A 288,358-nucleotide genomic window follows, 5' to 3' on the forward strand; every position below is an offset into this window, starting at 1 on the left:
CATCTTGACCAATTATTTGTATGGGCTCTTCCTCGAATGTTAAATCTGGCCTGACCTCGATTTCTTCAACCGCCACGACATGTAAAGGATCTGAGCGATACCGCTTCAGCATGGAAACATGAACACGTCGTGCATTTGGCTTAGTTCAGGAGGTAACTCAAGCTGGTAAGCGACTAGCCCAATCTGCCTTACAACCCGATATGGCTTAATGAACCTTGGGCTTAGCTTCCCCTTCCGTCCAAACATTAATACCTTCTTCCAAGGAGAGACCTTAAGGAAAACTAATCCCCTACTGCATACTCTATCCCATGACGCTTAAGGTCAGCATACGATTTCTGCCTATCCGAGGCCTCCTTCAACCGATCTCTAATCAATTTCACCTTGTCCTCAGTATCGGCTACTAACTCAGGGCCCAAAACTCTTCATTCGCCCAACTCCGTCCAACATGTTGGAGTTCGACACCTACGTCCATATAGTGCTTCATATGGAGCCATCCTAATGCTTGCTTGATAGCTGTTATTGTACGCAAATTCGGCTAACGGTAAATAGTCCTCCCAACTACCTCGGAACTCAATCACACATCCCCTTAACATATCTTCCAATACTTGAATCACCCTTTCTGACTGTCCATCAGTTTGAGGGTGGAAAGCCGTACTAAAGTTCAACCTAGTACCTAATGCTTCATGCAGCTTCTTCCAAAATCGCAAAGTGAAACGTGGGTCCCTATCAGATATTATGGATACCGGCACTCCATGCAATCTTACAATATCTGCCACATACAGCCTAGCCAGTCTTTGCAATGAGTAGTCGGTACGAACCAGTACGAAATAGGCAGACTTGGTTAATCGATCCACTATGACCCATATCGAGTCTTTCTTAGTAAGCGTTAAGGGTAGCCCACTAACAAAGTCCATAGTGATCCTCTCCCACTTCCAGAGTGGAATCTTCACTGGCTGAAGCAATCCCGAAGGTAGCTGATGTTCCGCCTTCACCTTTTGACAAACCAAACACTTACTTACAAACTCCATAACCTTGCGCTGAAGTCCAGGCCACTAGTAAAACTCATGCAAATTCTAATACATCTTGTTTCTGCCAAGATGCTAGCATAAAGACCGCTATGTGCTTCCCACAGAATGAACTGCCTTAGATCATCGTCCTTGGGTATACACATTCTCCCACGGAAACACAATACTCCTTCACTATTTATCCCAAAGTCCGATGTCTCCCCACTCTCCACTTTTCTGAAATGAGCACCTAAGGTATCATCCATTAACTGCTTACTCCTTATCTGTTCGACCCACACCGGCTTTACTTGAAGCTCCACTAACAAGCTACCATCATCCAACAAGCTTAAACGAGTGAGCATAGCTCTCAAGTCTGACTTAAACCTACGACTCAATGCGTCAGCTACCACATTCGCTTTGCCAAAGTGGTTTTCTATCGAGCAATCATAATCCTTCAATAATTCCACCCACCTACGTTGCTTGAGGTTTAACTTCTTTTGGGTAAGGAGGTACTTCAAACTCTTGAGGTTTGAATAAATTACGCACTTCTCCCCATATAAGTAATGCCTTAATGTCTTAAACATGAACACCACCGCAGCTAGCTCCAAATCATGGGTTGGGTAATTCACCTCGTGAGTCTTAAGTTGCCGGGACGTATACGCAACCACCTTCCCTTCTTGCATTAATACACAACCTAAGCCTACATGCGACACGTCACTATAAACCGTAAACTTCTTTCCAGGCACTGGCCGAATCAACACAGGGGCCTCCATGAAAACTTTCTTGAGTTGTCCAAAAATCTTCTGCTGCATGTCCATCCAAACAAATGGTACCCCCTTCCTCAACAACCTAGTTAAGGGTGCAGCGATTACTGAAAAGCCCTCAACAAACTGCATATAGTATCCTGTCAAGTCCAGAAAACTTCAAATTTTCAATACCGACTTAGGTGTTTTCCAGTCTAACACTGCTTCAATTTTTCGAGGATCTACCTTAATCCCCTCGACTAACACCACATGTCGTAGAAAAGTAACCTCCCTTAGCCAAAATTCACACTTACTGAATTTGGCATACAACTGCTTCTCCCTCAAAGTCTGCAACACAATCTTTAAGCATGCATCATGCTCCTCCTCATCTTTTGAGTACACCAGAATGTCATCTATAAAGACTACCACGAACCGATCTAAGTAGGGTTGGAAAACCCAATTCATGAGATCCATGAAAGCGGCAGGTGCGTTGTCAGCCTAAATGGCATCACCAAAAACTCGTAGTGTCCATAACAAGTTTAGAAAGCCATCTTATGAACATCGACCTCCTTCACCCTAAATTGGTGATATCCCAAACGCAGATCAATCTTTGAGAAAATAGAAGCTCCCCTAAACTGATCAAAAAATATCATCGATTCTCAGTAGAGGGTACTTGTTTTTAACAGTTAACTTGTTTAACTATCGATAATCGATGCACATTCGCAAGGTTCTATCCTTCTTCTTCACAAATAACACCGGTGCTCCCCATGGAGACACACTTGGTCGGATGAATCCTCGATCCAACAATTCTTGAATCTGTACCTTAGATTCTACCAACTGCTTTGATGCCATTCGATAAGGAGCGATGGACACCAGAGCCATACCAGGTAACAACTCGATCCTAAATTCTACTTCTTTGCTGGGTGGCAACCCATGCAGCTCCTCGGGAAAGACATCAGGAAATTCTTTAACCGTTCTCAACTCCTTAACAGTATGGCTCTTAACATCCGTATCAATAATATAAGCCAAAAAGGTTTCGTATCCCTTTCGTACTAACTTTTCAGCCTTCAACGCCAAAATCACATTCGACAGGTAATTCCGGCATTCACCAATTACCACCACCTCTTTATCCTTCGCCGTTCTTAACACCATTCGCTTTGCAGCACAATCCAAGGTGGCTCGGTGCTTCACCAGCCAATCCATACCTAAGATTAAGTCGAATTCGCTAAACGGAAGCTCCATCAAGTCTGCTAAAAAGGTAACTCCTTGGACTACTAAAGGTACCTCCCTAAACAACTTATTCACTCCTATTGCTGCCCTAACAGACTTATCACAGTCATCTCATTCGCAATAATATCAAACATATCACCCAAAAACTCAGTCTTATCATATGCAACATATGAATGCGTCGATTCAATATCAATCAAGGCTGTGTAAGGTAACTCATATATAAAGAACATACCCGTTATCACATCTAGGGCATCCCCGTCCTCTCGACGACGAGCAGCATAAACCAAAGCTGGCTGTCTCGCCTCAGCATGGCCTGCATTTTCGCCTAGTGCTCCACGTCCTCGTCTATTGTTGTTACCGCGCCTGGCCTGTCCACGACCCCTTGGCGGCAGCTGTCCACCCCTTGGTGGCTGAGCACCACCTTGACCCACTACTGGCTCTCGACCTAGCGTTTGAGGGCAATCTTTGATCCTATGCTCCATAGACCCACAAGTAAAACAAGCTCCCATCCTCTTCCAACACTTGCCTCTATGGCTTCTCCCACAATCAGAACAAGGTAGCACCCCTGGATTAGCAGCAGGGGGCCCTGCTCTAACTGGCCCGTTAACTGTGGCCTTAGCCCTAGGCCTCTGTCCAACACCAGGAGCCTTAGCCTCCCTCTTATTCTTACCCCTTTCTTTCTCTCGATTTAAGCGCTCAGTATGCTTTACCTCCTCCGCTATCTTTGCCTTCTCCACCAACTCCAAGAAAACTCGCCCCCTTTGAGGAGCTATCAGTACCCTGAGGCTATCTCTAAGTCCATCCTCAAACCTAACACAACACTCATACTCCGTTGCCACTATTACTCTTGCATACCTACTAAGGCGTAGAAACTCTGCCTCAGACTTCGCCACTGATTTGTTTCCTTGGGTCAGGTTCAGGAACTCCTTCCTTCTAGCATTCACATAGCTTGCACCCACATACTTCCCTTGGAAAGCAGCTTTGAAGAACTCCCAAGTGACCCACTCTGGTTGGGTGCCCTCTTTCACTGTCAACCACCACTGGTAGGCTTCTTCCCTTAATAATGACACAACTCCTTTCAGCTTTTGTTCCGGTGAGTAGTCCAAATCCTCCATTATTCATTTAGTGGCCTCCAACCAATATTCAGCCACGTTAGAAGCCACGCCAGCCACGCTCTTAAGGATCTTAGCCTCGTTCGATCGAAGTCACTCCGGAATGGACCCCCGATTTTCACTGCCATTATTGGGCCCAATGACCCTTTCCAAAATTCTCAGCATTACCTGCGACAATGCATCTTCTCCCGCGGCCCGATCATACTGTCCATTCTTAGCCACAGGTGAGGCTAGAGCCTCTTCTACTCCAACATCAGGCATATGGCCCGATGCCAATGATTCAGCCCTAACACCTCCGCAGCCTCAGCCACGGCCTCTCACACCTCTTCTAGCGCTCATCATCGATTTGCGAGTTTTCTAAATTAAAAATTTTATGAAGTCTTAGTTAGTTTCATAATTACACCGATGTCTTATGAAAGTAATTAAAGAGAAGATTGTTTCTGAAAATCCTCTACAATTCCAAGATCCCACGGGCTTTAGTTCCACTCTAACAAAATCATCTAAAGTAGCCCTCTAACTATCTACTGTATAATAATTCAAACAAGCTTAAGAACAAAAAACTTACTTAATTTGACATCGGAGACTCGGTGTGCCGCCCAGCAAGACTTTCCTTTTTTCCAAAACATTGTGATTCAATCAAAAATATTTTTTTATAAAAAAACACAAAAAGAAACAAGTAATAAGGCCCGATTCACAGCTCGAGTTTTGCAATCGGGCTCTGATACCCCTAAATATAACACCCCAAACCCAGCCTAGACGTTGTGGTCGAATCTGAAGTGTTACATTGAAGTGTTTTAGCGAAAACTGTGTTTTCATTGAAAACCCTTCTTAAACAAAAAAAACCTTAATTAACTTAAAAATAAACACACCTTTCAGTTTCGAAAGCCTTGTTTAAAACATTTAATTTAAGAAAACTTATTATTTAAAAATTAAGTTATGGAAACGTAAAAAACATACTATAATTTAGGAACCCATGTTCAACTTCTCGTAATTACAATGAAAATAACAATAATTCAAGTATTAATAGCATATTGAAAACCTTATTACAATCTGGTCTGAAACATACTTAATAAAATAAAACTTATAAGCTTAAAAAAAGTCCAAATTTGTCTTGCTAGCTAGCCACCCAGAGTCCCTCCATACATCAAACTGTCTACTGAGCATCACCTGAAAATAAAATTAAAAAGGGGGTGAGTTTTCGCAAACTCAGTGTGTACCACCCTCGAAGAAAATCAAGCATTCAAAAAAAATAAAAATAAAAATCAAACATGCAATACAATCCCATCCAAGTTATCCATCCGCTACACACCAGCTCCGTCCCCCGTCACACCATGTGAGGATATAAATATCGACCCACCCAGCCCACAAACCAATGGTAGCCTGGTTGCGGAACTACCTTCATTTACATATTGAGCTTTAAAAGCCGTTGGTGGATCCATGATTGTCAGGCAACCATGCAATCCTCATATACTTCCTCCGATCCATAGTTCCCACCCCATATGCAGCCTAAGCAGAACATCATATGTATGCATGTCACGTCCACAAAACTTACATTCAACACTTAGGGGTATTTTTGGTCATTTTCGCCCTTAGGGGCATTTCGATAAATTTCCCTTATTACGGTTTTCACTTACATTGGCCAATGAACAAGTCCCGCGAGCTAAGATGAACAAATACTATGCACCAGGTAGGAGTCCAAAGAAGATGAGGTGGGTCATTAGAACCGCTTAAGTACCAAGCTCTCCCTAGATCCAATGCTAGACATGCATATACCCGTTGCCACACCTTAACCCTATGAGTTGTCCATGGTCTCAATTAATTAATTAAGTTTTATGTATCATCATATACTAGGCCCAATACCCGTACATACATGAATATGGCCCATTAGGCCCAATCTTATTCAAATAGCCCATCTGGCCCAGTTCATATTCTTATGGCCGACTAGGCCCAATTCTCATTCATATGGCTCATTAGGCCCAAACCATATTATATTCATGGTCACATAAAAATTTTCTAACACATAGCATCATTTATCAATCTTTGCCAATTATGGGCCCAACAACCCATAAGGCCCATTTAGCCCATTCCAGCCCATTTGGCCAATTCTCAACCCAAGTCCACGGAATCGCCCGTGGGCCTCAAGTAACCTATCAGTTTCCTCTCAATGAGTGTTCGCGCACTCGTGTGACTACCGTAGCCCAACTTTTGGCTTTTCGGCATTTCAGCTTTTCAACTTTTGCCGATTCATTGTGTGTGTGCAGTATATGTACACACCTAGTAGGCAAGCATGCTGTGATTTCCTTAGCCCAAACCTACAATCGATATCACTTAAAGATTAATCTTACATACTTATCTAATACTTTACCAAAAGCTAGAATCTCACCTTAACCTTATCTTGTGTGATAAGCGTAACAGCCCCTTCACTAACCACGATCAACTCTTAGATCAGCATCAATCATAACTATTAAAACCAGAATAATAGGTGATTCATATCCAACACAAGCCCCCTTACCTTACTATGGCTATTTGGCCAATCTTAGCCAATGGATGAGGAATACTTACCAAAGCTGCAACACCTAAGGAGCAATTCGGCAATGAGCTAAGATCTGAGATTCAATACTAATTCCCTACCACAGTTGATTAGAATGAGTGAGGGACAATATTTGATACTTAGGAAAAAAACCGATTGGAAGAACAATACTTATACTAGATTTAACCAAAGTAGAAGGAGTAGTGATAGCACCAAGGGTATTCGGGAAAAGAGGTTCCACCATTTACAATTTTGTATGGTAAAAGAGGGTTATTCGGCTCCAAGGAAAAATAAATAAAAGTCAGCAATGGGGTAGAGGAAGAATAGAATTCGGCATAAGGAAGAAGAAAAAGAAAAGAAAGGCAGAGGGTTTTCGGCTTTTAGAGAAAAGAGTTTCTGGTAACAGGGTGAAAGAAATTCGGCATTAGCTTCATACCCTAGCATTTGACCCCTATTTATAAGCCTTATAGCCTAATTCTCCCATGCCCAATTCCCCATTCCCCATTCGGCTCCATCACTTCTCTCTTCTCATCTTCTCGTTTTTCTTCCTGATAACCCCTTGATCCTTTCCTTAATTTTCTCTTCTGAACACTCCCCTTGGAGTCCATCTTCAAGCCACTTCTATCCTTCTATAAGGCCAAAATTAAACTTCTAAAAATATTAATCTAGGATTTGAACCTTTTTGCCTTAACCTCCTTGCTAGCTATTAATGCCACCTCCCTTCACTCTAAGTCACGTCACTAAGCCACTCTTCTACAAAGCATTTTGATGCTATTTTCCCTATCTTTATTTAAAAGTCCAACTACTTGCCAACAAGGTCCTTTTAATAATTAAGCTATAATTTTATTTACCCCTAGGTTCAAACTCAAACCTTAATTAAGACCTATTATAATTATCACTTGGCTAGGAATATAAAATACAATTTTTATCAAAATTGAAAACAAAGAAAGTTCGGGATTCCAGGATTTTTGGGGTGTTACACTAGGTTTTTACCAATATTATAAATTTGTGTATTTTGATGTTTAATTGTAGACTATGCATGTTTATGGTTAGAGAAATGACTTTTACTAAGTGATTTTCGGTGAAAACGTCCAAAAGGACTAAATTGTAAAAGTTATATAATATGTAGTAAAAGTGTGTTTTAATGGAAATTGTGGGCTGTTATAGTTATGAAAATGATTCGGCTAGGCTTGTATGTTAAAGAAATTGAATAAATTTAATTTTACGAGCCTAGGGGCAAAAGTGTAATTATGACAAACTTTAGGGGAAAAACATAATTTTGCCATAGTATGATTTTTGGGTCACATTGAGTAGTGTGACTAATAAGTGGGCTAAATATGATGTTATAGATTAAAGAAAACTAGATTCAGGCCTAGAACGAGGGAAAACGAGTAATTGACGGTTAGGTCCCTCTTTGCCATTTTGGTGTCGAGGAAAGTTTGTATGTAAATAATGCTATGTTATGTTTGTCTTTTAAATATTCTAAATGCTTTGATAATGTATGAAATAAATGATTGATTCTATGGTTGTATTTGACAAAGTTCGGATAAGTGAAAAAAATCTCTTTTGAACCTTAGGAATAGAATAGGACACGAGTGACATGTCACTAAGAATATTTGTGATGTATGTGTTATTATGTGATCCAGGTGGTAGTCTCGTACATCTATTGTAACGCCCCAAAAATCCCAAAATCCAAAAATCCTGAAATCTTGAATTTTTCTTTTTTTGTGCTTAGCATTTCTGGTTAAGTGATAATTATGTGATGGTAGGTCTTGGTCAAAGTTTGAGTTTGAACCTAGGGGTAAAATAAATTATAGTTTAATTATTAAAAGAACCCTGATGGCAAGTAGGTGGGCTTTTGAATAAATGAAGGGAAAATTGGACAGAAAAGAGCCTGCTGGCCCAGGGGATAAGTGGCGTATTGCTAGTGTCAGAGGTCTGGGGTTCGAATCCCACTCTGCTCAAGAAAGGGATTTTTTTTTTGCTTAAAAGATGGACAGAGGTGGCGTTGGAGTTGAACTCTGTAGGAAATGATAAGAGGAGAAATTTGAGGAGAGGATCAAGGAGTTATCAGGGAGAAAAATGAGGAGATGAGGAGTAAGGATGAGGTGGAGCCGAATTGGGAACTTGGGCTTGAGAAATTCAACTATAGGGGGCTATAAATAGGTGCTGAATAGGAGGTGGCCAGGCTAATGTCGAATTCCCTTCGCCTTGTTGCCAGAAACCCATTTCCCTAAAAGCCGAAAACCCTTTATTTTACTCTCTTTTCTCTATGCCGATTTCCCCTCCCTCTACACAATATTCTTTGTTTCACTTTTGGTTTAGCTGACTTCTTCTTCTTTTTTCCCTTGGTGATGAATAATCATTTTTTTGCCATTCAAATCTCAAGGGCCAAACACCTCTTTGGCTGAATACCCTTGATGCCGCCACTACCCTTTCCACTCAGTCGATTCTAGTGTAAGTGTTCGCTCTTCCAATCGGTTTGTTTTTCTAAGTATCAATTATTGTCCCTCACTTCTTCTAATCGACCTTGGGTAGGAATAGGTATCGAATCTCAATCTTTGGATCTCTACCGATTTGCTTCTCAGGGGAGAGGCTTTGGTAAGTACTCTAGATCTTAGTTGGCTGAATGGTCATAGTTAAGGTAAGGGGGATTTGTGTTGGATACAAGTCACCTATTATTTTGCTTTTAATAGTTAAGATCAGTGCATATCTAGGAGTCGATCGTGGTTAGTGCTTAAAGAAGAGGCTGTCATAACTTGTCGCGCAAGGTAAGGTGAAAGGTGAGGTTTTGGTTTTGGTAAAGATATGTATTAAGCATGCGATTAATTGAAGGGTGATATCGATTGTAGGTTCAGGGCTAAGGAAATCAGAGCACGTTTTATTACCAGGTGTGTACATACACTGCATATACAAGTAGATTGGTAAAAGCCGAACTGCCGAAAAGCTAAAATGCCGAAAAGCTGAAAGTTTGGCTACGGTAGACTTGCGAGTGCGCGAACACTCGTAAGGAGGAAACCAATAAGTTACCTGAGGTCCAGGGGCGATTCCATGGACTTGGGTTGTGAATTAGCCAAACGGGCCGAAATGGGCTAAATGGGTCCGATGGGCTGTTGGGCCCATAATAGGAAAAAATTGATAATTGATGTTATGTGATGAAAATTTATATGTGAGCATGACTGTAAACGTGATTGGGCCTAATGGCCGTATGAATGTGATTTGGGCTTAACGGGCCACATAAATGTGATTGGCCCTAATGGGCAATATGAAGGAGATTGGGCCTAGTGGGCCATATACAGGTATTTGGATTTGTCTGGGTTTGTAAGAGGTTTTAGGCCTAGTATACGATGACTACATAAAACTTAATTAATTTATTATGGACCGTGGACAAGTCATAGGGTTAAGGTGTGGCAACAAGTATGTACATGTCTAGGATTGGATCTAAGGAGAGCTTGGTACTTAAGCGGTCTTAATGACCCACCTCCTCTTCTCTAGAATCCTACCTGGTGCATAGTATTCGTTCATCTTAGCTCACGGGATTTGTTAACGGGCCAAGGTAAGTAAAAACTCGTAATAAAAAAATTACTAAAATGCCCTTAAGGGCGAAAATGACTAAAATACCCCTATGCGTTGAGTGTAAGATTTAGGATTTCTATATGTATATCTGCTGCATTCATATGATATTCTGTTTAGGATGCATATGGGTTGGGAATTATGGAACGGAGGAAGTATATGAGGGTCGCATGGTTGCTTGACAACCTGGATCCACCGACGGCTTTTTAAGCCCATTATATGATTGGCAGCTTGCTGCAATGAAGGTAGTTCTGCAACTGGGCTACCACTGATGTGTATCAGTTGGGTGGGTTGATATTTATATCCCCACATGATGTGTAACGAGGGACGGAGCTGATGTGTATCGGTTGGATTATTGGGGTGGGTTGCACAGCATTGTATTGCATGTATGTTGTATGGTGAATGATGGATGCTTGTTGCTTGTCGAGGGTTGTACACACTGAGTTTACAAAAACTCACCCCGTCTTTTATTTTTCTCAGGAGATGCTCAGTAGGAGGTTCGATGTCTCGAGGGACTCTGGGTGGCCAGCTAGTAAGACAATTTGGTTTCGTTTTAAAAGTATATAAGTTACTCGTTTATTAAGTAATTTTCATTTAGTATGGATTGTAATAAGGAATCCCCCTTTTATTATTGTTTGGATTATTAAATTCGTGCGTTGTAATTATAAGAAGTGGAACATGGATTTTCTAAGCTATAGTTTTCTTTTAATGCTACGTTTCCGCAAATAAAGTGTGACAGCCCAAAATTGACCCTAGTCGGAATGTGGTTTCGGGACCACAAAACCGAGGCATAAAAATAATTTAAAATTTATTTTGATGCCTATAATATGTGTGTGCTCATGTGTGACATTTTTTGGTGATTGATTTAGTGTTATAAAGGTGAATTTCACTAGAAAGGACTTAGTAGTGAACTTTGAAAGTACGATAGGGAATTGTGTGATGACTAATTAAAGCATGCATGCAAAACAATGGACTTGCATGTCAAATTCCCCTTTTTATAGGTGGTGGCCGGCCATGGCAAGGAATTATGGGCAAAGAAAACATGTTATGACATGTTTTGTTAATGCATGATGTATTAAGTGATAAAATAATTAGATGTGGGAAGAGAAATAAAAAAAATGTGTGAGAGTGTAGCAATCCCCATTGCTGCAGTGCAAGTGAAAGAAAAACAAAAAAAATTGTTCATCCTTGTTCTCTCCTTCTTTTGGCCTAAAATTCTAAGAGGAAGAAGAGATTTTTGCTTCATTTTCTTTGTTTAGAAGAGATCTAGAAGGAGATTTGGCTAAACTTGCATCAAGATTAAGGTATGTATGAGGTTGTGTTATGAGTTTCATGCATGTTTTAGTTGCTAACTTGATGTTCATGTTAGCCATGGTTCAAATCCTTGTTATGCCATGGGAATGGTATTTGGCCAAAGTTGTTATTGTGTTAAAGCCATTGCATGCTAAATGTGAAGCTTGCTAATGATGCATGCAATGATGGATTGTCTACTCTTGAAATTTCTTTGTAGCAATCTTGAGTAAGACATTGAGTTTTCTTTTGTTTAACCATGACCGAAGTTGAAAGGGCATGATTGTGATGTATTCGCCATGAAGCATTCATGAGCATGGTTTATGCTTCTTGCATGTTAGTTAAAATTTGTGCTTTGGATGGTTATGGACACCTTGAAATTCGCCTTGCACCTATATGTGTATATATGTTTGCACATGATATTTTGGTGATGAAGAAAGTGATAAATATGTTTGTTTAAAGAAGAAATTTGTTGAAGAATGTTGTGAAATTTGCATGTACATTCGCCTAGTACATGTATAGGGTGAAAAACCTTGAAATTATTTTTGATTTTGTGTATTTATGACCATGTATAATCGGCCACATGAGTAATTTGAGCACTTGATGTTATGTTAAAATTCTTGAGCTTAAATATATGGATGTATGTATATGTGGCCATATAATGGCGTTTTGGTTCAAAGGTTGAATGATAAATTATAATAAAGTGAGATGATATGAGATGCGAATGTGATTGACTAGTAAACATTATTGAGAAAATATTGAATACTTCTACTTGTATTCGTTAAGCTCAAGAGCAAAGGGAGCTAAATCGATAAAGGGAAGGAAAAAGTGATCGAATAGCCGTTGAAGCCGTTCGACAACATCCGAGGTAAGTCCTCAAGAAATGACCCTACTCGAATTATGTGAAATGAAATATGGATGTGTAATGATTATTGATTTATGTGTGTATGAGTATTTGAATGATACCCGGGCTAAGTCCCGAAGGCGATTATGCTAGTGATATGTTTGTGTTTGAGCCTTAGTAACTAAAACGAAACATGGATGTGTAATGACTATTGATGTATGTGTGTGCATGAGCAATTAAATGATATCCGGGCTAAGTCCCGAAGACATTTATGCTAGTAGTTAAATCCGGGTTAAGACCCGAAGGCATTCGTGCAAGTTGTTAAATCCGGGCTAATACCCGAAGGCATTTGTGCAAGTCGTTCTATCCGGGCTAAGACCCGAAGGCATTCATGCATGTGGTTATATCCGGTTGTATTCCAAAGAAGCTTGGGCTGAAGGTGAGCGTTGGTTGCTGTAATAAATTTAATTAGTACGCTCGAAAAGCCCAAAGGATAAGGTATGTTTATATGTGCATTGGAAAAGTCGATATGTTTGAGTAACATTCGTTCAATCGACTAACGAATTTTCAGCTATTGAATTGGTTGATATCTTGTGAAAGTATACAATGATGAAGTGTGAAGTAAGTATGATTATGTGAATGTGTATTAATGAAATGATTCATTTGGCTATGTGAATGTAATGCTTTAGTTAAAGCTGATTTTATTGCTTGAGACTTACTAAGCATAAAAATGCTTACCCGTTGCTTTGGCTCTCGCTTTATAGATTTTGTTCGTTAGCGATCGGATACGGGATCATTGAAGTCAAGTCATCCACACTATCAAAGCCTCCATTTTGGTATAATTTTGGTTGAACTTTGAAATGGCATGTATAGGACTACCCTTGTTGGTTCAAATGTGTTGTGATGTACATGTGTACGGCCATGCGAAAATGGCTCGAGAAGTAAAGTACTGAACTTAGACCATTCGTGATTTGTATATATATATATGGTTTCATGATGTGATTATGGATTGGAAATGGGAGTGTTGGTCACATGATCAGCCATTGAATGGCTAAAATGATCATAGGTGAACCTATGTATGGCAAGACTAGTTGGTTCATGGAGACTACAAAATAGGTAAGACCTACCTTAAAAACAGGTGCTGCCAGCTGCAGTGACGGGAATGTGAAAAATCACCAAAAATTGTAGGGATGATATTAAATAGTGAAAGAATTATGTAAATGAACATTGATGAGTCTACTTTCATATGGAAGAAACGAAACGGTCATGGGAGTTACGTGTTAAGAGATATTAAAGTTATCGTGAGACAGGGCCAGAACGGTTTCTGGGTCCCCTGTCGCGACTTTGAAAATTTACCATAAATTATCCAGAATGAATTAGAAGTCATTCCTAATATGTAAAGATTCCTTTTTGAGTCTAGTTTCATTAGAAACAAACGGCATCAGTATTGAAACCCTGTACAGAGAGATATTCAAGTTGTAACGCGCGAAGGTCAGTGTAGTCGACCCCTGTAACATGGGTGACTTTAACTAATAAACTGTATCAATTGGCCCGACCAAAAATTCTAAAAATAAATCCATGGATGGATATATGAGTTTAAATTCAGGGAAAATTTACGGAATCAGTTTCCGAGTTGTGAAACTCGAGATATGCTTTTTAAGGCGACAGCAACGCAGTTTTCCAGCTTGCCTGGAATGTCAAATTGGTCGGTGCCATAAGTGGTTTTGGCTTGTTAACCCCTCGTGTCTGACACCGGCAACGGTCTCGGGTTCGGGGTGTTACATAAAGTTTTAAAGGATAAGTTTTCTTAAGTCAAATGTTTTAAGCAAAGCTTCGCAACAGAAAAGAGATTTTACTAAGTAATTGAGATGTAACTTTTTAAGGAAGGGTTTTCAATGAAAACGAGGTTTTTGCTAAAACACTTCAATGTGACACGCCAGATTCGGCCATAACGTCTAGGCTGGGCTTGGTGTGTTACATCTACTAGTGGCTAGGTAGTCTGGTATGTGTTGCGGATACCTGACAACTTGTGTGAACAACACTGCGTAGTTGTGTCTTGTCCGTCAGCTTGTGTGAGTAGGCTCGAGATTTGCTCGAGAGTGAGCATTTATGTGATATGAGATATGAGATAGCTTTAGCTACATTTGTGGCACTTATGTGCAAAGACTTTCCATGTATCCATTTAGTATTCCAAGTGTTCAACGGGTATGCCAAGGATGAGAAAGTAAGTGGTTATGTTACGAGATGGTACAGGTATGTACATAAATATTTTAAGTATTGACTTTATGTTATTGTGAGTTATGATCACTAGGAAAGTGACTTTGAGATAGCCCTATGATTGTTGATTTATGGTTATGATGTATAAATGTATGGAAACACGATTGATGATTATATGTTAGGCCTTAGAGGCCCAATTGATTGATGAGATAGTAAATGTTGTTCATTTGAATTGTGCTTTATCGATTATGAGTGAAAGGAAATATTGGCCTAATTGCCTATTAAAATGGTTAAGAAAGTATGGAAAGAAAGAGTTATTACAATTTGAAATATGTTGAGCTATATGCATGAAACAATGTATATACATAAGTATCGTGTACTTTTACTAAGATGTTTAAAATGATTTGCTAATTATGAAACATGCTACAATGCAGAAATTATGGCTGCTAGACTGAAAGTCGAGTAATGTTAAATTATTTTGATAAATCAAAAGAGAGTAAACATGTGAATAGGTTATATTACAACCTTGAGATTTACAGCTATTTTTATATTAACTTGTGCTTATATTGTCAAGAATAGTATATGACTAGCATGAGTTCCTCATTATTTTCATATGAACTTACTAAGCTTTAAGCTTACTCCCCCTTTCCTTTCCCATCTCTTATAGGTTAATTTAGCTAGCTTGGGTTGGAGACCGCTGGAGATGCCATCACATTATCAAGCTATCATTTGGGTATAAGTGAACACAAGTATTTTAAGTTTATGGCATGTATAGGGTCTTTGTCTTTGATTTATTATGTCATTGTTAATGTGTCCAAATGTGTTGGCCTAGAATGATTCATGGTCCAATTTGTATAAGGCCATGAGATATGGCTCATATTGATTATTGGGTTGTAAGCCTATTTATTTAAGTATACATGTGCCCATGCAATGGTGATGTGGTTGCTGGTTGTGTATATGTGATGAGATGTGTTGTGGTTATGAATGCTGAATAATTTAATTGGGATTTGTTTGATGATAAACATGGCTTAAATGAGAATTGGTAAGTTGGGCTTGACAAAGAATGAAGTTTTATGATGTGTTAATAAAGATGAAATGATCATGATCATGTGTTGTTTAGTGCTCAATTATGCCATGTTAAGTGCCCTTGAAGTCATGTATGTGTTTGTGCAAACAAGGGTGGCAATTGGAATGGAAAATAGCCTTATAATTGTCCACACGGGTAGACACACGGGCATGTGTCTAGGCTGTGTGTGACATACGGTCAGCCCCTTGGGCATGTGATCCGGCCGTTTGTCCCCTGCACCCTAATTAGGTAAAACAGAATGCCCAGTAGTAAACACACGGGTAGAAACACGGCCGTGTGTCTCAGCTGTGTGAAGGACACGGCCTTAGCACATGGGCGTGTGGCTTGGCCGTGTGCCCCTATTTTGCTGATGATGTCATAAACAGAAAGTTACACGGGCTAAAGACACGGGCGTGTCCTGAGCCACACGGGCATGTGTGTCCACACGACCTACCCACACGGGCGTGTAACCCTCCAAAATAAGAAAATTTTCTAAGCGTTGTAGAAGTTCTGAAAGTTCTTGGTTTAGTCCCGAACCACACCCAATGTATGTTTTGGGCCACGAGGGCCTTTACAAGGGATGATATGCATGTGAATGAAAAGTTTTAAATTTGGACAAAAATTCATGTCTCCGTCTTCTATGATTGTGTGAGTTTATGTCCGGTAACGCCTCGTACCTTGTTCCAGCGTCGAATACGGGGAAGGGGTGTTACACATATATCATTTGTCATGTATCAACATTTTCTTTTATTTCAGATGAATACATGTAATAACTCATTTCTTATTCATATATTCTCATGTCAATATTTTTACCCGTTGAATTTATCTGAAATATTGATGGTTACACAACTAGTACACTCGAGGTGTACAAATTAGGGTCTGTCAACGAATGGTCAAATCTGCGATGTTACATTAAAGTGTGTTTTGGGAAGCACTGACTCGTTTAATAATCCATTCTATATTAAAACCCTCTTAGTGATCTTTAGTAAACCTTTTAAAAATTTGGTTTGTTATTAAACCTAAGTAGGTCTAGTCATTTTCGGTTGTTATTGTATTTAAAAAAAAAAATTTGTTTAGTTCAGAAGCTTTTGAGAGATGCTGTAGAGTCGTAGTGATTTGAAAACATTTTTCTTTTTGAAAGTTCGCATCCTACTTCTAGAAAATATAAATTTAAGTAAATAAATCCCAAATTAGAGTAAAAATTTAGAGAGGCCCTATTACATTTCAAATACCAAATAAAATAGCTTAAGAATTAAAAGTTTAAAATAGTATCAAATCAGTCATGCAGTCTCCATCGAGTCCCTCGCAGCACCGACCCGCCTAAGGATTACCTGCACAGGAAAGCAGAAGGGTGAGTTATGAAACTCAGTGTGGTAACCCTAAACAAAATCAGACAGGTACTGTTTGGGCCTAGCCCATTTCAAAGGATCGATGTCAAGATGTGGGCCTTAGCCCATAGCAAAGAATGATGTCGAGAATGCAATAGAAGTCCTACCCATCCATTCTCTACACTCCACTCTATCTAGCCTTACACTCCAGGTGGGGATAAAATCAACCCACCTATCTTTACACTCCAAATATAGCACCGGTTGCGGCACTAACAGAAATTGCAGCAGAGCTGCCAGTACAGTACACTTCCTCCAAATATATCAAACCTGCCCCCATGCAACATGTCATGTCATAATATAATATGTGTATGCCAAATGTCATGCTCGAATACAGTCAAATATGGCATAGGGGTATATCAGTCATTTTACCTACCAGGGGTAAATCAGTCATTTTATCAGTACGGGGTCTAAATACACTTATCGCCCAATAGTAGGTCCACAATCGCCTCGGGCGACCCGTGCAACCTTGATGGTTAAATAGTGAAATTGGGTCCAAAGCCCATAACACGACTATGGGCGCACACGCCCGTTTGGCCCAATAAGCCCAAATATGGCATTGGCCGTGCAAACTATACAGCCTGGCCCAATAATCTCCACATGTCCATGTAGTTTATCCGTGTGGGGTCCATAAGCCCATGAGGCCCACATGGCCCATTTTGGCCCAACGTGGCCAAAAACGGCCTAAGCCCATGAAATCGCTCATGGTGGCCTCAACGGTCGAACACCCACGTTTTGTGCATTCAATTCACCACACGAGCGAGCGTACATTCGTGTAGCGTCAACGGTTGTACTTGTCCGGCTTTTTCCGATCTATGCTAATAGCAGTGTGATTACACACCTTATGCGATTGAAGTTAATTCGCGTTCTGAACACTTTCTCTACCTGAAGAAAAATCAGTATGAACCCTAATCAGTTACTTAACTCATGTATCAAATGAAATTAATGGAGTTCCAAAATGATCACCGTCTTCTTACCCCAAATAATAGCAATCATACCTTCGGCTTTCAAGAAAGAATGCCAACTGACTTCGATTACTACGTACACAAAAGTCACCCCCTTTTCATTAGAGTTATACTTGAAGCACAACACCTTCTCAACTATACCCACTTACCAATAACGCCAAAGAGGATTGTAGGCCCTATGATGTATCAAACAGGAACGTGAATAAAGATTAATTTGCAAGAGTAACACAGGAAAGGGAGATAATTGATGTTAAGGGAAAGAAAGAAAGGGATGCTGTTCAGAAAAGGGAGAACTGAAAAGAGGAAAAGAAGAGAGTGAGACAAAGATTCACCTACCAATATTCGGCCAAAGAAGAAAATTGAGTGAGAGGAAGAAAGAGTCATGCACCTAAACCCAGCAGATCAATGAGCACTTACCAAAACCGAAAGTGAGACTAAGAGATAGAGGTGTTCGACCAAGGTAGAAAGTGAGAAGGGAAAAGGTTCGCGAGAAGGAAATGAGGAGAGAGTAGTCGGCAAGGCTTTAGAGAGAGGAGAAGAAAATGTTACCAATTGGGAAAAAGCAAGAAAGGTGCCTAATCGGCAATGGTAAAGAACAACCACACAAGAACACTGAATGCAAAGCTCAGCCCCAAAAAGAGAGAAAATAGTCACTCAAAAGCAAGAGAATGCCCCAAAATGCGATATTAGACTTAAGAAAGAAAAGAACCGAAAACACAACCCTCAGTCAATAGCACAAAACCGAAAATGCATAAAGGCAGAGTCCCTATTCGACACACCCTCCTCACTCCCTTCAAACTCTCCTAATTTCTTTCCTCATATCACTCTTAAGATTTCTCAACCATATCCCACCTAGCTATATCCCAACCAACCAAAATTCTCTCCAACACACTCCTAGAATTCGGCCTCAACTTTCCCCACTACACAAGCATTCAATTTCAGTCAAACAACAACACCTCCCCAGTGTTAACAGCAAAACAAAATGCTCCTCTTGTGTTACCAAGCCTCGAACCCCAGACCCCCCTAAAACACTCCACACACCTGTATCCCCTAGACCATCAGGCATTTCATGACACATCCTAACCATTTTTATTTGAGAACCCTATTGTCAAGAAACAGGGTTTGTTGAAGCCAAAAACAAAATTTTGTACAAGCCAAAGCTTGAACCCAGGACTTCTCCAACTCTTCTCAGGACACTTAACCACTGAAGCAAGCATGCATTTATGTATCACAACATACAAAAATAAATATTTAGATTTTTCGGGTGTTACATGTCAAGTCATATTCAACGGTACCCATAAGGTTTTATTTCAGATAGTACACTCTCGAGCCACACATATATACAATAGGATTACCATTAATAATATTTATACTCAATAGAGCTTAGTCAGGATTACCAGTCCAGGCTAAATCCTTTTTATGACATATGCTCTAAAGAGCTTGATCTGGATTACCCGTCCGGGCTAAATCCAATCCATTACATATGCTCGAGAGGGCTTATATCATGATTACTTGTTGGGCTAAATCCTTTCTATAATGAGGCCAATAGGATTACTCATCCAAGCTAAATCCCGTCAGTAACAAATGCAGGACCTCATTCATTTTGGGAAATCACATATACATCGATTTTCCATTTATTCAACCGGGATTTAAACATTTTTCAAGCATTTTTCGGCATGTGATTATTTCATACATCCATAACATTCATATAATTCAAGTAAACACATTCCACATTCATTTCAAGCATAAAGATAACATTTTCATCGCTTATCCTCTATCATCTATCGGGCATTATCATTTAATTTAAATATTTTTATTTATCAGCCTTGATCGAATATGAAATCATTTCACATATTTATGATATTTATACAATTTGCATGATACAATCTCGCCTCGGTTTAGTGAGTTGAGTCGATATGTTACCTGATCGTCTAAAGAGAAAATAACGTTCGGTTTGTGGAGTTTAGTTGTAAATGTATTAAGGTTGGAATGGGTTATCAAAGAAGGGTTCAAAAATAATTAAGTTTGGTTATTTATACATTTAGTTCAAAAGGAAATAAAACGGACTTGTGATAGAAAAATGGAAATGGCAAAACGATCATAAGCTCAAGATCAAACCAACACTAAAAGAGAGTGTTGGCCCGGAACTTATTTGGCCTAAGGGGGATTGGTGGACGAAGGAAAAGACCTTGAATCGTTACCTATCAAAGCTAAGAACCGAAGGTATGGTGGTTTTGAACGCCACACTCGTTTGGGAGTGATAAGTTCTGAAAAGAAGACTCGGTTGACGCCACTGACAATAGATAAGCCAACAAGTCTAATAACGAAATTTGAGAGAAGAGAAAATCTCACAAATAAATTAATATAAGTTCATACAAATTGACAAAAAGTTTTTAAACAAAGAAGAGAGTTACATATTTATAGTGCTGGACTTAGTCTAGCCGAATAGTCACAAAGCTAGCTGAATGGCCACCTAAATTCAGCTTTTAAATGAGCTAAAATTCCAGAATTCTTCAAGACACTTCCAAGAAACTTCCTTGTGTAAGGGGAACGTCAATAGCCTCCTTTAGAAGACTTCAACCAGTTGGATTTTAAATGAAAAGTTTAAATGAACTGAATTGGTGTGGGCAGATTTGGCAAGGGGTTTAAATGCTGAATAAACACTCCTTAATTAAGCTGCTTTGTTGAGCTAAATACTCTGGACTTTATTGAGTAGCTTGGAAGATTCCAATGGTCCCTCAAGTGTGAAAGCTGAATTTGATAAGTCCCTTGAATGTGAACTCTCAAAATCGAATGGACTCAAATGTGAACAAGAGCTTCCAGAAAATGTGAAAGCTAAGATGCTGCTTTGGAAAGCTGGACAGCCAGCTTGGAAAGAGGAAACATCACCTTCTTTGTCCATTGGCATACACAAAGAGCTACATGGAAAAGATGAACCATCAGCACACCACATTCATGCTGTCCATTGCACATAGCAGCACCAAATAAATAAGCAGAATTAATTATTTTAAGACACAATAACTTGGCAGCAACTATAATTAAAATTGCACATTAATTCGGCTCAAAGACACATTTAAATCATGTAATAAGCCAAGACAAATTAAAAACACACTGGAACTAAGACACATTAAATTCGGCTGCACTAAATAACAAGAAATCAATTCATCCTAAATTAGACAACTTAAATAGTTAATTTAGACACTTTAAATTGCTGTAGCATGACACATTAATTTCATGTTCTAATTTGGAAAAATTAAATACTTTAATATTTATTTGAGCTAAAAATAATATGTAATTTATTTAATTAATTAAATGCAAAGTTGGAAAAATAAAAAGGAGGTCAATTGAGCTAGAACGAGCTAGCTTAAATTCATGGAGCTGGAATTAAGCTAGAATCGGTTTGCAATATGTTGCAAGGACACTTTGTTGAGCTAGTCCAAGCTCGTTCCATTTCACCAGCCAATGCCTCACCCCACACTTTCTTGACTAAGGCTGAAATGGCCTCCTTGAATTGCTTAGCTCGAGCCCGCGTAATTAGTCCTTAGGGTAGCATCATTGAGTCCTTGGTCGAGCTTGATACAATCCGAGGTGCGATCGTATCATCCCCCCTCTTCAAAGTGACTTGTCCTCAAGTCAAAATCTGTGTCAAAGGGAGATAAGTCGGAGACATTAAAGCTCACACTTATGTTATACTCACCCGGAAAGTCAAGTCGATATGAATTTTCGTTTATTCATTCTAAGACTTGAAAAGGTCCGTCTCTTTTAGGCATTAATTTGGACCTTTGCTGGGCTGGGAATCTTTCCTTGCGCATATGGACCCAAACCCAATCTCCGGGTTCAAAAATTACTCGCTTTCGGCCTTTGTTCGCCCGTTGGACATAGCACTTGGTCCTCGCTTCTATGTTTGCCCGAACATTTTGATGCAATTCCTTGATGAAATCAGCCTTTTTCCTAGCATCAAAATGGATCAACTTATCATTAGGCAAAGGAATTAAATCCAAGGGAGTTAATGGATTAAAATCGTAAACTATTTCAAAGGGTGAATATTTGGTCGCTGAATGAACAGATCGGTTGTAGGAGAACTCGATATGAGGTAAACAATCCTCCCATGGCTTTAAGTTCTCTCGGATGATTGCTTGAAGTAGTGTAGATAAAACACGGTTGACCACCTCCGTTTGACCATTTGTTTGTGGGTGGCAAGTTGTTGAGAACAACAACTTGGCTCCAAGTTTAGCCTATAATGACTGCCAAAAATTACTTAGGAACTTTGCGTCTCGATCGGATACTATGGTTCACTGAATGCCATGCAACCGAACAATATCTCTAAAGAAAAGATTAGCAACATGAACAGCATCGTCAGTTTTTGTGCAAGCAATAAAGTGAGACATTTTTGAAAAACGATCAACAACAACAAAGATAGAGTCCTTACCTATTTTTGTCTTAGGAAATCCAAGGACAAAGTCCATGGATATGTCCATCTAAGGGCCTTCGGGAATAGGTAGTGGTGTGTAAAGGCCATGTGGTTAAATCTTGGATTTGGCCTTTCTACACGTCACGCAGCGTTCGCAAACTCGTAAAACATCCCTCTTCATTTTAGGCCAATAGAAATGTTCTTAGAGTGTTGATAGAGTTTTGCCGATTCCAAAATGACCCATAAGGCCCCCGTTGTGCGCCTCGTGCACAAGTGATTCCTGGATAGAACTTTGGGGAATGCACAACTTTCCTTCCTTAAAAAGGAAGCTCTCGTACCTATAAAAATTTTCAACAGAGGAGTGCTTGCAAGCAGCAAAGATTTCACCAAAATCCTCATCATTGGCATACAAATCTTTTAACTAAGAAAATTCAAGAATTTAGATTCAAGAGAGGATAATAGAGCATACCTTCTCGAAAGTGTTCCGGCCACAATATTTTCTTTACCTTTCTTATATTTGATGATGTATAAGAATGACTCAAGATATTTGACCCACTTCGCATGACGTTTGTTTAACTTATGCTGGCCCTTGACGTGTTTTAATGCTTCGTGATCAGAATGAATCACGAACTCTTTTGGCCACAGGTAGTGCTGCCACGTTTTGAGAGCTTAGATGAGTGCGTACATTTCTTTGTCATAAATGGGATAATTAAGTGCAACACCATTTAACTTCGTGCTGAAGCATACTATAGGCCTTTTATCTTGAGTTAGCACAACCCCAATTCCGACACCTGATGCATCATATTCAATCTCAAAAGTTTTAGCAAAATCAGGTAAGGCTAATAAAGGGGCTTTAGTAAGACATTGTTTAATTTCATTGAAGGACTTCTCTTGTTCGTCAGTCCAATTGAAGGCTGAATTCTTCATAATCATGCTTGTTAGAGGCATGGAAATAGTACTGAAGTTAGGCACGAGTCTTCAATAAAAGCTTGCCAATCCATGAAAGCTTCGAACTTGGCTAACACTCGTAGGTCTTAGCCACTTTTGAATAACCTTGATCTTTTCTTGGTCCACTTCTAAGCCCTTCGAGCTAACTACAAAACCTAGAAAAATGACTTGGTTAGAACAAAAAGTACATTTCTTGAGGTTAGCATAAAGAGTTTCTTTCCATAAAACTTCCAGAACAGATTTAAGATGAATAACATGGTCTTCTAATGACTTACTATATATGAGAATGCCATCAAAATACACAACACAGAACTTACCAATGAAGGATCTTAACACGTAATTCATAAGTCTCATAAAAGTTCTAGGAGTGTTGGTTAAGCCAAATGGCATGACCAACCACTCATACAAATCGTGTTTTGTTTTGAAGGTTGTCTTCCATTTGTCGTCTTCGTGCATACGAATCTGGTAGTATCCACTTTTCAAATCAATCTTTGAGAATAACTTGGCACCGCTAAATTCATCTAGCATATCATCTAAGTGAGGTATTGGATGCTAGTACTTAATAGTAATCTTGTTTACAGCTTGGCAATCCACGCACATTCGCCATGTTCCGTCCTTTTTCAGCACTAACAAGACGGGAATAGCACAAGGGCTAAAACTTTCGCGAATGTATCCCTTCTCCATCAACTCATTAATTTGTCATTGGAATTCCTTAGTCTCTTCGAGATTCAATCTATACGCTGGTCGGTTTAGAATAATAGCTCCGGGCATGAAGTCAATTTGATGCTTGATTCTACAAAGGGGTGGCAACCCACTCGGAGTTTCTTTCAGAAAAACATCTTAAAAATCCTGCAAAAGAGACATAATAGAAGGGGGAAAATTTTCGGGTAACTCGTTAGTAAAAAACAAGTTTTCATTGTACATGAGCACAATGAGTGATTTTCTCAAAGTCAATGCCTTCCGCACATCACTCGCTTTTGTAAATACGCTCATTTTTTCACAATCTTTTTCTTTGTCTTCTTTCTCTTTTCTTGTCTTTTTCTCATTTTCTTTTATCATTTTTCCTCTCTTTTTCTCATTTTTCTTTTCGTTTTTATTTTCATTCTTTTCTCTCTTTTATTTGATCTATCAAACTTTTCAACTCTTTTTGGTCTTCATACACTTGCTTTGAAGTTAACGGGGCTAGCGTCGCATTCTTTCCCAAATGCTTAAAGATGTATCTATTAGTATTATCGTCGTGGATAACTCTCCGGTCAAACTGCCATGGTCTCCCGAGCAATAAGTGACCTGCATGCATAGGAACAACATCGCAAAGTACTTCATCCACATATTTTCCAATGGTAAAAGATACAACTACTTACTTTTTTACCTTTAACTCACCGCCGTCATTGAGCCATTGAAGCTTATACGGGCTCGGGTGCTTAGTGGTCAGCAAGCCAAGTTTCTCCACCATGAGAGTGCTTGTTACGTTGGTGCAACTCCCACCATCGATGATGACGCTATAGATTTTTCCATGGACTTGACACTGGGTATGGAAGATGTTTTCTCTTTGTTGCTCATCTTCCACACTTTGGAGACTAAGGCTTCAGTTTACAACAAGAAGCTCACCATCTACAGAATGTTCTACTTCTTCATCCTCGTCAGATGTTGGGTCAGATTCATTTTCAACTTCGTCTTCCGACTCGATCTCACCATTCGCTCGCACCACCATAGTGCTTCGGTTTGGACACTGACTTGTAATATGGCCCCTTCAGAGGCACTTGAAGCACTTGATGTCCCTCGAACGGTTGGAGGAACTTTTGACCGCCTTGCCTTTGCTAGATTCGGCCAAATGCTTGGATGTTTTGGCTGGTAAAGTCGTCTCTTTAGCTCGGTTCGTTGGAGTTCTTTTGCCAACACCTTGGTTCCATTTCGAAGTGTTCGCAATAGAATAGCTTCGAACAACACCTTTACACTTCAATTGCTTTTCTATCTTGATGGCCATGTGCACCATGTCCACCACCTTGACGTAGTGTTGTAACTCCACGATATTAGCAATGTCTCGATTGAGACTGGCTAGAAATCATGCCATCATTGCCTCACGGTCTTCATCCACATCTATGCGAATCATTGTGATTTCCATTTCTTTGAAATAATCTTCAACACTCTTCGATCCTTGAGTGAGATTTTAGAGTTTTTGATGAAGCTTTCGGTGGTAGTAAGATGGAATAAAACTTTGTCGCATCACCGCCTTCATTTTAGCCCAAGTGTGGATCGGGGGTTCTCCGTTCCTTCTACGGCTTGTAGTTAATTGGTCCCACCATATCATCATGTAATCGAAGAATTTAATTGCTTCCAACTTGACCTTTTTGGTCTCGAAATAATTATGGCACTCAAACACCAATTCTATTTTTTTCTCCCATTCGAGAAAAGCCTTTGGGTCAGATTTGCCTTGAAATGGCGGAATAGACATCTTGATATTCTTTAGGTCATCGTCTACTATTCCACATTCCCTTTGGCCTTAATGATGTTGACTTCTACTCTGGTCGCTTATGTTAGAGCGTTGATCACTTTCGGGCTTTCTCGGTTCGAATATCTGATCATTTTGTTCCCGTCAACGGCCTCAATTTCGTGGTGGACTCCGAGGAATCCTCTCTCGTCAGCCTCTACCTTCCACAAGATCAAGCCTTTCTTGAATCGGCTCCAAGTTTCTATCAAACAAGTGTTTAACCTTGCATAGTAAGGCTTGTAAATTTAAGTCCGATACATTCTGAACTGGTTGTCTTTCCTCCACGTTGCGTTCCATGCTTAAGAAATAATTTAAGAATCCTCACCACAAAATCTCACAATTCACTCGGAAAGAAAAAGATAGGGGCACTCTCACTCGTGTTTGCACTCTTTTCAGCTTTTACCTCCTCTCGAATGCACTCATACACTCGTGCCTTTTTCCACTCGTTGTTCTATCGTGATTTCGTAGTAAGACTTGTTGAGGCTTTTTTGATGTCTTAGGGTCGATTTCAAATGGTTTGCAATGGTAATAATGATTAGGATAAAAGTGGGCTGAAAAAATATCGGGGTTTGAATGTGGCGTATAAGGTGGATAATGTAAGTAAAAGAATACCTTTGCTGATCGGGAATACAAGCGAGAAATAATTACAACTTTCAATCACTTTTTTTTTAATTTTGAAAATTTTTAACTACAAAATAATAATTTCAATGTAATACTTGAATTTCACGAAATTATTTTTTTTACTCTTTTTTTTACGAACTTATTTCGGGTTGTCTCCGAACGTCTGTACTTCTCATTTTAAGTAACTCTGATACTAAATGATACAATCATGCCTCGGTTTAGTGAGTTGAGTTGATATGTTGCCCGATCGTTTAACGAGGAAATAGCCGTCGATTTGCGGACTTTAGTTGTAAATGTATTAAGGTTGGAATGGGTTATCAAAGAAGGGTTCAAAAATAGTTAAGTTTGGTTATTTATAGGTTCAGTTCAAAAGGAAATAAAACGGACTTGTGATAGAATGATGGAAATGGGAAAATGATCTTAAGCTCAAGATTGAACCAATACTAAAAGAGGAACTTATTTGGCCTAAGGGGGATTGGTGAACGAAAGAAAAGACCTTGACCCGTTACCTATCAAAGGTAAGAACCGAAGGTATGGTGGTTTTGAACACCACACTCGTTTGGGAGTGATAAGTTCAGAAAAGAAGACTCGGTTGACGCCACTGACAATAGATAAGCCAACAAGTCTAATAACGAAATTTGAGAGAAGAGAAAATCTCACAAATTGATATAAGTTCATACAAATTGACAAAAAGTTTTTAAACAAAAAAAGAGAGTTACATATTTATAGTGCTGGACTTAGTCTAGCCGAATAGTCACAAAGCTAGCTGAATGGCCACCTAAGTTCAGCTTTTAAATAAGTTAAAAATTCCAGAATTCTTCAAGACACTTCCAGGAAACTTCCTTATGTAAGGGGAACATCAATGGCCTCCTCTAGGAGACTTCAACCAGCTGGAGTTTAAATGAAAAGTTTAAATGAACTGAATTGGTGAGGGCAGATTCGGCAAGGGGTTTAAATGCTGAATAAACACTCCTTAATTAAGCTGTTTGTTGAGCTAAATAGTCTAGAATTTATTGAGCAGTTTGGAAGACTCCAATGGTCCTTCAAGTGTGAAAGTTGAATTTGATAAGTCCCTTGAGTGTGAACTCTCAAAACCAAATGGACTTAAATGTGAACAAGAGCTTCCAGCAAATGTGAAAGCTAAGATGCTGCTTTGGAAAGCTGAACGGTCAGCTTGGAAGAGAGGAAACATCACCTTCTTTGTCCCTTGGCATACACGAAGAGCTGGATGGAAAAGATGAACCATCAGCACACCACATTTATGTCGTCTATTACACATAGCTGTACTAAATAAATAAGCAGAATTAATTATTTTAAGACACAATAACTTGGCAGCAACTATAATTAAAATTGCACATTAATTCGGCTCAAAGACACATTTAAATCATGTAATAAGCTAAGAAAAATTAAAAACATGCTGGAACTAAGACACATTAAATTCGGCTGCACTAAATAATAAGAAATAAATTCGTCCAAAATTGGACAACTTAAATAGTTAATTTAGACACTTTAAATTGCTGTAGCATGACACATTAATTTCATGTTCTGATTTTGGACAAATTAAACACTTTAATATTTATATGAGCTAAAAATAATATGCAATTTATTTTATTAATTAAATGCAAAGCTGGAAAAATAAAAAGGAGCTCAATTGAGCTGGAACAAGCTAGCTTAAATTCATAAAGCTGGAATTAAGCTAAAATCGGTTTGCAATATGTTGCAAGGACACTTTGTTGAGCTGGTCCAAGCTCGTTCCATTTCACCAGCCAATGCCTCGCCCCACACTTGGTTGACTAATGTCGAAATGGCCTCCTTGAATTGCTTAGCTCGAGCCCACGTAATTGGTCCTTGAGGCAGCACCATTGAGTCCTTGGTCAAGCTTGATGCACTCCGGGGCGCGATCGTATTATTACATAAACACAATCAATGCAAGCATGTAAATAAACATAATTTAGTTACACGAATTGTAACATCCCGATTTTGGGCTTTGTTAGAATAGTGGTTTCGAGACCACAAATCCAAAGTAGAAATAATTATTTTATGAATGTGTTGAGGTCTATGATATGTTTGCATGATTGTATGAACGTTTCGTTAAGAAATTTTGTTGATAGAGTATCCAATTTGATTTTTAGGACTAAATTGCAAAAGTTGAAAAATATGTGATTCTAGAAGATTTAAGCATGAAATAGCTATGAGTTATTAATTAAAGGTGCTTATATAGCAATTTGACCAATTTTTATTTTTATGGACAAAAATGGACATGAATAAGTAAAATTTGGAGGTTTAGTAAAAATGGCATTTTGGTCATTTGGTTAATAAAATAATAAAAAGGGAAAATTAAGTCAAAATTTTCTCATCTTCTCCATGCCATAGCCAAAATTCCATGCCATAGCCAAAATTTTCTCATCTTCTCCATGCCATAGCCAATTTTCTCATCTTCTCCATGCCAGATTCTTTAATTAGTATTTACATACTTACTTACTAAGCTATAAGCTTACTTTGTTTCTCTCTTTTGTCTTATAGTGTCCTCCGGCTTGCTCAGGAGTTAAGGATCGTGAAGATCTACCCGCACTATCATACTTTAGGGTATTTGAACTAAACGTTTTGAATTATGGCATGTATAGTAGGCTTAATTATTTTGTTACGTGTCATATTTGTCTAGGTTTAAAATATTAGTTACAAGATACTCGACCAACTACTTTGTACAAGCCATTAAAGTTGGCTAATATTGTTCAAGACATATGTTATCGATGCACTATCAAATTGGATGACATATTTATATCTCGGTTATGTTTAATGGTATGTGTTATGTTCGAAATACCTTGTATCTGTTCCGGCGACGGTAACGGGTAAGGGGTGTTACATTTAGTGGTATCAGAGCTATGGTTTAGTCGGTTCTCGGACTAATAAAGTGTGTGTAAAAGTCTAGCTATACATGCCATAAAAATATTGTGATAGTGTGGTGACTCCTGATTATTCTAAACTGTGTTTTGTTTTAATATAGTAATGGATCCTGAAGGAACTGCGGCTGATGATGCTGCTAGTAATGTGCCGGCTCCCGCACAAGGGACCACGCCTGTGGAAAGTAGACCTGAGACATTGAGACAAGGAGATGAGGCTCGGGATGCCTTTCTCCAAATGATGAACAATTGGTATACTGAATTTATTCGAGCAAATCCAAATGCTCAACCTCCTCCACCCCCTCCTATACCTCAGACGATTCCTGTAGCTGCTCAAGGTATAGATTTGGTAAGAATGAACAAGCCTCCGGTTGACAAGATTCGAAAACAAGGGGTCGAAGAGTTTAGAGCAAAGGTCGATGATGATCCTGAGAAAGCGAAATTCTGGCTTGAAAATTCTACCCGTGTATTTGATGAGCTCTCATGTACACCAGGAATGCTTAAAGTGTGTCAGATCACTTTTAAGAGATTCGACTTACCACCGGTGGAAGACTTTGGTTGTAGTGGTGCCAAAAGAAAAAGTTACTTGGGATTTCTTCCAGAAGAATTTAGAAAGAAATACATAAGTCGCGATTTATTGATCAAAACGGAAGGAGTTCCTTGAATTGAAGCAGGGAAAATGTCTGTAGCAGAGTATGAACGCGAATTTGTAAGACTCAGCAAGTATGCCCAGGAATGTGTGTCCACCGAGGCTATTATGTGTAGAAGATTTGAAGATGGGTTGAATAAGGATATTAAAGTGCTTGTAGGAATTTTGGAGTTGAAAGAATTTGTAGTATTGGTTGATCGAGCTCTTAAAGTCAAGAATTAAACAAAGAAAGAAGAAAAGTCGCTATTGAGGCTCGAGATGTCGAAAAAGACATATAAGCAAGCCATTTCAATCTCAACCAAAGAGGTCCAAAGAGACAAACCCTCGAATGACAGTTTCAATTGGGGATTCACACAGAGATCGTGGTAGAGCATATTCGGGTCTAAAGCTCAAGCTACTTGGTGGCAAGTGTGGGTAATGTGCGACCTAGAAAGCCCGAGTGTCGACAATGTGGCGAGCAACATTATGGTGAGTGTTGGGGACCGAGCGAGCTTGTTTCAGTCGGTTCTCGTGAGCATTTTATTAGAGATTGTCCGGAGAAAGTTAAAAAGAAAGATTTCAGAGTGCTAGATGTAATACCACCGCTAGTAGAGGTAGACCACCGAGAAATACTAGAGGTGGGACTAGTAGTAAAGCGTGATGAAAGATTTAACGGCAAGATCGAAGCTAGAGCACTGCTAGAGCTTATGCTATAAGTGCCCGAGAAGATGCATCATCTCCGATGTCATTCTTGGTACATTTTCTCTCTATGATACTATTGTTATTGCATTGATTGATCCCGGTCCACTCATTCCTATATTTGCATGAATTTAGTATCCAATAAAAGTTGCTGTTGAATTTCTTGAGTTTACGATTAAAGTGTCGAACCCTTAGGCCAATATGTGCTAGTTGACAAGGTTTGCAAGAATTGCCCATTAATGATTCAAGGTCACTGTTTTCCGCCAACTTGATGTGTTACCATTTGGTGAGTTTGACGTTATCTTGGGAATGGACCGTTAACATTGTATGATGCTAAGGTAGATTGTAAACAAAAGACACTAGAGTTGAAATGTGAAAATGGAGAAATTCGTGGGTTGAAACAGATGAATCAAATAAATTGCCTATGGTGATTTCGCACATGTCCGCACGTAAATACATGAGAAAAGGTGTGAAGCTTATCCGCTTATGTAATGAATATTGAGTTACCTCAACTGAAATTTGAATCGATCGATAGTCTGTGAGTTTCGGATGTATTTCGGAGGAATTGCCCAGGTTGCCTCCGAACGAGAGATAGATTTTGCCATTGATTTGTTGCTTGCATCGCACCGATCTCGATTGCTCCATATAGAATGGCTCGATGAATTAAAAGAATTGAAGGCTCGATTGCAGGAGTTAATGGACAAGGGATTTGTGAGACCGAGTTTCTCTCCCTGGGTGCTCTGTATTATTTGTAATGAAGAAGGATGGTTCAATGAGACTTTGCATTGATTACCGTCGACTTAATAAGGTGACTATAAAGAATAAGTACCCATTGCCAAGGATTGATGATTTATTCGATCGTTAAAGGGGCCACAGTGTTTTCAAAGATTGATTTGAGGTCCGGTTACTACCAAATGAGAGTTAAGGAGTCGATGTACCAAAACCGCCTTTAAGACAAGGTATGGACATTATGAGTTTCTTGTGATGCCTTTCACAACAAATGCTCCACTATATTTATGGACTTAATGAATCGGATCTTCCGGCCATATTTGGATAAGTTTGTAGTAGTGTTTATAGATGACATTTTAATTTATTCTCGAGATGAGTCCGAACATGCCGAACACTTGAGAACTATATTGCAGATCTTGAGAGAAAAGAAACTGTTTGCCAAGTTTAGTAAAAGTGAGTTCGCTTCGTGAAGTCGGATTTTTGGGACATATAGTCTCGGTGATGGTATTCGGTGGATCCAAGCAAGATTTCGCGATCGTTGATTGAATCCACCAAGAATGTATCCGAGGTTAGAAGCTTTTAGGCTTAGCCGGTATTATAGACGTTTTGTTGAAGGATTTTCGATGATTGCCTCTCCTATGACTAAGTTGTTGCAAAAGAATGATAGTGAGTTGCGGATCAAGAGAACTCAATGCGAATCAAAGTTACGACTCGATTTTCGAGTTGGACCAGATGACTGCTTGATGTTTCGAGACAGATATGTGTGCCGAAAAACGATAAATTGATTCGAAAATATTACATGAGGCGCACAATGGCTGTTTATCGTTCATCCTGGTAGCACAAAAATGTATAATGATTTAAAGAAGTCATATTGGTGGCGTGTATGAAAAGGACATTTCGAATTTGTAACCAAGTGTTTGATCTCAACAAGTAAAAGTGAACATCAAGTGCCTTCAGATTACTTCAACGGTAATGGTGCCTCGAGTGGAAATGGGACAAGATTACCATGGATTTTGTAACCGGTTTGCCTTTAACTCCTAAAAGAAGGATCTTTGTTTGGGTAGTGGTTGATAGATTAACAAAGTCAGCCCACTTTATACCAAGACGTACCAATTACTCACTTGATAAATTAGCCGAATTATATATTGCTGAAATTGTGAAGTTGCACGAGTACCTATGTCTATAATATCGATAGAGATCCAAGATTTACCTCGAGATTTTGGAAAAGTTACAAGAAGCTTTGGGTACAAAATTGAACTTTAGTACCGCATTTCATCCGCAAATGATGGTCAAACGGAAAGAGTAATTCGGTACTCAAGATATGCTTAGATGTTGTGTTTTAGAATTTGGAGGTAGTTGAGAGAAATATCTATCTTTGATTGAGTTTGCCTACAATAACGCTTATCAATCAAGTATACAAATGGCACGCATTGAAGCTTTGTATGGTCGTAAGTGTCGGACTCCTTTATATTGGACTGAGCTTAGTGAGAAAGCAGATTCACGGAGTTGATCTAGTTAAAGAAACCGAAGAGAAAATAAAAGTAATTCAGATTGCTTGAAAGTTGCTTCAGATCGACAAAAGTCATATGCTGATTTAAAAGAAAAGAGATTGAATTTCGGTGGGTGATAAAGTGTTCTTTAAGGTGTCACCATGGAAAAAGATTCGAGATTTAGTCGAAAAGGCAAGTTGAGTCCGCGTTTTATTGGGCCGCACGAGATTCTCGAGAGAATTGGACCGATGGCATATCAGTTGGCCTTACCGGCAGAGTTAGAAAGAATTCATAACGTGTTTCATGTATCAATGTTGCGACGTTATCGTTCGATCCTTCACATGTGATTTCCCAATGTAAATTGAGATTCGATCGGATATGACCTATGAGGAGGAACCAATAAAGATTTTGGCTCGAGAAGTTAAACAGTTAAGAAATAAAAGTATAGCCTTAGTGAAAGTATTGTGGCACAGACATGGGATAGAAGAGGCTACGTGGGAACCTGAGGAAGCTATGAGGAAACAATACCCAAACCTCTTTACCGGTAAGATTTTCGGGGACGAAAATCTCAAAAGGGGGAGAATTGTGACAACCCGAATTAGGGCCTAATCGAATAGTGGTTTCGTGACCACAAATCCGAGATAGAAACAATTGTTTTATAATTATTTTGGGGTTTATGATATGATTGCATGATTGTGTGAAAATTTCGTGATGAAATTCTATGCCTAAAGTGCTTAAATTGAAAGTAGGGACTAAATCGAATAAGTTGCAAAATTTGCATCCCGGAAGTTTTTAGTATGAAATTGTTTTGGAATATTAATTAGGAGGTCTTAAATAGCAATTTGACCAATTTTAAGTTCATGGACAAAATTAGGACATGGAAGGAATTTTGAAAGTTTAGTAAGGAGGGCATTTTGGTCATTTGGATATTAAATGAAATAAAATGGGAAAAATAACACAAAATTGATCATCATCCTCCTTAGTTGCTGCCGAATTCTCCTCTCTCCATAGCTAGGGTTTCTTCAATTTTCAAGCTCCATAGTAAGTGATTTCAAGCCCGCTTTTAATGTTCTTTACGTTTTGGAATCCCTAAGCTCGATTAAGCTTATGCTAGTAATAATTTAACCTAGGGTTCATATTGGGAAAAATACCCATAGGTGAAATTTGTGTATTTTGATGTTTTATGATAGAATATGAGGTTTTAAATTATGTTAAATAACTTGTGCTACTCGGTTTTAAGTGAAAACGAGTAAAAGCAAGATAATCGGTAAAAATACCTATTGTTCATAACTATATGATAGAGTGAGAATTTGATGTTTTTGTAGAAGAGAAAATGTTCAGCATATCATAAAACATAAGAATAAGGGCTGAAATTAAATTCCGAGCCTAGGGGCAAAATTGTAATTTTGTAAAAGTTAGGGGCAAAATGTAATTTTTCCATGATGTGATTTTTGGATTGAAATAAATAGTATGAGTATTAAATGAGCTAAATGTGTTATTATAGATCAAGAAAGACGGAATTGATCTCGAACGGGGAAGGAAAAGTTTTGGACTAAATTGCAAAATTTCCACATTTTGCACCAAGGTAAGTTTGTATGTAAATATTACAATAATTTCATGTACATTCTTATATTTCAGCCTATTATATAAATATACTAGCTGATGTTAAAATATAAATCGACTATTGGAAGAATGGAAATAAATATAGAGAGAGATCCGGTTGAACATTGGAGAGATCGAATGAAATAGAGGAGCGTAGCTAGGTCACATGTATGATGCCGAGTGCACATCATGTGTACAAGAAAGCTACGAGACACCTCAGAGTAGCTAGGTCACATGTGTGATACGAGATGTATCCCATGTAGACAAGAGAGCTACGTGAAAGATAAATGTAGCTAGGTCGCATGCGTGATTCCAAGTGAAGGACACCATGTAGACAAGAGAGCTACTGAGACAAATCGGCTAGGTCGCATGAGTGGTACTAAGTGTTCACCATGTGTACAAGAGAGCCGAACTAAATGAAGTATGATGGTGGGGATGTGTGCTGAAACCATTAAATATCGAGGATTGATCCGAATTGTTCAACGGGATGGTTTTGTGGTGATATTGTGGTTTGGACCTACACTTTTGGTGAATGAAATGTGGTGAAAATGATTTGTGGTATATACATATATAAGATAAAATGAGGTTAGCATAAAGAATGTGTGAAAGAGTGAAATTAGCATTAAAACTGTTTTTAGATGGTAGCAGTGACATGATTTTGAAAAATCACCAAAAATAGGAGGAATATAATTAGAAGTTGAATGAGATGTGAAATTAAAGTTTAATGAGTATACTTTCATGTAAAAGAAACAGAGCAAGCAAAGGAATTCTATATTTTGAGATATTTACAATTGTATGTGACTTGCTCAGATGAATACGTGATCCCTGTTCCAACTGTGAAAAATCATTAAAAATTGTACAAAGCAAATTAAGAAATATAGTTTACATGCCTAAATTCCTTATTGAGAGTAGTTTTAAATGAAACAGACTTCAGGGTTGTTTGAATTGTGTACTGAGAGAAATTCAATTCGTAGTGAACAGAGGTCAGATCATCGAGCTGTGTAACAGGGAAACTTTAACTAATAAACTGTACTAATCGGCTGAACCAAAAATTATAGAAAAAAATTAGCAAAAATCTTTATGAGTCTAGATTCAGGGAAATTTTACGGATTTGAATTTCGAGTTTTGTAACTCGAGTTATGATTTATTTAGTGAATATGACGCAATGAGAGAGAATTTTAATCAAAGTGGAATGAATAGTGAAGTTAAAGTAGATATACTTGAATTGTTGTGTAAACATGTTAGATTCTTTAATTAGTATTTACATACTTACTTACTAAGCTATAAGCTTACTTTGTTTCTCTCTTTTGTCTTATAGTGTCCTCCGGCTTGCTCAGGAGTTAAGGATCGTGAAGATCTACCCGCACTATCATACTTTAGGGTATTTGAACTAAACGTTTTGAATTATGGCATGTATAGTAGGCTTAATTATTTTGTTACGTGTCATATTTGTCTAGGTTTAAAATATTAGTAACAAGATTTCGACCAGCTACTTTGTACAAGCCATTAAAGTTGGCTAATATTGTTCAAGACATATGTTATACGATGCACTATCAAATTGGATGACATATTTATATCTCGGTTATGTTTAATGGTATGTGTTATGTTCTGGTAATACCTTGTATCCTGTTCCAGCGACGGTAACGGGTAAGGGGTGTTATATGGCATGTATAGGGACTTGGTCTTTTTGTGATATGTGTCATTATTGATTTGGCCAAATGTGTTGGCTTGTAATGGTATTTGATTCATTTTGTAAATGGCCATTTGGTATTGGCTAATATTGGTTAAGTATTTATGCATATAGAGATGCCATTCATGGATGGAGTTATTGCATGATTTGTGATGATATTACGAAATGTTGGATGTGATAGAAAATAGCATGTAATTGATGTGTAGATGTCTTGGTTGTGTGTATATACTTGGATTGGGTTTGTTTGATGTTGTGTAGGTTGGTGCAAGTAAGAGTGGCAAAAAGGCTTGGTAAATAACCTTATTTTTGTCCACACAGGTAGACACATGGGCGTGTGTCTAGGCCATGTGTGACACACAGTTTGCCTATTGGGTGTGTGATCAGGCCCTGTGTCCCCTGTATTTCTAAATTTTTAGCTTCGAATTGGCCACACAGGCAGAGACACTGCAGTGTGTCTTAGCCGTGTGAAGGACACGACCTAGGGACATGGGCGTGTGCCCAGGGCGTGCAAGTCTGCACCTATTTTATGAAAAAAATGAAAATTAAATCGCCCGCATGGCCTAGCACACGGGTGTGTGCCTTAGCCGCGTGACTCTATTTTGTTGATGACGTCATAAATAAATAGTTACACAAGATGAGGACACGTGCGTGTGATATGGTCCGGCTCGGTGGGTTGATTTGATTCTATGTAAGTTGGCCGATCGTCGACAACCGATCGTCGACAAGAAGTGTCGTTTGATGTTGTCAGAAAAGTGTGTTTTGGCTAAGTATAGAGGTATATGATGAAATAGGTTCAAAGGTTAGAAGATAGATAGGGTAAGTCAGCTATCAAGAAATAAAAGATGAAAGATTATTGGATGGGTTCGGTTTAACAAATAAAGAAAGATAGATAAGATAGAAGGTGGAAACGGAAGTTAGAAGTTAAGCGTCAAGAACAATTCGATACTATAGTGAGTATCGCCCTAGGACTTATATGGCTTAAGGTGAAGGATGGACAATAGGTTGATAAAAGATAGAATGTTCAACAAGTTCAAGCCAAGAACCCCTCAAGCTTCCTAAAGGACCAATGACTTGAGCTCGAGCTAGGCGATTTCAAGAAGCTATTTCAGCTTTAATTATTCAAGTTTGGGAAGAAAACAAGCTCGATGTTAATGGAGTAGCTCAGGCCAGCTCTTTAAAGACTCCTTGCACTTTGGTGCAAGCTGAATTCAGCTTCCTTCCCACTCTCCGAGCTCTCATCAGCTCGAACAAGCTCATTTGAGCTTAATCCAACTCGTTTGAGCCCAATTTAGCTTACTTTCAGCTCGTTCCATTTATCATTATAATAAACTAAGTATTAGTTTTATTTTATTTAATTTGACACAGCTCGTGGCCGAATTTAATGTGTTCCTAAGCTATCGAATTAATGTATCCTAAAATGAATTAATGTTGCTTATTTATTTGCTGTAGGTACACACTTTATGGACAACATTAAAGGTGCTTTAAAGGTTGAATTAAATTCAGCAGCTCATTTCTCTTCCCCAAAGTGGTTGTTCACGTAATGCAAGAGACAAAGGAGTGTTCACACAAGGTTATTCATCTCACATATCCTTTTCATACTTGGTGGCTCCACATTTCTTCCTTTTCACACCTTTTGATCGATTGCCTCCTACTGTTCACACCATTGGCTGTTTGTGTGGCCAAAACACCACTAAATGCTGCTATTGATCATTCGGCTACCCAAGGCTGATTTAATGAAGATAATTTAAGTCATGGGTGCTCCAATGTTGAACCTTTCCAACTTAAGAAATCAACTCATTTAATCAGGTGAATTGGTACATTAAGCTGCTAACCATTGTCGTTCCCTAGGCTTAAAAAACTTCAAAGGTTTATACTTAGTTATTAAGTCTATTTCAGCTCATTATTAGCTAATTTAATATGAACAAATTGTGACTATTCGGCTAGGCTAAAGTAGTACTATAAATTTCAGCTCATTTCATTTTGTAAGGGACTTTTGCCAATTTTATTGAATGAACTATTGTTTTTGTAAGGTTTCTTCCTCTCTATTTTTGTACGAGTCTCAAGTGACTTATCTAGCGTGCTAGTGGCGTCAACCCGAATTCTTTTCAAACTTATCATATAAGTCCTGGGGCGATACTCGCTATAGTATCGAATCATTCTTGATGCTTAATTTCTAACTTACGTTTACACCTTTTATCTTATCTATCTTTCTTTATTTGTAAAACTGAACCCATCCAACTATCTTTCATCTTTTATTTCTTGATAGCTGACTTATCCTATCTATCTTCTAACCTTTGAACCTATTTCATCATATACCTCTATACTTAGCCAAAATACACCTTTCTCACAACACTAAACGACACTTCTTGTCGACGATCGGGCAACTTACATAGACTTATTCAACCTACCGAGCTGGATCACATCATTTGGTATCAGAGCTATTAAAACGAGGAGCACCGATGTTCATAGCAATTTCGAAGTAGGTTCAAAAATAAGTTTTGAATTAAAAAAAAATCAAGTTGAATTCAAAAGTTCTCCTATATTCATTCAATTGTATTTGAAGTTAAAAAAAAGAAGTATATGAAGTTAAAAAAAAAATTGAGTAAAAAAAATTGAAGTGTTGAAGTTCTTGTTTATTCATCCAGTTGTATTTTCGATCATCAAGTTGTTCGTTCTGCCATCAATTACCCTCCTCAACGCCACACTTAAACTGAAATTTCTTTTATTTCAGCCTACTATACACCTTCTACAATATATCCCTTGTAACCACTTTGAAATTGACCCCAAAGTAGCAAATAAGTCTAAACGAGACGTAATACGAAATCACGAGAGAAAGAATTGAGTGGTAAAAGGCACGAGTGTGTGAGTGCATTAGAGAGAAGAAAAAGCCTTAAAATGAGTGCAAACACGAGCATGAGTGCAAAATCATTTATTTTCTTTCCGAGTGAATCGTGAGATTTTGTGGTAAGGGTATTAAATTCTTATGTCTAGAAGCCCTGAAAGAAATATGGTAGGAAGGCAACCTGTTCGGAATGTACCGGACTTGAATTTACAAGCACTACAACACAAGGTTAAACGATTGTTTGATCGAAAGTTGGAGCTGATTCAAGAACGACTTGACCACATGGAGGGAAGAGCCCAACGAGAAAGGACTCCTCCAAGTCCACCAAGAAACCAAGGCCAACAAAGAGTTCAAGACGAAGATCTATCTGAACCAAGTGAGGCCAAAAGTGACCAAGGCTTTAATGTAAGTGACCGGAGGAGAGACCAACGTTATTGTGGCTGACGAGATCAAGAAAGGTATGATGATGATCTAAAAAGTATTAACTTAACGATCCCTCCGTTCCAAGGCTGTTCGGACTCGGAGGCATATCTAGAGTGGGAGAAGAAAATTGAACTTGTGTTCGAATGCCATAATTACTCTGAGGCCAAGAAAGTCAAGTTAGCGGCGATCAGATTTTCTGACTATGCCATGGTTTGGTGGGACCAACTCACCACGAATCAGAGGTAAAATAGCGAGCGTCCTATCAACACTTGGGTCGGGATGAAGGCTGTGTTGCGTCAGAGGTTCATTCCTTCGTATTATCATTGAGAGCTTTACCAAAAGCTCCAGAATCTCTCCTAAGGAATGAAAAGTGTGGAGGACTATTACAAGGAGATGGAAGTTGCCATGACTCTAGCGGATGTACAAAAAGATCGAGAGGCGACTATGGCGCGATTTTGGCTAGTCTTAACCGCGAGATAGCCAACATCGTGGAGTTGCAACATTATGTGGAGATTGTCGATATGGTGCACATGGCAATCAAGGTCGAGAAGCAACTCAAAAAGAAAGGCATTGTTTAGGGTTATTCGACTCCCAATGTGTCCAAATAGAGCCAAGGTGCAAGTAAAAACACTTCGACAAGCCAAACAAAAGAACCTATGGTGCCGGCAAAATCAACCAAGCCCATGGCTAAAACCAGCAAAGATAAGGCCGTTGAAGGTTCCCAAAACCGATCAAGAGACATAAAGTGCTTCAAGTGTCTCAGAAGAGGTCATATTGCGAGCCAATACCCAAATTGGAGTGCGATGGTGCTTCGACCTAACGATGACATAGAATCGAAAAAGGAAGACAAGAGAATGAAAATGACATTGACTCCCCTACCGATGAACATGAAGAGTTAGAGTAAGCAGTAGAAGGCAAAATGCTTGTGTCGAAAAGAAGCCTAAGTACCCAAAGCACCAGAAGTGAACCACAACGTGAAAACTTGTTCCATACTCATTGTCATGTTCAAAGAAAGGTCTGTAGTTTGGTTATTGATGGATGTAGCTATACTAATGTAGCAAGCACGGTCATGGTGGAGAAGCTTGCCTTGTCGACTACTAAACACTCGAGCCCTTACAATCTACAATGGCACAATGAAGGTGTTGAACTAAAGGTGACCAAACAAACTCTTGTTCAATTTTCAATTGGAAAGTATCATGATGAAGTCCTATGTGATGTGGTGCCTATGTATGCGAGACATTTACTACTTGGAAGACCATGGCAGTTTGACTGTAGAGTCAAACATGATGGGTTTGCCAACCAATACACCTTCAAGCACCAAGGCCAGAACGTTACTTAGGCACCTCTCTTGCCACAACAAGTTTTGGAGGACTAACAACGTTTGAAACAATCTATGGAGCAAATGAGAGAAAAAGAAGAAAATAAAAGTGAAAAAGAAAGAAAAGAAGAAAAATCGAGAGAAACGAAACTGGGTTGTGAGGAAAACAAAAACATAGATGTTGAAAAAGAGAAAGAAAAAGAAAATGAGAGAAAAATGAGTGAGAAAAAAATGAGTTTTGATTAACCGATGTCTTTGTACTTTTTTTTATTTTAGGAAAAATCGAGTGAAGAGCTTCAACTGCGCTACATTGCTGAGGAGAGAAGGTTCGCATTGATTGGAAAAGGTAAAACTGATCTTCAATTTCCTACTCCTAATAGTAAGCAAGTTGTGAATCCCTTGTTCCTAAAACAACTCCATTCAAATCGAAATGACAACTTTGCTAATGTTTTGAGTTTTGAAAAGGATCTGTACCTTATTGAGGATAAATGCAATTCTGTGATTGATGATACATTTGTTTTGGTTGATGATAAGAAGACTCTTCCTTTTGGAAAATGTGATGTTGAAGAGTTTGCTGGTGAAGTGATAACCAATCAGCAATTGCAAGGTTTAAGTATGCAAAATCATGAATTCTGTGGATCTTTTCATTTGCTTGATTGTCATGGAAATTTGCATTCTTCGACCCATTGCACGAATTCCATTTGTAGAAACAATAACTTGTGGATACGATTTGAAATGACCAAACATCTTAAGACTTTTAGGTCTTTGATTCGATTATTTGATAAGACATTAATTTGTAAAAGGTCATGTTCATTTGATTGTGAAAATGGTTTATTGACTCTACCTTTCTGTAAAAATCATGCATGTCTGGATCGAAAGATAATTGGATTTCATGTCTGTTTGGATAAATTTGTGTGGCATGCTGATTCTAATTTGAGTTTAAGTATTATGTCTTCTCTGTTTCCGCATATGAAGAGCCATTCAAAAAAGGTAAGACTTATCTACTACTTGGAATTTAGCAATCAATCATTTGTTCAAGTATATGTCAAAGATTCAGAAAGGATTTGCATACTTTTCACTCACCATATTTCTAATTTTTTTTTTCATTTGGCACTGATGTTGTTTTCTTGTATCTACTTGAAAACTCTTCTTAGACTTTCGTGAAACCATTCACCCTATTCGTCTAAGAACAAAAAAGTAGGAATAAATGTTTTCAAGTGAACAAACGACTCAACTTGAGGACAAGTTGCTTTGAAGAAGGGGGAATGATGTAAGCACACCTGGGAGTTCAACGAGTTCAAGCCAAGAACCCCTCGAGCTTCCTAAAGGACCAATGACTTGAGCTCGAGCAAGGTGATTTCAAGAACCTGTTTAAACTTTAATTATTCAAGTTTGGGAAGAAAACAAGCTCGATGTTAATGGAGTAGCTCGGGCCAGCCCTTTAAAAACTCTTTGCACTTTGGTGCAAGCCAAATTCAGCTTTCTTCCCGCTCCCCGAGCTCTCATCAGCTTGAACCAGCTCACTTGAGCTTAATCAAGCTTGTTTGAGCCCAATTTAGCTTACTTTCAGCTCGTTTCGTTTATCATTATAATAAACTAAGTATTAGTTTTATTTTATTTAATTTGACACAGCTCATGGCTGAATTTAATGTGTTTTATTGCATTCAAGTGTTAAATGTGTCTTAGTCTAAGTACATGAAATTAATATGCCCAGATTTTTACCTATTTTAAATATATCCTGATTTAAAACTTGTTTTAATGTGTTCCTAAGTTGCCAAGTTAATGTGTCCTAAAATAAATTAATGTTGTTGATTTATTTGGTGCAGGTACACACTTCATGGACAGCATTAAAGGTGCTTTAAAGCTCGAATTAAATTCAACAGCTCATTTCTCTTCCCCAAAGTGGTTGTTCATGTAATGTAAAAGACAAATGAGTGTTCACACAAGGTTATTCAACTCACATATCCTTTTCACACTTGGTGGCTACACATTTCTTCCTTTTCACTCCTCTTGACTAATTGCCTACTAGTGCTCACACCATGGGCTATTTGTGTGCCCAAAACACCACTAAATGTTGCTCTTGATCATTTGGCTACCCAAGACTGATTTAATGAAGATAATTTAAGTCATTTGGCTACTCCAACATTGAACCCTTCCAGCTTAAGAAATCAGCTCATTTAATCAACTATATTGGTATATTAAGCTACTGTCCATTGCCATTCCCTGGGCTTAAAAAACTTCAAAGGCTTATACATAGTTATTAAGTCTAATTCAGCTCATTATTAGCTAATTTAAGTTGAACAAATTTTGAGCATTCGGCTAGGCTAAAGTAGTACTATAAATTTCAGCTTATTTCATTTTGTAAGGGATTTTTTCCATTTTTATTGAATGAACTATTGTTCTTGTGAGGTTTCTTCCTCTCTATTTTCGTACGAGTCTCAAGTGACTTATCTAGCGTGCTAGTGGCGTCAACCTGAACTCTTTCCAAACTTATCACCATCCCTGGTGTGGCGTTCGTCCATCTAAATATACCTTCGGTTCTTACTTTGCTAAGTAATGGTTCAAGGTCCATCAACCTATTTTCCATCCTTCACCTTAAGCCATATAAGTCCTGGGGCGATACTCACTATAGTATCGAATCGTTCTTGAAGATTAAGTTCTAACTTCCGTTTCCACCTTCTATCTTATCTATCTTTCTTTATTTGTTAAACCAAACCCATCCAATTATCTTTCATCTTTTATTTCTTGATAGCTGACTTATCCTATCTATCTTCTAACCTTTGAACCTATTTCATCATATACCTCTATACTTAGCCAAAATACACCTTTCTCACAACACCAAATGACACTTCTCGTCGATGATCGGGCAATTTACTAGACTTGTATCAACCTACCGAGCCAGATCACATCAGCGTGTCTTAAGCCACACGGGTGTGTGTGACCACATGGCCTACCCACATGGGCGTGTGACCCCTGTTCTTATGAAAATTTTCTAAGTGTTGGGAAAGTTCCCAAAGTTATCAGTTTAGTCCCGAACTACTCCCAATGTATGTTTTGGGTCTCATAGGCTCGTAATAAGGACGATATGAATGTATATGAAAAGTGTAAATTTGGATGGGAATTTTATGTCTCGGTTCTGGATGATTGCTTTTGTATAAGTCCGGTAATGCTTTGTACCCTATTCCGGCGTCGAATACGGGTAAGGGGTGTTACACAAACTTACCTCGACAAATGTTCGAGTACATAACATCTACTAATCCTACATTTTCCTCTTTTCCTCGTTCTAGCTCCGAATTTGGTTTATTCGGATCTATACAAGTAAATTTTACATCAATTTATCACATTTCCTATTCAAGTGGACTCAATTTACGTCCTAGGCAAAATTACCATTTTGCCCCTAACTTTTCCATAAATTCTCATTTTGTCCCTAGGCTCGGAAAATGAAATTTGTGTAATTTACTCCTTATTCCAAGCCTAACCAAAATTCACCATAAAATTTATAGCACATATATTTTACAAAATTCAAAATTTTTCTTCAAATTTCACAACTTTACATTTTAGTTCATAAATCATGTTTTCCTCAACAATCACTTTGTAAAAGTTGTTTATCTATCAACAACCTTTCATTTTCTACCATAAATTTCAAATTTACAGCATATTCATCCATGACCCAATTTTCATACCTTGATAACTTTTCAAATTAATCCCCCAAATAGATAGCTTAAGCTATCCCGATTTCAAAAATATCAAAATTACTAAAAATGAGACAAGAAAACTTACCCAATTTGGCCAAGAAAGCTTGCTTTCTCTTTCCTAGGGTTTCCATGTATATGTTGGGGAAGAAGATGATATAAAAGATTTTTATTTCTATTTAATTAATTTATCATCTTTAATTATTTTGATTTCCAATTTAGTCCTTAGCCTTTTTCTAATTTTCCATGGATGAATCATCCAAAAATATCTACTAACTTTTTATTAATGGTCTAATTATCATATAAGGGCCTCAAGTTTTAAATTCCATAGCTATTTAATCCTTATTGTAATACCCCAAACCCGGCCTAAAAGTTATGGCCGAATCTGGCGTGTAGAAGTGTCTTTTGAAAATTAGACTTGTTGGTAGAAATTCGTTTCTGAGTTGAAATCTCTTTGTTAAAAACTCAAATCATCTTAACCATTTAAAACGTCTTTACTTTAAAACACATGTTGTTGCGAAATCATTTCAACAATGTTGTTGAAACATGATGTTTTGAAAACAGATATCATTTTGGAAAACCGCGCTCTACCTTTAACATAAATAAATCATAATAGTTAAAAACCCCCAAATTAAAAGCTAGAAAATTAGAGAAAAGGCCTTATTACATCAAAAACCTAAAGAGAAAGTAATTTAAGTAATGTAAAAGTAATATGAAAATTTAAAGCTGTTCGTAGTGTGGCCACCTCCGAGTCCTCCCAGCACCAATCCACCTATCGCTGGGGATTACCTGCATGGTTAATAAACGAGGTGAGTTTACGAAAACTCAGTGTGTAATCCCCTTACTAGAGTAACAGTTAGTATCTAAATGAAATGATCTGGGCGAGCCTATAACAAGATAAAGACAGATCGATTCAGAGCATAAGTGGGCCAAAGCCTATTACAATATCATTTGGGTCACAACCCATAACCGAATCAATTGGGCGTAGCCCATCTCAGTAACAAAACAGAATGTGTGAATGCATGGATGCACCCATTCAACCCTGCACTTGCCTCCGTCCAATCCTGCACTACCTGTGGGGAATAACTCACCCACGCCATCCCTACACTTACAATGTTACCACCGGTTGCAGCACTAACCGAAATCGCTGCAAAGTTGCTAGTATATATACAACTTTAAGCCTTCAATAGCGGTATTATGATTGGCACAAACCCATCGGTAACTGTAATAACTTCGGCACATAGCCATCAGTGATGGTAATATAATCGGCACACAGCTTGAGTAAATATGATCGACAGAGAGTCATCAATAAATATGATAGGCACATAGCCACTACTAGATACGATTTGCACAAAGCAATAATCAACATAGCACAGAGCCATATTTTAGTTGGCATAGAGCCCTAATCAGATTAAGCAGCCCTAAGCTATCCATCGGTCTATAGTCATCTCATACGACCCGTGCAACCTTAACAGATCAATACTAGATCCACAGTCGTCTCGTACAACCCATGCAACCCTATCAGAATAGTTCTTCCTCCATATCAATGTCCTAACCCCATGCAATAAGTCCTATATGTCATGCTCAATCATCACACGTGTATGCAGAATGGCCAAGCTCAGTAACAATCATTTACCCATATATTAAAAGCATATCAGTTTTACAACTACAGTCAAGTCAGTTAAAACACAGTCATACAATCACAGCCAAATTAGTCAAATTCATAGTCTAAGCCGGTCATTTACCCACAAGGGCAAAATAGTCATTTTGCCCTACAAGGGTATTTCAATAATTTTATACTACAAGGGTATTTCGATAATTTTACAAACTAGGGTATTTTGGTAATTTTACAAACCAGGGGTATTTCTGTAATTTTACAAACTAGGGTATTTTGGTAATTTTACAAATTGGGGGTATTTTGATAATTTTACAATCTGGGTCTTAACAACCCAACAGAAGGTCCACCGTCGCCTTGAGCGACTTAAGTAACCTAAACAAACTTAATGGTGTAAATGGGCCTAAGGCCCATACTCGGCCCAAGTGGGCCCACACATTCGTGTGGCCCATTTAGCCCAGAAACAGCCACAACTATGCAAACGTAACAGTCCAAACAACACTTACCACATCACATACATTTTATCCGTGTGGGCCCACAAGCCCACTAGGCCCACACAGCCCATTTTGGCCCAACGAGGCCCAGAATAGCCCAAGACCACGAGAGTGCTCGTGGTGGCCTCAACAGTCTAACGCCCATGTTCGTGGGCTCGGTTCACCACATGTACAATCGCACGCCCATGTGGCATCATACGCCATATTTCTGACTTTTCGGCATTTTGCTGATCTACAGTCATAGCAGTGTAAACAACACATACTTTCTGCTTTCAAACGATTATCGAATATCGCATAGAAATACACATGCTTTAGGCTTTCCAGCCAATCATTAAACATAGCATACAGTTACACACCTAATTATGAAAGCGAACTGTGCTCAAAGTATCATTGTACCAACAACAGAAGCGATCACCTCTTCAGTTTACAAGCAATGCACCAATCACCCTTGGCCACAACCTACACAAAAACCCCTTTATTCTTTAGATTCACACCAGATATATGATATCATTACAACAAGAACCTTATACCCATTCTCCACCACTTAACAAACCGTAGAACTAAATACTTATAAAATGAGTAGCGTACATGAGTCAAGAATCAGTTTAATCTGAAGCGTATACCAAAATAATATAGTTGGTACGAAAAGGAAAACCAAAAGACAATAACCAGAGAAGGGAAAAACCTAAAAGTGGAAAGAAAGTACAATTCAGATACTCACCTATGAGTATTCGACCAATGAAACAATTAGAGGTGAAGGTAGAAAGGTGCAGAGAGACAAGATGGTAGATGTTCAACCGATTGTTTAGAATCAATTGCAGAAGCTGAAAGTAAGAGAGGGAAAAAAGAATAGTCGTTTGACAAAAACCAAAAGAAATGAAAAAAAGGAAGAAGAAAAAGGTATCTGGCAAGAACTCAAAAGAAAAGAGAATACAATTAGAGGGCTAATCGAAAGTGGAAGTATGGGTGAACGAATACCGAAGTGAAAAATAGAAAAAGAAGCAGAATAGAATTGATCATAGTACTCAAAAGAATAGATGAAGGAGTTATGAAAACAGGTCAAAATGTATTCGGCCACTCAAGGAAAGTACACGGCTAAGATGTTGTAGAGGAACAAAAAAAAAAAACCAAAAATAATGATCACCAAAAGCCAAAAATGAAAGGCCTCCTCCCCAGCCGAATTTCTGAGTACTTCTCAAGAAAATTCGGCACAGTCTTACCTCACTTCAAACTCCCCTTTTTCCTTCTAAAATCCCTCTATGATTTCCTCCCCAATCTTCTCCTTAATTTTCTCCATAATTCATTCCTTGACTAGTTCAAATTCCAATCACCATTGTAGTGTTTTATTCAAACTCCACTACTCACATAGCAAATGAGTAAAATAAATACTCCTTTGTGCATAGAGTTACTCGAACTCAAGCTCCCTTGCCACCTTAATGACACCACAACCACTAGACTACAAGCTCATCTTGTGTCACATTTTAATCTTAATTATCTAAAAGACTTACCTCCAAGTACCAAGGGTTTTATTCACTTAAATAAAAAATTTAGCTAAAGCTAAGGTTTGCAGTATAGACCATTACCTCCAAGTAAACATAATAATTGTCAACCCAAGATCATATATTGGGTAATTCCTTTCCTGCAGCTTTATCTGGCTAGAAGTATAGACCATTACTTTACCTTTCCTTATCAAAATGCAGTCTAATCCATCCAATGATGTACCACTGTGAAAATAAATTCCTTACCTAATTCAGACTGAACCAGAATTGATGCTTCGGTCATTAGGGCTTCCAACTGATCAAAATTTTACTAACATTGGTCAGTCCATTCAAATCTTGCATCTTTCTATAATATCCATATCATTGATGTAGCTATCATAGAAAATACTTTCACAAAAATTGAAAAGGATATTAAAGCTTTAAATTATTCCGAGGTCACAATCATCAGATAGGTTAAAACCATAGTACTATAATAGATTTGACGTTTCCACAATATAAATAGAACAATACCTCAACCTCAATATTATTTTTCAAATAAAAGAGGAAAACCAAGGGTGGCTCAAATATCATCCAGTGCAATAATACGATTTCTATAATCTATGTTCATGTTACCAAATTCCCATGCTCCATTCAGAATTCATAATAGTAGTAAGTGTAGTTACCACTAACTAAAGAATATCTTTCATAGATAAACCATGTTTGAATAATAAAGAGATTGATGATATCTTAGAGAAAATTCAAAAGAGTAACATCACGCATACTCAGTAGGAACAACTATGACAAAGACAATATAATTTTGCATATTCGCAATTCAGGGCTTCAATCAGTAGAAGTAGAAAATGATATCGTATGAACCTTATCATCCAATCTTATATCAATCATGATGAATTAGAAAGCCCAAGTAAGATAAAGCAAAGCCACTCATGAATCAACCAGACTTACAGTAATTCCATCTAATAAAATTAGCCAGCTTTCAAATATGATAAATATTGCATCTGAACATGAACTATGAACTCTGAGAATAACAGAACTTATAGAGTACCTAGAAGATATTGCTGCAATATCCCAGATTATAACAGCTGCATTCAAATATTTGTGCAATTTCATTACTATTCCATTGACTAATAAAGTCATCAATAATCTTACATTATTCAGTTCACTAAAAGAGTCAATTTGAAAGAATTTTCGGCTAATCCGTTCTGTAGATATCATATCTGGATAAGTCATTTACTCATGAATAACTTCTTCATTAACAATGACATCACACATTCAGAATAATCCTCAGAAAAATATGATATCTCTTTTAATATTTTCTTTACTTATTAACCCATTCTCAATTTTGACTACATTATTAATCATTCTTCCTTTAAACCCTTCTTTCACACTTATGAACTTAATCAATATAAATCTTGCAAATTTCATTGTATAAATTGTACTAGTGAGGGGGTGGAGACCGTAAGCCTCAAAATTTAACTTTCATATATATACTCATATAACATAACATTTATCATTCGCATGAACTATAAAACATTTATCCATACCTTTTCAAATTTTTGTTTCATCATAAGTAACATTTTACTCAGATATTTGTGTATCTCTTTCGGAATTATCGGAATAGCTCGATTGGAAGGCATCTCTATCTATTTGTGAAACAATTTTCATCAGAGTTGGGAGATATCACACAATCACAGGTTATATAATGGCATGTATTTCTAGACTCCACATAAGCTACGTTCAGTTCGAGAACCGACTAAACCGTAGCTCTGATACTACTAAATGTAACACCCCTAACCCGTATCCGTCACTGGAACAGGGTTACGGAGCATTACCAAAACTTTCAAAATAATTTTAGATAATTCAAACATTTCCTATTCATTCTTCGAGATTTATTCATAATGTCCCCTAAATGGACCCTCGAGGCTGAAAACGAGCATTAGAAATGAGTCGAGACTTAATCGAAAACTCTAAGAATTTCTCGTAAAATTTCAAAATTTTTCCAAGATGCAGGGCTCACACGCCTGTGTGGTCTAATAGACACACCCGTGTGACCCTAGGAGACACTCGTGCTACAGGCCATGTTTGACCCGTGTAACTCTCTGGCTTGTGCACATGGCCATGCCACACGCTCGTGTGCTAGGCCGTGTGGTTAATTAATTCTCTTCGAAATTAGGTGTAGGTTTCACACACCTGTGTTCTAGGCTGCGTAACACACATGGCTGAGACACACGCCTGTGTCTCTGCCCGTGTGCTCAATTATGAGCATTCTATTTTCTCGATTTAAGGTGCACGGAACACACGGCCTAACCACACGCTTGTGTGTCAGCCCCTGTGGACAAAATGAAACCATTTCTAGCTTCATTTCTCACCTAAGATCTCACCAATGACCTGCACTTAAACTCACATCCAAATACCAACCATTTCAAGCATTCAAATTAAGCTAACGCTATCATTTCACATGGCATATCATTACATGCATACATGTTTATAGTCTTACCTTGGCATATTCCATATGTTAGGCATAATTTGAACAACCATTAACATGTATGTAGCTACCATAGAATTAACTTAATACATATATACATATACCAATACATAATCATCACTAGCCATTCCAATGGCTAGATTACAATAATCATTTACATTTACATGCCAATATGTCCAATCTAACATATACATGCCATTATAACCATAATTGATTTACTGTATTGTACGGATGTAACACCCCTAACCCGTATCCGTTACCAGATTAGGGTTATGAGGCATTACCCTGTAACCACAGTTCAGCACAATCATTCCTCACCTTTCATACACCAAAGAATTACTAAACATTTAAAACTTATCAAATTCAAATATCCACAATTCACTTATTATAAATCCGAATACATGAGTCATAATTCCAATTCAGAAATAATCATACCTTACTGAACATGTATTGCAAATAAGCACATTTCAAAAATTCCAACTAATTCAGTTCAAACATATATTAAAACCCAACTGATCATGTTCCATAATTACTAAATTCGAACCAAATTTTATATATATCAAAGACATGTTTACATATTTAATACTTCCAATATTCAATTCCCTATATTCATCACATTAATGCCATTTTCATAATTAAATCATATTCCACCATACATCATTACACTTCATACTTTGACTATATTCCAATTTCTATCTCATTAATTGTATATCAAAGATATCATTTGATAACTTCTATACAAACTCATAATAAAACCAATTGAGTCATATTACATAAATTATTATGCAGTCACATATGAAACCTAAATACATTATAACATGGCGAACATACTAATGATGCATATATACAAGTGATCAATTCATCCTAAAAATAAAAGCCATACTTAACACTTGAACACAAATAACACTCCAATGTGCATCTAATTCATATCTATATTAATATGCCTAAACTTCATATGTTACCCTATTAACTAATCTTTATTTTGATCTCACCATTATCAATATCATAAGCATATCAAATTGAATTAAATATCATATTTGGATTTACAACCACAAATGAATATATACCTATATTGATATTAGCAACAACTTGACATTTTTAACTATCCATTTAAACTAACCCAAAACATACTTAATCATTACCATCATTTATCATTAGAATCCATGCCAAAACAATCAACCAAAACAATCAAGAAACATATTCATTACTTACCACTTAGCAACTAAACCTATTAAGTTAGTAAACCATCATCCATCACTCTAATTATACTACATTTCATATTTCCAAAATGAGCTAACTATTAAACCGATTACCAAAACCAAACTCATAAAACATTTTAATTAAGAACATATAAAACCAAACTTAAGCATAATAAGCAAGCCATTTTTGTATGGGTATAAATACATACTCATTCAAAATAATTAACTCCAAGACCAGCCTATACATGCCACATAACCGAGTCTCAAACATTATTTACTGAAATGATAATCGGATAGTGTGATGTAGTCTCCATCGACTTCCAAACCGAGCAGATCTCCGAAAATCTATAAACATAGGAAAACCACACAGAATAAGCTTTGAGAGCTTAGTAAGCTATAAGCAAATAATTAACTCAATGACAATAACAATTCAATGACCAAACCAATTTATATTATCATAATCACGTTTAACTTCAAACTTATAATTTCATATAATACATATACTTTCATTTTGCCAAATATCCATACAACTAATATTAATATATCATTCAAATTCCTAAAGCCACAATATCAACAATTAACCGAATATACATAAACTCATATACATATATTCATGGATCATTTCATAGTTATTCTTACTTTATACCATTAAGGCCGTACATAATCATTTATATAAGCTTGCACATAGGTCACAATATGATATTACTTTACTTAACCTTTGGACAAATGTATTGTATCTATTATCAAGGTAACATTCAATTTCAAAACCGTAGTACCATTATATAATCGAATATATACATACCCATAAACATATATTCTTGAATCAAACTTTAATATCTCATACTTATACTTATCATGTAGCTGAATATACATATGTCTATACCAAAGTATCGTACACTATTAAAATCATATTATCAATTCATAAAGTCGAATCTTTAAACACTTGTTTACATATACTCATGTATAAAACCTTAATACCACATAATTACACTTAACTTATAGTCGAATATACTTCACAATTACTCACAAATTCAAACTAACATCATATATATGTTTGTACCACATATCAAAAAATCAACTTACCTTATTTTCAAATAGGTAATCAACTATCACATACCTGGTCCCTTAGCCCAATTTATACATTCGTACACAACTTATCTTTGCCCGTTGAATCCTTTGGAATTGGATAAGACACTCGGATAATCACATATATTGTACAATGCCAACGTCCCAGACGTGGTCTTACATGTAATCACAAATCGATGCCACTGTCCCAGACAGGATCTTACTCGCACACATATATCGGAGTCAGATATCAATGCCATCGTATAAAACGTGGTCTTACTCGCACACATATATCGATGCCATGGTCTTACTCGCACATCACATAACGAAATCTTATGTTATGACATATGTATCCTAGCTATTCCTAAGGTTCATACAAGACTTTCAGACGTCGTATCTCGGTTGAAAGGAATTCATGAATATTTCTGCCAAGCTTATTCACAATCGGCTATTGCATATATATATTACATATTTCAAATCAGCATATATAATTCACATTTAATTAAAATTAAGTACGTCTATTTGCTTATAAACTTACCTCGAACAACGGTAATCGAGACGAGACGACTAGTCCACAACTTTTGTTTTTCCCCGGTCTAAATTCGATTTCTACATCTCTTGATCTAATTCAATACCAATTCAACTTATTTAATCATATATTCAATCAAATTCATCCAAAACACATAAAAGGGCTAATTACAATTTTGCCCTTGACATTTCACATTTTTCGCAATTTAGTCCTTATTTCAAAACAACACAAAATACCCAAAATTTCACTATGCCCATGTTAGGCCGAATTTACCTTAGGTCCCTAATAGCCCATTAATTTCATTTATTTCAAATTTTTGACCCTTCATTTTACAAATTTCTCAAATTAGTCCTTAATAAGCATTTTTATCAAAAATCACTTAATAAACCATGATAATCTAACATTAAATATTTATTTTTCATCATCAAACAACAACAAAAAAAACCAAGCTCTTATTAATGGCAAATCACAAAATACACAACCAATTCAAAAATTCAAGCATGGGCTAGCTAGTACTCGAAGAAATGATCTCAAAAACGTAAAAATTAGAAAAAACAAGTAAAAACGAACCTTGAGTCAAGCTTGAAAGGTGGCCAAATATTTGAAAGCTTCAAAACCCATCTTCTTTCTCAAGTTTCATTCATGAAAAGAAAATATATGCACTTGGTTTTATTTTATGTTTATTATAACATATAATATTATTTACTTTACTAAATTAACCTTTATATAATAATAAAACTATAATACATGTCCAAAATCATCCATGCTATAGTCGTTTGGTCTAATTTCAATTTAAAACCTCCCTATTAAAAGAACAACAACAATTTAGCCCTTTTTATAAATAACCATCAAATTTTCATTTTACGCGATTAAGTCCTTTTAATTAAATCGAGTACACAAACGATAAAATTTTCACACGAAAATTTCACACATATTAATTCAATATTTTAAGTATGAAATATAATATTAAAATATTTTTCTAACTCGAATTCGTATTCCCAAAACCACTATTCTGACTAGGGCCTAAACCGAGCTGTTACAACCGATATGGGCCGATGGATAGTGTGAGTGATCTCCGCCAAGCTTCCAATCCAACGAGCTTTTGATTTACTATAAAACAAGGGAATAAAACTAAGTAAGCATAAAATGCTAGTAAGTTTGTATAACATGGTACTTAACTTACCATTCATTCTATTTTGAGGTAACTATGTAAGGCATTTTCAATCAATTTGACCTCAAGCTCTACACACATCCTCCTTGCCCTTGTTAGTCATAAATTCCATAATAACATCAAAACATATATGGGCTCAACAAAATTCAAGATTCCAAGCACATATGCTTTCCACAACATGTATTCATTCAACATGCATAATTCATCCCATTATTACAAGTATAATTTCATACTAGTTCATTTCGAGTTCATATCATTTCATATCAGAACTTTACCCATATTACTCGGAATATCAAGGTCACGATTAGTACACTCAAAGTATACAAGTCTATAATCAAGAATGAACATATATTCATCAAATGGTCATTTGATACAAATTGATTTTTGGACTTAGGGGTAAAATGGTCATTTTGCAAAAGTCTAGGGGCAAATTGGTCATTTTGCCCAATTATGAATTGTAGAGTGCTTAGATTGATAAAGTTACTAAATAAGTGTATTTCTCTATTATAGATCAAGAAATATCGAATTCTAACCTAAACCGGGGGAAAGCCAAGCAAATCGACTAGTCGTCATATTTTGTAATCCGAGGTAAGTTGTATGTAAATAATACAACTACATTGCTTATGTATGTGTTGAATTGTATTTGAATTAATATAGCATGAATTTCTTGATTTTGAAATTGAGGAAGTATGATGATAACAGAGATAGTAGAGTTCCCGTTCTAACTTAGGAAATATATTGGATATTCATGCCATGACACACTAGTGTAAGACATGTCTGGGACATGGCATCGGCATCGAGACGGGTGCTGGTGTAAGACATGTCTGGGGCATGCAACGGCCTCGAGACATAAGCCAGTGTAAGACATGTCTCAAACATGCATCGGCTACGAGATGATAGTCAGTGTAAGACCATGCCTAGGACATGGCATCGACATGAGATATGAGCTAGTGTAAGACCGTGTCTGGGACATGGCATCGACACCTTACCTACGTTTGAGGCTTAATGAATATCCGGTAGTGTTCTGAATGATTCAACGGTGAGTATTATGACTTTAAGTAAATGAGCATGGTATAACTATGTTGTGAGTGGTACAGGTACATATTTGAAATGTTTGAGATATAAGCTCGATATATGCTGTGAGATTTATATGGATAGTGATGAGTAAGTTATGCTTGCGCCTACTTTTAATGAATGGTAAAATTGTTGTTGTATATTTATTTATATGCAACTTCTAAGCTTTATGCTTACTCCCTCTCCTTTCCTTTTTCTTATAGTGCCACCTATCTAGCTCAAGGATCAACGGAAGTAAGAGATATCGATCACACTATCAACCAAAGCTTTCAGTATAGTTTGATTTATATTTTTTAATATGGCGTGTATAAGGCATAAGCTTTGCTATTTTTGTGTTATTGAAAACTGGCCACATGTGTTGGCTTGGGTTGGCAACCCTTTATTTTGTATTAAGCCTTGAATGATGGCTAATATTCATTTTGATTTATATGCAAAGCTGTTATTTTCATAGATGAGTAAAATGCACAATTGGAATGTTGTTTATTGTGGCATATTTGGTTGCATGGGATAGACTTATCTTGATTGTGGTTGCTATTATGCTGGTTGTATAAGTAAGGATGGAAAATAGGCTTGGTAAATAACCTTATATTGTCTACACAGGTAGACACACGGGCATGTGTGACACACGGCAAGCCCCCTAGGCGTGTTATCTAGCCGTGTGTCCCCTGCACGTAAATTTTGCAAGTTGGTATACATGATAGTAAACGCACGAGCAGAGACACGGCCGTGTGTCTCAGCCGTGTTAAGGGAACGGCCTAGCACATGGGTGTGTGCCTTGGTCGTTTGACCCTTAGGAGATACTGACGTCAGAAATAGAATGTCCAGGTTTTTGTACACGGGCTAGGACACGGACGTGTCGTGGCCGTGTGAAGGACACAAGCCAGGGACACGGGCGTGTGGCAAGCCATGTGAAAACCCCTGTAGGTATGAAATTGGAATTAATTCCACACGGGTGTCGGACACAGGCGTGTCCCTGTATTGCCTAGGCCGTGTGAGCCACACGAGCTAACAACATATCATGTCAATTGGTCAAACGGGCGTGTTGCCCTTCCCACATGAACGTGTGCCCCTATGTCAAGTGTCATTTTTCTAAAGTTGACTAAATAACCCCAGTTTTTTTTTGAATGATTTCCAATGTGTGTTTTGGGCCTCGTAGGCCCATATTAAAGACGTGTTGATAAGCTTGAGAAAGTTTTAAATTTGTCCAAGTCTCGGAGACTCGAAATTGGTCGTAAGCACGGGTTTAAATTAGGTAACGCCTTGTACTCCGTCCCGGCGTAGGATACAGGTATTGGGTGTTTCATTTAATGGTATCAGAGCTATAATTTAGACGGTTCTAGGACTAACCTAGCATGAGTACGGGGTCTAACTATACATGCCATAACTGTATATTGATAGTGTGACGACTCCTAACAATTAAATTATATTTTTTATAGTAAATGGATCCTGATAGAGCCACAGTAGATGACGTGGAAATGTAGCATGGCAATCGCCATTTGAAGGGATGCGCGCCGATTGAGAGTGAGCCCATGACTATGGGACAAGGCAGAGAAGCTAGCGAAGCCTATCTCCGAATGATGGACGCTTGGTACATGGAGTTCGTTTGTGAGAATCTGAACACTCCACCTCCCCTACCTCCTCCAATTCCTCAGTATGCCTCGATAGCTCTGCAAGGCGCAAGCGTGTTTAGGAGAGAGAAGCCTTCGGTAGATAAGATCCAGAAGTAAGGTGCTGAGGAGTTCCGGGCTAACTTAAATGACAACCCGGAGAAAGTGGAGTTTTGGCTAGAGAATACTATCAGGGTGTTTGATGAAATGTCGTGCACGCCTGAAGAGTGCGTGAAGTGTGCAGTGTCACTTCTAAGGGATTTAGCTTATCAGTGGTGGAATAATCTCATGTCCGTTGTACCAAGAGAGAGGATCACTTGGGAATTCTTCGAGGAAGAATTCCAGAAAAAGTATATTAGCCAGAGGTTTATAGACCAAAAAAGGAAGGAATTTCTAGAGTTCAAATAAGGCCGCATGATAGTAGCGAAATATGAACGTGAGTTTGTAAGGCTTAGCAAGTATGCGCGGGAGTGCATATCTATAGAAGCCACCATGTGTAAAAGGGTTGAGGATGACCTCAATGAAGATATCCGAATGTTTGTTGGCATCTTAGAGCTGCAGGAATTTGTAGCACTTATTGAAAGAGCCTGTAAGGCCAAAGAGCTGATTAAAGAAAGAAGGAAAGTGGCTTTTGAGTCGTAGGATACAAAGAAAAGACAAATGGGAAAGTCACATCAGTCCTCATCAAAAAGATCAAGAGAGTTCACGACTCGATCAAATGTTGCGGTAGGGTTCTCAAATAGAAACAAAAACAAACAGAACATATCATCTAAAGCCCAGACCGCTTCTGTAGCGAGTGTCAGTAGTGCTCAGCCAAATATGCCTGAATGTTCACAATGTGGTAGGCGTCACTTCGGTGAGTGCCAGGGAATGAAAGGGGTTGTTTTAAGTGTGGATCATTAGAACATTTCATCCTAGACTGTCCTGAAATAGAAGAGAGAGAAAAAGCAAGAAGCGAAGGCAAGTAGTGCTCCTTCGAGGGGTAAACCACAAAAGAACTCTGGAAGCGGGGCTACTAGCAGGGGTGTGACGAAAAATGTTGCAGTGAGGTTTGAGGGTAGAGCGCCTACAAGGACTTACGTTATTTGTGCCCGTGAAGAGGCAGAATCTCCCGACGTGATCACGGGTACTTTTTCTATCCATGGAATATCTGTTGTTGCTTTAATTGACCTAGGGTCTACCTACTCTTATACTTGTATAGAATTGATACGTCGTATGAACATGGTAGTAGAGTCCACTGAGTTTGTGATAAAAGTGTCTAACCCTTTAGGCAAACATGTGCTAGTCGACCAAGTATGTAGAAATTGTCTTTTAACAATTAGAGATCATTGTTTTCTTGCTAACTTGATGTTATTGTTGTTTAATGAATTTGATGTAATCCTTGGGATGGATTGGTTGACTTCTCATAGTGTTGTAATAGACTGTGGGAGAAAAGTCATTGGGTTGAAATGTGAAGACGAAACTGTTCTTCAGGTTAGACCAGATGAGTCAAATAATTTGCCTGAAATAGTATCGTCTTTGACTGCTAAGAAATATTTCAGAAAAGGATATGAAGCTTACTTAGCTTTAGTGTTGAATACTCAAGTGTCTGAGCTGAAGATAGAATTGGTACCAGTAGTTTGTGAGTTTATAGATGTGTTTCCGGAGGAATTACCCAGATTACATCCAGTGAGGGAAGTAGAGTTTGGAATCGATTTAATACTGGGCATGACATCCATCTCGATTGCTCCTTATAGGATGGCTCCTACGGAGTTAAAGGAGTTGAAAGCTCAACTATAAGAGTTAACTGGCAAGGGCTTTGGGAGACTGAGCTTTTCCGCGTGGGGTGCTCCGGTGCTCTTTGTAAAAAAGAAAGATGGGTCGATGGGGTTATGTATCGACTATAGATAGCTCAATAAAGTAACAGTGAAGAACAAGTAACCTTTTCCAAGGATCGATGACTTGTTTGATCAGTTAAAGAGAGCCACTGTATTTTCCAAGATTGACCTGAGGTCCTGATACTACCAGTTAAAAGTGAAAGAACAAGGTGTACCGAAGACTATGTTTCAAATGAGATACGGGCATTATGAGCTCCTCGTCATGCCTTTTGTTTTGACTAATGCCCCGGCGGTGTTTATGAATTTGATGAACCGTATTTTTTGGCCATATTTGAATAAGTTCTAGTGGTCTTTATTGACGACATACTAATTTACTCGCATGATGAGGGTGAGCACGTAGAGCATTTGAGAATGGTTCTACAAACTTTGAGAGATAAGCAAATTTATGCCAAGTTCAGTAGAAGTGAATTTTAGCTTAAAGAGGTCAGATTTCTAGGGCACATTGTGTCAGGTGATGGGATCAGAGTTGACCCAAGCAAGATCTCAACTATTGTTGAGTGAAAACCACCGAGGAATGTAACTGAGGTTCAAAGCTTTTTGGGTTTGGCCGGATATTAAAGACGATTTGTAAATGGATTCTCTATGATAGCTATGCCGATAACAAGGCTTCTGCAAAAGGATGTCAAGTATGAATGGATAGAAAAGTGCCAACAGAGTTTCGAGAAATTAAAGGCTTTGTTGACCGAAGCCTCAGTGTCAGTGCAACCAGAGTCGGGCAAGGAGTTTGTGATATGTAGCAACGCCTCCTTGAATGGTTTGGGGTGTGTGCTTATGCAAGAATGTAAGGTCATAGCTTACACTTCAAGACAGTTAAAGTTACATGAGAAAAATTATCTGACACATGATTTAGAGTTGGTTGCCATCGTATTCGCATTGAAAATTTGGAGACACCATCTGTATGGCACTTCTTGTCGGGTGTTCACCAATCACAAGAGCCTTAAGTACTTGATGACTCAAAAGGACTTGAACCTAAGGCAACGACTATGGTTAGAGCTAATAAAGGATTATGAGTTAGTTATTGACTACCATCCGGGAAAGGTGAACATGGTCACCGATGCTTTGAGTAGGAAATCATTGTTTGTCTTAAGGGTTATGAATGCTCAATTTTTTGTGACTGATGATGGTTCAATTTTGGCAGAGTTGAGAGTTAGACTGTTGTTCCTACGAGAGATTTGTGAAGCTCAGAATAACGACAGTGAATTGCGAGCCAAGAGAACTTAGTGTGAGTTGGGTGTTGAATCATATTTTTGGATTAGAACCGACGGATGCTTGATGTTCCAAGACAAAGTTTGTATACCCAAGGATAATAAGCTTATTCAGAAGATTTTACAAGAGGCACATAGTGGTGCTGGTGGTCGGGGATGAAAAGATACATTTCTGAGTTTGTTTCTAAATGCCTAGTTTCTCAAAAGTGAAAGCTGAGCACCAAGTACCCTCGGGTTTACTTCAACCTATCATGGTTCTCGAGTGGAATTGGGACCGAATTAGTATGGAATTTGTGACAGGTTTGCCAGTAACCCCAAAGAAGAAAGATGCCATGTGGATGGTGGTTGATAGACTCACCAAGTCGGCACATTTTATACTTGTGTGTACCGACTACTCCCTTGATAAATTGGCTGATTTGTATGTTTTGGAGATAGTGAGACTTTACAGGGTACCCTTATCGATTATTTCGTATAGAAATTTGAGATTTACCTCGAGGTTTTGGAAGAAGTTGCAAAAGGCATTGGGAACAAAGTTGAGTTTTAGCACGACATTTCACCAGTAAACCGACGGCTAGTCGGAAAGAGTGATTCAAATTTTAGAAGACATGTTATGGTGTTGTATCCTCGAGTTTCAAGGTAGTTGGGAAAGGTACTTACCATTGGTTGAATTCGTCTACAACAATAGTTATCATTCAAGTGTGAAGATGGCACCTTATGAGGCTTTATATGGGCGAAAGTGTCGAACACCCTTATATTGGAGCGAGCTCAGAGAGAGCTAGATTCACAGGGTCAATTTAATCAAGGAGACTTAAGAGAAAGTTAAAGTGATTCATAATTGTTTAAAGGTCGCCTCGGATAGGCAGAAATCCTACGCGGATTTGAAACGAAAAGAGATCGAATTTCAAGTGGGTGATCGAGTGTTTTTAAAAGTATCCTCATGAAGGAAAGTCCTAAGATTTGGTAGAAGAGGCAAGTTGAGTCCTCGCTTCATAGGACCTTATGAGGTTATCAAGAGAGTAGGACCGGTTGCCTATCGTTTAGCTTTGCCACTAGAGTTGGAAAAGATTCACGACGTGTTTCATGTATCCATGCTACATCGGTATAGATCAGACCCTTCGCATGTGATTGCACCAACTGAGGTTGAAATTTATCTAGACATGACTTATAGTGAAGAGTCGGTCAAGATTTTAGCTCTGGAAGTCAAACGGTTGAGGAATAAGAGTATTGCACTCGTGAAATTTTTGTGGCATAGACATGGAGTCGAGGAAACAACATGGGAACCCGAGAAGACTATGAGAGATCAGTACCAAAACTTATTCACCAGTAAGATTTTCGTGGATAAAAATTCCTAATGGGGAGAACTGTAACAGCCTGATTTAGGGCTTAGTCGAAATAGTGGTTTTGGGAACATAAATTCAGAGTTGAATAAATTATTTTATTATTATTTTGGAGCCATTGCATGTTTATATTAGTGTATGAAAGATTTGATGAGTTAATTTTGACGTTTGCGAGTCCAATTGCGGGAAAGGACTAAATTGTATAAAATTAAAAAGTCTTAAATTGATGGCTAAAGGTGACAAATAGCTAGAGAATAAAATTTATGGGTCTTTAAAGGGCAATTAAACCCTTCTAAAAGAGCTTGGCTGGCCATGAGACAAAGAAAAGTGAATGGTCAAAATGTTAGGTAACTGATGTCATATTAGGTGATAAAATAAAACCCTAAGTGTCTAGCCTTCATTTTTTTCACTTATTCTTTCTTCCTAACCGAAAATATCAGCCAAGAGAAGAGTTTTGAAATTTGAAATTTCAGCAACTTGTACTCACAAGTAAGTGATTTCCATACGCTTTATTGATGATTTTTGCATTTTTGAGACCCTTGAAGCCTAAGCTTTCAAATGAGGGAACTATTTTAGAAAATGAATAAGAGTTTAGGGTTTTTCCATGAAAGGATTTGTGATTTTTTTTTGAGTTTTTATGGAAGAAAATGAGTCTTGGGTGTCTTATAAACAACTTTTGTGAAATGTGTTAGCATGAAAACACCTAAAAGGACCATTTTGCACAAGTTGTAAAATAGATGTTAAATATGTGAAATAGTGAGAATTTGGAGTAGCATAAAGAGTAAAAAGGGTTTGGCTAGGCTTAAGATATGAAGAAATTTGATACAAATTGATTTTTGGACTTAGGGGTAAAATGGTCATTTTGCAAAAGTCTAGGGAAAATTGGTCATTTTGCCCAATTATGAATTGTAGAGTGCCTAGATTGATAAAGTGACTAAATAAGTGTATTTTGCTATTATAGATCAAGAAATATCGAATCTGAACTTAGACCGGGGGAAAGCGAAGCAAATTGACTAAATCGACTAGTCGCCACATTTTGTAATCCGAGGTAAGTTGTATGTAAATAATACAACCACATTGCTTATGTATGTGTTGAATTGTATTTGAATTAATATAGCATGAATTGCTTGATTTTGTATAACGCCCTGTACCCGAGACCGTCGCCGGAGTCGAACACGAGATGTTAACAGACTTAATTCATTACTTAAACAGCTCATACAATTCATTTTAAAATTTCCAGACAAGCTGGCTAACTGCATCACAGTCGCTTTAAAAATCATATCTCGAGTTCCGAAACTCAAAATCCAATTCTGTAAATTTTTCCTAAAACTAAACTCATATATCTATTTACTAATTTTTTTCTAGAATTTTTGGTTGGGCTAATTAGTACAGTTTATTAGTTAAAGTCTCCCCTGTTTCAGGGTTTGACTACTCTGACCTCTGTGTATTACGAATCAGATATCTCCCTGTACAGAGATTTAATGACTATGCTGTTTGTCTCTAATAAAACTAGACTCAATAAGGAATCTGTAAATATAAAGCATGACTTCTAATTATATTTGTAAAATTTATGGTGAATTTCCAAAGTCAGAACAGGTGATCCAGAAATTGCTCTGGACCTATTTCACAAAAATTTAAACATCTCATAAAATATAACTCATATACCTGTTTTGTTCCATCCATATGAAAATAGACTCATAATTATTCAACTCCATATTTTATTTATCATCTAATTGTATCTCTACTATTTTTAATGATTTTTCAAACTCACATCACTGTTGCTGTCTGAATCTATTTTATGGTAAATTTTACCTATTTCATGGTTTCCATGGATTAGCTAGCAATTTAGCATACATAACACCAAATATGATCATGATTAGCCATTCCAATGGCTAATCATTACCAAGCATTTCCATACCACTCAATAACCATATCATAAGACCATATATACAAAATGATTATAATGCTATACATGCCATACTCAAAATATACAAGCCATTATGCCAAGATGGTATACGGATAGTGTGAGTGTGCCTCCAAACCGTTCGATTTACGAACTAGCTTGTCAACACTACAAGGAATGAAAAGGAGGGAGTAAGCATAAATGCTTAGTAAGCTCACTGCAAATAGTAAGTAACACAACTATATACGCAAACATAAAACATCATTTGCATAATCATCACCGAGACATTCATATCACATTTTCATTTATCATCTTACCATATTGTTATTATATCGAGTTTTCAACCCGAGGGTTAAGTACATACCTGTTCAAAGTATTCATTTCACAACACTTACCAATACATCCCTTTCATCTCGAGTATTCCTCCATTTGAGTAGAATTTTACCCGTTGAACACATCGGAATATAATTCGGATACATGGAAAGTTTGCACATAAGTGCCACATATGTAGCCAAGCTACCATGTAACCCGCCCATAAGTGAACTCAGACTCAACTCAACGAGCTCGGGCGTTTGCATCCATAAGTGAACTCAGACTCAACTCAACAAGCTCGAATGCCTAGTTACATCTCTCGAACTCGGACTCAGCTCAACGAGTTCGGACATTCGCATCCATAAGTGAACTTGGACTCAACTCAACGAGCTTGGGCGTTCGCATCTATAAGTGAACTCGGACTCAACTCAACGAGTTCGGATGCCTAGTTACATTTCACGAACTCGGACTCAACTCAACGAGTTCGGATGCTCAACCATCCTAGTGACATGTCACTTGTATCCTAATCTATTCCTAAGGCTCAAACGGGCTTTTTTTTCTTCGATCTCACATTTTCCATCTTCCATGGAATATCGGAACCGATACTCGGTAGCAATTCATATTTATCAAGTAGTAAACATAATTTGCATATTACTCAACATTAACCACAAAGCATAATATTTCACGATTAAAAATCAGCATATCATATAATTAACATCAATAACTTAAAAATAACAATTATGCTACATTATTTACACATGAACTTACCTCGTATACGAAAATGGCTACTTTTACCATTTCGTCCACAACTTGGTATTTTCCCCATTTTAGCCCGAATTTTAGTTTTCCTTGCTCTATCATTTAAAATATAGTCTAATAGGACTCACATTATACAAATTGACCCAAAATCATATTTTGGAAAAATTACAGTTTTGCCCCTAAACTTTTGCATATTTACACTTTTGCCCCAAAGCTCGTAAATTAAACTTCAGCCTATTTTCTTATGTTTTATGACATGCTGATAATTTTTCCCTTCTATGGCAACATCAAATTCTCAATCTAACATGTACTTATGACTATTAGGTATTTTTATCGATTAAGCCCTTTTGCTCGTTTTCACTTAAAACCGAGTAGTACAAGTTGTCTAACATAATTTAAAACCTCATATTCTATCATAAAACATCAAATACACAAATTTCACCTATGGGTATTTTTCCAAATATGAACCCTAGGTTGAATTATTGCTAGCATAAGCTTAATCGAGCTACCGGGATTCCAAAAACGTAAAAATCATTAAAAACGAGGCTAGAACAGACTTACAATCGAGCTTGGAGGCTTGAAAAACCCTAGACATGGTTTCTCCTTGCTATATTCGGCCATGGGGTTGAAGATGAGCAAAATTGGCTTTTAATTTTGTATTTTAATTCATTTTACCCTAAATGACCAAAATGCCCTTACTACTAAACTTTCCAAAATTCCATCCATGTCCAATTTTGTCCATAGACTTAGAAATTGGTAAAATTGCTATTTAAGACCTCCTAATTAATATTTCAAAATAATTTCATACTAGAAACTTCTAGAATGCAAGTTTTACAAATTATTCGATTTAGTCCCTAATTTCAATTTAAGCACTTTATGCATAAAATTTCTTCACGAAATTTTCACACAATCATGAAATCATATCATAGACCTCAAAATAATCATAAAATAATTAATTCTATCGCGGGTTTTGTGGTCACGAAACCTCTATTCCGACTAGGCCCAAAATCAGGATATTACATTTTGGAATTGAGAAAGTATGATGATAATAGAGATAGTAGAGTTCTCATTCTAACCTAGGAAATATATCGGATATTCATGCCATGACACATGGGTTATTGTGGGCTATAGTGTAAGATATGTTTGGGACATGCATCAACCACATTATGAGAGCCAGTGTAAGGCCATGTCTGGGACATGGCATCGGCATCAAGACGGGTGCTAGTGTAAGACATGGGACATGCATCGGCCTCGAGACGTAAGCTAGTGTAAGATATGTCTAGGACATACATCGGCTATAAGATGATAGTTAGTGTAAGACCATGTCTGGGACATGGCATCAACATGAGATATGAGCTAGTGTAAGACTGTGTATGGGACATGGCATCAACACCTTACCCATGTTTGAGGCCTAATGAATATCCGGTAGTGTTCTGAATGATTTAAGGTGAGTACTATGAATTTAAGTTAATGAGCATGGTATAACTGTGTTGTGAGTGGTACAGGTACCTATTTGAAATGTATGAGATATAAGCTCGATATATGCTATGAGATTTATATGGATAGTGATGAGTAAGTTATGCTTGTGCCTACTTTTGTGTTGTGAGTATGTTAATGAATGGTAAAATTACTGTTGTATATTTATTTATATGCAACTTAGTAAGTTTTATGTTTACTCCCTCTCCTTTCCTTTTTCTTATAGTGCCGCCTATCTAGCTCAAGGATCAACGGGAGTCAGAGATATCGATTACACTATCAATCAAAGCTTTCGGTATAGTTTGATTTATATTTTTGAATATGGCTTGTATAGGGCTTAAGCTTTGCTATTTTTGTGTCATTGAAAACTGGCCAAATGTGTTGGCTTGGGTTGGGAAGCCTTCTTTTTGTATTAAGCCTTAAATGATGGCTAATATTCATTTTGATTTATATGCAAAGATGTTATTTTCATAGATGAGTAAAATCTACAATTGGAATGTTGTTTATTGTGGCATATTAGGTTGCATGGGATAGTCTTATCTTGATTGTGGTTGCTATTGTACAGGTTGTGTAAGTAAGGGTGGCAAATAGGCATGGTAAATAGCCTTATATTGTCCACACGGGTAGACACACGAGCGTGTGTCGAGGCCGTGTGTGACACACAGCCAGCCCCATGGGCGTGTTGTCCAGCCGTGTGTCCCCTGCACGTAAATTTTGCAAGTTGGTATACATGATAAGAAACACACAGGCAGAGACATGGTCGTGTGTCTCAGTCGTGTGAAGGGCATGGCCTAGCACACGGGCGTGTGCCTTGGCTGTGTGACCCTTAGGAGATGCTAACGTCAGAAACAGAATGTTCAGGCTTCTACACACGGGCTAGGACACGGGCGTGTCATGGCCATGTGAAGGACACGGGCCAGGGACACGGGCCTGTGCCAGGCCATGTGAAAGCCCCCTGTAGGTATGAAATTGGAATTAATTCCACACAGGTGTCAAACATGTGTATGTCCCTGTATTACCTGGGTTGTGTGAGCCACACGGGCCAACAGCATGACCATGTTAATTGGTCACATGGCCGTGTTGCCCCTCCCACACGAGCGTGTGCCCTTGTGTCAACTGTCATTTTTCTAAAGTTGACTAAAGAACCCGAGTTGTTTTCAAATGATTTCTGATGTGTGTTTTAGGCCTCTAGGCCCATATAAGGATGTGTTGATAAGCTTGAGAAAGTTTTAAATTTGTCCAAGTCTTGGAGACTTGGAACTGGTCGTAAGCACGAGTTTAAATTAGGTAACGCCTTGTACTCTGTCCCGGCGTAGGATACTGGTATGGGGTGTTACATTTACTCTCTATTCCAATCCTAACCAAAATTTCACCATAACATTTACAACACATATATTCTACAAAATTTAGAATTTTTCTTTAAATTTCACTACTTTACTTTTTAGTCCCTAAATCATGTTTTCCTCAAAAATCACTTTGTAAAAGTTGTTTATCTATCAACAACCTTTCATTTTCTACCATTAATTTCAAATTTACAATATATTCATCCATGACCCAATTTCCATACATTGATAACTTTTCAAATTAATTCCCCAAATAGATAGATTAAGCTATCCCAGTTTCAAAAATATCAAAATTACTAAAAACGAGACAAGAAAACTTACCCAATTTGGCCAAGAAAGCTTGCTTTCTCTTATCTAGGGTTTCCATGTATTATTTTGGGGAACAAGATGCTATAAATGATTTTTATTTCTATTTAATTAATTTATCATCTTTAATTATTTTGATTTCTAATTTAGTCCTTAGCCTTTTTCTAATTTTCCATGGATGAATCATCCAAAATATCTACTAACTTTTTATTAATGGTCTAATTACCATATAAGGACCTCAAGTTTTGAATTTCATAGCTATTTAATCCTTCTAGCTATTAGAATGCAACTTTTGCATTTTATTCGATTTAGTCCTTTCCCTAATTAAACACATAATCGATAAAATTTTTGTATCAAAATTTTCACATGACATTTTTAACATAATACAGACCATATAATAAAATAATAATTAATTTATTTTTGGCTCAAATTTGTGGTCCCCAAACTACTGTGCCAATTTCACCGAAATTGGGCTGTTACATGAACTCTAGGGTGAAAACTCAGAAACTAGCAGTTTAGAGAGATTTCTAAAAATGGAAAAAAAGAAAAGGATATGAGATGCCTTAGAGGATAAGGAATATTTCTAGAAGAAATTGATCCTTCAGTACGAGCCTTGAAGTCATCTATTTGAGCGTATTTTAGCACTTTCTTTGGCACCCAAACTCGAGCTGACACTATAACCTTGGAGCAAGTCCATCTTTGATTGCTTATGGTCAGCTTAAGTTAGGGAATTAATCTACTTGGAGAGTGTAAGAATGTAACACCCCAAACCCGGCCTGGACGTTATGACCGGATCTGATGCGCCACATTGATGCGTTCAAAACATTCCGTATTACTTAGTTTGGAAAAGTTGAGTTGGTGTTGTAAAGACACTTTTAAAGGTAGGTTAAAGTGAATAGAAGCATGCACCGGTAGGAAACCGGGAAAAAGAGGAGGTGAGTCCGTCGGATTGCTTAAGTACCAAGCTCTTCCGGATCCAATCCTAGACATGCACACCACCATTGCCACACTCTAACATCTCGTATAATTTTGAGAAAATCGTTTGATTATGTCCGTCTTAAGAAAATGTTTAAGTTGAAAACGTTTGTTTAAAATATTTATTTCCTTGGAAAAACATTTACTTTATGGAAACTTTGCGCGTCATCGTGATCTTTTAAAAATCAAGTAGTTTTTATAAAGCGAACCCTAGTGCTAACCGGTTTAATAATCCCCAAAATAATAATAATTAAAAAGAGCGGCCTTATTACAACTTTAAACATAATAAAATAAAATAATCCAAATTAAATGCTAACTTATTTAAAATTGGCAATCCATCTTCATGGCCACTCTGAATCCCTTGACTCCAAGTCCACCAACTAGGGCTCACCGCAAGGAGGGAAGAGGAAGGGGTGAGTTTGGAAAACTCGGTGCATCTGAAACCCATCCAAAGCCCAATTCAGCTCGAGCCCATTGGGCCTAAGCCCTATTCAGATAATTGATACACAAGATGGTCAAGCCCTTCTCGAATCTGAGAGCAAGGCCTTAGCCCTTTTACATAACAATGTGGCCCATAGGCCCGATTCAATAACATGAGTATCAATGAAATAATGAATGCAAGCCCATCCGGGAGACTACTCAACCCACCAACCGCTACACCGCCTGCACCAGCCCTACACACCATGTGGGGAATATCTCAACCCACCCACCCTACACACCACAGTTAAACAGAAGCACTCAAATTCATCGATTGAGGCAAAGCCTCCAAGACGTGGATGAACCACTTTCAATACTTCCTCCATTAATACCCCAACCCCATGCAGCAGATATTAATAAAAGCATATCATGTAAAATACAACATTGATCAATCATGCGTTCACCAATTTAAAACCCTAGGGGTATATCGGTAATTTTGCTCTTTAGGGGTAATTTGGTAATTTTGCTCTTTAGGGTAATTTCGTGATCTACGCTCTTGCACAAGCTAATTCATAATTTTATCGGTTTATGCAATTTGATTCCACCATCTACCTAACAGGCTAATTTGCCCATCTCTTACCCATATTGGTCCGTAAGCCCATTGGGCCCAGTTTTGGCCCATCAAGCCCCTTTTTCCGAAATACGCTAAAGCATCACGCGAACGTGCTTACCACCTTGCGGTGCCAGATCTAACAATTCCTCTATGACTTGAGAGCATTCACATACTTACATGACCATGAAATGCCAGAATTTCGGCATTTCGGCTTTTGCCGAATTGAACTAAGAAAGGGTGTTCGGTACACACCTGATTCGCGACGACTGCTTCTGAGATCCCTTTCGATGTCCTACAATTTATTAGCACAGTTCTTATTTACAAACCATAATCACTAAACCCCCAAAACTTACTTATCCATGAACGAACCATATCCCTAAAACCTTTGAAACCTTACCTTTTTGCCAAAATCGATAGTTAGCTCGAATCCGATTGCTCCAATGAACCACGCCTTAGATTCAACGCTTAAGAAGACTCTAGTGACTAAAAGAAAACATCGATTAAAGACTCTTAGAGCCATATGCCCAAATCGATGACCTCCCTAATTTTAGGGACTTGACTTTTCTTAACTTTGCAAAATAAGAACAGATCTGAGATGATACGTACTTACCCCTTACTCCCACTTGATTTCCATACAATCTAGTGTAGATTTATCTATCAAACGACGGTAGAACTCGATTCCCCAAAGTCTTGAAGTTTCAGCTATAAGCCCCCAAATCTATGGTTTTTCGGCTTTTGTGTGATGAAGAAGATGATAATGTGGGGCTACAACCTTGAAGTAGAATTGCGGTCAGAGATCTAGGATTAAGAAAAGATAATTGCAAATTAATAAAAACAAAAGAACATAGGAGAACCTGGCTTTGAAGAAATCGGCACAAGCAATGATCACAGGATTTTGGCTTTTATGGATTCGCAAAAGTATTGATGAATAAGGTATGATGAATAGTTTTGAAGAAGAAGAAAGAAAAATAGAAGAAGAGGAATAGGGGAGGTGGTAGTTTCGGCTAGAGAGGAAAAAAGAGAGGAAAAACAACCCTAAGGTGTTAAAGTAGAAGAAAAACGGCACCACTCAATACCCTAAGTGCCGAAATACTAACAACATAGCCCCCTGCCGATTTTTCCCTCTTCAATTCCCATAATTGGCTAACTCCTAGCCTCATCCAAATCCTTAAATCTCTCCCTTATCCCTCCTTAATCCAAGCATTTAAACCGATCCAACTCTCCTTTAGCGAGAATCCACGAACTCCAACACTTACCCCTCCCGCACTAAAAAATAAATGCATCTATTTGCCAACACAGGAATCGATCCTTGCCTTCCCAAAGCTCCACACGCCACTTTTCTAGGAGCCTAGTGGCGTCACCCTTGCCACTTAACCAAGGCTCTTTTGTGATGCAATTTACCCATCACTCCACTTAAGGCCACTTAGCCGAACCCCTAACTCCTAAGTCTAAAATTCCAAAAATTCAACTGGTTTTGGCCAACTCATGGGCCTTCTATAAGCCCATTTACCTACTCAAAATACTAATTCCACATCCAAATACAAAATTTTAAAAATCTTTACAAAATATTGAAAATCGCGAATAAACCCGAAAATCGGGATGTTACAACTCTACCCTCCTTAAAGAAATTTCGACCTCGAAATTTTACCTTATCGAAACAGTTGAGGTATTGTTCTTTGCATAGCCTCCTCGCCTCCCGGTAGCTTCCTCCTTGCCATGGTTTCTCCAAAGTACTTTCACTAGTGGAATTGATTTCCTTCTCAACATCTTGACGTCACGATCAAGTATTTGCACAAGTTCCTCTTGAAGGTTAAATCTTTGTACTTCAATTTCAAAGAATCGGTATGATATGAGTTGGGTCAGATCGATACCGCCTCAACATGGATACATGAAAAACGTCGTGGATACGATGCAGTTCTGGTGGCAACTCTAGCTGATAAGCCACTGGTCCAACCCGCTTAACAACTCGGTAAGGCCCAATAAACCGTGGGCTCAGCTTACCCTTCTTACCAAATCTCAAAATTTTCTTCCAAGGGGATACCTTCAAGAAAACCATATCCCCCACAGCGAACTCAATCTCTTTGCGCTTCAAATCCGCATACGACTTCTGTCTATCGGACGCCTCCTTTAACCGACCCCTTATTAGCTTAACCTTGCTTTCGATTATACGCCACCAATTCGGTCCAAGCACTCGTCGTTCACCCAACTCGTCCAACATGTCGGCGTCGACATCTTCGCCCATAAAGCACTTCATATGGTGCCATCTGAATACTTGCTTGATAGTCATTATTGTACGCAAACTCCGCCAATAGTAAGTAGTCCTCCCAACTTCCACAAAATCGATGATACAACCTCTCAACATATCTTCCGAACACGAATAACCCTTTCGATTGTCCATCATGCGTGGGTGAAAAGCGGTGCTAAAATCCAATCGTGTTCCCAACGCTTCTTGCAACTTCTGCCAAAACCGAGACGTAAACCTAGGGTCTCAATCAGAGATTATTGACACTGGCACCCCATGCAGTCGCACTACCTCCGCCACATATAGCTTAGCCAACTTTTGTAGTGAGTAGTCGGTACGAACAGGTATGAAATGAGCAGATTTTATTAACCTATCCACAACTACCCACACCGAATCTTTCTTAGTGGGTGTCAAAGGTAACCCTCTCACAAAGTCCATTGTTACTCTTTCCCACTTCCATAGTGGAATTTTCACTGGTTGTAGTAATCCCGACGGTAGTTGGTGCTCACCTTAACTCCGCTGCACGTCGGACATTTCCCAACAAATTCAATCACCTCTCGTTTTAATCAAGCCACCAAGACACCTCTCGCAAGTCTCGGTATAACTTATTCCCTCCGGGATGCATGGCAGAGTCCACCATGAGCCTCTTTTAGAATTAATCGCCTCAATTCAGGATCCTTTGGAATACAAACCCTTCCACGAAAACACGTAACTCCTTCATCGTTCAACCCAAAATCCTCGTTCTCACCACTCTTAACTTTGGAACCAAGAGCTAATGAATCGTCCTTCAACTGCTTTTTCCTTAATCATTCGGTCCAAGTAGGCCTTACTTGCGATTCGCCAACAAGCTTCCATCATCGAATAGACTTAATCGTATGCGAACAAGGCTCTCAAATCCGTAACAACCCTTCGACTCAATGCATCCGCCACCACATTAGCCTTTCTGGGTGGTACTCTATCGAACAATCGTAGTCTTTAAGCAACTCCACCCACCTTCGTTGCCTAAGGTTCAACTCCTTCGAGTCAACAAATACTTTAAGCTCTTATGATCGGTGTATATGATGCACTTCTCCCCATATAAATAATGTCTCCAAATTTTAACGCAAAAATCACATTGCTAGCTCCAAATCATGCGTAGGGTAATTCACCTCATGAGCCTTAAGCTGTCGTGATGCATAAGCGACCACCTTACCCTCTTGCATCAGTACGCAACCTAACCCCACATGCGACACATTGCTATATACGGTGAAGTCCTTCCCAGACACGGTTGAATCAACACTGGCGCTTCGGTCAATACCTTTTCAAGCGATCAAAAGCTTTTTTGTTTCTCGGTCCGGACAAATGGTACTCCTTTCCTTATGAGTTTTGTCAAGGCGCCGCCATTACCGAGAAACCCTCCACAAACCTTCAGTAGTAACCCGCCAACCCTAGGAAACTCCAATTTACGATCTTGACCTAGGTGGCTTCCATTCCGAGTAGCTTCAATTTTACGAGGATCCACCTTAATCCCTCGGCAGAGACCACATGCCCTAGGAAGGTTACCTCTTTCAACCAGAATTCACACTTGCTAAATTTCGCATAGAGCTCCTTCTCCCTTAACACTTGCAGCACAATACGGAGATGCTCATCATGCTTCGCCTCCGTTTCAGAGTATACCAAGATATCGTCGATAAAGACGACTACAAACCGATCCAAGTAAGGTTGGAATACTCGATTCATTAGATCCATAAAAGCTGCAGGTGCATTCGTTAGCCCAAACGGCATGACCACAAACTCATAATGTCCATATCGAGTTCGAAATGCTGTCTTATGAATATCCCCTTCTTTTACCCTTAGCTGATGGTATCCAGAGCGAAGATCGATTTTGGAGAATACCGAAGCTCCCTAAATTGATCGAACAGTCATCAATCCTTGGTAGTGGATACTTATTCTTAATCGTCGGTTTGTTCAATGGCGATAATCGATCACATGCGCATCGTTCCGTCCTTCTTCTTTACAAAGCAGGACCGGTGCTCCCCAATGAGACACACTAGGCCTAATGAAGCCTCTATCTAATAGCTCTTGAATTTGAGCCTTGATTCCACCAACTCCTTGATTGCCATCCTATAGGGTGCAATAGAGACTGGAGCTGTCCCCGTAACAAATCGATTCCAAACTCAACTTCCGATTGGGAGGTAATCCAGAAGCTCTTAGGAAAACATCCCGAATTCCCTAACGAGCTCGATGGTCTCCACGATCGAGATCCTCGGGCCAACTTGACTTACCAAAGCCGATATGCCTCGCATCCCTTGCGCATCGGTTTCTCGACCCTCAACGCCGATACTACATTGGATAAGTAATCCTTCGTTCTCCAATGATCATAACCTCTTCATCATTGTGATTCTTAACACCATCCTCTTAGCTGCACAATCCAAAGTTGCCTTATGCTTGGTCAACCAATCCATCCCTAGGATCGGATCGAATTCTTCAAGCGGTAACTCCATCAAATCCCCACGAAAACCTTGCCTTGAATCTCCGAGGCACCTCCTTGAAGAGTTTCTCTACCTTAACCGAATGACCTAAAGGACTTATCACAGACACCCCACATACAGTCTCCTCGAAGTGCACGCCCAGTGCCCCAGAAATGTTATATGCCACATACGAATAAGTTGATCCCACATCAATCAGAACAGTATAAGGTACACCATAGATAAAAAACGTACCAGTTATGACATCAGGTGTGTCACCCTCCTCGCGGCGACGAGCAGCATACACCAAAGTTGGCTGATGAGCATCCGCATTACCAATACCCCTGCCGGGTGCCCCACGCCCACGGCCATTACCTCCGCGACCTTGTCCACGACCTCTTGGCGCGGTGGTCCATCCTCACTGAGTTGAGCCGGTCGCTCGGCCCTTGTTCGCCACTTGAGTGGAGTGGCCCTCCTAGGACAATCCTTAATCCTATGCTCCTTAGACCCACAACGAAAACAAGCCCTTAACGCTTCCAAGACTCTCCTTGATGCATTCTCGCGCAATCTCTACAAGCTTGGTCTACCTGTGTTCACCGAAACTGCTCGAACCGGTTCCCCCATCCTAGCTCTCTTAACATTTCGATTTACAGCACCCGCTGGTCTAGCATCCCTCCTGAACCGATTCGGTCCTTATCACGATTCCTCCGTTCGGTTTGCTTCACTTCCTCGGCTATCTTAGCCTTCTCTACCAGTGCAGCGAAATCTCGCTCCCTCTGCGGAGCTATGAGCACCCTTAACTCATCTCTAAGGCCATCCTCAAAAGCGTCTGCTGCGCTCATATTCAAGTGGAAGCGATACCATTAGCATACCGACTCAATCGTAGAAACTCCGCCTCATATTCAGCAATGGTCTTATTTCCCTGAGTCAGATTCAGGAACTCCTTTCTGCGTGCATCTACATAGCTAGCTCCAACATATTTCGCCTTAAAGGTCTGTTTGAACAGCTCCCATGTTACCCTCTCGGTGGCGTACCTTCTCTCACAAGTAATCCACCATCGACACGCTTCATCCCGCAAAGAACGACATCGCCCTTTCAACTTCGCTCTCTGGCGGTCCGGTCGTCCATGATCCTCTCTGTGGCTTCCAACCAAGATCGGCCACATTTGGGGCCACTCCAGATCGCCCCTAAAATCTCAGCTCAGATTGACCGAAGTCGTTCGAAATGGACCCCTATTCATGGGGCCGACGTTAGCTCCGGCCACCCTTTCCAAAACCCTCAACATGGCACGAGACAAAGCGTCATCCCTGCGCCCGGTCATACGGCCCATTTTCATTAATCGGTGGTGGGCGTACCCTTGGTGGCACGTGTTCGATGATGCCGATCAGCTTGAGTGCTACCTCGGCCTCGACCACGGCCTCTTCCTCGAGTAGCCCTTGTACTCATAACGATTTATCGATTCTGAATTTTATGACATTAGTTTCTTGGTTTCACTGTTTAATACCGAATATCTTATGAGCAGATAAAGTTTTAAAGTTATTTCGCGCAATCATAATTTAGCTATGGTTCCGATCTTGTAGTCCTAATACTACATCATCAATAGCTCTATCTCTAAGGCTCAATTACTATCTACGATATTATTCTGATGCAAGAGAGTATATATATAGAGCGAAAGATACTTACAGACTTGGTGCAGGGGATTGATGTGCCACTCATTTATCGGTCTATTTAAAATTTCAAATACCATGTTTTTGTTTACCGAAAATAAAAGATTTTATTTGAAAACACTTTTATTTTAAAACTATTGATTTAACCCCGTTTAACAAATAGAAAAAACTTGAACATCTTGAAAAACTTACCATTTCTAAAAATACCCTTCTTAGGCCCAAGTTTTTGAAAAGATTTTTCGGACCGATCCTGACCTAGTTGTTGTAACTGGCTCGATACCACTAAATGTAACACCCCAAACCCGGCACGGGCGTTATGACCGGATCGATGCGCCACATTGATGTGTTCAAAACATTCAGTATTACTTAGTTTGGAAAATTTGAGTTGGTGTTGTAAAGACACTTTTAAAGGTAGGTTAAAGTGAATAGAAGTCATGCACCGGTAGGAAACCGGGAAAAAGAGGAGGTGAGTCCGCTTGATTTGCTTAAGTACCAAGCTCTTCCGGATCCAATCCTAGACATGCACACCACCATTGCCACACTCTAACATCTCGTATAATTTTGAGAAAATCGTTTGATTATGTCCGTCTTAAGAAAATGTTTAAGTTGAAAACGTTTGTTTAAAATATTTATTTCCTTGGAAAAACATTTACTTTATGGAAACTTTGCGTCATCGTGATCTTTTAAAAATCAAGTAGTTTTTATAAAAGCGAACCTAGTGCTAACCGGTTTAATAATCCCCAAAATAAAAATAATTAAAAAGCGGCCTTATTACAACTTTAAGCATAATAAAATAAAATAATCCAAATTAAATGCTAAACTTATTTAAAATTGGCAATCCATCTTCATGGCCACTCTGAATCCCTTGACTCAAGTCCACCAACTAGGGCTCACCGCAAGGAGGGATGAGGAAGGGGTGAGTTTGGAAAACTCGGTACATCTGAAACTCATCCAAAGCCCAATTCAGCTCGAGCCCATTGGGCCTAAGCCCTCTTCAGATAACGAAGACACGAGAGGTCAAGCCCTTCTCGAATCTGATAGCAAGGCCTTAGCCCTTTTACATAACGATGTGGCCCATAGGCCCAATTGAGAATATGAGTATCAACGAAATAATGAATGCAAGCCCATCTGGGAGACTACTCAACCCACCAACCGCTACCTTGCCTGCACCAGCCCTACACACCATGTGGGAATATCTCAACCCACCCACCCTACACACCACAGTTAAAAGAACAGCACTCAAATTCGATCGATTGAGGCAAAGCCTCAAGACGTGGATGAACCACTTTGATACTTCCTCCATTAATACCCCAACCCCATGCAGCAGATATTAATAAAAGCATATCATGTAAAATACAACATTGATCAATCATGCGATTCACCAATTTAAAACCCTAGGGGTATATCGGTAATTTTGCTCTTTAGGGGTAATTTGGTAATTTTGCTCTTTAGGGTAATTTCGTGATCTACGCTCATGCACAAGCTAATTGATAATTTTTATCGGTTTTATGCAATTTGATTCCACCATCTACCTAATGAGCTAATTTGCCCATCTCTTACCCATATTGGTCCAGTAAGCCCATTGGGCCCGTTTTGGCCCATCAAGCCCTTTTTCGAAATACGCTAAAGCATCACGCTGAACGTGCTTACCACCTTGCGGTGCGGATCTAACAATTCCTCTATGACTTGAGAGCATTCACATACTTACATGACCATGAAATCTTTGGAATTTGACATTTCGGCTTTTGCCGAATTGAACTAAGAAAGGGTGTTGGTACACACCGATTCATGATTTAACGCTTACGAGATCCCTTCGATGTCCTACAATTTATTAGCACAGTTCTTATTTACAAACCATAATCACTAAACCCCAAAACTTACTTATCCATGATCGAACCATATCCCTAAAACCTTTGAAACCTTACCTTTTGCCAAAATCGATAGTTAGCTCGAATCCGATTGCTCCAATGAACCACGCCTTAGATTCAACGCTTAAGAAGACTCTAGTCACCGAAAGAAAACATCGATTAAAGACTCTTAGAGCCATATGCCCAAATCGATAGCCTCCTAATTTTAGGGACTTGCTTTTCTTAACTTTGCAAAATAAGAACAGATCCGAGATGATACGTACTTACCCTTACTCCCACTTGATTTCCACGCAATCTAGTGTAGATTTATCTATCAAGCGACAGAGAAATCGATTCCCCAAAGTCTTGAAGTTTCGCTATAAGCCCCCAAATCTATGGTTTTCGGCTTTTGTGTGACGAAGAAGATGATAATGTGGGGCTACAACCTTGAAGTAGAATTGCGGTCGAGATCTAGGATTAAGAAAAGATAATTGCAAATTAATAAAAACAAAAGAACATAGGAGAACACGGCTTTGAAGAAATCGGCACAAGCAATGATCACAGGATTTGGCTTTTATGGATTCGGCAAAAGTATTGATGAATAGCGGTATGATGAATAGTTTTGAAGAAGAAGAAATAAAAATAGAAGAAGAGGAATAGGGAGGTGGTAGTTTGGCTAGAGAGGAAAAAGAGAGGAAAAACAACCCTAAGGTGTTAAAGTAGAAGAAAACGGCACCACTCAATACCCTAAGTGCGAAATACTAACAACATAGCCCCCCGATTTTTCCTCTTCAATTCCCATAATTCGCCAACTCCTAGCCTCATCCAAATCCTTAAATCTCTCCCTTATCCCTCCTTAATCCAAGCATTTAAACTGATCCAACTCTCCTTTAGCGAATCCACGAACTCCAACACTTACCCCTCCTGCACTAAAAAATAAATGCATCTATTTGCCAACACAGGAATCGATCCTTGCCTTCCCAAAGCTCCACACGCCACTTTTCTAGGAGCCTAGTGGCGTCACCCTTGCCACTTAACCAAGGCTCTTTTGTGATGCAATTTACCCATCACTCCACTTAAGGCCACTTAGCCAGAACCCCTAACTCCTAAGTCTAAAATTCCAAAAATTCAACTGGGTTTTGGCCAAATTATGGGCCTTCTATAAGCCCATTTACCTACTCAAAATACTAATTCCACATCCAAATACAAAATTTTAAAAATCTTTACAAAATATTGAAAATCGCGAATAAACCCGAAAATCAGGATGTTACAAAGAGTCTATAGAAAGAAGATTTTACTTAAATCAAGAAAAAAACAGAAAAAATAAAAAAAAAGAGACCAAAAAAATAAAGAGAGAGTAAGAGAAAAAAACTATATTGAAGAATATCTACTTTAAGAAGAAATTTTGCAAATGAGCATGGTATAAGGTTCATAGTTCGAACAGTCCAAAGTTAGAAAAAGGAAATTTAGGTTCATGAGAATTAACAAGTTGACTCTCGATGCAAGAAATTTATGTTTCAAGGGTGGATTTATGAAATCCATAGTACCAAGTTTTTTAAGTAAATTATCATTTAAGAATTTAATTTACAAGTCATAAAATCATTTTGAAATTTGTTAAGGTGATATCCCATGAAATTTGATTTTCATGATCTATTATGTATGGATAGAGATTTGATCTTTTTCAACCTAAAAACATGATTCTTAAAATGATTACCTTTTATGAAGAATTCAAGAAAAGAAGTGTAACAGCCCGATTTTGGGCTCAGTCGGAACGGTTGTTTTGAGACCACCAATCTGAAGTCAAAGAAATTATTTTATTATTATTTTAGAGTTATAGCATGTTTATATTAGTGCATGAAAATTTTGGTGAAGTAATTTTAGTGATTTCATGCTTAATTATGAAAAAGGACTAAATCGCATATAGTGCAAAAGTCTTAATTTGATAGCTAAGGGTGTTAAATTGCCATGAAACTTAAATCGGAGGTCTTTAAAGGTCAATTAGACCCTTTAGAGAGGCTTGGTTGGCCATAAGACAAAGAAAATAAAATAGTCAAAGTGTTAGGTATTTGATGACCTAATCTGTGATAAAATAATACCCTAAAGCCTAGCCCTCATCTTTTTCATTCATCCTTTCTTCTTGACCGAAAATATCAGCCATAGGAGGGTTTTGGAAGCTTTAAAAATTTCAGCCCTTAATCTCCCTACAAGTAAGTGGTTTTGATGACTTTTCTTGATAATTTTTGTATTTTTGGACCCCTTGTAACATGAACTTTCTAATAAGGGGACTATTTTGCAAAATGGTTGAAAGTATAGGGTTTTACCATGAGAGTGTTTATGGTGTTTTCTGAAATTTTATGAAAGAATATGAGTTATGGGTGTGTAATAAACAACTTTTGTGAAGTAGTTTTCATGGAAACCCTAGCTAGGGGCCATTTTGTATAAGTTGAAAATTAGATGATAAATGTGTGAAATAATGAGAATTGTGGGCTACTCCTAGTATAAAAAGTATTCGGCTAGGCTTGATTAAAGAGGAAATGTGATAAAAATCAATTTTTTGGGCTAGGGGTAAAATGGTCATTTTGTGAAAGTCTAAAGGCAAAATGGTCATTTTTCCCAATTATGAATTGTTGAATACCTAAATCAATAAAATGATATTAAATTTTTGAATTTTTATCATTATAGATTAAGAATTACAAAATTTGGGCCTAGACTGGGGAAAAGCAAAACAAGTGGACTAAGCCGAACTAGTCGTCTATATTTTGTAATTTGGGATAAGTTGTATGTAAATTATACAACTACATTATTATTATAAGTATTTGAATTGATATAGCATAAATTGAATGTTTGTGGAAATAATTATATATGATGAATATTGAGATAATAGAACTCCCGTTTGAAGCTTAGGGAATAAATCGGATATTCATGTCATGACATTCGAGTTATTTGTGTGCTAGTGTAAGACATGTTTGGGACATGGCATCGACATTGAGACGAGAGCTAGTGTAAGACACTTCTAGGACATGCATCAGCCTCGATATGTAAGCCAGTGTAAGACATGTCTAGGACATGTATTGGCTACGAGATGTGCCAGTGTAAAACCATGTCTGGGGCATGGCATCGGAACGTATAGAGGTGTTAGTGTAAGACCATGTCTGGGATATGACATCGGCATGGATATGTGAGAGCTAGTGTAAGACCATGTCTGGGAATGGCGTCGGCTTCGATTTTGATAGTCAGTGTAAGACCATGTCTGGGACATGGCATCGACTTGATGGATGAGCCAGTGTAAGACCATGTTTGGGACATGGCATCGGCATTATACCTATGTTTGAGGCTTAGTGAATATTCGATAGTATTCTAAATGGTTCAACGGTGAGAGTTACAGTTTAAGTTAAACGAAAAAAGTATAACCATGTTGTGAGTGGTACAGGTACCTATATGAAATGTATGATATGTGAGCTCAATATATGCTATGTGAATTGTATTGGATAGTGATGAGTAAGTTGTACTTATGCCTACTTTTGTATTATGAGCATGATGATGAATGGTAAAGTTGTTGTTATATTTATTTGCATACAACTTACTAAGCTTTATGCTTACTCCCTCTCCTTTCCATTTTCTTATAGTTCCGCCTAATTAGCTTGAGGATCATCGAACGTTAGAGGCATCGATCACACTATCAATAGAAGCACTTGGTATAGTTGGTTTTATTGTTTTGAATATGGCATGTATAGGACCCTGACTTTTGAGTTTGTGTCATTGTTAATTGGCCAAATGTGTTGGCTTACTTTAGCTTTTAATTCATTTTGTATAAGGCCATGGAAAATGGCTAATATTGAAAGTTATTATGTGAATGCAAGCTAGTCTTCCATGAATGTGGAATTGTTGGCATGGTTGAATATATGTAATGTATATAGGTGTTAACTATGGTTGTTTGATTGAGAAATCATATTAAGCTAAACTTTGATATGTTGGTTGATGGTAGATTGTGTTTTAGGGTGGCAAAGGCTTGGTAGATAGCCTTATATTGTCCACACGGGTAGACACACGGGCGTGTGTCTAGGCCGTGTGTGACACACAGTCAACCCCATGGGCGTTTTGTTCAGTCGTGTGTCCCCTGCACGTTAATTTTACAAGTCAGTATGCATGGTAGTAAACACACGGGCAAAGACACGGCCGTGTGTCTCAACTGTACGGAGAACACGGCCTCTGGCCATGGGCTTGTGCCTCTTATTGGATGCTAACATTAGAAACAAAATGTCAAGGTTTTTAGACACAGGCTAAGGCACAGCATGTCATGGCCGTGTGAGGGACACGAGCCATAAACACGAGCGTGTGTCAGGCCATGTGAAAACCCCTATAGGTTTGAATTTAGAATTTAATTTGCACGAGCTCGAGGCAAGGACGTGTCCCCTTGTGCTTAGGCCATGTGAACCATACGGGCCATCAGAACGACCATGTCATAATGGCCACACGGGCGTGTTGCCCTTCCACAAGGGCGTGTGCCCTGTTTCAAGGGTCATTTTTTATTAAGTCAGTTTAAGGATACGAGTTTGTTCCGAAGGTTTCCAATAAAAGTTTGAGGCCTCGTAAGCCCATATTAAGGAGTTTAAACAAAGTTAGAAAAATTTTTAAATTTGATCAAGTCTTAGTGACTCAGAAACGGTCGAATGCATGTATTAAGTATAGTAAAGCCTCATATTCTGTCCCGGCGTAGGGCATGGGTGTGGGGTGTTACAGGAAGAAAGGAAAACATTCATCGCATTTAGAGGCCGAGGAGTGGAGGTCCATTTACTTTTCATTGCATTTAAAAGCTCAGATGTGAAGGTCCATTTACTTTTCATTGCATTTAGAGACCCAGGTGTGGAGGTCCATTCACTTTTCATTGCATCTAGAGACCCAACTGTGGAGGTTCATTTACTTGTCTAGTTTAGCGGCCCAGGTATGGAAGTTTATTTACTTTTCTAGCTTACTTTTCATTGCATTAACTTTTCATTGCATTTAGAGTTTGGTATCTACTTTTTTAGTTTTGGATAACGTAATATGTTTTGATCTATTTCTATTTTGGTAAATGCAAAAACTTGTTATTTCTTTTACTGCAATGTTGAGTGGGATTTGTGTGATAGCTCGAATTAGGGCCTAATCGGAATAGTTGTTTCATGACCATAAATTTGAGATAGAAATAATTATTTTATAATTATTTTGAGGTTCATGATATGATTGCATGATTGTGTGAAAATTTCGTGATGAAATTTTATGCATAAAGTGCTTAAATTGAAATTAGGGACTAAATTGAATAATTTGCAAAACTTGCATTCTAGAAGTTTTTATTATGAAATTGCTTTGGAATATTAATGAGGAGCTCTTAAATAGCAATTTGACCAATTTCTAAGTCTATGGACAAAAATTGGACATGGATGAAATTTTTAGAAAGTTTAATAGTAAGGGCATTTTGGTCATTTGTATATTAAATGAAATAAAATGGGAAACATAACACAAAAATGTGTTCATCTTCATTAAGCTTGGCCGAATTTCACCTCTCTCCATAGCTAGGGTTTTTTCAACTTTCAAGCTTCATAATCAAGAAAGACTTCGAATCGATCGTGATCGGGGAAAAGAAAAGCTTTCGAACTAAATTATAACATTTCTAAAGTTTGCACCGAAGTAAGTTCGTACATGAATAATTTATCGATTTTTTTTATGTTATTTTATGTTGTTATCATATGAATTGGTGACTGTCCATAGAATGATTAAATGATGGAATTTGCAAATTTAATTAGATTATGAATAAGTGTTAACAGTGAAAAAAGAAAGATTTTCCAGTTGAACCTTTGGAACAGGAACAATACGAATGACCCATTGCGAATACACATGTGTAGTACTAAGTGTAGGCTACTATGTGTATCATACTGTTAAGTCGCATGTTAGTTCTAAGTGCAGGCTACTATGCGTACTCAATGACTTCGATCACGTGTGTAGTACTAAGTGCAGGCAACTACGTGTATCAGATGATGAGGTCATGTGTGTAGTACTAAGTGCAGGCTACTACGTGTACCGGATTGCTGATTGCATGTGTAGTACTAAGTGCAGACTACTATGTGTATCAGATAGCTTCGGCTATAAGTGTGGAAGGGGGAAATATGTGTAAACAATGGTATATTTGTTATTTTCTGTTGAGTTCAACGGGGAAATCGATAAAGTGGTAATATGTGGAAGTTATTATAAGGTGAATATGTGCAAATTTATGTTTATGAAAATTTAGGAGCTATGTGCTCGATAGTTGAGTGAATTATGGTATAACAAAAAGGACTAGGTGGAATTATGCAAGAGTGAATGTTAGAAATAAAACAGTGTTGGACAGCAGCAGTTACATGATTTTAAAAATTTACCAAAAATCGTGGAAGTTGAATAAAAATGAAACTTATATATTAAAATAAATCTTAATCAGTCTATTTTCATATAAAAGAAACAGGGGAAGCAAAATAGTTCTATATTGTGTGATATTTGAATTCTTGTGAAACAGGGTTTGAATGAATTCGAGATCCCCTGTTTTGACTTTAGAAATTCACCATAAATTGTGAAAAAATTATTAAGAGTCATAATTTACATGCATGGATTCCTTATTAAGTCTATTTTTAAGGGAAACAAACTACATGGTCGTTGGAATACTTTACAGGGAGAAATTTGGCTCGTAGTGCACAGGGGTCAGAGTAGTCATACCCTGAAACAGGGGAGACTTTAACTAATAAACTGTACTAATTGGGAAAACCAAAAATTCTAGAAAAACATTAGTAAGTAGACATATGAGTCTAGTTTTAGAGAAAATTTACAGAATTGGATTTTGAGTTTTGTAGCTCGAGATATGATTTTTTTTAAAACCGGGACTCCAAAAAATAGCCTGTCCTGAATATGTGATTATATACTAGTAGGATTGTTTTACATTGATAAATTGTAAATCAATTTCGTACTTACTTACTAAGCTATATGCTTACCTTCTTTTCTTTTTCTTGTCTTATAGAATTACTAAGCCAGCTTGAGAATTGGAGATCATTGGAGACCCATCCACACTATCAATATTTTTTGGTATTTTGTAAACACTATTTTAGAATTATGGCATGTATAGAGGGCTGAATCATTTTGTTATATGTTATAATTAATTTGGTTTAAAATATTACTTTTCAAAATTTGATAATTTACTTGTATTTATGTATATCTGTTAATGTTATCTATTTTTGTTCAAACTAGAGGAATTAATTATGTAAGATTAGGTAAATATGTGAATTCATGTTTCCGTGATCTGTAATATTCCGTACCTTGTTCCAGCTTAGAACATGGGTAAGGAGTGTTGCATTTATTGGTATCAAGGCCGAGGTTTAGGCGGTTCTCAGATTTACGTACTGTGTGGAAGTCTATCTATACATGCCATAATTATATTATGATAGTGTGATGACTCTTGACAATTTAAAAGTGTTTTTATATAGTAAATGGATCCCGACCGAGCTGTAGCTGATGATGTAGAAAGTAATGCGCCTGCTCCCGCACAAGGGACTGCGCCAGTTGAGAGCAGGCATGAGACACATGATCAAGTAGATGGGGCTCGGGAAGCCTTTCTCAGTATGATGAGTAATTGCTACACAGAATTTGTTCGGGCAAATCCGAACGCTTAGCCTCCTCCACCCCCTCCTATTCCTTAACCAGTTCCTGTAGTTCCCCAAGGTGCTGAAATGGTAACATTAAGCAAACCCCCAGTTGATAAAATTTGAAAATAAGGGGCTGAAGAATTTAGGGCTAATATAGATGATGATCCTGAGAAAGCAGAGTTCTGACTTGAAAATCCTATCAGGGTATTCGATGAGCTTTCTTGCACTTCCGAAGAATGTTTGAAATGTGCTATATCTTTACTAATGGATTTAGCATATAATTGGTGGAAGACACTGGTATCTGTGGTTCCGAAAGAAAGGGTTACATGGGATTTCTTCCAAGAGGAGTTTAGAAAGAAGTATATAAGCCAGCGGTTCATTGATAAAAAATGAAAAGAGTTCCTTGAGCTGAAACAAGGTAAAATGTCTGTGGCAGAATATGAACGTGAATTTGTTAGACTCGCAAGTATGCCTAGTAGTGTGTGTCCACCGAAGCTATTATGTGTAAGAGGTTTGAGGATGGGCTAAATGAAGACATCAAGCTACTAGTTGGGATTCTAGAGTTGAAAGAGTTTGTGGGATTGGTCGATCGAGCTTGTAAAGCTGAAGAACTGAGCAACGAGAAGAGAAAAGCTGTGAATGAAGCCAGAGACGCAAGAAAGAGGCCAATGAGTAAGTCATTCCAATCTCAGTCAAAGAAGTCTAAAGAAATGAATCCTCGGTTGACTGTTTCAACAAGACATTCGTATCAGGATCTGGGAGATCATATTTGGGTTCTAAAGCTCAAGCTACTTCAATGGCGAGTGTAGGTAATGTAAGATCTAATAAACCCAAGTGTCAGCACTATGGTAAACAACATTTCAGAGAGTGTTGGACGATTAGCCGGGCTTGTTTCAAATGTGGTTCCTGAGAACATTATATTAAAGATTGTCCAATTGAAGAAGAAAAATTTCAGAGTGTCAGACAGACTAGTGCTGCTAATAGAGGTAGACCTCTGAGAAATACTGGAAGTGGAGCTAGCAGTCGAAGTGTGACAAAGGAATTAACTGGGAGACCGGAAGCTAGAGTACCTGCTAGAGCTTATGCCATACGTGCTCGGGAAGAGGCGTCATCTCCTGATGTGATTACTGGTACATTTTCTCTTTATGATACTATTGTTATTGCATTGATTGATCCCGAATCTACTCATTCTTATGTTTGTGTGAATTTGGTATCTAGTAAGAGCTTGCCTCTAGAATCTACTGAATTTGTGATTAAAGTGTCAAACCCTTTAGGCAAATATGTGTTAGTAGATAAGGTTTGCAAAAATTGCCCTTTGATGATTCAAGGTCACTGTTTTCCAGCTAATCTAATGTTGCTACCATTTGACGAGTTTGATGTCATTTTGGGTATGGATTGGTTGATATGAAATGATGCCAGACTAAATTCCAGACAGAAAACGCTTGAGTTGAAATGTGAAAATGGTAAAATTCTTCAGGTGGAAACAAATGAATCAAATAAATTGCCTATGGTGATTTCGTACATATCTACTCAGCGATATATGCGAAAAGGGTGTGAAGCTTATCTTGCTTATGTATTAAATACTAAAATGTCTGAGTCGAAGCTTGAATCAGTACCAAAATTCACCAGAAGAATTGCTAGGGTTGCCTCCGATCAGAGAGGTAGAGTTTGCTATTGATTTATTACCTAGAACTGTACCAATTTCGATCTCTCCATATAGAATGGCTCTAACTGAATTGAAAGAATTAAAAGCTCAGTTGCAAGAGTTAACATATAAGGGGTTTGTGAGACCGAATTTCTCTCCCTGGGGTGCCCCCGTGTTGTTTTTAAAGAAAAAGGATGGATCTATGAGACTTTGTATTGACTATCGACAACTCAACAAGGTGACCATAAAGAACAGGTATTGATGATCTGTTTGACCAGTTAAAAGGAGCGACAGTGTTTTCAAAGATTGATTTGAGATCCGGTTACTATCAGCTAAGAGTTAAAGAGTCGGATGTGCCAAAAATAGCTTTCAGGACGAGGTATGGACACTACGAATTCCTTGTGATGCCTTTCGGTTTAACCAATGCTCCGGCTATCTTTATGGATTTGATGAATCGAATCTTTCGGGCATACTTGGATAGGTTTGTGGTTTTGTTCATAGATGATATCCTGATTTATTCTCGAAATGATTTCGAGCATGCTGAAATTTAAGAATGGTATTACAGATTTTAAGAGAAAATAAATTGTTTGCTAAATTCAGTAAAAGTGAATTTTGGCTTCATGAAGTCAGATTTTTGGGACATGTAGTTTCGGGTGATAGTATTCGAGTCTATCCGAGCAAAGTTTCGACAATTGTTAATTGGAAACCGTCGAAGGATGTATCTGAGGTTAGAAGCTTTTTGGGCTTAGCTGGTTATTATCGACGCTTTGTCGAGGGATTTTCGATGATCGCCTCTCCTATGACTAAGCTGTTGCAAAAGAATGTTAAGTTTGATTGGATTGAAGAGTGTCAACAAAGTTTTGAGAAGTTGAAAGAGCGGTTGACCAAAGCACCAGTATTAGTGCAACCCGAGTCGGGGAAAGAATTTGTGATCTATAGTGATGCGTCATCAATTAGTCTTGGTTGTGTTTTAATGCAAGAAGGTAAAGTAGTAGCTTATGCCTCAAGACAGTTGAAACCGCACGAGAAGAATTACCCGATGCATGATTTAGAGTTGGCCGCCATTGTCTTTGCTTTGAAGATTTGGCGTCATTATTTATACGGTGAGAAATGCCGAATCTTTACTGATCACAAAAGTTTGAAATATTTGATGAATCAAAAAGATTTGAATTTACGACAACATAGATGGCTTGAATTATTAAAGGATTATGAATTAATAATTGATTATCATCCCGGGAAAGCGAATGTAGTCGCAAATGCCTTAAGTAGAAAATCTTTGTTTGCTTTGAGAGCTATGGGTACAGATTTGGCTATGTCTGATGATGGTTTGATTTTGGCTGAGTTAAGAGTTAGGCCGCTATTTCTTCAGCAAATTTGTGAAGCTCATAAGAATGACAGTGAATCGCGAGCCAAGCGAGCTCAGTGTGAATGGATTGTAACTCAGATTTTCGAATCGGACCAGAGGATTGCTTAATGTTCCGTGATCGAGTATGTGTACCGAAAGATGCTGAGTTGATTCAGAAGATTTTACATTAGGCACACAGTGGTTGTTTGCAACTTCATCCTGGTAGTACGAAATGTACAACTACCTGAAGAAAATATATTGGTGGAACGGTATGAAGAGAGGTATCTCTGAGTTTGTAGCAAAATGCTTGATTTGCTAGCAAGTGAAAGCTGAACACCAAGTACCTTCAGGTTTACTTCAACCAGTGATGATTCCCGAGTGGAAATAGGACAGAATTATGATGGATTTTGTGTCAGGGTTACCTCTGACTCTGAAAAAGAAAAATGCCATCTGGGTAATAGTTGACAAACTGACTAAATTGGCTCATTTTATTCCGGTATGTACGGATTATTCTTTTGATAAGTTGGCTGAATTATATATTTCTGAAATTGTGAAATTACACGGAGTACCTATGTCTATTATTTCGGATAGAGATCCGAGATTTACTTCGAGGTTTTGGAAAAAGTTGCAAGAAGCTTTGGGTACGAAATTGAATTTTAGTACCAAATTTCATCCACAAACTGACGGTCAATCCGAAAGAGTAATTCAGGTACTCGAGGATATGCTCCAATGTGTTTTAGAATTTTAGGGCAGTTGGGAGAAATATTTACCCTTGGTCGAATTTGCCTACAACAACATTTTTCAATCGAGCATACAGATGGCACCGTACGAAGCATTGTATGGTCCCAAGTTTCAGACTCCTTTGTATTGGACCGAGCTCAGTAAGAAATAGATTCACAGAGTTGACTTGATTATAGAAACTGAAGAAAAAGTGAAAGTGATTTGTGATTGTCTGAAAGCTGCTTCAGATTGACAAAAGTCATATACGGATTTGAAGAGAAAAGAGATCGAGTTCCAAGTGGGTGATAAATTTTTTCTAAAGATATCTCCGTGAAAGAAAATTTTAAGGTTTGGCTGAAAAGGCAAGTTGAGTCCGCGTTTCATTGGGCCTTATAAGGTTATTGAAAGAGTTGGATCAGTGGCTTATCGGTTAGCCTTGCCAACCGAGTTGAAAAAGATTCATAATGTGTTTCATGTGTCGATGCTGCGACGTTACCGTTCTGATCCTTCACATGTGATTCCTTTAATAGAAATTGAATTTCGACCGAATATGACCCATGAGGAGGAACCAATAAAGATTTTGGCTCTGGAAATTAAACAATTGAGAAATAAAAGTATAGTCTTAGTGAAAGTATTGTGGCACAGACATGGAATAGAAGAGGCTACGTGAGAACCTGAGGAAGCTATGAGGAAACAGTACTCGAACCTCTTTACCGATAAGATTTTCAGGGACGAAAATCCCTAAAGGGGGGAGAATTGTGATAGCCCGAATTAGGGCCTAATCAGAATAGTAGTTTCGTAACCACAAATAGGAGATAGAAATAATTATTTTATAATTATTTTGAGGTTCATGATATGATTGCATGATTGTGTGAAAATTTCATGATGAAATTTTATGCATAAAGTGCTTAAATTGAAATTAGGGACTAAATCGAATAATTTGCAAAACTTGCATTCTAGAAGTTTTTAGTATGAAATTGCTTTGGAATATTAATGAGGAGCTCTTAAATAGCAATTTGACCAATTTCTAAGTCTATGGACAAAAATTGGACACGGATGGAATTTTTAGAAAGTTTAGTAGCAAGGGCATTTTGGTCATTTGTATATTAAATGAAATAAAATGGGAAAAATAACACAAAAATGTGTTCATCTTCATTAAGCTTGGCCGAATTTCACCTCTCTCCATAGCTAGGGTTTCTTCAACTTTCAAGCTTCATAATCAAGAAAGACGTGGAATCGATCGTGATCGGGGAAAAGAAAAGCTTTTGGACTAAATTATAACATTTCTAAAGTTTGCACCGAAGTAAGTTCGTACATGAATAATTTATCGATTTTTTTATGTTATTTTATGTTGTTATCATATGAATTGGTGACTGTCCATAGAATGATTAAATGATGGAATTTGCAAATTTAATTAGATTATGAATAAGTGTTAACAGTGAAAAAGGAAAGATTTTCCGGTTGAACCTTCAGAATAGGAACAATATGAATAACCCATTGTGAATACACGTGTGTAGTACTAAGTGTAGGCTACTACGTGTATCATACTGTTAAGTCGCATGTGTGGTACTAAGTGCAGGCTACTATGCGTACTTAATGACTTCGATCACGTGTGTAGCACTAAGTGCAGGCTACTACGTGTATCAGATGATGAGGTCACGTGTGTAGTACTAAGTGCAGGCTACTACGTGTACCGGATTGTTGATCGCATGTGTAGTACTAAGTGCAGGCTACTATGCATATCAGATAGCTTCGGCTATAAGTGTGGAAGGGGAAAATATGTGTAAACAATGGTATATTTGTTATTTTCTGTTGAGTTCAACAGGGAAAATCGATAAAGTGGTAATATACGAAAGTTATTATAAGGTGAATATGTGCAAATTTATGTTTATGAAAAGTTAGGAGCTATGTGCTCGATAATTGAGTGAATGATAGTATAACAAAAAGGACTAGGTGGAATTATGCAAGAGTGAATGTTAGAAATAAAACAGTGTTGGATAGCAGCAGTTACATGATTTTAAAAATTTACCAAAAATCGTGGAAGTTGAATAAAAATGCAAATGATATATGATAAAATAAAGCTTAATGAGTCTATTTTCACATAAAAGAAATAGGGGAAGCAAATGAATTCTATATTGTGTGCTATTTGAATTCTTGTGAAGCAGGGTCTGAATGAATTCGAGATCCCCTTTTCTGTCTTTATAAATTCACCATAAATTGTACACAAATTATTAAGAGTCATACTTTATATGCATGGATTCCTTATGGAGTCTATTTTTAAGGGAAACAAACAGCATTGTCGTTGGAATTCTGTACAGGGAGAAATTTGGTTCGTAGTGCACAGGGGTTAGAGTAGTCATACCCTAAAATAAGGGAGACTTTAACTAATAAACTGTACTAATTGGCTCGACCAAAATTCTAGAAAAAAATTAGTCAGTAGAAATATGAGTCTAGTTTTAGAGAAAATTTACGGAATTGGATTTCGAGTTTTGTAGCTCGAGATATATATTTTTTAAAACCGGGACTCCAGAAAATAGCCTGTCCTAAATATGTGATTATATACTAGTAGGATTGTTTTACTTTGATAAATTGTATATCAATTTCATACTTACTTACTAAGCTATATGCTTACCTTCTTTTCTTTTTCTTGTCTTATAGAATTACTAAGCCAGGTCAAGATTTGGAGATCGTCGAGGACCCATCCACACTATCAGTACTCTTTGGTATTTTGTAAACACTATTTTGGAATTATGGCATGTATAGAGGGCTGAATCATTTTGTTATATGTTATAATTAATTTGGTTTAAAATATTACTTTTCAAAATTTGATAATTTACTTGTATTTATGTATATCTGTTAATGTTATCTATTTTTGTTCAAACTAGAGGAATTAATTATGTAAGATCAGGTAAATGTGTGAATTCATATTTTCGTGATTTGTAATATTCCGTACCTTGTTCCGGCTTAGAACATGGGTAAGAGGTGTTACAATTTGATAGTGGTTAGGTGTCTACGTCTTCATATGTTTCTTGCTATGCAAGCCATTAACAAAGAGGGGCAGTTGTACACACTCATTTTTTTCTGAGCCCGATTTGGGGGCCATTTAAATTTTTGTTCTCTCTTGGGCTGTTTGAAGCCCACCCGGTTTTGGTCTATTTGAGACCTTTATTTTTCTTTTCTTTTTTCTTCTTTCCTTTTGGGTTTGTCAAAGGCCCAAAATATTATTATTATCATCACTACTATTACTATTATTAAATATTATTATTATTATCATTTTTACAAATAAGCAAGATTAAAAAACAATATATAAACATGAAAGGAAAAGAAAAAGAGAGGCTTTTCATTATTTTTGTTCTTAAAAAAAGGTAAAAAAAAACACCACAACAACAACAAGCGTTGTATTTTTTTTCTTTTCTTCTATCTATTTTTTGGCCATATGCATGTCATGAGGGATCAGATTTTAGGTTCTGATGAATGGGACGTCATCGGACCGTCGGTCCTCTACCCTAAGAGCCCCCAAAAATCTTGTTTTTTCCCTCCCATTTCTAAAATAAAGGTTTCTTTTTTTTTAAAAAAAAAGCTTGATTTTGGGAAAATTTTGATTTTTTATAAAAAAGAAAAAATTAGATTTTAACAAATAAAAATCTATTTTTAAGTTATTTTAAAGAAAAGTTTAATTTTTTAAACAAAATTTTGATTTTTTTCAACTATTTCAAAGTAAAAGCTTTAATCTTTAAGAAAATAGTGTTTTTCTTTTAACAAAAAAAAAAGGAGAAAGTTTAGATTTTGAAAAATAAAAAAATTTTTAGTCATTTTAAAGGAAAGTTTAAAATTTTAAAACAAAGTTTTGATTTTTTCAACTACTTCAAAATAAAAGCTTTAATCTTTAAGAAAAATAGTGTTTTTTTAAAGAATGAAAGAATTTAGATTTTGAAAAATAAAAATATGTTTTTTTAAGTCATTTTAAAGGAAAATTTCAAATTTTAAAACGAAGTTTTGATTTTTTTTAACTATTTCAAAATAAGGTTTTGATTTTTAAGAAAAATAATTATTTTTTTTAAAGAAAACTTTGATTTTACAAAAAAAAAAAATTCTTGCCACTGTACGCGACGGCTCCACCATCGGAGGCCAGGGAGTCGTTGGGCTCTCCGGTGGTGGAGCTATGGCCAACATAGAAATTGGAAGAGAAAAAGGTTTGTTTTTTTTTTTTTGAAAACAATTAGGTTAAAATGAAAGAATGAATAGTTTTTTTTTTCATTTATAGGTGCAAAAAATGGATAATTTAATCCCACCCCTTACTTTTTAAATTTACAAAAAAATACCCCATTTTTTGCAGCATCGCCCTTGCTCTCTGACCTATTTACACCCGTAACCTTTTTATTTATTTAAACATTCAATTTAATCTGAAATTTAAAAATTAAAAGCAAATTAATTGCTACATTAATCCTTTGTCTTCCACATTTTTTTTATCTTTTAGTCTTAAAATCAAGCTATGTCATTTTGTTTCCAACTTTAATAAATAATTTACACTTTTATATTTCATTTCACTTGCATTTATACATTATATATTTAATGTTAACTATGCGTTTATTTTAATGTTTTATATTTATTCACACTTGTATAATTTTATTTATTCTTATTTCATTTTTATTTGTTTTCATGTCTATTTATAGTTTTTTACGTTCCCCTTACATACATTTTAATATTATTTATTTATGTTACTTTGATTCTTTTATTGTATTATGAATAAGGTGTATTGTTGTTATTATTATCATCATCATGTTAAGGTCTTATTTATTTCATTTATTTAATTTTTCTATTTATTATTGCCATTTTGAAAGAGTTTTAACTTTTCATTAACTTTAGCCAATTTAATTAATTTTCCTATTTTATTACTATTCATTTTAAAAGAGGAACTTTAGGTCATTTTCTATCCTATCATTGTTGACATGAAGTTAGTTAAGTATGTGTTATATTTTAATGAAACTATAAGGTTTTTACATTTGAATTTAGGTTAGTCCTTATGATCTTACCTACCATTTACCTTAGAAAATTATAAATCATATGTAAGACATTTTTAGGGTTTTAAATTAGTTTTAAATATCGTATACGATTAGAATCTTAAGTTAATATGTAAATATTTTTAGGACCTTATTCAAGGTTAAAACTAAAGATTTTTGTAGGTGAATTGTAAATCATGAGTAGGTCTTTCTAAGTTTTTATTTTAGAATATTTTTAAGAAAGCTAATAAATGTTTTTTAAGATTTATTATTTTTGGATTTTGACTAATTTAAATCTTAGATCAAGAATTTTAAAGTAAGATAAGCCATAAACCCGACATAGGATACTTTATTAATTAAATATTTTATAAAATAATAATAATAAAAGATCGAATAAGTTGTAGATATATTTTAATATTTCTCTTAATTCATTGGTAATTTCTAAATTTTTTAGAATTTTAAAATAGAATTAATTTTAGGAATTTGAGGTATTTTACTAGAATTATTTAGGTATCATTTAGGGTTGCCATTAAAAGTAAAAATCTCTAATTTAAGTTTCAAATTAGATAAGTTTGGTGAACCCATCTTAATCGAGCTACAAGTAAACCGAAGGCGTTTCTTTTAGAGTTTTTATTTAAGATTTCCATAAGATTTTAGCATAGATAAAGACATTAATATGTTTAAATAAAAAAAAATCTAGCTCTTAAGACCCCATAGGACTATCCCCGGATAGGCGTTGTGGAGGTGCTATAACCTTCCCCACATGTAACCGTACTCCTGAACCCGAAATTTGGTGATGAGATCGAGTGTAGATTTTTAGGCTTTTTTGGTAGTATTAAATTTTTAGATGATAGGTGGTTAATCAACCTAGCCCTATTTGGTTAGTGGTGACTTTACGTAATTTAGTCCCTCCGTGTCTAGCTTTGCTTACTAGGCCCTTGTACTCTTATGTAGTCAACGTTATGACAGTTATGAGAGGGGAATAAAAGTTCAATTATGATTTAAGAATTCAATTATGATTTAAGAATTGAATAGGAAAGAAAAATTGAGAATAATAGTGACTAACGACAGTGACAACACGTGGTGGTGCGACGGTGGTGCATCGATGGTGCAGTGATGGTATGTAACACCCCTTACCCATGTCTGACACCGGGACAAGGTACGAGGCATTACCGGACTTAAACATACACATACATGCAAAAATCGGGCCATAAAATTTCTTTTAATTCAAAACTTTTCAAACACATGCATGTCATCCCTTATTTGGGTCTAAGAAACCCAAAACATACATCAGGATTGATTCGGGACTAAACCGAGAACTTTGAGAAGTTTCACGGAAACTTAGGAAATTTTCCCATGAAATAGGGTGACACACCTGCGTGGACATAGGGACATGCCCGTGTGCCTTTGACATGCCCGTGTCCTCAGGCCGTGTAACTCTCTGTTTATAACGCCAACATGCAAATCCAACCGCATGGTTGGGCCACACGCCCATGTCTCTAGGCCGTGTCCCTCACATGGTTGAGACACACGGCCGTGTCTCAACCTGTGTGGCCTGCGGCCAACACTTAGGTTGTTTTCCAAGCCTTCATGTTTCCCATAATCCCTTACAGCCTTATGCACATCAAAATCACAAATCATTGCATCATTTTAGTGATTAAACACTCTTTAGTAAGACACATTCATAACATTGACATGTCCTCTTACATGTAATGCACTTACCCATAAAGTACCAAGTCTAGATTCATTAATTCACATTCATAAGACCCGTCATTTTGGTGACCACTTTTACCATTATGCTAAGTTACCAACTTACACTCATATTCAACCATCGTCATGTTGTTTTTATAACATACAATTACTACATAACTATGATCACCTCAAATGGTCATAGAGCATACATCCAATAGACATGTCATATTACCAACCATGCATGGCAACCAAACATAATCACCTCATAAACATTAGTCATAACATGAATAGCTAGATTTACAAACTGTAATCAATATGAGCGACATCTTATGGCCATATACATATAACTTAATATAAGCCAATATATTTTGCCAAAATGATAATAAAACATGCCATATAACTAGATCTCTATACATTCCACTCACTTGGAAACGCTAACATATGTATCAATACTCCAAAGGTAATAGCTTGATAGTGTGATGATGCCTTCGATGATCTCTAACCCCGAGCTAACCTGACAACACTAAAGAAGTGGAAAGGAGAGGGTAAGCTTCATAGCTTAGTAAGACCGTATGAAAATAATAAGCAATTTATCAATATGCTTTCACCAATTCTTACAACATGATCTCAAGGTAATACTATTATAGTTGCCCTTTTTCTATGTTTAGGTCAAGATGTTTTCTCGAGTCACATTCACTAAATTATTTATATCTGGAGTTACGAAACTCCAAATTAAGATCTGCAAATTTTATAGAAACTAGACTCACATATATTCTTACCATAAAATTTTCAGAATTTTTAGTTTATCCAATTCGTACAATCTATTCTTCAAAGTCACCCCTATTCTGCTATTTGACAGCTTCAACCTTTCTTTAATAAAAATTAATTATCTCCTCACACGGGATTTGAATGATGTTCCTGTTTGTTTCTTTTAAAAATAGACTCATTAAGGATTCTAATAATATAAATTGTAACCCATATATATTTTTGTACAATTTTTAATGATTTCCCCAAATTCGGTCAGGGGATTTCGAAATCATTCTGACTTTGTCTCACAACAATTTAAATATTTCATAATATGAAACTCTTTTGCTTACACCGTTTCTTCTATGTGAAACTAGACTCATTAATGTAATATCCTGATTTTGGGCCTAGTCGGAATAGTGGTTTCGTGACCACAAAATCCGAGATATAAATAATTATTTTATGATTATTTTAAGGTCTATGATATGATTGCATGATTGTGTGAAAATTTCGTGAAGAAATTTTATGCATAAAATGCTTAATTTGAAATTTGGGACTAAATTGAATAAATTGCAAAACTTGTGTTCTAGAAGTATTTTGCATAAAATTGAATTAGATTATTAATTAGAGGTCCTTAAAGAGTAATTTTACCAATTTCTAAGTCTATGGACAAAATTGGACATGGATGGAATTTTGGAAAGTTTAGTAGTAAGGGCATTTTGGTCATTTAGGGTAAAATGAATTAAAATACAAAATTAAAAGCCAATTTTGCTCATCTTCAACCCCATGGCCGAATATAGCAAGGATAAACCATGGCTAGGGTTTTCAAGCTTCCAAGCTCGATTGTAAGTCCGTTCTAGCCTCGCTTTTTAATGATTTTTACGTTTTGGAGTCCCTAGCTCGATTTAGCTTATGCTAGCAATAATTTAACCTAGGGTTTATATTTGGAAAAATACCCATAGGTGAAATTTGTGTATTTTGGTGTTTTATGATAGAATATGAGGTTTTAAATTATGTTAGACAACTTGTGCTACTCGGTTTTAAGTGAAAACGAGCAAAAGGGTTTAATCGGTAAAAATACCTAATAGTCATAAGTACATGTTAGAGTGAGAATTTTATGTTGCCATAGAAGGAAAAATGATCAGCATGTCATAAAACATAAGAAAATAGGCTGAATTTTAATTTACGAGCTTTGGGGCAAAAGTGTAAATATGCAAAAGTTTAGGGGCAAATTGTAATTTTTCCAAAATATGATTTTGGGTCAATTTGAATAATGTGAGTCCTAATTAGACTATATTTTAAATGATAGAGCAAGGAAAACTGAAATTCGGGCTAAAATGGGGAAAATACCAAGTTGTGGACGAAATGGTAAAATAGCCATTTTAGCATACGAGGTAAGTTCATATGTAAATGTTGGTAACATAGTTATTATTTTAAATGTTTTAATGTTTTTTAAATGATATGATAATTATTATGAAATATTATACTTGTGATAATTGTTTGATAATATGTAATTATGTGAATTACTTGATGAGTATGAACTATCACCAAAGTATCGATTTCGATATTCCGTGGAAGACGGCAAAGATGTGAGATCGAGGAAAAAATCCCGTTTGAACCTTAGGAATAGATTAGGATACAAGTGACATGTCACTGGGATGGTTGAGCATCCGAACTCGTTGAGTTGAGTCCGAGTTCACTTATAGATGCGAGTCCGAACTCGTTGAGTTGAGTCCGAGTTCGTGAGATGTAACTAGGCATCCGAACTCGTTGAGTTGAGTCCGAGTTCACTTATGGATGCGAACGCCGAGCTCGTTGAGTTGAGTCCGAGTTCACTTATGGGCGGGTTACATGGTAGCTTGGCTACATATGTGGCACTTATGTGCAAGTTATCCATGTATCGAATTATATTTCGATGTGTTCAACGGGTAAAGTTCTACTCAAATGGAGGAATACTCAAAATGAAAGGGACGTATTGGTAAGTGTTGTGAAATGGATACTTTGAACAGGTATGTACTTAACCCTCGGGTTGAAAACTCGATATAACAACAATATGGTAAGATGATAAATGAAAAGGTGATATGAATGTCTTGGTGATGATTATGCAAATGACGTTTTATGTTTGCTTATATGGTTATGTTACTTGCTATTTGCATGTGAGCTTACTAAGCATTTATGCTTACTCCTCCTTTTCATTCCTTGTAGTGTTGACAAGCCAGCTCGAAATCGAAACGGTCGGAGGCACGCCACACTATCCGTATACCATCTTGGCATAATGGCTTGTATATTTTGAGTATGGCATGTATAGCATTATAATCATTTTATATGTATGGTCTTATGATATGGTTATTGAGTGGTATGGAAATAGAAATACTTGGTAATGATTAGCCATTGGAATGGCTAATCATGATCATATTTGGTATTATGTATGTCAAATTGCTAGCTAATCCATGGAAACCATGAAATAGGTAAAATTTACCATAAAATAGATTCAGACAGCAGCAGTGACGTGAGTTTAAAAAATCACTAAAAATTGTAGAAATGAAATTAAATAATGAATAAGTTATGGAATCGAAGTTTGATGAGTCTATTTTCATATGAAATAAGCGAAACAGGTATATGAGCTATATTTTATGAGATGTTTAAATTTTTGTGAAACAGGGCCAGAGCGATTTCTAGATCCCCTGTTCTGAATTGGGAAATTCACCATAAATTTTACAAAGATAATTAGAAGTCATGCTTTATATTTACAGATTCCTTATTGAGTCTAGTTTTATTAGAGATAAACATCATAGTCATTGAAGCTCTGTACAGGGAGATATCTGATTCGCAATACACAGAGGTCAGAGTAGTTGAACCCTGAAACAGGGGAGACTTTAACTAATAAACTGTACTAATTGGCCCAACCAAAAATTCTATAAAAAAATTACTAGATATATATATGAGTCTAGTTTCAGGAAAAATTTACAGAATTGGATTTCGAGTTTCGAAACTTGAGATATGATTTTTAAAGTGACTGTGATGCAGTTAGCCAGCTTGTCTGGAAATTTTAAAATGAATTGTATGAGCTGTTTAATTAATGAATTAAGTCCGTTAACACCTCGTGTTCGACTCCGGCAACGGTCTTGGGTACGGGGTGTTACATTTAGTGGTATCAGAGCAGGTTTAGTCGGTTCTCGGACTAACCTAGCATGTGTAAAAGTTTAGCTATACATGCCACTGATCTGTGATAGTGTGATGTCTTCCGACGCGTATAAGTACCGTCTTATTTAGACAGGGTACTCTCCAACCGAGCTGCACCAACCATGTTCAATGTTAAGTAAAGGTATTTGAGTAAAATTATGATTATGATAAGTCTCGGTTCAGAAAAGTATGAATAAAGGTTTATGATACATATGTGATAATATGTGAGATGAAAGTTCATGTTGTGATAAATATTCATATTTGCTTAATGCTCATATGATGTAGTGTATGTGGCTTACTTGATAAGATGAACGGAATAAATAGAAAGTAGTAGAGGTATGAATAAAGGTCATAATATTATGATACTGAATGAAAATGTCCTTGTCTTGATTGGATGTCGAAAGTTGATGAATGTTAATGGTATATAATTTTATGAGATAAAGGATTATAATGAAATGAACTTATCTATGTTAAATTGTTGGACTGAATTATATGATTGTAATGATATGTACATGATGATGCACGAAATGAAAGTTGTGATTGTGATGCAAATATCTATGTTTGTTTGGCCTTATATAATGTCATGAGCATGAATTAATTTAATTAAATGAATGGATAAGTAAAGCTATCTAGAAAACATAGAATGTATGCATAAGTATATTGTCTAAATGGGACAATAGGAAAATTGGTGTAAGCCAACATGAATGAATGACATGATTTTGATGATGTTACTATGATGATGGAAGTTGTGTCATATGTGTATGTATAAGAAAGTCGAGTCAGAGGTCCTACAACCCCTCCCCCTTACCAAAGTGGTACTTATAATGGAATTTCATGAGATTTGTATTGAATAAGTTTCCTGTTGAAAACCCAAAGAGTTCAGTGATAGAATAATTATAAGTATGATCCGAGATTGAAAATGAGCTGATAAGTAAAGTCAGAGCCAGAAAGTATCTGATTGATATAAAGATTATTGGAATTATGCACTGTCCCAGTTAGAGAAGGAATTCTCTTTGGTAAATCGAATTACTCAAGTGCAAGGTCGAGAAAAGTGTAAATCGAAATTTATTCAGAACTGACATTCTTTAGTGAATGATTTAATATGAAATTTGTGACGGCAGAACTAGTTGGGGAAATGATATTTCAAATGTGAATTATCTGAGTGTGACAGTTATGACCGGACAGATTTAGCAGTCTCTTTTGAGATGTTCTATGTGTTCACCCGTTCTCAGAAATATTTCTATGGCTATTGATCTTCTGAAGAAATTCTTGTTATATGGGAATGTCTTCTAATTTGGTGTTGGATGAAAGCATTGGTAGTCTGACTGGTTTATAATTTATATTGCTCTATTTTATCGGGTATTCTATTTCATTTCGATCGATAAGAATTGATGAGAGAATTCATATGATATTATGATTCTGCATTTCTTCTACTTGATGCTTCATCGATATATATGTATGGGAAGATATATTGATCTTATTATATTTGATTTCATGGGATTAAATGATGTTTTCTTTTGGACTTTCTTTCTTTGAAGAATTATCGAGTATTCGTATTTTCTCTATGAATTTGGTTTTCGATTCTCGGCATAGTATCGTATCTTGGGTTTCTTTATCCCGGATCTCTTTATTCGGATTTCTTTATTCCGGTTTCTCTATCTTGGATTTCTTTATTCGCTTTTCTTGTTATCTTTGTTCCATAATTTGTCAATTACGACTCATGTTCAAGTATCGTTCTTCATTTCGTGATAATCATGTCAAATATGACTATACTTCTAATTTGATCTTGGTAATGTGGTGATTTTAGTATTGGGATTTTTCTAATTTCGTGTAAGGATTTGACATCAAGAAAGGCATAGGTGATAAAAGCGCGAGTTTCAATCGGTATGGTAAATTATTTATTTGAAAGATTTCATGTGACAATTATGTCGGATTATTTTCCCAAGTTTGATAATAGAATTTCATTTTGTACAGATCAAAGAGGAAATAGTTTGAACGAGAAGTCTATATTTATTAGAAAGAGTTGAATATTAGTTTAAGTCACTACGAATGATAAGGTTTCCATCTTGTGAAAGCTGAAAAGTTTATTACATGTTGACAGAGTTCGGATAGATGAGAATATTGGTAACCAAGCGTCGAACTAGACTAGTCTACATTGAGCAAAGACTTCGACTTTCAAGAATGTATTGTTGTATGAATTGTGATGTGTTTCAAGACGGTGAGGTAATGTGATAGTTTAGAGCATCCGATGTTACATAAAATCGGAGTTGTTAAAGGGTTAAAGCCGAGCATTGGGATCTATCAAAATTATCCTTGTCAATGTTGATATTGGGATGGAAATGAGAAGGATTATTCTTGAGGCCATATCAGAATTATTTCTATGGCGGAAAAAGGAAAATGTGATGTATCTTATTGTTAAATTTTTGGCGAGATCTATAAATCACATCTGTATTGAATGAATTCCTACTCATCAGATTCATGGAATTTCAGGTCTCTTTGATTGTTGGATTTCTTGGAATTCTGGTCTCCATTAAATCAAGTTGAAATCCGGGTTTTATGTCATGATATCATGGGAAATTGAGAAGGGTTGAAAATTTAAGAACAGTTGAGAGTTGAGACGTAAGCTTTTAGATCATATGAGAAATTGAAGAGATGTATTGGAGGTACAGTCTAAGTGCAAGTTCTTGACACCAAATATGAGATTAAAAGTGAAGACCACTTTTTCGGTAAGATTTTCGGGGACGAAAATCCTCGAAGGGGGAGAGTTGTAATATCCGATTTTGGGCCTAGTCGGAATAGTGGTTTCGTGACCACAAAATCCGAGATATAAATAATTATTTTATGATTATTTTAAGGTCTATGATATGATTGCATGATTGTGTGAAAATTTCGTGAAGAAATTTTATGCATAAAATGCTTAATTTGAAATTTGGGACTAAATTGAATAAATTGCAAAACTTGTGTTCTAGAAGTATTTTGCATAAAATTGAATTAGATTATTAATTAGAGGTCCTTAAAGAGTAATTTTACCAATTTCTAAGTCTATGGACAAAAATTGGACATGGATGGAATTTTGGAAAGTTTAGTAGTAAGGGCATTTTGGTCATTTAGGGTAAAATGAATTAAAATACAAAATTAAAATCCAATTTTGCTCATCTTCAACCCCATGGCCGAATATAGCAAGGAGAAACCATGGCTAGGGTTTTCAAGCTTCCAAGCTCGATTGTAAGTCCGTTCTAGCCTCGTTTTAATGATTTTTACGTTTTGGAGTCCCTAGCTCGATTTAGCTTATGCTAGCAATAATTTAACCTAGGGTTTATATTTGGAAAAATACCCATAGGTGAAATTTGTGTATTTTGGTGTTTTATGATAGAATATGAGGTTTTAAATTATGTTAGACAACTTGTGCTACTCGGTTTTAAGTGAAAACGAGCAAAAGGGTTTAATCGGTAAAAATACCTAATAGTCATAAGTACATGTTAGAGTGAGAATTTTATGTTACCATAGAAGGGAAAATGATCAGCATGTCATAAAACATAAGAAAATAGGCTGAATTTTAATTTACGAGCTTTGGGGCAAAAGTGTAAATATGCAAAAGTTTAGGGGCAAAATTGTAATTTTTCCAAAATATGATTTTGGGTCAATTTGAATAATGTGAGTCCTAATTAGACTATATTTTAAATGATAGAGCAAGGAAAACTGAAATTCGGGCTAAAATGGGGAAAATACCAAGTTGTGGACGAAATGGTAAAATAGCCATTTTAGCATACGAGGTAAGTTCATATGTAAATGTTGGTAACATAGTTATTATTTTAAATGTTTTAATGTTTTTAAATGATATGATAATTATTATGAAATATTATACTTGTGATAATTGTTTGATAATATGTAATTATGTGAATTACTTGATGAGTATGAACTATCACCAAAGTATCGATTTCGATATTCCGTGGAAGACGGCAAAGATGTGAGATCGAGGAAAAAAGCCCGTTTGAACCTTAGGAATAGATTAGGATACAAGTGACATGTCACTAGGATGGTTGAGCATCCGAACTCGTTGAGTTGAGTCCGAGTTCACTTATAGATGCGAGCGTCCGAACTCGTTGAGTTGAGTCCGAGTTCGTGAGATGTAACTAGGCATCCGAACTCGTTGAGTTGAGTCCGAGTTCACTTATGGATGCGAACGCCCGAGCTCGTTGAGTTGAGTCCGAGTTCACTTATGGGCGGGTTACATGGTAGCTTGGCTACATATGTGGCACTTATGTGCAAGTTATCCATGTATCCGAATTATATTTCGATGTGTTCAACGGGTAAAGTTCTACTCAAATGGAGGAATACTCAAAATGAAAGGGACGTATTGGTAAGTGTTGTGAAATGGATACTTTGAACAGGTATGTACTTAACCCTCGGGTTGAAAACTCGATATAACAACAATATGGTAAGATGATAAATGAAAAGGTGATATGAATGTCTTGGTGATGATTATGCAAATGACGTTTTATGTTTGCTTATATGGTTATGTTACTTGCTATTTGCATGTGAGCTTACTAAGCATTTATGCTTACTCCTCCTTTTCATTCCTTGTAGTGTTGACAAGCCAGCTCGGAAATCGGAAGCGGTCGGAGGCACGTTCACACTATCCGTATACCATCTTGGCATAATGGCTTGTATATTTTGAGTATGGCATGTATAGCATTATAATCATTTTATATGTATGGTCTTATGATATGGTTATTGAGTGGTATGGAAATAGAAATGCTTGGTAATGATTAGCCATTGGAATGGCTAATCATGATCATATTTGGTATTATGTATGTCAAATTGCTAGCTAATCCATGGAAACCATGAAATAGGTAAAATTTACCATAAAATAGATTCAGACAAAGAAGCAGTGACGTGAGTTTAAAAATCACTAAAAATAGTAGAAATGAAATTAAATAATGAATAAGTTATGGAATCGAAGTTTGATGAGTCTATTTTCATATGGAATAAGCGAAACAGTATATGAGCTATATTTTATGAGATGTTTAAATTTTTGTGAAACAGGGCGAGCGATTTGGATCCCTGTTCTAAATTTGAAATTCACCATAAATTTTACAAAGATAATTAGAAGTCATGCTTTATATGTAAGAGTAGTTGAACCTCAAACAGGGAGACTTTAACTAATAAACTGTACTAATTGGCCCAACCAAAATTCTAGAAAAAATTAGTAGATATATATATGAGTCTAGTTTCAGGAAAAATTTACGAATTGGATTTGAGTTTGAAATTGAGATATGATTTTTAAAGCGATCTGTGATGCGCTTAGCCACTTTGTCGGAAATTTTAAAATGAATTGTATGAGCTGTTTAATTAATGAATTAAGTCCGTTAACACCTCGTGTTCGACTCCGGCAACGGTCTCGGGTACGGGGTGTTACAATTAAGATTTAATTTAATATTTTATTCAGCCTTTAACTCAGTTTCCACAATTTTTGGTGGATTTTAAAATTTCAAACTGCTACTACTGTCCAAAACTATTTTAGTGTAACTTAATGATACTAAGTTTATTACACCTTATTAATTCATTTTCACCACATTGGTAAAAATACATGTTTATACATCATAAGTATAGACCTATAATCATAAGGTCATCACAAAATCATTCTCATAAGCATGACTTACCTATTTACATCCTCACCAAATGTACATCATAAACCGAAATCATTTCTCATGAGTTTGGCATACATACTTGTGTTACTCAACATGCTCATATACTTTACTTACTCATATTCATTTCTTATTAATCATACAACATGAATTGAATTCACATCTCATCAATTCATGTAAAATACATAGATCGTCATAAGTATAAATTACTCACTTTCCTTCCTTACTAAACATACCATGTAAATGAAGCTCGTATTTCGTAATTCTCATTTAGGTACATGTACCACTCACCACATGGTCATAAGTTCTTTCATTTCGATAAAAACCATAAATCTTCTGTTGAACCATTTGGAATACTACAGGATATTCATTAGCCCCAAACATGGGATAAGATGCGACACCATGTCCCAGACATGGTCTTACACTAGCTAGCACATCAAAGTCGATGCCATGTCCCAGACAGGTCTTACATTGACTTTCATATATCGAGGCCGATGCCGTGTCCCAGACAGGTCTTACACTGGATCTCATCTATCGGTGTTGATGCCATGTCCCAAATAGGTCTTACACTGACACATAACAAGCTGACGCCATGTCCCAGACAGGTCTTACACTAGCTTGTATATCTCGAGGCCGATGCATGTCCCAAACATGTGTTACACTAGAACACATATCACCCAATGTCATGGCATGAATATCCAAATCTATTCATAATGTTCAACCAGAAGTCTTCATTATATAAATTATCATTCACAATGCAAATCAATAATTCATACCATACTAATCGTACAATACATGATAATATTGAATTAGCATTATTTACGTACAACTTACTCGTTTCTTTGGAATATCATATTCCATCGAATTTCTAATGTATTCTATCTTCACATAAATGTTATTAACGTTTGGCATCACTTTCGTCATACTCAATATCATCAACATATATTTCAATATAACCAAAGCAAGATAGATTTCAATTAATTTTAACAATAACATGGATAACATGTTTATTTAGTCACACGGACTTACCTCGAATGCAATTTCGGCTAATTACTCCATTTCAGTCCATAACGTCGTACTTCCCAATTTAAGTCAAAATCTCAATTTTCTTGCTCTATAATGTTAAAATTCATGACTTTAATCATTATATTAATTTAAATTTCATACTTTGGCAAAATGAGCATTTTCCCTTAGACTCTCACAAAAATCACGATTTTACCCCTAGGCTCGTAAATCGATTTTTATCAAATTTCCTCCCTTACCAAGCCTAGTCAAATCTTTTTATAACTATAGAAACTCACAATTTCAATTATTTCACACATTTGCAACTTATTTTACAAACTTCACAAAATAGCCCTTTTTAGGTGTTTTCATGCAAACTACTTTCACAAAAGTTATTTATTACACAACGATGACTCATTTTTTTCCATAAAAAATCAGCAAACAACATAAATACTCTCATGGCCAAACCCTATACTTTCAACCATTTTGCAAAATAGTTCCCTCATTAGCTAGATTATGTAATAAGGGTCCTAAAAATGCAAAAATCATCAAAAAAAGCTAAAAGCTATCTAAATCACTTACTTGCAAGGGATATAAGTGGTTGATATTTTGAGCTTTCAAAACCCCTTATTCTCTGGTATTTTTGGTGGAGAGGAAGATGAGAAAAGATGATATCATTCTCTCTTTATTTTATTCTTATTTCTAGTCAATATAGGTCACCAACTTCACCTAATTTTGACTTTTCTATTTCCTTTATCTCTATGGCCGGTCAAGCCTTTCTTAAGGGTCTATTTTCTCTTTAAAGAACCCCAATTATGGTTCTCTATCTATATAACACATTTAGCTAGCAAAACATAGTTTTTTTTCCCTTTATGCGATTTAGTTTTTTTTCTCATTTAAGCAAGCAATTGTTAAAATTATTTCACCAAAATTTTCATGCACTCATATAAACATGCTATAACACATAAAATAATATTGAAAATAATTTCTTCGGCCTCAAAATGGTGGTTCCAAAATCATTGTTCGGACTAGACCCAAAATCGGGCTATTACATGGTGCGACATGGAAGAGGTGGAGGTTTTGAGGATGTAAATGTGGTGGTTCTATGAGGAAGGGGTTGCCAATGGTGGTTATTTGGTGGAAAAAAAAGTAAAATAAAGGTGGTTGAATGAGGAGGAAAAGAGAAATGAGAGGAAAGAAAAGTTGGGATGAGAAACAAAAGAGATTCTATGGTGTCTAGGTGTATGGGACGGAAATAGCATGGTAAGATAGGGAAAAATGGTAGCATAGGGGACAAAAGCATGAAAGGTGGATTGGGAGGGAACCAAGGGTACAAGGGTGTGAAAAATAGGTTGTTGAGGGAATGTTGACTAGATAAGCAATCAAATAATCTTCTCTTGTATTGCAAATATGACCCTTAAGCTTGTGAAATTATTCCAAAGAATATTCTGCCTTCAAAGTCTCTGTTCGTAGCACCAAGGTAAGTCTCTATTCTGTTAGGTGATTATCCAAAAAGCTAAGTTCACTTACATGAGTGATTCTATAACTTTATCTATTTTAGTAATCTTTGTGTTTATGTATGCTGCGAACCAATCAAATTATCTACCAACAAGGATAAAGGAAAAGCTAAGCTTGTTTAAGTTTCTTAGTATTTTGATGAATGATTTGGGATTCTATGAAAATATGTTAATTATCATGTTTTTAACTGTTTTACTTTCTAAAGAACTTTGTTTTCAAAGCCAAGTTTCCAAGGTAAGTTTTCTGCAAAACTTTGTCTTGTGAGACAAGAATTTGGTAAACGAATTGGTCTTTTGACAAGAAAAGATTCTGAGTCATTTTGAGGTTTTATAAGGAGATTCGCATAGCCAATGAGACAAGATTCTGGTAAATGAACTAGTCATGTGACCTAAGACAAACATTGTTCATGTTTTTTGAAAACTATGTACAAGTTGGCTTCGTGACCTAAGGCGAACCTAGAATCAAAGTTTTTAAATGTTTTTGTTAAAGTGAAACAAGTCTCGCGACCTAAGGCGTGCTCTGTTCGTAAACTTTGAGATTCGACTTTTAAGTTTTTGAAACTAATTTTATAAAACTTATATTTTCTGACATGATCTGCGAGCTGGGTCTCACAATCTCATTCGCGAACTTGGCACGTAAAATACTTTTGACTAAGTTTTTTTTTCTATTTTTAAAGCTATATTTTACAACACACCATGTAGATTTCTGGTTATTCACTGAGTTGTCAATGAACTCACCCACTCCTCTCTTACTTCGTAAGTAAGTAGGTAGCAGGTAGTGGATAGCAGTGGCGAGACCAATGACTTGGCAAGGCTCATTCCTCTTTAAATACTTGTGAGCCTAGGAAAATAGGCGATGGATTTACTTTATGTAGGTTTTAGATTTATTATATTATGTTATTCAAAACAATTTTTTTACAGTATTAGTTACATTGTTTGTAGACCATGACTTAGAATATTTGATTATCTTTTATTATAAATAAAGATGATGTTTATTCACGCATGAATGTTACGTATATTTCTTTAACAATTATATGTAAGTTTGATTTGTTATTAATTACAATTTTTCTACGACCTCGATAATTACATGCATACCCCTATAGTTTGCGAACCTTGCTAAATGTATGTTAACCCTTTCTTGTATGTTTCCTTCACTTGCAAAGTTTGTTATTTATGAAACCATGATGTGTTTTGAGAACTTTAGTACTATGCGAACCTTTGTTTTTTTCCAAAGATTATACTTAAAGGGTTATGGGAACTCATGTGCTATGCGAAGTCTGACAACTATGCGAACTTATGCCTTATACTGCACTGCGAACATGTAACACCCCATACCCGTAACCCATGCCGGGCGGAGTACAAGGCATTACCTCACTTGTTCTCATGCTTACGATCAATCTCAAGTCATCAAGATTCGGTCAAATTTTAAAACTTTTTCTATATCTACTTTAGACTTCTTATTATGGGCTTACGAGTTCCAAATCAATCATTGAAAACTAATCGGAACCATTCCGGGTCCCTAAACCAACTACGAAAATTTCATCCTTGAACAGGTCACACGCCCGTGTGGAAGGGTAACACGCTCGTGTGACCATTTTAACATGGTCGTGCTGATGGCCTGTATGGCTCACATGGCCTAGGCACCTAGGGACACGCCTGTGTCCAATACCTGTGTGGAATTAAATTCTAATACACACCTACAGGGTTTTCACACGGCCGGACACACGCCCATGTCAATGGCCCGTGTCCCTCACACGGCCATGACATGCCCGTGTTCTAGCCCATGTGAAAAAACTTGGACATTTTGTTTCTGACGTCAGCATCTTTAAAATGTCACACGGCCATGGCACACACCCGTGTACTAAGCTGTGTCCTCCACACGGCTGAGACACACGGCCGTGTCTCTACCCGTGTGTTTAATACCATGCATATTGGCTTGAAATTTTTACGTGCAAGGGACACACGGCCGAACTACACGCCCATGGGGCAGACCGTGCGTCACACATAGCCTAGACACACACCTGTGTGTCTACCCGTGTGGACAATATAAGGCTATTTACTAAGCCTCATTACCACCCTTATATACCTAGTTCCATGCAAATGCCAACCAATACCAAGACAATACATCTTTTATAAATCAAAATGAGTATTAGTCATCATTCAAGGCTTAATACAAAATGAAGGGTTCTAAACCCAAGTCATTGGGATTGGCCAATTCTCAAAGACACAAAATGATAAAGTCTAAGCCCTATACATGCCATATTAAAAAATATAAATCCAACTACACCGGTTCTTCGACTGATAGTGTGATCGATATCTCTGACTTCTATTGATACTTGAACTAATTAGTCGGCACTGAAAGGAAATGAAAAGGAAAGGGAGTAAGCATTAAAGCTTAGTAAGTTGCATATAAGTAATATACAACAATAATCACCATGCTCATGATACCAAGGTAGGCATAAGTATAACTTACTCAGTGCCGTCCATACGACCCACAAATCATGTATATAGAGTTTATATCTCATACGTACCAATTAGGTACCTGTACCACTCACAACACGGTTATACTTTTCTTCATTAAGCTAAAATCACTACTCTCACCGTTGAACCATTCAGAACACTATCGGATATTCCATAAGTCTCAAACACGGGCAAGTTGCCGATGCCATGTCCCAAACATGGTCTTACACTGGCTATCATCACCGAGGCCGATGCTATGTCCCAGACATGGTCTTACACTAGCTCTCACATATCCGTGCCGACGCCATGTTCAGACATGGTCTTACACTGACACATTTCGTAGCCGATGCATGTCCCAGACATGTCTTACACTGGCTAATGTCCCGAGTCCGATGCATGTCTCAGACATGTCTTACACTAGCACTCATCTCAATGCCGATGCCATGTCCCAGACATGGTCTTACAGTGGCTCTCATACTGTGGCTGATGCATGTCCCAGATATGTCTTACACTAGCCCACCATACCCCATATGTCATGTCATGAATATCCGATTCATTTCCTAGGTTCAAACTGGAACTCTGCTATCTCTATTATCATCATTGGAACTCTGCTATCTCTATTATCATCATACTTTCTCAATTCCAAAATCAAGCAATTCATGCTATGTTAATTTTATAGTATAATTCAGTACATACATTAACAATGTAGTTGTATTATTTATATACAACTTATACATTAATAATGTAGTTGTATTATTTATATACAACTTACTTCGAATTACAAAACGTACACGACTAGTCGGTTTAGTCGATTTGCATGGCTTTCCCTCAGTCTTGGTTCGGAGTTGGAAATTCTTGATCTATATTAGAAAAATACACTCATTTAGTCACTAATCACAATCAGGCAATTGAAAGTTCAAACCTTCGGTAAAATGACCATTTTGCCCCTAAACTTTGGCAAAATGACTATTTTACCCCTATGCTCAAAAATCGGTTTTTACGAATTTCTTCGTATCTCAAGCTTAACTAAACCCTTTTTGCTCTTATAACAACTCCAAATTCTCTCTATTTCACACACTTATCACTTATTTCACAACTTGTGCAAAATAATCCCTTTAGGTGTTTTCATGCTAACACCTTTCACAAAATAAGACTCATTTTCTTCCATAAAGACTCAGCAAACAACACAAATCCCTTCATGGAAAAACCTAAACTTTTGATCATTTTGCAAGATAGCACCTTCATTTGAAAGTTCATGCTTCAAGGGTCTCAAAAGTACAAAAATCATCAACAAAGGACATGAAAATCACTTACTTGTGAGTGCTTCAAGTTGCTAAAAATTTTAAGCTCTCAAGCCCCCTACAATGGCTGATATTTTCAGCTAAGAAGGAAGAAAAATGATAGCTTTTCCTTTTTTTGTTATTAAAATTACAACTAGTCAAAATTGGTGACAAAAGCTTTACCTAATTTTGACCATCTCTCCAATTTTGTCTCCCATGCCCGGCCAAGCTAGTGTCTAAGGGCCTAATTGCCCTTTAAAGACCCCCCAATTTAGGTTCTCTAGCTGTTTAATACATTTAGCTATCAATTTTGGACTTTTACACTTCATGCGATTTAGTCCTTTTCACAATCGGGCTCACAACCGTCAAAATTAACTCACCAAATTTTTCATGTACTAATATAAACATGCTATGACTCAAAACTAATAATAAAATAATTTCTCCAACTTTGGATTTGTGGTCCCGAGACCACTATTCTGACTAGGCCCTAAGTTGGGCTGTTACATTTCTCCCCCCTTAGGGAATTTCGTCCTCAAAAATCTTACCAGTGAATAAGTTCGGGTACTGATCTCTCATAGTCTCCTCAAGTTCCCATGTGGCTTCCTCGACTCCATGTCTATGCCACAAAACTTTCACAAGTGCTATGTTCTTATTTCTCAATTGATTGACTTCTCGAGCCAAAATCTTGATTAGCTTTTCACCATAAGTCATGTCCGGAAGAATCTCAACCTCTGCCGGCTCAATCACATGCGAAGGGTTTGATCTATATCTGTAACACCCTGAATTTGGGCCTAGAAGTTTTGGGCCTTGAGCATGGGAGCGGTTGAAGGTAGCTTATAATATTCTGTTATGCGTGAAAATTTCGTAGTTGAAGGCTTGTTTTAGTGGTTAAGTGTGCTGAGAAATGGTGGAGAAGTCCTGGGTTCAAACCTGGACTCTAGCAAAAATTTTAGTTTAAGGTGAATCAAACCCTGGGTGTAGTAGGTAGGCCTTAAGAATATTGTTGGAGAAATTGTGACACAAAAAGCCTTGTGGCTTAGTGGCAAGTAGCATGTGGAGCATTTAAGGGGAGGTATGGGTTCGAATCTCATGGCAAGCAAAGAGCATTTATTTTGCTAACAGGGGGCGGCAAGAGTTGGTGTTGAATTTAAACTCGATGATGGAGGATCCCACATCGGAAGCTAACATAAGAGTGGATCTGTCGGCTTTAAATAGAGAGAACCATGAGGAGAGTAAGGTACCTTTCTTGGCTGATCCCTTTCGTTTTATGGCGTGCTCGTTTGGGTTGGGCATTGGCTAAGAGTGCTCGGAGCGTGGATTAACTCCAGTCTCCAATCAGGTGTGTATTTCTCGCTACTCTAGCTGTAGGATGGCTACTTCGGGCCACGATGGGTCGAAAAGGGCCATGTGGGCCCAATGGGCCTACGAGCCCAATTGGATAAGTTGTTTGATTGTGTAGTAAATATTGGACTAGGCTAGGTGAATCTCATATTTGTGGCTAGATTTGGGCTAAAAGGGCCACTCGAGTGTGTGGGCCCATTTGGGCCGAGAATGGGCTTTAGGGCCATTCATTTTGTTATCCCTGTTTAGAATACTTTAGTTTACCAAATTACTGAAATACCCCCAGTTGTAAAATTACCAAAGTACCCCCGGTTTATAAAATTACCAAAATACTGTCGATTGTAAAATTACTGAAATACCTTTGATTTGTAAAATTACCGAAATACTCTCAGTTTGCAAAATTACTGAAATACCCTTGATTTGTAAAATTACTAAAATACCCTCGACTTGTAAAATTACCAAAGTACCCCCGATTTATAAAATTGCCCAAATATCTCTCGATTTGTAAAATTACCGAAATACCCTCAGTTTGCAAAATTACTGAAATACCCTCGATTTGTAAAATTACTGAAATACTCCTATAAGATAGAATTACCATTTTACCCTCGATTTACAGAATTATCATTTTACCTTCGATTTATAGAATTACCATTTTACCCTCGATTTATAGAATTACCATTTTACCCTCGATTTACAGAATTACTGTCTTACCCTCGATTTACAGAATTACCATTTTACCCTCGATTTACAAAATTACTAAAATACCCTTGGTTTACAAAATTACCAAAATACCCTCGATCAATAAAATTACCAAAATACCCCTAGTTTGTAAAATTACCAAAATACCCCTGATTTGTGAAATTACCGAAATACCCTTGTAGGGTAGAATTACTAAAATACCCCTGTAGGGTAGACTTACCGGAATACCCCTGTAGGGTAGAATTACCAGAATACCCCTGTAGGGTAGAATTATCGGAATACCCCTGTAGGGTAGAATTACCGGAATACCCCTGTGGGGTAGAATTATCGCAATACCCCTTTAGGGTAGAATTACTGAAATACCCCTGCAGGGTAGAATTACCGGAATACCTCTATAGGGTAGAATTACCGAAATACCCCTGTAGGGTAGAATTACTAAAATACCCCTGTAGGGTGGAATTACCGAGATACCTTGTAGGGTAAAATTACCATTTTGCCCCTAGGGTGTTAAATGACTGTTTTGCCCTTGTGGGCAAGTGACTGACTTGGACTGTGTGGTTGACGAATTTGATTGTGAATATATGTTGGTGATATGAATGACTTGACTGTGATTGTTTGATTCAAATATGGGCATGATATTCTGATTCTGTATGTTGTATGTCATGACATTTATATCAGTTGCATGGGTTATGGGTTATATTGATGGAGGAAGTACTGAAAGTGGCTTGCCCACGTACTGGAGGCTTTGCCTCAACTTACTGATAACTGAGCAGCAATGCTGCAATTGTGGAGTGTAGGGTTTGGTGAGTTGAGCTATTCCCCACATGGAGTGTAGGGCTGGTACGGGTGTAGTGTAGCGGTTGGTTATAGGCTGGATTGGGTTAGGATTGCATTCACATTCTGATTTTTGATTCTGTTACCTGATACTGATTCTGATTCTGATTCTGTCACCTAATTCTGATTTTGATTCTGATTCTAATTCTAGTTCTGATAATGTTTCTTATTTTGTAATGGGTTAAAGCCCATCTGGTACTGTCTGTTATAATGAGCTAATGTAATACCCCGAACCCGAGACCGTCGCCGGAGTCGAACACGAGGTGTTAACAGACTTCAAGCCACTTATTAGAAATTTCCCAGACAGGCTGCCAATCTGCATACGGGTCGTATTAAAAATCATATCTTGAGTTCTGAAACTCGAAATCCAGATCCGTAAATTTTCTCCGAAACTAGACTCATATATGCATCTACAAATTTTTTTCTAGAATTTTTGGTCGGGCCAATTAGTACAGTTTATTAGTTGAAGTTCCCCATGTTACAGGGATCGACTACACTGACCTTTGTGCATTACGACTTAGATATCTCCCTGTAAAGGGCTTCAATACTGATGTCGTTTGTTTCTATAGAAACTAGACTCGAAAAGAAATCTGTACATATATGGCATGGCTTCTAATTATCTCTGGTCAATTCATGATGAATTCCCAAAGTCAGGACAGGGACTCCAGTAACCGTTCTGGCCCTGTCCCGCGAGAACTTAAATATCTCTTAACATACAGCTCATATGGTTGCTTCGTTTCTTCTATATGAAAATAGACTCATCGGGCTTCGATTCCATAATTCATTCATTATTTAATTCCATTTCCCCTATTTTTAGTGATTTTTCAATCTTACGTCACTGCTGCTGCCAGCACTGTTACTAAAGCAACTATGCCTATTTCATGATTTCCTTTGATCTAACTAGTGATTCATCATACATGTCACAAATTATGATCATGACTAGCCATTCCAAAGGCTAATCATTGTCAAACATCTCCCTACTACACTATTGCCATATCATGAATTTTAACACCAAAATAATCAACCATGGCATATGGCATAAAAATCAATTACCAAGACTTGCAACTTAACATTAGAGAACTAAATCCAACCGAACATTTATGCCATTTTCGCATGGCTAAAAGTTTACATACCAAAGTTCAACAAAGCATATTAGCCTATACATGCCAAAATGTTCTCCTAGACCGACTACAAAAAAAGATACCAAAAGTTGCTAGCCGGTGTGATGACTTCGATGACGATCACGAGCACGCAAAAGGACGAGTCCAAGAAACCTAAAATAGGCGACAAGCAAACACCGAGTGAGTATATAACTCAGTAAGCCATAAGCATTATATTGCCGTTCAGTAATAATATATCATAAGAGAAAATAATTAATGCGGATTAAAATCCTCCATCCACACCCAAAGCGTGCTATAATTCCTTAGGCATTTCGGTTTGATCTCATACCAAGCCCTACTTTGATATTTCATACATTACACCATATGACATTGCATGCATTTATCTTCAAGTATAATCACCACATAGGTCAAGACTTACCAAGCTAAATTCCAAATATAAATAAAATGTCTATTCCTCATGAGCTCAAGGTGTTTACTCGCATCGCTGTCCATGATTGACTCGGTAAGGCCGCACGTAGAGCATGTATGTTCATTTGAGGATGTGTAATAAGCCCGCACACTTAGTGCTTAATAGTCGAACTCGCACACTTAGTGCTATATAATCAAACTTGCACACTTAGTGCTATACAATTTGAACCTGCACACTTAGTGCCGAAACCAATAACTCAATACATCTCACCTCTTTTCTTTCCATTCAATACTTTCATCACCACATACATACATGTATATATATATATTTATCATTCCATTCAGCATCATTACTTGGACATTACGACCATTTAAATTAGTACAAAATAAGTGCTTAATGACTTACCTTATATTGGATGAAATGATTCCTAATCGACTACTCGATTATCTTTGCTTTGCCTTTGCTTGATTCTCCCTCTTTGATGTCTTGATCTAAAATGAATACATTTAGTAGTTTAATCTTCTTGCTGGATTTTTATGTGTATAATTTAATGGTTTTCACCCCATTTCACAACTATCCTTGTTCAAAATATCAAAACCTCAACCAATATTCGATTAATGCTTCAAGGTCGAATGTATCGTCACCATTAAGTTAATCTAGTCTCAAGTATTTTTAATCCTAATATACAACATCATGAATCAACTCAACCTTATAAGCCAATATTACTCCTACAATCGATTGTAAAGAGTTAACAAAGAAAATATATTTTCACAAACATATACACCCATATGGCCGATTATACCAAATCAAGTTTAACCTTACTTATCTCAAAATTTTCATTCCATACTATCATCCCCATGACATAGCAAAGTTTTGAACCATGGACTAATTAGAACTAAAACTAGCAACTAAAAACATGCATGAATCTCATGGCACAACATCAAACATACCTTAATCTAGATACAAGGATAGCCAACCTCTTCCTAATCCTCTTCCAAACCAACCATGAGCAAGAACCCTTTCTTCTCCTTGGGATTTTCGGCCAAAAGGATGAAAAAAGATGAACAAATTTTTTTGTTTTCTTTCTCACCTTCACGGCAATGGGGAGGGGGGGGGGAAGAAGCCTTCACTCACACATTTTTTTTCTTATTTTTTTATTGCTCATGCACTTTATTTTATTTATTCCAACATAAAACACTCACCCAACATGTTTCATGACATGTTTTGCCCATGATTCCTTGTCATGGCGGCCACTAGCACTTATGGGGGAATTTGACATGCAAGTCCTCCCTTTTGACTACATGTACTATTAGGTCCTTATAGATTAGCCTATCATTTTTCAAAAGTGTCATACAAGTCCTACTAACTGAATCCACATGCAATCGACTAAACCGAAGCTTTAAATTTTCACACATTCATAAATACATATTCTAGACAATAAATATTACGTTCAAACATTTCGGTGACTCGGTTTAGCGGTCTCGAAACCACTTCCTGACTAGGGTCAATTTTGGCTGTCACAACTCTCCCCACTTAAGAAATTTTCGTCCCGAAAATCTTACCGTAAATAGGTTTGGGTAACGCTCTTTCATAGAGTTCTCGGGTTCCCAAGTAGCTTCTTCCATCCGTGTTTGAGCCATAACACTTTTACTAACGAAACCCTTTTGTTTCGCAACTCCTTCACTTCACGAGCTAGGATACGAATCGGTTCTTCTTCATAACTCATATCGGCTTGAATTTCAATCTCGGAGGGGTTTATTACATGCGAAGGATCGGATCGGTAACGTCAAGCATCGAAACATGGAAAACGTTGTGGATCCTTTCGAGTTCGGGGTAAAAGCAACCTATACGCCATCGGGCCAACTCGTTCGGAGATCTCATACGGCCCAATGAATCTCGGACTCAATTTGCCCTTACGGCCAAATCTGAGTATCTTTTTCCAAGGTGATACCTTAAGAAACACTTTGTCTCCCACCTGATACTCAATATCTCTTCGTTTTAAATCCGCGTACGACTTCTGACGATCTGATGCTGCTTTTAGACTCTCACGAATTATACTTACTTTCTGTTCAGCATCTTTAATCAAATCCACTCCAAAAATTTTACTTTCACCGAGCTCGGTCCAAAACAATGGTGTACGGCATTTTCGACCATACAAAGCCTCGTAAGGCTCCATCTTAATGCTTGACTGAAAACTATTGTTGTAAGCAAATTCAATCAAGGGTAAATACTGTTCCCATGAACCACTAAACTCGAGGATGCAACATCTCAACATATCCTCAAGTATCTGAATTATCCGCTCGGATTGACCATCGGTTTGGGGATGAAAAGCGGTGCTAAAATGCAGCTTGGTACCCAAAGCTTCTTGCAATTTCTTCCAAAATTGTGAGGTGAATCTCAGATCTCTGTCCGACACAATAGAAATCGGTACCCCATGTAATCTCACAATCTGAGAAACATACAATTCAGCTAGCTTATCCAATGAAAAATCCGTACGCACGGGGATAAAGTGAGCCGACTTAGTCAATCTATCAACGACGACCCAAATTGCATCTTTCTTACTTGCCGACACTGGCAAGCCAGATACAAAATCCATCGTGACCATTTCCATTCAGGTATCATGATTGGCTGAAGCAAACTCGTGGGCACTTGATGTTCCGCCTTTACTTGCTGACATACTAAGCACTTCGAAACAAAGTCGGAAATGTCTCGTTTCATACCATGTCACCAAAACTGGCGTCTCAGGTCATTGTACATTTTCGTACTCCTCGGGTGAATTGACATTTGGCTACAATGAGCTTCGTTCAGAATCATAGAAATGAGTTCTGAATTTCTTGGGACACACAAACGATTTCTGAACCTCAAACAATCGTCATCATCAACTTGAAACTTTGATTCCATATTCGGAACACATTCAGCCCGTTTTGCAACCAATTCATCATCGACTTTTTGAGCTTCACGAATTTGATGAGTCAACAAGGGTTTGGCCTTTAATTCCGCCACTAGTACATTGTCGGATAGAATGACAAGTGTACATTCATCGTCAGAAGGCAAACAAAGTGATTTACGACTTAGGGCATCCGCAACCACATTAGCCTTTCCCGGGTGATAGTCAATGACAAGCTCATAATCTTTTAACAACTCGAGCCAACGTCTTTGTCACAGATTCAAGTCTCTTTGAGTCATCAAATATTTGAGACTTTTGTGATCCGAATACACATGGCACTTCTCACCAAATAAGTAATGTCGCCATATTTTCAAGGCGAATATGATGGCAGCTAATTCGAGATCATGGGTCGGATAATTTTTCTCATGTGGCTTTAATTGTCTCGACGCATAGGCCACAACTCGACCTCCTTGCATCAATACACAACCCAACCCAAGTAGGGATGCGTCACTATAAATGACAAACTCTTTGCCTGATTCGAGTTGCACTAAAACTGGAGCTTCAGTCAAATAAGTTTTCAGTTGATTGAAACTTTTCTGACATTTTTCCGTCCATTCAAACTTAACATCTTTTTGAAGTAGCTTCGTCATGGGTGTGGCTATCATCGAGAAACCTTTTACAAACCGTCGGTAGTAACCGGCAAGTCCCAAAAAGCTCCGAACCTCAGTAGTATTTCTCGGAGGCTTCCAGTTAAGTATGGCTGAAATTTTGCTCGGGTCGACTCGAATACCCGATGCCGATACCACATGACCCAAGAAGCTAACCTCTCTTAACCAGAACTCACACTTGCTGAACTTAGCATATAACTGCTTATCCCGTAAAATTTGCAACACTAATCTCAGGTGTTCAGCATGTTCGGTCTCATTTCTTGAATAGACCAAGATGTCATCAACGAACACAACTACGAACCAGTCCAAATACTGTCTGAAGATCCGATTCATCAAATCCATAAATACCGCAGGGGCATTAGTGAGCCCGAACGGCATCACTAAGAACTCGTAGTGACCGTACCTCGTTCTGAAAGCAGTTTTGGGTACGTCCGAATCTCGAATCCGCAACTGATAATAACCCGACCTCAAATCTATCTTCGAAAACACTGAGGCTCCCGTTAGTTGATCGAACATATCATCAATACGCGGTAACAGATATTTATTCTTTATCGTCACTTTATTCAGCTGACGATAGTCAATACACAATCTCATGGTTCCGTCCTTCTTTTTCACAAACAATACTGGTGCACCCCAAGGTGAGAAACTTGGTCGAGCGAAACCTCTATCCGTCAATTCTTGCAACTGAGCCTTCAACTCCTTCAACTCGGTTGGTGCCATACGATACGGTGCTATCGAAATTGGCGTAGTCCCAGGTACAAGCTCAATACCAAACTCTATCTCCCGCACAGGTGGCAAGCCCGGTAATTCTTCGGGAAAAACGTCCGGGTATTCACTAACCACCGGCACAGATTCGGGTTTCTTTTCTAACTCTTTGTCACCAAGTACATATGCAAGGTACGCTTCGCACCCCTTTCTTATGTATTTCTGAGCCAACATTGACGATATCACAGCTGGCAAACCCTTTAAGTCCGTAGACTCAACTCGGATCATCTCGTTATTTGCGCACCTCAAGTCAACGGTTTTTCTTTTGCAACTCACCACCGCGTCATATACGGTCAACCAGTCCATACCAAGAATAACATCGAATTCATCAAATGGTAAAAGCATCAAATCGGCCAGAAAATAGGATTCTCGGATCATTAGAGGGCATCTCTTACACACTTTGTCAACAAGCGCATATTGACCCAAGGGATTTGACACTCGAATTACGAACTCAGTAGACTCAATAGGCAGAGTCTTACTGGATGCTAAAGTCTCACATACATAAGAATGAGTAGAGCCAGGGTCGATTAATGCAATTACATTAGAATTAAAAAGAGTGAAAGTACCAGTGATAACATCAGGGGAGGATGCTTCCTCTCGTACACGGATGGCATATGCCCTAGCAGGAGTACGGGTCTCAGATCGAACAGCCGTATCAGTGGCCCCTCTCTGACTACCACTCCTACCTCCTGAAATTCTTGGTGGTCTACCTCTAGCTGTCATTCCACTAGGTCTTGCACCTTGCATCCTATTCTTCTCATCAAGCTCCGTGCAATCTCGAATGAAGTGGTCCTTCGAACCGCATCCGTAACAGGCCCTGTTAGTAGACTTACCCCAACATTCACCTATGTGTCTTCTTCCACATTGGGGGCATTCAGGTTTCTCTTGACGGTTATTGCCCACACTAGCTACCGAAGTAGCTCGGGAGTCCGTCGATGGTCGTGCTCTAATGGAAATTCCCGCAGTCGTCCTCGATTTATTAGTGTCCTCCACGAACTTCTTTACACCGAGAATGGAGCTTTACCCATCGATCTCTTACGATAGTCTTTAGCTTCAAATTCAGCCTTCTTCTTCTTCTTTCCAAGTTCTTCCGCCTTGCGTGCTCGTTCGACTAGCGTTACGAACTCCTTTATCTCCAAAATACCCACTAGTAGTTTTAAATCTTCATTCAATCCTTCTTCAAATCTTTTGCACATAGCAACCTCATCGCCACACACTTCCGAGCATACCGACTAAGTCTTACGAACTCATGTTCAGATTCGAATCTTGTCATACGGCCTTGCTTGAGTTCCAAGAATTCCTTACGCTTTTGATCGATGAACCGTTGACTAATATATTTCTTTCGAAATTCTGTTTGAAAGAAATCCCAAGTAACTCGCTCATTTGGGACTATGGAGATCAAAGTCCTCCACCAATAGTAAGCTGAGTCTCGCAACAAGGATATAGCACACTTTAGACATTCATCGGTGTGCATGATAGTTCATCAAACACCGAATGGTGTTATCAAGCCGAACTTCGGCTCTTTCGGCATCATCAAGAACTATGGCCTTGAACTCCTCAGCCCGCACTTCCTAATCAAGTCTGGTGGCTTACTCGGCCTCACAGGATCGAGAATCGATGGCATTACGGGCTCTTGGGTGGATTATTCAAATTCGGAATTGTTGGACAGCCGGATTGGTTCGAGCGTATTATGCGACCCACTCATTCATCATGGTAAAGAAGGCTTGTTTAGCCCCTCACCTCGATTATTCGCAGATGACCGAGGTTCAACAGCGGCGTCCCTTGTGCAGGAGCAGCCGCTACACTTTCAACGTCATCCGCCAAGGTTCTCTACACCGGATCCATTTACTAATCAAAACAAAAATTTTAACCGTCGAAGTCATCACACATTTAAACATTAACATTAAGGCATGTATAGCTAGACTCATACGTGCTATGGTAGTCCTAGAACCGACTAAACCATAGCTCGATACCAATAAAATGTAACACCCGAACCCGAGGCGATCATGGGAGTCGAACACGAGGTGTTAATGACTTCAAGCCACTTATTAGAAATTTCCCAGACAGTCGCTAATCGCATACGGGTCGTATTAAAATCATATCTTGAGTTCTGAAACTCAAATCCAGATCCGTAAATTTTCCCCAAAACTAGACTCATATATGCATCTACAAATTTTTTTCTAAAATTTTTGGTCGGGCCAATTAGTACAGCTTATTAGTTGAAGTCCCCCATGTTACAGGGATCGACTACACTAACCTTTGTGCATTACGACTTGGATATCTCCCTGTAAAGGGCTTCAATACTGATGCCGTTTGTTTCTATAGAAACTAGACTCGAAAAGGAATCTGTACATATATGGCATGGCTTCTAATTATCTCTGGACAATTCATGATGAATTCCCAAAGTCAGACGGGGACTCAAGAACTGCTCGCCCCGTCCCATGAGAACTTAAATATCTCTTAACATACAGCTCATATGGTTGCTTCGTTTCTTCTATATGAAAATAGACTCATCGGGCTTCGATGCCATAATTCATTCATTATTTAATTCCATTCCCTATTTTTATTGATTTTTCAATCTCATGTCATCTTGCTGCCAAAGACTACATTACTAAAGCAACTATGCCTATTTCATGATTTCCTTTGATCTAACTAGTGATTCATCATACATGTCACAAATTATGATCATGACTAGCCATTCCAAAGGCTAATCATTGTCAAACATCTCCCTACTACACTATTGCCATATCATGAATTTTAACACCAAAATAATCAACCATGGCATATGGCATAAAAATCAATTACCAAGACTTGCAACTTAACATTAGAGAACTAAATCCAACCGAACATTTATGCCATTTTCGCATGGCTAAAAGTTTACATACCAAAGTTCAACAAAGCATATTAGCCTATACATGCCAAAATGTTCTCCTAGACCGACTACAAAAAGATACCAAAAGTTGCTAGCGGTGTGATGACTTCGATGACGATCACGGGCACGCAAAAGGACGAGTCCAAGAAACCTAAAATAGGCGACAAGCAAACACCGAGTGAGTATATAACTCAGTAAGCCATAAGCATTATATTGCCGTTCAGTAATAATATATCATAAGAGAAAATAATTAATGCGGATTAAAATCCTCCATCCACACCCAAAGCGTGCTATAATTCCTTAGGCATTTCGGTTTGATCTCATACCAAGCCCTACTTTGATATTTCATACATTACACCATATGACATTGCATGCATTTATCTTCAAGTATAATCACCACATAGGTCAAGACTTACCAAGCTAAATTCCAAATATAAATAAAATGTCTATTCCTCATGAGCTCAAGGTGTTTACTCGTACCACTGTCCATGATTGACTCGGTAAGGCCTCACACGTAGAGCATGTATGTTCATTTGAGGATGTGTAATAAGCCCGCACACTTAGTGCTTAATAGTCGAACTCGCACACTTAGTGCTATATAATCAAACTTGCACACTTAGTGCTATACAATTTGAACCCGCACACTTAGTGCCAATTTGTGATCATAAATGTTTACACCCGCACACTTAGTGCCGAAACCAATAACTCAATACATCTCACCTCTTTTCTTTCCATTCAATACTTTCATCACCACATACATACATGTATATATATATATATATATTTATCATTCCATTCAGCATCATTACTTGGACATTACGACCATTTAAATTAGTACAAAATAAGTGCTTAATGACTTACCTTATATTGGATGAAATGATTCCCAATCGACTACTCGATTATCTTTGCTTTGCCTTTGCTTGATTCTCCCTCTTTGATGTCTTGATCTAAAATGAATACATTTAGTAGTTTAATCTTCTTGCTGGATTTTTATGTGTATAATTTAATGGTTTTTACCCCATTTCACAACTATCCTTGTTCAAAATATCAAAACCTCAACCAATATTCGATTAATGCTTCAAGGTCGAATGTATCGTCACCATTAAGTTAATCTAGTCTCAAGTATTTTTAATCCTAATATACAACATCATGAATCAACTCAACCTTATAAGCCAATATTACTCCTACAATCGATTGTAAAGAGTTAACAAAGAAAATATATTTTCACAAACATATACACCCATATGGCCGATTATACCAAATCAAGTTTAACCTTACTTATCTCAAAATTTTCATTCCATACTATCATCCCCATGACATAGCAAAGTTTTGAACCATGGACTAATTAGAACTAAAACTAGCAACTAAAACATGCATGAATCTCATGGCACAACATCAAACATACCTTAATCTAGATACAAGGATAGCCAACCTCTTCCTAATCCTCTTCCAAACCAACCATGAGCAAGAACCCTTTCTTCTCCCTTGGGATTTTCGGCCAAAAGGATGAAAAAAGATGAACAATTTTTTTGTTTTCTTTCTCACCTTCACGGCAATGGGGAGGGGGAAGAAGCCTTCACACACACATTTTTTTTCTCATTTTTTATTGCTCATGCACCTTATTTTATTTATTCCAACATAAAACACTCACCCAACATGTTTCATGACATGTTTTGCCCATGATTCCTTGTCATGGCCGCCACTAGCACTTGGGGGAAATTTGACATGCAAGTCCTCCTTTTGACTACATGTACTATTAGGTCCTTATAGATTAGCCTATCATTTTTCAAAAGTGTCATACAAGTCCTACTAACTGAATTCACATGCAATCGACTAAATCGAAGCTTGAAATTTTCACACATTCATAAATACATATTCTAGACAATAAATATTACGTTCAAACATTTCGGTGACTCGGTTTAGCGGTCCAGAAACCACTTCGCGACTGGGGTCAATTTTGGGCTGTCACAACTAAGGCCCAATTGGTATTGAAACTGTAAGTAAGGCTGGGGCCAGACTTTTAATTCTTTTATATGACTAACTGTTCCTTCTATAGTAGGGATTTCACACTGAGTTTTCGTAAACTCACCCCGTTTATTAACCTTTCAGGTAATTTCTAGCCTTAGACGGATCGGGGCTACGAGGGGCTCGGAGGAAGCCACACACACTGTTTATGTTACAATTTTGATTATTACTTTTAAATGTTTTATGTGGGTTGTAGTAGAGCCGTTGCAATTTTATGGATTTCAAATTTGGAATTTTATTTATTGTTCTTATAATTGCTAGTATTAGAACACGGTTTTCCAAAGCAACTACTGTTGTTGAAAACATCACGTAACCGTAATTGTTTTTAAATTAAGCTTCCAAGAATCGCCGAGATTTTTACAAAGTTGTTAAGAATGTTATTCAAATTGAGGTTTTCTAACAAGGTTTAAAAAGGGTATAAGTTTTTAATTATTAAGAAGGGTTTTTAATGGAAACATGGTTTTCAAAAAACACTTCAATGTGACACGCTAGATTCGAGCCAAACTTCCAGGCCGGGTTTGGGGTGTTACAATATCGATATAGCATAGACACATGAAACATGTTGTGAACCTTTTCTAATTCCAGTGGTAAATCCAATCGGTAGGCAATTGGTCGCACTCTCTCGGTAACCACACAAGGTCCTATGAAACAAGGACTCAACTTGCCTTTTCTACCAAATCTGAGGATTTTCCTCTACGGAGATACTTTTAAAAATAACTTGAAACTCAATTTCCTTTCGTTTCAAATCTGTATATGATTTCTATCTATCTAAGGTGGCCCTCAAGTAGTCACGAATCACTTTAACTTTCTCTTTAGTCTCTTTGACTAAATTGACCCCGTGAATCTGACCCTCTCTAAGCTCGATCCAATATAAGGGCGTTTGGCACTTTTGCCCATATAATGCCTCATAAGGTGCCATTTTCAGACTTGTCTAATAACTGTTACTATAGGTAAATTCAACCAACGGTCGATACTTTTCCCAACTACCTTGGAACTCAAGGATGTAACACCGTAGCATGTCCTCTAATATCTAAATTACTCTATCTGACTGACCGTCGGTTTGCGGATGGAAAGCTGTGATTAAACTCAACTTTGTTCCCAGAACCCATTTACAAACCATCTATAGTATCCGGCCAAACCCAAAAAGCTTCTAACCTCTATCATATTCTTCAAAGGTTTCCATTTAATAATAGCCGAGATCTTACTTGGGTTAACTCGGATCTCGTCTCCTGACATAAGATGTCCTACAAAATTGACCTCCTTAAGCCAAAATTCACTCTTACAGAACTTGGCTTACAATCTCTTGTCTCTCAAGATTTGCAACACAACTCTCAGATGCTCTGCGTGTTCGCTCTCATCACGCAAATAAATCAATATGTCATCGATAAAGACAACGAAAAACTTATCCAAATATGGCCTGAAAATGATGTTCATCAGATCCATAAATATCGCCAGGGCATTAATCAAAACAAAAGGCATAACGAGGAATTCATTATGCCCAAATCTCGTCCGAAATGCAGTCTTTGGTACATCTTGCTCTTTTACTCTCAACTGGTAGTACCCGGATCTTAGATCAATCTTGGAAAATACAGTGGCCCCTTTCAACTGATCAAACAGATCATCGATTCTTAGCAAAGGATATTTGTTATTCACTGTTACCTTGTTAAGTTGCCTATAGTCAATGCATAATCTCATCGATCCATCTTTCTTTCTCACAAAGAGTACTGGAGCACCCCACGGTGAAAAACTCGGTCTTGCAAAGCCCTTATCTGTTAGCTCTTGCAACTGTGCTTTCAACTCTTTTAGCTCGGTTGGAGCCATCCTATACGGACCAATTGAGATGGGCGTCGTATCGAGAACCAACTCAATTCCAAACTCAATTTCCCTCATTGGAGGTAATCCGGGCAATTCTCCCAGGAACACGTCTGTAAACTCACAAACCACTGGTACCGATTCAATCTTCAACTCAGACACTTTAGTATTCAACACAAAAGCTAGATAGGCCTCATATCCTTTCCTTAAATATTTCTCAGCAGTTAAAGATGATATTACTACAGGCAGATTATCTGATCCATCTGGTCCAACTAGAAGAACATTCTCGCCTTTACATTTCAACTCAATAACTTTCCTCCCACAGTCCACTACAACACTACGAGAAATCAACCAATCCATCCCAAGGATTACGGTAGATTCATTAAACAACAATAACATCAAGTTAGTCGAAAAACAATAACCTCTAATTGTCAAAGGACAATTCTTACACACTTGGTCCACTAATACATATTTGCCTAAAGGGTTAGACACTTTGATCACAAACTCAGTGGACTCTACTAGCATGCTCATACGAGGTACAAATTCCATACAAATTATGAGCAGGTAGATCCTGGGTCAATTAAAGTAACAACAGTTATATCATGAATAGAAAAAGTACCTGTGATCACATCGAGAGACTCTGCCTCTTCCTGAGCTCGAATAGCATAAGTTCTTGCAGGCGCTCTACCCTTGGACCTCACTGCAGCGTCTCTGGATGCACCTCTACTAGAAGCCTCGCTCCCCGGATTCTTTTGTGGTCTACCCCTCAATAGAGAATTGCTTGCCTTTACTTATTGCTTTCTCTCTCCCATCTCAGAGAAATTACGAATAAAGTGGTCTAGTGACCCACACTTATAGCAACCCCTCTCGTTTCCTCGACACTCACCAAAATGACACCTGCCACACTGCGAGCATTTTGGCCTATTTGGCTGAGCACTACCTACACTCGCGACAGAAGCAGTCTGGGCTCTAGAAGTTGCTTTCTGTCGGTTCTTGTTTCTATTTGAAAACCCCACTGAAACATTCGATCGGGTAGTAAACTCTTTTTATCTTTTAGGCAAGAATTGATATGATTTCCCCATCTGTCTTTTCTTTGAATTCTGCGACTCAATAGCTTCTTTTCTCCTTTATTTTACTAGCTCCTCAGCCTTGCATGCTCTCTCGACGAGTACTACAAATTCTCTTATCTCTAAGATGCCAAAAAAGACTCAGATGTCTTCATTAAGTCCATCCTCAAACCTCTTACACATTGTAGCTTCAGTGGATACACATTCCCGTGCATATTTGCTGAGTTTCACGAACTCACGTTCATACTCCATCACAGTCTTATTACCTTGCTTCAACTCTAAAAATTCCCTCATTTTTTATCCATGAGCCTCTAGCTAATATACATTTTTTGAAACTCTTCTTGGAAAAATTCCCAAGTTACTTTTTCTCTCGGTACCACAGACACGAGAGTATTCCACCACTGATATGCCGAATCCTGTAAAAGTGACACCGCACACTTCACGCATTCTTCAGGTGTGCATGATAATTTATCAAATACCCTGATGGCATTTTCTAGCCAAAATTCTGCTATCTTCGAATCATCATCTACGCTAGCCCGAAATTCCTCGACCCCTTGTTTCTGGATCTTGTCTACCGGAGGCTTATCTCTTCTAAACATGTACACGCCTTGTAGAGCTACTGGGGCATACTGAGGAATCGGGGGAGGTAGGGGAGGTGGAGTGTTCGAGTTGGCACGAACGAACTCTGTGTACCAAGCATCCATCACCTGAAGGTAGGCTTCTCTAGCCCCTCCATCCTGGCCCATGGTTACGGGCTCACTCTCTACTGGTGCGGTCCCTTCAGCAGGAGCCGGTGCATTACTTTCCACAACATCCACCGTGGCCCTATCAGGATCCATTTACTATACATAAAAACATAATTTATAATCGTTAGAGATCATCACACTATCAGTATACAATTATGGCATGTATAGCTAGACTCGTACTCTCGCTAGGTTAGTTTTACAACCGACTAAATCATAGCTCTAATACCACTAAATGTAACACCCCATACCCATAACCCACGCCGGGCGGACTACAAGGCATTACCTTGCTTGTTCTCATGCTTACAATCAATCTCAAGTCACCAAGATTCGGTCAAATTTTAAAACTTTTTCTATATCTACTTTAGACTTCTTATTATAGGCCTATGAGTCCCAAATCGATCATTGAAAACTAATCGGAACCATTCCGGGTCCCTAAACCAACTATGAAAATTTCATCCTTGAAGAGGTCACATGCTCGTGTGGAAGGGTAACATGCCCGTGTGACCATTTTAACATGGTCGCGCTGATGGCCCATGTGGCTCACACGGCTTAGGCACATAGGGACACTCCCGTGTCCAATACCCGTGTGGAATTAAATTCTAATTCACACCTAAAGGGGTTTCCACACAGCTGGACACACGCCCGTGTCAATGGCCTGTGTCCCTCACACGGCCATGACACGCCCGTGTTCTAGCCCGTGTGTAAAAACTTGGACATGTTGTTTCTGACGTCAGCATCTTTAAAATGTCACACGGCCACGACACACGCTCGTGTACTAGACCGTGTCCTCCACATAGTTGAGACACACGGCTATGTCTCCGCCCGTGTGTTTAATACCATGCTTATTGACTTGAAATTTTTACGTGCAAGGGACACAGGGCCGAACTACACGCCCATGGGACAGACCGTGCGTCATACACGGCCTAGACAAACGCCCGTGTGTCTACTCATGTGGACAATATAAGGCTATTTACCAAGCCTCATTACCATCTTTATATACCTAGTTCCATGCAAATACCAATCAATACTAAAAAAATACATCTTTTATAAATCAAAATGAGCATTATCCATCATTCAAGGCTTAATACAAAATGAAGGGTTCTAAACCCGAGTCATTGCGATTGGCTAATTCTCAAAGACACAAAATGATAAAGTCTAAGCCCTATACATGCCATATTCAAAAATATAAATCCAACTATATCGATTCTTCAGCTGATAGTGTGATCGATATCTCTGACTTCCGCCGATCCTTGAGTTAATTAGGCGGCACTGAAAGGAAATGAAAAGGAAAGGGAGTAAACATTAAAGCTTAGTAAGTTGCATATAAGTAATATACAACAACAATCACCATGCTCATGATACCAAGGTAGGCATAAGTATACCTTACTCATTGCCGTCTATGCAACCCACAAGTCATGAATATAGAGTTTATATCTCATACGTACCAATTAGGTACCTGTACCACTCACAACACGGTTATACTTTTCTTCATTAAGCTAAAATCACTACTCTCATTGTTGAACCATTCGGAACACTATCGGATATCCATAAGCCTCAAACAAGGGCAAGTTACCGATGCCATGTCCTAGACATGGTCTTACACTGGCTATCATCACCATGGCCGATGCCATGTCCCAGACATGGTCTTTCACTGACACATTTCGTAGCCGATGCCTGTCCTAGACATGTCTTACACTAGCACTCGTCTCAATGCCGATGCCATGTCCCAGACATGGTCTTAAAGTGGCTCTCATAATGTGGCTGATGTATGTCCAAGACATGTCTTACACTAGCCCACCATACCCCATTTGTCATGGCATGAATATCTGATTCATTTCCTAGGTTCAAACTGGAACTCTGCTATCTCTATTATCGTCATACTTTCTCAATTCCAAAATCAAGCAATTCATGCTATGTTAATTTCAAGTATAATTCAGTACATACATTAACAATGTAGTTGTATTATTTATATACAACTTACCTCAGATTACAAAACGTACACGACTAGTCGGTTTAGTCGATTTGCTTGGCTTTCCCCCGGTGTTGGCTCGGAGTTGGAAATTCTTGATCTATATTAGCAAAATACACTCATTTAGTCACTAATCACAAGTAGGCAATTGAAAATTCACACCTTTGGTAAAATGACCATTTTGCCCCTAGACTTTGGTAAAATGACCATTTTACCCCTATGCTCGAAAATTAATTTTTATCAAATTTCTTCGCATCTCACGCTTAACTAAATCTTTTTGCTCTTATAGCAACTCCAAATTCTCTCTATTTCATATACTTATCACTTATTTTGCAACTTGTGCAAAATAGCCCTTTTAGGTGTTTTCATGTTAACACCTTTCACAAAAGTTGTTTATGAGATAACTAAGACTCATTTGCTTCCATAAAAACTCAGAAACCAACACAAATCCCTTCATGGCAAGACCCTAAACTCTTGATCATTTTTCGAGATAATACCTTCATTTGAAAGCTCATGCTTTAAGGGTCTGAAAAGCACAAAAATTATCAATAATGGACATAAAAATCATTTACTTGTGAGTGCTTCAAGTTGCTGAAAATTTTAAGCTCTCAAGCCTCCTAAAATGGCTGATATTTTCATCTAAGAAGGAAGAAAAATGATAGGTTTTCCTTTTTTTGTTATTAAAATTACAACTAGTCAAAATTGGTGACATAAACTTCACCTAATTTTGACCATCTCTCCAATTTTGTCTCCCATGGCCGTCCAAGCTAGTGTTGAAGGGCCTAATTGCCCTTTAAAGACACCCAATTTAGGTTCTCTAGCTATTTAATACCTTTACCTATCAATTTAGGACTTTTACACTTTATGCGATTTAGTCCTTTTTCACAATCGGGCTTACAACCGTTAAAATTAAGTCACCAAATTTTTCATGTACTAGTATAAACATGCTATGAATCCAAAATAATAATAAAATAATTTCTCCAAATTCGAATTTGTGGTCCTGAGACCACTATTCCTATTAGGCCCTAAGTTGGGTTGTTACAGAACTCATGTGATTTCTTGTTGTGCAAATTGTGTTGTTGTATGCTAAGTCTAAGTTGTGTTTACGAACTCTTAAGTCTTGTTGCTATTAGTCATGCAAACATTTCTTTGTAGTTTTGTAAGCCCGCATTTTTACATAATGATTTTTTGAACAATTTTTGCTGTTGTGTTATTATTATGCACAATATATGTTATTTCTATGCAGTATGTTGGAGGTTAAGTTGGGAGTTAACTGATACTCACTTCAGTGGCTAATGTAGCTCGCTAGATTTAGGTCAAACCTATGTCGCGTGTGAATGTTTAGTGCAAATGTGCAAGTATACACGTCTAATTTAGTAATATAGTGATGAGTGAGTATCATCTTAACAGGGATCATAATTGATTAAAATAATTGGCTATTACTAATAAATTGACTAATTAAATTGTGCAAAAGAAAAAAAATGACAAATTGATAAAGAAATTTCATAAATGACTTAATAAAAGCAATTAGGAATGGAAATATGTTAGGGCAATTTAAATACTGTGGAAATTCACAAAGAATAAATGAGGAATATTTGTAATATTGAATAATAATGATAAGATTTACTAATGCTTTATTTTTATATTAGAATAATGCCATGGAAAAATCTTGACCATTCTAATACTCAAGGACTCACTACTATAGTCTGCTTCTTTCGAGAGCCAGACTTTAAGCTATCATTTTAAGTTTTTGTATGTCTATAGAACTCTAGAATGATATACAAATTGTTCTTCCTTTCCCTTTACAGATTGCAAGTTCTATGTCTAGTGTGCTGCAAATATTTTTTCGAATACTTGCCTGTATCATCCGATAGTAATCCAATCTATTTAATCTTTCCAAAATTAAATCAGATCTAATAACATAACATAACATAACATAAATTCATCTATGCCTAGAGCTTGCATACAGGGATTTAAAATAATCACAAATTGAATGAAACAATAATCTACTCAAAATAAAACCGTGGGCATTAAAAATAATAAGAAAACTTGAAGGGCCCGTATGTTCAAGGTTGCATCACAGCCCATGGTCTTGAAAGGTTAGTGGAGAATGTCCATGAATTGAACCCAACTGAACTGAGTGAACCAATAGAACCAAAAACTAATGAGTTATCGAACAAGTTTGAAATAGAAGATAATTTAGTTACTGAAATAGAAGAAGTAGAATCTGAGGAAAAACTGAATGATCCTAAACTAACAAAGGAACTAAAATCTCTAAACCATGAGAGGAGTTGAATGTTGATGAGCCAGTTGAACCAAGTGTTGATCCTGAGTTGACTATTCCTATGCCCATTTCTTCGAACACTGTAAAGAAATTGGAATTGTCAATTATGATGGATATGATGAAATTTATGCGTAACCAACAATAAACTTATTAGAAATATGCGAAAGTTAGAGATGATTCTGTAAGCAATACTTTTAAAACTATCTCTAAAAAATTTGTTCCTGAGTTCCCAGATTATATCTTTGATTCATGGAAGGAAGATAAGAATGCAAGTAAGGATGAAACATGAAAGGAGGAAGATGAGGAGGATAAGTCAAATATATAAAAGGGTGGAATTTATTGTCTTTAGTTTTTACTTCATTTTAGATGTTTATTTTTATTTCCTAATTAGAATTTTTACTTCTGTATAATAAAATATCAAGCATGAATAAATAAAATCAATGCCTCTTCAATAGGAAAAAACATAAAGTGATGTGGTAATGGGAATGAACATGTCTAGGATTGGATTGTGAAGAAAGACTTGGTACTTAATAGGTCTTTATGACTCACCTCTCTTTTCTTGCAACCCTACCTAGTGTTCAGTTTTTATTCATTATTTTGTTTTCAAAATGAGGACATTGCTTCTTTTTAAGTAAGGCATTTTGCATGAATTTTAAAGTATGTTTATTTTGCATGAATTTTAAAGTATGTTTCAATCTTTTTACTTAAGTATGCTGAAATAAATGAATGTTCAAAAAGAATTTTTGTTCATAAGTTTGTTCAAATGCAAGCATGATTTCTAATTTTATCTAATTTATTTGTATGTTATCTTGAGTGATGGAATGCTTGTATGATATTTATTCTTATGTAGTATTTGCCATGAAAATTTGATTTCTTTAGAAATGGACATGTATAAAGGTTTAAGTCTTTAGAATTGACTTAGTAATTTCTTGAGGCAGAATCCTAGGAGGTATAAGAGTCTATTTTGATATAGGCATACTTTCTTTGGATCGTTTGAACCTTTCAAGCCGACCTTATTAAATTAACCCTTGATACTTAATTTTTGAGCTTAATGGCTTATTTTTGCAAAGTACCTACATTATAAACTACATTATCATCTTTTTTTATTTTATCCTATTTTTTGTACATACCTTAACTGAATTTGTCTTACTGATCAAAGTTTGAGGAAAAATATGAAAAGAAGATATGCATACTCTTCATATTATTCAAAAAAAGAAGAATTAATGAAAGAACAAAGGTAAGTTTGTTCAAAAGAATAAAAAGCACAGAAAAGATTGCTCATATTCTCAAAAATAAAGAGCAAAGTTTGCCCAAATTTTGAAAACTGAAGGTTGAGCATGAGCTCGAAATAAGTTTTGGGGTATTCCAAAGACCCAATTATATGAAGGTTGTGACACAGAAAGATCCAAGACAAGTTAGGGTTAAGATGATTGAACCTCAAAATTCACTTCTCTTTATCCCTACCTTTAGCCTAGCTCCATTACAACCTAATAAAAGACCTATATTGATTGGATGGTTATACCGACTATATTAGTGGAGAGGAATTACTAAGCTCAACTTATGAAGACCCCTAATTAAACCTTGAGATTGTTGTGTTTAGTTCATAAGGAAAGCATATTGATCAGTGAATGTTATGTATGACTTTGAAAATGCATGCAAACTATGATTCATGTTAATACTATGATGTGCTTAGTATAAAGATGGAAATAATATTTGCATTCAAGCTACTTATTAATAAAAAGTATTTTTTAGCATGATTTTGTTTATGCATGATTATGTGCAAAGATTGATGCCACTTTATTCATTTTTGCAAAATTGCCTTAGCAAAAGTTGTGTTGTGCATGAACATTACTCGTGACAAGAAATTGTCTAAGTTTGGGGGTATGTAAACTTGAAATTATATAGGGTTTTTTCTATATATTTTTACCACCTTTTACTTAATAAATATGTTAATCTTGAGTAATTGTTATTAAAATAAGTGAATTTTACTTAATTAGTAATATTGGGCATGAATTTATAAAGTATGTGAAATTGTGCTTAAATACATGATTTTTGTACATAATTTATATTATTTCATTTAATTTATTAATATATGATTTTCACTATGTAGGAGGACCATTTAAGATATGATTAATGTGAATTAAATATAAACATGGACAAATCAATTCATGTGGATGGGAAGACCATGCAACTTGGGTCGTGAGGTTGATAATTTGACCTAGTAAAAGAGGTGTTAAAATATGGATATATCTGCTAAATTATTGGACTGAGATATTGTCCAACAAGGGGGAACTAAAGCTCAATTTTAGCACAAGTAGATGGCTGCCCAAAAGTAAGCTTTGGGTATTTATTTAAGGTCCTTACAGTTGAAAAATAATTAGAAATCAGCCCAACAACTTAATATTGAAACCATCCACCCTATGGCTATTAATAGCATTGGTTTGAATTCAAAATGAGGGGACTAAGTCATCCCCTTGTCCTTGAAATATGGTTGGTCATGTATGATAGAAAAAGAAGGAATTTGAAATCTATTTTTAACAAACTCTACCCTTTACCTTCACTTATAAATTCCATGCATCAATCCTTCATCCCTTATTTCTCTTCTCTCATTAGCATTGTGTCTACATTCTATTTCCCTTTTCCTTTCCCTTGCATAGCCATCATCTATCTTTCCATCCTTTAGCCACAAAAGCTTGTCAAAAGCATTCCTTGGTCAGCCACATTGAAACCTTTAGCAATGAAGCATTGAGCAGAACGGAGGAGTGCATCAATCATAATAGATCCGAAAGACTGCTGAACTGAATAGAGTTTATCTTTCCTCTTGTTATTTATTTTAATTATGTTTGCTTTTAGTTTATTGTTTTTGACATCAATTATGATATTTTAAATCCTATTTTCTAGGATGATTATGTTAATTCAATAAGATTTATTTTATTCATGTTTAATATGTTTGGGGCTCAGTTGATCATGTTTTCAGTTAATATCACGATACATTTCATTCATAAGTGATTAAGTGCACTCAGATTAGCTGAGAGATCCTAACCAAACGATGGCTAGTAGGCACATAATTGAAAAGTGCAATGCTCAATTTAGATCGTTAAACCTGACTAAGTTGAGGTTCATAATATCTTTAGTTAGCTCTATTATCTTGTATAGTTTTTATATTTATGTAATTAAACTGTTGCAAACATAAATGTCCCTATGACCTTGCATAAATACTAAGAAACCCTTAGTTAATATGATTAGTAAAATGCATATTTTACTAAGTAAAAAACTCTAAAAGGACTTAATACGGTTTCCAAACTCATGAAAGACCGAGTTTCCGTGGAAGTATTTCCAAACATTATTTAGCGTGATAAAGTAAATTGAATTGATTAATATAATTGTCCTAGACCATTTAATGTTGATTTTTTTTGTTGGTAAAGCCATTCATTCATATATTTAGATAAATTGCATCTATATTAAAATTACATTAGGGATCACACTTTGCATTTAGTTAATTTAAACACTATCCAAAATTTATTGAGTTTTTTACATCAAATTGTGAATTTATAATTTTGCAATTAATCGGTTAAGCTTATATAATCCCTGTGGAGATGATAACTCATTTTTACTTACTTATTACTTGAACGACTATGTACACTTGCACAAATACCGTTACATGCCGCTTCCAGCACCTCTATGTCCTCAAAATCTTGTGACCACAACTTTTATTCACCTATTAGTGGATAAGATTCTTAAATGTGGAGCTAGGGAATCCAAAGTAAAGGTTGACAATGATCCTGCAAAAGCCAAATATTGGTTAGTAAATACGAAGAGAGTTTTTTCAGAATTGATGTGCTCACTTGATGATTGTCTGTGATGTGTGGTTTCATTCTTGAAAGATGAAGCATACTTGTGGTGGGATACCTTGACTACAATGATAGCCAGTGATCATATTAACTAGGACTTCTTTCAGACAGAATTTAGAATGAAATATGTTAGATAATTGTACCTTGACAAAAAAAAATGAGGAGCTTCTTGAGTTGAAATAAGGGAACCGATCAATAGCTGAGTATGAATGAGAATTTGTATAGTTAAGCAAGTATGCTCATAATATTGTATCAAATGAAGAAGAAATGTGCATTAGATTCAAAGATGGCTTAAATGATGATATTTGAATGTCAGTTGCAGTATTAAAGTTACGTGAATTTGTAGAACTCCCAGAACGAGCTCAGAAAATTGAAGAAATTTGCAAGAGTAAACGATAGTCTGATTTGAAATCTTGATATTTCAACAAATGTGGGTCGTCCAAGTTAGCTTAGAGTTTTCCATTAAAGAAATTTAATAATGATGCAAATTGATTGACTACACCTTCAGAGTTCTCTGGTAGAGATAGCCCGAGGCAAAGTAACTTAAAATCTATTAATTCTCCGATGGCTAATGGTGGAAGTGTGAGAAATGTCGAAAAGACTATTGTGATGAATGCAGAAAAAAGGCATTTCGACAAGCATCGATCTAAGTTAGGAACTTGTTTTTCGATGTAAATCTCCTTATCATTTTCTTAGATATTGTATTAAATGGCAAGGTGATTCGGGAAATCAAAATAATAAGCCTGAAGCAACTTCACAGAGAGGAAGATGTCCGGGAAATGATAAAAGTGCTACAACTGGTCAAGGAAAGACTAGAGATACCACCGAATGATCCGAAGCTTGGGCACTTGCTAGAACGTACGCAATTAGAGCTCGAGAATAAACTATTACCCCCAATGTTATTGCTGGTACTTTTTCTATTTTTTATATTGATGTATATACATTTATTGACCCTGGGTCAACACACTCATATATATGCACTGCATTAATAAACAAAAAGATTTTACATGTTGTGTCAATTGATTTTACTATTAAGGTAACTATTCCACATGACAATGTCTCCTAGTTAATTAGATTTATAAGTCATGTCCATTAAAAGTTTAGGGTTACGACTTTCCTACTAGTTTGATTGTATTACCATTTGATGATTTTGATCTCATTTTAGGAATGGATTGGTTGTGTGAACATGACGCTATTGTGAATTGTAAAAGGAAAGAAGTTAGTTTGAAACGTCTGAATGGTGAATTTATTTGTGTTAAGGAAAATGGAATTGATTGTGTGACAAATGTGATTTTGGCAACAATAGCTCACAAACTAATTAGAAAAGGGTGCGAAACTTTTTTAGCTTATGTTCTCGATTTGAAAGTGGCAAAATTGTAACACCCTAAAAACCCAAATCCTGAAAACTCTATTAAAATTTTTTTTGTGTGCTTATGATGTGGATGTATGTTTGCTTTAGTAGTTTAGTGCTCTGGGAGTGTCTAGGAAGCCATGGGTTCAAGCATTGACCTAAGCAAAATTTTTCTCCTAATTGAGTAACTTTTCTCCAGCTAGTAGACTCTTAAATTGATAAGAGTGTTGCATGACATAAAAGGCTTGCTAGTGTAGTGGCAAGGGGCGTGTGGACTGTTAAGGAGGGATCTGGGGTTTGAGGCCTGTTAACGCAAAAGAGTATTTTTGTTTTGTTTTACTCCTGACGTGGGAAGGTGTTGTAGTGGAATAGGAATTGGAGTGTTGGAGGAGTGTGAGGAGATGTGGTCGAATTCTAGGGAGTGGTTGGAGGGATTTTCGGTTGGTAGGGATTTGGATGAGTGGGTTATGGTTGAATGATCTTAGGAGCGATAGGGGGAGAAAAATTAGGAGTTTTGAGTGGAGTGGTAGTGAGTGTGCCAATTTTGGACTCTCACTTTTGGCTTTTTCTGCTTTTGAGCAAAAGCTAGGGGGTTTGGTCATTTTTTTTGGTTCTTTTGTAACACCCCTCGCCCGTATCCCTCGCCGGAACAGGGTTCGAGGTGTTACCCGACTTAAACTTAGTCAATCACACAAAAATCGTGTCGAAAAATTTCAATCAATTTAAAAATTTTCTTTTCACATGCAATCTGTCCCATATATGGGCTTACGAGGTCCAAAACATTAAAACCCTATACATGCCATAGACTCGAAATACTAAGATTTACTTACACCATTAGCGTGAGCTCGACAGTGTGATAATATCTCCAGCGAACTCCAACCCTTGCAAGTAACTGAAGCCAAGAATCTATAAAACAGAGGAATGTAACAACGGAGTAAGCTTTCATAAGCTTAGTAAGTTTTAAGCAATGCAAACAAACAAACGCAATTATACTTCGATTATTCAATTTCTCAAAAGGCCATTTTCTAGATATATTACCATTTGGCCGAATATACACAAGCACATACTGCACATTCAGCATTCTTATAATATTTAATCTGAATTCATATAACATAAATAAATCAAATGCTCTCACTTACTTTCACACCTTGACCGAATGTATCATGGTCATAGATATAATTATAACATTTATTCACATATGTATCACATTATACACTTGTGATTTCATTCAAATCGAACTCACATATGAGTACATAGTGCATGCCTGGCTCACTTAATGTATTGAATGTATTCATTTGTCAATCTAATACGAGGTGCCTTAACCTTAGACTTTTATTCATTCACCGGCATTTCGCCTGTTAGGCTCGAGGCCCGATATCGAAAGCCCGAATAGTATCTCACTGGCATTATAGCATGCTAGGCTCAAAGGCCCGAATACACATCACCGGCATGAAGCCTGCTAGGCACGAAGGCCCGAATACACATCACCGGTACAAAGCATGCTAGGCACGAAGGCTCGAATATAATACCAGCACTAGGCCTGCGGGATTTATCCCGGATATAATTCCAGCATATAGCCTGCGGGTCTTGAAGCTCGGATACACATCAAATATCATGCATATTAAATCATATATTAACACATCTCATTCAATATATCACATTAGTAGCCATTTGCTACATTCGGATATAAGCTCCATATGAACACCATCATTTACATTTTCAAAAGTCATACATAAATATCACACATCCATTTCACCATTCAAACTTAACCCATAGTGACCATTCGACTATAAGTCATATACATAAATTATTTATCGCACAACTTAATTCCAGTAGAACCAAAAGGTCACAATTCATCTAATATGTTCATATTGCTCACTGATTCATACACAACCTTTCAAATTAGCAATTATAAGATGGTTCCGCACATAGTCCGTCCTTATCGATAATTTACGATGGTTTTACCCTTACTCACATATAGGCATTTTTACCTATGCTTCTCAATTCACATTCGTAATTCAATTCCAATCGATTTAACATGCATAAGTACATATCGTATACCTGACCAACTTAATGTATTTGAACGAATTCGATTGTCAATTTAACACCAGGTCTCATAGTTGAACATAAACATGAAACCATTTCTTATACGTTCGATTCACATCAATCATCAAATTCATTTAATTCACATGTACTTTATTAGGTTGTTCGTACTGAATAATTTACTATCTGGAACAAATCCACATATCGTATTAGCCCATAGTCTTATAGCACTACACTTTTAATAGTTTACCTCATCGAAGTTCACATTTAATCACTTTAGTACCAAGCCACCTTCGGCTACCACAACGGACTAAATATAATAATTTTATACACATCATGGTTTCCTTTAGATATTCAATAATCACAAATCGTGATATCTCCACCAGCACATATACGACATAGTTTATTCGTTGTAACACTCATTTAGTGCATCAAATTTCCAAATCCAATTCAACTTAGGCATAATAGCCATAATCGGCTTATAGCCTTAAATCATTACATATTCGGCACATTAACTAAATAAAATTTACATTCCCTTTACCATATTAATTTAACTCTTAGGCATATAAAAAGGAATCAAGCTTAAACACTTAAAAACTTACCTTGAATGTTGCCGAACGATTACAACGGCTATTCGATTACTTTCTCTTTTCCCTTATCCAAATTTTGCCCCTCTATGCTCTTGAGCTTCAATTCAAAGATTTTAAACTAGTCATTATTCGACTATTCGAGCATCACTTTCAAAATATAATATATATATATATATATATATATAATATTCGACTTTCACACCTACTAATCATAGTAAGCTTATAAGAAATCAATAAGCAACTCATTAACAAATTTTTGTCAATGTTTACCACATAATCAAAATTTCACTGCAAGCTGTCTTCCTGAGCAACAGTCACTAAATCATTTATAAATGGAGCTACAAAACTCCAAATCAAGTTCTGTTAATTTTCCCTGAAAATAGACTCATATATTCTATTCATAAAATTTTCAGAATTTTTGGTTTGGCCAATCAATACCAGATTTTTCTTAAAGTTTCCCCTATTTCATTGTTTGACTAATCTGACCACTCCTCACTACGAATCAAATTTCTCATTGTACAGAATTCAAAATATGTTCTTGTTTATTTTATGTTAAATTAGACTCATTAAGGAGTCTAAGCATATAAATTTCATCTTATGACTATTTTTGTACAATTTATAATGATTTTATAAAGTCAGAACAGAGGATTTAGAAGTCATTCTGACCCTGTCCCACATTACTTCAAATATCTCATTATCGGCAATTCTTTTGCTTACACGGTTTATTTTATAAGAAACTAGACTCATTAATATTTAATTACATAATTTATTATGCTTCTAACTCATCTCCCACAATTTATGGTGATTTTCAAAAATCACATTACTGCTGCTATCCCAAGCAGATTTATTTCCAAATCACTCTTTCACACATACCTTGCATGCATGTTATTTAAACATGCATATCACAAATCAATCATCACATACCTATAACTTCATCTATCTTCCATTTTTCATCAAAATAACATGAAACAACAACCATTTCCTTCATGCAGAAATTTATCATGTTTGCTAGTAAATTTAAAGATAAAACCGAAAGTGTAAAGGTTTAAGTACCTTACGGCAACAGCATGGAAATAATCAATTTAGGTCATAAAACAACAATAGAATTCATATTTGAACAGAATAAATTTGCTTACATTGGAACAATAAATCAGCAGCTATAATTCTTGTTTGAACAATATAAAACCCAAAATTTTGGACATTAAAGACAACAAAATTCATATTTGCTCACCACAAAACACATGATTTTGGTCATCAACAACCCAACTATTCATCTCATAAACTCAAGCCGAAAACCGAGAATCATGCATGGGGTTTGCATGCTATAACAACTTACTCAATAATCCAAAATCATCAAGTTTTATTTCATTTCACTTACCAGCCAAAAGAATAGCAACGTACAAGTCGAATCCCATTCCGAGCCTAGCCTTGTGCAAGCTCCTTCCCTTTCTTCCTACTACATTCTCCCTTTCCCTTAGCAAGTTTCTTGAGGAAATCAGCCCCTAAAGCAAACATGTAATAAGCTATCCCATCACCTCACCCTTGCAATGAACAAAGAAATTCCAGCTGAAAAATTCTCTCCTCCCCTATTGTTTTTTTCTAACTTTCGGCTATCAAGAACAAGGATGGACAACCTTGTTCTTTTCACCCTTTTCTTCTTCTTTTTTTTTCCACATTTTTTCCACCATGCATTATTTGCCCACTACAATTTAACCTATCACATTTCCGAAGTTTCACACATAAGTCCTTTCTAATAACTTTCACATACAATTGACAAAATCAAAGCATGAAATTTTCACGCATGCACTTTCACATATATTAAACACAAAATATAACATCTAATTATTTCTATGACTCGGTTTTGTGATCCCGAAACCACTTTTCGACTAGGGCCAAATTAGGACTGTCACATCTTTTCTCCTTGGTGCGAATTGCAACCTTTTTGTTTTGGTCGTTTTGTTTTTGGTCATTTTTTATCTTTCTCAGATTGTTCTCTACTAACATTTTGGTCACCGATTTCCTTTGCTTCTCTTCTCTCTAGTATCAAGTTCTTTGGCTGAATATCTCCCTTTCTTCCTCTCTCTCACTCCAACGCTACCCCTCTTGGCTGAATACACTTTCTTCATTCACCTTTCCTCTCTTCTTCTCACTTGACCGAATATACCATCACCCTCTCTTTCGGCTCTCAAGTTCATCAAAGTTTATTTTTGTCCATCTGGCTAGTGAAACCTAATACTCCATCCCTTTTGGGTTGCAGTTTGGTGTTGTTCTTCAATAGGTCGATATATACTCTTACACTGCTAAAAGTCGAATACTTTTCCTTTCTTGTCGATTCTTACCCTCCTTTTCCTAAGTGTGGTGTTTCTTTCTGTTTCTAGAGTTCTTGGAGAGTGAAGGAGTTGCTAGTGATTACTGAGCAATCGAACCTTTTCCTTTTTACTCGATCAAGGTAATTCTATTTACGATTATGGTGTTCAACTGGTACATGACTTGTTTAGGAAGATGATGGTCGATTGCCTATTTTCTCTTATCCTTAGGTTGTGTTTCAATAAGCTATATTTTAATCTCATGTCATGTGTTTTTGGTGGTCATCGTTAATGGGTTTTGTTGTCAATGTAGCTATTTGATTAGGAGAGTGAACCAGCCTTCGTCAACGATTCTAGCAGGGCTAATCACTCTCACGATCAAGGCAAGTATCGAATGTTATTTTAAGTTGGGATTAAGGAAGGGTGATTAACCCTAGTATTAATCGACTAATAGATTATCGTGACTGAATGTAGGTTTGGGAAACTCTTGGGCTAGGCGCACATTTCGCAACAGGTGTGTAATCACAATGCTTTAATCGAAATTCGGCAAAAGCCAAAAAATATGGCTAGTGCAGCTACATGAGCGTGCGCTCACTCGTGTGGTGAACTGAATGCAGAAAGTGTGAGCGTTCGATCATAAAAGCCACCATGAGTGTTTTCATGGTCTCAGGCCGTTTTGAGCCACGTTAGGCCGCAACAGGCCGTGTGGGCCCCGTGGGTTCATGGGCCCCACACGGTAAACCACACGGACGTGTGGAGAATAGTGGGCCAGGCTGTGGAATTCACACGACCAAGGTCATTTTTAGGCTTATTGGGCCACACGAGGGTGTGGACCCACATGGGCTGTATTGTGGGCTTGAGCCATTTTCACTGTTTGACTATTAAGGTTGCACGAGTCGCCCGAGATGACTGTGGACCTACTATTGGGTCGGTAAGTATACCTAGACCCTAATTTGATGATATGACTATTATACCCCTATAAGGTAAAATGACTGGCATGCCCCTATACTATGTTTGACCTTATTTGAGCATGACGTGATTTGTATATACGTATAATCTTATGACATGACATATTGCATGGGGATGGGTTATTATATTTGGAAGAAGTGTATTGTACTGGCAGCTCTGCTGTAAATACTGTTAATGTCGAAACCGGTGCTATATTTTGGAGTGTAGGGATGGGTGGGTCAATTTTATCCCCACATGGAGTGTAGGGCTAGATGGAGTGGAGTGTAGAGGACATATGGGTAGGATTATCTGATTGCATTTCTATTACTGATACTGAGATGGGCTAAGGCCCACACTGATACTGTTACTGTATTGGACTAAAGCCCTAACTGAGATTGAACTGTTACTAAATCGGGTTTAGGCCCAGATTGTATCTGTTTACTGTACGACTGATTGCTGTTGGAGGATTACACACTGAGTTATCATAACTCACCCTTCTGCTTTTCTACACAGGAAATCCTTAGGTGGGCCGGTGCTGCGAGGGACTCGATGGTGGCCACACAACCGTGCTTGTTTCCACTTCTTAATTTCTCTTTTATAAGTAATTTAATTTGGATTTTAGTTATGTAATAAGGCCTCTTAAAGTTTTTCCTTGGTTTGGGATTTTATTTACTTTAAATCATATCTGCTAGCAATAGGTCGCGGTTTTATTAAAAAGAATACATGTTTTCAAAACACTACGCTCTTGTAACCAATTTAAACCAACTTGTTTTAAAAGTACAATTACAAACTAATATGAGTAACACTTTGCTATATCAACTTGGGTTTTAACAATGATCAAATGACGATAAGTTTTCATAAAGATCACGACGAGGTTTTATGTAGAATAGATTTTTCAACGGAACCACGTTTTTCTGAAACTCACTTCAATGTGACATGACAGATTCGGCCATAACGTCTAGGCCAGGTTTGGGGTGTTACAGAAATCCAAAATCGACAAAGGATTGATAGTTTAGGAATATGTTGATGTATTTCCTGAAGAACACCAACTCGAGAAGTTGAATTTGTACTTGAACTTTCACCAGGAACAACTCCATATAAAATGGCTCCTACCAAGTTAAAAGAGTTGAAAGCACCGTTACAAGAATTTTTAGACCATGGATTTATTCCACCGAGCGTGTCTCCTTGGGGTGTTCCAGTTTTATTCGTGAAAAAGAAAGATGGGTTGATTAGATTATGTACAAATTATCGGTAGCTGAATCGGCCTACTATTAAGAATAAATATATGTTACTTCATATTAATGATTTATTCAATCAGTTGAAGAGAGCTATAGTATTTTCAAAGATTGACTTAAGATCCATATATTATTAATTGCGAGTTAAAGAGCCAGAAGTATGAAAAAAAGCATTCAAAAGTAGATATGGTCACTATGAATTTCGAGTGATGCCATTTGATTTGACTAATCCTCTTACAACGTTCATGGACTTGATGAATCGAGTATTTCAGCCATATTTAGATCAGTTTGTTGTGGTGTTCATTGATGAAATCCTGATTGATTCGCTGAATGAGCCAGATCAGGCAGAGCATTTGAAAATTGTGTTGCAAACTCTGCTTGAAAAACAACATTATGCGAAATTCAGCAAATATGAATTTTGGTTACGAGAAGTTGATTTTCTGCGACATGTTATCTCTGTTGATGGAATCAGGGTTGATCCAAATAAAATATATACGATTATTGATTTGAAAGTTCTGAAGAATGTTTCCAAGGTTCGTAGTTTCTTAGGCTTTGTAGAATATTATTGGTGTTTTTGTTAAAAACTTCTCTATTATAGCAAATCCAATGACTAAGCTACTGTAGGAAGATGGTAATTTTGTTTGGACTAAGAAATGCTAGAAAAGTTCGAGCAGTTGAAGAGTATGTTAATCGTAGCTCCAATATTTACTCAACCTGAAACTGGGAAAGAATTTATTGTGTACAATGATAAGTCTTTTTGTGGTTTAGGTTGTGTTCTGATGCAGAGTGGAAAAGTAATCACTTATGACTTGAGGCAACTGAAGCCTAAAGAGTGAAACTATCCAACACACGACTTAGAGTTGAGAAATGCCATATTTTTACTGATCATAAAAGCTTGAAATACTTAATGACTCATAAGGAATTGAATTTGCGTCAGCGTAGATGGCTTGAATTACTAAAAGATTATGATTTAATAATTGATTATCATTCTAGGAATGCTAATATTGTTGTAGTTGTTTTGAGTTAGAAATCTTTGTTTTTTCTAAGAGCTATGAATGCAAACTTAACAGTGGTACGTGATGATTCTATTCTTGTTGAGTTGATAGTAAAGTCAGTATTTTTATCAAAAATTCAGGAACTTTATAAAAATTATTTAGACTTATTATCAAAGCTTGAACTAGTGAAAAGCAGTCAAAAGACAGATTTTTGCACTAGGGTTGATGATTATTTATATTTTTGAAATCAATTGTGTGTACTGAATGATTCAGGATTGAAACAATAGTTGTTGAATGAAACTCACAATAGTGTTTACTCGATTCACCAGCTGAGTACGAAAATATATAATGATTTGAAACAATGTTATTAGAGGCCTAGTATGAAATGTGAAATAACAGAGTCTGTGTCTAGATGCCTAGTTTGCCAGCAGGTGAAAGCCGAACATCATGTTTTTTTAGGTTTATTACAATTTATGATGATTTCAGACTGGAAACGGGAACGAGTCACAATGGATTTTTTTCATGATTACCTGTAACTCCGAAAAAAAAAGATTTGATCTAGGTTATCATTGATAGATTAATGAAATCGGATCATTTTATACCCGTTCGAATTGACTATCCGCTCGAGAAATTGGCGAAATTGTATGGTTCAGAAATTGTGAGATTACACTGTAACACCCCGTACCCGAGACCGTTGCCGGAGTCGGACACGAGGGGTTAACGGGCTTAATCCACTTACTTGCACAATTCATTTTAAAAATTTCCAGACAGCCGTCTAACTGTGTCACTGTCACCTTAAAAATCATATCATGAGTTCCACAACTCAAAAATCAGTTTCGTGATTTTTCCCTGAAACTAGACTCATATATGCATCTACAAATTTTTTTCTAGAATTTTTGGTCGAGCCAATTAGTACAGTTTATTAGTTAAAGTCCCCCATGTTACAGGGATCGACTACACTGACCTTTGTGCATTACGACTTGGATATCTCCCTGTACAGGGCTTCAATACTGATGCCGTTTGTTTCTACAGAAACCATACTCGAAAAGGAATCTGTACATATATGGCATGGCTTCTAATTATCTCTGGTCAATTTATAATGAATTTCCAAAGTCGGAACAGGGACTCCAGAAACTGTTCTGGCCCTGTCTCACGAAAACTTAAATATCTCTTAACATACTGATCATATGATCGTTTCGTTATTTTCCTATGAAGATAGACTCGTCAAGGTTCGTTTACATAATTTATTCACTATTTAATTCCATTTCTACTATTTTTAGTGATTTTTCACATCCACGTCACTGCAACTGTCAGCATCTGTCTTTAAGGCAGGCTTTACCTAATTCATAGTTTCCATGATTCAACTAGCCCTTTAACATAAATAGCACAAAATATGATCATGATTAACCATCCCAATGGCTAATCGTTTCCAAACATTTCCATACCTCTTAATGAACAACATACAATGATTATAATACCATGCCCAAAGTATACTTAAGCCATTTTCGCATGGCTATCCAAATTTACACAAAACCGAAAGGTACATGACCTACAACAAAAGGGTAGTCCTATACATGCCATTTCAAAGTTCAACCAAAAATATACCAAAAGGAGCTTTGATAGTGTGGGTGACTTCGACTTCAAAAACCCCGAGTCCGATAGCTAAAGAACCAAAATCTATACAACAGAGAATCAAAGAAACGGAGTAAGCATTAAATGCTTAGTAAGTTTTGAGCAAAGAATTTAGACACAACCAAAGTATAGCATTCATGTAGCTAAACAGATAATTTCACATGCACAAATTTTCAATATCATACTTACTTCACATTACCAACCCTTATATTCATACACAAAGATCAACTTAGCCAAAGGCGGTAGCTCATTTATCAACCGGCGAATACTTATTTGTAAGGGCTCAACTAATTCAAAGCGCATCTGAAACATACCTCAATGTTGGGATGTTACAAGCGTATTAACTGAAATTTTACAGCAAGATCGTTCATTCCCGAATCACGTACCTTGAATTTAACCGAATATAGCTACTCGTTCAAATGCCTTGGGACATAGCCCGGTTATAGTAACTCGCACAAATGCCTTGGGACTTAACCGGATTTAGTAACTCGCACCAATGCCTTGGGCTTAGCCCGAATTAGTAACTCGCACAAATGCCTTCGGATCTTAGTCCGGATATGGTCACTTAGCACAAAGCCTTGGGACTTAGCCGGACATCATTCGAATAACCATGCACATTTAACAATAAATCATGACACATTCAGTATTTCATTTTCATTAGCAAAACTCAAACACAAGACACTTATCACACTTGCAAATTTCGGCTCAATAGCCACACACAAAGAGCATGATTTTGATTTGCTTAAAACATGATCTAATCAAATCATAATTTAAGCTCTATTACTCAAGAACTTACCTCGGATGTTGTCGAACGGCTTCAACGGCTATTCGATCACTTTTTCCTTTCCTTATCCAACTGTGGTCCCCTAAGCTCTTGAGCTAATTCAAACAAATTTAACTTATTAAAGTCTCATTTTGCTAGCTTATGGCGAATATAACAAGGAGTTTGATAGGTCATATGGCCACCTTTTAGCTCAAATACACAATGATCATACACATTTTAATCACATCAAGCAATTTAATACAATTCATTCGAACATCAAAAGAGAAGCTCAAGGTACTTAGCCCATATATACATTAGACATTAGAGTCACATATGTACGAAATCACGAATCGAATTCAACATACTAGCTAATATTTCCCTTAGCGAATTTTCTAAGTCAAGCTAAAGCCATCAATAGGCTACCAATGGCCGAACATACCCATCAACTCATGTACTCATTCATGTGGCGAACATACACATCTATGCTAAGGCCGATTGCAACACTTAATACATTCTACAAGTATGGTCACTTGTATTGACTAAACACCATTTGTTTCAAGTTAAAAACTTGGCTAATACACATATATACACCATTAAAGCATCCTCTCCCTTTCCATTAATTCAACACATGCATTACCCATAATAAACAAAATTATATTCGGCCTTAGCACACAACTTGCTAGCCGATTCTCCTCCATCTAGCAACTAATGCACATACGAGCTCATTTGTTAGACTCTACTTCATCTAACAACAACCTTATTTCTCTTCTATTTCCTACCATGGCCGAATGCTCAAGATACCTCAATATCAAAACTTTTAACTTGGGTTGCTTAAAGAGCTTGGTGATGAGTTCAAATTTATCTAACACCTCAAGCAACATAACACATCCCTTAATCTAGTGAACCACCATAACATCAAACACCAACCAAGAAAACAACACCCATGGCCGAGTATCATCTTCATCACATAGCAAGATTTAGACCATGGGCTAGGTAGAACTCAAGCTAACAACTAAAACATGCATGCATCTCATGGACAACATCAAACATACCTTAGTCTAGCAAATCACCATAGCCGATTTTCTCAAGCTCCTCCCCTTCCATTCTTTCCTCTATTCGGCCAAGGATGAACCAAAGGATGAACACTCTCTTTTTTTTTGTTTTCTTTCCTTCAACTCACGGCAATAGAGGGCATGGATGAGACCCTTTTTTTTTTTCCATTTCTTTATTACTAACTTTATTTTATTGTTTCCTCCCATGATGCACCAACACAATATGTCTATGACATGTTTTGCCCATCACCCTTTGTCATGGCCGGCCACTAGTAATTAAGGGGGAAAATTTGACATGCAAGTCCTCCCTTTTGATTACATGCACTATTTGATCCTTGTAGATTAGCCTATCATATTTCAAAAGTGTCACACAAGTCCTATGTACTACATTCACATGTAATTAACTAAATCGAAGCTTAAAAATTTTCGCACATTCATATTCATATATTTTAGACCATAAATATCACATTCAAATAATTTGGTGACTCGGGTCAGCGGTCCCGAAACCGCTTTCTGACTAGGGTCACTATAGGGCTATCACATACACGGTGTACCACTATCGACTATATCTGATTATGATTCAAGGTTTACTTCTAGATTTTGGGGGTAAATTACACGATGCTCTAGGTTCCAGGTTGAACTTTAGTACCGCTTTTCATCAAAAACAGATGGTCAGTCAGAGCGAATAATTCAAATTTTGAAAGATATGTTGTGGAGTTGTGTTTTTAAGTTCGAAGGTAGCTGGGAAAAATATTTTTTAGTGGTTAAATTTACGTACAATAATAGCTATCAATTGAGCATAAAAAAGACTCTGTAGGAGGCTTTATACGGACGTAAATGTAAAAGTCTGTTGTATTGGTCTAAATTGAATAAGAGAAAAGTTAGCTGGAGTTGATTTAGTTCGAGAAAGAGAAGAAAAAATTTAAATGATTTAAGATAACTTGAAAGTTGCATCTGATCGTCAAAAATCTTATTCTGATTTGAAACATAAAGATATAGAATTTTCTATCTGTGAGAAAGTGTTCTTGTAAGTCTCTCATTTGAAGAAAGTGTTACATTTCAAAAAAGGAAAACTCAGTCCTAGATTTATCGGACCGTATGAAGTTCTAGAAAGAATTGGACTCGTAGAGTATCACTTGGCATTACCCCCATAACTCAACAGAATTCATAAAGTTTTTCACGCATTGATGCTTCAACGTTATTGTTTTGATCCATCGCATGTTTTATCTATGGATGAAATTGAGTTACAACCTAATTTTACTTATGATCACGAGCCAGTGAAAATCTTAGCTCAGGAAATCAAAGAAATGAGAAATAAGTTTGTACCATTAATTAAAGTATTGTGGCATCGGCTTGGGATTGAAGAAGCGATGTGGGAAACTGATAAACTGTAAATTATACATATTTTTACCCCATGTTTAATGCATTTTATGGATGATTTCCCATTAGAATTGGTGAATTAGATGCTCCTAATGCTTTAATTTCATGTTTTATACTTAGGAGAGCATAGGAGAGTGAAAGGAACGATAAATGGGCCACAAACGGAGAAAATGGGCCAAAGTACGAAATCAACACGGCTTGAACCTCCTCATACAGGCAGACCACACGGCCGTGTCAATTTGGCAGGCTCAAACACGGCTTGAAGTAATCGAACACGGGCGTGTGCCACGGGCGTGTCCCTGCCAAGCCCAAGTTGAGTCCAATTCAAAAAAGGCTAATTTTTAGGGCTTTTAGGCATTCCAAAGCCTATAAATACACCCTAGAGAATGAAAAAAAGGACACAGAGAATAGGGAGTAAGGAATTACTCCAAGAAAGTTGATTGATCCATCTTAGAAGCCAGATTCATCATTAAGACTGAAGATCTCTCCTCAATTTCCCTTCAGGAGTTTTGGGTTTTCTTTATGTTTTGCATTCTTTATTTTTCTGAGATGTTGTCTTATTTATTTATGAACTAAAACCCCTAAATACCTAAGGGGAATGAAACTTAAGACGAATCTTGTTATTATTTTCTGAATTGTATGATAAATATTTAACTTGTTCTTAATTATGTGTTATTAATTCTTGTTTTGATATCCCAGGATACTGATTCAAGACAAGCTCTTATTCAGAGGAGGAATAGACCCTGTCTAAGAGTACATTTGTCATAATTAAGTGGAGTTGATTGCGCGCCTAGACATAGGGTGGCAAGATTTTGCCGGATTAGGGTGAAACCTAATAAGGGGATTCATAGATCGAGTTAATGCAACCCTAGAGTGTTAATTAGAGAAAAGTCTCGGTTATTCAATCTAGGGATTAGACGTTATTAGTCTTGAATAGGGATAATAACATAACTTAAGGATCTCTACAGAACAAGTTGAATGAATAAATTGTCCGATTTGGAGCCAGAATAACAAGTAAAGACTAGGTGGATTTTTCCTTAGGTATTGTCTTAAGTCAATCGATTTTCTCCAAAAGCAATTCCCCATTTCTTTTCTTTGTGAGCACTTAGTTTAGATAATTAGTTAATTAAAACAAAACCTCTTTATTCTTAGGCTAGATAATAAAAAGACAGTCATTACTAGTACTTTTAGTTCCTTTGGGTTCGACAATCTAGTCTTGCTAAAACTATACTACTGTTCAATAGGTACACTTTCCTACATCGCAATAATAATTAATTCAAGAACGAGTAATTATAAATATTTAAAACCTATCACGAAATCACGCGATCAAGTTTTTGGCGCCGTTGCTGGGGAGCTAAGATATTAGGAAGGCTCAATTTTTATTACTTTAGCCATTTATTTTTCTTGCAATTTAATTTAATTTTATTATTATTATTATTTATTAACTTACTTTTTCTTTCTCTTGGCAGGTTTTTATAGTTTATGACTGGAAGAAACCCGTCAGGACCATTACTTTTTGACGAAGAAATCGATCGTACAATTAGTAGAAATCAAAGAGAAATAAGGCGAAGCTTATGATACACAGAGAACGAGCAAGAAGACGATACTCAACCCCCAATCGAAGAGATGGCTGAAAACCAAGACAATCAGCTACCTCCTGCAATTGCAGCTAATCAAAATCCTGCTCTACACACTATGTATGATTATGCTAAACCTTCTTTAACAGGAACTAAATCTAGCATAGTTAGACCTGCTGTAGCTGCAAATACTTTTGAATTTAAACCTAACACTATTCAGATGATACAACAATTTGTTCAGTTTGATGGTTTACAGGATGAAGATCCCAACGTTCACTTAGTAAACTTTCTGGAATTTTGCGATACATTTAAAATTAGTGGTGTTTCTGATGATGCCATTCGTATTTGGTTATTCCCTTTTTCATTAAGGAACAAAGCTAAACAGTGGTTGAACTCGTTACCACGAGGGTCAATTACTACTTGGGAACAAATGAACGAAAAATTCTTACTAAAATATTTTCTGCCTGCTAAAATGACTAAATTACGTAATGATATCTCTTCTTTTGTGCAGATAGATTTAGAAACCCTCTACGATGCATGGAAGAGATACAAGGACTTACTAAGAATGTGCCCTCACCATGGGTTACCGCTTTGGCTCCAAGTTCAAACATTCCACAATGGTTTGAATCCTTTGACTTGGCAAATGGTTGACGTAGCTACTAGCGGAACCATCAATAATAAAACACCTGAAGATGCCTATGAGTTTATTGAGGAGATGGCACTGAATAACTATCAGTGGCAAGTCATGAGGACAAAGCCAATGAAAATAGCCGGTGTTTATAACGTTGATTCGATCATCATGCTGTCAAATCAGGTAGAACTCTTGAATAAAAATATTGATGGTTTTCTTAGTTCTTCACAGGTTCACCCAGTAATGCAGTGCGAAGCAAGTAGCGGTGGAACAAGCCATTCGAAATACCAACCTTATGGCCATAACATGGATAACGAGCAACTAAACTACATGGGTAATAATCCTCGACCTCAAAACAATCCATTTAGTAACACTTACAATGCAGGTTGGAGGAACCATCCCAATTTTTCGTGAGGAGGCCAAGGAAATCAAAGACCACAACATCCTCCGAGTTTTCAGCAACCACCCTACCAACAAGAAAAGAATCTGAACCTTGAAGAGATGCTCTCAAAGTCTATATCGATGTCAGAAACTCATTTCCAGAACACCGAGACAGCACTTAAGAATCAACAAGCTTTGATCCAAGGGCTCAAAACTCAGATAGGCTAGCTTTCCAAACTAATCTCCGAACGACCACAAGGTAGTTTGCCAAGTAATACTGAACCCAACCCAAGGGAAAAGCTCAACGCAATTAATGTTCAAGATGAAGAAGGATTTGTGGAGCCTGAACCAGAATCGCGGCAAGAAACTGTGGTAAGCAAAGGTCATGGTGAGGTAGATCAAAATACAAACAAATCAGTGAATGTCGAATATAAACCTCATGTACCATACCCCAACGCAACAAGAAAAGACCGCTCAGATGAACAATTTAGTAAATTCCTTAAACTCTTAAAAAAAATTACATATTAACTTACCGTTTATTGAAGCTCTATCGCAGATGCCAAACGCAATGAAATTTTTAAAAGAGCTTTTAGCAAATAAGCGAAAGTTGAACGAGGCATCACATGTGGAGCTAAACGCAGTGTGCTCAGCTGTTCTGAAAAATAAGCTACCGAACAAACTAAAAGATCCAGGGAGTTTTATGATTCCTTGCTTAATTGGTAGTTTAGATGTTAATAATGCATTAGCTGATTTAGGGGCTAGTATCAACGTCATGCCTTTTAAAATATTCAAGCAACTATGTCTCGGGAAACCCAAACAGACTAGGATGAGCATTTAATTAGCAGATAAAATTATAATATTTCCTAGGGGTATTATTGAAGATGTGCTAATCAAAACCGATAAATTTATATTTCCCGTTGATTTCATTGTTTTAGACATAGAGGAGGATAACAATACTCCTTTAATCCTAGGAAGGCCCTTTTTAGTAGCTGCTAAAACAATTATTGATGTTGGCACAGGTGAGCTCAAGCTTCGCGTAGGAGACGAAACACTCATCCTTCAAGCTCGCAATTCTGACAACACATCGAAAATTGAAAGTGATCGTCTAAACCATTCTATTAAAACTGACCACATGATACAACCCACTTTGCAGGAGATAAGTCTGAAGGAAGTACATGAGGCACTCTCAAACAACAGTAGAGGTTCTATTCATGAAGAACGAAGGCTGCAAATAGAGGAGCTAGATGAATGGCGAACACATAAATCGAGAACACATGATAAACCAAAACTATGCCAGAACGAGCTTGATACCTCTCCAAATCAACTTAAGGTTGGTGATAAAGTCTTATTAGATGCGCAGATCCCCACATTGTCACTACTACACCGAATGAGGAAATCCCTCTTACGGTACTCAGTATTTTTCCATTTGGTACGGTGGAGGTGAGTCATCCCAAGTTCGGCACTTTTAAGGTAAACAATACCCGTTTAAAGCGTTACTTTAAGATTGATAGTAGGAATGAGGAGTATAAACTCCTCGAACCACCATGATCATTCAACGGAGAGGTAAGTCGAGCTTAGACTATAAATAAGCGCTTCTCGGGAGGCAACCCGAGCACTAACTATATTAACTTCTTCCAAAATTTAGTCTTCAACACCTAACTTACTAACAGAGCTCTTTAATACAGGTTTTCCACAGAGACACGGCCAAGCACATAGGTGTGCTTATGGCCGTGTGAAAACAGGGCAATGATTTTCCCAACACGGGCTACGATACAACGCCACGGCCGTATGACATAACCATGGTCAAGCCTGCCAAAACAACACGGGTGTGCGACACGCCCGTGTGGAAGACCCGTGGTTGAAACAGAGAAACTAGCACGGGCGTGCGGCACGCCCGTGTCCAAAACTCGTGGTTGAAACTGTCAAATTAACACGGGCGTGGGGCTTTCACACATGGGTGTGGGAGAAGAAAACGAAGCTAGACACGGTCATGCAACACAGTCGTGTGAACCCACACGCCCGAGGTACACGAGCGTGGGATAAGTTTCAGACGTGCCCAAATAGGAAAAAATGAGAAACACAAGGGCAAAAATTAGGGAAGAAGGGCGTGTGCCATGACCGTGTGGCCCAAAATCTATAAATAGCATAGGAAGGGGGTCATCTCCATCGGCCCCTACGTGACTCGGCTGGCACGACACTTCAGGCTCCTCAACACTGCGGCCCAAGAATCATCCCTCACCCTCATCGACCAGATGTCTCCACAAGGCATCTTGAGCACGCTTAGCATGAGGATGATCGAGAGGCACCGAGGAACCTACCCTCCCCAGTATCGTCTCGCCCAATCTACCGAGGAGGAAGCATACGAGGACATTCCTGATGATGTCCCCCCACAGCACGAGGATCCACCGACCCAGCCACCACCACCCTCTTGTCCAGTTCATGCGGTGGCTTCATACGCTGACATCTCTGAGCGCCTCATTCGATTCGAGCAACAATGTTTTCAATGATTTGACAACATTGATGCTACTCTACAACAGATTTGTCAGCACCTCCACATCTCATCGCCAGTCCCACCTCGCGAACCATCCAGCGATGAAAATGTTTAAAAACATTTATTTATAATTTTATGTTTTTATGTTAATTTTTATTAAAACTACTTTTATTTTCTTTTAGATTTTAGAATTTTATTTTTAATTATTAATTTTGGTTATTTTTTTATAAGTAATTATTCTTCCTAATATCCCCTAAAAAGTTCCTGATTTTATCACAGTTATATCGAGCTCTTAAACTCATCATCACATAGGAACTAAAACTCCACCAGGAAAGGTTCTCCATGATTGCCATGTCCTGCTCGACCACAACCATAGCTACCACTAGATATAATATTCTTGTGGTGCAAGACTTATGGATTAATGAACCTCTACGACCGCCGGAGTATCCTCCTCCACTCTCGAACCAATTACTCTTCAAAAACTCCAGTTTGAGGAATTCATCATACATGAAGTTTCACTTCTCCCCCTATCTTTTTGTTTTTACTTTAATGTCTATCTCTGTACATTGAGGGCAATGTACATCTTAAGTGTGGGGGGTATTTATTTCATTATCAGAAAAATCCCTGAATGATTGTCTTATTCTCTTGAAAAGCTTTCATATCATATTTTGGATAAATTTTAATTAATTTATGATTTTGATTGATATAACTTGAATTAAAACATAGGCAAGTATGCATTGATTGTTTAAACTTTAAGACATTAGAGAATCAAGCATGATGAGTTGATTTTTAAGAATTCAAAATCTTAGGCTATTTCCCCAAAGTTTAGGTATTACTTTGAATTGTAATTCACAAGTTTTTAACATCAAAAACCCATAATTTTTGTGAGATTTTTGAGCCTTTTGAGCATCTATTAATTCTTTCATGCTCACTTTTATTATTGCTTTGAGTGCATCAGTATTGAACTATTATTCTAGAACTTGCTTGATTATGCATGTCGAGACCACACCATTTGATTTGATATGTCAAAACGATTAAGGCACTTAGGATTAACCCACTCATGCCATGAAAAGCTTACCTCCACGATTAACCCCTAGTAAACCCACTTGAGCCTAACAAACCATTCTTTGTATTACCCTTAATATTAACCTTTAACCCATTATTGTTGAAATCCCTTAAATTAATATTTATTTTTGTCGAGATTTGAGTTGAATGGATTGCTTAGCTATGTTTTGTTCTTAATAGTTAGTCTATGTTATTTAACTTGTTCTTAAATTAAAAAGAAACTATGTATATTTATTAGTAATTCCATATTCTAAGAAGAAGCTCTGTTGTACGCAAGTGAAGATTAACTCTTTTTCTAGTTAGGCAATTTTTCAATTCAACCTCGATTCTAACCCTTTCTTTCAGCTTGTGACCATACCCCCTAACCAAGCCTCATTACAACCCTCTAAAGACCTTTTGATTGATGTATCATCTTAAATTATAGTGGTGGAGATTTGATTTTCATGCAAGCCTATGGTAATGACTTTTCATTATTAACTATTGAGTGCTTCATTTATTGTCCTTAAACACCTCGAGTGATTTGAGTGAACCTTTAGTGAGGATGTAAAACTCTGTGATATTCTGAATCAAAAGTAATTACTTAGATGAGGGGAGACACCTATGTTTGCATGAATAAAATGCTCAACTTGGAATGTTTGGAACTTTTATGTTCTTTTAGTTGAATTCTCAATGTATGATTACTTATGGATTAATGTGAGATAGTATCAATAGAAATTATAAGTTGAGAAGAATTTATTTTGATTATGAGTTGAGAATTTTGCTTGAGGACAAGCAAATGCTTAAGTGTGGAGGTATTTGATAAACCGTAAATTATACATATTTTTACCCCATGTTTAATGGATTTTATGGATGATTGCCCATTAGAATTGGTGAATTCGATGCTCCTAATGCTTTAATTTCATGTTTTATACCTAGGAGAGCGAAAGGAACAAGAAACGGGCGAAAAATGGAGAAAATGGGCCAAAGTACGAAATCAACACGGCCTGGACCTCCTCACACGGGCAGACCACACGGCCGTGTCAATTTGGCAGGCTTGAACACGGCCTGAAGTAATCGAACACGGGCGTTGTGATAGCCCTTAATTGACCCTAGTCGGAAAGTGGTTTCGGGACCGCTAAACCGAGTCACCGAAGTATTTGAATATGATATTTATTGTCTAAAATATGTGAATATGAATGTGTGAAAGTTTTAAGCTTCGATTTAGTCGATTGCATGTGAATTTAATTAATAGGACTTATGTGTGGCACTTTTAAAAGGTGATAGGTTAATCTATAAGGACCTATTAATGCATGTTATATAAATGAGGGGTTTGCATGTCAAATTTCCATTTATAATAGCTAGTGGCTTGACCATGGTATGGGCCATGAATGATAATATGTATTTTCTATTAGCATTATTAGTTTACAAAATAAAATGAGGAATTAAGAATAATAAAACATGTGGTAATGAGAGGAGAAACCAAAGTTGTCATCTTTGCTCCTCATTGCCGTGACTAGAAGAGAAAAAGCTTGGAAAAAATTCAGCTATGGTGGTTAGCTAAATCAAGGTAAGTTCAAGGATGATTCTTGGATTTCTAGCATTTTTTTTTTGAGTTAGTCATTAAGCTCTTTGCTTAACCCATGACCAAACTTGAAATGGTAGGGTGTCTTGAGCATTCGGCCATGGCAGGAAGTAGAAGAGAAATATGGTTTTTGTTCATGTTATTTGGATGAAAAAAAATTGGTAGTTAGATGGAGAGGATATGATTTTGGATATTATTGGGCAATGTATGTGCTTTGAATTGAAGGAATGGAGAGGATGCTTTAATTGTGTTTTGAACAATTATATGTTAAATTAAGGTTTGCTAAGCTAGCTATTAAGGTGATTTTGGAAAATCGCCATAAATTGTAGGAGTTGAGTTAGAGGCTGAATGAATTATGTCATTAAAGCTTGAAGAGTCTAGTTTCTTAGAAAAGAAACCATAAAAACAAAAGAGTTACCGATCTTGAGATATTTGAAGTATTGTGGGGCTGAGTCAAAATGACTACTAGATTCCCTGTTCTGTTTTTATAAAATCAGTATAAATTGTACAAAAATGGCCCTAAGATAAAATTTATATGCTTAGACTCCTTAATGAGTATAGTTTCAAATGAAATAAACGAAAACATATTTTGAATTCTTTACAATGAGAAATTTGATTCGTAGTGAAGAGTAGTCAGTTTAGTCAAATAATGAAACAAGGTGAGCTTTAAGAAAAATCTGGTATTGTTGGGCTAAACTAAAAATTTTGAAAATTTTATGGATAATAGATAAATGAGTCTTCTGTCAAGAAAAATTTACGGTAATTGATTTGGAGTTTCGTAGCTCCAGTTATTAAAACTTTAGTGACTGTTGTTCAGGAAGTCAGCTTATAAGGAAATTGTAATTATATTGTAAACATTAATGAAAATTTGCTAATGAATTAATTATTGATTTTTATAAAGCTTACTATAAACTATATATGTGAAAGTCGAATCCATATGTATTATATTCTGAAAGTAATGCTTGAATAGTCGATTAATGACTAGTTAAAATTTGTTGAACTTAAGCTCAAAAGCTTGGAGGATCAAAGTTGGATAAGGGAAAGGAAAAAGTGATCGAATAGCCGTTGAAATCATTCGACAACATCCGAGGTAAGTCGTCGAGTAATGAAACTTAGTTTATAATTTGATTAAGTCATGACATACAAGCATAACAAATAAACGGTGATATAATGATTCTACTTGAATTATATATTGAGGTGATTAGTTTATGCCTATGACGGGTAGCCGAATGTGTATAGAGATCATGTTATAAAGCCAATCAAAATCATCTTTGTTTGTATGTGGCTATTAAGCGAAATTGGTAAGTGTGATAAGTGTCTTGTGTTTGAGCTTTAGTAATGAAAATGAAATATGGATGTGTCATGATTTATTGATATATGTGCATGGTTATTCGAATGATATCCGGGCTAAGTCCCGAAGGCTTTTGTGCTAGTGACTATATCCGGACTAAGATCCGAAGGCATTTGTGCGAGTTGCTATATCCGGGCTAAGACCCGAAGGCATTTGTGCTAGCGACTATATCCGGGCTAAGACCCGAAGGCATTTATGCTAGTGACTATATCCGGGCTAAGACCCGAAAGCATTTGTGCGAGTTGTTATATCCGGCTAAATCTCGAAGATACTTGGGTTTGGAAGTGAGCGATCTTGCTGTAATAATTTCAATTAATATGCTCGTAAAATCCCAACGATGAGGTATGTTTCATATATGCATTGGAATAGTTGATTCCTTTTAAATAGTATTCGCTCAGTCGATTAATAATCTTCCGGCCTTTGGTTAAGTTGATCCCTTATGTATGAATATAAGGGTTGGAAATGTGAAGTAGGTATGATTTTGAGAATATGTGTATATGAAATTATCCGTTTAGTCATATGAATGCTATACTTCAGTTGTGCCTAATTTCATTGCTCAAAACTTACTAAGCATTAAATGTTTATTCCGTTTCTTTGATTCTCTGTTTTATAGATTTTGGTTCGTCAGCTATCGAACTCGGGAGTGTCAAAGTCGAAGTCGCCCACACTATCAAAGCCCTTTTGGTACTCTTTTAGTTGAACTCTGATAATGGCATGTATAGGGCTGCCCTTTTGTTGTTAGTCAAGTACTTTGGTATTGTATATATTTGGATAGCCATGCGAAAATGGCTTATATATTTTGAGCATAGCGTTATAATCATTTTGTATATATATGGTTATTGAGAGGTGTGGAAATGCTTGGCAATGATTAGCCATTGGAATGGTTAATCACGATCATATTTTTGTGCTATGTATGTTAAAGGGCTAGTTGAATCATGGAAATTATGAAATAGGTAAAGTCTACCTTAAAAACAGATGCCGACAGCAGCAGTGATGTGAATTTGAAAAATTACTAAAAATAGTAGGAATAGAATTAAATAGAGAATAAATTATGTAATCGAACCTTGATGAGTCTGTTTTCATATGGATGAAACGAAATGATCATATGAGTCGTAATTTAAGAGATGTTTAAGTTTTCGTAAAACAGGGCCAGAGCAATTTCTGGATCCCCTGATCTTACTTTGGAAATTCACTATTAATTAACCAGAGATAATTAGAAGTCATGCCCTATATGTACAGATTCCTCTTCGAGTCTAGTTTCATTAGAAACAAACAGCATAAGTATTGAAGCCCTGTACAGGGAGATATCTAAGTCGTAATGCATGAAGGTCAGAGTAGTCGAACCCTAAAACAGGGGAGACTTTAACTAATAAACCGTACTAATAGGCCCAACCAAAAATCCTAGAAAAAAAATTGTAGATAGATATATGAGTCTAGTTTCAGGAAAAATTTATATAATCGGTTTTCGAGCTTTGAAACTCGAGATATGATTTTTAAAGTGATTGTGATGCAGTTAACCAGCATGTCTGACAATTTAAAAATGAACTGTGTAAGTAAATGAAATAAGTCCGTAAATACCTCGTGTTCGACTCCGGCAACGGTCTCAGGTACGGGGCGTTACAGGCGTGTCCCTACCGAGCCCAAGTTGAGTCCAATTCGGAAAAGGCTAATTTTGAGGGCTTTTAGGCATTCAAAAGCTTATAAATACACCTTAGAGAAGGAAAAAAGGACATGGAGAATAGAGAGTAAGGAATTACTCCAAGGAAGCCGATTGATCCATCTCAGAAGCCAAATTCATCATCAAAACTGAAGATCTCTCCTCAATTTCCCTTTAAGAGTTTTGGGTTTTCTTTATGTTTTGTATTCTTTATTCTTCTAAGATGTTGTCTTATTTAGTTATGAACTAAAACCCCTAAATACCTAAGGGGAATGAAACCTAAGACGAATCTTGTTATTATTTTCTGAATCGTATGATAAATATTTAACTTATTCTTAATTATATGTTCTTAATTCTTGTTTTGATATCTCAGGATACTGATTCAAGGCAAGCTCTTATTCAGAGGAGGAATAGACCCTGTCTAAGAGTACATTTGTCATAATTAAGCGGAGTTGATTGCGCCCCTAGACATAGGGTGAGAAGATTTTGCCAGATTAGCGTGAAACCTAATAAGGGGATCCATAGATCGAGTTAATGCAACCTTAGAATTTTAATTAGAGAAAAGTATTGGTTATTCAATCTAGGGATTAGACATTATTAGTATTGAATAGGGATAAAAACATAACTTAGGGATCTCTACGGAACAAGTTGAATGAAAAAATCGTCCGATTCGGAGCCAGAATAACAAGTAAAGACTAGGTGGATTTTTCCTTAGATATTGTCTTAAGTCAATCGATTTTCCCCAAAAGCAATTCCCCAATTCTTTTCTTTGTGAGTTCTTAGTTTAGATAATTAGTTAATTAAAACAAAACCTCTTTATTCTTAGGCTAGATAATAAAAAGACAGTCATTACTAGTACTTTTAGTTCCTTTGGGTTCGACAATCCAGTCTTGCTAAAACTATACTACTGTTCGATAGGTACACTTACCTACATCGCAACAATAGTTAGTTCAAGAATGAGTAATTATAAATATTTAAAATCTATCACGAAATCACGCGATCAAAAACAAAAGAAATCATGAAATCTCAGTATATGAATCTTTTCTATGGTAAGATTTTCAAGGACGAAAATTTCTTTAGGGAGAGTTGTAATATCTTATTTTTAAGTAATGTCAAAAACAATGGATTTAGGACTACAATTTTGATATGTGAGATCGTGTTTTATTTTTTAGTTAATGTTTTTGGAGTTATATCAGGGTTATATTAAATTTTGGTGAATAAATTTTATTGTTTTGTTAGTTAACTAAGTAAAAAGGGTTAAATTGTAAATGTCGAGAAAGTTAGTTGCTATTAGTAAATTGGGTTCAATAGCTTTAGAAATTTAATTTGGTGGCCTTAGAAGGTAATTAGACCATGACTATATATGATGGATGGTAATGGATATTAAGTAAGCTTAAGTGAATGTTTTATTAAAGGACAAAAAAAGTAGATTAGTAAATAAAACTTAAGAAAAATGACAAAATAATGCTATCATCTTCTTTAGTGCAATGTTTCATCGAAAATAAAGGAGGAACCACCATTTTTATCAAGCTTGAGGTTCGGTTATATTCATAGCTTGCATGTAAGTAATTTCGAAATCGTTTCTTGTAATTTTTGTGTTTTTGAGATCATTGCAACTAGGTCCAGCTAACCTGTACCTTCATTTTCAAAACTATCAAAGATTTTAATTTTTGCCATTGATGAAACCTTGTTATTTTTCAATGTTAAGTGATGGAGTAGAAGTTTTAGTTGTTGATTTTGATTATTTACTAATTGATTTTTTGTAGTTTTAGTAAATGGAGTAAATTGATTAAATACTTAAAATTTCATGGAAATTGTGTAATTAGTGAATAAAAGTGGACTGTCCTAGCTTAGACTGAAATTCGGCTAGCTTTGGTAAGTTGTAAAAATTTGTTCATTAGGAAACTTTAAGTATAGAGATTAAATTGTGATAAATGAAAAAGTTTTGAGAAAATGTGTAATTAATATGCATTAAATTGAGTGTGAAATGCATGTAAATTTAATAGATTGTATTTAATTATTACATAGATCAAGGCATGAGTCATAAAGGCAATAACCGAGGAAAGGGGAAAATTGTAGAGTAGTCCCTACATTTGAATCGGGAATGGATCGTAGGTAACTTCATAGCTAATTGTTATATATATATATGTGTGTGTGTGTGTGTGTGTGTGTGTGTGTGTGTGTTTTACTTATGACTATATTATTGTGTTCTAGTTAATTAATGATTTTATGTGAGATTACATTAGTTAATTATGTATTATGGAGAATTTCAAATAAATATGCATGTATGAAATTGAAAGAATTGATAGTAGCATTTCTTGGAGTTGCATAATACATATATATATGAATGTATTGAGCTTATAGTTTGTGTACAAAAATAATAAGATGTCTCGACATGAGAAACATGTTTCAAAGTAAAAAATTTATGTATATTGCTCGGTTGAACCTAGCAATTGTATAGGATATGATTGGAATGCCAGTAGGGTTAGGATGCATACTTGTATAGGATTTACAGTTGGGTGCCTACGTATACATTTTGATTTCTCTGTTCGCACTTTGGTACCTCTATATACACTTCAGTGTCGTTATTTGCACCACGGTTCCTCTACTTGCACAATCGTGCCTCTGTTTGCACTTCAGTACCTCTATTAGCATATATGATGCCTTTGGTGCAGTGTAGTCAAGTTACTTAGTTCAAGGGGAAAAATGTTAATAGAATTTACAATGCATTTAAGTGCTTAAATGTTGGTGTATATTCAAGTTTTTAGTAAGTATTAAATGAACAATGAACTACTTGTTTATATGTGAATACATTTACAATGATGAAATGTTCTTGTGGAAATGATAAGTTATTATGAAGTGGATTATTGTGACATATTTGATATGAGAAAAAGAACTAACGTATTTTGGTGAATTTGTATTTGGATATCAAGAAATTGTAAGTTATCTAGCTGTTTATTGTTGAACAAAGTATGTTAGTTTGATGTTTAAGCTATGAGCTTGCTAAGCTTTTTAAGCTTTCTTGTTTTATATATGTTCTTTTGTAATTATCACAGTTGCGGATTGACCAGACGGGTTGACTAAAGGTTCACATTATCCAGTCATTTGGTATTTTTTTGTTTTGGGTTGTGGCATGTATATAGACTTTAAGTTGTTAATATGTTAAATGTTTTGATGCAAGGTTATATTAAGTTTAATGGTTAGACTTGGATGTTTATTTAAGATGATTGGTGGTTAGATGAATCTTTAAGGTTAAGATATGATATTAGTGCTTTTTATGGTAAGCTTTTATGTATACTTTCATTTGGTAATTTGGTTGATGATTGAATTATGAATAGGTGGCTAATGTTAAAATTTTTTAATATCTTTGTTATTTAAAGGAATAATCTTAATTGTGGTGACTTTGAATGGCATATTGGTTAGTTATTTAGGTGTTTGAATGGATAAAATTATTGTCTTTTGTGATTAGGTAACTTTTTGGCATGAATTGAATTTGCTAAGATGAGATTTTTATCATTATTGGGATAAGTATCGATGCTTTAGCATTTGGTATCAATACTTGACCAAATGAACAGTACTTAAACAAAACAGAATGCCAGAATGGTATTGTAACAGCCCATTTTGAGTGAAACCGAAATAGTGGTTTCGGGACCACAAATCCGAGCCAGAAAGAAAATTTATTTTAATATTATTGCATGGTCTGCATTATGATAGGAATGTCATATGAAAATTATGATAAGAAAATTTTATCGATTATGTGTTTAATTATGGAAATGACCAAATTGCATAAATTGCAAAAGTTGAATTCTAGTAGCTAAAAGGATCAAATAGCTATGGAATTCAAAATAAGAGGTCCTTATATGGTAATTAGCCCATCAAAGAAAAGTTACCAGATATTTTTGGTGATTCATCCATGGAAAAACTAGAAAAGGCTAAGGACTAAATTGGAAATCAAATTAACTAAAAGAAGATAATAGAAAATATCATCTTATTTTTCATCATCTTCCCAACAATTTGCATGGAAACCTTAGGAGAGAGAAAGGAAACTAATCAAGCTTAATTAGGAATGTTTTCTTGTCTTGTTTTTAGTAATTTTTATATTTTTGAGATCAGGATAGTTTAATCTATCTATTTTGGGTATTAATTTGAAAAGATATCAAAATATAGAAATTTTTCCATGGATGAATAAGCTGAAAATTTGAAATTTATGGTATAAAATGAAAGGTTGTTGATAAATAAAAAACTTTTACAAAGAGAATTTTGATGAAATTGTGATTTTGGGATTAAATTGTAAAGATGTAAAAGTTATGGAAAAATTCTAAATTTTGTGAAATACATGTGTTGTAAATGTTATATTAAAATTTTGGTTAGGCTTGGAATAAGGATTAAATTGCATGAATTTCATTTTTCGAGCCTAGGGACGGAATTGGAATTTATAAAAAGTTTAGGGGCAAAATGGTAATTTTGCCTCGGGTGTAAATTGAATCCAATTGCATATGAAATGGATTAAATTGTTGACTAAATCATTTATATAAATCTGATTTGTAACATCCCAAACCCGGCTTAGACTCTATGACCGAATCTATAATGTCACATTGGAGTGTTTTTCCAAAACACAAATTGCGTGAAAATTCGTTCTACATAAAACCTCTTAAGGTTCTTAACAAAAGTTTAGGATGTCCGGTTTATTGTGAAAACTCAAGTTATCTTAGGAAAATATTAATTACATGGGTTTGTTATTAAATTTTAAAACAATGATCATTGCGGAAGCTTTCAAAATGTGTTGCATAAATGTGGTGTTTTAAGAAAAACATTTGTTTATATTTTCTTGAAAATCTGAGACCTACTACTATCAAATTAAAATTCAAGTAAGTAAGTCCGCAAATTAAAATAAAAATAAAAATAAGATTAAAGAGGCCTTATTACATAATGAAAACCTAAAAATAAAATCCTAATTATAATATTAAAAGAAACTTTGTCGAGTGGCCACCACTGAGTCCTCCGTCGCCTCGATCCGTCTAAGCCTGGGGATTTCCTGCGCAGATAAAAAATGGGTGAATTTATGTAAACTCAGTGTGTGAAATCCCATAAAAGCATACAGTCAGAGTAAACACAATTTGGGCCTAAGCCCCTTCAGTTTCAGTTAGGGGCCTTAACCCTTCTTTCAGTAGCAGTAGCAGTTTGGGCCTTAGCCTATTTCAGTAACAGTGGCAGTCTGGGCCTTAGCCCATTTCTGTACAGTATGCACACAAAGAATCCTACCCAGTAACACCCTGAATTTTGGGCCTAGAAGTAATGGGCCTTGAGTTTGGGATTGGTTAGAAGGCGGCTTTAATAACTTAAATGTGTTTAAATATTTTATAATTGCATGTTTAGTTTAATTGTTAAGTGATTTAGGAAGGGTTGGTAGTGTGGAAAAAGTCTTGGGTTCGATCTAGGGCTTTAGCAAAATTTTGCATTTTTTTCTAAAAGACCCTGAGCATTAGGTGGTAAGCTTATTAATGAGGCTCGGTAAAATTTGACACAAGGAAACGCTTGGCCTAGTGGAAAAAGGCGTTGGTAGCAAGCAGGAAGTCCAGGGTTCAAGTCCTGGCCTTGGTGAAAATTTTTATTGCGCATATGATTAGTAAGGAAGCTAGCGTTTAGGCCTTATAAATATGTTTGGTGGAAATATGGCACAAGAGTGCCTGGGGGATAGTGGGGAGAAGTATGCTATGGATCTGAGAGGTTGCAGGTTCGAATCCCAGGCCTGGCAAAGTTTTAAATTTTTATTCTTTAAGGAAACTGAAACTTAGGCATATAAGCCTTGTAATTAATTGTGACCGAATGGTAGCAAAAGATAGGTGGCAGTGTAGTGGCAGGCAGTGTGTTGGGAAGTTGGAGGGCTGGAGTTCGAGTGGTTTCATGCACAAAAGGGAATTCAATTTTGTTGTGCAACGCAAGGAAGGATTGTCATTCGGTGGAAGCAATTTGAATGCAATTGTTGGCTAAAATCAAGGTTACGGTGGAGATAAGGATAAGGATTAAGTGTGGATATGATGGTGATAAAATTGGAGAAATTGAAGGGAATTTAACTTGACGAGTTTAAGTCGATTGAGGAGTGTAGGTTTGTATTTTTTTTAGTATATATACGTGTGTCATATGGGCAAGTAAGGGCATGTGTTGTTTTTGTGTGCTTCAGTCGCATATTCTTGGGGGAAATTTCTTCCAACCTCTTGACTCTTTTGTTTTTTTTTTTTTTTGCAAATACCTAAGTAATCTCAAACCCTTCATCTCCTCTTTCTTTTAAGCCAAACTTTTGATCTTTTCTTCCCTATTTTAATCAAATCAACCTCTTCCCTTTTTAACTTAGTTGGTTGCTTCTTTTTCATTTAAGAGCTGATTCATACTCTTTGGGGATTGATTTCTTGTTGGCAAGCGATCTCGTGATCGGTAAGTGAATTAGATCTTTTTCTTATGCTTTTGTTAAATATTTCTAAATTCTTTCATTTCTACACTCTTAAAAGCCGATTTTTCTTTATCCTTTCCAATATCATTACTTTCGTTAACCTATAGTTTCTTCATTTATTTCTCTTTCTCCCTCTCATTCAAGAGTGTGATCGCTGGCTAAGTATTAGTTGATGGAAAAAGGGGGTTCTAGCAGAGAGGTTGGGATAGAGGCTCCCAAGTTTAAGCGACGTAAGGTGTCAGCCGTTAGGGACTTTCCGCCTGGATGCGGAAGGGGGACTACGTCAGATTTCGAGTTACGTAGGCAGATCGCGACTGATCAATCTAGTCAAGGCAAGTATAGGTTGTTCTTCAGTAAGTAGTGGATTTATTTTGAATTAATGGGATGTGACTAATGGAGTATAATGTTGAATATAGGTTCGGATGATTATGAATACTTAGTACTCCAGGTGATACCTTGTGATAGCTTGATATAAAACCGAAGGTGTGTACATACAATGCACACACACTAGATCGGCAAATCCCAAAATGCCAAAAAGCCAAAATGACGAAAAGCTGAAAGTCTGGCTACGATAGTATTGCAAGTGCACGAACACTCGTAAGAGGGAAATCGATACGTTGACAGAGGCCCCATAAGCGATCTCATGGATCTTGGCCGTTGGTTACATGGCTTGAATTGATTTGGGCCAGATGGGCCATATGAATGTGATTTGGGCCTAAAGGGCTATATGAATGAGATTGGGCCTAGTGGGCCATATGCATGTATGTAGACTTGTTTGGGCTTTGTAAGGGGTTTTGGGCCTAGTATCTGATAACTGCTTAAATAGACATAAAATTTAATTAATTAAATAATTAATTGTGACTGTGGACAAGTTATAGGGTTAAAGTGTGGCAATGGGTATATGCATGTCTAGGATTGGATCTAGGGAGAGCTTGGTACTTAAGCGGTCTTAATAACTCACCTCCTCTTCGCTGGAATCCTACCTGGCGCATAGTATATGTTCACTTTAGCCAACGGGGACTTGTTAACGGGCCGAGATAGGTAATAAACCCATAATCAACAGAAATTACTGAAATGCCCCTAAAGGGAAAATGACTAAAATACCCCTATGTGTTGAATGTAAGATGGATGTTACATGTAAACCTGCTGCACTCATATGATATTCTGTTTAGGTTGTAGATGGGTTCGAAATTATGAACGAAGGAAGTATATGAGGATCGCATGGTTGCTTGACAACCGTAGATCCACTGATGGCTATTAAGCCCAATATTTGATTAGCAGCTTATTGCATTAAAGGTAGTACCGCAACCGGGCTACCATTGATGTGTATTAGATGGGAGGGTCGGTATTTATATCCCCACATGATATGTACCGAGGGACTGAGTTGGTGTGTAGCGGTTGGATTATTAGGGTAGGTTGCACAGCATTACGTGTATGATATTATTGTGATATTATTGGGATGTGGGGTTCGGCCTAACTGAGGCTAATATGGGCTAAGGCCCAAAGGCCACCGTTATTGAATTGGGTGCAGGCCCAGAATGACTGATGATTGCTTTATACTCATTGAGGGTTGTACACACTGGGTTTTCGAAACTCACCCCCTCCTTTTAAATTTTTCATGTGATCCTCAGTAGGCGGTTCGACGGATGGAGGGACTCGAAGGTGGCCAACAAGCAAAAAGTTTAGGCTTAGTCTTTTATGTAATTTTTAATATTTTGATTTTAATTTTTTTTTATTTGGGGTGTAATAAGGCCTTTCCTCTGGTTATTATTTCGAATTAGGATTATTACTATTTCTATTCTTTATATTTATTAGAAGTAGAACATGGTTTTTCCTAAACAATAACTTTTTTTTTAAAATACTATGTTTTCGCAACTTAATTTTTAAATGACAAGTTTTCATAGATCATCTATTGTAAATAAAGCTTCCGCAACTGAAAAGAGGTTTTACAAAGTAATTATTATCATACAAGAAGGAATAGTTTTTTTTAAATACACCTCGCTTTGTAAGCAACAAATACAAGCTGGGATATTACTCAAGGTTTTTATTTTAAAGAATGGTTTTCAATGAAAACAGGGTTTTCGAAAAACACTTCAATGTGATACGCCAGATTCGGTCATAACGTCTAGGCCGAGTTTTAGTGTTACATACCCAATCTATCCACTACACACCATCTCCGTACCAGCCCTACACACCATGTGGGGATAAAATCGACCCACCTAACCCTATACACCAAGTCGTGCCGGTTACAACACTAAAATAGTATTTGTAGTAGCTGCCAGTAATAGGCTTATAGCCTTTGAGAATACTTCCTCCAAAATCATATATCCCACCCCATGCAATGCAACATAATATAAATGTACATACAGTAAAAAAAATGGCATGCTCAAACAGGCATACATCACATATGGGTAAAACAATCATCTTACCAAAATAAGGGCCTAGGTATACTTACCTGCCTAACAGAAGGTCCACAGTCATCTTGGGTGACCCATGCAACCTTAACAGCCAATCAGTGATAATGGGCCCATAACCCATATCGCGAGCCCATGTGGGTCCACACGCCCGTGTGGCCTACATAGCCCAAACTTGGCCTTAGCCATGTGGTTTACACAGCCTGGCCTACTAACTACCACACTTTTGTGCTATTTTCCTGTGTGAGGCCCACAGGCCCATTGGGCCTACACGGCCTAGTTCGGCCCAAAATGGCCCAATATCGTTTTAGTCTATGAAAGAGCTCATGGCCATCTCATTGACCATACGGCCATGTTTTGTCACATGACCTGGCAGTCACATGCCCGAGTGGTGTCGTCTATTCACCTTTCAGCTTTTCGGCTTTTGTCGGTTCACATCTAATGGCAGTGATGCACATACACACCTGTTATGGAGTTGTAGCCGAAATGCCTCTGAGATCGAGAACCTATGGTCAACCACAACCTCTCATTAGTCTAAAACCCTCGTTAATCCAAAAACATAATAATATTGAAAAGTGTTTTAACCAAATGATCGCTACTTACCAATCAACAATCGTAGGCCCTTCTTGTTCCAAACCACGTATTCTACCCAATGCTTTACCCTTCACAAGAATAGTTAACTGATTCATAAGAATCTATAATCCCACACAAATACAACTAGAACTTAAACACTTACCAATAAAGGAATTATCACTTTTAAAGGAAAAGCAATTGGCCCCACACCTTGTTTAAAGAAATTGAGCCCTTAGCAACATTTGTACAAAAAGAGAAGTGTTAGAAGGATATCTCCCCATGGTAAAAAGCAAAAATACAACTGTACGGCTTAAGAGATACATAAGCTGAAACTTTGAGAGGAAAGCCTAATAAGGTTCGGCTAGGGAGCACAAACCGTATAACACTTACCAATAAAACAAGTGGATTTCGGCAGTCCCACAGCAAGAAACAGTCAAAGCATAGAAATGAGAAGAAGAGGAGGAAGATATTTAGGCCTTGACAAAGTTTGGCCAAAGCAAAATAAAAGAGTTGAGCGAGAGAGAGGGGAAGGAGTAATCGCTTAAAACAAGTCAATTGGAAGCAAGGAAGAAGAAAGAAAGAATCGGTCCCCAAGCAAGGCTAAAAACCGAAAAGGGATTGTAAGACGAAGGACTAGCGATATTCGACCAAAGAGAAGGATACCAATTGAGAAAAATGGAAGTGATGGACAGAAATCAGTGAATTAGAGGCTAAAGAGAAGAGTACAATCCAATCACCTAAAGAACCGAAAAGTACCCCAAACCAAAATCCAAGTAGTGTATGGCTTTAGAAACAAAGGTGAAAAGAAGCAACAGTTGCGAAGACCAAAATGAATAGCAAGAGAAGCTCTCTAAGCTCAAAGCGGAATTCTCTAGAGTTCCTAGAGTCCACCAACGACACTAACACCCCCTCTTCACCACATCTCCTTGATTTCCTCCTACAATCTCTCCCCACATCCTCAAATTGATTACCATTCAAATTCCCCCTTCTTCTCCTAATTTTCGGTTATACACTCCCCTACACCTCTCAAACTCCTCAACAGTCCAAGCTACAGAGTTCCACTAACACACAAATTCTTACACGGTAATAAGTAAAATAAAACACCCTTTTGAATGCAGTAGGACTCGAACTCAAATTTCTTGGCAATAGAAACATGCCATTAACCCTTGGACCAACAAGTTTTTTTGTGACATGCTTTACCCACATTAATTTAAGAAGCCTACTATCAGAAAACAAGGGTTTATTCAAGTAGGAGCAAAATTTTACTCAAGCCAAGGCTTGAACCCAAGACTTCCTAGACACTCCTAGAGCACTAAACCACTAAGTCAGACATGCATCCACGCCACAACACACAAAAATAATTTTAAAAGGGTTTTTGGGATTTAGGGCCTTACAATTCTACCCTCCTTAAAGAAAATTTCAGCCTCAAAATTTACCTAGTCAGAAAAGGTGAGGGTATTGCTATCGCATCCCTCCTCGGGTTCCCACCTAGCCTTCTCAGAATTGTGGTTCCGCCAAAGAACTTTCACTAATGGGATTGATTTCCTTCTCAAAACTTTCACCTCTCGATCCACTTGTTCCTCTTTGAAAGTCAGATCTGGTCTAACTTCAATCTCCTCAACCGCTACCACATGTGTAGGATCAGAACGGTAAAGTCTCAGCATCGAGACGTGGAACATATCATGAATCCCCTCTAATTCCGGAAGTAGCTCTAACTGGTAGGCAACTGGTCCTCCTCGCCTCAATATGCAGTAAGGCCCAATAAACCTTGGGCTCAACTTGCCCTTACGCCCAAATCTCAGCACCTTCTTCCATGGTGAGACCTTCAGAAAAATAAAATCTCCTATAGAATACTCAATTTCCTTATGCTTCAGATCCGCAAATGACTTATGTTTGTCTGATGCTGCCTTTAGTCGATCCCGTATTAATCTGACCTTATCCTCAATATCGATACTAACTTAGGACCCAGAGCACGTCGCTCACCCAACTTAGTCCAACATGACGGAGTGCGACACCTACGACCATAAGGTGCTTCATAAGGTGCCATTTGTATGCTAGACTGGTAGCTATTGTTGTAAGCAAACTCTGCTAATGGCAAGTAATCCTCCCAACTACCTTAGAAGTCAATTACATAATTCCTTAACATGTCCTTCAGTATCTTAATCACCCTCTCCAATTGACCATCTGTCTAAGGATGGAACGCAGTACTGAAGTCCAATCATGTACCCAGAGCTTCATGTAACTTCTTCTAGAACCGAGACGTGAAGCAAGGATCTCTGTTAGATATTATGGAAACTAGTACCCCATGTAGTCTCACTATCTCAGATACATACAGCTCAGCCAGTTTTTGTAACGAATAATCTGTGGAAACTGGTATGAAATGGGTAGTTTTAGTCAATCGATCCACGATGACCCACACTGAATCTTTCTTAGAAGGCGTTAGGGGTAGCCCACTCACAAAGTTCATGGTAACTCTTTCCCACTTCCACAGCGGAATCTTAACTGGCTGAAGCAACCTAGAAGGCAACTGATGTTTCACTTTAACCTGTTGGCAAGTTAGACATTTCCCCACAAAGTCGATAATCTCACGCTTAAGACCCGGCCACAAATAAATCTCACGGAGATCTATGTACATCTTATTTCCACCTGGGTGCATAGCATAAGGGCTACTATGCACCCCTCGTAGTAAAGTCTGCCCCAAATCAGTATCCTTAGGTACACAAATTCTGCCTCGGAAACAGAGTACCCCTTCATTATGAAGCCCAAAATCTACAGTACTACCATTCTCGATCTGATGGAATCGAAGACCCAATGACTCATCTTCCTGCTGTTTACTCTTAATCTGTTCAATCCACACTGGTTTAACTTGGAGCTCAATCAACAAGCTACCATCATCAAATAAGCTAAGACGAGAAAACATTGCTCTCAGATCAGTTATAGCCCTACGGCTCAGTGCGTCAGCCACCATGTTGGTCTTACGAGGGTGGTATTCAATCGAATAGTCATAATCCTTAAGCAGCTCAATCCATCTATGCTGCCTAAGATTTAACTCCTTTTAAGTGAGGAGATACTTGAGGCTCTTGTGATCCGTGTAAATGATACACTTCTCACCGTACAAGTAACACCTCCAAATTTTCAATGCGAATACCACTGCGGCCAACTCCAAGCCATGTGTTGGGTAATTCCCCTCATGAGTCTTAAGCTGGCGAGACGCATAAGCTACCACCTTACCCTTTTGCATCAACACACAACCCAACCCAACGTGAAATGCATCATTGTAAATAGTAAATTCTTTCCCAGACTCCAACTGAATCAAGATAGGGGCCTCAGTTGAACTTTCTTGAGCTTTTCAAAGCTCTCTTGTTGCTCATCAGTCCAGTTAAATGACACGCCTTTACGTAGGAGCTTAGTTAAGGGCGCAGCAATCAGTGAGAACCCCTCTAAAAATCTTAGATAGTACCCAGCCAGTCCTAGAAAACTACGAATTTCTCACACAATTCTATGCTACTTCCAATCTAAAACAGCCTCAATTTTCCAAGGATCAACCTTAATCCCCTAAGCAGATACCACATGACCCAGAAATGTTACCTTACATAACCAGAATTCACACTTTCTGAACTTGGCGTACAGTTGCTTCTCCATCAAAATTTGCAGAACTACTCATAGATGTTCATCATGTTCATATTCAGTCCTCGAATATATCAGTATGTCGTCAATAAATACTACAAACAAACCAATCCAGATATGGTTGAAACACTCTGTTCATCAAATCCATAAAAGCTGCCGGTGCATTTTTTAGTCCAAAAGGCATTACCAGGAACTCGTAATGACCATAATAAGTCCTAAACGCCGTCTTGTGCACATCGGCCTCTTTAACTTTCAATTAGTGATACCCCAATCGGAGATCTATTTTAGAGAAAACCGATGCTCCTTGCAGTTGGTCGAACAGATCATCAATCCTTGGCAGAGGGTATTTGTTCTTAATGGTCAGTTTATTCAATTGTCTGTAGTCGATGCACATACGCATGAATCCATACTTCTTTTTCACAAATAAGATTGGTGCTCCCCACGGAGACACACTATTTCAGATAAACCCACAATCCAGTAGCTCTTGAATCTGGGCCTTAAGCTTCACAAGCTCTTTCATTGCCATTCTGTAAGAGGCAATGGACACTGGAGCCATACTAGGAAGGAGCTCAATCCCAAACTCCACTTCAAGTTCTGGAGGTAACCCTGGTAGCTCTTCAGTAAAGACGTCAGGAAAACCCTTAACTATTCTGATATCCTTCACCAAAGAGTCCCCAACATCTGAAACACTGACATAGGCCAAGAATGCCTCACAACCTTTGCAAACCAATTTCTTGGCCCTTAGCGCAGAGATTACATTACTCAAATAATTTAGTCGCTCCCTAATTACCACTACCTCCTCATCTGCCTCAGTTCTCAGTACAACCCGTTTAGTGGCACAATCCAAGCTTACCCGATGTTTAACTAACCAATCCATGCCTAGTATTAGGTCAAATTCTCCGAAAGGCAACTTCATAAGATCGGCCAGAAAGATAACTCCTTGTATCTCCAAGGGAACATCTCTAAACATCTTATTGATTCAAACGGACTACCCCAGTAGACTTAGAACAGTAATCTCATTCATAGTGTTTTCAGCCATAAAACCCAATATCTTAGACACAGAGCATGCTATGTATGAATGAGTAGACCCCACATCAATCAATGCAGTATAAGGTACATTATGGATAAAGAACATACCCGAAATGACATCGGGAGCATCCACGTCCTCTCAGTGACGTGCAGCATAAACTAGCGCCGACTGCCTTGCCTCAGTACATCGTACTCCCTCCAAGATGTATAGCATAAGGGCTACTATGTGCTTCCAAAAGGATGGACTATCTCAAATCTCTATCATCATGAACACAATATCTCCCATGATAACACAAGACTCCTTTAGAATGAAACCCAAAGTTTATAGTCTTACCCTTTTCAATTAGTCCAAATCAAGGCACAAGAGATGCATTAAGAGATTACTTCAACTTAATCTCATCCACTAAGGTAGGCCTCACTTGCAACTCGCAAGCAAACCTCCATCTAAAGACAAACTCAACTTAGTCAATAGTGCTCTCAAATCGGTCATTGACCTCCTACTTAATGCATCAACTGTGATATTCACTTTTCACACGTGGTACTCAATGGTACAATCATAATCCTTAAGTAACTCTATCCATCTTTATTGCCTTAAGTTTAACTTCTTTTGGGTAAGAAGATAGTGTAAACTCTAAAATAAATAGATTTTATAGCTATTTATATCACATTTTACTTCAAATTTATGCTAATCTCGAGTATTTATATAAAATTGGATGATTTCTATTCATATCGAGACAATAGGCATAATTTTAGTAAAGTATGCAATTTTATAATTTTTTTGTATTAATTTTGCATAGTTTCACTACTTTATTTTACATATTAATTTATATATATTTTATTTGTTGCAGTAGGACCATTGAATTAATAAGTAGGGAAGCTTATTCAATTCATGCATGGATATTAGTTGAATTCCACCTCATTTGGATGGAAAAGACAACAAATTGAGCATTCAATTTGATCCAGTTGGAGTTGTCTTGATTAAGAAGAACAAGCCTGATTAATTGGATCACAAAATCATCCAAGTAAGGGGAGAAGAGCCCAAATTTAGCTAAGGTATGAAGAGGAACCCATAATTAGCTTTGCGATAATTAATTTGGAGGTCCCTAAACTTGTAAACAAATCAAAAATCAACTCTCAACTTTTACCTAAAAAACTGTCCACCTCCTTGAATGATTCATGCATGAAATCAAGCATGAATCAAGCAACCATAAACTCCTTCCTCCACAACTTATGGTTGGCCAAGCAAAGGAGAAACCCAAGGGACATTCAAGTTATTTTTAGTAAATTCTTTAGTCATCCCTTTACTATAAATACCACCCCTTTGCATTTATGCATCATCATCAATAAATAAATCATTCTTCATTCTTCACTTGTTCATTTCCTCTCATCATTTACGCATAAATCTATTCATTCTCCCCATTTCCCTTGCTAGCAATTCCTTTAAAAAATTCTCTCTTAGTCGGCCACCTTGAGGAGTACTTTGCGAAGGAGGGAACACAATGATCGAAGGATGCCTCTATAACTGATTTTCTTAGGACTGTGAAAATCATTCAAATTTTTTTTCTTTCTTATCTTTAATTTGTTCTTAGTAATTCAACATGTTCGCAAATTTTTTTACTATTTTTTTCATTAACAATGATAGCTTATTTTTGTTTCAGCTAGAATGATTACATTAATTTGACAAAGTTCATTTGATTCATGTTTATGATGTTTGTGCCTCAATCGTTCATGCTTTCAATTAGACTCATGCATGTATTTCATTCACTAAAATGTGATTGAATGCATTAGAATTAGTTGGTAAATTCTAGCTAGATAACGATTAATGGACGCAATAATTGAAAGGTGCATGCTTAATTTATATCCTAACCCGATTAAATTAAAGGTTCGTAATAACTTGAGAGGGCTCTATTACCTTGCATAACTTTTAGATTTTTGTGATTAAATTATTTCAAACCTAATATGTTATTGTTACTTCACATAAACTCTAAGAAACCTAATCTTAATTATTCATCACACTTATGTTAATTTGCATTTGGGATAATTTTGCATCAAGTTATTTATTTTTATCAATAACTCAAAATTATTGTTTTTCTCACCAATTTGTAAAATTTTAATTTTGCAAAATATTGATTAACATATACAGTCCTTGTGGAGATGATAACTTTTATTCTTACTTATTATTTGATAATGACTATGTACACTTCAAGAAACCCCAGCGTTACAAGTTTTTGGTGTCGTTGCTGGCAACTGTTAATTTAATCATTATTTTTTAATTATTTGTTGCAATTTTTTTATTTATTTTTATTTTTAATTAATTTTTTATTTGTTATTCTTTATTTTTTGTGATTTTCTTTTCAGGTCTTCATCAGCATAAATCGAATCATCAATTTACTCCCTATAGAATCATCAGTTTACTCCCTATAGACCTTGAAATTGAGAAGGCATTTAGACAAAGAAGATGAGAAAGTTTTGCCCAAAGACAAGCAGCAGAAATGAACGTTGAGAATCAAAATGATGTTCAAGGGAATGGAGTCGCTAATGTTTGTAATCCAACCCTTATTGCTAATAATAGGGATCGTGCTATAAGGCAATATGCTATGCCACTTTTTAATGAGTTAAATCCAAGAAATAGGAGACCAGAGATCGAGACACCGTAGTTTGAATTAAAGATTGTGATGTTTCAGATGCTTCAAACAATAGGCCAATTTAGTGGAATGCACAGAGAAGATCCACATCTTCACCTTCGATTATTTATATGCTTGTAAATAACTAATGCAATTGTGCAAGTGTACAAGTCATTCAAATAATAAAGTGATAAGTAAGTATCGTCCCCATAGGGATAAAAAATTAAGTATCGTCCCCATAGGGATAAAAAATTGGTAAGAAATTGATTAAGTTATTATAATCCTATTAAATATACTAAATAGCAGGAAATACTATTAAACTAAATAAAAAGTGGATATAATGTAATTTACTGCTAATATACTAAATAGCAGGAAATGCTATTAAACTGAATAAGAAGTTGATATAATGAATTAATGTAATTTAATGCTAAAAACTGAAAATTGATATGGTAAATAAAATGTAGTGGCAAATTACAGAGAAAAGCAAGAGTAATTTTGTTGTTGAATGAACAAGGCTAGAATTATTCAGGTGAAATGCTTATATCAAAATAATGTCATGGAAAAATATTGTCTAATCAGCTGCTTAGAGAATTACTACTATAACCTGCCTCTTTCGATAGCTAGATTTAAGCTAGAAATCTAAGTTACAATATGTCTACAGAACTCTAGATTAATAACTACAATGAATGATTTTCTCTACACAATTCGCAACATCAATGTCTAGAGTGCTACGAGTATTCTATCGAATATTCTCTTACATCACACGATTCTAGATCCAGTATATTTAACCTTTTCAAAGTTAAAAAAACATTTATGAACAAAACATACAATCAGCTATGTCTAGAGCTTGCATGCATGTATTTAAAATAGGCATAAATTGAAAAAAAAATGTCATTGACATATAAGACTAGAAATGCAACTACGCTCTCACTAATTTTCTTGTAAACAAAAGGTTCATTTTCATTTTTGATAAATCCAAACTCTTTGACTGATTCATCAAAATGAAGATTCCAACTACGTGAAGCATACTTCAAACCATAAATGGATCATTGAAGCTTGCATACTTTACCAGAACTCTATAATTATACAAAACCCTCGGGTTGTGTCATGTACACATCCTCAAATAAGTTTTCATTAAGAAACATAGTTGATAGTACTAGAAAGAATATCTGTTTTCTCCTTACTTATTGCTTAATTTTCCCCATTTAGTTATCTTTAGCACATATTTTAGCATTTTCAATTTAGTAAATTGCATTTTATAACTCAGTGGATCTTAACCTATTTATCCTTAATTTCATCATGTTTTGGTACTAATGTCGTTGCATGAGTATTTCCATATTGCGCCCAGAATTGTCGCTGCACCTGACAGTTGTCCGGATAAAAACAAAAAGGTGTGGGCTAGCCAGTTTGGTACAACCAACTTGTACGTACAGAGGCAGCATGATTTTGATGAAAAGACACATATGCTATTTGGATAAATATGAATATTCATAAAAAGAAAAGGGGAGAGGTTTTTTTTAAGGAGATTATCTTCTTCAAACTATCTTTTGAAGTTTTTCAGCTATGGTGGCTTAAACCTCCTATGGGTGAACTAATGTGAAAGGGATGCAGATTAGCTCTTAACGAGGGGCCCTGAATGTGACACAATTGGGAGTTGAGGGATCAAGTTGAGATTTTCTAGGAATAGTACTCTCCACTTGTTTCTTTTATATTTCTTTTCTAAACACTGGTGATTACTTTCTATTTCATGTTTGTACGAAAGTATGCATGATTTCTAAGTTAAACGTTATTTTATTCAATCTTGCTTCTACTATTTAATCTTTTGGTTTGAATGTTTTTAGCATGGAAGTGTTATTGCAGTCACTAACACTGGAAAGTGCAGCGATAATTCAAGCTAACAAGCATGACAATGGAAGTTGCTTAAGGATTAGAGGAATTTAATCCACTTGTTCTTAATCGTGTTCCATTGCCATCATCAGAATGTGTGGCTAATGTGCATGTTTAAGTTTTAAATTAAATATAGAAGTTAAGCTTGGTAAAATATTCATTTCAATTTAATGCATCGATAATCACCTATCTTGTTATACCTTGTGAGCACTTAGTATTCTATTGAATATTCATGTTGGGGATCCCAGTTTATCATTATCATATTTTATCTTATTGTTTTCAAGTTAGTGCTTTGAGAACTACTTTCAACTCATTTCTATATAATTATTGCACTCACTTGATAGACAAAAGACAACCATCCTTGTGGGATAGATATCCGACAAACTCATATCTATCTACTATACTTGCATCCATAGTGTATGCTTGCATATTATTACTGTGATGTTAAACAGCTGATCAAGTTTTGGCTCCGTTATCTGGGATGGCGTTTGTTTGGTGTTTGTTTTTATTTCATAATATTTAGCTGTTACTAACTCGTTTTCTTTTTGTCTCTATTTTCACATTTTATTTTAGGTGTTGTATGACCTGAAGCAATTCAGAGTTTATTGTCGATTTTGACCCAAAAATTGAAAGAAACATTTGGAGGAGACTTCGAGAACAAAGGAATATGGCTTTACTAATAAACTATGAAGTCATACCCCCGATGCAGCACCAAAATGCTAATGAACCATCGTTGCTGCAAGATGCTCAAATACAAAACAGGACTATGCGAGATTTTGTAGTACCTGTCTTAGATGACTTACAATCGGGAGTTGTTAGTCCAACAATCTAAGCTGGAAATTTTGAACTCAGGCCAATAATGTTTCAAATGTTGAATTCTAATGGGCACTATGCTGGACTGCCACATGAAGATGCATGAGAACATCTTAAATTATTTTTACTAATTTATGCTTCCTTTAGTCAACAAGGCATTCCTGATGAGGCTTTGAAAATGTAGTTATTTCCTTATTCCTTGCAGGGAAGAGCACGTACTTAGTTCCTTGGGCTACCTATCGAATCAATTACTTCTTGGAATTCTTAGGAACACAGTTTTTTTTGCAATTTAACCCGCCGACAATGAATGCTTGTCTCCGAAATAATATTACAGCTTATCATCAGTTGGATGATGAGAATCTTCACACCACATAGGAACGATATAAATCTTTACTTTGACGTTGTCCCTTACATGAAATTCAATAGGAAACACAAATTGAGATTTTCTATAATGGGCTGAATTCACACACAAGGAATCTTATCGATGCATCAACCCATGGTACTTTGTTGGATTGTACTTATAATGATGCTATTGGAATTCTTGAGAGAATTGCTCAGAATGATTATCAATATCATATCTCTAGAGTTGCACAAGAAAAAGCTACCCCGTGAGTTATTGAATTGGACGCAATATCTGCACTTAGTGCTCAAGTTTTTTCTCTTGCAAATATGATAAAAGTATGCAAGGGACTAGTGTCGTTCCAGCTATACAACTCGCTCAACAAGTTGATGTTCCTACATTATGTTGTGAGATTTACAGTGACAACCATAGCTATAAAGATTGTCCAGCACATGCAGAGAATGCCTTTTATGTCAGTAACATCTACAAAAATTCTTATGGCACCTCTTATAATAATTCTGCATGCAATCAACAGTCTTGAGGAACTCAGAATACTGGACAAAATGTTGCAACATTCCGATATAAAAATATATCTACTCAAGGCAATTGTAATTCAAGACAAGGGAATTACAATCAACAACAACAGAACTACAATCAGCACAACAGATGCATCCACAACAAAGCCAAATGCATCCACACCAGAATCAGATACAGCCACAACACTCTTAAATGTCGAATCAGCATGTTCCAAAACATCAATGACAACAGTACACGAAAGCTTCTCCTTCTAACCCATTATCAGCTCTTGAAGCTTTAATGCTGGAGCATATGACTATCATAGAAGCTATTGTGCAAGGGAATTCATCATCTATTTAGGTGTTGGAGGCACAATTAGGAAAACTTTCTTCGAATATGAATACTCGATCGTCGGGTACACTACTTAGTGACACGAAAAATCTCAGACCGAGGGGGAAAGAACACTGCATGGTTATCACTCTCAAGAGTGGTAACAAATTGGCGAGCCAATTACAAGCTCTACTATAGCACCGCAAGATACTAGTGAAGTGATCCCTAGTGAGAAGGTTGAATCTGAAGAGCTTGCCGATGTACCAGACAAAAAAGTTCCACAAATTGTTACTCATATGCCTAATGTCTGACCCTCGAAACTGTTGGCAGAATCAGATGTATCTCCACCTTTACCTTTTCCACAAAGATTTAGAGAGAATAAGCAGGATCAGTAGTACAAACAGTTCCTGAACACACTAAAGCAATTTTAGGTTAATATTCCTTTAGTAGACGCTCTTGTGCAAATTCTGAATTATGGGAAATTTATGAATGAGCTCTTTCCCAAAAAGATGAAGCTCAGTGATATAGAAACTATTGCACTCACAGAAGGCTGTAATGCTATTTTGAAAAATAAGTTGCCACCCACAATGAAAGATCCTGAGAGCTTTACTATCCCATGTTCAATTGACAACCATTATTTGGGCAAGGCTTTATTCAACTTGGTAGCTAACATCAACTTAATGCTACTATCTACTTTCATAAAGTTGGGAATTGGTCACATGAAACCTACTGCAGTGACATTGCAACTAGTTGATCAGTCCTTAGCTCAACCTGAAGGGAAAATTAAAGATATCTTAGTTCATGTGGATAAATTCATTTTTCTGACTGATTTTATCATACTTGACTGTGAGGCAGACAAGGAGGTAACCATAATCTTCGGACGACCATTTTTAGCCACTAGATGAACTCTTATTGATGTTCACAAAGGTGAACTAACCATGCAACTTAATGATGAGCACGTTACCTTCAGTGTTTTCGAATCTATTTAATGTAGGATAAAGAAGAATGTCATACTGTCGATGTGCTAGATGATCTAATTAAGGAAGAATTCAATTACCGAAGCACAATACTTTCTGAGGAGTTTGCAATGACATCTAATGATGAATTCTTAGATAATTGTGAGAGCATGGTTGAAGCTAATAATATTGAACTCAGGAATGGATGGCAGATTGAATCTTTAGACTTAGCCAATAGAATAGCTCCAATTTTCAAGCCATCTATTGATAAAGCTCTTGCTCTGGAATTGAAACCACTATCTACTCATTTTAAATACGTCTTTCTTGGTGCTAACAATACTCTCCTAGTTATTGTCTCCACAACACTAGATGTAACTCAAGAAGAGAAATTGGTCCATATTTTTAAGCAACATAAACAAGCTATTTCTTCGAGTATTGTTGATATTCGAGGCATTAGTCCATCTTTTTGTGTGCACAAGATCAAGTTGGAATATGAAGGCAAGCAATCGATTAAGCAACAAAGAAGATTAAACGAGAAGATGAAGGAAGTTGTTAAGAAAGAAATTATAAATTGGCTTGATGCTGGAACTATTTACCCTATTTTTCATAGCAATTGGGTGAGTCCAGTGTAATGCATTCCTAAAAAGAGTGGCATCACTATGGTTAGCAACGATAGAGATGAATTAATTCCAACACGCATTCCTACTAGATGGTGAGTCTGTATGGATTATCGCAAACTTAATGCTACCACAAGGAAGGACCACTTCCCACTTCCTTTCATTGATTAAATGTTGGACAAGCTTGCTGGAAGAGCCTATTACTGCTTCTTAGACGGCTATTTTGGGTACAATCAAATTGCTATTGCACCAAAGGATCAAGAGAAAACAACTTTCACCTGTCCCTTTAGTACTTTTGCTTTTCTCCGTATGCCTTTTGGTCTTTGCAACGCACCAGCCACATTTCAAAGGTGCACGATGGTAATATTCTGAAATATGATTGAAGATTCTTTAGAGGTTTTTATGGATGATTTCTCAGTCTATGTGAATGATTTTGATAATTGCGATGACAATTTGGATAAAGTATTGTAGCTATGTGAAGACATACATCTTGTTCAAAATTGGGGAAAATGCCATTTCATGGCAACTGAAGGTGTTGTGTTAGGCCATCGCATCTCTAGTTTAGGTGTAATTTCCCAAAATTAGGCCTAGTTGGAATAATGGTTTCGGGACCACAAATTTGACATTAAAATATTTTTTTTTATGATTATTATGAGGTCTAGGATATGAAAGTAAGCATGTGTTAAAGTTTCATGAAGAAATTTTAAGTATAAGGTGTCCAATTGGAAATTAGGGACCAAATTGAATAAATTGTAAAACTTGGGTTCTAGAAGCAATTAATATGAAATTGCTATGGATTATTAATTAGGAGGCCTTAAATAGAAATTTACCTAATTTCTAAGTTTTTAGACAAAAATGGGTATGCATGGAAAATTTTAAAAGGTTATTAAGGAAGGACATTTTGGTCATTTGGTAATAAATGAAATAAAAAGGGAAAAAGATAGCTAAAATCAGCCATCATCTTTCTTGTGGCCATTAAAATTCTCTATAGCCATAGCTAGGGTTTTGGTTCAACATTTCAAGCTTGATAGCAAGTATTCTCTAGCCCCGTTTTTTATGTTCTTTATGTTTTTGAGATCCTCGTAACATGTTTTCTCTATTTCTACCCATATTTTGAGCTAGGGTTCATGTTAAAAAATTTACCAATGCATGAGATGCTTGTTTTTTGATGATTTATGGAGGAATATGAGAGTTTAAAGGATAGTAAACAACTTTTACTAAGTAGTTTTTCATGGAAATGACTTAAGGGTCCATTTTGTAAAAGTTGTGCAAATGGGTAGAAAAATGTGAAATGAAAGAAAATGTAGCATACTATAAGCAAGAAAAATATTCAGTGCTTGGGTAACTTAGAAATTTCATGAATTTCAGTATACGAGCCTTAGGACTAAATTGTAAAAAGTGTGAAAGGTTAGGGGCAAATTGGTCATTTTGCCCGAGGGTCAGTCTTAAGCCGAAAATGAACAATATGAGGTATTAATAATTTATTTTTACTGATATAGACACCGAGGAAACAATTCTGGAAGTCGGCCGTGGAAAACAAAAGGTTTCAGAATATCCGAAATACGAACCCGAAGCAATTACTAGGTAAGTTCGTGTAACTCGAAGTAAACTCTTAATATACACAAAATGTATATATTTGAATGTATGACAATTTAGACATTCATTGCATGATAATCCATGAAATGTCGTAGTATAGTTTAAAAGAGAATTGAAGTTTCTCGATTGAAATAAAAGGATATCTGATGGATTTCTGGAAATGAATTGACGGTAAAAAGGATCTAGCCCGAACAGGTGTTCCTTTAGTGATCGAGCCTCCCGAAAAATAAGTGTGCTGAAATGGATTTAGCCTAGACGGGCAATCCTATTAGGGTCTGAATTTAGCCTGGACTAGTAATTCAAATCTGAGCTCATTAAAGTACATGTCATTGGAAGGGATTTAGCCTAGACTGGTAATCCCGACATTACTCTATTAGTTTACATTTCGGGGGATTTAGGTTAGACTGGTAATCTCGCCATAAAAGCAAGGTTCACGGGAGTGCATATTTAAAATGACCACTCACACGATTTGACAGTAAATGAGTTATCCATTGAGATTCTGAGAAGTTCAATGGGATTAAATTGAGGAACGAAAATAAAAATGCTTGGAAATGATGAGCTCATCTAAGATTAATGCTTAAATGTATTGACATGAGACTAACATTGTAACACCCCTAACCCGTATCCGTCGCCAGATTGGGATTACAAGGTATTACTTGAACAAAATATCTTTTAGTTTTAAAATATATATATATACATGCACACACTTGGACTAACTTTTAAACCAAACAATTTATTAATATCACATAGTCGATTGAAACTTAGACACATTCTAGTATAATATTAAAACATATAAATTTTATAAGTCAATATCTAAAATTATATTACACAAAAAGTACACACCGAATATACCTCATATAATAACATGCATTTATATTTATTAGTGCATAACATTTTATATCACAAAACACATCGTTATTTAATATATAACCGAAATACATTATCATAAACCATTTCCTCATATACATAAGATTTATATAAGTAAATATTGAATCGTAGATTTATCATACCCACTCCACATAGATTTATTTTATATCCGAATCTATAGTATATGATTATGTAACTTTCAAACAATCTCACATTACAATTTATACTTCATAAGGGTATGTCCTTAACTACTAACATATATATATATATATATATATATTCGAAAACATGAATCACCCATACCAAGCCGTGAACATGTTAAAACAAACATATACATGTTCGGATATAACTAAACTACTTTCAATGCCATATCACATATAACACATTAACCAATACAACAATCGAAATTCAAATAATCCATTCAATATGCAAAACAAAAATCGAATCAACCCACTTCACATATTCAAAATCATTAAACAAATTTGACACTCATAATAAATATCAAATATACCACTCCCCCATAACACATTGCCAATTAACCACAAAGAGCTTAACCATAATCCAACAAAATCGAATTTAAGCATGAAAGTTAAGCCATTTTCTCATGGCCTTTATGTACAATACTATCAAAACAACAAAATCTACCAAAATGCTATCCTATACATGCCATAATGTTAACTTAGAATTAACTAAGAAGGGATACCAAAACGTTACAGGCAGGTGTGATGACTTCAAGGATGGTCCCGAGCATGAAACGGATCAAAAAGAAATCTAAATAAGAGACAAGCAAACAGACCAAATGAGTTTTCAACCCAGTAAGTCGTAAGCCATGTAATGCAAACAATTAACTGAATATGTCGATCTAGAAACTAGAAAGTTCCATAGATTATCAAAATTATCAATTCAACTACTAGTCAAGTCATACTATTAACTCAAAGTATCATATAATCGGATACCTTAATTCCTTCCTAGAATATTTAACAATGATGAAATAGATGCATTCATGTACCTATGTTTCAATTTTCATGTCTCCAATTTCTTATTCGGACAATAGTTTTTGCCCTTCATTTAGTTCCTGCATTTATTTTATCAACAACCAATTTCGCACACGTAGTGCTCAAGCAAGGAAATTCGCACCCATAGTGCCATGTTAACCCACACACATAGTGCCTTAGTAATTCACATACATATTGACATTCAAATCCGCACACATAGTGCCATATAAATCCGCACATATAGTGCCATACAAATTTGCACACATAGTGCCTTAGTAATTCACATACATATTGACATTCAAATCCGCACACATAGTGCCATATAAACCCGCACATATAGTGCCATACAAATTCGCACACATAGTGCCTTAGTAATTCACATACATATTGACATTCAAATCCGCAAACATAGTGCCATACAAATTCGCACACATAGTACCATTCAAATTAGCACACATAGTGCCAAAGTCATTTCATTTTAACAAAGTGATTTATTTAATTAACTAAGTATCATCGGTCACATGCCTTTCAATCAAAAGAATACATGAATGAGAGAAATTTCTTCACGATATGCATACACCAATTATGTATAGAATAACCAAGCTTAGTTGCTTATAGACTTACTTTGTGTTGGATGAAACAGTTCCAATTGGCTGCTCGATATTCTTTGCTTTGCCCTTGCTTGATTCCCCTCCTTTGGGTTCTTGAGCTAAAATAAATAAATTAACTAATTTAATCACCTTGCTAGTTATTTATATCCCATAATATTAATGATTTTTTATCACAAGAACCACACGGTAAAATGTGATCTTTCTACCTTATGTTTTTAAGCTATTCGGCTATTGACCACCTAGGATCACGTTACTATTATTAATCCAATCATTATTTCAAATAAACACACATATATATTTTTGTACATACGACAACCACCCTTGCTAATTTCTCACATATATAATTTAATGATTTCCACTACATCTTACAACCATCATTGTTCAAGACATTAGAACTTTAAGAAATGTTTATCTAATGCCTCAAGGCCGAATACTTTATCACTATCAAAATAGCAATTACTCACCATTTTTCATTTAACACATAGTTTCATCTCATGAACACTTTGACCAAATTTTTCTAAACTAGCATAAGTTTCACATCTATTCATAACATCATCTAAATTCACATATATCCATTTATCTAGCTCATTTTTCACCTTTCTACTATTTCTATCTAAAACATCAAAAACACCATCCTCCTAGCATTCATCCAATTTAACCGTATGCTCATTTTGTCACCTAATTAAGTAAAATATCAACATATGGGTTATAATAAAACATGGACTACTAACTATATTTTTATTTAATTTAATGGAATTAACATGAAACCCTACCTTAATCAACCCTTAGGATTGCCGAATGTCCTTGAGAGTTTCCCTCCTATTTCATTTAAGTTACAGCTTGCAAGAGGAAGAAGATGAATACTCTCTCTCTCCTTTCTTCTTTTATTCATCTTTTCCTATTAATTCATTTTTTTATTTAGATTATTTTCACCATTTGCCAACATAAAATTATAATAAATTTAACTTAGTGGGAGAAACATCATTACTTGGCCAGCCATTAATGAATTTTGGGCATTTTGACATGCAAACCCAAGCTTTCCCACTTTGCAATTATTTGATCCTTACAATTTACCTATCATATTTTCTAAGTTTCTCAACTAAGTCTTTTCAAGTAAAATTCACATTCATAAGACTAAATTAAAACATCAAATTTTCACACATGCACTATCACACATAGAAGATATGCAAATATATTTTAAATAAATTTTATGACTCAGTTTTGGGGTCCCGAGACCACATTCCGATTAGGGTCAAATTAGGGCTGTCACAAACATGATGATTGACTGTATATGATAAGGAAATTATACTATGCATATAGGCATGAATATCTAATATGGTTGTATGCTAAACAGCCAGTAAGTTTACCTTCCTGTTATCTGGACTTACTAAACATGTAAATGCTTACCCCCTCTCTTTTTCCTTATCTTACAGAGCTCGCAGACTCGTGAAGGTTGGAAGACAGTTGGAGTATCGATCACACTATCAACTTGTCTTGTCTTGGTATATAGAAACTTTTATTTTGTTATAATGGCATGTATAGGATTTTTGGTCATTTTTTATATGTGTCATTTGGCTATCCAATGTAAGGGCTTAAATGATATGCTTATTCATTTTATATATGGCCATGAGATATGGCTCATGTTGATGTAGGTTGTAAACCTACTAATTGTACATGTTTATGCTTGAATGTTTCATGAGATGGTTAATGTGATATACCATGAATGGATATGTATAATGTGGCCAAATCACTTGAAGATGGCTTAGGTCATAATTGGAATGATGTATAAAATGAGCTAAGTATATAATATGATTTGTAAAACGGTAACCCTAAAATAAATAGGGTAATACCAATATAGGTTAAGAAGATTCTTGAAGCAACATGCATGACCTTGGCTAAAAAGGTTTTAAGGGTACATTTATACCATGATAGACGTCCAAGGAACATATCAGTCTGTATGGATGTTTGAGGGTGACCAAAAGCTTGGAATATAGCCTACAAAAAGGTCCATATGGGTAGACACACAGCCATGTGCCTAGGCCGTGTGTGACACACGGTTAGTCCATATGGGTGTGTTGTACAGCCGTGTGTCCGCTGCACTTAAAGTTTTAGGTCAGTATGCATGGTAGTAAACACATAGGCAGAGACATGGCCATGTGTCTCAACCGTGTGGAGGACACGGCCTAGTACATTGGCGTATGCCCTAGCCGTGTGCCCTTAAATGAATGATGACATCATAAACAGAATGTCTAGGTTTTTGTACACGGGTTGTGACACAGGCGTGTCGTGGCTGTGTTGGGGACACGGACGTGTGCTCGATCATGTGAAAACCCCTGTAAGTTCAAAATGAAAAATAATTCAACACGGGTATGGGACACGGGTGTGTCTCAATGCACACTGGCGTGTACATTGCCTCCACACGGGCATGTGCATTGCCTCCACACGGGTGTGTGAGGCTTAAACCTAGAATTTCTCTAAAGTTTTATTCTTATCTTGTCGGTGCAAAGGTTATCGTATTTACTGATTACTTGGCATTGAGATATCTTTTTGTGAAGAAGGATGCAAAACCAAGACTGGTACATTGGATCTTAATGTTACAAGAATTTAACATCGAGATAAAAGGCTACAAGGGTTCAGAGAGTCAAGTTGTAGACCATCTATCTCGATTGGAAGTTGGCAATGAAGATGGAAACATACTTTAAATTGTCGACAAATTCCCAGATGAGAAGTTATTTACGGTAGATACAAGCCATTGGTATGTAGATTTTGTTAATTATCTAGTGTGTAGAAAACTCTCATTGGGTGTCACAAGCCATTAAAAAGAAAGGTTTCTTCGTGAAGTAGTGAAGTATCATTGCAACAAGTCGTATTTATTCAAGGTATGCAATGACAACATTATTTGGCATTGTGTTCTAAAAGTGTAACGCCCTAAATTTTGGCCTAGAAGGAATGGGCCTTAAGTGTGGGAACGCATAAAAGTTTAGGGGTGCAAGAAATATCACATGTGTAGCTTTAATGGCTAAGTATTTGGGCATATTTGGGAGTGCTTGAGAAGCCTGGGTTCAAGTCTGGGTGTTTGCACAATTTTAATTTTTGGGATCTTAAGTGAACCTGGATGTTAGCTTATAGGACTTATAATAATTAGTGTTTGTTTTATGACACAAAGAGAGAAGGGATCTAGTGGCAAGGTGGCGCTACATGTGTGGCAAGGAGTTTGAGGTTCGAGGCATGGCGTGCGCAATTGTATGTTTATTTTGCTGCTTGAGCTGGGGAGGTGTTAGAACTAGACTGGAACTCTGTGGTTGAATTGGTTATAAGAATTTGAATTGAATTTGAATGGGGAGTTGGAGTAAATCAAGGAGAAAATTTGATGGAGGGATTGGTAGAGCATTTGAAGGATTTTGAAATGGGAGAAGTTAGAGTAGTTTTCCATTTTATTTCCGGAGCATTTCTTTTGGAGTTTTGTCATTCTTGTTACTGTGTGTTTTGTGTTTTGACCATTCGGGTCTTTCCCCTTCTCTAGTTAGTAATCTTAAAATTTCCATTTGTCACTTTCCCAAAACCCAAGTCATAAGGTAACAATTTCCTTTCCTCCTTGTTCTCAATATTGCTTCTCTCGTTAATTTATTCTTTCCTAGCCAAATTGTCTTTTTTATTTGTGCACTTCTTCTTATTTTCTTCCTTTACCTAAACTGGTTTCTTCCCATTGGTTTTCATTATTCTCTTCTCCCTGTTTCCTATTCTTCTTAATGTGAGCTGAATTCAACCTCCTTTCTCTGCCTTCATTCTTTTTTTTTCCCTTTTCTATCAATCAAACATTTTGACCTACAAGCTTTTTGATGAATCGGTATTACTGAGGATTGAAGGGCACAGAACGTTCTCGAAGCATCGAAGCCCGGTCTTCCAATATTTGGTTAAGGTAATTTCAATACCTTGTTGGTTTCGGTATAGATCGATTACTCTTAGTTCCTTAAGTATTATTTTTATGGGTTTTAGGCTAATTCTTAACGGGTTCTATCTATTAATCTTTTATGCGTGCAGTTAAGTATCAGGGTACGTGTGATCAGCTTTAACCAATCTAGGTGTAGTTAGCCACACTCCTTCCGGTCAAGGCTTTAGGTGTGAGCAGTTCCCTCAACTTCACGAAGAGGTGTGTAACCGTATGCCTTGTTTTGATAATTGGCTGAAAAGCCGAAAATGTGTGTGTTGTTTACTCTACTATGACTGTAGATCGGTAAAATGCCGAAAAGCCAGAAATATGGCATATAATGCCACACAAGTGTACGATCGTGCGTGTAGTGAACCGAGCTCACGGAACGTGGGCGTACGAAGATGAAGGCCACCATGAGCGAATTCGTGGGCTTAAGCCGTAGTAGGCCACTTGGGCCACGAAATAGGCCCGTGGGCTCGCTTGTGTCAAATTAGTTACTAGGTGGAATATGGTTGGGCTTGTCATGTCGTGTACATGGCATAGGCCGTTCTAGGCCACGTTGGGTCAGACTAGGCCGTGTGGGCCAAATGGGCTTATGGGCCTACAAGGATAAAATGTATGTTATCTGGTAAGTTTTGGACTGGGTTATGTCGTTTGTACAACTGTGAATAGTTCTAGGTTAAATGGGTCGTATGGGCCCAATTGGCCCGTGGGCCCGTGTAGGTAAATTTCGCTGTTAAGCGGGAAGTAGATAGACTAGTCATGTCGCGCACATGACTTAGGTTGTTTTAGTCCTCGATGGGCCAAAATGGGCCATTTGGGCCCAATAAGCTCGTGGCCCCACACAAATAAAATTTGCAGTAATTGACTATTAATGAACCGTGCTATGGCACACACATAGCCGTATTTAAAATTGGGCTAAATGGGCCACACGAGCGTGTGGGCCCACTTGGGTCAAGTAATAGGCTTTAGGCCCACTTGCACCGATATGTCTGTTTAGGTTATTTAGGTCACTCAATGTGACAATGGACCCTCGTTTGGGTCATTAAGACCCCCCGATTTGTAAAATTACTGACATACCCCCGGCTTGTAAAATTATTGAAATACCCTCGATATGTAAAATTACCGAAATACCCCCAATTTGTAAGGTTATTAAAATAGCCCCGGGTTATAAAATTATCGAAATACCCTCGATTTATGAAATTACTAAAATACCCCTATAGGGTAGGATTATCGAAATACCCTTATAGGGTAAAATGACCATTTTGCCCTAAAGAGTAAAATGATTGTTTTGCCCTTGTAGGTAAATGACGGACTTGGGCTATAATTGATTTGACTGTGAATGTATGACTGCGTTTTAATTGATTTGGCTGTGGTTGTATGACTGATATGCTTTTAATATATTTTTAAATGGCTATTACTGAGTATGGCCATTCTGCATACATGTGTGATGATTAAGCATGACATACACGTCATATTGCATAGGGTTGAGACATTGATATGGAGGAAGTTCTGTTCTAATAGGGTCACACGGGTCGCACGAGACAACTATGGACCCAATATTGATCTGTTAAGCTCGTACGGGTCTCACAAGATGACTGTGGAGTAACGGACGGCTTAAAGCTGCGTAATCTGATTATGGCTCTATGCCAACCTAAAAATGGCTTTGTGCCAAACGTATTTACCCGTAGCAATGTGCCTAACATAATTATTGATGACTCTGTGTCGATCATATTTACCCAAGGCTGTGTGTCGATTATATTACCGTCGCTGATGGCTATGTGCCAAACATAATACAGTTACCGATGGCTTTGCGCTAATTACAATACCGCTACTGAAGGCTTAGAGCCGCATATATACTAGCAGCTTTGCTGGGATTTCGATTAGTGCCGCAACCGGTGCTAACATTAGTGTGCTGGCTGGGTGGGTCCATTTTATCCCCACGTAAGTGTAGGGTTGGTACAGGTGGTGTGTTGGCTAGATCGAGGTGGGATACATCATCATACTGTTGCATATCTGTTTAGGAGATCTGTCACTGTATTGGGCTTAGGCCCACTTGTTCTGTTATTGGTTTGGGCTAGGCCCAATTGATTCTGTTATGAGTTGTGACCCAAATGATATAGTAGTGGGCTTCAGCCCATGTATGCTCTGAACTGGACTGTATTGTTACTGTTAAAATGGCTTTGGCCTAGACTGTTCCAGTTTTTATTTCTGTATACTAACTGCTACTCTAATAAGGGGATTACACACTAAGTTTTCATAAGCTCACCCGTTTATTAACTATGCAGGTGATCCCCAGCATTAGGAGGATCGGTGCTACAAGGGACTCAGAGATGGCCACACGACTGCCTTTGGACTTTATTTATGTTTTAGATTCCGTTTTGGGTTTTCAAATTTTGTAATAAAGCCTCTTAAAGTTTCTGGATTTTAACTTTGGGTTTTATTTACTTTGATTTATAACTATTTTTAAACAACATTACGTTTCTACAACATTCTCGGAACGATTTCGCAACTTAGTTTTTAGCATCATGTTTTCATAAATCATTTACTTTTAAAATTAGCTTATGTAACTTAAAAGAAATTTTGAGAATAGAATTAATAACATTTCAATGTTCCACTTTATAAAATAAACTAATGTAACTGGGATTTTACTCAAGTTTTCAAATAAGAAGGGTTTTCAATGAAAACATGGTTTTCAAAAAACACTTTAATGTGACACGTCAGACTCGAGCCTAACTTTTAGGTTTGGTTTGGGGTTTACATTTAGTGGTATCAGAGACAAGTTGTAAAACTCGACTGTGGATTGGGAAATTGAATTGTCGAAAGAATTGTTTCAAAGAATTTGAAAAGATTTGGTGTATTCAAAATATTTTTCTGAATGTTTTCCTGAAAGTGTGGCACACCGAGTCTCCGGCACCGAATCTGTAAGTTTCTAAAACTATTGTTTATTTCATTAAAAAGTAGTAGATAGAAATATTATGATTTCTTAGATATTAGACGGTATTGCTGCACGTAAAGCTAGAGTTTGTATTTTTCTATATATGTTCTAGAAATGGTATGCATGTGTTATTTATCCGCTCCGATAGATAGATGGTTTGGTGCGTGCTTGTATTGTTAGGATCAGAGTGTGCAGTGAGAGCGTAGTGTGGTAGGCTAGGTTGTGCGACTATTCTAATAGTTGGAAATTTCGAGGACGAAATTTCTTTAAGGGGGTAAAGTGTAACACCCCAAATTTGGGGAACGGATAAAAGTTTAGGCGTGCAAGAAATATCACAAATTATGTGTAGCTTTAGTGGCTAAGTATTTGGGCATATTTGAGAGTGCTTGAAAAGCCTGGGTTCAAGTTTGGGTGTTTGCAAAATTTTAATTTTTGGGCTCTTTAGTGTACCTGGATGTTAGCTTATAGGACTTATAATAATTAGTGTTTATTTTATGACACAAAGAGAGAAGGGATCTAGTGGCAAGGTGGCACTACATGTGTGGCAAGGGGTCTAAGGTTTGAGGCATGGCATGCGCAATTGTATGTTTATTTTACTGCTTGAGCTGGGGAGGTGTTGAAACTAGACTGGAACTCTGTGGTTGAATTGGTCATAAGAATTTGAATTGAATTTGAATGAAGAGTTGGAGTAAATCAAGGAGAAAATACGGTGGAAGGATTGGTGGAGCTTTTGAAGGATTTTGAAACGGGAGAAGTTAGAGTAGTTTTCCATTTCGTTTCCAGAGCATTTCTTTTGGGGTTTTGTCATTCTTGTTATTGTGTGTTTTGCATTTTGACCATCCAGGTCTTTCTCCTTCTTTGGTTAGTAATCTTTAAATTTCCATTGGTCACTTTGCCGAAACCCAAGTCATAAGGTGCCAATTTCCTTTCCTCTTTGTTCTCAATATTGCTTCTCTCGTTGCTTTATTCTTGCCTAGCCGAATTGTCTTTCTTTTCGTGCACTTCTTCTTCTTTTCTTCCTTTACCTAAACCGATTTATTCCCATTGGTTTTCTTTATTCTCTTCTCCTTGTTTCCTATTCTTCTTAATGTGAGCCGAATTCAACCTCTCTTTCTCTACATTTATTTTTTTCCCTTTTCTATCGATCAAACGTTTCTACTTACAAGCATTCTGAAGAATCGGTATTACTGAGGAGTGAAGGGCACAGAACGTTCTCGAAGCATCGAAACTCGGTCTTCCAATATTGGGTTAAGGTAATTTCGATACCTTGTTGGTTTGGGTATAGGTTGATTACTCTTAGTTTGTTGAGTATTATCTTTATGGGTTTTAGGCTATTTCTTAACAAGTTCTATCTATTAATCTCTTATGTGTGCAATTAAGTGTCAGGGTACATGTGATCAACTTCAAGAAATCTAGGTGTAGTTAGCCACACTCCTTCCGGTCAAGGCTTTAGGTGTAAGTAGTTCCCTCGACTTTACAAAGAGGTGTGTAACCATATGCCTTGTTTTGATAATCGGATGAAAAGCCAAAAATGTGTGTGTTGTTTACTCTGCTATGACTGTAGATCGGTAAAATGCCGAAAAGTTGTAAATATGGCGTATGATGCCACATAAGCATGCGATCGCGCGTGTGATGAACCAAGCTCACGGAACGTAGGTGTACAACGAGGAAGGCCACTATGAGCTAATACGTGGGCTTAGGCCGTAGTGGACCACTTGGGCCACAAAATGGGCGAATAGGCCCAATGGGCTCATGGACCCGCTTGTTTCAAATCAGTTACAAGGTGGAATATGGTTGGGCTTGTCCTATCCCATACATGGAATAGGCCGTTTTGGGCCACATTGGGCCAAACTGGGCCGTGTGGGCCAAATTGGCTTGTGGGCCTACACGGATAAAATGTATGTTGTGGTAAGTTTTGGACTGGGCTACGTCATTCGTACAGCTGTGAATAGTTCTTGGTTAAATGGGCCGTATGGACCCAATGGGCCCGTGGGCCCGCGTGGGTAAATTTCGGAGTAAGCGGGAAGTAGATAGACTTGTCATGTCACGCACATGACTTAAGTTTTTTTGGGCCTCGATGGGCCAAAATGGGTCGTGTGGGCCTACTGGGATCGTGGGCTGACACAGATAAAATTTGCGATAAGTGACTATTAATGAATCGGGCTATGGTTTACACATAGTGGTATCTAAAATTGGACTAAATTGGCCACACAAGCGTGTGGGCCCACTTGAGTCGAGTAATGGGCCTTAGGCCCACTTACACCGTTATGTTTGTTTAAGTTACTTAGGTCTCTCGAGGCGATAATGGACCTCAATTGGGTCGTTAAGACCCATGATCTGTAAAATTACTTAAATACCTTCGGCTTGTAAAATTACAGAAATCCCCCAATTTGTAAAATTACCAAAATACCCTTGATTTGTAAAATTATTAAAATACCCTTAGGTTGTAAAATTACTGAAATACCCTCGATTTATGAAATTACCGAATACCCCTATAGGGTAGGATTACCGAAATACCCTTGTAGGGTAAAATAATCGTTTTGCCTTAAAGAGTAAAATGATTGTTTTGCCCTTGTGGGTAAATGACTGACTTGGGCTATGAATGACTTGACTGTGAATGTATGACTACGTTTTAATTGACTTGACTATGGTTGTATGATTTATATGCTTTTAATATATGTTTAAATGACTGTTACTAAGTATAGCCATTCTGCATACACGTGTGATGATTAAGCATGACATACAAGACATATTACATGGGGTTGGGACATTGGTATGGAGGATGTTTTGTTCTGATAGGGTCGCACGGGTCACACGAGACAACTGTGGACCCAGTATTGATCTGTTAAGCTTACACGAGTCACATAAGATGACTGTAGACTGACAGATGGCTTAAAGCCGCGTAATCTAATTATGGCTCTATGCCAACCTAAATATGGTTTTGTGCCAAACATATTTACCTGTGGCTATGTGCCTAACAGACTTATTGATGACTCTATTTCGATCATATTTACCCAAGGCTGTGTGCCAATTATTTTACCGTCGCTGATGCCTATGTACCAAACATAATACAGTTACCAATGGATTTGTGCTAATTATAATACTGCTACTGAAGGCTTAGAGCTGCATATATACTAGCAGCTTTGCTGCGATTTTGGTTAGTGCCACAACTGGTGCTAACATTGGTGTCCTGGCTGGGTGGGTCGATTTTATCCCCACGTAAGTGTAGGGTTGGTACAGGTAGTGTGTTAACTGTATCGGGGTGGGATGCATCATCATATTGTTGCATATATGTTTATGAGATTTGTCACTGTATTAGGCTTAGGCCAACTTGTTCTGTTATTGGTTTGGGTTAGGCCCAATTGATTCTATTATGGGCTGTGACCCAAATGATATAGTAGTGGCCTTCAGCCCACGTATGTTCTGAACTGGACTGTACTGCTACTGTTAAAAGGGCTTTGGCCCAGACTGTTCGTTTCTATTTCTGTATACTAACTGCTACTCTAGTAAGGGGATTACACACTGAGTTTATGAAAACTCACCCTGTTTGTTAACTATGCAGGTAATCCCCAGCATTAGGAGGATCGGTGCTGCAAGGGACTCGGAGATGGCCACACGACTGCCTTTGGACTTTATTTATGTTTTAAATTCCATTTTGGGTTTTCAACTTTTGTAATAAGGCCACTTAAAGTTTCTGGATTTGAACTTTGGGTTTTATTTACTTCGATTTATAACTATTTTTAAACAACACTACGTTTCTGTAACCTTCTCGGAACGGTTTCGTAACTTAATTTTTAACATCACGTTTTTGTAAATCAAATACTTTTAAAATTAGCTTCTGCAACTTAAAAGAAATTTTGAGAATAGAATTAAAACTTTTCAATGTACCACTTTATAAAATAAACTAACATAACTGGGATTTTACTTAAGTTTTCAAATAGGAAGGATTTTCAATGAAAACATGGTTTTCAAAAAACACTTTAATGTGACACGTCAAACTCAGGCCTAACTTTTAGGCCGGGTTTAGGTGTTATATTTAGTGGTATCAAAGCCAGGTTGCAAAACTCGGCTGTGGATTGGGTTTTAAAATTGAATTGCCGAAAAAATTGTTTCAAAGGATTTGAAAAGATTTGGTGCATTCAAAATATTTTTTAAAATGTTTTCCTGAAAATGTAGCACACCGAGTCTCCGGCATGAATCCGTAAGTTTCTAAAACTGTAGTTTATTTCATTGAAAAGTAGTAGATAGAAATACTGTGATTTCTTAGATATTAGACGATATTGTTGTACGTAAATCTAGATTTTGTATTTTTCTGTGTATGTTCTGGAAATGGTATGCATGTGTTATTTATCCGCTCTGATGGATATGTGGTTTGGTGCATGCTTGTATTGCTAGGATCAGAGTGTGCAGCGAGAGCGTAGTGTGGTAGGCTAGGTTGTGTGACTATTCTGATAGTTGGAAATTTCGAGGACGAAATTTCTTTAAGGGGTAGAGTTGTAACGCCTCGAATTTAGGCCTAGAAGGAATGGGCCTTAAGTGTGGGAATGCATAAAAGTTTAGGCATGCGAGAAATATCACAAATTATGTGTAGCTTTAGTGGCTAAGTAATTGGGCATATTTGGGAGTGCTTGAGAAGCCTGGGTTCAAGTCTGGTTGTTTGCAAAATTTTAATTTTTAGGCTCTCAAGTGAACCTGGATGTTAGCTTATAGGACTTATAATAATTAGTGTTTATTTTATGACACAAAGAGAGAAGGGATCAAGTGGCAAGGTGGCGCTACATGTGTGGCAAGGGGTCTAAGGTTCGAGGCATGGCGTGCTCAATGGTATGTTTATTTTGCTGTTTGAGCTGGGGAGGTGTTGGAACTGGACTGGAACTCTGAGGTTGTATTGGTCATAAGAATTTGAATTGAATTTGAATGGGGAGTTGGAGTAAATCAAGGAGAAAATTCAGTGGAGGGATTGGTGGAGCTTTTAAAGGATTTTGAAATGGGAGAAGTTGGAGTAGTTTTCCATTTTGTTTTCAGAGCATTTCTTTCGGAGTTTTTTCATTCTTGTTATTGTGTGTTTTGTGTTTTGACCATTCAGGTCTTTCTCCTTCTTTGGTTAGTAATCTTCAAATTTCCTTTGGTCACTTTGCTGAAACCCAAGTCATAAGGTGTCGATTTCCTTTCCTCCTTGTTCTCAATATTGCTTCTCTCGTTACTTTATTCTTGCCTAGTCGAATTGTATTTCTTTTCGTGCACTTCTTCTTCTTTTCTTCCTTTACCTAAACCTATTTCTTCTTATTGGTTTTCTTTATTCTCTTCTCCTTGTTTCTTATTCTTCTTAATGTGAGCCGAATTCAACCTCTCTTTCTCTGCCTTCATTCTTTTTTTTTCCCTTTTCTATCGATCAAACGTTTCTACCTACAAGAGTTCTGACGAATCGATATTACTAAGGAGTGAAGGGCACAGAATGTTCTCGAAGCATCGAAACCCGATCTTTCAATATTGGGTTAAGGTAATTTCGATACCTTGTTGGTTTGGGTATAGGCCGATTACTCTTAGTTCATTAAGTATTATCTTTATGGGTTTTAGGCTATTTCTTAACGGTTTCGATCTATTAATCTCTTATGTGTGCAGTTAAGTGTTAGGGTACGTGTGATTGCCTTTAAGAAATCTAGGTGTAGTTAGCCACACTTCTTCCGATCAAGGCTTTAGGTGTGAGCAGTTCCCTTGACTTCACAAAAAGGTGTGTAACCGTATGCCTTGTTTTGGCAATCGGTTGAAAAGCCGAAAATGTGTGTGTTGTTTACTTTGCTATAACTGTAGATTAGCAAAATGCCAAAAAGCTGAAAATATGGCGTATGATGCCACACGAGTATGCGATCGTGCGTGTGGTGAACTGAGCTCATAGAACATGGGCGTACAACAAGGAAGGCCACCATGAGCGAATTCATGAGCTTAGGCAGTAGTGGGCCACTTGGGCCACGAAATGGGTCGAATAGGCCCAATAGGCCCGTGGGCCCGCTTGTATCAAATCAATTACTAGGTGGAATATGGTTGGGCTTGTCATGTCGCGTACATGGCAGAGGCCGTTCTGGGCCATGTTGGGTCGGATTGGGCCGTGTGGGCCTGATGGGCTTATGGGCCAACACAGATAAAATGTATGTTATGTGGTAACTTTTGGACTGGGCTATGTCATTCGTACAGCCATGAATAGTTCTGGGTTAAATGGGCTGTATGGGCCCAATGGGCCTGTGGGCCTGCATGGGTAAATTTCGCTGTTAAGCGGGAAGTAGATAGACTTGTCATGTCGCGCACATAACTTAGGTTGTTTTGAGCCTCGATGGGCCGAAATGGGCCGTGTAGGCCCAATGGGCTTGTGAGCCCACACGGATAAAATCTACGATAAGTGACTATTAATGAACCGGGCTATGGCGTACACATAATCGTATCTAAAATTGGGCTAAATGGGCCACATGAGTGTGTGGGCCTACTTGGGTCGAGTAATGGGCCTTAGGCCCACTTACACCGTTATGTCTTTTTAAGTTACTTAGGTCGCTTGAGGCAACAATGGACCCTCGATTGGGTCATTAAGACCCCCGATTTGTAAAATTACTGAAATACCCCCGACTTGTAAAATTACTAAAATACCCCCAATTTGTAAAATTACTGAAATACCCCCGATTTGAAAAAATACTAAAACACCCTCAGGTTGTAAAATTAATGAAATACCTTCAATTTGTGAAATTACCAAAATACCTTTATAGTGTAAAATGATCGTTTTGCCTGTTTTGCCCTTATGGGTAAATGACTGACTTAGGCTATGACTGATTTGATTGTGAATGTATAACTGCGTTTTAATTGACTTGATTGTGGTTGTATGACTGATATGCTTTTAATATATGTTTAAATGACTGTTACTGAGTATGGCCATTTTGCATACACGTGTGATGATTGAGCATGACATATACGACATATTGCATGGGGTTGGGACATTGATATGGAGGATGTTTTGTTCTAATGGGGTCGCACATGTCGTACGAGACGACTGTAGACCCTGTATTGATCTATTAAGCTCGCACGGGTTGCACAAGATGACTATGGACCGATGAACGGCTTAAAGTTGCGTAATCTGATTATGGCTCTGTGCCAACCTAAAAATGGCTCTGTGCCATCTTGACTATGGCTTTGTGCCAAACGTATTTACTCGTGGCTATGTGCCTAACATACATATTGATGACTCTGTGTCGATCATATTTACCCAAGGCTGTGTGTTGATTATATTAGCGTCGCTGATGGCTGTGTCAAACATAATACAGTTACCAATGGCTTTATGCCAATTATAATACCGCTACTGAAGGCTTAGATCCGCATATATACTAGCAGCTTTACTGCGATTTTGGTTAGTGCCACAACCGGTGCTAACATTGGTGTGCTGACTTGGTGGGTCGATTTTATCCCCGCGTAAGTGTAGGGTTGGCACGGGTGGTGTGTTAGCTGGATCGAGGTGGGATACATCCTCATACTGTTGCATATCTGTTTATGAGATTTGTTACTGTATTGGGCTTAAGCCCACTTGTTCTATTATTGGTTTGGGCTAGGCCCAATTGATTCTGTTATGGGTGTGACCCAAATGATATAGTAGTGGGCTTTGGCCCACGTATGCTCTTAACTGGACTATACTTTACTATTAAAAGGGCTTTGGCCCAGACTGTTTCGGTTTCTGTTTCTGTATACTAACTGCTACTCTAGTAAGGGGATTACACACTGAGTTTTCATAAACTCACCCCATTTATTAACTATGCAGGTAATCTCCAACATTAGGAGGATTGGTGCTGCGAGGGACTCGGAGATGGCCACACGACTGCCTTTGGACTTTATTAATGTTTTAGATTCCGTTTTAGGTTTTTAACTTTTGTAATAAGGCCTCTTAAAGTTTCTGGATTTTAACTTTGGGTTTTATTTACTTTGATTTATAATTGTTTTTAAACAACACTACGTTTCCGCAACATTCTCGGAACTGTTTCACAACTTAGTTTTTAACATTACATTTTCGTTAATTAGTTACTTTTAAAATTAACTTTCGCAACTTAAAAGAAATTTTGGGAATAGAATTACTAACTTTTCAATGTACCACTTTATAAAGTAAACTAACGTAACTGGGATTTTACTTAAGTTTTCAAATAAGAGGGGTTTTCAATGAAAACATGGTTTTCGAAAAACACTTCAATGTGTCACATCAAATTCGGGCCTAACTTTTAGGTCGGGTTTGAGGTGTTATAGAAAGAGGAGATGCTTTCAATCCTAAAGCACTATCATGATGCTCCTTATGGAGGTCATTTTGGTGGCATACGAAATGCTACTAAGGTTCTCCAATTAGGATTCTACTGGCCTTCATTATTCAAAGATGCCCACCATTTTGTGAATCAATGCGATAGGTGTCAGCGCACTGGTTCTATATCTCGACGCAATGAAATGTTGTAGCAGCCAATTTTAGAGGTTGAATTGTTCGATGTTCGGGGTATGGATTTTATGGGACTATTTCCAAGTTCATTTGGAAATCTTTATATATTAGTAGTTGTTGATTACGTCTTGAAGTGGGTTGAAGCTATTGCAATCTCAAAGGATAATGCAAAGACAGTGCTTAAATATTTTCAAAATCATATTCTCACCCTATTTGGCACACCAAAGGCATTGATTAGTTATTAGGGTACATACTTTCATTGCAACCAAGTGGCAGCCACACTGAAGAGATATGGAGTTAATCATAGAATGGCTACTACTTATCATTCGCAAACTAATGGACAAGCCAAAGTATCAAATTGACAAATTAAAAACATGCTTGAGAAGGTTATGAACCCTTCGAGGAAAGATTGGTCTTTCAGACTGGATGACGCTTTATGGGCATTACAGATAGCATACAAAAATCTATTAGGGATTTCGCCGTATCCATTGGTTTTTGGGAAAGCATGTCACTTTCCAGTTGAATTGGAGCACAAAGCAATATGGACAATTAAGCAAGTGAACATGGACTATGAAGCTGCTAGAAAGAAAAGGCTATTGGATATCACTGAACTAGAGGAGATTAGGCAAAATGCCTATGACAATGCTGCAATTTACAAGGAAAAGACCAAACAAGGGCATGATAGAATTATTTGCAGCGATAATTTATCGCGGTCAACAAGTTTTATTATTCAAATCCAGACTAAAATTGCACCCGGGTAAATTGCGCTCACGTTGGTCTAGACCTTTCAAAGTTGTCGAAGTATTTCCTCATGGTGCAGTCACAATTAGAGATTTACATGATGGACACCAGTCCAAAGTGAATGGACAGTAGTTGAAACACTATTTTGGGAATATCAATCAAAAGCAGGCAAAGACCATTAAATTGGTCGAAAATTTGTAAGTTTTATTAAATTTATCATTATGTGATTTTATTTTATTTTTTCAAGCTTGTTCTACTTTTTTTTTATTTTTACAGAATAATTAGGTACCATTGTCAACGCACTTGGGCTTTATTGTCAACGCATTTTGTACTATTGTACTATCACGTATAACTCACCACGAATGAATGGCAGATCAAAATTTTCAAATCCCACTGTTTGATCAAAAGTGAACTAGCCGTCTGATTTGTCTGAATGGGCGCAATTCCTATTGGACACATTTATTCCTGCCAGCTTTATATCTCTTCACATTAAAAAATCATGCATTTCCATCTTCTTCTTTCACTCGCTATAAACCTTATTCACTGTGCCGACTGTAATACATACAAAGTAGCCATTTTTATTCATTTTCTCTTCCCCAAGCTCGTACCTTTACAAATTTAAACCATATTCACTCCACAAAACAAACAAAATACGGCAAGAATGAGAGGATCAGTTAAGAGAGCCACCAAGCCTATTGAAGAACACTTATCCTCTGCAACTGCAATTCATGAATCGGAATCCTCCATGCCAATGGAGAAAAAGGAGCAAGTGATCTTTTTAACGAAAGCGGCCAAGCCAGTTTCAAGACAACATTTTGAAGCGAAACTTTCACCCAGAATAGGGGATTCTCCTTTTGCTATAGCAAGACTTAGGCAAACAAGTATACAAAACCATCTCTAAGCTAAAGTGGGAGCCTTTCTGCACTCATCCTGGAAGTTACTCTCCTTTCTTGGTACGTGAGTTTTACGCTAACCTTTATGACCATGAGTTATAGTTTAGCTTTGTTCGAGAAGGCTTAATCCCATGGGATGCTAAAAAAATAATAAGTTGTACAACACTAAAGTAGATGTAGATGAACACTCCAAGTTTATTGAGGATAACACAGACTACAAAAGGGACCTGTTGATAAAGGATTTATGTGTCGAAGGAGCATTTTGGACGGGTTCACATCAAAAGAATTATATGATGCACCGCCACTTCCTGACACTACAAAAAAAAATCTGGTTTCATTTTGTCAACTGTAGGCTACTGCCCTCTACTCACAGCACCACAGTCAACCTCGATAGAATGTGCCTAATACATTCAATTGTCAAGGGTAGAAAGATTGATGTTAGTGCAATACCCCACCAGGAAATTGCTGACTGGGCTGCAAGGCGAACTGGAATTTTGGTTTTCCCATCATTGGTGATACTACTATGCCAGTAAAAAGGGATCATGCCCTGTGATGATGAAGAGGTCCTAGAGAATAAAGGCCCGACAAATGAAGTCTCTATTGAAAGAATGACTCGTGGTAAAGATACACTGACAATGAAAGAGGCAGATACCAGCAAAACAAGGAAGGGTAAAACCAAGGTAGAAAGTAAGGGAACAAACCTGACTGCAAAGACATCATTGTTGCACAAAATGTAGGATATTGAGAAGTTGGCCAATTCCATCAGCAATAAGTAGGTCAGTCTTGCTGCTAAAATAGAGGATATGGACAGATCACAAAATTTGTTCTATGCTTATACCAAGGCCTGTAACAACTCTATTCTAGCCGCATTAAGTTAGTTAAGCCCTGCCCCACTCCTAGAATTTCTAGTGTTCCCACTAATCATCCAAGATTATGAACCCTCATCCGAGGAAGATGAATTAGGAGACCGAGAAAGATCGGTGGAATCCCCTCTCATTGTGCATGTAACAGCCCGATTTTGGGCCTGGTCGGAATAGTGGTTTTGGGACCACTATTCTGAGGCCGGAGAAAATTTTTTTTAGTATTATTTTATTTTTTATAATATAATTTTATAAGTGCATGTAAATTTTGGTAAGTTAATTTTAGCAATTTCGAGTCCAATTTCGAAAAAAGGACTAAATCGCGTAAAAGATAAAAGTTGTATTTTGATGCCTAAAGGTGTTAAGTTGCTTTGTATCTTAAATTGAGGATCTTTAAAGTGAAATCAGGTCATTGAAAGTGTGATGGGCGGCCAAGGGAGACAAATTGGTCAAAAAAGCCAAAATTTGTGTCTTTTAGGTGACTAATTTGACTAAAAATAGAATAAAATAAAGAAAAGAAAGATATCATCTTTTCTTCATCTTCTCTCCATCGAAAATGACAGAAAAGAAAGGGTTTAGAAGCTGGAAATTTTCAGCAAAAAAACTCCCATGCTAGTAAGTGATTTTGAATGTCTTTCTTGATGATTTTTACATTTTTAGAACCCCTAAAGCTTAAGCTTTCAAATGAGGGGTCTAGTTTGCAAAATGTTAAAGAGTCTAGGGTTTTGCCATGAAATCATATGTGCTGTTTGCTGAGTTTTTATGGAAGAATATGAGTTGTAGGTGTCTAATAAACAACTTTTGTGAAGGAAATTTGCATGAAAATATCTTAAAAAGGTTATTATGCAAAGTTGTAAAATGGGTTGTTAATGTGTGTAATAATGATTTTTGTGAGTTTCCATAGTTATGAAAATGGTTTATCTAGGCTTAAGGAGTAAAGAAATTGAATAAATATCTTGTTTCGAGTCTAAGGGCAATTTGGTAATTTTGGCAAAATAGAGGGCAAATTTGTAAATTTTGCCAAAGTGTGTCAATGGACTAATTTGATTAGTACATTGTTTTAATTAGCTAAATGTGATGTTTTAGATGTTGAAAAATGCGATTTGGGCCTAGAACGAGGAAAATCGATTTATGGACGATTACGTCTTTTTCACCTTTGTGGTATCGAGGTAAGTTCGTATGTAAACAATACCATGCTATACATGTATTTAAATGTTATCATCACATGAAATGTACGAATATTAATGTGTATGTGATTAATATAAATATGATAAGACAAAGCCTTGATAGGCGAGGAAAAATCCTGTTTGAACCTTAGGAATAAAATAGGATACGAGTGACATGTCACTAGGAATTATAAGTCTAGATGACTAGCTCGAGAGTGAGCATTTAAATGTCATGTGATATGAGGTAGCTTTAGCTACAATTTAGGCACTTATGTGCAAAGGTTTTCCCAGTATCCAATTAGTATTCCAAGTGTTCAACTGGTAATCCGAGGAAAGAGTTGATGATGGTCCCATTAGGGTAAGTCTTTGGTGAGTATGCACTTGAGTTATGTTACGAGTTGTGCAAGTGTGTACACTAAGCTTATGAGAATTCCTTGATATGTGATGATCTATGATGTATAAATATGTGTTCTTACCATGATGGATGAAATGATGTTATATTAATTTTGTGAACAATGATCATGAATGAGTAACTTAGCCTTGACAGATTTGGGTTACTGCAGTAGTGTAACTTTGAAAACACACTAAAAATAGTGGAAAATGAGTTAGAGGCTGAATAAAATATGGAATTAAAGCTTATTGAGTCTAGTTTCTTACCAAAGAAATCGTGTAATCAAAATAATTTCCTGTAATGAGATATTTGAATTTGTGTGAGATAGAGTCAAAATGACTCTAAAATCCCCTGTTCTGATTTGATAAAATCATTATAAATTGTAAAAAATATCTATAGGTTATAATTTATATATTTATAATCTTTAATGAGTCTAGTTTCAAGAAAAGTAGACAAAAACATTATTCAAGTCCTGTGCTATGAGATAATTGAACTTTAGTCCAGAAGGGTTGGGACTGTCAGACAGTGAATCAGGGGTAACTTTGAGGAATAAATTGTACTAATTTGCAAAACCAAAAATTCTGTAAATTTTATGGTAGAAAGGTACATGATTATAGTTTCAAGGAAAATTAACGGAACTTAATTTGGAGTTTCATAGCTTCATATATAAATAATTCAGTGACTATTGCTCAGCAAGATAGCTTGTCATGAACTTGAGAATATGTTGTAGGCATTGATAAAACATGTTAATAAGTTACTTATTGTTTTCATATGAACTTACTAAGCATAAAGCTTACCCCCCTTTCTTTCCTATGTTCCCTAGGGTTTCCAAGTTAGCTCGGGTTGGAGGCCGTCAGAGATATTATCACACTGTCGAGTTAACGCTATCGGCGTAAGTAAATCCTAGTGTTTTGAGTCTATAGCATGTATAGGGTTTTAATTTTGAGTATGTGATATTATGATTTAGCCAAAGGCATTGGCTTGTTATTAAGGTGCTACCAGATATAAAACCAGGCCGTAAAAAAAAATTTTGATCAATTTTAAACTTTTCGTACACACGTATATTATCCTATAATCGGGCTTACAAGGCCCCAAAACATTCATGAGGCATTATTAAATATTTACCAATATCTTAGTCTTGTATCATTTACTTACTCAACAATAAATCACAATTCAAAATTCTAAATATACATGCTATAAATCACATCAGAGGAGATAATAACATACAAGCATATGAATAATCAAACTACCTTAATAACAAGCCAAAGTCTTTGGCTTAATCATAATACTACATACTCAACTTTACAACCCTATACATGCCATAGACTCGAAACTCTAAGATTTACTCACGCCATAGCGTAGACTCAACAATGTGATGATATCTCTGACGGCCTCCAACCCGAGCTAACCTGGCAACTCTAGGGAATATGGGAAAGAAAATGGGAGTAAGCTTTACGCTTAGTAAGTTCATAAGAAAACAATAAGCAACTCATTAACAAGTTTTATCAATGTTTACAACATAATCACAAATTCACTACAAGTTGTCTTCCTGAGCAACAGTCACTAAATTATTTATAACTGGAGCTACGAAATCCCAAATCAATTGCCGTTAATTTTCCCTAAAAATAGACTCATATATCCATCCATAAAACTTTCAGAATTTTTGGTTTGGCCAATTAATACCAGATTTTTCTTAAAGTTTTCCCTGTTTCACTGTTTGACTAATCTAACCACTTTTCACTACAAATCAAATTTCTCATTGTACAGATTCAAAATATGTTCTCGTTGATTTCATTTGAAACTAGACTCATTAAGGAGTCTAAACATATAAATTTTATCTTATAACCATTTTTGTACAAATTATAATGATTTTCTAAAAACAGAACAGGGGACCCCGAAGTCATTTGACTCTGTCCCCCGCCACTTCAAAATCTCATTATCAGCAATTCTTTTGCTTACAGGTTTCTTTTATAAGAAACTAGACTCATTAAGCTTTAATTACATAATTTATTCAGCTTCTAACTCAACTCCCACAATTTATGGTGATTTTCCAAAATCACGTTCTTCTTCTTGTCCCAAGCGATTTATTACAAATTTACTCTTTCACACATTCTTTGCATTCACATTATTTAAACATGTATATCACCAACCAATTTCATCACATATCTATAATTTCACTTAAGCATAATCTCAATACAATACATCATGCTCAATGGTTCACACACAACCATTCAAATTAGCAATTATAAGATGGTTCCGCACATAGCCCACCCTTATCGATAATTTACGATGGTTTTACCCTTACTCATATATATGACATAGGCATTTAAATACTTCAGTGTCAACTTTAATTCAACCGAATTCAAGCATTGTACCATTTCATAACCACAGTTACTTTCGTCATTCATATCTAAATGGTATTTCACATAATTCATATAACCTTTCACCATGACCGAATACACACATACACAATGACATCTTCACCTATGCTTCTCATTTCACATACATGATTCAATTCCAATCGATCTAACATGCATAAGCATATATCACATACCTGGCCAACTTAATGTATTGAACGAATTCAATTGCCGATTTAACAGAAGGTCTCATAGTCTTAGACTTTTATCAAATCACCGGCATTTAGCCTGCTAGGTTTTAAACCTGAATTCATCACCGGCACGAAGCCTGCTAGACTTTAAGTCTAAACTCATTCACCGACATTTCGCCTGCTAGGCTTGAAGCCCGATATCATTTCATCGGCAATATAGCCTGCTAGGCCCGAAGCCCGATAATATTATTCACCAACTTAAAGCTTGCTAGGCCGAGGCCCAAATATCACATTTCGATAAACAATTCACCTGTTCTTTCATACTTTCATAACTTATACTTCAATTACGTATAACTGAAATACATATCTATGAACAAAGATTTTCATTCTTTCAACCACATAGGGTTTAATTTCCACATTGGAACACATATCTTAGTACATCATTTAATAGTATCAAAGTCGACTAGATATGCTAGTCACATACGGCTCATAAATTTAATTTAATATTCATTCAACACAAAGAACATATGTATATATATACAATCAAACATCTTCTTAATTATGATTATTCAACTCTTAAGCATATAACATGATCAAACACAAACACTTAAGAACTTACCTTGGATATAATCGAATAACTACGGATTGACTGATCGACTAGTTTCGCTTTCCCTTTATCCAAAATTGGCTCCTTATGCTCTTAAGCTTGGATTAAACAAATTTAACTTATTGTTAATCAACTAATCAAGCATTGTATTATGAGTATATTCGGCTTTCACACATATTAAACATAGTAATAATCATGCACATTATAATCAAAGTGCAATTAATCCCATACACAAAAATATACGACACTTGATTTCCATCTACTTATATACACATATCACATAAGACCATTTCATACTTTCTATCACCTAAATAAACAACAAATTTTCCAATTAATTTCTTAAGTCCACATTCGGCATCTATATCCACAATAACACATTAGCCGATTACTATAAATCATCTAATTCAACTTTCAATAATCTCACTTTGCAAACAATCACTCATTTCATTCACCAAAATGTCATTCGGTAATTATTCAAACAGAATTATCATTTAAACATTTTTCACCTAAATCACACATACATATCATACTAGCACATAACACCAATACCCGAATAACATTTTAAACACTTATTCAATTCGTTAACTATTTGGTCATTCGGCAATTATATCTCCCATTCAAGCCTTATTTTAAACTACCATGTACAATTCTTGCATTATACTCTAATAGCCGATTACCATCTATCTATCTAACCACAACTATCCTTATTCATCAAGCTCAACTCATCTAACATCACATTTAATACCAAAAACATCAAACACCTTCAAAGACACTCACACAACCCATATATTTCACAATTTCACATTTTAACCACTAAATTTCCACATTTCACAATTTAATCCAAAATTGACATTTTTACCAAAATTCACTTAACAAAACTTATTAATCTAACATCAAAGATTTTTTTTCTATCATTAAGCATCAAGATACTCAAACATTCAATAATGGCATCATCTAAATACTTTAACAATTTTAAAATTAGAGGTACGGGCTAGCTAGATTACGAAATAACAATCTCAAAAACGTAAAAATCACTAAAAACCGAGTCAAAATGGACTTACCAATTTAACATGCAATGGCCGAATACTTTGAAGCTTCAATGGCTTCTTTTTCTTTTAACTTTCGGCAATAGAAAATTTTTATTTTGTTTTATTTATTAAAACACTTATTAGCTATTTTACAATATTAACCTTCAAAAACATTTAAAACTACTCCAACTACCCTTCCACTATCATCCATTAACTCAAAAATGGTCTAATATTCTTATAAAGACTTTCACTTTAATAAACCATAGCTATTAGACATCTTAATTAATAGCACACAAATTTTAAACTTTACGCGATTTAGTCCTTTTTGCTTAATTTACTATCGAAATGATAAAATTTTTCAACGAAACTTTAATACCATCTTATTGCCACTCTGTAAATATTTATAAAAATATTTACGACTCGGTTTATAGAAACGAGGTTCCGATACCTCATTTTCTAAACCCACTTGACCTTAAGGTCATACCACTTGAACTTAATAAATCGCTTATAAAACGAAAATCACAATATCAAAAACATTTTTAAAATCACAATTAACTCGTAAATATTAAATATAATATTTACAAACCTACTCGTCGGATTTAGTGGCCCCGAAACCACTGTTCTGATTAACCTTAAAAATGAGCTGTACAACTCTCCCCCCTTAGGGATTTTCGTCCTCGAAAATCTTACCAGGAAATAAATTAGATTTACTTTCACAAGCCTCATCAATTTCTCACCTAGCCTCAGATTTCTCAACTTTTCAATCTCATGAGCTAAGATTATGATATGCTCTTTGCTATACATCATAACAAGCTGAGTTTCTACTTCTGTAAGAGATATTATAGATAAAGGATCTTATTTGTATCATCACATCATATATATATAAGAAACACATTACGGGTCTTCTCAAGTTTTGATAATAATCTCATTCAATCCGATGAATTGCGAACTCAACTTCTCTTTATAGCTAAATCGAAAAATTCTATTCCCACTATAATACTTTCACAAATACTAAATTTTCTAATTGAAAATTCAATGCTTTTCCGCATCAAGCCCACATATATTTTCTGCCAATCTGAAATTGCTTTTAGACGGTCACGAATTACTTTCATTTCCCCTCACTCTTTCCAATCACATCAACCCCGGAATTCTTTTTATCAAAATTCAATTCAATACAACAAATTAAGTTCAGTAATTGCAACCATACCTCTCTCATACAATGCTATTTGAACATTCATCTCATAACCATTATTATTATACGGAAACTTAACCAACAATAAATGTCTTTCTCAGTTGCTTTTAAGTTCTAGAACACAGTGTGACAAAGTAACTCCATACCCAAAGCTCACAGTAGTTTATTTTAGTAACGCGATATAATCCTCGTGTCTCTATTTGAACAATGGAAACTGGCATTCTTTTAGTACTCCCCGTACGGATAGATAATTACCATTGTGCTAGATGTCACAATTGTTGTAAAATCTCTAGATTTCTCAATACACGAACTCTATCTCGACACAACGAATGATTGTCGGTTCCAATCTGAAATTCTAAATCAGAAATAAATCTACGTTGTGCCCTTTTTAACTTGTAATTCACGACAGACCTCTTAGCCTCACAAATTTGCTGATTAAACATCAATTTAGTTCTAGCTTAACAATAACTACTCATCATTTGATAGGATTAATCACATGATTATCGGTCGTAAAACACATAAAGATTCTCGCTTAGAACCCTAAAGACTATAATTATTTGCCCGGATTGATAATCAATCGCTGACTCATAATCTTTCAACAGTTCAAACCATCTTTAATTCTTGTGTCGAATAACTCTTTACCTGAGAAATGACGCTTCAATTAACAATTTCTTCAACTGTTTACCATTTTATTGATAAATATCACATCATTCAGACTTCCCAATAGCGATCTATAAGAACATTTCTCAATAAAATCGTTCTGATGGATATAATTCTTCTAGAATATGAATCCTGCATTCAGAATATTCATCTATTTATCCGTGAACATTCAAAGTTTATTTCCACCCTGTGGATAGATTCAGATACAAGTAACTCGATTAATCCTTCAAGCAATTAATCTAATCAAACTAGACAACTGAATCGATCTCGACTGTCACGTAATAACTTTTCAATTATTAATCAACAAAGCTTTGAACCATACTGAAGCCACAACCATCAGATAAATTAAAATCATTATGCCATAATAAGGCCGACATCTCAACCGTATAGATATATAATGTCCCAGTTATCAATAATGCATTTTGAACACAAGAGAAATTGAAACATAATTACATTCATTCAAAATATATTTTTCACAGATAACCATATAGAATCATAAGAAAGCAGAGATACTGTAATCTCAAATATATCACTATATTGATCTTTTTAAGAAAGCGCCCATATCAGATGACAAATATCTCAGTGATGTTGTAACACCCCAAACCCGGCCCAGACGTTATGGCCGGATCCGACATGCCACATCGAAGTGTTCAAAACATTTTATATTGTTGATCCAGAAAAACTTACTTAGTGTTTTAAAAGATAATTTCAGTATAGGTTAAAGTGAATGGAAGCTGTGCACTAGGTAGGAAATCGGAAAATAGGAGGTGAGTCCATCGGACTGCTTAAGTACCAAGCTCCCTTCGGATCCAATCCTAGACATGCACACTGCCATTGCCACACCTTAACGTCATGTATATTTCTAGGAAACCAATTTGATTAAGTCCTTTTTAGGAAAAGTGATTAATTTTGGAAAATATATTCATTGCGGAAGTTCTGCTTGTTGTTGTGTTATTTTGAAATCAATTACTTTTTTTTAAAACGCGCCCTAAAGCTATCCAATTCCAATAGTTAATATAAGTAATACCTATCTTAATAAAACATATCAAAACCATCAAAAATAATTAAGCGGCCTTATTACAACTTAAAACCCAAATCATAAAAATAAAAGAAAAGATGTCCAATTCACCGGAAGAAAACAGGAATTTGCAGAACGTGTGGCCACTCCGAATTCCCTCACAGCTCCAAGCCCACTATGGTTGGGGTTTACCTACGTGTATGAAAAATAAAAGATGAGTTTGGGAAAACTCAGTGTGTAAAATAACCCAACCATAATCTAAATCAGCTCAAACCACAGAAATAGAATAAGTTGGCCGTAGCCCAGAACAGAATTCAGAATGAAGCCCATGGGCCCATAACAGAACAGAACAGATATATATCATGAATGCAGAAATCCCAACCCAGAGCCATCCATAACACCCCTGTACCAGCCTTACTCCATGTGGGAGACTACTCGACCCACCCAACCGCTACACACCACAGAAATCGCAACGAGGCTGCCAGATATTGTGACGAAGTCACCAGATCTGAATATTGTGGCGAGCCACGTAATGTATATATGTGGTAGAGCCACCAGATCAGATAATTGTGGCATAGCCACCAGGATAGATATATGTGGCAGAGCCACCAGATCAGATAATTGTGGCATAGCCACCAGGACGCTTCCTCCATAGTATAACCCAAGTCCCCATGCAATAGATATATAATCATGGCATACATCATACAGAATCAGATCGTCATGCTTTTCAGTCAAAAGTAACCCTAGGGTATAATGGTAATTTTGCATACATAGGGGTATTCAAGTAATTTAACTATTCTTAAGGTTTTCATACATAACATAGCCATTTACGCACGATCGAAACACTTACCGCGTTTTCTTACCAATTTGGGCCGTTGGCCCATTATCCCGCTTTTGGCCCATTAAGCCCAAAAATATCGAAATGCATGTAATCGCGACTCTGCGGTCTTATCACTTTAATTTACCATATACATCAAACTATTAATCTCATGAGCATTCACACACTCGCAAGATCTCAAAATACCGACTTTTCGGCATTTCGGCTTTTCGGCTTGTGCCATCTAGTCTATAAGAGGGTGTTAGTTACACACCTGTTTGCGACGATATGCTTACGAGATCCACACACGAACCGCCTACAATTGGATTACTAACACGTTATCTAACTATTCAAATACGAACTACGTATTAACCCCTTACAATATTCGGCCAACCACACCTACAGATCAGAGTAAGCTTATAAGAAATCAATAAGCAACTCATTAACAAATTTTTTTTGTCAATGTTTACCACATAATCATAATTTCACTGCAGGCTGTCTTCCTGAGCAATAGTCACTAAATCATTTATAACTGGAGCTACGAAACTCCAAATCAAGTGCCGTTAATTTTCCATGAAAATAGACTCATATATCTTCTATCCATAAAATTTTCAGAATTTTTGGTTTAGCCAATCAATACCAGATATTTCTCAAAGTTTCCCATGTTTCACTGTTTGACTAATTTGACCACTCTTCATTACGAATCAAATTTCTCATTGTACAGAATTCAAAATATGTTCTTGTTTATTTCATTTGAAACTAGACTCAATAAGATTTAATTACATAACTTATTCATCTTCTAATTCATCTCCCACAATTTATGGTGATTTTCCAAAGTCACGTTACTGCTGCTGTCCCAAGCAGATTTATTACCAAATCACTCTTTCACACATACCTTGCATGCATGTTATTTAAACATGTATATCACCAATCAATTATCACATATCTATGATTTTACTTAAGTATAATCTCCATTTCATCATTTTAAAGCACAACATGTTAGCCGATTTTTCCCTTTAGCATCTAAGGCACATGCATGCTCATTTGTTTAGCTCAACTTCACCTATCTTCCATTTTTCATCAAAAGAACATGAAACAACAACCATTTCCTTCATTTTAATTCATAACTAAATGCTCACAACACAACTAAAAACCAAAATATGCTTCAAGAGTTAAGGTAGAATCAAGAAGAACTCATGAACATCAAGATAGAAGCAAACTACCATGAACTTACCTTCAATTTTCTTCCCCAAGTGACTGAATACTCAAGAGCTTTCTCCTCTCCTTTCTCTTCTCTAACTTTCGGCTATGATGAACAAAGATGGACAAAACTTTGTTCTTTTCATCCTTTTGTTATTTTATTACCCAACATTTTATGACACAAAATAACCTATATTATTTGTGCCATACCTATACCATAATGTCAATAAAAAAAAATGCCCATAATGCTTATCATGCCCATCATGAAACATTTACCTATCCCATTATCAATTTTTTTATCAATTTGTACCATAAATTATGGATATCAAGTGCACATATTGTCTTCAACAACATGATGGCCGGCCACTTCTTGTAAAATGGAAGGTTTGACATGCAAATCCTCCTATTTTGCACTACTATTTATTTGGCCACTACAAATTAGCCTATAGCATTTTCAAACATTTTCACATAGGTCCTATTTCATAATTTCACTCACAAATGACAAAATCAAAGCATGAAATTTTGCCAACATTCACAGAATTCCCAAAAATTGGGGCGTTACAGATGTCTCAGAGGAAATCCAGAAGTAAAACATCACTCATATGCACCAGAATTAACGGTAACAGAAACAATATAATCTTCATGTATACTAAGTAGATCAAAAACTAGTAGGATCAGAATACCAGCATCACCCAGATTCTATCGTCGATCTTTTCTTTCAATAAAATGAAATAGGATACCAGAGAAAGATATAATGATGTCGATTGCAACCCGAACAGCCCAACAATGCTTTCATATATCAATATATATAGATGACGTTCTCATATGATAAAAATTTTCATTTGAAATATACAGTTACACATACCTCTGAGGATAAATGTACACATAGAATGCCCGGAAGAAAACGTAGTAACTGCCCGACTATAACCACTGCACTCAGCTATCATTTCAATTCAAACATTATCCCACTATCTAATTCTATCATCACTGATTTCACAATATCCCATTACTAACAGAAATCAATTCAGAAAAACTTCCAATTAATACGTTCTTTAGACATCATGCCTGAATACTTTCAACTCATCGAATTCAACTTCTTCTTTAACAGTGAATTGGCATATTACGAATGGCCTTCAACATGATCCAATATCTTTTCTGTTACTGTCTTCACTTGCGGACTCATTCTCTTATCTGATCACAATACTACTCTTTCAACCACGAAACTTTGTAATTTCACGCTCATAAGTGTATTTAATCCATATAGTACGAATCTCATTACAATGCTTTACCGATGAGGGGGTGAGAGTTGTAAAGCCAACAATTTTAACTATTACGTAAGCATGCACATCGCACATACTATTATGAACGAAAAATTCATTACTAATTCCGCATTCTCAAACATCTAGCAATCATTTACTTATGATCACTTGGTACTTAATACAGCTCATACGCTAAATCAAATCATAAATTCCAAATCAAAATATTCACACAACAATCATATACCCAACATCACAATTAATATACTCATATAATTATAACATTTATCAATAGCAGAATATCATGCATTCTGATTCATACCTTTTATGAGTTTCAACTCATCACCAACACATTTTCTCTCAAACGTTTGAGTGTAACATTCTGTACTATCAGAGTTAGCTCAGTTGGAAAGCATATCTGTCTTACAAAACAATTTCGTTAGAGCTGGGAGATGTCACACTATCACGAATAGTAATATGGCATGTATAGCTAGACTCGCATACGCTAGGTTAGTCCGAGAATTGACTAAACCATAGCCCTGATACCACTAAATGTAACACCCTTCACCCGTATCCCTCGCCGGAACAGGGTTCGAGGTGCTACCAGATTTAAACTCAACCATTTATATAAAACCAGGCCATAAAAAAATTTGATCAATTTTGAACTTTTCGTACACGCGTATATTATCCTATAATCAGGCTTACAAGGCCCCAAAACATTCATTAGGCATTATTAAATATTTACCAATATCTTAGTCTTGTATCATTTACTTACTTAACAATAAATCACAATTCTAAATTCTAAATATACATGCTATAAATCACATCATAGGAGATAATAGCATACAAGCATATGAATAATCAAACTACCTTAATAACAAGCCAAAGTCTTTGGCTTAATCATAATATTACATACTTAACTTTACAACCCTATACATGCCATAGACTCGAAACACTAAGATTTACTTACGCTGATAGCGTAGACTCGACAATGTGATGATATCTCTGACAGCCTCCAATCCTAGGGAATATGGGAAAGAAAAGGGGAGTAAGCTTTACGCTTAGTAAGTTCATAAGAAAACAATAAGCAACTCATTAACAAGTTTTATCAATGTTTACAACATAATCACAAATTCACTACAAGTTGTCTTCCTGAGCAACAGTCACTAAATTATTTATAACTGGAGCTACGAAATTCCAAATCAATTGCCGTTAATTTTCCCTGAAAATAGACTCATATATCCATCCATAAAATTTTCAGAATTTTTGGTATGGCCAATCAATACCAGATTTTTCTTAAAGTTTCCCCTGTTTCAATGTTTGACTAATCTGACCACTTTTCACTACGAATCAAATTTCTCATTGTACAGAATTCAAAATATGTTCTCGTTGATTTCATTTGAAACTAGACTCATTAAGGAGTCTAAACATATAAATTTTATCTTATAACCATTTTTGTACAAATTATAATGATTTTCTAAAAACAGAACAGGGGACCCCGAAGTCATTTGACTCTAGCCCCCGCCACTTCAAAATCTCATTATCAGCAATTCTTTTGCTTACACGGTTTCTTTTATAAAAAACTAGACTCATTAAGCTTTAATTACATAATTTATTCAGCTTCTAACTCAACTCCCACAATTTATGGTGATTTTCCAAAATCACGTTACTGCTACTGTCCCAAGCAATTTATTACTACTGCTACTGTCCCAAGCAATTTATTACAAATTTACTCTTTTACACATTCTTTGCATTCACATTATTTAAACATGTATCACCAACCAATTTAATCACATATCTATAATTTCACTTAAGCATAATCTCAATACAATACATCATGCTCAATGATTCACACACAACCGTTCAAATTAGCAATTATAAGATGGTTCCGCACATAGCCCACCCTTATCGATAATTTACGATGGTTTTACCCTTACTCACATATATGACATAGGCATTTAAGTACTTCCGTGTCACCTTTAATTCAACCGAATTCAACCATTGTACCATTTCATAACCACAGTTACTTTCGTCATTCATATCTAAATGGTATTTCACAAAATTCATATAACCTTTCACCATGACCGAATACACACATACACATATGATATCTTCACCTATGCTTCTCATTTCACATTCATGATTCAATTCCAATTGATCTAACATGCATAAGTATATATCACATACCTGGCCAACTTAATGTATTGAATGAATTCAATTACCGATTTAACACAAGGTCTTATAGTCTTAGACTTTTATCAAATCACCAGCATTTAGCCTACTAGGTTTTAAACCCGAATTCATCACCGGCACGAAGCCTACTAGACTTTAAGTCTAAACTCATTCACCAGCATTTCACCTGCTAGGCTTGAAGCCCGATATCATTTCATCGGCATTATAGCCTGCTAGGCCCGAAGCCCGATAATATTATTCACCAGCTTAAAGCTTGCTAGGCCGAGGCCCAAATATCACATTTCGATAAACAATTCACCTGTTCTTTCATACTTTCATAACTTATACTTCAATTATGTATAACTGAAATGCATACCTATGAACAAAGATTTTCATTCTTTCAACCACATAGGGTTTAATTTCCACATTGGAACACATATCTTAGTACATCATTTAATAGTATCAAAGTCGACTAGATATGCTAGTCACATACGGCTCATAACTTTAATTTAATATTCATTCAACACAAAGAACATATGTATATATATACAATCAAACATTTTCTTAATTATGATTATTCAACTCTTAAGCATATAACATGATCAAACACAAACACTTAAGAACTTACCTTGGATTTAATCGAATAACTACGGATTGACTAATCGACTAGTTTCGCTTTCCCTTTATCCAAAATTGGCTCCTTATGCTTTTGAGCTTGGATTAAACAAATTTAACTTATTGTTAATCAACTAATCAAGCATTGTATTTTGAGTATATTCGGCTTTCACACATATTAAACATAGTAATAATCATGCACATTATAATCAAAGTGCAATTAATCCCATACACAAAAATATACGACACTTCATTTCCATCTACTTATATACACGTATCACATAAGACCATTTCATACTTTCTATCACCTAAATAAACAACAAATTTTCCAATTAATTTCTTAAGTCCACATTCGGCATCTATATCCACAATAACACATTAGTCGATTACTATAAATCATCTAATTCAACTTTCAATAATCTCACTTTGCAAACAATCACTCATTTCATTCACCAAAATGTCATTCGGTAATTATTCAAACAGAATTATCATTTAAACATTTTTCACCTAAATCACACATACATATCATGCTAGCACATAACACCAATACCCAAATAACATTTTAAACACTTATTCAATTCGTTAACTATTTGGTCATTCGGCAATTATATCTCCCATTCAAGCCTTATTTTAAACTACCATGTACAATTCTTGCATTATACTCTAATAGTCGATTGCCATCTATCTATCTAACCACAACTATCCTTATTCATCAAGCTCAACTCATCTATCATCACATTTAATACCAAAAACAACAAACACCTTCAAAGACACTCATACAACCCATATATTTCACAATTTCACATTTTAACCACTAAATTTCCACATTTCACAATTTAATCCAAAATTGACATTTTTACCAAAATTCACTTAACGAAACTTATTAATCTAACATCAAAGATTTATTTTCTATCATTAAACATCAAGATACTCAAACATTCAATAATGGCATCATCCAAATACTTTAACAATTTTAAAATTAGAGGTACGGGCTAGCTAGATTACGAAGTAACGATCTCAAAAATGGAAAAATCACTAAAAACCGAGTCAAAATGGACTTACCAATTTAACATGCAATGGCCGAATACTTTGAAGCTTCAATGGCTTCCTTTTCTTTTAACTTTCGACAATAGATGATGAGAATGAAGCCAAATTTTTATTTTGTTTTATTTATTAAAACACTTATTAGCTATTTTACAATATTAACCTTCAAAAACATTTAAAACTACTCCAACTACCCTTCCACTATCATCCATTAACACAAAAATGATCTAATATTCTTATAAAGACTTTCACTTTAATAAACCATAGCTATTAGACACCTTAATTAATAGCACACAAATTTTAAACTTTACGCGATTTAGTCCTTTTTGCTTAATTTTGTATCGAAATGATAAAATTTTTCAACGAAACTTTAAAACCATCTTATTGCCACTCTGTAAATATTTATAAAAATATTTACGACTCGGTTTATAGAAATGAGGTTCCGATACCTCATTTTCTAAGCCCACTTGACCTTAGGCTCATACCATTTGAACTTAATAAATCACTTATAAAACGAAAATCACAATATCAAAAACATTTTTAAAATCACAATTAACTCGTAAATATTAAATATAATATTTACAAACCTACTCGTCGGATTTAGTGGCCCTGAAACCACTGTTCTGATTAACCCTAAAAACGGGCTGTTACAAGACCACTCAAGGTGACCCTTCCTACACAAGAAGCAGTCGATGATGCCGGGGTAGCTCCAAAAACTGAGGAGTGATCTGAGGACCGAGCGAAGCCATAGAAAAGAAGAGAAAGCGCTTTAAAGACAAAAGGTGCAAGAAGAAGAAGAAAAAAATGAGGAAAAAGAAACATTGTGTAGCCACATTGATGGCCGAGGAAAATTGAGTTAGTTTATCTTAAGTTTTAGCTGTAGTTTTCATGCATTGCATGTAACTATAAATTTCATTTTGTTACTGCACATTGTCATTGCATTTTTATTGTCATTGCATTTTAATGTTAATGCATTGGGGACAATGCAAACTTTAAGTTTGGGGGAATGTGTAACGCCCCGTACCCGAGACCATCGCCGGAGTCGAACACGAGGTGTTAACAGACTTAATTCATTACTTAAACAGCTCAAACAATTTATTTTTAAAATTTCCAGTCAAGTTAGCAATCTGCGTCACAGTCGCTTAAAAATTCATATCTCGAGTTCCGAAACTCAAAATCCAATTTCGTGAATTTTCCCTGAGACTAGACTCATATATATATTTAATAATTTTTTTCTAGAATTTTTGGTCAAGCCAATTAGTACAGTTTATTAGTTAAAGTCTCCCTTGTTTGAGGTTCATTGCTTCGACCTCTGTATATTACGAATCGATATCTCTCTGCATGAATTTCAATGACTTCTAATTATTTTTGTACAATTTATGATGAATTTTTAAAGACGAGCAGGGGATCCAAATCACTCTAACCTGTTTCACAAAATTCAAATATCTTATAAAATATAATTTATATACTGTTTTGTTCAATCCATATAAAATAGACTAATTAAACTTCAATTTCATAACTTACTCATCATTTAATTCCATTTCTACTATTTTTAGTGATTTTTCAAATTTACATCACTTCTTCTTTGTCGATTCATTTTATGGCAAATTTCACTTAACTAAGGATTTTCATGGACTAAATAGCATTTTAAACATATATAACATCAACTATGACTTAGATTGGCCATTCCAATGGCTAATCATTTACAAACCCTTTTCTTACCAAACCATAGCCATATCATAAGATCAATTACACAAAGTGAGTGTTTTGCCATACATGCCACATTCAAAATACACAAGCCATTTTACCAATTTAAGCCTTTGGATAGTGTGAACGAGTCTTCGATCTATCCTAATTCTCAAGCCGGCTTTTCAAAACTACAATGAAAAAAAAGGAGGGAGTAAGCACAAATGCTTAGTAAGTTCACATGAAAATAGCAAGTAACATAATCACACAATCTCACATAAAACATCATTTGCATAAACAACGCCAAGACATTCATGTTTCATTTACATTTAATATCTTTCTACAATTTCATCATACCAAGTTTTCAACTTTGAGGGTTTAAGCACATACATCAAATTTTCTCATTTACCACACTTACCAACATGTCACCTTCGTTTTAGGCCTTCTTCTTATTCACTTAAGATTCACCCGTTGAACACATCGGAATATAAGTCGAATACGCGGATCTCATGAACATAAGAGCCATACCATGACTAGACAAACTCAATAGCTCGGAACTTATGTAGCCAAGCTACCATGTAACCCGCCCATAAGTGAACTCGGACTCAACTCAACGAGCTTGGGCGTTCGCATCCATAAGTGAACTCGGACTCAACTCAACGAGCCCGGATGCCTAGTTACATCTCACGAACTCGGACTCAACTCAACGAGTTCGGAACTCAACCATCCTAGTGACATGTCACTTGTATTCTAATCTATTCCCAAGGTTCAAATGGGCATTTTCCTCGATCACACATCTTTGCCGTCTTCCACGGAATATCGAAATCGATACTTCGGTGATAGCTCATACACATCAAGTAATTCACATAATTACATATTATTCAACAATAACCACAAAGCATAATATTTCATGATAATAATTAGCATCATATCATATAAACAACATTAAATTGCTTAAAATGACAATTATGTTACTACATTTACACATGAACTTACCTCGGTATAAAATTATTAGCAATCGAGCCTATTCTTCGCAAACTTTATTTTTCCCTCGATCGCGACTTGAATCTCGTTTCTCTTGATCTATAATGCCAAATTAATCTTATTTAATACATACATTCATCAAAACAGCATTTAATAAGAACTTTGGCAAAATTACATTTTTGTCCCTAAACTTTTGCATAATTTCACTTTTACCCCTAGGCTCAGGAATTAAACTTCATCCCTTATTCTTATGTTTTATGATATGCTGATCATTTTTCCCTTCTATGGCAACATCAAATTCACACTCTAACATGTACTATGACTATTAGGTATTTTTACTGATTAAGCCCTTTTACTCGTTTTCGCTTAAAACCGAGTTGTACAAGTTGTCTAACATAATTTAAAACCTCATATTCTATCATAAAACACCAAAATACACAAAGTTCACCTATGGGTATTTTTCCAAATATGAACCCTAGGTTGAATTATTGCTAGCATAAGCTTAATCGAGCTACCGAGATTCTAAAAATGTAAAGAACATTAAAAACGGGGCTTGGAATCACTTACTATGAAGCTTGGAAGCTTGAAACAAACCCTAAATATGGAGAACCCTTGAAATTTTGGCCTAATAAAGAAGATGGACAAAAATTGGCTTTTAATTTTGTTTTTAATTCATTTTAATAACTAAATGACCAAAATGCCCTTACTACTAAACTTTCCAAAAATTCCATCCATGTCCAATTTTTGTCCATAGACTTAGAAATTGGTCAAATTTCTATTTAATACCTCCTTATTAATATTCCAAAACAATTTCATACTAAAAACTCCTAGAATGCAAGTTTTGCAAATTATTCGATTTAGTCCCTAATTTCAATTTAAGCACTTTAGGCATAGTATTTCATCACGAAATTTTCACACAATCATGAAATCATATCATAAACATCAAAATAATTAATAATTATATAATTATTTCTATCTCAGATTTGTGGTCACGAAACCACTATTCCAATTAGGCCCTAATTCGGGATATTACAACTCTTCCCCCTTTAAGAATTTTTGCCCTCAAAAATCTTACTGGTAAACAGGTGTGGGTATTGGTTTCTCATAGATTCTTCAGGTTCCCATGTAGTCTCTTCTACCCTGTGCTTTTGCCACAATACTTTCACGAGAGTGACACTTTTATTTCTTAATTGTTTGACTTCTCGAGCTAAAATCTTAATCGGTTCTTCTTCGTAAGTCATATCCGGTCGTAGTTCAATTTCTGTCGGTGAAATTATATGTGAAGGATCCGAACGATACCGACGTAACATAGATACGTGGAACACATCATGAATCTTCTCTAATTCAGGTGGTAATGCTAGCCGATATGCTACCGGTCCAACTTTTTCAATTATTTCATATGGTCCAATAAAACGCGGACTTAACTTGCCCTTCCATTCAAATCCAAGGACTTTCTTCCATGGAGACACTTTCAAAAATACCTTATCACCAACTTGAAACTCGATTTCCCTTCGTTTCAAATCCGCATAAGATTTCTGTCTATCTGAAGCAGCTTTCAAACAATCTGGAATCACTTTCACCTTTTTTTCGATTTCTTTTATTAGATTAACTCCATAAATTTGTTTTTCCTTGAGTTCAGTCCAATACAATGGCGTCCAACATTTACGACCATACAATGCTTCATAAGGTGCCATCTTCAAACTCGTCTGATAACTATTATTATAAGAAAATTCTACCAATGGTAAGTACCTTTCCCAAGTACCTTGAAATTCCAATACGCAACATCTGAGCATGTCTTCAAGAATCTGAATTACTCTTTCTGATTGTCCATCAGTTTGTGGATGAAAGGCAGTGCTAAAATTTAACTTTGTACCTAATTCCTCTTACAACTTTTTCCAAAACCGTGAAGTAAATCTCGAATCTCTATTCGAAATGATTGACAAAGGTATTCCATGAAGTCTAACAATCTCACGAATATACAATTCAGCCAACTTATTAAGAGAATAATCTGTACGTACCAGAATAAAATGAGCCGATTTATTCCGTCTGTTAACTATTACCCAGATGGCATTTTTCTTCCCTGGAGTTAACGGCAACCCTGATATAAAATCCATAGTAATCCGATCCCATTTCCATTCAGGAACCATGATAGGCTGGAGTAATCCCGAAGGTACTTGGTGTTCAGCTTTCACTTGTTGACAAACTAAGCACTTGGATACAAACTCGAAAATATCTCTTTTCATTCCACTCCACCAGTACATTTTCTTCAAGTCATTATACATTTTCGTACTACCCGAATGAACCGCCAAACAACCATTATGTGCTTCATGCAAAATGTGACAGTCCTAAGTAGACCCTAGTCGAAAAGTGGTTTCGGGACCACGAAACCGAGTTTTATAAATAATTGAAAGTTATATTCTATGTTCATGATGTGAGTAAATGCATATGTAAAAATTTCAAGCATTAATTTTGCCATTTGTATGTGAAATTTTGAAACAGGACTTATGTGAAACATTGGTAAAATAGGTTAGGTAAATATATAAAGTGATCTAATAGAGCATGTATTCAAAAATGTGGGCTTGCATGTCAAATTACCCACTTTTGAGATGGTGGCGGTCATGATATGGTGTTATATATATAATATGTATTGTGATTTAAGATATTATATTACAAATGAATTAATAAAAGAAAAAAAAGAGATATTAGATAATAGTTAGTGGGAGGAGAAACCAAAGTTGGTTCATCCTTGTCCTCCATTGCCGTAGCATAAAGGGAGGAGAAGAAAGTTTGGTTGCTTTAATTTTGGCTTAGAAGATGGCTAGAATGAGGTATGTATTGAATGATTCTTGAAAATCTATGCATGTTTGAGATGATTAGTTCAAACTCTACTTATCACATGGATTAAACTTAGAATTTTGAGGTTTGAGATTCGGTCAATAAGCTTGAAACTCATAGTAGTTTGTTTTGGTAAGCTTGGTATACGGATGATAGATGTGTTTTGGTTTTGGTTTGATAATGATGTTAATGATGGTGATTTTCGATCATGTATTAACTTAAATTGTAAGTATGATTTATGGTATAATTTGTGTGATGGAATGGTCTTGAGATTTGGCTTGATTAAATGGGTAAAATGCTAAGTGTATTAAAGATGATGTAATGGTTATTTGGTTTATGTGAAGTAAATATAGATGATGGTTATAAGCTGTTTTATGATTTGATAATGGTGATTAAATCTTGTAGTTAAGTGTTTAGATATATATATATATATATTATTAATGAATTTAGTTGTACTTGCTATGTGAGAAATATGCAATGCTATAGGTATTTGATTATTGGATATGGTTATTCTAAGTTGATTTGTAATGGTATGATTGCATTGATGAATTGGTTTGGAAATGGTGGATAATATGTACATGAATATTAGGATAGGGCTTTAAGTTCATATTGATAAGTATGCAATATAGGTATTTGGTATGTATATATATTGTTGATGTCGTATGCATTGGTCATTTTTTTATGATTTGTAATGGTAAAATAAATTTGTATCACTTTGTGTTATTTATATAAGTGGCTGTATGTTCGCCATGGTAATTGGCTATCTAGGTTCCATTTACAATGGCAAGTAATGTGAATTCTTGTTTGTGCATGTGAATTAGGTATTAGTGAAATAAACATAAAAGTTAGTCATGGTATATTTCATAAACACATTATGCAATTGAAGTTATCGATTATCAACTGTGACTATTAAAGAAGTAATGTTGAATAAGTAATGAAACAAATTCATTTGTTTTAATTAAGCTCATGAGCAAAGAGGATCTAAATCGATAAGGGAAAGAGAAAGTCGTCGAGTAGCCTATCCATGATTGCTCAAATAAATAAAGTAAGTTCTTAAGTAATTGAGTTTGATTCCTTTGTAAGTTTTAAGTTTTAAAAGGGATGAATATGAATTATGTATATCGTTAAGGTCAATGACTTTTCTAAATGACGGCATATATGATATTATGTTTTAAATATGTGAATGAGAACTTTCTGAGTAAATTGTATAAATCTGTTAGGGACAGCAGCAGTAGCGTGTTTTGGAAAAATTACCATAAATTGTGGGAGTTGAGTTAAAGGCTGAATAAATTATGTAATTAAAGCTTGATGCGTCTAGTTTCGTATAAAAGAAATCGTGTAAGTAAAGGGGTTGCCGATAATGAGATTTTCAAAGTTGTGTGAGACAGAGTCAGAACGACTCCAAAATCCCCTGTTCAGTATTTGGAAAATCATTATAAATCGTACAAAAATGATTATAAGATAAAATTATATGTTTAGACTCCTGAATGAGTCTAGTTTAAAACAAAATAAACAAAAACATATTTTGAATTCTGTACATTGAGAAATTAAATTCTTAGTGAAGAGTAGTCAGAGTAGTGAAGCAGTAAAATAGGGGAAACTTTAAGAAAAATCTGGTATTGATTGGCCAAACCAAAAATTCTGAAAATTTTGTGAATAGAGGATATACGAGTCTATTTTCATGGAAAATTAACGTCACATAATTTGGAATTTTGTAGCCCCAGTTACAAATAATTTAACGACTGTTGCTCAGGAAAACAGCTTGTAGAGAAATTGTGGTTATGTTGTAAACATGGATAAAACTTGTTTTAGTTGCTCATAAGCTATTGATTAAACCCATACGTGAATTCTAAATTGTGATATTATAAAATGATATATGAATGTTAGATGGATCTTTGATATTAAAATTTGTGAAATTGTAAGTTTATAAGTATTCGAATATGAAATGATAGTATGGCTTGAAATTGAATTATTCATTGGAAAATGATAGATGTAGATTCAGCCAAGACAAAGTGTATACATGAAAGTATATGTGGTATGTGAAGTATATTTGGATAATTGTGATGTGAATACATGAAAATTTATATTTTGATTTAGGATTTTATATGATGAATGTGAATGTGTATATATGAGATAAGGCGAATGGCAAATGTGATGAATGTGAACATGCATATATGAGATAAGGCGAATGGCCAATGTGATGAATGTGAACATGCATATCTGTGATAAGGCCGAATGGCCAATGTGATGAATGTGAACATGCATATGTGTGATAAGGCCGAATGGCCAATGTGATGAATGTGAACATGCATATGTGTGATAAGGTCGAATGGCCAATGTGATGAATGTGAATATGCATATATGTGATAAGGCCGAATGGCCAATGTGATGAATGTGAACATGCATATATATGATAAGGCAGAATGGCCAATGTGATGAACGTGGAAGTGTATATATGTGGTAAAGTCGAATGGCTAATGCGAAATGTGTATGAGATGGATATGAGGTAAAGCCGAATGACTAATGCGAAACGTGTATGAGATGGATATGAGGTAAAGTCGAATGGCTAATGCGAAACGTGTATGAGATGGATATGTGGTAAAGCCAAATGGCTAATGTGAGATATGTATGAGATGTGTATATATATATATTGTGGCCAAATGACAAACGGCGGAAGGTGTGTTTTATTAGATATTTGATGAGGTAAATGAATTACAAATATGATAGTCGATGTGAATGTTGTAACATGTGAATAAATATGCACGAAACTCTATGATGTAAACCGGGATTAAAGACCAGATGACCATATGTGGTGACTATATGCAGGTTAAGACCCACTGACTCGTGTGGAGATTTCATCTGAGCTAAAGGTCTCGCCGATAATCCGAGTAGAGTTTAAAGCTATAAGACTTTGCAATAAGAATTGCTTATAAATATATTCAATGCAAAAGGTTAAGCAGTATGTACTCCAAGTTTATATGTGAGCTTGATTTGAACTAAATCATAAGGTAGTTATGTGATGCATCGTGAGCAATCTATGAGACTATTCCTATGATTATGTGACATCGGATCGGTGTGAGAGGTTATGTGAAATTATACAATATATCTATGTCACATGAGCTCACTTTTATGTGAAAGTTTATCGCCTATTGTATATGATGAGATGTGCATATTCGGTAAAGGGATGGTATGCAGAAGGAAGAGTGAAATAAAAATCTGAACAACTATGTTATAATTTGATTGTTATCTGTTGACCTTGCTTAAAACTTACTAAGCATTGTAATGCTTACTCCGCTTACTTTGTTTCCTCTGTTTTATAGATCTCATTTGGAAGCAACAAACTCGGGGATCGTCAGCAACTAGTCACACTATCACTATCCACTGCTTGTTACTGTTATGTTTTGAATTATTTTATGGCATGTATAGAATAGACCAGTGGCCAAAGAATATTTTGGTTAATGTATATAAGCCATGCGAAAATGGCATCTTTTGAATGTGTACTTATAGAAGTTTAAATTTGTATCCTTGACTGTCTTTAGTATTTATCTAAAGGAATGTTCTCAAAAAAAAAAATTTACTGTTCTGATATGAGTTTCAAGTCTGGTAATGCCCCTTCACCTATTCTGGCGACAGATACGGGATAGGGGTGTTACACAAAATCTTTTGAATCAACTCATCATTTTTCGGTACACAAATCCGATTTTTAAACTTCAAGCAACCATCAGAACCGATTCGAAATCGATCCGTGTCGACTTCACATTGCTTTCTCTTGGCTTGCAAATCTTGATCATTTTTCGAGCTTGAAATCTCTTGTAAAACATCGGTCTTGCTCTTAACTCTGCTAGAATCGAACCATCATTTGATATCTTTAACCGAGTGTTCATAGTTCTCAAAGCAAATAGCAATTTTCTACTTAAAGCATCGGCAACCACATTCGCTTTTCCCGGATGGTAATCAATAACAAGCTCGTAATCTTTCAATAACTCCAACCATCTTCGCTGTCTCAAATTCAAGTCTTTTTGTGACATCAAGTACTTAAGACTTTTGTGGTCGGTATATACTTGGCACTTTTCACCATACAAATAATGTCGCCAAATCTTCAAAGCAAACACTATAGCAGCCAATTCCAAATCATGAGTCGGATAATTTCTTTCGTAAGATTTTAACTGCCTCGAAGCATAAGCCACCACTTTTCCTTCTTGCATAAGTACACATCCTAAGCCATTTCAAGAAGCATCACTATACACCACAAATTCTTTACCTGATTCGGGTTGTACCAACACCGGTGCTTGATTAATAACTTTTCAATTCTTCAAAACTCTGTTGACATTCTTCCGTCCATTCAAATTTAACATTCTTTGAGTAGTCTAGTCATAGGAGCAACAATTATAGAAAATCCATTTACAAACCGCCGATAATACCCAGCTAACCCCAAGAAACTTCTAACCTCGTTACATTTTTGATGGTTTCCAATCAACAATGGCTGAAATCTTACTAGGATCAACCCGTATACCATCACGAAACAATATGACCCAAAAATCCAACTTCCGAGCCAAAATTCACTTTTACTAAACTTAGCATACAATTGCTTATCTTTCAAAGTTTGCAAAACTATCCTCAAATGCTCAGCATGCTCTGTCTCATCTTTTGAATAAATTAAAATATCATCTATAAACAACACAACAAATTTGTCCAAGTATGGCGAAATATGCGATTCATTAAATCCATAAACACAAGAGGAGCATTTTCAACCCGAATGGCATAACTAAAATTCATAATGACCGTACCTTGTTCTAAAAGCAATTTTAGGCACATCCAGACTCTTTTACTCGCATTGGTAATACCCGGATCTCAAGTCAATCTTTGAAAACCATGTCGCTCCTTTTAGCTGATCAAACAAATCATCAATCATTGGCAACGGATACTTGTTTTTGATTGTCACCTTGTTTAACTGCCAATAGTCAACACACAATCTCATAGAGCCATCCTTCTTTTTCAAAAAATAACACGGGAGCACCCCAAGGTGAAAAACTCGGTCTCACAAAGCCTTTATCAGTTAACTCTTGCAATTGTGACTTTAATTCTTTCAACTCTGCTGGTGCCATTCTATATGGAGCAATCGAGATCGGATTGTTCGGTATCAAATCAATACCAAATTCTACTTCCCCGATCGGAGGCAAACCCGGCAATTCTTCCGAAATACGTCGCAAATTCACACACAACTGGCACTGATTCAACTTTCTTTTCAAATTCTTTTGTATTAATTACATACGCCAAATAAGCTTCATAACCCTTTCCCAAATATCTCTGAGTCGACATCGAAGAAATCATACTAGGTAATGCCTCTGATTTGTCTGGTTCAACCCGCAGAATTTCACCACTTTCACACTTTAATTCTATAACCTTTTCTTTGCAATTTCTAGTCTCAGCCTCTACCTTTTTCTTCTCTTTAAGTAGTTCTTCAGCCTTGCAAGCTCGATCAACCAGTACTACCATTTCTTTTAATTCAAGAATCCCAACAAATACTTTGATGTCTTCATTGAGTCCGTCTTCAAATCGTCTGCACATTTTAGCTTCTGTAGGAATATATTCTCTAGCATACTTACTCAACCTGACAAACTCCCTTTCATATTCAGTAACTGTCATGTTCCCCTGCTTTAATTCAAGAAACTCTTTACGCTTCTGATCAATAAATCTTTCACTGATATATTTCTTCCGAAATTCTTCTTGAAAGAACTCCCAAGTTACTTTCTCTTTCGATACTACTGAAATCAATGTCTTCCACCAATGATAAGCTGAATCCCTCAACAATGATATAGCACATTTCAAGCATTCCTCAGGTGTACAAGACAATTCATCAAATACTCGAATAGAATTCTCGAGCCAAAACTCTGCTTTCTCGGCATCATCATCAATATTTGCCCAGAATTCTTCGGCCTCTTGTTTACGGATTCTGTCAACTGGAGTTCTGTGAAATTTCATCATATCTACACCTTGAGGCATCGAGGGTACAGGTTGAGGAATCGGGGGAGGTGGGGGAGGTTGTGCATTCGGGTTCGTACGAACGAACTCAGTATACCAGGCACTCATCATCTGGAGAAAGGCTTCCCGAGCCCCTTCTCCTCCTCCTTGACCAACAGTAGGAGGTGGATTTTCAGTTGGCACCGCCCCTTCAGCCGGAGCTGGTGCATTACTCTCTACATCATCAGCCGCAACTGGATCGGGATCCATTTACTATAAAAAAAATTATTTAAAAGGTCAGAAGTCGTCACACTATCACAATATATATGGCATGTATAGCAAAACCCGTACATACAACACATTAGTTCGAGAATTGACTAAACCTACTTTGATACCACCAAATGTAATGCCCCGTACCCGAGACCGTCACCAGAGTCGAACACGAGGTGTTAACAGACTTAATTCATTACTTAAACAGCTCAAACAATTTATTTTTAAAATTTCCAGTCAAGCTAGCAATCTGCATCACAGTCGCTTAAAAATTCATATCTCGAGTTCCGAAACTTGAAATCCAATTCCGTAAATTTTCCCTGAAGCTAAACTTATATATCTATTTAATAATTTTTTTCTAGAATTTTTGGTCAAGCCAATTAGTATAGTTTATTAGTTAAAGTCTCCCCTATTTCAGGGTTCGACTGCTCTGACCTCTGTATATTACGAATTAGATATCTCTCTGTACAGAATTTCAATGACTATGAAATTTGTTTTTATTAAAACTAGACTCAATAAGGAATCTTTACATATAAATCATGACTTCTAATTATTTTTTACAATTTATGATGAATTTTTAAAGTCAGAATAGGGATCCAAAAATCACTCTAGCCCTGTTTCACAAAAATTCAAATATCTTATAAAATATAATTTATATACCTGTTTTGTTCAATCCATATAAAAATAGACTAATTAAGCTTCAATTTCATAACTTACTCATCATTTAATTCAATTTCTACTATTTTAGTGATTTTTCAAATTTACATCAATGTCTTTGTCGATTCTGTTTTATGGCAAATTTCACTTTACTAAGGATTTTCATGGACTAAATAGCATTTTAAACATACATAACATCAAATATGACTTAGATTGGTCATTCCAATGGCTAATCATTTACAAACCCTTTTCTTACCAAACCATAGCCATATCATAAGATCAATTACACAAAGTGAGTGTTTTGCCATACCTGCCACATTCAAAATACACAAGCCATTTTACCAATTTAAGCCTTCGGATAGTGTGAACGAGTCTTCGACCTATCCCGATTCTCAAGCCGGCTTGTCAAAACTACAATGAAAAAAAAGGAGGGAGTAAGCACAAATGCTTAGTAAGTTCACATGCAAATAGCAAGTAACATAATCACACAATCTCACATTAAACATCATTTGCATAAACAACACCAAGACATTCATGTTTCATTTACATTTAATATCTTTCTACAATTTCATCATACCAAGTTTTCAACCTGAGGGTTTAAGCACATACCTGTCAAATTTTCTCATTTACCACACTTACCAACATGTCACCTTCGTTTTAGGCCTTCTTCTTATTCACTTAAAATTCACCCGTTGAACACATCGGAATATAATTCGAATACGCGGATCTCATGAACATAAGAGCCATACCCGCAGCTAGACAAACTCAATAGCCTGCGGAACTTATGTAGCCAAGCTACCAAGTAACCCGCCCATAAGTGAACTCGGACTCAACTCAACGAGCTCGGGCGTTCGCATCCATAAGTGAACTCGGACTCAACTCAACGAGCTCGGATGCCTAGTTACATCTCACGAACTCGAACTCAACTCAACGAGTTCGGAACTCAACCATCCTAGTGACATGTCACTTGTATTCTAATCTATTCCCAAGGTTCAAATGGGCGTTTTCCTCGATCACATATCTTTGCCGTCTTCCACGGAATATCGAAATCGATACTTCGGTGATAGTTCATACTCATCAAGTAATTCACATAATTACATATTATTCAACAATAACCACAAAGCATAATATTTCATGATAATAATTAGCATCATATCATATAAACAACATTAAATTGCTTAAAATGACAATTATGTTACTACATTTACACATGAACTTACCTCGGTATAAAATTATTAGCAATCGAGCCTATTCTTCGTAAACTTTGTTTTTCCCTCGATCGCGACTTGAATCTCGTTTCTCTTGATATATAATGCCAAATTACTCTTATTTAATACATACATTCATCAAAACAGCATTTAATACGAACTTTGGCAAAATTACATTTTTGCCCCTAAACTTTTGCATAATTACACTTTTGCCCCTAGGCTCGGGAATTAAACTTCATCCCTTATTCTTATGTTTTATGACATGCTGATCATTTTTCCCTTCTATGGCAACATCAAATTCACACTCTAACATGTACTTATGACTATTAGGTATTTTTACTAATTAAGCCCTTTTACTCGTTTTCGCTTAAAACCGAGTAGTACAAGTTGTCTAACATAATTTAAAACCTCACATTCTATCATAAAACACCAAAATACACAAATTTCACCTATGGGTATTTTTCCAAATATGAACCCTAGGTTGAATTATTGCTAGATAAGCTTAATCGAGCTACCGGGATTTCAAAAACGTAAAGAACATTAAAAACGGGGCTTGGAATCACTTACTATGGAGCTTGGAAGCTTGAAACAAACCCTAAATATGGAGAACCCTTGAAATTTCGGCCTAATGAAGAAGATGGACAAAAATTGGCTTTTAATTTTGTTTTTAATTCATTTTAATAACTAAATGACCAAAATGCCCTTACTACTAAACTTTCCAAAAATTCCATCCATGTCCAATTTTTGTCCATAGACTTAAAAATTGTCAAATTGCAAATTATTCGATTTAGTTCCTAATTTCAATTTAAGCACTTTAGGCATAGGATTTCATCACGAAATTTTCACACAATCATGAAATTATATCATAAACATCAAAATAATTAATAATTATATGATTATTTCTATCTCGGATTTGTGGTCACGAAACCACTATTCCGATTAGGCCCTAATTCGAGATATTACAAAATGTATATGGGGTTTGGAAATACACCTACATTTCAAAAAAAAATGAGTTTAATGAAGCATGCAAGGTTTATTTGTGGTTAAGGCAAATGTGTTTGAAATTTTTTTGTTACATTCGATGCTTAATTCTTGAATCATGTGAATTATCAATGAATGAGTTGGATAAATTTGACTGAATGTTGTATCTTTAAATTCTTTGATGAATGGTTTAGGTTGCATTAGTAATGGATGACTAGTAGCATTCCTTGAATCTTGATTGAATCTGCCTTTTACAGTTGCTTATATATATAGTTATGAATAAGAGAAACTCCAAAGTGGGTGTATTGTGAAATGTTAAAGAGGGAACACTCCAATGCAAGCGTTATAAAAATGAATCTGGCCAAAGGCTATCACTGTTAAGTGTGTGTCGGTGCAATTACGTACTCCCTGGGGGTTTGTCGCACTCCATCATTACTTCTCATGAACAAGGGTACAGTAATGCAACAATATCCTTTATTCACAAAAAAAATAGACATATTATAAAATAAATGTTGTATTGGTAGACAAAATTTAAGATTTAAAGCATTATGCTGGTTTTGATGAAGTTGCAATCTTATTTATTCATACTTATGTATTGTCGATACAATATTCTGTCATTTGAATGTGACTCACTCATTGAGATTTTAGGTGATTCAAGTTGCTAGAATGATCATTTACCTTAATGAATTCTTGTGTAGCCTTCCTAGTTTCTGTTTTACTTAAGGAAAAGTAAAAACTCAAGTTTGGAGGTGTGATAGTACTAGAAAGAACATATGTTTTCTCCCTACTTTTGGCTAATTTGTCCCCATTTAGTTATCTTTAGCACATATTTTAGCATTTTCATTTCAGTAAATTGCATTTTATAACTCAGTGGATCTTAACCTATTTATCATTAATTTCGTCATGTTTTGGTACTGATGTCGCTGCATGAGTATTTTCATATTGCGCCCAGAATTGTCATCGCACCTGATAGTTGTTTGGATAAGAACAAAAAGGTGTAAGCTAGCCAGTCTAGTACAACCAACTTGTACATATAGAGGCAACATGATTCTGATGAAAGTACACCTGTGCTATTTGGATAAATATAAATATTCATGTGAAAAGAAAAGTGGAGAGGTTTTTTCAGGGGAGATTATCTTTTTTAACCTATCTTTTGAAGTTTTTCGACTATGGCAACTTAAGCCTTCTACGGATGAACCGACGTGAAAGGGATGCAGATTAGCTCTTAAAGAGGAGCCCTGAGTGTGACACAATAGGGAATTGAGAGATCAAGTTGAGATTTTCTAGGAATAGTACTCTCCTCTTGTTTCTTTTATATTTCTTTTCTAAACACTGGTGATTACTTTCTATTTATATTTGTACTGAAGTATACAAGTTTTTTGGGTTAAATGTTATTTTATTCAATCTTGTTTCTAGTGTTTAATCTTTGGGTTTGAATGTTTTTAGCATGGAAGTGTTATTGAGGTCACTGACACTGGAAAGTGCAACGACAATTCAAGCTAATAAGCATGATAAAGGAAGTTGCTTGAGGATTAGAGGAATTTAATCCACTCGTTCTTAATAGTGTTCCATTGCCATCATCAGAAGGTGTGGCTAATGTGCATGTTTTAGTCTTAGATTAAATATAGAAGTTAAGCTTGGTAATATATTCATTGCAATTTAATGCATAAACAATAACCTATCCTGTCATACCGAGTGAGCACTTAGTATTCTGTTGAATATTCATGTAGGGGATCCTAATTTATCATTATCATATTTTATCTTATTAATTTCAAGTTAGTGCTTCGACAACTACTCTCACAATTTATCTCGTTTCTATCTATTTATTGCACTGACAGTGATAGACAAAAGACAACAATCCTCATGGGATCGATATCCAACAGACTCATATTTGTCTACTATACTTGCATCGATAGTGTATGCTTGCATGTTATTGTTGTGACTTTAAACAGTAGATTAGTAGTTTTGACATCAATTTTTCAAATCTCATAGTCATAATATGCAGCAATAGTAATGAGGATTTTGATGGACTTAAGCATGGCTACAGGTGAAAAAGTTTCATCATAGTCTATACCATAAGTTTGTTTGAAACCTTTTGCAACTAATCTTCCTTTCTAAGTATGCACTTTGCAATCCATGTCAGTTTTTTTCTTGAAAACTCATTTGCACTCAGTGGACTTTGTACCTTCGGTGGATCGATCAAGGTCCATACTTGATTACTATACATGGATTGCATTTCAGACTTCATGACCTCCAACCATTTCTTAGAGTCCAGATCTGGCATAGCCTCTTGATAGGTAATGAGTTCATCTTGATCCACTAACATCATACCATGGTTATCATTCACAAAAAATCCATATCTTTCGGGCTCATGACGTGTCCTATTAGATCTACATAATACTTGTGTTACTGGAGAAGTGTCAATAATGGTTTATTGACTTTGAGTATCCAAAGGTGGTTCAATGTAATTTTCTAGTTCTCAAACTTTTTCGTGTTATATCTTGCTCCCATTGGCTCCTTTAATAATAAATTTATTTTCTAGGAAAACACCATTTCGAGCAACAATCTCTTTGTTCTCCGTGGGATTGTAAAAGTGGTATCCCTTAGTTTCTTTAGGATACCCCACAAAAAGACATTTGTCTAATTTGGGCTCCAGCTTATTAGAAACTAGACGTTTTACATAAGCCTCACAACCCCAAATCTTAAGAAAAGACAAGCTGGGCTTCTTACCAGTACACATCTCATATGGTGTCTTTTCAACTACTTTGGAAGAAACTTGATTTAGTGTGAATGCAACTATTTCAAGTGTATAACCCTAAAAGGTAAGTAGAAATCTGTTGGACTTGTCATAGATTGAACCATATCTAATAAGGTTTGATTCCATCTTTCTGACACACCATTCTATTGTGGTGCTCCAAGGGGAGTTAATTGTGAAATAATTCCACAATTTTTAAGATGGTCATCAAACTCTTGGCTCAAATATTCTCTACTTCGATCAGATTGAAGGGCTTTTATTGTCTTGCCAAGTTGGTTTTATGTTGCATTTTGAAAGGATTTGAATACTTCAAATGATTCAGATTTATGTCTCATCAGGTAGACATAACCATATATACTAAAGTCATCAGTAAATGTAATGAAGTACTTGTAACCTCCTCTAGCTATTGAACTTAATGGTAGACATACATATGTATGCATTAGGCCGAATAATTCGTTGGCCCTTTCAATGTGTCTAGTAAAGGGATTCTTTGTCATCTTACCTAATAAACAAGATTCATAAGTATCATATGATTCAAAATCAAATGAATTTAAAATTCCATCTTGATGGAGTTTTGCAACATGTTTCTCTTATATGGCCAAGGCAACAAAGCAAAAGATAGGTTGGATTTAAATCGTTAGACTCAAATCTTTTAGTATTTATGTTACAGATCGAAGAATTGTTGGATTTTTGAAGATTCAAAATAAAAAGACCATCTTGTAAATTGACATTAGTATAGAACATGTCATTATAATAAATGGAGCAATTATTATTCTTAATAATAAAAGAAAAACCATCATTATCCAAACAAGAAATTGAAATGATATTCCTACTTATATTAGGAACATAAAAGCAATTGTTCAAATCTAACAAAAGCCTACTGGGGAAAGTAAGTTCATAACTTTCTAAAGCTAAAGCAGCAACTCTTGCTCCATTGCCAACTCGTAGGTCAACTTAGCCCTTCTTTAGTTGTCTACTCCTTGTAAGTCCCTGCACATTTGTACAAATTTGAGATCCATATCCAGTAACTAATACCCGAGATCATGAAGGAGAAAAATTTGAGATCCACATCCAGTTTCACCAGTTTTTTTTTCTTTAGATCCTCCAACTATAGTTTGCAGTTTCTTTTCCAATGACCAGGTTCATTGCAAAAGAAACAAACACCCTCCTTAGGGGGTTTAGCCTTAGGTTCAGGTTTGGGCTTAGGGTGAGCATTGGACTTTCTAGCTTTTCCCTTTCCCTTGCCAATTCCTTTTCCTCTTTTCTTGAAGCCATTTCCCTTTTGAACCATTAGAATTTGATTAGGCTTGGACTTGATATTCTACTCAGCAGTTTTAAGCATCGTATGCAGCTCAGGAATTGATTTTTCCATCTCATTCATATTGTAGTTCATGACAAACTAGCCATAACTTTCAGGCAGTGAATTTAGGATCAAATCAATTGCCAACTCCTGGCTTAATGGAAATCTAAGTCTATCAAGGTAATCAATATAACCTTTCATCTTTAGGACATGAGCGCTAACTAAAACACCCTTAGTCATCTTACAAGAATGCAATGCCTTGGTAGTGTCATACATTCTTGCCTTGCTTATTGCTGGAACATTTCCTTAATATTGTAAATCATATCATAAGAATCCATGTGTTCAAGATCCTTCTAAAGTTTAGAACTCATGGTAGCTAGCATCAGGCATGCAACATCCATAGAATCATTTTTATGCTTCTCATAAGCATTCTTAGCTGGTTCCTCAGGGTGAGGTTCATCCAAGACATAAAGCTTCCTTTCTTGTCTGAGAACAATTCTCAAATTTTTATACCAGTTACGGAAGTTAGTCCTAGTAAGTTTCTCCTTCTCAAGGACTGATCGCAGTGACATAGTAGAATTATTATTGTTGGTCATCTATGATACAATGCAAAGTTTGATAAGAATTTTGATAAATAAAAGCTTTTACTAAATCAATAACTCTAAAGAATAATCATATCAATTTAGTAAGCCTAAGATCCATATTTCACTCAACTTTAATTCAGCTTTGGCATGACATTAAAATTAAGTTATTTAGGTAGGTAACTCTTACCAATTACCTTTCATGTAACTCTTAGAAATCTATGAGACTTTTGACATCATATGTCCCGGCATGTTTAAATCTCATCTTATGCCTTTAGGCCAAAAACCATTTGGATAGCCTTATTAAGTTAAACCACTTTAAACATATGAGTAGCACCATTACCCATCTTGTCTTACTAATATAACCTAATGTACTCTGAATTTGATAGAACCTACATTAAAGTGATAAAAGCCTTGACAAGTATTCTAAAATGGATGGCATATAAACTTAAAATTTTATGTGAGGAATCTTTGTTGATTTTAATATTTAGTATATATGTCTTAACAAAATATGAGTATCACATACTAATAGATATCATCTAAAGCATTCCATACTCATAGTATCATATATATGCATTAAAATAAACGTGACATAGTATGGCCTTAATCTAAATTGATATTCATAATAAAATATGAAAATAAAAAGTTAACCCAAGGTAATAAGAATCTTCATGGCATCACCTTAGACCACCAACTTGTGTATAGTCATCTAGATCCTCCATCATCATGGTTAGATTGAATGACTCCAAAGGGGCTTACAATGTCTTCTTGTTATATTGCAATAAAATTTACTTCTATTAGAGAAATAAAATTACAATAAAACAAAACGACACTAGGTCGTATTTAAAAATTACAACCCCTTGTAAAATAATAACAAAATAACATGACATTCACATAAATCTAAAAGGCCATACTATGCACCATGCAATAGGCAACACTGCATACAACATCATGCGATAAATACGTAAAATAAGACACTCTAATACCACCGTTTGGATACAAGATAGAGTTCGAATATCATAAGAAGATAACACGACAGAAAATAAAATTGATATCCCATCAACTACCAAGAATCTCTTGCAATACATACAAATCAAAAAGGGAATAACAAAAATTAGTTTGTTTCATTAAACTTCTAGATACTAACGCTTGATTTGAATCGGATCTCCAAAAGTGCTGGGTTGTTGAAAAATGACGACCCTCTACAAGTATTCACACTCAAACAAACGACAAATGGTCGAATGGAATGCTAGTTCCAACTTCGTTTTTTCAAAATGTTTTTTATTTATTCTCTGAAACGGTTGATAGCTAAAAACTTGTGTTACAGGAGAAGTGTACATATATCACATATATATATGGTTAGGTAAAATGGGATTTGAGGCTGTATATAAATTTAAAACTCTTATAAATAATTTCAAATCTCTTTCCTTATCGATAAGGAATATCGATTTTATCTTGAATTTTAAAACTCTTTTAAATAATAATTTAAATTCTATTTAATTTTCTTTTATTTAAAACTCTTTTAAATAATAATAATTAAATTATGTTTTAATTATTATTTATCTAAAACTCTTTTAAATAATAATATATTTGTTATTTATCTAAAACTCATTTAAATAATAACTAAATTCTATTTCCTTATTTGATAAAGAATATATCAAATCCTTTTGATTTTGAATTTTAATTATTGTTTATCTAAAACTCTTTTAAATAATAATTAAATTCTATTTCCTTATCGATAAGAAATATATCAAATCCTCTTTTTATCAGTTTATTATTATTTTGAATTTAACAAGAAATAGTAACAAAATTGCTATTTGTTATCATTTCGACTACAATTTAAATCTCAAAATTAAATTGAATAAAAATAATAACTAATTATTACTCGTAATTTAAAATAATCTTATCATTTTAAATTACTTAAAGAGAGTAATAAACTTAACCATTCTTTTCATTCTTAATATGCGTCCCTATCGGTTCAATTAACATTGGCAGTAAGCCCAAATCATATTTGGTCCTACAAGTCATAAGTGGCCTCTAGCAAAACATTACGACTACCCAAGTTAAATGAAAGCTCATGATCCGAGACAACCTAAATACAACTCATGACATAATCCTTTTGTCTCACGATATTTAGATAAAGTATAAGGCATGCATAAAGTCAACCTTATATCGTTCTATCTTTAATTTCTCAACGCCCAATTAGACTGACAAAATGAAAGATATTGATTTCCATCAATTTATTCGAGCATGGCCATACATTTTTCAATCTCAATCGTCTAGGGGCCCATAGATATCTCTCTTATAATAAGAGGGACAAATTTCATCTTAATCACTCACATCTCACTACATGATTCTAATTATGTTCAAGTATAACTTTTATAGTTGTCCAATTAAAGACAACGTTTGATTGTGTCGAAACATAAAATTCCTCATGTTGAGAACTATAGTGATTTTAGGTCTAAGGATTTAATGATACAACTGTTTAAAGATTTAATTTATGACTTTGATCCATATATTAATCTCAAAACAGGTTGGTCCAATATTCATTCTCAAAAAATACATGTGAATATGATTTGTTTCTCAAACACATATTCATCACATGAATATCTATCATATTCCATACTAATCTTAATTCATTGTTGTTCCCACAACAACCACCGATTAAGGACATTTAGAATAAAATTATTCAAGCATATTATTATATATTAAACATGCAAATAATAATAATAATAATAATAATAATAATAATAATAAATTCATTTAATGAAAATAAAGCATCAATACAATAGGCCTGGGGCACTATTACTAACATTTTTAACAATCTTTTTAGATTGTGGGAATCATCTTCAAGCTTATTTTTTTCTAATGATTTATTCTTGGAGGGGAAACTAGAGCCACTTGAAGGAGTTGTGGATTCATCTTGTTTCCATGGTTCCTTAGGAGTTCTACATGCCATCTTCATCTTTATAGCCTTCCATCTTTCTTCTTTTTTTTCTTTAATTTTCCATTTGGTTCATGTTGTTTTTATTCTAATCTGTGTTTGATTTATTTCTATGTCTTAATTAGCAAAGAAAAGACATTCTCCCATCATTATACATCAAGAAATATTCAAAAATATGAGTTCTTTTATTTTCTTGTTGATTTGAGTTCTTTAGTTATAAAAACAATTTTTATTTTGCTTAATTCTCCATTCTACCAACTATTTTGTTGTTGTTTTAGAGCTAATTGGTGGCATTCTTTTGGTTCAAGAATATTTCTTCTTTCCCAAGAAATCCTATTATACTTATTCTTGGCCACCCATTTCTTCCTTTGTTGTTTGATTTTCTTTTCATTCAATTTAAACAAAAATTAATATGTTTTGTTTCTTTTGTTCAAATCTTAATTCTACAGCCTCTTTTCAACCAATATCAGTCCAAAACACTCTATTTTGCTTGGATCTTCCTCATTCTTTGATGGTTGAATCTTCTATGTTTACTATATTGTGTTTTCATTCAGTTCTTTTTTTTTTTGTTCAACTTTGTTCATAATTCTTTGTTTTCTCATATCGACAGCTCTACTTCGATTAGAACTCATCAAGAACAAGTCTCTACATAGCCAAATTAGACTCTCTCAAGAACCCTAATTTGATTCGAATTTCTTATTCTTTTTCTATCTTAATTACTTGTTTTAGTTGCTGCCATTTTAATTATTTTATCTAATTTGGATTATTTGCGTTTCTAGGTTATGTTAAATGCCAAATTCTCTTCCATCCATCTAGAGCTTTAGGCTAATTTCGTGACTTTGTCAAACTTGCAATACTATTCCACATGCGTCATTATCAATATCTAATAAAAGATTAATAATATTTTATTTTATTTAAAACAAGTTCTATTAATATACATTTATTAAAGAATACAATTTGTAAATTAAATGTAAAAATTTTCTTATTCAATTAAATTTCATAATATATTTTAATATTTTTACACATATATGACATCTTCCTACTTTGAATATCTATTTAAACATTAATATTATAAATGTTACGTCTTTTAATGTGTTAAAATAAAAGATGAAATATATAAAATTAAAATCATAAGTTTTGAAAAAGATAATGCATTTTTGAAGTTTTAGAATATTTTATTCCTAGTTTAAAATATATCAATTGATAACAATTACTTAATTTCATTCACATAGTTAGTATTATAAATATTATGTTTATTGTACTTATACATTTTAACTTATACAAAATTTAAAATATCAATTAAATTTTTATTTATAAAATACGATTAAATTCATACATCTCGAGCTAAAAAATATACATTAATATAATAACCTCAATCTTTCATCCATATTTTGAAAATTTAAGTATTATTGAATACAACATTCCACTTTTACATCAATCTTCTAAAACATTTCCTGACTATTTTAGTAAAAAAATTTGTTTCCTACTTTATTTACGGAAATGTGCCACTTTACACTTTATTTATTGAAATGGACCAAAAAACCAAAAACATTTTCACATAGGCGCGTTTTAAGGGGAAATTTTAAAAAAGTGAGTCCTTGGAGAAGCGCTTTTGCCATGTCAGCATAAAACGCGCTAACGTAGATGCGCTTTGTTGACATGACAAAACCGCTCCCCCAGGGACGCGTTTTAGCCCGTGTTTTTTCTAGGGTTTAGGGTTATTTGCATGTTTAGGGCTTGGGGTTTAAGGTTTTTATTAAAATAAATTAAGGTTTTATTTGTTTATGGTTTATGGTTTATGGTTTAGGAGAAATAAATTAGGGTTTATGATTTTTAAAAATAAATTAAATTAGGGTTTATTTTAAAAATAAATTAAATTAGGGTTTATTTTTAAAAAATTTAAGGTTCAGGGATTTTTAAAATAAATTTGTGTTTAGGGTTTTAAGTTTTTGTAATAGTTTTAGGGATAAGTTCTTAAAAAATATATATTTTGACGAGATGGATTTTTTTTTGTTCAGTTAAAAAAAGTACTGAAATAAGCTCCTAGCTGGACTCTATTTTTCTATACTAGTTTCTGAAAAAATAATTTTGAGAAGATGGTTCTGACAAAATAGGGTAAAAAACGCTTCAAACAGAATGCACTATCAACAAAAGTTCTGAAAAAAGCTCCCAACAGAATGCAATTTTTCTACTGTAGTTTTGAAAAAATAATTTTGAAAAGATGATTTTGAAAAAATAGGGTAAAAAATGCTTCAAGCAGGATACACTGTCAATAAAAGTACTGAAAAAAGCTCCCACTTAGACACTCTTTTTCTACAATAGTTTCTGAAAAAATAATTTTGAGAATATGGTTCTAAAAAAATATGGTAAAAACGCTTCAAGCAAGATGCACTGTTAGCAAAAGTATTGAAAAAAGCTCCCACCTGGACGCACTTTTTCTTCAATAGTTTCTGAAAAATAATTTTGAGAAGATGGTTCTGAAAAGATAAGGTCAAAAACGCTTCAAACATGATGCACTGTCAACAAAAGTACTGAAAAAAGCTCCCACCTGAACACTCTTTTTCTATAGTAGTTTCTGAAAAATAATTTTGAGAAGATGGTTCTTGTGACAGCCCTAAAGTGACCCTAGTCGGAAAGCGGTTTCGGGACCGCTAAACCGAGTCATCAAATTATTTGGATGTGATATTTATGGTCTAAAATATGTGAATATGAATGTGCGAAAATTTTAAGCTTCGATTTAGTAAATTGCATGTGAATTTAGTCAAAAGGACTTGTGTGACACTTTTGAAATGTGATAGGCTAATCTACAAGGATCTAATAGTGCATGTAGTCAAAAAGGGAGGACTTGCATGTCAATTTTCCCCCCCTAATATGTAGTGGCCGGCCATGAGCATGAGGATGGACAAAATGTTATGGGGTGAAACATGTTGGAAACATGTTGTGTTAGTGTGTTATGGGAGAAAGAATAAAACAAAGGGTTAGTAATAAAGAAATGGATGGGAGGGTGATGAGAACAAAGTTGTCTCATCCATGTTCCCCCATTGCCGTGACTAGAGAAAGGGAGGAGAAACAAAATTCTTTCTTGGTTGTTCAACATGGCGAATAGAAGAAACAAAGGAGGGAAGAATTTTTGGTCACTTGAGTCATTAAGAAGGTTAGTATATTATGTCAAATGGTGAAATTTTTAACTTGTTTTAGGTAAATAATCATGGTTCTTACTTAGCCCATGCTAAAATTTGTAATTTTGATGGATGATTGGAGCATTCGGCTAGGGTATAAAGGAAAGGATTTTGATTGTTTCATCTATGTATTGATGATGAATGTGTTATGGAAAGAAATCGGTTTTCCTAAGAATATGATTTGTGAATGTTTATATTAGTAATAGCGAAATTAAAGAGGTTTGATGTCTTGAACAAATGTTGATTATATGATTGAAAATGAGATATGTTAATGATGAAGTATAATCACCATGGAGGTAGCTCATTTTGGAAGTGTGATTTGTGGTATATTTTTCTTTGTGGTTGATTATAAAAATTTGGCTTAAGTGAGGTAATTGGTAAAAGATGTGTTTATGATGTAATACATATGTTCTCATAAGCTAAGTTATGTATATGTGATATCTTGCATATTGGTTGTTATGGTAAGGTTTGAGATATTGACGTATGAATATGTTTTCTTTGTGGTTCGACAACTAATGGTTAAGTTGTTAAGTTACATGCTTGAGTAGTAAATATGTTAAGAATGGTTCTAAAATGTATATGGATGCCGTGTGATTGTGTTTGATTGGGAAGTAAATTGTTTGATTTAGCTCAAGAGCCTAGAGGATCAAAGTCGGATAAGGGAAAAGAGAAAGTAAGCGGATAGCCGTGGATATCTAGTCGTCAACCACTTCGAGGTAAGTTTTAAGCGATTAATCGTTGAGTAAATTCAATCATAATAGGACATAATGAGTTGATTTAATAAGATATGATGTGGCCATGATATGTCTTAAACCCAAATGGTAAGTTCATAAGTGTTTGGACTTGGAAATTTAAGAGCAAATTGTGATAATTTGCTTGGACAGCAACAGTAATGTGATTTTAGAAAATCACTATAAATTGTTGGTGTGGAATTATAGGCTGAATAAAATATGTAATCAAAGATTAGTTGGTCTAGTTTCTTATAAAAGAGACCGTGGAAGCAAAGAAATTTCCTATAAAGAGATATTTAAAGTTGTGTGGGACAGTGTCGAATGACTCCGAAATCCCTGTTCTGTTTTGGAAAATCATTATAATTTGTACAAAATGGTTATAAGATAAGATTTATATGCTTAGACTCCTTAATGAGTCTAGTTTTAAATGAAATCAAATAGAACACATTTTGAATTCTGTACAATGAGAAATTTGATTTGTAGTGAAGAGTGGTCAGTGTAGTCGAACCCTGGAATAGGGGAGACTTTAACTAATAAACTGTACTAATTGGCCCGACCAAAAATTCTAAGAAAAAAATATGTAGATGGACATATGAGTCTAGTTTCAGGGAAAAATTATGAATCTGATTTTCGAGTTGTGGAACTCAAGTTATGATTTTTAAGGTGACAGTGATGCAGTTAGCCAGTCGTCTGGAAAATTTTTAATTGGACTGTGAGAGTAAATGAATTAGTCGGTTAGCACCTCGTGTTCGACTCCGGTAACGGTCTCGGGTACGGGGTGTTACAATTATATTAGTATCAGAGCTACGGTTTAGTCGATTCTAGGACTAACGTAGCACGCGTGAATCTATTTATACATGCCATAAAGTGATAAAATGATAGTGTGATGATTCTTGACTATTAAAATGTGGTTCTTTGTATTGTAATGAATCTTGATCCGATCGAGTTGTAGCAAGCTTCGACTATGAGAATTTGCGATATAACTTCACTTAGATATGCCTAAATTATTAAGTTGATCAGTGCGTATCATGTACTCGTATTTGAATTTCGATTTGGATTGAATTAAGGGTATAAGTGATGCAATTTTGAAAGAGTGTTATGACTATAAATGTGATTCTTTGTATGTGGCTATGGAACTGGAAGTTGAATGGTCGATAAGCATGTTGTGTTTGTATTCAAGTAATGTAAATGATATACTAATGTGTATTGCTATATGTGTATATGACCATGAGAATTGAGAGTGATATATCCGGACTAAGTTCCGAGGAGCATTCGTGCTAGTGACGTATCCGGACTAAGTTCCGAAGAGCATTCGTGCTAGTGATGTATCCGGACTAAGTTCCGAAGAGCATTCGTGCTAGTGATGTATCCGGACTAAGTTCCGAAGAGCATTCGTTCTAGTGATGTATCCGGGCTAGGTCCGAAGAGCAATCATCTTTGGTGGCGTGTATTAAGCCTTCGTGCGGTAAATTGAGCAAAGTTTAAGTGTTCATTATTATACGAATTCAAATTTATATGAGACGATATGTTTAAAAGTGTACATACGTGATGTTTATAGACTTGGGTAAGTCATTTCAATGTGTAATAACGAATGAATAAGAGCACTATGTGTGTGAATGATTAGAGGCACTTTGCGTGTGTAAATCCCTTTAACCAAGCACTATGAGTGCGAGATCGGTCGATGGGCACTAAGTGTGTGAAGTGGAATTCATGTAAGACCTCATCGGGACGAAGGCATTGATTTGAGATAATGTGTAAGACCATGCAGGACATGGCATCGGCTCGATATGTGAGAATATGTAAGACCATATCTAGGATATGGCATTGTAAAACTATATGTGCTTGAATTAGTTGAGCCCTTACAAGTAAGTATTCGCTCAGTTGATAAGCGAGCTACGGCCTTTGGCTAAGTTGATCTTTGTGTATGAACATAAGGGTTGGTAATGTGAAGTAAGTTCTTGAGTAAATAGAGCTTAAATTATGATTTGATTAGATCATGTTTTAAGCAAATCGAAATCATGCTCTTGGTGTGTGGCTATTGAGCGAAATTGTAAATATGATAAGTGTCTTGTGTTTGAGCTTTGGTAATGAGAATGTAATAAGAATGTGTATTGATTTGTTGATATATGTGCTTGGTTATTGAATGGTATCCGGCTAAGTCCCGAAGGCTTTTGTGCTAAGTGACTAAATCCGGGTCAATTCCCGAAGGTATTTGTGCGAGTTACTAAATCCGGGCTAATTCCCGAAGGCAATTGTGCGAATCACTATAACCGGGCTATGTCCCGAAGACAATTGAGCGAGTTGCTATATCCGGTTAAATCCCGAAGGTACGTGATTCGGAAATGAGCAATCTTGCTGTAAAAATTTCAGTTAATACGCTTGCAAAAATTCCAGCAATGAGGTATGTTCGTATGTGCTGAATGAATTAAATGTTCAGGTGTGTGGAAGTTGAATTTTCTGTTGGAAATAAGTTAAGTTGAATATTGAGATACTGTAACACCCCGAACCCGAGACCATCGCCGGTGTCGGACACGAGGGGTTAACAAGCCAAATCCACATATTGCACCCACCAATTTGACATTTCCAGACAGGCTGGAAATCTGCGTCACTGTCGCCTTAAAAATCATATCTCGAGTTTCAAAACTCGGAAACTGATTCTGTAAATTTTCCCTGAATTTAGACTCATATATCCATCCATGGATTTATTTTTAGAATTTTTGGTCAGGCCAATTGGTACAGTTTATTAGTAAAAGTCACCCATGTTACAGGGATCGACTGCTCTGACCTTCGCACGTTACAACTTGAATATCTCCCTGTACAGGGATTTAATACTGGTGCCGTTTGTTTCTAATGAAACTAGACTCAAAATGAAATCTTCACATATAAGGCATGACTTCTAATTCTTTCTGGATAATTTATAGTAAATTTTTAAAGTCGCAACAGGGGACCCAGAAACCGTTCTGGCCCTGTCTCACAATAGCTTTAATATCTCTTAACATGTAACTCCTATGACCGTTTCGTTTCTTCCATATGAAAGTAGACTCATCAAGGTTCATTTACATAACTTATTCACTATTTAATACCATTCCTACAAATTTTGTGATTTTCAAAACCACACCACTGCTGCTGCCAGCATCTGTTTTCAAGGTAACCATTACCTATTTCATGATTTCCACGATTCAATTGGCCCTTTTGCATACAAAGCACAAAGTGTGATCACGATTAACCATTCCAATGGCTAATCTTTTCAAACAATTCCATACCCCATAATGATCATCATACAAACGATTATAGAATCATACTAAAAGCGTATATAAGCCATTTTAGCATGGCTATCCAAGCTTACACAAAACCGAAAGGTACATGACCTTCAACAATAGGGTAGTCCTATACATGCCATTTCAAAGTTCAACCAAAATTATACCAAAATGGAGGCTTTGATAGTGTAGATGACTTGACTTTAATGATCCCGAATCCGATCGCTAACGAGCAAAATCTATAAAACAGAGAGCCAAAGCAGCGGGTAAGCATTTTTTATGCTTAGTAAGTCTCAAGCAATAAAATCAGCTTTAACTAAAGCATTACATTCACATAGCCAAATGAATCATTTCATTAATACACATTCACATAATCATACTTACTTCACACTTCATCATTATACACTTTCACAAGATATCAACCAATTCAATAGCTGAAAACTTCGTTAGTCGATTGAGCGAATGTTACTCAAACATATCGACTTTTCCAATGCACATATAAACATACCTTATTCTTTGGGCTTTTCGAGCGTACTAATTAAATTTATTACAGCAACCAACGCTCACCTCCAGCCCAAGCTTCTTGAATACAACCGGATATAACCACATGCACGAATGCCTTGGTCTTAGCCGGATAGAACGACTTGCACAAATGCCTTGGTATTAGCGGATTTAACAACTTGCACGAATGCCTTGGTCTTAGCGGATTTAGTCACTAGCACAATTGCCTTGGTCTTAACCGGATATAATTACTAGCATAAATGTCTTGGGACTTAGCCGGATATCATTCAATTGCTCATGCACACATATACATCAATAATCATTATACATCCATATTTCATTTTCGTTACTAAGGCTCAAACACAAACATATCACTAGCATAATCGCGCCGGGACTTAGCCGGGTATCATTCAAATACTCATACACACATAAATCAATAATCATTACACATCGATATTTCATTTCACATAATTGAGTAGGGTCATTTCTTGAGGACTTACCTCGGATGTCGTCGGACGGCTTCAACGGCTATTCGACCACTTTTTCCTTCCCTTTATCGGATTTAGCTCCCCTTTGCTCTTGAGCTTAACGAATACAAGTAGAAGTATTCAATATTTTTATCAATAATGTTTACTTGTCAATCACATTCGGCATCTCATATCATCTCGCTTTATTATAATTTATCATTCAACCTTTAAACCAAAACACCATTATATGACCACATATACATACATCCATATATTTAAGCTCAAGAATTTTAATATAACATCAAGTGCTCAAATTACTCATGTGGCCGATTATACATGGTCATAATACACAAAATCAAAAATAAATTCCAAGACTTTCACATCATATATGTACTAAGCGAATCGTTGGCCAAGTTCACATACATTCTTCAACAATTCCTTCTTTAAACAAACACATCTAAGCCTTCCTTTCATATTATCAACTCCAACCATATACATTATTCAAGTATAACATTTTCATATTCGCAATAGTATTACACATAATAGCCGATTCTTCTTACTTTGTATTTATGCATCTACTTGATCATTCGTTTAGTTCAAGCACCCATACACCAAGATTCATCAAGTTTAGCATGAAACATAACCTTAATCCTCAATAACCATTATGGCCGAAAGTTCTAGTCACCCCAAAATCACAATTTCTAACATGGGTCACCTAAAAAAAATACTTGGTAACTAGCTCAATTTCATCTAAAATTTCAAGGATTCATATGAATTTCTCACCTTATTTATGGCTTAGAAACCAAATGGTTGCTCTCTTTTCTCCCTTAGAATCGGCCAAGAAGAATCAAGAACAAAGACTTGTTTCTTTCACCCATTTCTAATTATTCCTTAAATCATAAAGGCAACAACCATTTCCCCTAAACATCTTCCATGGCCGAACACTTGTATTACTACCACCTTCAAAATTTTTGACATGGGCAAGTAAAGGACTTAGTAACTAGCTTCATATATGCAAAGATTTCAAAGATTCCATACCTTAGTTCAAGCTCAAGTGACCGAATGCTAACTCTTCCCTTTTCTTCTTGAAGGATCGGCTAAGCTAGGAGGAAGATGAACCAAACTTTTTTTTTCTTTGCTCAATACACGGCAATGGGGAGGGGCAACCACACATACCCATTTTTTTTCTTTTCTTCCTACTAACACCAATATAATAACCATTCTAACATCAACCATTAGCAAAACATGTTGGAAACATGTTCCCTTTATATAATTTGTCATGGCGGCCACTAACCTTAGGAAATGGGATAATTGACATGCAACTCCATTTATTTCACTTCATGCATTATTAGGCCACTTAAAATTCACCTATCACATTTTCAAGTCCTAACACATGGGTCCTTTCTTATAAATTAGCACCAATTAATAAAAATCAAGACACGAAATATTTACGCATACAAATTCCACATACAATAAGCAGAATATAACACCTAATTATTCTTGTGACTCGGTTTTGTGGTCCCGAAACCACTCTCCGACTAGGGTCACATTAGGGGTGTCACAACTCTCCCCCACTTAAGAGATTTTCGTCCCCGAAAATCTTACCGGTAAATAGGCTTGGGTATCGTTCTTTCATAGAGTTTTCGGGTTCCCAAGTAGCTTCTTCTATCCCGTGTTTGAGCCATAACACTTTTACTAACGGAACCCTTTTGTTTCGCAACTCCTTCACTTCACGAGCTAGGATACGAATCGGTTCTTCTTCATAACTCATATCGGCTTGAATTTCAACCTCTGATGGACTAATCACGTGCGATGGATCAGATCTATAGCGTCGAAGCATCGAAACATGAAAGACATCGTGAATCTTTTTGAAGTTCGGGGCAAAATCGACGATATGCCCTTTGGACCGACTCGCTCGGATATCTCATATGGCCCAATGAACCTCGGGCTCAACTTGCCCTTACGGTAGAATCGAGTATCTTTTCCAAGGTGAAACCTTGAGAAACACTTTATCTCCCACGATGCTCGATGTCTTTACGCTTCGGATCCGCGCACGACTTCGACGATCGGAGGGTATCTTCAGATTTTCACGGATTACTTTCACTTTCTGTTCAGCATCTCTAATCAAATCCACCCCGAAAATTTTGCTTTCACCGAGCTCAATCCAAAATAATGGTGTACGGCATTTACGACCGTACAAAGCCTCGTAGGGTGCCATCTTAATACTTGATTGAAAGCTGTTGTTGTAAGCGAATTCAATCAACGGCAAATACCGTTCCCATGAACCACTAAACTCGAGGATGCAACATCTCAACATATCCTCAAGTATCTGAATTATCCGCTCGGATTGACCATCGGTTTGGGGGTGAAAGGCGGTGCTGAAATGCAACTTGGTACCCAAAGCTTCTTGCAACTTTTTCCAAAATCGCGAGGTAAATCTCGGATCTCTATCCGACACGATGGAAATAGGCACCCCGTGCAATCTCACAATCTGAGAAAGCGTCTGATTCAGCTAGTTTGTCCATTGAAAAGTCCGACGTCACGGGGACAAAGTGAGCCGACTTAGTCAATCTATCTACAACGACCCAAATCGCATCCTTCTTACTCACCGACAATGGCGGTCCGGATCACGAAGTCCATTGTGACTCGATCCCATTTCCACTCGGGTATCGTGATCGGTGAAGTAATCTGAAGGCACTTGATGTTCCGCTTTCACTTGTTGACATATTAAACACCTCGAAACAAAGTCGGAGATGTCTCGTTTCATACCATGCCACCAAAACCGACGCGTTTCAAATCGTTGTACATCTTCGTACTCCGGGTGGATCACCATTCGGCTACAATGGGCTTCGTTGATATTATCGAAATAAGTTCAATTCTTTGGAACACACAGACGACTCTGAACCTCAAACAATCGTCATCATCGATCCGAAACTCCGATTCCTTGTTCGGAACACACCGCCCGTTTGCAACCAACTCATCATCGACCTTCTGAGCTTCACAAATTTGATGCATCAATAATGGTTTGGCTTTCAATTCAGCTACTAACACGTTGTCGGATCGAACGGACATGTGCACATTCATCGCTCGTAAAGCGAATAATGATTTACGACTCAAGGCATCCGCAACCACATTCGCCTTTCTCGGGTGATAGTCAATGACCAGCTCATAATCCTTTAACAACTCGAGCCAACGTCTTTGTCGCAGATTTAAGTCTCTTTGGGTCACCAAATATTTGAGACTTTTGTGATCCGAATACACATGGCACTTCTCACCAAATAAGTAATGTCGCCATATCTTTAAAGCGAATACGATGGCGACCAATTCGAGATCATGGGTCGGATAATTTTTCTCATGTGGCTTTAATTGTCTCGACGCATAGGCCACAACTCGCCCTTCTTGCATCAATCGCAACCCAACCCAAGTAGGGATGCGTCACTATAAATGACAAACTCTTTGCCCGATTCGGGTTGCACTAGAATTGGGGCTTCATCAAATAAGTTTTTAGTTGATCGAAACCTTTCGACATTTCTCCGTCCATTCGAACTTAACATCCTTTTGGAGTAAGCCGTCATTGGCGTGGCTATCGTTGAGAAACCTTTACAAATCGTCGGTAATAACGGCAAGCCCCAAAAAGCTCGAACCTCGTAATATTTCTCGGAGGCTTCCAATTAAGTATGGCTGAAATTTTGTTGGTCGACTCGAATACCCGATGCTGAATCGACATGCCCCAAGAAGCTAACCTCTCTTATCCGAACTCACACTTCTTTGAACTTAGCATATAAGCGCTTATCCGTAAAATTTGCAGCACTAACCTCGGTGTTCAGCATGTTCGGTCTCATTTCTTGAATAGACCAAGATGTCATCAATGAATACGACTACTGAACCGATCCAAATATGGTGCGAAGATCCGATTCATCAAATCCATAAATACCGCAGGGGCATTAGTAAGCCCAAACAGCATCACTAGGAACTCGTAGTGACCATATCTCGTTCTGAAGGCAGTCTTGGGTACGTCCGAATCTCGAATTCGCAACTGATAATAGCCCGATCTCAAATCTATTTTCGAGAACACCGAGGCTCCTTGAGTTGATCGAACAAATCGTCGATCTGTGATAGCGGATATTTGTTCTTTATCGTCGCTTTATTAAGGCGACGATAGTCGATGCACAACCTCATGGTTCCATCCTTCTTTTCACAAACAACACCGGCGCACCCCAAGGCGAAAAACTCGGGCGAGCAAAACCTCATCCACCAATTCTTGCAACCGAGCTTTCAACTCCTTTAATTTGTTGGTGCCATACGACACGGAGCTATCGAAATTGGAGTGGTACCGGTACCAATTCGATGCCAAACTCTATTTCCGAGCGGTGGTAAACCGGCAATTCTTGAGGAAAACATCCGGGTATTCACAAACCCGCAGCGATTCGGGTTTCTTTTCGACTCCTTGTCATCGAGCACATACGCAAAGTACGCTTTGCACCCTTTTCTTACATATTTACGGGCCAACATTGCGATATTACGGTGGCAACCCTTTAAGTCCGTAGACTCAACCCGAATTATTTCGTTATTCGCGCACCTCAAATCGATAGTCTTGCTTTTGCAATTTACAACCGCATCGTGCATGGTCAACCAATCCAAACCAAGAATAACGTCGAATTCATCGAGCGGCAAAAGCATCAAGTCCGTAGGAAAACAAGAACCTCGGAATACTAGGGACTTTTCTTGCACACTTTGTTGACAAGCTCGTAATGACCCAAGGGTTTGACACCGAATTACAAACTCGATGAGACTCAATAGGCAAAGTCTTCTTTGGATGCTAAGGTTTCACATATATAAGAATGAGTAGAACCGGGGTCAATCAAAGCAATCACATTAGTATCGAAAAGAGTGAAAGTACAGGTAATAACATCGGTGAGGCAAAGCATCCTCACGTCGCGCGTATGGCATAAGTCCTAGCGATATACGAGCCTCGGATCTAATGGTAGCATCTCTAGATCCTCTCGACCGCCACTAACATTGCCCATATTTCTAGGTGGCCTACTTGACGATGGTAGCACGGGTTTCCACTTTGACTTACATTTTGTTCGAGCAACCTCGGGCAATCCTTGATAAAGTGGTCGGCCGATCCACACTTATAGCAGAGCGATCACGGAACCTCTGACTCCTCGAATGCCATTTGCCACAATGCGAGACACTCCGCTCTCTCGGCGATCATTTCCACCATCTGGCGATCGAAGTGACTCGTGTAGTCCACAGGGGTCGATCGCGATCTCGTCTAGAAAGCCCGGCGCCTCTAGACCGGCTCACATCATCTCGAAATCTCTTGATGCTGTTGAAGAGACTTTCCGAGGACCTTTTGAATTCTCCGGTTCCCACATCAACTTTTGTTTCTCCTTTCTAAGCTCTTGACTTTACAAGCTCGCTCAACAAGTACTACGAACTCTCGTATTTTGAGAATGCCAACGAACATCCTTATATCATCATTCAGCCCATCCTCAAGCGTTTACACATAATAGCTTGGACGAAATGCATTCTCGCAGCGTCTGGCTAAGCCTCACAAATTTTCGTTCAGAGTCAGATGGCGACATAGAGCTTTGCTTAAGATCAAGAAATTCCTTCGCTTTTGGTCGATGAATCTCGGTGATATACTTTTTGAAACTCGGTTTGAAAGAATTCCCAAGTCACTTGCTCTCTAGGCACCACGAAGTCGAGTACTCCACCAATAGTAGGCGGAATCGCGTAGCAAGGAGATGGTACACTTTAAGCACTCATCGGTGTACAAGATAGCTCATCGAGCACCCGGATAGTGTTGTCCAACCAAAATTCACTTGCTCGTGATGACCCAAAATTGACCCTAGTCGGAATGTGGTTTCGGGACCACAAAACCGAGGCATAAAAATAATTTAAAATTTATTTTGATGCCTATAATATGTGTATGCTCATGTATGACATTTTTTGATGATTGATTTAGTGTTATAAAGGTGAATTTCACTAGAAAGGACTTAGTAGTGAACTTTGAAAGTACGATAGGGAAATGTGTGATGACTAATTAAAGCATGCATGCAAAACAATGGACTTGCATGTCAAATTCCCCATTTTATAGGTGGTGGTCGGCCATGACCAAGAAATATGGGCTAAACATGTCATGAAACATGTTTTGTTGGGCATTAGGGAGAAATAATAAACAAATAAGCATGGGTAAGAAAAGAATGAAAAAAAATGTGTGTGTGAGTGTGGTATCTCCCCATTGCCGTGAGTTGTAAAGGAAGAAACAAAAAATTGTTCATCCTTTCTTTGAGCCAAAACTAAGGGGAAGAAGAGATTTTTCTTCATTTTATTTGTTTAGAAGAGATCTAGAAGGAGATTTGGCTAAACTTGCACCAAGATTAAGGTATGTATGAGGTTGTGTCATGAGATTCATGCATGCTTTAGTTGCCAACTTGATGTTCATGTTAGCCATGGTTCAAATCCTTGTTATGCCATGGAAGTGGTATTTGGTCAAAGTTGATATTGTGATAAAGCCATTGCATGCTAAGTGTGAAGCTTGATGATGATGCATGCAATGATGGATTGTCTACTCTTGAAATTTCTTTGTAGCCATCTTGAGTAAGACATTGAGTTTTCTTTTGTTTAACCATGATTGAAGTTGAAAGGGCATGATTGTGATGTATTCGGCCATGATGCATTCATGAGCATGGTTCATGCTTCTTGCATGTTAGTTAAAATTTGTGTTTTGGATGGCTAGGGACACCTTAAAATTCGGCCATGCACATATATGTATATATATGTTTGCACATGATGTTTTGGTTATGAAGTAAGTGATGAATATGATTGTTTAAAGAAGAAGATGTTGAAGAATGTTTGTGAAATTGCAAGTACATTCGGCCTAGTACACATATGAGTGCTTGATGCTTTATTATAAGTTTTGAGCTACAATATGCAAAGCATTAACTAGTAAAATGCATGCTGTTTTTGTGTGGTGTTAAGTGTATAATTGGCCTCAAATTGGACATGTATGTTCGGCCTTAGGTAGCCAATTGATGGCCTTAGCTTTTCCTTGATGCTTGAATGAATTGTATTGAATTGCTTGATGTAGTATAAAATGTGCATGACCATTGTGTACTCAAGCTAAAGGGTGGCCATATGACCATTTAAACTCCTTGTCATATTCGGCCATAAGCTAGCATAATGAGGTATTAATAAATTAAATTTGTTTGAATTAGCTCAAGAGCTTAGAGGGCCACAATTGGACAAGGGAAGGAAAAGTGATCGAATAGCCGTAAAAGCCGTTCGACAACATCCGAGGTAAGTCCTCAAGAAGTGACCCTACTTGAATTATGTGAAATGAAATATGGATGTGTATTGATTATTGATTTTGTGTGTATGAGTATTTGAATGATACCGGGCTAAGTCCGAAGGCGATTATGCTAGTGATTATATTTGCGTTTGAGCCTTAGTAACGAAAATGAAACATGAATGTCTAATGATTATTGATGTATGTGTGCATGAGCAATTGAATGATATCCGGCTAAGTCCCAAGACATTTATGCTGGAAATTATATCCGGTTAAGACCGAAGGCAATTGTGCTAGTGGCTACATCCGGGCTAAGACCAAGGCATTCGATGCGAGTCGATCTATCCGAGCTAAGACCAAGGCATTCGAGCACGTGGTTATATCCGGTTGTATTCGAAGAAGCTTGGGCTGGAGGTGAGTGTTGGTTGCTGTAATGAATTCAATCGATGCGCTCGAAAAGCCCAAAGAATAAGGTATGTTTATATGTGCATTGGAAAGTCGACATGTTTGAGCAACATTCGCTCGATCGACTAACAATTTCAGCTATTGAATTGGTTGATACCTTGTGAAAGTATATAATGATGAAGTGTGAAGTAAGAATGATTATGTGAATGTGTATTAATGAAATGATGCATTTGGCCATGTGAATGTATTGCTTTAATTAAAGCTGATTTTATTCCTTGAGACTTACTAAGCATAAAAATGCTTACCCGTTGCTTTGGCTCTCTGTTTTATAGATTTTGCTCGATAGCAATCGGATTCGGGATCATTAAAGTCGAAGTCATCTACACTATCAAAGCCTCCATTTTGGTATAATTTTGGTTGAACTTTGAAATGGCATGTATAGGACTACCCTTGTCGGTTCAATTGTGTTGTGATGTATATGTGTACGGCCATGCGAAAATGGCTCGTAAAAGTGAAATCTGAACTTAGACTATTTGCGGTTTGTATATATATATATATATGGTGTCATGATGTGATTATGGATTGGAAATGGGAGTGTTGGTCACATGATCAGCCATTGGTATGGTTAAAATGATCATATGTGAACCTATGTATGGCAAGACTAGTTGGTTCATGGAGACTACAAAATAGGTAAGACCTACCTTAAAACAGATGCTGCCAGCTGCAGTGACGTGAATGTGAAAAATCACCAAAATTTGTAGGAATGGTATCAAATAGTGAATAAGCTATTTAAATGAACCTTGATGAGTCTACTTTCATATGGAAGAAACGAAACGGTCATAGGAGTCACATGTTGAGAGATATTAAAGCTTTCGTGAGACAGGGCCAGAACGGTTTCTGGGTCCCCTGTCGCAACTTTAAAAATTTACTATAAATTATCCAGAAAGAATTAGGAGTCATGCCTTATATGTACAGATTCCATTTTGAGTCTAGTTTCATTAGAAATAAACGGCACCAGTATTAAAGCACTGTACAGAGAGATATTCAAGTTGTAACGCGCGGAGGTCAGAGCAGTCGATCCCTGTAACATGGGTGACTTTAACTAATAAACTGTACCAATTTGCCCAACCAAAAATTCTAGAAATAAATCCATGAATGGATATATGAGTCTAAATTCAGGGAAAATTTACGAAATCAGTTTCCGAGTTTTGAAACTCGAGATATGATTTTTAAGGCGACGGTGACGCAGTTTTCCAGCCTGACTGGAAATGTCAATTGGTGGGCGAAATATGTGGATTTGGCTTGTTAACCCCTCGCGTCCGACACCGGCGATGGTCTCGGGTTGAGTGTTACAATTTTATTGGTATCGAGCCACGGTTTAGTCGATTCTAGGACTACCGTGATGTGTTTGGGGTCTAGCTATACATGCCATTAAATGATGAATCGATAGTGTGGTGATTTCGACAATTTGACTTTGTGTTGTTTATAGTAATGGATCCCGATCCCAACCGAGCGATAGCTGATGATGTGGAGAGTGTGGCGCTGCTCCGCACAAGGGACAGTAGCCGCGGACTCTCAACCTATGGCCAACAATCCGAATGATGAGGCTAAGCAAGCCTTTTATAGTGTGATGAATGAATGGTTTAACCAATACATTCGAACTAACACTACTGTTCCACAACCTCCATTCCCGACAAATGCAACCCCGCACCTACAATACCTCCAGAATCGACCAAATAAGGTCAAGTAAGCCCCGATCGATAGGATTCGAAAACATGGGGCCACTGAATTTAAAGCTACGGATGATGATGATGCCGAGCGAGCTGAATTTTAGTTGGACAACACTATCCGGGTGCTCGATGAGCTATCTTGTACACCCGATGAGTGCTTAAAGTGTACCATCTCCTTGCTACGTGATTCCGCCTACTATTGGTAGAGTACTCTAACTTCTGTGGTACCTAGAGAGCAAGTGACTTGGGAATTCTTTCAAACCGAGTTCCGAAAAAAGTATATCAATCAGAGATTCATCGACCAAAAGCGAAGGAATTCCTTGATCTTAAGCAAGGTTCTATGTCGCCATCGACTATGAACGAAAATTTGTGAGGCTTAGCCGATACGCGAGAATGCATTTCGTCCGAAGCTATTATGTAAACGCTCGAGGATGGGCTGAATGATGATATAAGGATGTTCGTTGGCATTCTCGAAATCGAGTTCGTAGTACTTGTTGAGCGAGCTTGTAAAGTCGAAGAGCTTAGAAAGGAGAAACAAAAGCTGATGTGGGAACTGGAGAATTCGAAGAGGTCCTCGGAAAGTCTCTTCAACAGCATCGAAGAGATTTCGAGATGATGTGAGCCTACTGGAGGCGCTTGGGCTTTTCTAGACGAGGACGCGATTGACCCCTGTGACCACACGAGTCACTTGATCGCTGATGGTGGAAATGATCGCCAAGAGAGGCGAGTGTCTCGCATTATGGCAAATGGCATTCGGGAGCTGTTGGTTCCGTGATCGCTCTGCTATAAGTGTGGATCGGCCGACCACTTTATGAAGGATTGCCCGAGGATGCTTGAACAAAATGTAAGTCGAGTGGAAACCCGGGTGCTACCATCGCTCGAGGTAGGCCACCTAGAAATGTGGGCAATGTTAGTGGCGGTCGAGAGGATCTAAAGATGCTACCATCGATCCGAGGCTCGGGCCCTGCTAGGACTTATGCCATACTGCGCACGCGAGGATCTTGCCTCTCCGGATGTCATTACTGGTACTTTCACTCTTTTCAATACTAATGTGATTGCTTTGATTGACCCCGGTTCTACTCATTCTTATATATGTGAAACCTTAGCATCCAAAGAAGACTTTGCCTATTGAGTCTCATCGAGTTTGTAATTCGGTGTCAAACCCTTGGGTCATTACGTGCTTGTCAACAAAGTGTGCAAGAAAAGTCCCCTAGTGTTCCGAGGTTCTTGTTTTCCGCGGACTTGATGCTTTTGCCGTTCGATGAATTCGACGTTATTCTTGGTTTGGATTGGTTGACCATGCACGATGCGGTTGTAAATTGCAAAAGCAAGACTATTGATTTGAGGTGCGCGAATAACGAGATAATTCGGGTTGAGTCTACGGACTTAAAGGGTTGCCACCGTAATATCGCAATGTTGGCTCGGAAATATGTAAGAAAAGGGTGCGGCGTACCTTGCGACGTGCTTTCGATGACAAGGAATCAAAAAGAAACCCGAATCTGTGCCCGTGGTTTGTGAATACCGGATGTTTTCCCAAGAATTGGGTTTACCACCGTTCGGAAATAGAATTTGGCATCGAATTGGTACCGGTACCACTCAATTTCGATAGCTCCGTATCGTATGGCACCAACGGAATTAAAGGAGTTGAAAGCTCGGTTGCAAGAATTGGTGGATAGAGGTTTTGCTCGCCGAGTCGTTCGCCTTAGGGTGCGCCGGTGTTGTTTGTGAGAAAGAAGGATGGAACCATGAGGTCGTGCATCGACTATCGTCGACTTAATAAGCGACGATAAAGAACAAATATCCGTTACCACGTATCGATGACTTGTTCGATCAACTGAAGGAGCCTTAGTGTTCTCGAAAATAGATTTGAGATTGGGCTATTATCAATTGCGAATCCGAGATTCGGACGTACCCAAGGCGCCTTGAGCGAGATATGGTCACTATGAGTTCCTAGTGATGCCGTTTGGGCTTACAAATGCCCTGCGGTATTTATGGATTTAATGAATCGGATCTTGGACCATATTTGGATCGATTCGTAGTCGTGTTCATTGATGACATCTTGGTCTATTCAAGAAATGAGACCGAACATCTTGAACACACGAGGTTAGTCTTTGCAAATTTTACGGGATAAGCAATTGTATGCTAAGTTCAGCAAGTGTGAGTTCGGTTAAGAGAGGTTAGCTTCTTGGGTCATGTGGTATCTGCATCGGTATTCGAGTCGACCGAATAAAATTTCAGCCATACTTAATTGGAAGCCTCAGAAATATTCTTGAGGTTCGAGCTTTTGGGGCTTCTTAGGTTATTACCGATGATTTGTAAAGGTTTCTCAACGATAGCCACGCCGATGACGGCTACTCCAAAAGGATGTTAAGTTCGAATGGACGGAGAAATGTCGAAAAGTTTCGATCAATGAAAACTTATTTGGTGAAGCCCCAATTCTAGTACAACCCAAATCCGCAAAGAGTTTGTCATCTATAGTGACGCCTCCCTACTTGGGTTAGGTTGTGTATTGATGCAAGAAGGTCGAGTTGTGGCCTGCGCGTCGAGGCAATTAAAGCCACATGAGAAAAATTATCCGACCCATGATCTCGAATTGGCGCCATCGTATTCGCCTTAAAGATTTGGCGACATTACTTATTTGGTGAGAGGTGCCATGTGTACTCGGATCACAAAAGTCCCAAATATTTGATGACCCAAAGAGACTTAAATCTGCGACAAAGACGTTGGCTCGGTGTTAAAGGATTATGAGTGGTCATTGACTATCACCGGGAAAGGCGAATGTGGTTGCGGATGCCTTGAGTCGTAAATCATTATTCGCTTCTAGCGATGAATGTGCACTTGTCATTCGATCGACGGTGTGTTAGTAGCTGAATTGAAAGCCAAACCATTATTGATACATCAAATTCGAGAAGCTCGAGAAAGTCGACGACGAGTTGGGCGCAAAAGCGAAATTTGAGTGTGTTCGAACAAGGACTCGGAGTTTCAAATCGATGATGACGATTGTTTGAGGTTCAAAAGTCGTCGTGTGTTCCAAAGAATTGAAACTCATTTCGATAATTCGAATGAAGCCCATTGTAGCCGAATGGCAATCCACCCGGAGTACGAAGATGTACAACGATTTGAAACGTCGATTTTGGTGGCATGGTATGAAGCGAGACATCTCCGACTTTGTTTGAGATGTTTAATATGTCAACAAGTGAAAGCGGAACATCAAGTGCCTTGAGGATTACTTCACCAATCACGATACTTGAGTGGAAATGGGATCGAGTCACAATGGACTTTGTATCCGGACCGCCATTGTCGTGAGTAAGAAGGATGCGGTTTGGGTCGTGGTAGATAGATTGACTAAGTCGGCTCACTTTGTCCCCGTGACGCACGGATTTTTCAATGGACAAATTAGCGAATTGTACGTTCTCAGATTGTGAGATTACGAGGTGCCTATTTCCATCGTGTGGGATAGAGATCCGAGATTTACCTCGCGATTCGGAAAAAGTTGCAAGAAGCTTTGGGTACCAAGTTGCATTTCAAGACCGCCTTTCACCCCCAAACCGATGGTCAATCTGGCGAATAATTCGGATACTTGAGGATATATTGAGATGTTGCGTCCTCGAGTTTAGTGGTTCATGGGAACGGTATTTGCCGTTGATTGAATTCGCTTACAACAATAGCTTTCAATCAAGTATTAAGATGGCACCCTACGAGGCTTTGTACGGTCGTAAATGCCGTACACCATTGTTTTGGACTGAGCTCGGTGAAAGCAAGATTTTCGGGGTGGATTTGATTAGAGATGCTGAACAGAAAGTGAAAGTAATCCGTGAAAGTCTCAAGATAGCCTCCGATCGTCGAAGTCGATGCGGATCTGAAGCGTAAGGATATCGAGTATCGGTGGGTGATAAAGTGTTTCTCAAGGTATCGCCTTGGAAAAAGATACTCGATTCGGTAGTAAGGGCAAGTTGAGCCGAGGTTCATTGGGCCATATGAGATATCCGAGCGAGTCGGTCCGGTGGCATATCGTTTGATTTTGCCCCGAACTCGAAAAGGTTCACGATGTCTTTCATGTTTCGATGCTTCGACGCTATAGATCCGATCCATCGCACGTGATTAGTCCATCGAAGTTGAAATTCAAGCCAATATGAGTTATGAGGAAGAACCGATTCGTATCCTATCACGGAAGTGAAAGAGTTGCGAAACAAGCGGGTTCCGCTAGTGAAGGTGTTATGGCTCAAGCACAGGATAGACGAAGCTACTTGGGAAACCGAGAACTCTATGGAAGAGCGATACCCAACCCTATTTACGGTAAGATTTTTGGGACGAAAATTTCTTAAGTGGGGAGAGTTGTGACAGCCCAAAATTGACCCTAGTCGGAATGTGGTTTCGGGACCACAAAACCGAGGCATAAAAATAATTTAAAATTTATTTTGATGCCTATAATATGTGTATGCTCATGTATGACATTTTTGATGATTGATTTAGTGTTATAAAGGTGAATTTCACTAGAAAGGACTTAGTAGTGAACTTTGAAAGTACGATAGGAAATGTGTGATGACTAATTAAAGCATGCATGCAAAACAATGGACTTGCATGTCAAATTCCCTTTTATAGGTGGTGGCGGCCATGACCAAGAAATATGGGCTAAACATGTCATGAAACATGTTTTGTTGGGCATTAGGGAGAAATAATAAACAAATAAGCATGGGTAAGAAAAGAATGAAAAAAAATGTGTGTGTGAGTGTGGTATCTCCCCATTGCCGTGAGTTGTAAAGGAAGAAAGAAAAAATTTGTTCATCCTTTCTTTGAGCCAAAACTAAGGGGGAAGAAGAGATTTTTGCTTCATTTTATTTGTTTAGAAGAGATCTAGAAGGAGATTTGGCTAAACTTGCACCAAGATTAAGGTATGTATGAGGTTGTGTCATGAGATTCATGCATGCTTTAGTTGCCAACTTGATGTTCATGTTAGCCATGGTTCAAATCCTTGTTATGCCATGGAAGTGGTATTTGGTCAAAGTTGATATTGTGATAAAGCCATTGCATGCTAAGTGTGAAGCTTGATGATGATGCATGCAATGATGGATTGTCTACTCTTGAAATTTCTTTGTAGCCATCTTGAGTAAGACATTAAGTTTTCTTTTGTTTAACCATGATTGAAGTTGAAAGGGCATGATTGTGATGTATTCGCCATGATGCATTCATGAGCATGGTTCATGCTTCTTGCGTGTTAGTTAAAATTTGTGTTTTGGATGGCTAGGGACACCTTGAAATTCGGCCATGCACATATATGAATATATATGTTTGCACATGATGTTTTGGTTATGAAGTAAGTGATGAATATGTTTGTTTAAAGAAGAAGATGTTGAAGAATGTTTGTGAAATTGCAAGTACATTCGGCCTAGTACACATATGAGTGCTTGATGCTATATTATAAGTTTTGAGCTACAATATGCAAAGCATTAACTAGTAAAATGCATGCTGTTTTTGTGTGGTGTTAAGTGTATAATTGGCCTCAAATTGGACATGTATGTTCGGCCTTAGGTAGCCGATTGATGGCCTTAGCTTTTCCTTGATGCTTAATGAATTGTATTGAATTGCTTGATGTAGTATAAAATGTGCATGACCATTGTGTACTCAAGCTAAAGGGTGGCCATATGACCATTTAAACTCCTTGTCATATTCGGCCATAAGCTAGCATAATGAGGTATTAATAAATTAAATTTGTTTGAATTAGCTCAAGAGCTTAGAGGGCCACAATTGGACAAGGGGAAGGAAAAAGTGATCGAATAGCCGTAAAAGCCGTTCGACAACATCCGAGGTAAGTCCTCAAGAAGTGACCCTACTTGAATTATGTGAAATGAAATATGGATGTGTATTGATTATTGATTTATGTGTGTATGAGTATTTGAATGATACCGGGCTAAGTCCAAAGCGATTATGCTAGTGATAATATTTGCGTTTGAGCCTTAGTAACGAAAATGAAACATGAATGTCTAATGATTATTGATGTATGTGTGCATGAGCAATTGAATGATATCCGGCTAAGTCCAGAAGACATTTATGCTAGAAATTATATCCGGTTAAGACCCAAGGCAATTGTGCTAGTGGCTACATCCGGGCTAAGACCGAAGGCATTCGTATGAGTCGATCTATCCGGCTAAGACCGAAGGCATTCGAGCACGTGGTTATATCCGGTTGTATTCGAAGAAGCTTGGGCTGGAGGTGAGTGTTGGTTGCTGTAATGAATTCAATCGATGCGCTCGAAAAGCCTAAAGAATAAGGTATGTTTATCGTGCATTGGAAAGTCGACATGTTTGAGCAACATTCGCTCGATCGACTAACGAATTTCAGCTATTGAATTGGTTGATACCTTGTGAAAGTATATAATGATGAAGTGTGAAGTAAGAATGATTATGTAAATGTGTATTAATGAAATGATGCATTTGGCCATGTGAATGTATTGCTTTAATTAAAGCTGATTTTATTCCTTAAGACTTACTAAGCATAAAAATGCTTACCCCGTTGCTTTGGCTCTCTGTTTTATAGATTTTGCTCGATAGCAATCGGATTCGGGATCATTAAAGTCGAAGTCATCTACACTATCAAAGCCTCCATTTTGGTATAATTTTTGGTTGAACTTTGAAATGGCATGTATAGGACTACCCTTGTCGGTTCAATTGTGTTGTGATGTATATGTGTACGGCCATGCGAAAATGGCTCGTAAAAGTGAAATCTGAACTTAGACTATTTGCGGTTTGTATATATATATATATGGTGTCATGATGTGATTATGGATTGGAAATGGGAGTTTTGGTCACATGATCAGCCATTGGTATGGTTAAAATGATCATATGTGAACCTATGTATGGCAAGACTAGTTGGTTCATGGAGACTACAAAATAGGTAAGACCTACCTTAAAACAGATGCTGCCAGCTGCAGTGACGTGAATGTGAAAAATCACCAAAATTTGTAGGAATGGTATTAAATAGTGAATAAGCTATGTAAATGAACCTTGATGAGTCTACTTTCATATGGAAGAAACGAAACGGTCATAGGAGTCACATGTTGAGAGATATTAAAGCTTTCGTGAGACAGGGCCAGAACGGTTTCTGGGTCCCCTGTCGCAACTTTAAAAATTTACTATAAATTATCCAGAAAGAATTAGGAGTCATGCCTTATATGTACAGATTCCATTTTGAGTCTAGTTTCATTAGAAACAAATGGCACCAGTATTAAAGCCCTGTACAGAGAGATATTCAAGTTGTAACGCGCGGAGGTCAGAGCAGTCGATCCCTGTAACATGGGTGACTTTAACTAATAAACTGTACCAATTGGCCCGACCAAAAATTCTAGAAATAAATCCATGGATGGATATATGAGTCTAAATTCAGGGAAAATTTACGAAACCAGTTTCCGAGTTTTGAAACTCGAGATATGATTTTTAAGGCGACGGTGACGCAGTTTTCCAGCCTGACTGGAAATGTCAATTGGTGGGCGAAATATGTGGATTTGGCTTGTTAACCCCTCGCGTCCGACACCGGCGATGGTCTCGGGTTCGGGGTGTTACATGCTCGGCATCGTCGCTATCCATAGCCTTGAATTCAGTGGCCCCATGTTTACGAATTCTGTCGACTGGGGGCTTACTTGACCTTATTTGGTCAGTTACCGGAGGTATTGTAGGTGCGGGGGTTACATTAGTCGGAAATGGAGGTTATGGAACAGCCGTGTTAGTTCGAATGTATTGGTTGAACCAATCATTCATCACACTATAAAAGGCTTGCCTAGCCTCATCATTCGGATTGCTGGCCATAGGTTGAGAGTCCATGGCGCTGTCCCTTGCGCGGAGCAGCGCCACACTCTCCACATCATCAACTATTGCTCGGTTGGGATCGGGATCCATTGCTATAAACAAACACAAATTCAGATTGTCAGAAATCACCACACTATCAATTTATCACTATATGGCATGTATAGCTAGACCCCAAACATATCACAGTAGTCCTAGAATCGACTAAACTGTAGCTCTGATACCAATAAAATTGTAACACCCTGAACCCAAGACCATCGCCGGTGTCGGACACGAGGGGTTAACAAGCCAAATCCACATATTGCACCCACCAATTTGACATTTCCAGACAGGCTGGAAATCTGCATCACTGTCGCCTTAAAAATCATATCTCGAGTTTCAAAACTCGGAAACTGATTCCGTAAATTTTCCCTGAATTTAGACTCATATATCCATCCATGGATTTATTTTTAGAATTTTTGGTCAGGCCAATTGGTACAGTTTATTAGTAAAAGTCACCCATGTTACAGGGATCGACTGCTCTGACCTTCGCGCGTTACAACTTGAATATCTCCCTGTAAAGGGATTTAATACTGGTGCCGTTTGTTTCTAATGAAACTAGACTCAAAATGGAATCTGAACATATAAGGCATGACTTCTAATTCTTTCTGGATAATTTATAGTAAATTTTTAAAGTCGCGACAGGGGACCCAGAAACCGTTCTGGCCCTGTCTCACAATAGCTTTAATATCTCTTAACATGTAACTCCTATGACCGTTTCGTTTCTTCCATATGAAAGTAGACTCATCAAGGTTCATTTACATAACTTATTCACTATTTAATACCATTCCTACAAATTTTGGTGATTTTCAAAACCACACCACTGCTGCTGCCAGCATCTGTTTTCAAGGTAACCATTACCTATTTCATGATTTCCACGATTCAATTGGCCCTTTTGCATACATAGCACAAAGTGTGATCACGATTAACCATTCCAATGGCTAATCTTTTCAAACAATTCCATACCCCATAATGATCATCATACAAACGATTATAGAATCATACTAAAACGTATATAAGCCATTTTCGCATGGCTATCCAAGCTTACACAAAACCGAAAGGTACATGACCTTCAACAATAGGGTAGTCCTATACATGCCATTTCAAAGTTCAACCAAAATTATACCAAAATGGAGGCTTTGATAGTGTAGATGACTTGACTTTAATGATCTCAAATCCGATCGCTAACGAGCAAAATCTATAAAACAGAGAGCCAAAGCAACGGGTAAGCATTTTTTATGCTTAGTAAGTCTCAAGCAATAAAATCAGCTTTAACTAAAGCATTACATTCACATAGCCAAATGAATCATTTCATTAATACACATTCACATAATCATACTTACTTCACACTTCATCATTATACACTTTCACAAGATATCAACCAATTCAATAGCTGAAAACTCGTTAGTCGATTGAGCGAATGTTACTCAAACATATCGACTTTTCCAATGCACATATAAACATACCTTATTCTTTGGGCTTTTCGAGCGTACTAATTAAATTTATTACAGCAACCAACACTGTCATTCAAATACTCATACACACATAAATCAATAATCATTACACATCCATATTTCATTTCACATAATTCGAGTAGGGTCATTTCTTGAGGACTTACCTCGGATGTCGTCGGACGGCTTCAACGGCTATTCGACCACTTTTTCCTTCCCTTTATCGGATTTAGCTCCCCTTTGCTCTTGAGCTTAACGAATACAAGTAGAAGTATTCAATATTTTTATCAATAATGTTTACTTGTCAATCACATTTGGCATCTCATATCATCTCGCTTTATTATAATTTATCATTCAACCTTTAAACCAAAACACCATTATATGACCACATATACATACATCCATATATTTAAGCTCAAGAATTTTAATATAACATCAAGTGCTCAAATTACTCATGTGGCCGATTATACATGGTCATAATACACAAAAATCAAAAATAAATTCCAAGACTTTCACATCATATATGTACTAAGCCGAATACGTTGGCCAAGTTCACATACATTCTTCAACAATTCCTTCTTTAAACAAACACATCTAAGCCTTCCTTTCATATTATCAACTCCAACCATATACATTATTCAAGTATAACATTTTCATATTCGCAATAGTATTACACATAATAGCCGATTCTTCTTACTTTGTATTTATGCATCTACTTGATCATTCGTTTAGTTCAAGCACCCATACACCAAGATTCATCAAGTTTAGCATGAAACATAACCTTAATCCTCAATAACCATTATGGCCGAAAGTTCTAGTCACCCCAAAATCACAATTTCTAACATGGGTCACCTAAAAAAAATACTTGGTAACTAGCTCAATTTCATCTAAAATTTCAAAGATTCATATGAATTTCTCACCTTATTTATGGCTTAGAAACCAAATGGTTGCTCTCTTTTCTCCCTTAGAATCGGCCAAGAAGAATCAAGAACAAAGACTTGTTTCTTTCACCCATTTCTAATTATTCCTTAAATCATAGAGGCAACAACCATTTCCCTAAACATCTTCCATGGCGAACACTTGTATTACTACCACCTTCAAAATTTTTGACATGGGCAAGTAAAGGACTTAGTAACTAGCTTCATATATGCAAAGATTTCAAAGACTAACATGGATTCCATACCTTAGTTCAAGCTCAAGTGACCGAATGCTAACTCTTCCTTTTCTTCTTGAAGGATCGGCTAAGCTAGGAGGAAGATGAACCAAACTTTTTTTCTTTGCTCAATACACGGCAATGGGGAGGGGCAACCACACATACCCATTTTTTTTCTTTTCTTCCTACTAACACCAATATAATAACCATTCTAACATCAACCATTAGCAAAACATGTTGGAAACATGTTCCCTTTATATAATTTGTCATGGCGGCCACTAACCTTAGGAAATGGGATAATTGACATGCAACTCCATTTATTTCACTTCATGCATTATTAGGCCACTTAAAAATTCACCTATCACATTTTCAAGTCCTAACACATGGGTCCTTTCTTATAAATTAGCACCTAATTAATAAAAATCAAGACACGAAATATTTACGCATACAAATTCCACATACAATAAGCACAGAATATAACACCTAATTATTCTTGTGACTCGGTTTTGTGGTCCCGAAACCACTCTCCGACTAGGGTCACATTAGGGGTGTCACAGATACGATGGAGTTATAAAGGATATTTATTGGGATGTTTGAGTATATGTGTATTTTCGGCCAGGTTACCGCTTATACATGGATGAAAATGTGGGTTACAAATATGTGGGTTGATGATGTGAATTATACATGTTAGTATGTGCTTGATATGTGTTTGAAATGCAATTGTGAATTAAATTAAGTGATTATTGCTTATGAAATCAAGGAAATGAGATATATGTGCGTACTTGTAGAAATGTTTATGTATTTGTTTTGAGATAAGAAAATGATTTTATAGATCGATGTGAAATCAATAATGAATTACAATTGCTATCGATGAGCTAATGTTTATATGAATATAATTCAATAAGAGGACGTTATTCTAAACTATGCATCGGTAGAAATTTTGGGACGAAAATTTCTTAAGTGGGAGAGTTGTGACAGACCCTAAAGTGACCCTAGTCGGAAGCGGTTTGGGACCGCTAAACCGAGTCACCAAATTATTTGGATGTGATATTTATGGTCTAAAATATGTGAATATGAATGTGCGAAAATTTTAAGCTTCGATTTAGTAAATTGCATGTGAATTTAGTCAAAAGGACTTGTGTGACACTTTTGAAATGTGATAGGCTAATCTACAAGGATCTAATAGTGCATGTAGTCAAAAAGAGAGGACTTGCATGTCAATTTTCCCCCCTAATATGTAGTGGCCGGCCATGAGCATGAGGATGGACAAAATGTTATGGGGTGAAACTTGTTGGAAACATGTTGTGTTAGTGTGTTATGGGAGAAAGAATAAAACAAAGGGTTAGTAATAAAGAAATGGATGGGAGGGGTGATGAGAACAAAGTTGTCTCATCCATGTTTCCCCCCCCCCCATTGCCGTGACTAGAGAAAGGGGAGGAGAAACAAAATTCTTTCTTGGTTGTTCAACATGGCCGAATAGAAGAAACAAAGGAGGGGAAGAATTTTTGGTCACTTGAGTCATTAAGAAGGTTAGTATATTATGTCAAATGGTGAAATTTTTAACTTGTTTTAGGTAAATAATCATGGTTCTTACTTAGCCCATGCTAAAATTTGTAATTTTGATGGATAATTGGAGCATTCGGCTAGGGTATAAAGGAAAGGATTTTGATTGTTTCATCTATGTATTGATGATGAATGTGTTATGGAAAGAAATCGGTCTTCCTAAGAATATGATTTGTGAATGTTTATATTAGTAATAGCCGAAATTAAAGAGGTTTGATGTCTTGAACAAATGTTGATTATATGATTGAAAATGAGATATGTTAATGATGAAGTATAATCGGCCATGGAGGTAGCTCATTTTGGAAGTGTGATTTGTGGTATATTTTTCTTTGTGGTTGATTATAAAAATTTGGCTTAAGTGAGGTAATTGGTAAAAGATGTGTTTATGATGTAATACATATGTTCTCATAAGCTAAGTTATGTATATGTGATATCTTGCATATTGGTTGTTATTGTAAGGTTTGAGATATTGACGTATGAATATGTTTTGTTTGTGGTTGACAACTAATGGTTAAGTTGTTAAGTTACATGCTTGAGTAGTAAATATGTTAAGAATGGTTCTAAAATGTATATGGATGCCGTGTGATTGTGTTTGATTGGGAAGTAAATTGTTTGATTTAGCTCAAGAGCCTAGAGGATCAAAGTCGGATAAGGGAAAAGAGAAAGTAAACGGATAGCCGTGGATATCTAGTCGTCAACCACTTCCGAGGTAAGTTTTAAGCGATTAATCGTTGAGTAAATTCAATCATAATAGGACATAATGAGTTGATTTAATAAGATATGATGTGGCCATGATATGTCTTAAACCCAAATGGTAAGTTCATAAGTGTTTGGACTTGGAAATTTAAGAGCAAATTGTGATAATTTGCTTGGACAGCAGCAGTAATGTGATTTTAGAAAATCACTATAAATTGTTGGTGTGGAATTATAGGCAGAATAAAATATGTAATCAAACCTTAGTTGGTCTAGTTTCTTATAAAAGAGACCGTGGAAGCAAAGAAATTTCCTATAAAGAGATATTTAAAGTTGTGTGGGATAGTGTCGAATGACTCAAATCCCTGATTCTGTTTTTGGAAAATCATTATAATTTGTACAAAAATGGTTATAAGATAAGATTTATATGCTTAGACTCCTTAATGAGTCTAGTTTTAAATGAAATCAAATAGAACACATTTTGAATTCTGTACAATGAGAAATTTTATTTGTAGTGAAGAGTGGTCAGTGTAGTCGAACCCTGGAATAGGGGAGACTTTAACTAATAAACTGTACTAATTGGCCCGGCCAAAAATTCTAAGAAAAAAATATGTAGATGGACATATGAGTCTAGTTTCGGGGAAAAATTACGAATCTGATTTTCGAGTTGTGGAACTCAAGTTATGATTTTTAAGGTGACAGTGATGCAGTTAGCCAGTCATCTGGAAAATTTTTAATTGGACTGTGAGAGTAAATGAATTAGTCGGTTAGCACCTCGTGTTCGACTCTGGTAATGGTCTCGGGTACGGGGTGTTACAGTTCTGACGGTAAAAAACACTTCAAACAGGATGCACTATCAGCAAAAGTACTAAAAAAGCTCCCAGTTGGACGCTCTTTTACTACTGTAGTTTTTGAAAAAATAATTTTAAAAAGATGGTTATAGAAAAATAGGGTGAAAAACACTTCACGAAGGATACACTGTCAACAAAAGTATTGAAAAAAACTCCCACTTAGACACTCTTTTTCTACAGTAGTTTCTGAAAAAATGATTTTGAAAAGATGGTTCTAAAAAATATGGTAAAAAACGCTTTAAGCAAGATGCACTGTTAGCAAAAGTACTGAAAAAAGCTCCCACTTGGACGCTCTTTTTCTATAATAGTTTCTGAAAAATAATTTTAAGAAGATGGTTCTGAAAAGATAAGGTCTAAAACGCTTCAAACAGGATGTATTGTCAACAAAAGTACTGAAAAAAGCTCCCACCTGAACATTCTTTTTCTATTGTAGTTGTTGAAAAAATAATTTTGAGAAGATGGTTCCGACAAAATAGGGTAAAAAACGCTTCAACCATGATGCACTATCAGCAAAAGTACTAAAAAAGCTCCCAGTTGGATGCTATTTTTCTACTGTAGTTTTTGAAAAAATAATTTTAAAAATATGGTTATAGAAAAATAGGGAAGGATACACTGTCAACAAAAGTACTGAAAAAAACTCCCACTTAGACACTATTTTTCTACAGTAGTTTCTGAACAAATAATTTTGAAAAGATGGTTTTAAAAAATATGGTAAAAAACGCTTCAAGCAAGACACACTGTTAGCAAAAGTACTGAAAAAAGCTCCCACTTGGACGCTCTTTTTCTATAATAGTTTCTGAAAAATAATTTTAAGAAGATGGTTCTGAAAAGATAAGGTCAAAAACACTTCAAACAGGATGCATTGTCAACAAAAGTACTGAAAAAAGCTCCCACCTGGACACTCTTTTTCTATAGTAGTTTCTGAAAAATAATTTTGAGAAGATGGTTCTGACAAAATAGGGTAAAAAACGCTTCAAACAGGATTCACTATCAGCAAAAGTACTAAAAAAGCTCCTAGTTGGACGCTATTTTTCTATTGTAGTTTTTGAAAAAATAATTTTAAAAAGATGGTTATAGAAAAATAGGGTAAAAATACACTTCCAACAAAAGTACTGAAAAAATCTCCCATGAAGACACTCTTTTTCTACAGTAGTTTTTGAAAAAATAATTTTGAGAATATGGTTTTAAAAAAATATGGTAAAAAATGCTTCAAGCAGGATGCACTGTCAGCAAAAGTGTAATAACCTATTTTTGAGTCAAATAAGAACAGTAGTTTCAGGACCACAAATCTGAGGTTAAAATATTTATTTTATTATTTTATTAAAGTTTACAGTATGATAGAATTATTGTGTGAAAGTTTCATAAAGAAATTTTATTGTTTGACTGCTTAATTCTGTAAAAAAGACTAAATCGCGTAAAACGTAAAACTTGTGTTCTATTAGCTAAAAGTGCCTAATGGCTATTGAACCTTAAAGTAAAGGTCCTTAATTGAATAAGCCTTTTATAGGTTAGTGGATGATGATAGCATGGAAAATGGTGTAATTTATAATATTTTTAAAAGTTACTAAGGTAAATTGGTAATTAAGGTTGATTATAATAAAACAAAACAAAATTCTTTCTCCATTCATCATCATCAACCGAAATTAGGGTGAATATAACACCATTTTAACTTTCTTCATTTAGCCAAGCTATTTTGAGAAATTAAAGTATGGTTTTTGATCCGTTTTTAATGATTTTTATGTTTTTGAGATCATTGCTTCGTATTCTAGCTTGCTCGTACCTTAGATTTTAAAATTTTTAAAGATTTATCATGTTTCCATTGTTGAATGCTTGAGTAACTTGATGGTTGATGATGGATTTTGGATAATTGTTGATAGTTAAACTAGTTTTGTAAAGTGATTTTTGACAAAAATGTTAAAAAGGGGTTAAATTGAGAAATTGTAAAATTAGGTGGGTAAAAGTGTGAATAAATAAAAGATATGGATTTCTAGGGAGTCCATTAAATTTTTTCTAAGCATGGATGGTACTAAATTGCATGAAATTTGCAATTTTCTGTGATAAGAACTAAATTGTAAACATGTGAAATTTAGGAGAAAATGTGTAAATTTGCTAAAATATGGATTATGGGCTAAATTGAATTGATTGAATACTGAATTTATTGAATTTGATAATATATGGATCAAGATAAGCCGAGATCGGAATTAGATCGGGGAAAAAGAAAAGTAAACAAATAATCAATAGTTTTCATCTGAGCAACTCGAGGTAAGTTCGTATAATTAGAATCGAACTTTTAAATACTTGTAATTATTTGAAATATGTGTATATAATTGATTAATTGATATACTTGGAATATGAATGCGTTATTGATATAGAGTTATAGTTACAGGTCCCCGTTTGAATTGTATGAATGATACGAGTGACATGTCACTAGGGTTACCATTTAGGTTGAGATCCTGCATGTGTTGCGGACTCACCGCAGCTCATATGAGCTTACCAATATATCAGCTCATAAGAGCTTACTATTCTCAACTCGTATGAGCTTACTGTTCAGCTCGTTAGAGTTTATCGTTTCAACTCAATAGAGCTCACTGTTCATCAGCTGAGGAGGAGCTTACTATTCATAGCTCAAAAGAGTGGTAAATGATAAGGAATTGACGGATTACTGATTTATATGTACTGTATATCACTCGAGTATCCCTCGAGATTCTAATAAGTTCAACGGGCATAAATTCTGTTTATATGGATAAAGTAAAGTTTATATGAATGAGTTACAGTTTTCAAATGAATTATTGTTTATGTGATTGGAAATGAAGTGTTACCAATGTTGTACATGATATATGAATTTCGTATGATGCAATGTATTGAGATAATGGATGATTTCATGTATTTAAATGACTAACTTGTGATGAATGTTTGTGTTTAGGCATTTGGTAATTGAATTAAATACACTTTGATTGTTTGCCTTGATTTTGGTATTTATGGTAAGTTTAATTCTGAATTATACGGGCTTACTAAGCTATAAAGCTCACTCTATTTCTTTTTCCATGTTTTATAGAGGTTCAATAGCTCTCTCGTGTCGGACAAGTCGGAGTTACACATCACACTATCCAATTGTCGATTGGTACTTTTGAACTTGTGGATAATCGTAATTATGGCATGTATAGGCTAGTTATAATAGTGATAGTTATGGTTACTTGAGATTACGGTTTGGTACTTTTTGTGTATAAGTTAAGCCATGTGATTTGGCTGAACTTAATGCTATAATTTGGTATGTTTTGGCAAATAGTTAATGAAATGGAGATGTGCAAATGTATTTGTTATAAGGTAAACTTATGGATGGAAATTGTATGATATTAGTTAAGCAATTGAACATTATGTGGAATTGGCATTAAATGTGTATGAAATGTTATGAAAAGGTTGCCTATTGTGTTGTAAAAATATTACCATTTATGCTTGTGTTTACATGTGAAAATAGGGTGGCATAAGTCAGTATGTCCCCTAATTAGCATATGACCTAGCACCCGAGCGTGTGATTTGGTTGTATTGCATAACTCAGTATGCTCTCCAGTTTTCACACGGCCTGGCATATGGGCATGTCTTCGGCCATATGATGCAAGTCAGTATATATATCATGTTTCCACATGGCTTGTGACACGAGTATTTCTACTAGCCGTGTGAAACGCTCGTGTGAGGCACACGACCTATTCACACGGGCGTGTGGCCCCTGAAATATTGAAATTTTTCTAATTTTCAAAAATTTTCATATGTTATCGGTTTAGTCCCGAATCATTTCTAAGGCATGTTTAAGGACTTGTAAATCCTTATAAGGGACAATATGATTGTGTTGAATGGTATCTGTATATGAATGCATAAATGTATGAGTTATGTATGTTAAATGATGCATATTGATCGGTAATACCTCAAACCCTACTTCGGCGACGGATACGGGTTAAGGGTGTTACAAAAAGTACTGAAAAAAGGTCCTACCTAGACGTTCTTTTTCTACAATACTTTCACAAAAATAATTTTGAAAAGATGGTTCTAAAAAGATAGGGTCAAAAATGCTTCAAACAGGATGCACTGCCAGCAAAAGTACTAAAAAAACTTCCCTCCTGAACACTCTTTTTCTATAGTAGTTTCTGAAAAATAATTTTGAGAAGATAGTTCTGAAAAGATAGGGTCAAAAATGCTTCAAACAAGATGCATTATCAGCAAAAGTACTGAAAAAAGCTCCCACCTAGTTGCTCTTTCTCTACAATACATCATGCTTGACCATAGGCTATAAATGAGAAATATTTCATTCTCATGTTACATAAGTTACAGCAAGAGAAATTAGAGAAGTTCAGAAGAAAAGAAATTGAAAAAGTTCATAAGATTATATATTGAAGAAGTTGAAAAGGTATAAGTTGGTTTATCGTATTAATATTTATACGAATCATTATATTTTTGCATAATTTTTTTTTGTTTTGATTTTCTTTTGACAGATCATTTGGATGAAAATAAGTTGTAACGCCCCAAAATATAGGTACTTATTTTATGTATGTTGTGTAACTCAAATGCATGCTTGTTTCAATGGTTAAGTGTCCTGGAAAGTGCTCGAGAAGTCTTGGGTTCAAGTTTGGGCATTTGCAAAAACTTTGTTTTTAGGCAATTAACCCTTGCTGTAGTTAGTAGACTTTTAAATTATCGGGGGTAAAATATGTCACAAAGGACTTGCTAGTCTAGGGGTGAGTGGCGTATGGGGTGTTTCTTGGGGTCTGAGGTTCGAGGCTCGGCAAGGCAATTGGAGCATTTTATTTTTGCTACAAGTGCTGAGGAACTGTCCTTGGTTGACCGAAATTGAGGTGTTTGATTAAGGTTTGAATGGATGGTTGAGTAGATTATGGTGGAGAGATTCTAGGAGAGAGATAAGGGAGGAAAAAGTGGAGTTTAAGGTATGGTAAAGTTGTGCCGAAATTGGGTAGTGGATATAGGGATTTTCGGCTGAGTTGCTATTCTCTAATACATTCGACATTGTCTGCTCTTCGGGGTTCTTTTCTCTTAGTTTTCGTTTGGGTTTTTGTGAAATTGTGGTTGGTTTCTTTTGTTTCTAAAGTCGTGTTGTGCTATTTTGGGTATCTTTCGGTCCTTTTTTCTTACGATTCTACTCCCCTCTCCAACCCTCTTGTCCATGGTTTTTTTGTTTATCCTTCTTGGCCGAATACCTATTGCTTTCCTATCTCTCAAAACCTTTCGACTTTAGCTTGGGGTAATTGATTTTTTCCTACCTTCTTCTTCCTTCTTCTCTCAAGTGCAATTGAATCTTTTTTGGTCGAATATTGCTCTTTCATTTACCCTCTGTGTGCTGACTCTTTCTTTTGTTTTTTCTCTATCGATCGGGTGGTAAATGCTGCTATTTAGATTTTGTTTATGTTCACCCCTATTCTCTTTCTGCCGAATGTATAGTTTTCTTTTAACACCTTCTTTTCGGCCAAATATTGTTAGGGGCGTGATTGCGCTAGTTCTACCTTGTTGTAGCGGCGATCTTTTGGGGGATTATGAACCGATTACTTTCCTTACCTAGTTTTGCTTTGCACCTTCGGTAAGTGTGGTTGTGCGCTTGGTTCAATTTATGTGTGTGTACTGTGTTAGTTAATAAGTTCGTTTGGAATGCAGGTAATCTCTAAAGGAGTTCGTAATCAGTTGTGTGCATCGGTTTAAAGGTGGAATCTTCATTAGTACGAAAAAGCTAAGTATTAGTAATTTTTTATGATAAATATGAGGAGGAGATGTTAATCCTATTGTCATTGATTAATGGAGTATTTTGATTGAATGTATGCTTTGGGCTCGTGGGCTACTAGCGCATCTTCATTTAAGGTGTGTAATCACACTGCTATAAGCAAAAATCGACAAAAGCTGAAAAACATGACTAGTGTCGCTACACAAGTATGCGTTCACTCGTGTGGTGAATCGAAAGTAAAAAAGGTGGGCGTTCGATTCTAAAGGCCAGTACGAGCGATTTCACAGGCTCGTGGCCCCACATAGGTAAACTACATGGACATGTGGAGATTATTGGGCTAGGCTGTGTGGTTTACACGACCATGGCTATTTTTAGGCTTTTTGGGCCACACGGATGTGTGGGCCCACCTAGGTCGTATTATGGGCTTTGCGTCCATTTTTATTGATTAACTATTAAGGTTGCACAGGTCGCCCGGAGATGACTGTGGACCTACTGTTGGGTCGGTAAGTATACTTAGATCCCATGCGGATGACATGACTGATATGCCCCTATAAATTGTATGACTGTATTCGAGCATGACATTTTTGCATACAGGTATGATATTATAACATGACATGTTACATGGGGTGGGTTTGATATATTTGGAGGAATTGTACTGTACTAGCAACTCTGCTACATATACTGTTTAGTGCCGTAACCAGTGCTATATTTTGGAGTGTAGGGATGAGTGGGTTGATTTTATCCCCATATAGAGTGTAGGGCTGGATGGAGTAGAGTGTAGAGGATGGATGGGTAGGACTTCTGATTGCATTTCTATTACTGTTACTGTAATGGGCTTAGACCCACACTGCTACTGATACTGTATTGGGCTAAGGCCCTAACTGTTACTGAAATGGGCTTAGGCCTAAACTGTATTTGCCTATTGTATGATTGATTGTTTGTTTAATAAGGGATTACACACTGAGCTTGCGTAAACTCACCCTTCTGCTTCTCTACACAGGTAATCCTTAGGCGAGAGGGTGCTGCAAGGGACTCGATGGTGGCCACACAACCGCACTTGTTTTCACTTTTTAACTTCTATTTTATAAGTAATTTAGTTTAGGGTATTTGTTATATAATAAGGCCTTTTTAAAGTTTTACTTTTGATTTGGGTTTTATTTGTCTTGGATCATACCTGTTAGAAGTAGGTCATGATTTTTCATAAGATTAAATGCTTTCAAAACACCACGCCATTGCAACATACTTTAAAAGCTTTCGCAAACAAACATTGTTTTTAAAGTGCAATAACAATCTATAAAGATTAGACTTTTTTTCTAAACCCACTTGAGTTTTTAACAACGAACAAGATACCCTAAAGTTTTGTAAAATATCACTACGAGGGTTTTTATAGTATGGATTTTTCGACAGAACGATGCTTTTCAAATCACAGTTCAATGTGGCATCACAGATTCGGCCATAGCATCTAGGTTGGGTTTGTGGGGTGTTACATTTAGTGGTATCAAAGCCAAGTTGCAAAACTCAGCTGTGGATTTGTGTTTTTCTAAAAACGTAAAATTTCCAAAAAGAACTATTTCAAATGGTTGGAAAGTATTTTAAAGTGTTATTTTTGAATGTGTGGTCTACCGAGTCTCCGGCACCGATTTTGTAAGTTTCCTGAAATTACTGTCTGCTTAAATTGAAATATTTAGACTACTGTAGGCAATAGATTGTACCGAAATACTCTGTTTAGGTTAACCTAAAACTGTAGTAAGACTGCGATCTACAAAATAAAACTCTGAATCACTGATAACATATCTTACAATAAACACTGGAACTGTAAACTGATGCATAAGATTTATAATTCAGATAATTCGTAAACTGATAATGAGCATTAGAGTACTGTGGAAGGGGTACAAGAGGCCGTGGTGGAAGCCGTAGAGGTGCTAGGGCTGGATCGTCGGCATCGGCCACATGTCTAATAATGAAGCTAAGGAGGCACCGACTTCACCTATAATTGAGACTGGGTCATATGATCGTGCAGCTAGGGATGACGCACTGTCCCAAGCTATGTTACGAATTCTAGAAAGGGTCCTTGGGCCTAAAACTGGTACTGTGAGCCATGGATCAATTACAGAATGAATCCGGTCTAATGGGGCTGAGATTTTTAGAGGTATCGCTAGAGTTGCCCCTAATATGGCTGAGTATTGGATTGAAGCCACAGAGAGGATCATGGATGACCTCGACTGCACCCCAGAGCAAAAATTAAAAGGTGCAGTGTCGTTGCTACGAGATGAAGCCTATCGGTGGTAGCTTATAGTGAAAGAGGGTACTCAGCCCGACCGGTTGACTTGAGAATTTTTCAAAACTACATTTGAAGGGAAATATGTGGGCACTAGTTATGTAGATTCCCGGAGGAGAGAGTTTCTGAATTTGACTCAAGGGGATAAATTAGTAACTGAATATGAGTCTGAGTTTTTGCGACTTAGCCGCTATGCATGTGGGCTGGTGGCAACTGAATAAAGTGTTATGTTCGGTTTGAGGATAGCCTCCAAAATAGTTGAAGGATTCTGTTAGCTCCATAGAGGGAGTGAGATTTTACTATTTTGGTGGATAAGGCAAAAACTGCTGAAGATGTGAAGCACACGGAGTGCCAGAATCGTGAGAAAGAGAAAGGTTGAAATAAGAGAGATTTAGAGCCCTCAAACCCATTTCAGAGGCCTAAGAAAAAGGACAGAGTTGATGGGCCAGTCAGAGTTGGGCCCCCCATTGCTGCCTTTGGGCTGCACCCTTGTGCTGATTGTAGGAGACGCCATCAGGGTGAGTGCTGGAAAAGGTTAGGGGCATGTTTGAGGTGCAGATATATAGAGCATTGTATCAGAGATTATACACGGAGGCCCGATCAGATGCTAGTTACGGGTATGGGTACTGTGTAGCTGTCGAGAGGTGTTCAGCAGCCACCGAGAGACCGTGGTCAGGGCCGAGGTAGAAATGGTATGGGTCATGGTCGTGGAGCACTGGGCAGAGGTGCTAGTTATACGGAGGCGAGGTAGCCAACACTGGTTTATGCTGCACGTCACTGAGAGGACAGAGACGCCCCAGATGTTATTATGAGTATTTCATTATCCATAATGTACCTTATACTGCATTGATTGATGTTGGGTCTACACATTCATATATAGCATGCACTGTGTGTGAGACTTTGGGTATTATGTTTGAAAACACTACGAGTGAGGTTACTATGTTGAGTCCATTAGGGTAGTCAGTGAGAGTGAATAAACTGTTTAAGGATGCACCTTTAGAGGTTCAAGGAATGATCTTTTTGGCGGATTTAATGGAACTTCCTTTTGGAGAATTCAACTTAATATTGGGCATGGATTGGCTGGTTAAGCATCAGGTGAAATTGGATTGTGCTGCAAAACAGGTGGTACTAAAAACTGCAAAGGGTGATGAGGTAGTTATGATTGGGGAGTGTCAGAATTATCTGTCAAATATGATTTCTGCACTTAAGGCCGAGAAATTGGTTCATAAGGGTTGTAAGGCGTATTTGGCCTATATCGATACTTCTGATTCTGAGGTTTCGTCTATTAAAGATATCAGAATGGTTAAGGATTTTCCAGATGTTTTTCCTGATGAACTACTTGGGTTACCTCCAAACGTGAAGTCGAGTTTGGGATTGAGCTCCTCCCTGGTACAGCTCCAGTGTCCATCGCCCCTTATACAATGGCACTAAAGGAGCTTGAGAAGCTTAAAGCTTAGATTTAAGAGTTATTGAATTGAGGGTTCATCTGCCCTAGTGTGTCTCTGTGGAGAGCACCGATTTTATTTGTGAAAAAGAAGGATTGAACCATGCGTATGTGCATTGATTACCGGCAATTGAACAAATTGACTATTAGGAATAAGTACCCCCTACCGAGGATAGACGATCTATTCGACCAGTTCCAATGAGCGTTAATCTTCTCTAAAATTAATCTCCGACTGGGGTATCATCAATTGAGAATCAAGGAGACTAATGTTTACAAGATAACATTTAGGACTCATTATGGTCATTAGGAGTTCCAAGTGATGCCATTTGGACTGACGAATGCACCAGCGACTTTTATGGATCTGATAAACCGAGTGTTCCAGCCCTATCTGGATCAGTTCGTAATTGTGTTTATAGATGATATTCTGGTGTATTCAAGAACTGAAGATGAACATGATGCTCATCTCTGAGTTGTTTTGCAAATTTTAAGGGAGAAACAATTGTATGCTAAGTTTAGCAAGTGTGAATTTTGGTTACGAGAGGTAACATTTCTGGGCCATGTGGTATCTGCTGAGGGGATTAGGATTGATCCTCGAAAAATAGAAAGCTGCTCGGATTGGAAACTTGACTAAGTCAGATATCGAGATTCTAATTTTTACGGGTGGTCGGCAGGTATTATAGACGTTTTGTGGAAGGGTTTTCATTGATTGCTGCACCTCTGACTAAGTTGTTGCATAAAAGGGTACTGTTTAACTGGACTGATAAGTAGCAGGAAAGTTTTGAGAAGCTTAAGAAAGTTCTGACTGAGGCTCCTGTCTTAATACAGCCAGAGTCTGGGAAAAAATTCACTATCTACAGCGATGCATCACATGTTGGTTTAGGATGTGTGTTGATACAAGAGGGTAAAGTAGTGGCTTATGCATCTCGTCAGCTTAAGACACATGAGGCGAACAACCCGACAGGTGACTTGGAGTTGGTTATGGTGGTGTTCGCACTGAAAATTTAGAGACATTACTTGTACAGCGATAAGTGTATCATTTATACGGATCATAAAAGCCTCAAGTATCTCCTTACTCAAAAGGAGCTAAACCTTAGGCAGCGTATATAGATTGAGCTACTTAAGGATTATGATTGTTCGATTGAATACCATTCTGGTAAGGTTAATGTGGTAGTCAACGCACTAAGTTGTTTGATGATGGCAACTTGTTGGAAAAACTTCAAGTTAAACCAATGTAGATTGAGGAGATTAGGGGAAAACAATTGGAGGATGAGTCTTTGGGTCTTTGTTTATGACAGATAGAGAGTGGGGAAACTTTAGATTTTGGACTGAATAGCGAAGGGGTACTCTATTTCCGTAGGAGAGTCTGTGTACCGGAGGATACTAATCTGAAGTAGTCTATACTGCAAGAGGCACATAGTAGTTCCTATTTTATATATCCTGGCGGGAATAAGATATACTGAGACCTTCGTGAATTATATTGGTGGCTAGGTCTTAAGCGTGAAGTTACCGACTTTTTGAGTAAATGCTTTACTTGTCGTGAGTTAAATTTGAACACCGCCATCGTCAAGGTTGCTTGACCGATTAAGATTCATTGTGGAAGTAGGAGAGAGTGACTATGGACTTTGTTAGTGGGCTACCCCTAACACCTTCTAAGAAAGATTCAGTATGGGTCATCGTGGATTGATTGACCAAGTCTGCCTATTTCATATATGTTAGTACTGATTACTCATTATAGAAGCTGGCTAAGCTATATGTGTCTGAAATAGTGATACTGCATGGGGCACCAATTTCCATAATATCTTATAGAGATCCTCGCTTCACGTCTCAGTTTTGAAAAAAGTTACATGAGGGTTTGTGTACTAGGTTGGACTTCAGTACGACGTTCCACCCTCAGACAGATGGCCAGTCATAGAGGGTGATTCAAATACTGGAGGACATGTTAAAAGGTAGTGTGATAGACTTCCGAGATAGTTGGGAGGACTACTTGCCGTTAGCAAAGTTTGTGTATAACAATAGCTACCAGTCTAGTATACAGATGGCACCTTATGAGGCATTGTATGGTCATAAGTGTCGTACTCCTACGTGTTAGACTGAGTTGGGCGAGCAGCGTGTTCTGGGCCCTGAATTAATTTCTAATGCTGAAGATAAAGTTAGATTGATTCGAGATCAACTAAAGGCAGCATCTGACAGATAGAAGTCATATACGGATCTGAAACGTAAGGAGATTGAATATTCTATAGGGGATTTAGTTTTTCTCAAGGTTTCGCCATGGAAGAAGGTTCTGAGGTTTGGACGGAAGGACAAGCTAAGCCCTAGGTTCATTGGGCCATACCGCATACTAAAACGAATGGGACCGGTTTCCTATCAACTTGAGTTACCTCCAGAGTTAGACCAGATTCATGATGTGTTCCACGTCTGTATGTTGAGGCGATATCGCTCTGATCCTGCGCATATCGTCTCGACTGAGGAGGTTAAGGTTAGGCCAGATCTGACCTTTGACGAAGAGCCTATTCAGATTTTAGACCGTGATGTGAAGGTTTTAAGGAGGAAGTCTGTTCCACTAGTTAAGGTACTATGGCGTAATCACAACTCTGAGAAAGCCACATGGGAACCCAATGACACGATACGACATCAATACCCTCATCTGTTTTGACCAGGTAAATTTCGAGGCCGAAATTTTCTTTTAAAGGGGTAGAGTTGTAATGCCCTAAAATATAGGTACTTATTTTATGTATGTTGTGTAACTCAAATGCATGCTTGTTTCAATGGTTAAGTGTCTTGGAAAACACCTGAGAAGTCTTGGGTTCAAGCTTGGGCATTTGCAAAAACTTTGTTTTTAGGAAATTAACCCTTGTTGTAGTTAGTAGACTTTTAAATTATCGCAGGTAAAATATGTCACAGAAGGCTTGCTAGTCTAGGGGTGAGTGGCGTGTGGGGTGTTAGTTGGGGTCTGAGGTTCAAGTTTTGGTAAGGAAATTAGAGCATTTTATTTTTGCTACAAGTGCTGGGGAAGTGTCCTTGGTTGACCGAAATTGAGGTGTTTGATTGATGTTTGAATCGGCGATTAAGTAGATTATGGTGGAGAGATTCTAGGAGAGAGATAAGGAAGGAAAAAATGGAGTTTGATGTATGGTAAAGTTGTGCCGAAATTGGGTAGTGGGCATAGGGATTTTCAGCTGAGTTGCTATTCTCTAATACTTTCGGTATTGTCTACTCTTCGGGGTTCCTTTCTCTCTATTTTCGTTCGGTTTTTTGCAAAATTATGGTTGGTTTCTTTTATTTCTAAAGCCGTGTTATGCTATTTCGGGTATCTTTCGGTCCTTTTTGCTTGAGATTCTACTCCTCTCTCCAACCCTCTTGTCCACGGTTTTTTTGTTTCTCCTTATTGGCCGAATACCTATTACTTTCCTATCTCTCAAACCCTTTAGGCTTTAGCTTGGGGTGATTGATTTTTTCCTGCCTTCTTCTTCCTTCTTCTCTCAAGTGCAATTGAATCTTTGTTGGTCAAGTATTGCTCTTTTATTTACCCTCTGTGTGTTGACTCTTTCTTTTACTTTTTTTCTGTCGATCGGATGGTAAGTGCTGCTATTTAGATTTTGTTTTTGTTCACGCCTTTTTTCTTTCTGCCGAATCTATAGTTTTTTTTTAACACCTTCTTTCCGACTGACTATTGTTAGGGGAGTGATTGCGCTAGTTCTGCCTTGTTGTAGCGGCGATCTTTTTGTGGATTGTGGACC

At 36.7% G+C, this 288,358-nt stretch overlaps 1 protein-coding gene and 1 non-coding gene across 2 annotated transcripts; one reads left to right on the forward strand and one right to left on the reverse strand.

Annotated features, from left to right (window-relative positions):
• Positions 1 to 153,477: 153,477 nt before the first annotated feature.
• LOC128294726 (small nucleolar RNA R71) lies at positions 153,478 to 153,584 on the reverse strand. The gene has a single exon (XR_008285033.1). It is a non-coding gene; the product is annotated as a small nucleolar RNA R71 (small nucleolar RNA).
• Positions 153,585 to 204,071: 50,487 nt separating this feature from the next.
• LOC108484837 (uncharacterized) lies at positions 204,072 to 204,458 on the forward strand. The gene has a single exon (XM_017788731.1). It carries the CDS (start codon positions 204,072 to 204,074, stop codon positions 204,456 to 204,458), a length of 387 nt encoding a protein of 128 aa, XP_017644220.1.
• The last annotated feature ends 83,900 nt before the right edge of the window (positions 204,459 to 288,358 follow it).

This window comes from Gossypium arboreum, chromosome 6 (genome assembly GCF_025698485.1).
Source record: "Gossypium arboreum isolate Shixiya-1 chromosome 6, ASM2569848v2, whole genome shotgun sequence".
Taxonomy (NCBI): Eukaryota; Viridiplantae; Streptophyta; class Magnoliopsida; order Malvales; family Malvaceae; genus Gossypium; species Gossypium arboreum.

Coding starts and splice junctions, on each gene's coding strand:
- LOC108484837 (XM_017788731.1), top strand. CDS start 204,072: ATGCTTGAGAAGGTTATGAACCCTTCGAGGAAAGATTGGTCTTTCAGA.